This window comes from Giraffa tippelskirchi, chromosome 1, assembly GCF_054371585.1.
Source record: "Giraffa tippelskirchi isolate mGirTip1 chromosome 1, T2T-mGirTip1v1.2.pri, whole genome shotgun sequence".
In the NCBI taxonomy this organism is placed as follows: domain Eukaryota; kingdom Metazoa; phylum Chordata; class Mammalia; order Artiodactyla; family Giraffidae; genus Giraffa; species Giraffa tippelskirchi.
Genome location: NC_137275.1, coordinates 118,265,189 through 118,553,546, shown reverse-complemented (window position 1 = coordinate 118,553,546; position 288,358 = coordinate 118,265,189). Strand labels below are relative to the sequence as shown.

The following is a 288,358-nucleotide window of genomic DNA, read 5'->3' as shown; positions in this document are numbered from 1 at the left end:
ACTTCCACTAGCTTTGTTCATAGTGATGCTTTCTAAGGCCCACTTGACTTTGCATTCCAGGATGTCTGGCTCTAGGTGAGTGATCACACCATCGTGGTTATCTGGGTCATGAAGATGTTTTTTGTATAGTTCTTCTGTATATTCTTGCCACCTCTTCTTAATATCTTCTGCTTCTGTTTGATCCATACCATTTCTGTCCTTTATTGTGCCCATCTTTGCATGAAATGTTCCCTTGGTATCTATAATTTTGTTGAAGAGATCTCTAGTCTTTCCTATTCTATGATGGGGCATAGGTAGGAATTTGACTAACTTTATAAGAAATCTCACTGCTGTTTTCCAAAGGCTGTAACATTTTACCCTCTCGCTAGCGATGTGTGAAAGCTCTGGTTATTCCCACCAACCCTTGGTATTGTCATTGTTTTCAATTTGAATCATCATGGTATGTGTATAGTGGTATTGCATTTTGGTTTTAATTTTAATTTCCCTGATGATTGATGATGTTAAGCATTTTTCATGTCTAACTGATCATTTGTATATTTTCCTGTGTGAAGTAGCTGATCAATCTTTTGCCAATTTCTTCACATGAAGTTGTCTCATATTATTAGTGATTTGTAGGATTTATTTATGTATTCTGGAAACAAGTTCTTTTTCTGATACATATTTTGCAAAGATTTTCTCTTGGCCTGTCGCTTGCTTATTAATATTCTTAATGGTGTCTCCAATGAACTGCTGCTGCTGCTAAGTCACTTCAGTCATGTCCGACTCTGTGCGACCCCATAGACGGCAGCCCACCAGGCTCCCCTGTCCCTGGGATTCTCCAGGCAAGAACACTGGAGTGGGTTGCCATTTCCTCTTCTCCAATGCATGGGAGTGAAAAGTGAAAGTGAAGTCACTGAGTCGTGTCCGGCTTGTAGCAACCCCATGGACTGCAGCCTACCAAGCTCCTCTGTCCATGGGATTTTCCAGGCAAGAGTACTGGAGTGGGGTGCCAACAGACGTTTTTAATTTGAATGAAATCTGATTTGTCATTTTCTTTCTATAGTTAGTGCTTTCTGTTTCCTAAGAAGCGTTTGCCTAACTCAAGTTGACAAAGAAATTCTCCTCAAATTTCCCTAGATGTATTAACATTTCAGCCTTTGCTTTTAGGTTTATGACCTTAAGTCAGTGTGGGTTTATTTCTTCAATTTCTATGCTTTTCCTTTGATCAGCTTATCTATCCTTTTGCCAGTACTACACTAGCTTGATTACTATAAAGTTATAGTATTTCTTGAAATCAAGTAGTGTAAACTCTCCAATCTATTGCTCCTTTTTCAAGATTAGGTTTCTAGATATTTTGTATTTTTATATACATTTTGGAATCAACTTACCAGTTTCTAAAAGCAAAACAAACTTTAAAAGTCCTGCTGGGATTGTGATTGGGGTTGCATTCAATTTACAGATCAGTTTGGGAAAACATAACATTTTAAAAATATTAAGTTTTCCAATTTATTGATGTATATTTCTCTTTTAGTTTCAGGTGTTCTTTAATTTTTTCTTATCTATGATTAGTAGTTTAGTGAAGAGCTCTTACACATATGCTATTGCTTCTGAGTACATAGTTTTCATATTATTATATAGGATGGTTTTCAAAAGAGACACAGATAAATAGAACAGTATTATGTACTCTATGGGAGAGGGAGAGGGCGGGATGCTATGGGAGAATGGCATGGAAGCATGTAAATTATCATATGTGAAATGAATCGCGAGTCCAGGTTGGATGCATGATACAGGGCGCTCGGCACTGGTGCACCAGGATGACCCGGAGGGATGGGATGGGGAGGGAGGTGGGAGAGGGGTTCTGGAAGGGGAACACATGTACACCCATGGTGGATTCATATCAATGTATGGCAAACAAATACAATATTGTAAAGTTAAAAAACAGATAAATAAACTAATTTTCAAAAAAGGATGGTTTTATGTTTCATTTTCTAAGTACTCATTGTTAAAATCTAGAAAAAAACAATTGATTTTTGTATTTGATTTGTATTGATATCCTGTAAATCTTTCTAAAAGTACTTAATAATTCTAGGAGTTGTTTTGTACATTTTCCGGTATTTTCAATGTAAATAATTTATTATATTTAAATATGGAAGAGTTTTAGTTTTTTTTTTCTAGTACTTACATATTTTTGTTTTGCATTGCCTCATTGACTAGAATCTCAAGAAAAATGTTGGCTAGAAGTCGTGAGTGAACATCCTTGCTTGTTCCCAATATTAAGAAAGCATTCAGTTTTTTACCATCAAACATAATTTCAACTGTAGGTTTTCTACAAATGTCTCTTATTACAGTCTATTCCTAATGTGCTAGTTGTTAAAAGTTATTTATTTAATTCTGGGCTGTGCCTGGTCACTGTTGCTGCGTCAGCTTTTCTTTAGTTGGGGCAAGCAGGGGCTGCTCTCTGGCTGTGGCCTGGGCTTCTGACTGTGGTGGCTTCTCTCTTGTTGCCGAGCACAGGTGTGTGGGCTCCAGTAGCTGTGACATGTGGGCTCAGGACTTGTGGTTCCCAGGCTCTAGAGCACAGGCTCAATAGTTGTGGCACACAGGCTTAGTTGCCCCACAGCATGTGAAATCTTTGCCTATCATCGAACCCGTGTCTCCTGCATTGGCTCTTTACCACTGACTCTTTACCACTGAGCCATCAGGGAAACCCTGTTAATTTTTTTTTTTTATCATAAAGACGTGTTGATTTTTTTTTTTTAATGCTTTTTCTGTACCTATTTAAATGATCATATAATTTTCTCTTTACATGCTTATGTGGTTAACTGTATCCATTGATTTTTAAATGTTGAACTAACTGTCCCTTCCTGTGAAAAATTTCACCTGGCTATATTTCTTTTTTATATATTATTAGATTTAAATTACTAATAGTTTGTTAGGGAATTTTATGTCTATATTCATGACAGGTATTGGTTTGTAAATTTGTTTGTAAATGTTCTTATCTGGTTTTGGGATCAAGATTATCCTAACCTTATAAAATTAATTGCAAAGTGTTTTTTTCTCCTTCTATTTTCTATTTTAAAAAATTGTGTAGAATTAGTATTATGTCTTCTTTACATACTAGGAGCATTCATTAGACACTCCAGATTAGCCTGGAATTTTCCTTGAGGGAAAGCTTCTAATTAAAAATTCAAAGAGATATTGTGATACTCAGATTTTCTAACTTCTTATATTTGTTTTGGCAATTTGTGTCTCCTTTCCCCAATTATTTTCCTGCGTTTTTCCCGAGTTGCCCAGTTTTTGCGTGTCTTTTAGTGTTACATATTTACTGTTGGACGTGTTGGGTCTTGGTTGTGGCACACAGATCTTCCACACATCGTATGCACTCTTTTGTTGTGGCATGTGGGCTCAGCAGCTCAGGTATGCTGGCTTGGTTCCCCAATCAGGAAAACCTGTGTCCCCTGCATTGGAAGATGGATTCTTAACCACTGGACTACTAAGGAAGTCCCTGTCCAGTTTGAAAAAAATAGCATAAAAATTTTAACACTACTATCTTCTTGAGATTTAATGTCTGCAGTTTCCCTAGTGATACCCTCTTTCATTCTTTATACTAGTATTCCCCCTCTTTTATTGTTGATCAGTCTAGTTATGGGTTTATCAATTTTATTAATCTTTTCAAGGAATCCACTTTTGACTTTGTTAGTTATCTTTAGTGTTTATATTCTGTTTCACTTTTTGTTTATATTCTGATTGCTGCTTTTATATTTATTATTTTCTCCCTTTTATTTATTTGAATTTAATTTAATCTTTTTATAGCTTTAGTTGAAACTTAGTTTAGTTCTTCTTCTTTTCCAATATAGAACTGCAAAGTTCCCTTTAAGCACCACTTTAGCAGTATCACACAAACTTATAGCTGTTGTGATTTCATTATTATTTAGTTGAAAGTGTTTCCTGATTATTCTATGTTTTCTTTTTGGACCTACGAATTATTTATAAATGTATTGCTTAACTTTCAAATATTTCGATATTTTCAAATATTTCGATATTTTCAAATATTTGATATTTTGTGTTTATTGATTTTTACTTTAATTTTTATTATGATCAGAGAACATAATTTACATGATTTTAATCCTGTTACATTTAGAGACTTCTTTTTTTTTTTCGCTCAGCACATGATTTATCTTGGTGACTGTTACATGTGCATTTTAAAAGAGTAAGTATTCTCTAGGTGCTGGGTGTAGTATCCATAAAAACAATCAGTTAGATTAAATTGCTTGGCAATGTTAAGTCTTACTTTCTTCCTGATTTCTCAGTTTGCTTATTCTAACAGTGACTGAGAAAGGAGTGTTAAAATATCCAACTATAATTGTGGCTTTGTCAGTTCTTCCCTTTAATTTTTTCAGGTTTTTCTTTATGTAGTTTGAAACCCTGTTATTAGGTACATTGGAAGAGGATTATGACTTCTTAATAACTGCCTCTTTAGCATCTTGGAATGTACATTTTTAACCTTTTGTATGTTTATAATGGCTACTTTAAAGACTTTTATTTCCCAGTGCCAACATGTGTCATCTTTGAGATCATTTCTTTTGTCTATTTTTTTCATGGTTACATGTCATATGTTCTTGTGCCTTCACACATCTAGTCATTTTTGATAGTCTGCAGGGTATTGTAGATGCTTTGTTTTTGAAAATTTAGATTTTCTTTGTTTCCCTAAATATCATTGAGTTTTATACTAATGGACACTTAATTTACTAAAGTATCAGCTTGATCCTGTTGAGCACTGGTTTAAGATTTAATTTGGTTGTGCTTAGGATGCCTTACTGTGACTCTTCTGAAGCAAATCCTTTTTAGGCTGTCAACTAAATGCCCAGAATGTTCAACAAGTTCTCTCCACTGTGGATGATTGAAACTCCAGTTTTTCCTAGCACCATATTATGTCCAGAATTATTATTCAACTCACTGTCACCCAGTAACTGTTCTGTTCTAGTCCTAGTAAAATTTTGTCTTGTATGTAGTACAAAGTAGTATTTGGCCCAAAGTCTGTTGGAATCCTGTGAAGATTTCTGTTGTCTTTTCTGAACATCTTTCTCTCTGGTACCTTTCCAGCAAATTCCAGTTACCACAGCAGCCCCAAACATTGATTTCTGTTTCCTTCAGAATGATCATGCCTTGCTGTTTTGGACTCTACTTGCCTCCACTTCATTTTGGAAAGAGGACAAAATAAGGATGAATGTATAGCTTACCTCATGCATTTCTCTTTTCAGAAGAATTACATCTAGTTCTTTCTGTTGTACATTGCCTGAAAACAATTGCTTTACATAGTTTTTCAAGTTCTGTAGTTGTCTCTGGCTGTAGTCTATCATGATCAGAACTTAAAGTTCACATAGATGTTAAAAAATTGTCCCCAGTACATCTTGTCTTTTTTTAAAAATGTGGAGGAGGGTATTGGGCTTCCCAGGTGACACAGTGGTAAAGAATCCACCCACAATGCAGGAGACCCAAGAGATGCAGATTTTATCCCTGGGTTGGGAAGATGCCCTGGAATAGGAAATAGCAACCCACCCGGTATTCTTGCCTGGAAAAATTCAATGGGCAGAGAAGCCTGGCAGGCTGCAGTCCGTGGGGTTGCAGAGAGCTGGACATGACTGAGTGAGCATGCACACGCAGAGGGGCTATTTTAGTAAAATTTTTGGAAGTTGTTTGTCAAAATAACATACATCTACTCACTTTCCTGTATACATATTACCTGTGAAATATTTTAGCTTAAAAAGAAAGCAATAATTAACAAAAGTCTCTCTAACATATGCATAATTTACTTTGTTTTTCTTAGCTCCCCCCACCATCATCATCTTTCTCTCTGCAAAATTTTTCATTTGTTTATCATTCTTCTACCTCTCAAATTATTTTCTTAGAGTTGCTCCAGTTTGTTTCCTTCCACACTCAGGGACATTAACCCTCTAGGGATTTGTGTCTTTAGGAGTTCTTTGCTACTCATTGCAAATAGTCTAACTTGTTTTTCTAAAAAAAATCTGTTCTTTACCCATTTTTTTTCTAAAAAGAGGAAAAACAAATTGCCATCCATCTGACTTGTCTTGTGTGTGTGCATACATACAGGGAAACAGCATCAGGGAGGGGTAACTTGGTTTTAAATTATCCTGGTCTAGACAGTTGCCACAATCTTCCAGAGACAACAGGTTTGAGGACTTTTCTATCATTTCTCTTTCTATCTCTTTTCTGTGCTATGAAGGAATAATTCTCTATTAAAGGATGCTGTTGGTATCAACTGGGTACCCTCCAGCTGCTTCCATTGTATTGACTGAGCTCCTAATACTGTTGAATGACTCCTTTAATTTTACTTAAAGTAATACAAAAATAAATTGTAGATTATCTTTATCAACAAGTTTTTCACAGATGCATCAATAGACTGGGAGTGTGGAAATCAGCATTAAGAAATCCAAAATGCTTATTTAAAGCCTTGCAAAGTGTTGAGATGACATTGTATTTCCAGACACGTCTAATATATAAGTGTACACAATGTACCTTGCTTTAGAAAATTGCTAGTTTCTGTAGTCTCTTACATCTCAAGGATAGACTTAAAAATATTTATTTAGCTCATGCTCTGTGTCTGACACTAGGCTGAGACAGAATAATTTCTTTTAGATGATTGACCAGAAGGAAAATAGTCCCAGCAAAAGGGCCTTCCCAGGTGTATCAGTGGGTAAAGAACCTGTCTGCAATGCAGGAGACGCAGAAGACTTGGGTTCTTCCTAGGTTGGGAAGATATCCTGGAGGAAGGCATTGCAACTCACTCCGGTATTCTTGCTGGAGATTCCTATGGACAGAGGCGCCTGGCGGGCTACAGTCGCAAAGAGTTGGACACGACCGAAGTGACTGAGCATGCATGCACACAGGATGCAAGAAGGTGATTGTTGGAGTATTTGAAAACTATTTTAGTTGATTGATGTGAGTTTGAGTGAAGCCTAAATGACATGTGAGAGAGAGAACAAACCTCTCCTAGCTGCATAGCAGAAGCCATAGAAAAGGGGGGAAATGACATGCAAATTTGTATCAATAGTAATTTGACTTTGAATGTGCTTTGCACCTGTGCTCTTGAGCTTCACTTGTTCACTTCACAAGTTTGTCCATTAAATCCAAAGTGAGCACAAGTGTTTGAAAAATTAAATTACTCTTCCAATGACTCTAAAAAGAATCAGTCTAAGACAACAAAAACAAAATGTCACTATGAAAAAATTACTTTTTTCCAAAAGTTTATATTTACAGTTGGTAGGTTATATTAAATAGTATTATAATAGATTCATTCTGGACCAATATGGAAATCTTCAGTTATATGAGAAAATTCACACTAAATGTTAATAGAAGGAATAAACAACACTAACTTAAATGGACAGTAAAAACTGCACACAGCAAAACTACAAAATTTGAGTAGAGAAATTGCATTTGATAGTTTTGTGACTGCAAAAGAACACTCAAAAAGGCAAAAGCTATAAAGTGTAAAAGTGACTATGAAAAACAAGTAGACTGATTACTCAAAGGCAAATGTAATATAAAATGTTTTTATAAAGTAGTTGATATCTGGTGAATATTTTCAAATAAAATTCCAGTGTAGACAAAAATTCTTATTTAAATATTTACATTTATTAAAAATAATGTCAAAGCACCCTCAGGATTAAAACAGTGGGATAAAAAAGGGAACAGGTGAAGCATCTTCTTCATGTGCAAGGTACATCTAAAACAAGGTACATTGTTTACAGAAGAGTGTAACAATTTTTCTAACATTTTATTATAATACTTGCTCAGTCTTCCCAGTGATAGTTAAAATCATAGATACTGAGACAGATGCTGTTAAATCTGAAAAAGTTGAAACTCAATTTACAAATGTTCTGATAGTTATTAATATATCAAAGTGTACTGCAGCCCGTGCTTTAAAAGTTCTCCCATATCTAGTGTAACTCTGTATATTATGGAATCATTCATATTTGCAAATACTCACTTGCAAAATGTATTTGAATCCAAATCAAACTTACCTGACAGGTCTTCGTCAGAGAATATCTAGGTCCCTTCAATGCAAGTGGGACTTGGTAAATTCTTAGGATGCTTTGGTTTGTTCCAAGGTGGAAGATAAACTTGAATCCATTTTGGAAAAGATATTCTTCACATCTCCTGTCCCCTCCCCCACTCTACTAGAGAGAATGTTAAATCATCTTCTTTTCTACAAAATTAAAATTACATGGTTACAAAGTACCAACATTCAGGGTAAAAATTAACCTCCTGTAAGCTGTTTAGTGGGAGAGGTAGGACATGAGTGGTAAAGTGATAACAAAAATGAATAAATATATGTGTGTCTTAGATTTAAGCTGAGAAACCATACTTTGTACATTTTTAATGACAGGGCCATGAAACTGGAAAGAGTCTGGAGGATATGATGTACAATTTCTTCTTAATGCATATGTTGAAAATAGAATGCAGTTCTCTGCCTTCAGTTTAGTACTTCCCCTGAAAAGTTAAGCACCAGCAAGAAGTTTATTTAAAAAGGCATTTATCATCGTATCATCCACTGGATCACCCATTTGAATGTTTAAATAGCTCTTAGTCCTGTGTAACAGAAGAGAAATAAAATTATACCAATATATCAAAGAATATATGTTTAATTTTTCTAAACCACTTGTGCCAACTCCTTCATAAAGAAATGAAATAAAAATTTTATTTAAAAGTTTTTTCAAAAAGTAGCACACTTTTTTAAAAAGACCGAATCATTCTATTGTTATGCTAACCTGAAGAAACTATTGACATAGAAAAATAGCAAAATGTATATATGAAGCTTCCTGTCTATCAAAAAAAAAAAGAGAGAGATAGGAAAAAGGACACAAAAAAGTGTGCAGAGCTCTTTTTTTAAAAAAAAATATAAAATAGCCAAAAGTTTATACACAATATTAGCTCTGAAGAGTGTAGATAAAAGAAAATGGAACATGTCATTTTGTTCAGTCCATTTACCACTTCACAATATGGGCTAAACCATTTGTTTACACATGCTGTTAGTATTTTAAATTTATATACATTATTTTTTTACTTTTTATGTGTTTTTTTTCTTTCACTCATAAATAATTATTTCTCCAAGTGTGAAACTTTATGTTTAATTTGTCAATAATAAAGCTTCCATCAGTAAAGAGCCTAATTTTGATTATCTAGTTTCTTTACTCTCCATGTAGGAGGAAAACTATACCCATATATTAAGAGCTCTGTAGTTTTAGCAGAAACAGTGTTCCTAGCAACTCTTGAGAAATAGCAGCTGAGAGATCCTAAAAGTAAATCAAGTGAAATTAAAGCACCTGTAGGTTATTTGGCACAAGTAGGCAACTGTCACGTTAGCTTTTACTTTCTTAGGTAATGGAATTGGTTATGTAATGCTTTGTAATTCCAGTGGAGTACTGTTTGGTCTTCTGAAATCTAAACTTCCAAGATCTAAGACAGTGATGAAAGGCAAATGGTAACTTGGCTGACTCCTTAGCTGTTTAGTGTGGTGTATGGTGTTTTGTGATGAGAACCCACTAATAAGGATCTTTTATCAGGATTGGCTCTGTCAGAGCAATGGAGGATGTGAGATGGAGAGATGGGAGCTCAAGCCCCTCGTTCAGTGACACTCAGGATCCTTGAGTGTATGTGGGATTGGGAAGTTCTGGGACGAGCAAAGTACCATTTAATTTCAGAGCTTATACAAGTAAGTCTACTTGCCTTGGCTTCTAGTTTTATGTCATAAAATTTTCAATAATTGCTATTAAATATAATGAAAATAAAACTTAAAGGAAATAGTTTTCTGAATCAGGAAATTGTTATTATTGTGGCTGTTAACATGAAAATCTGACACAGGCAAGTCAGTCTCTTGTGGAGGCCGAATATCCTTTCACATGGCTTATCTTTAGAGCAGGAGTGGGGGTAATTATAAAGGATAGTATTATGCAGCTCTAAGGTGATGGACAGGGAGGCCTGGAGTGCTGCAGTCCATGCGGTTGCAAAAAGTCAGACACGACTGAGTGGCTGAACTGACTGACTGAAGTTGGTGCTAGTGGGAGATAATCTGCCTGCCAATGCAGAAGATATAGGAGATGCAGGTTTGATGCCTGGTTTGGGAAGATCCTCTGGAGTAGGAAATGGCAACCCATTCCAGTATTCTTGCCTGGGAAATCCCATTGACAGAGGAGCCTGGTGGGCTATAGTCCACAGGATCACAAAGAGTTGGACACGACTGAGCAGTGAAAAAGATCTACACCCCCAAAAGCAAGCATTCATTTTGGGCTATATGCAGCCCATTTCCCAGAGTCCTGCGCAGTCTGACCCAGTGGTCTGAATGAAATACATACTCATCTGAAGAAATGTTTATTTCAGTAGAAGCAGAGCATAACCAGGGACACATATTACAGTCAAAGACCTTCTTCTGCAGAATCTTTTAAAAACAATTAGATGAGAAGATGCAGTTTTGGGGACTTAATTCATGCCAAGATCGTGCATATACTTGGGAGCAAATACATACATATGTGTCATTATAAACAAACACAGCAAATATTTCTACCCAATCTTTTCCCACACAACATTTCAGACAGCTAATACCAATAAACCAGAGGGTCCTGCAAATTAAAATCTTCTATTTTTGATCTAGTCCAGTAAACCTGATGACAAAATTGGATGGCCCTAGAGATCAACTTAACATAAATTTACTGAATAATTTAATCATTAGAATAATTTGTATGGTTGCATGTGATCACAGTGAGGCATAAAATGTGGTGTACACCCTTGAGGAACTTTGAATCTTGCAGGAGAGAGAAGACACAGATTGTAATCCTGAGGTATTAAGTGACAGTTGGGCAAGATGGTCAAGAGGGTCCTACAGGAAATCTAGATGAGAGGAGCGATCTGGAAGATGTAAAATGTTTAAGCATATAAAGAGCAACAATCAGGGAATTTGGCTGAGGTAGTAAAGAGCAGAGAAAAAGGAGGTAAGATCCAGAGTGGAAGAGAGTTGTTCAGAAGAGCTCCAGGATTAATGATCACTGATCCTGAAAAACAAGTCTTGACTCTCTGCTCCACTCTGCATTGTCTACAGAATGTAGGTGCCTCGAGTTAGAAAGAAGGATTGTTGGAGCCACAGATGCATCAGTGTTTCTAGAATGCCTAATAATATAAGGAATATGTTTGGATTGTTTGAAGTTTTTTTTTTAAAATGGAGAACAAACAGTGAAATCAAACCAATTTGTGAATACTAAGTTTTATAAGATTGGAGAACACTAAGGCATTTTTATACTACTTAATTAGTTACTAGACATAGAAATGTATCTCTAAAGTATACTATATACTTAATCAAATGTTTAATAGATAGCCTTTGTGTGTGTCTTTGACAACTTAACCCAACTATTTTCACTGTACATTTATGAGAGGAAACTGTTAGTTCTTTCTGTGATTTGTAGAAATTATTTTTGCCATGGAACTCTTTAAAAAGTTATCTTCTAATTTCATTTTCCCTAGCACCTTCTACTTAGGCTAGCAATACATTATAAGTGCTCTATTTAATAATGCTGCTTAGGCAGCTTTATTTCTGTTCCAGTGATGTAAACTTAATTTTTTATCTAATATTATACCCAAAAAGATATTTATCCAATGAACATGCCAAAGTCAGTGTCTGTATTTGTCCAACATAACTTTTTACAAATCCTGTTTACTGATATCTCCAACTAATCTTATATTTTTCCAAAAAATGCACAGTGTCTAATTGCATGCAACTGGATATAAACTTCAAATGTGCTTACTTGGATCATTCTCTGTTTGGAAAAGAAATATCTACCATTATAACCAAGGTTTCTCTTTTTATTTAGTTTTAAAACAGTTGAAAACATAACACAGTGAACCCATCTTTAAAGAGGTTTCCTAGTGGGATCTCAGAGCTTAAATACTGTTAGCAGGATTGCAGATGGTCCGTCTATATGATACAGCCTATCAAATGACTGATTCTTACATGGGCAGATGGCAAAGGGGCCTGACAGCAGCTCAGTTTTCAAGTTGTGAGTGAATGAGTGTGTGTGTGTATGTGTGTGTGTGTATAACCGCTGAAGAACAAAGCTCCTTCACTCTGAAAGGCAAAAATAATTGTATATGTTACCTAGGCCATATTTGTCAGCACAACACTGAAAACTAACTCTTGAGTTTTGGAGTTACACATGAAAAGAACAGTTTACCTAACTAAAACAAAACAAAACAAAAAATTGTAAGGCTGCTGATTTACCTAAACTATGGTTCTACATTTTCTATAAAAATAAAAAATCAGAGAACTCTGGTCAATATTATGTAACAACCTAAATAGGAAAAGAATTTGAAATAGAACAGGCACATGTGTATGTATAATTGAATCACTTTGCTGTACACCTGAAACGATCACAATATCATTAATCAACTATACTCCAAAAAATAAAAAAAAAAAAACTGAAATAGATGAAGAATGATTCAGTTGAAGAATGCTTCAGAAAATTTGAAATTTAATGTTAATTTTTACTCTTTGAAAATTGGAGAATTATATTCTACATTAGTGAAAGATAATTTAAAATTTAAGAAAAATAATTTGCATCTTTTCATCTATAAGAATCTAAAATACTCTTTTTTTATAACCTTCTGTTCTCTGTCTTTTAAAAAAATACAATTCTATATTCAATTTGAACTCATCTCTTCTGAGAAATAAATGAAAGAATTTCAAAAAATTGTTAGCTGCAGAGTAGGCATTGGATTAGCGGTGCTCCTTTGCTGTATCTGTGAAGGACACAGTTATTTCATTAGCTCCCGGAGCTAGTTTGATCTTCTGGAAAATCTCAGTTGTTTTTCTTTCAAAATTATTCTGTCATCTGACACAGCTCAATCATTTATCATGAGAACAGTCAGAAATGAGGGATTTTTTTTCTTCTTTTTTTTTTTTCTGATCTAAGATGTAGTAAGTAAGCAAACAAATTTCCAGTCTAATTTTTGGTGCAGCCTGTCCCAGGAAACAAGATATTTTGAGAAGAAAATGAGTTGGTGCCCGCCTGGAGGCTAGATGCAGTAAACCATCTATCTCCTCAGGAGATGGAAGGCAGCCACACATTTTGGCAGCGAATACTCAGTCAACTGACGGAGCAGGCATTTGACGGTACAGGAAAAGCGCATCTGTTGCATTATTAAGTATCAAGATGACAAACAGAGGTTGTAATTAAGCTTGTACTTAACAGCTCATTGCCTTGAGTAATAACAACTACGATTTTCTAAAGGCACCCTCCTATCACTTCTCTCATGTCCTCACAGAGAAATGTAATGATGTCAGAGTTGTCATCACTAGGACAATTTATCAGCTCTCTCCTTAATTAAAACCTTTCATCTAGTCTTCTTATTAACATGTTTATATTTTCCAGCTTTTAAAAATACTTCAGTTGCTCTTTGGAGACAAATCACTATATAAATCCCCAAACACAAATAAATAAGTCAGCCCAATTACATGTTGTCTAAGGCAATTACTTCATTTATATATGTCTATTCAAAAGGAGAAAGAAAAGTATTAGAGAAACTTCAGATGAATACTGTATTTTGATAAATAAAAAATAAAAACACTGAAATGGATTATGCAATGAAATGGCAAGGTATTCTGTAAAACCTATAGTACATATGTTACATATTACATCTTTGCATAAAGATTGAGTTGTTTCTGTTAGAGGTGAAAGAAAAGAAAAGTGTACTTAGCAGGTAATTATAAATAATATTTTTACAGAGCTGATATGTCCTAACTTATTTTTAAAAAGAGTAAAATAATGAATTAGAATTCCATATTTGAGAGAAATAAAATGTGCTAATTTTGATTAAACAAGAAACCAAAAGACATTTAAAAAAAAAGCAGCTGTTCAAAGAGTGATTATAATATGGCGATTAGTACCTGATCAAATGCATAATAAAAAAAACTGAGAATTCTAGCTAATAAGGATTATTCTGAGATGTTTCAAGTTTGGTATGTTGAGCCAGGTACAAGTAAATAAAAAATATAACTTGTTAATTTATCCAACCATATGTAAATTATAAGTGATGTTTCAGGACCCTGCATACTACAATGTTGTATGGATGTGAAAGCTGGACTATAAAGAAAACTGAGTGCAGAAGATTTGATGCTTTTGAACTGTGGTGTTGGACAAGACTCTTGAGAGTCCCTTGGACTACAAGGAGATCCAGCCAGTCCATCCTAAAGGAGATCAGTCCTGGGTGTTCATTGGAAGGACTGATGTTGAAGCTGAAACTCCAATACTTTGGCTACCTGATGTGAAGAACTGACTCGTTAGAAAAGACCCTGATGCTGGGAAAGATTGAAGGTAGGAGGAGAAGGGGACAACAGAGAATGAGATGGTTGGATGGTACCACCGACTCGATGGACATGAGTTTGAGTAAGCTCTGAGAGTTGGTGATGGACAGGGAAGCTTGGCGTGCTGCAGTCCATGGGGTCGCAAAGAGCTGAACTCAACTGAGCGACTGAACTGAATGCTAAAAGTCAAGTAAGAAGGAATAAAGTATGGTTTTTAGGTTCTACTAAAAGTATGGGTCGTTTAGGGTCTATTAAGAAAAAAAGAACAACTGAGAGGTCTGTGAATTTACTGTATGTAAATTTCTCATGAGTTTTCAGTGAAGAGTTTTTGGTCTATAGGTACCATAGAAGACCAGGCATTGGACAATAGACACATCAATACTGCGGGCCTCACATTCCTGAGCAATCCAGTAGGCAAATCCACAGTGGTAAATGTGGTTGTTTTTTTGCCATTATCATTTCTATTTTGTTGTTATTATTGCTTAGCTGATACTCCAGTAAAGCTTCTCCTTCTGTAGTCAGCGTAATTTATTTGCTCTAGGACAATGCCAATCAAGTAAGCACTGGATGCAGAAGATTGAGAAGGCTGTTCTCCCCTGATTATTTCTAGTCCTCTTACAGGGAGAACAGGTACTAGGGAAGAACACTAGTTTCACTTGCCATTTTCAGTGCTCACTTTTCTCTTCCTTTTTATTTTTTAAAAATAATCCCCACCATTGCTGAAAAGTTTGCTGGTAGATAAAAGAATCCCTGGAAAGCTCCCACAAATCTGTAATGGGGGATTTTTTTATTTAAGTATAATGGACTTGGATGAACATGTGAATGAGAAGGTGGAAGCTAGAGTATTCTTCCATTTTGCATGGATTGTATCAGTCCTCTCTTGCTTTCCAGTGCATATTCTTGCCTAAGCATGTGAATCAGTTTAAGAGCACGGATTTTGGAAAAAGTTCTAGGTTTAAGTACTGGCTTATACCTTTATGGGTCATGTGATTCTGGGCAGGTCAGTTATACTTTCCTGGCTTTGGTTGCCTCATATGTGAAAATATAGAGTCATGATGATACCTACTTCAGAGACATTTTGAGATAAATAAATGAGACTATGTAAGGAATTTAGTGTAGTCAGACATATAAACAATTAACAAATGATATGCTTGTACAACATGAAAAGAGTTTCCCACTCAAAATCATTCACTCTTCCAATTAACAATGTGTATGAAAAAGATAAAGTATGGATCCTCAAGGGCAAATGATAGGAAAAGCACTGCTTTTGGGGTACTTATCATTTATCTCAGAAGAGAACAGACTTGTCATCAACCCTGTAAAATATACAGCTATGGGAATCCTTGTTGCAGCTTTGGGGGCACTCTGTCACCACTCCAGATATTTTGGAAATTTAGCTCTCATTAAGCTTGTGGCAAGGTCCTTGATCTACCATGGGAGATTAAGGCTGTCCCATGAGCCAGCAAGAGAGAACTGTGTTAAGGCTTATTCTTTGGGATTGATGGATGGACCACTTGGGTTCTCAGAGATACCCTGGGACACCCCACTGAAAGACATTATTTGGTAGCTCACTGTGTTAGCATAACACATCCCATGGTGAGGTATTTTATTTCACTATTATTCCTAACCCAAACCTAGTTGATTTTTGGCTGACAGAAGTTCACTGCCTCTTCAAAGCTGGTCAGTTTTGCTGCTTTATTCTCTCTTTCATCGCTGACCTTCTTGTGTCCTACCTGTTCTACCTTCCTGTTCCTTGTTGGTAAGATTACTCTAGGTTTCCTGGCTTGAGCATTTTGTTTTGATCCTTACCATAAAAGCTTTTGTCCAAATTTGTAACATTTCTGACATAAAGTTCAAGTACCACAAAATATAGCTTGTTTTCCTACTCACCTGCCCTCATGATGATCCAGTATTATACTTCATCTCTTTCTCATAGCCTTGACCATCTTACTTCTCCATCCCTAAGTTGTAGTTGCCTGGCACAAATTTAACCTTTGTTAAACCTACCACTTTACATTTTGCATACCTACAACAGACTTGCTCATTGAGGCTGGAAAAAATACACAATCACAACTGCATTCATGGTGCACAGTTTATAGCTACAAGACAGCAATGTTAAATTTATGACAACAAATCTCAAAGGAGCACTCAGTTAAGCCCAGAAGTCCAGTAATACCTCCTTTGTCAATCTTCCCTCACATTCCCTAAAAGATCTTCTCTTTTTTCGAACACTCAAAATTCTATCCCCTTTTCTAACTCATATCTGTTGACCTTCAGTTCAGTTCAGTTCAGTCGCTCAGTCATGTCCGACTCTTTGCGACCCCATGAATTGCAGCACGCCAGGCCTCCCAGTCTATCACCAACTCCCGGAGTCTACCCAAACCCATGTCCATCGAGTTGGTGATACCATTCAACCATCTCATCCTCTGTCGTCCCCTTCTCCTCCTGCCTTCAATCCTTCCCAGAATTAGGGTCTTTTCCAATGAGTCAACTCTTTGCATGAGGTGGCCAAAGTACTGGAGTTTCAGCTTCAACATCAGTCCTTCCAATGAACACCCGGGACTGGTCTCCTTAAGGATGAACTGGTTGGATCTTCTTGTAGTCCAAGGGACTCTCAAGAGTCTTCTCCAACACCACAGTTCAAAAGCATCAATTCTTCGGTGCTCAGCTTTCTTCACCGTCCAACTCTTACATCCATACATGACCACTGGAAAAACCATAGCCTTGACTAGAAGGACCTTTGTTGGCAAAGTAATGTCTCTGCTTTTAAATATGCTATCTAGGTTGGTCAAAACCTTTCTTCCAAGGAGTAAGCATCTTTTAATTTCATGGGTGCAATCACCATCTGCAGTGATTTTGGAGCCCAAAAAAATAAAGTCTGACACTGTTTCCACTGTTTCCCCATCTATTTCCCATGAAGTGATGGGACCAGATGCCATGATCTTAGTTTTCTGAACATTGAGCTTTAAGCCAACTTTTTCACTCTCCTCTTTCACTTTCATCACGAGGCTCTTTAGTTCTTTTTCACTTTCTGCCATAAGGGTGGTGTCATCTGCATATCTGAGGTTATTGATATTTCTCCCAGCAATCTTGATTCCAGCTTGTGTTTCTTCCAGCCCAGCGTTTCTCATGATGTACTCTGCATATAAGTTAAATAAGCAGAGTGACTGTTGACCTTATTTCACCAATAAAATAGAAAGAAAGCATAAGAAAAGCACCTTATGTTTTCACTGTCAACCCCCAAAAAACATCTGGCTTTGAAAACCTACAGGGCTTATGTCCTGAAGAGACATAGAGCCATAGGGAATGGAGAGTCTACTCTTGAAGAACTGATGTGCAGATTCACTTACCCTGGCACTCAGTCCACAGACAGCACTTTGAAAAGTGCCCAGGTCATATGTGAAGGGGATTCATTTGCTAATCTTAAAGCATCTGCCAGAGGGATAGAAGCTTGTTGAGATTCTTCCCACGGCTGGAAGTGCTAGTGGGTGCCATTTGTGTACTCTAACTTGCTAGCACCCACCTCCTCATGATGCTGTCATAGCCCTGCCAGAGGCAGCAGGTGAGTGCTCCATCCCCTTGTGTGTCTGCCACAGTCCTCTTGGAGGTGATGGGCAAGGGCCTCACCCCTCCATGTATGTCCCAATCACTTCATTTGAGGTGGTGGGTGAGTATCCTGCCTCCCCCACACACCCCCAGAGCCTGGGGGCACGTGCAACACACACAGAATATGCCCCTTGAGCACTGGGCTCTGGTGGCGGGTGGATTGTGTTTCAGAGCCCGTAGTTCTGAAACAGAGACAGACTTCAAGAGACAGCCAAGTACCAGGGCAGGATTAAACAATAAAGCTCAGTGCCTACATGGGCCACCTCTTTAAGACTGGGAGAGAGAGCTGTTTTACCTAATATATAGAATAAGCATGAAGAGTCAAGCAAAATGAGGAAATAGAAGAGTAGGATCCAAAAAGAAGAGCAAGATAAATCTTCAGGGAAAAAAAAAAAAGTTAATGAAATGGGATGAGTAACTTGCATAATAAAGAATTCAAAGTAGTAGTCATAAAGATGCTCACTGAGCTCAGGAAGAGAATGGATGAACAGAGAGAGCTTCGATAAAGGGATAGAAAATCTATACCAAAAAGAAGTCACAAAACTGAAGAATACAATAACTGAACTGAAAATATACTTAGAAGGGTTCAATAGTGGACTTGAATGAAGCAGAAGAAAAACAAAATTAGGGATCTGGGAGACAAGGAAATGGAACTTACCCAGACAGAGAAGCAAAAAACAAAAAAAGTAAAGATTGCTTAAGGGACCTGTGGGACGACATCAAGAAAAATAATATTTATATTGTAGGGGTCCTAGAAGGACAAAAGGGAGAGGAGCAGAAAACTTACTTGAAAAAATTATGGCTGAAAACTTCCCTAACAACGCTAAGGAAACAGATATCCAGATTCAGGAAGCCCAGATAATTGCAAACAAGAAGAACCTGAAGAGACTCACACCAAGACACAGAGTAATTAAATTGCCAAAAGTTAAAGAGAATCTTAAAAGCAGCAAGAGAAAAACAAGGTATTTTGCATAAGGGAACACCCATAACATGAACAGCAGATTTCTTAGGTGAAACCTTGCACATCAGAAGGGAGTGGCATGATATATACAAACTACTTAAAGGAAAATGCTTCCAACCATGTGAGATTATCATTCAGATTTGAAGAAGATATCAAAAGTTTTCTAGATAAGCAAAAGCTAAGGAAGTTCATCAATGCTAAACTGGCTGTACAAGAAGTGTTAAAGGATCTTCTTTAAGGTGGGAAGAAAAGGCATTAATTAGTAACTAGAAAACATAGGAAAGTAAAAATCTCACCAGTTGAGATAATATATAGTACAGGAAGTAGATTAATTACTTATAAAGCTAGTATGAAGTTTAAAAGATAAAAGTAGTAAAAATAACTAATTACATAATTATCTAATTATGGATTCACAGAATTATAAAACTGTAAAATATGATATAAAAATATAAAATATGAAGGTGAGTGCAAGAATGCAGGATTGTAGAATGTATTCAAATTTGCTATCAATTTAAAATAAGCTATTGTACATTTATTAAAAAGCAAAGACATTACTTTGCCAACAAAGGCCTGTCTAGTCAAAGCTATGGTTTTTCCAGTAATCATTTACGGATATGAGAATTGGACCATAAAGAAGGCTGAACACTGAAGAACTGATTCTTTTGAACTGTGGTGTTGGAGAAGATTCTTGAGAGTCCTGTGGACTTCAAGGAGATCGAACCAGTCGATCCCAAGGAAATCAAACCTGAATATTCATTAGAAGGACTGATGCTGAAGCTGAAACTCCAATAATTTGACCACCTGATGCGAAGAGCCGACTCATTAGAAAAGACCCTGATGCTGGGAAAGACTGAAGGCAGAGGAGAAGGGGACGACAGAGGATGAGATGGTTGGATGTCATCACTGACTCGATGGGTATGAGTTTGAGTAACCTCTGGGAGTTGGTGATGGACAGGGAAGTCTGCCGTGCTACAGTCCATGGAGTCACTAAGAGTCAGACATGACTGAGTGACTTAACAGCAACAATTGTATGCAGAGACTGTTATATGTGAGCCGCATGGTAACCATAAAGCACAAACCTAAAATAGATACACAAAAGATAATGAGAAAGGAATCTAAGCATAACACTACAGAAAGTCATCAAACAATGAGGGAAGAAAGCAAGAAACCTGGAAAAAAAAAACAAAACAGAGATGAATTACAAAACAGTCAGAAAAAAAATTAATAAAATGGCAATTAGTACATACATATTAATAATTATTTTAAATGTAAATGGACTAATTTCTCCAATCAAAAGACATATACTGACTGAATGGATAAAAGAAAACAAGACTCACTTATATGCTGCGTAATCTAGTAAGAAAAAGACTGTCATCTGTCCAGGCAGATTGCATAGAAGGTAACAAAAAACAACTTCTTCTACAAGCAGACTGAATACTCCTATACCAATTTGCATTTTGACAGAAAACAACATTCTAGAACTGTGTCAATCTAATATTTTAGCAGTGAAGAATTCTTGAGGTTTTTCTTTTTATCTTATAAATAAACTCATAAAAGTTGAGCCTACTTTACCAACATTTTAATGGCTTTCATTGATTCTCTTCAGACATGACCCAGATAATCACTCACCTAGAGCCAGACATCCTGGAATGCAAAGTCAAGTGGGCCTTAGGAAGCAGAACTGCAAACAAAGCTAGTGGAAGTGATGGAATTCCACTTAAGCTATTCAAATCCTAAAAGATGATGCTGTGAAAGTGCTGCACTCAATATGCCAGCAAGTTTGGAAAACTCAGCAGTGGTCACAGGACTGGAAAAGGTCAGTTTTCATTCCAATCCCAAAGAAAGGCAATGCCAAGGAATGTTCAAACTACTGCAGAATTGCACTCATCCCACACACTAGCAAAGTAATGCTCAAAATTCTCCAAGCCAGGTTTCAACAGTACATGAACTATAAATTTCCAGATGTTCAAGCTGGATTTAGAAAAGGCAGAGGAACCAGAGATCAAATCGCCAACATCCACTGGATCATCAAAAAAGCAAGAGAGTTCCAGAAAAACATCTACTTCTGCTTTATTGACTGTGCCAAAGCCTTTGACTGTGTGGATCACAACAAACTGTGGAATATTCTGAAAGAGATGGGAATACCAGACCAGCTGACCTGCCTCCTGAGAAATTTGTATGCAGATCAGGAAGCAACAGTTAGAACTGAACATGGAACAACAGACTGGTTCCAAATAGGAAACAGAGTATGTCAAGGCTGTATATTGTCACCCTGCTTATTTAACTTATATGCAGAGTACATCATGAGAAACGCTGGGCTGAATGAAGCACAACCTGGAATCAAGATTGCCGGGAGAAATACCAATAACCTCAGATATGCAGATGACACCACCCTTACGGCAGAAAGTGAAGAAGAACTAAAGAGCCTCGTGATGAAAGTGAAAGAGGAGAGTGAAAAAATTGGCTTAAAACTCAACATTCAGAAAACAAAGATCATGGCATCTGGTCCCATCATTTCCTGACAAATAGATGGGGAAACAGTGGAAACTGTGGCTGACTTTATTTTTTGGGGCTCCAAAATCACTGAAGATGGTGACTGCAGCCATGAAATTGAAAGACTCTTGCTCCTTGGAAGAAAAGTTATGACCAACCTAGACAGCATATTAAAAAGCAGAGACATTACTTTGCCAGCAAAGGTCTGTCTAGTCAAAGCTATGGTTTTACCAGTAGTCATGTATGGATGTGAAGGTTTGACTATAAAGAAAGCTGAATGCCGAAGAATTGATGCTTTTGAACTGTGGTGTTGAAGAAGATTCTCGAGAGTCCCTTGGACTGCAAGGAGATCCAACCAGGAAATCAGTCCTGAATATTCATTGGAAGGACTGGTGTTGAAACTAAAACTCCAATACTTTGGCCACCTGATGTAAAGTACTGACTTATTTGAAAAGACCCTGATGCTGGGAAAGATTGAAGGTAGGAGGAGATGGTTGGATGGCATCACTGACTCAATGGACATGAGTTTGAGCCAACTCCAGAAGTTGGTGTTGGACAGGGAAGCCTGGCGTGCTGCAGTCCAAGTGGTTGCAAAGAGTTGGAGATGACTGAGCAACTGAACTGAACTGAACTGAGACTGATTATTTGCAGTTTTTAGAAACTAAAAGTAAAAGTAAAGTGTTAGTCGTTCAGTTGTGTCCGACTTTTTTCAATCCAATGGACTGTAGCCCACCAGGATCCTCTGTCTGTGGGATTCTCCAGGCATGAATACTGGAATGAGATGCCATGCCCTTCTGCAGGGGATCTTCCTTACCCAGGGATCGAGCCTGAGCCTTTTGTGTCTTCTGCATTGGCAGGCGGGTTGTTTACCACTAGCACCATCTGGGAAGGTATCCTAAGACAAAGTTAAATTTCTTGAAACTGTCTAAACTTTCTCTGTCCATACAAGCTTTCTTTTTTTTTTTTTTTTACTATCTTCTTGAACTTGCTGTACAGAATATTTGCTTTAAGAAGAAATTACTCTGTTTTCCCACTGATAAGCAAAAATGCATCCCATTACTTTGTCTACACATTTAATCATTTAATCATTGTTCCCAGGATAGTTCCACGACGAATTTTCAACCTAAATATCCAATTTATTTTTCACACAGAAAATTGAAAGATAAGGAGTAACTGTTTCATACACAATCTTGGTAGCATACCAGCAAATTTCATGAGCACACATAAAGCAATTACCTACAGCTATCATTTTTACAACTCCATAAAGTGGCAAAAATAAATGTGTTCAGTAAATAAAAAGTATTTTATGTGTAAATAAGGGGGCGACAAGGAAGCCTGGTGTGCTGTAGTCCATGGGGTTGAAAAGAGTCGGACATGGCTGAGTGACTGAATTGAACTGAACTGAACTGAAGGGGGCTTCCCAGGTGGCTAAGTGATAAAGAATCCTCCTGCCAAGCAGGAGACTTGGATTCGATCCCTGGGAAGATCCCCTGGAGTAGAAAATGGCAACCCAATCTAGTATTCTTGCCTAGAAATTTCTATGGATAGAGGAGCCTGGCAGGCTACAGTCCAAGTTGTTGCAAAGACTGAGCAAATGAGCATGCATATGTACATAATAAGAAATGTGAATAATCAGAAAAATGTAAATACATAAACAATAAGCAAATATTGGTGACTAAGATCTCAGTATTCTATTTTGTGTAGAAATTAAGTATTCAAAGATTATTTATTAAATAATCCAATATTAGTACTGGCCTTAAAGTTAACTAAAAAACCTGGAAATTATATCTAAGCAGACATGCCACTGAGTATAATTACTACTGATAAAAAAAGTTTGTCAGAGTTATATTTTAGTTTAGTTAAATACAGTTTTTTGTTTGCATTAGTTTCACCACCACTCACCACAATGCTTCTCACATGTAATCTCAGAAGTTAAAACCCCACAGCAAAGTAGGCCTTATTAGCTGTTTAGAGATGAATTAACTGAAACACTTCTTTGGTAAGTGGTGGAACCTGTATTCTGCCCTCAGTCTATCTTGCTTTCCAACTTGCTGAGGTGCTTCTGAATGTCTAGGTAATTTGTGAGCTCAGGAAGCATGATGCTTCCAATTTGATTTGTTCTCTCTCATGATTGTTTTGGCTATTCTAGTCTTTTGTGTTTCCATGCAAATTTTATAATTATTTCTTCTACTTCTGTGAAGAATGCCGTTTGTACAGTAAATCTGCTACATACGAGCCCTCAAGCAGCAAACTTTCAAAGATGTGAATGTGCATTTGCATGTCCAGTCATGTAAGTCAGTACACTACTATGTGCCAATTGTGTTAGTTGGGTACCTAGGCTAACTTTGTTGGACTTATGAGAAAATTTGATTTATGAATGTGCTCTTGGTATGGAACTCATTCGTATGTAGGGGATTAATGTATCTTGACAGGGATTGCACTGAATCTGTAGAATGCTGTGGTTAGTATGGATATAGTAACACTATTAATTCTTCTACTTCATAAGCATGGAATAACTTTTCATTTGTTTCTGTTTACTTCAGTTTTGTTCTTAACATTGTGTAGTTTTCAATGTACAGATCTTCCATTTCTAGGTATTAGCTAAATACAATTTTATATTTTCCATCATCTTGAACACTGCCAATAATGCCACCTTATCTGATCAGTAAACTGATGTGAAAGCTTTAGGAAGTTCAGGTCAACTGGTCTCTTCATAAGAAAGCACATATAAGACCTATTTAAAAATTACATTATGCATTATAATTCACATTTATAAAATAGAGAACTCATAGAAGCATTCTTACACCAAAATTACCAAAGCAGTCTGATTTATCAAAAAAAATTACCTTGATTACATGAACATTTTTAATAGAAAAAGTTGCTATGGAAGGATCATTTTCCTCTTAATAGCACAGCTAAAGTATGAGAAGTCTGATACTTTATATGTGGGATTCTAGGAATATTATATTTATGTAAACACTTAAGTTTTCTATAAACCAATTAGAATTTATTTTTATTTTAAAAGATCTTTCATTTATTAATTTATAGAAATTACTTTATTAATGACTGTGATGGTAGGAAAATATTTCATGCTTACATTGAGAGATAAAGACTGTTCTCAATTGTAGATAGAAAAGATCTTGTATCTAGTTTTATACCTTTAGTAATAGGTCAAAAGTAAGTATAGAAACACTATATCACAGTTGTTAACATTGCAATGTGTTCTTCTTTCCAATAAAATTGAAACATATCCCTGCACAAAAAGACAAAATAAGGGGAGAAAAAAAAAAACAAAACTCTTTGGTATCTCTCAGTGACTGAGCTCATCACATGTTGAAACCATAAAACCGGATCTTAAGTGTTTGTTTCCCCTCAAGGGCTTCCCTGGTGGCTCAGAGGGTAAAGCATCTGCCTGCAATGTGGCAGACCTGGGTTCAGTCCCTGGGTGGGGAAGATCTCCTGGAGAAGGAAATGGCAACCCACTCCAGTACTCTTGCCTGAAGAATCCCATGGACGGAGAAGCCTCATAGGCTACAGTCCTCAGAGTCGCAAAGAGTTGGACATGACTGAGCGACTTCACTTTCACTTTCTTTCAAGGGAAATATGGTGGTGCTAGTGGTAAAGAATCTGCCTGTCAATGCAGGAGATGCAAGAGATTCCGGTTTGATCTCTGGGTAGGGAAGATCCCCTGGAGGAGGGCATGGCAACCCATTCCAGTATTCTTGCTTGGAGAATCGCATGGACAGAGGAGCCTGGAGGGTTGCAGTACATAGGGTTGCAGAGTTGGACACGACAGACATAGCGCGCATGCGAGGGAAATGTTATCGGTCCTGCACAAATTAGAATCAAAATAAACTTTGCCAAACATCAGAAACAGAAGTAAACTCTTGAACCCAGGAATACCAGTACTCTACTCTAAATCAGCTCTGCCCGTGGTCCCTGCTAACCTGTCATGCCTACTAGATAGGCTGCCCAGAATATGAGTGTCTTTTGGGAGGGTGCCTGAACTAATTTACATAACTTTGGATGTTACAGTTTATAGTAATGAGCATCCTCCTTGAAACCTAGCAATATAGACAAAAAGAATATATAAATTTTAAAGCAGTAAAAGGGAAAAGGAAAAATTAGTAAAATTGCTCAGTCTAGTAGAATGTAGTAGTGGGATGGAAAATGAAGTGAAAGTCACTCAGTCATGTCTGGCTTTTTGTGACCCCATGGACTGTATAGTCCATGAAATTCTCCAGGCTAGAATACTGGAGTGGGTAGCTTTCCCCTTCTCCAGGGGATCTTCCCGACCCAGGAATCACTGAGGTGTCCTGCATTGCAGGCAGATTCTTTACCAACTGAGCTATCAGGAAATTGGGATGGAAAGAAAAGGGAGAAAATATGATATCTCAAAATTACAAAATAAGATATAGGAAGATTCCCAAACTGTCAGTGTTTTCAAAAACTTTAAATAGAATAAACTTTCCAGTTAAAAGACAAAGATAATCTAAGTCTATGCAATTGGATTTTAGAAATCTTATTGTATTCTGTTTTAAAAGAGATACCTAAGACATAATGACACAGAAAAGTCTAAAGTAAAGAGAAAATAATGGTATCAGGCTATTACCAAGAAAAAGGGAACTTATTTGGCTGTGTTAATATTGGAAAAAATGTATCTTCAGTTAGAATTTTTTTAATAAAGAAATATAAGGTCTCGTGATAAATATTAATATCACGTGATAAATATTTATATTGTGTGCTTAGTCACTTAGTTGTGTCTGACTCCTTGCGACCCCATGGACTGTAGTCCACCAGGATCCTCTGTCCATGGGGATACTCCAGGCATGAATACTGAAATGGGTTGCCATGCTCTTCTCCTTGGAATCTTCCCAAACTAAGGATCGAACCCATGTCTCCCACGTTGCAGGCAGATTCTTACCATCTGAGCCACGAGGAAATCCTAGATCTATATATATATGATATAAACATACCCAATATATATTATACATTTTATATATAGTCTAATATATGTTTCTTTAATAGATATCATCAGATCTTAAGCTTCGTAATTCAGAAAAAATTTTTCCCAGTATTAACATAGCTAATATTAATACAGTAATTACATTATTTATCAATGTATCCAGTTCAGTTCAGTCGCTCAGTCGTGTCCGACTCTTTGCGATCCCATGAATTGCAGCACGCAAGGAGTCTCTGTCCATCACCAACTCCCAGAGTCTACTCAAACCCATGTCCATCGAATCGGTGATGCCATCCAACCATCTCATCCTCTGTCGTCCCCTTCTCCTCCCACCCCCAATCCTACCCAGCATTAGGGTCTTTTCCAATGAGTCAACTCTTTGCATGAGGTGGCCAAAGTACTGGAGTTTCAGCTTCAACATCAGTCCTTCCAATGAACACCCAGGATTGATCTCCTTTAGGATGGATTGATTGGATCTCCTTGCAGTCCAAGGGACTCTCAAGAGTCTTCTCCAACACCGTAGTTCAAAAGCATCAATTCTGCAGCGCTCAGCTTTCTTCACCGTCCAACTCTCACATCCATACATGACCACTGGAAAAACCATAGCCTTGACTAGACGTACTTTTGTTGGCAAAGTAATGTCTCTGCTTTTAAATATGCTATCTAGGTTGGCCATGACCTTCCTTCCAAGGAGTAAGTGTCTTTTAATTTCATGGCTGCAATCACCATCAGCAGTGATTTTGGAGCCCAAAAAAATAAAGTCTGACACTGTTTCCACTGTTTCCCCATCTATTTCCCATGAAGTGATGGGACCAGATGCCATGATCTTAGTTTTCTGAACGTTGAGCTTTAAGCCAACTTTTTCACTCTCCTCTTTCACTTTCATCAAGAGGCTCTTTAGTTCTTTTTCACTTTCTGCCATAAGGGTGGTGTCATCCACATATCTGAGGTTATTGATATTTCTCCCAGCAATCTTGATTCCAGCTTGTGTTTCTTCCAGCCCAGCGTTTCTCATGATGTACTCTGCATATAAGTTAAATAAGCAGGGTGACAATATACAGCCTTGACGTACTCCTTTTCCTATTTGGAACCAGTCTGTTGTTCCATGTCCAGTTCTAACTGTTGCTTCCTGACCTGCATACAGGTTTCTCAGGAGACAGGTCGGATGGTCTGGTATTCCCATCTCTTTCAGAATTTTCCACAGTTTATTGTGACCCACACAGTCAAAGGCTTTGGCATAGTCAATAAAGCAGAAATAGATGTTTTTCTGGAACTCTCTTGCTTTTTCGATGATCCAGCGGATATTGGCAATTTGATCTCTCTGCCTTTTCTAAAACCGGTTTGAACATCTGGAAGTTCACGGTTCACATATTGCTCAAGCCTGGCTTGGAGAATTTTGAGCATTACTTTACTAGCATGTGAGATGAGTGCAATTGTGCAGTAATTTGAGCATTCTTTGGCATTGCCTTTCTTTGGGATTGGGATGAAAACTGACCTTTTCCAGTCCTGTGGCCACTGCTGAGTTTTCCGAATTTGCTGGCATATTGAGTGCAGCACTTTCACAGCATCACCTTTGAGGATTTGAAATAGCTCAACTGGAATTCCATCACCTCCACTAGCTTTGTTTGTAGTGATGCTTTCTAAGGCCCACTTGACTTCACATTCCAGGATGTCTGGCTCTAGGTGAGTGATCACACCATCGTGATTGTCTGGGTCGTGAAGATCTTTTTTGTACAGTTCTTCTGTGTATGCTTGCCACCTCTTCTTAATGTCTTCTGCTTCTGTTAGGTCCATACCATTTCTGTCCTTTATCGAGCCTGTCTTTGCATGAAATGTTCCTTTGGTATCTCTAATTTTCTTGAAGAGATCTCTAGTCTTTACCAATCTGTTGTTTTCCTCTATTTCTTTGCACTGATCGCTGAGGAAGGCTTTCTTATCTCTCCTTGCTACTCTTTGGAACTCTGCATTCAAATGGGAATATCTTTCCTTTTCTCCTTTGCTTTTTGCTTCTTTTCTCTTCCCAGCTATCTGTAAGGCCTCCTCAAACAGCCATTTTGCTTTTTTGCATTTCTTTTCAATGCGGATTGTCTTGATCCCCGTCTCCTCTACAATGTCACAAACCTCTGTCCATAGTTCATCAGGCACTCTGTCTATCAGATCTAGTCCCTTAAATCTATTTGTCACTTCTACTGTATACTCATAAGGGATTTGATCTAGGTCATACCTGAATGGACTAGTGGTTTTCCCTACTTTCTTCAATGTAAGTCTGAATTTGGCAATAAGCAGTTCATGATCTGAGCCACAGTCTGCTCCCGGTCTTGTCTTTGCTGACTGTATAGAGCTTCTCCATCTTTGGCTGCAAAGAATATAATCAGTCTGGTTTCGGTGTTGAACATCTGGTGATGTCCACGTGTAGAGTCTTCTCTTGTGTTGTTGGAAGAGGGTGTTTGCTATTACCAGTGCGTTCTCTTGGCATTATAGTAAAAAGTAGATACTTTAATATATAATATATAATACAATATTGATAATAATAATATAACAATATTAGTACTATTAATATATTACTAAGATATTACTTAGATATATATATAATTCTAGCTAATGTATAAACATTTGTTTACATACAGACATGCATATATATGTATATATATATATATATATATATACATATATATATAAAGTATTATACCTGTATGAACCTAAGTATCCAATATAAAACACTAGAAAAAAGCAAGAGTGTACACAAAGAAAATAGAATGAAGGAAATGATCAAATTAAGAACAGAAATTAATTCATATGGGCCAATTTCACTTACAACATTAGAAGCAAAAATGCTTAATGCCCAACCAAATCAAGCAGAGTGTGTGTGTATGTATGTATGTATAAATATATAAATATACTTTGAAAATACTAAGTGTTGGTAAGGTATGGAACAACTGGAAGTTTCATATGCTGTTGCTAGGAATAGAAATTGGTTAAAAGTGTTTTAAAAATCTCTTAGCAAACTTTAATAAATTCCTAAATTGAAAAAATATATCCAAACCATAAAAAGTCCCAATACTCTATTTAAGAGCATTCTAGTAATTCTCAAAATCATTACTCAGACCATCTCAAATTTTCCTCACATTTTCCTGAATTGAAATGTTCAGATGAGTACTTGCTAAAAAGACACAAATATGAACAAGGCATAGTCCTTGCCAAAAGGGACTCATGGATAATTTCAGGAGACAGATGTGAAATTACTAATAGAGAAGATCATGGAAGTACTAGAGGATTTACAAAATGATATGGTAAAAAATAGATTAGAAGTAAAAATTGAATCTGGTTAAAGAGGTGTAGAAAGTGCATGAAGAATACTTGCCAGAGGTAGTGATATTAAATGATGCCTTGCAGGATAATATGAATTTTCCTTGCAAATTAGCTTGGGAGAGATGTGGAGATAGAATTTTAGATCATATCCACAATATTAAATGTACAGAGATAAGAAACTGTATGTTCGAAGAGTATGTGTAGTAAGATAAGAAAGTGAGAAAGTATATTGGGGCCAAATTTCATAACATATATATTATAAAAAGAAGTAAGATAGTTACTGCGACTTCCTAGTATATCAAATGCTTAAAATCTGTTGCTATTAGAAATGATACCTATTTGCAGGAGTACATCATATCACTACTTTAAATTTTATATGTACTATTAACTGCTTGAATATCACAAGAAACTCCTATTATTTTAATTTAAAAGATTTATGTCATTTTAATAAGAAGACAATTTTGATGAGAGTAAAATGAAGAAATCTGAAATGTTATGTGCATTTTTTAAAAAATGCCCTGTTACTTTGAGACTGTGTGTGTATACTCAGTCGTGCCTGACTCTCTGCAACCCCATGGACTGTAGCCTGCCCAGGCTTCTCCGTCCGTGGAATTTTCCAGGCAAGAATACTGGCGCGGGTTGCCACTTCCTACTCCAGAGGATCTTCCTGACCCGGAGACTGAATCTGTGTCTCCCAGTTCTCCTACACTGGCAGGTGGATTCTTTACCACTGAGCCACCTGGGAAGTAGCTGTTACTTTGAGAAATTCACCGAATAAGAGTGTTTCTCTTTACTGGTATTTTTATAGGCAGTTAACTGCTTGTTGAAACAAGTAGCATGGGTTTTATAGTGAAAAAAAATTGTTCTTTCTCATCCCATATTTAAATATGTTCAGAAACATACAAAAATCTGATATATTACTGACATACTTGATATCTTTAACTTTTAAAATTTAAATCATAAACTAGGATTCTTTAGCTTATAGGCAACAGATATCCACTTCTACTTGGTTGAGCTGAAAGAGGAAATTTACAATGAGGATATTCAGATAATGTTGAGTAAGCAAGGGGGTTTGAAAATGCCTTAGGAAGAGTGAACACGCCAGAGGATGAGATGGTTGGATGGCATCACTCGCTCGATAGACATGAGTTTGAGCAAGCTCCGGGAGTTGGTGATGCACAGGGAAGCCTGGTGTGCTGCAGTCCATGGGGTCGCAAAGAGTCAGACATGACTGAGCGACTGAATTGAACTGAACTAGGAAGAGTGAAAACCAGGGTGATTCTATGGATCTCAGAAGTAAGAGTTTTGTCATTTCGTGGCTCCATCTGGCTCTCAAGAATCCAACTGACTGTTGGATCAATCAGCTATGGTCATCCTGACAGGATACTGAGTAGATCAATAGGGGCCTAATTCACAATCAGTATACATGGGTGAAAATACAAAATTGGGAATGATTCTTCCTCCAAATAGATGTTCCAAAGAATTAAAGCATTTTGTTTTATACATAAATGAATGAGTCTAAGGGAATACTCTTTTCTTAAAATCTCACTGAGCTTAATGCATCCTCTTTCTCCTACCCCTTGGCTGTAAGAAAAAGGTATGCAAAAATAGAACAGGCTGTGTTCAACATTTTCTTTAAATATTGTTTGGGAAAATGTCTGACATACTGTTTTTCAGAGGCAAAAGTTTCCAGAGAGCTATAGTTAGTGGCTATAAAAACACTAAGAGAAGCATTGTATTAAATGTTACCCTTAGCTGATCTAGCTGAAGAAAAAAATGACAAAAGAGAAGGGTGTTTGAGACTATGGGAGTATGAGAAAAAGTCACTGCTCACAGTTTGGAGAAATCAACAAGGCCCTGTTGAAGTCTCAATGCAGCCTCTCTATTTGGCTGCCCTGCAACATGCTAAGTCGCTCAGTCGTGTCCGACTCTTTGCGACCCAGGACTGTAGCCCGCCAGGCTCCTCTGTCCATGGGAGTCTCCAGGCAAGAATACTGGAGTGGGTTGTTAACCCCTTCTTTAGGGTTCTTCCCAACCCAGGGATCGAATTCGAGTCTCTCATGTCTACCTGTGTTGGCAAGCAGGTTCTTTACCACCAGCACCACCTGGAAAGCCCTTGGTGGAACTAGCAGAGGGAAATGGACCTGAATCATAGAGTGAGGTGTACACCTAGGGTGACCTGGCTGAAGTACTAGAGTAGGTGCCAGCCCAAGAAAGAGAAAGGTTAAAAAGATCTTATTCCCTGAGGTGTCTGGGAAAGCCCAGAGGAGAGAACACTGTGCTTCCTAACACAGGCTAATATTTAGTTGCTAATGATAGCTAAGGGCTTATTATGTGCCAGATACCTCAGATTGGCTTGCTTTATTTCACTTAACATTCAAAATAGCTTAATGAGATAAGCACTGTTCTGTACTCCAGTTTACTGAAGTGGCCACACAAAAAGTCCAAGCTTTTGGACCATGTGATTTTATTTTGATACTCCATATAAACAGATGTCAGCATAAAAAAATTTTAAGAGGAAAACCAGTCCCTTCATTGTTAAAAGTTTATCCTAAAATAAACTAAGTGATGAAAGTTTCTCAGGCAGCACCCAACATTAGTGAAGCTCTAACTTTGTGCCATATTAAAGATGTGTAAGCTTGACCAGGGTTATGAATTTGATTATTTTTTAAATGGCTGGCAATTAAACAGGTTATCTTTGCCAAACCCTCAAAGCTTTTCTCAATTATAGAAAAAAAATGCCTTGCACTTTGGCGAGTGAATATTTTTCATTTGTATGCTCATCCAAAACAGGGGATACAGCATTTCTATTTCTATATATGAGAGTCAGGCTTCCCAGGTGGCACTACTGGTAAAGAACCCACCTGCCAATGCAGAAGACATAACAAACCTGGGTTTGATCCCTGGGTTGGGAAGATCCCCTGGAGGAGGGCATGGCAATCCACTCCAGTATTCTTGCCTAGAGAATCCCATGGACAGAGGAGCCTGGTGAGCTCTAGACCATGGGGTCATAAAGAGTCAGACACAACTGAAGTGACTTAGCATGCATGCAGGCAGAGTCAGCAAGGATATTCATTATTATTCTGAGCATGCATGATAAAATTGTTAATTATAAGTTTATAACCAAGTTAATGAACTTATTATATTTCTGTAATTTATATATTATAACAAAATGTGTAGTTAATGTAATTAATTATTAGTTACAAATTTAATGATAACAAGGGTAGTTAATACTTTGTAGAGCTATGAATTCTCATATCACATGTATTTCTTTTCCTTTGGGTACTTTTTTTGTCTCCTAACTTGTATTCTGATTATTTGAATAGCTCCCCCTCTATATTTTAGGCACAACTAGCCAGGGACTATAATTTAATTATAGTCTCAGCATTTCCCCCAGTTGTGTCAAGAATTAGGATTCTTTAACTTTTGTACCTCAAGAACACCACTTTTATGTTAGTTTGGGGAGAATTATTTTCCATGTCTGAGTTTCCTTATCACAACAATACCTTCTATTGCTTATTTCTATTCCAGGACCTATAAATTGCTTCACAGTAGGGTTTTCGAAACTAGACATTGTATACCACCTCCACAGTTTTCGCCAAATATATCATCTGTACTGTTACCTAATTAATATTTTCTTTAAATAAATTCAAGACTTTTATCTAAAATTTGCTTGTGAAGGAACTATCTAACTATTGCAAATGGGAAAACAGAATAAGGCAAGTGATTTGCAATAGTTGTATAGATCCTTTATAAATAGACTATATTTATATAATTTATGCACTTCCCCAATGACTCGGTGGTAAAGAATCTGCCTACAGTGCAGGAGATGCAGGTTCCATCTCTGGTTCAGGAAGACCCCCTGGAGGACGAAATGACAATCCTCTCCAATATTCTTGCCTGGGAAATCCCATGGACTAAGGAGTCTAGCGGGCTACAGTCCGTGGGCTCATAAAAGAATCGGACAAGACTGAGCGACTAAGCATGCACAAGCATAAAATTTATGGGTATAATCACCTATATAATAATTATATAGATTAAAATAATACACTGGAAACAAAGCTTTGGCTTTATTTTCTTACCAGCTCTCAACTGAAAGAGGGAGAGAGAGAGTAGCAGTTATTAGAGAAGCATTAAATACACACTGGCACTAATGTGAGTCTTTACCATTGATGCAATCAAGTTAACCAAAGAAAGTTTATTCAGGAGTGGGTTTCTTATGATCTAATGCTATGTTACTTCATGCCACTTTTTAAATTTTTTATTTGTTTTTAATTGAAGGATAATTGCTTTACAATATTGTGTTGCTTTCTGCCACATATCAACATGAATCAGCCATCGGTATACATATGTCTCTTCCCTCTCGAACTTCCCTCCCACCTCCCATCCCAGCCCACCCTTCCAGGTTGTCACACCCTGCATCTTGCAGTAAATTTCCACTGGCTATCTAATTTTACATATGGTAATGTATATGTTTCAGTGCTACTCTCTCAATTCACTCTCCCCCACCACCATGTCCCAAAATGCCCATGAACATCTTATTTCCATCCATGGTTTATTTTGGGAAACATACCTTATGACATGGACCACAAACAATGTGCATCATGCGTTAGCTCAAATCCCCTCTCCTTAATTGCCTGATTTTCAACAAGTTACTTAATTCCTGTAAACCTTGATTTCTTACTGAAGAGAAGGATGATAGTATTTGCATTTCAAGATCACTTTGAGAGTATATGATGTAATATTCACAATGTGTCTAGTCTTGTGCCTGGAGTTTATTGAAAAAAAAAAAGTGAACTCCTACTATGTGTCAAGTATGGTCTTTTGGTACTTCAGCATCTGGAAGACATGACAGAGAAGAGCTCTGCTTTCATGGAACTTATTTCTAGTAAGGGCAGATCAACCACAAACAACTCAGGTCATTTCAGGCAGTAAATAAAGCTCTAAAGTAAATGAACAAGGCAACGTGAAAGAAACTGACTGCTATTCAATGAATGCTAATTTCCTTCTGCACTGTCACCTCTATATCAGTTCAGTTCAGTCGCTCAGTCGTGTCTGACTCTTTGCAACGCTATAGACTGCAGCACGCCAGGCCTCCTTGTCCATCACCAACTCCCGGAGTTTACTCAAACTCATGTCTATTGAGTCCGTGATGCCATCCAACCATCTCATCCTCTGTTGTCCCCTTCTTCTCCTGCCTTCAATCTTTCCCAGTGTCAGGGTCTTTTCAAATGAGTCAGCTGTTCGCATCAGGTGGTCAAAGTATTGAAGTTTCAGCTTCATCACCTCTATATAATTAGTATTTAATATATGTGAAAAGGATGAACTCTTGAGATTATGCTTGTCAACTGACATAAATAAAGGACAAGTTCAGTTCAGTTCAGTCGCTCAGTCGTGTCCGACTCTTCGCAACCCCATGAACTGCAGCACGCCAGGCCTCTCTGTCCATCACCAACTCCCGGAGTCTACCCAAACCCATGTCCATCGAGTCGGTGATGCCATCCAACCATCTCATCCTCTGTCGTCCCCTTCTCCTCCTGCCCCCAATCCTACCCAGCATTAGGGTCTTTTCCAATGAGTCAACCCTTCGCATGAGGTGCTCAAAGTATTGGAGCTTCAGCTTCAACATCAGACCTTCCAATGAACACCCAGGATTGATCTCCTTTAGGATGGATTGATTGGATCTCCTTGCAGTCCAAGGGACTCTCAAGAGTCTTCTCCAACACCACAGTTCAAAAGCATCAATTCTTTGGTGCTCAGCTTTCTTCACCATCCAACTCTCACATCCATACATGACCACTGGAAAAACCATAGCCTTGACTAGACGTACTTTTGTTGGCAAAGTAATGTCTCTGCTTTTAAATATGCTATCTAGGTTGGCCATAACCTTCCTTCCAAGGAGTAAGCGTCTTTTAATTTCATGGCTGCAGTCACCATCAGCAGTGATTCTGGAGCCCAAAAAATAAAGTCTGACACTGTTTCCACTGTTTCCCCATCTATTTCCCATGAAGTGATGGGACCAGATGCCATGATCTTAGTTTTCTGAACGTTGAGCTTTAAGCCAACTTTTTCACTCTCCTCTTTCACCTTCATCAAGAGGCTCTTTCGTTCTTCTTCACTTTCTGCCATAAGGGTGGTGTCATCCGCATATCTGAGGTTATTGATATTTCTCCCAGCAATCTTGATTCCAGCTTGTGTTTCTTCCAGCCCAGCGTTTCTCATGATGTACTCTGCATATAAGTTAAATAAGCAGGGTGACAATATACAGCCTTGACGTACTCCTTTTCCTATTTGGAACCAGTCTGTTGTTCCATGTCCACTTCTAACGGTTGCTTCCTGACCTGCATACAGGTTTCTCAAGAGACAGGTCAGATGGTCTGGTATTCCCATCTCTTTCAGAATTTTCCACAGTTTATTGTGATCCACACAGTCAAAGAATAAAGGGCAAACACCAGAATAAATAATAATTTCAGTTTAAAACATAATTAATTAAATGTGAAAAGTGAAAGTGTTAGTTAATCATGTTCAACTCTTTGTGACCCTATACACTGTAGAAATACATGGGCCACATTTTAGGTTTCTGTACTGCTCTAAGATCTGCTCTAAGTTTTTTGTAAAGCACATGCTCTTGTCTTTGAAACAGAAGACATTTAAATGATCATGTTTTGCAAATTAAATGCAGTTAAGGCTTTATCACCTACTTTTGTCATGGAAAAAACAAAGTGAAAGTGTTAGTTACTTCTCTTCAGACACATCATTTGCAGTTTTTATAAACTAAAAGTGGAAGTAAAGTGTTAGTCACTCAGTCATATCCAACTCCTTGTGACCCTGTGGACTGTAGCTCTCAAGGCTCCTCTGTCCATGAAATTCTCCAGGCAAGAATACTGGAGTGGGTAGCATTTTCCTTCTTCAGAGATCTTTCTGACCAAGGAATCAAATCTGAGTCTCCTGGATTGCAGACAGATTCTTAAGCATCTAGGCTACTTTTGTCATGGTTCTGTTTAAAAAAAAAAAAAAAATCTCCAGAGCTCATTTTATTATGCTTCATGGGTTTGGTTTCAAAAAAATTAACATTTTTCCACATAATTCAAACCCCTTAATATCCTTTGGGGAAAATTTTGGGAATTTTTGTTCAAATATATGTATTATATTTCTACATAGACAAATTTCACTAGGTAATTTCTCAAGAGAAATTTTTTAAAAAAACTTTCTCACTTTTTTCTTTTTTTAAGAAAAATATAAAATATAAAAAAAAATAGTGAACCACGATTTTAAACTGAACTAAACAAAACTTTTGCAGACTCTCTAGAAATGGGAGCTTAGTGTTGAATTCAACTATCATCAGATTCCCTGAGTGGGGCAGCACTCTAGGTCAGGGTGCTAATGGTAATGGAATGGGAAACCAAGTTGAAATAATTACATATTGTGTGAAAAGCACAGGATGGATTTATACAGACAAATAAATTTTAAAGACCTATTATTTGTCCCGTGAAAGATAAATTTGAGGTATTGCAGATATAATTTTGGAGTGCTAGGGAAAAAGGTTGCTTTTCCAATTCTTTTATCACTTTTTCAGATTTGTCATTTGTAATGGCTTTGAGTTCTCTTTCTCTTACTGGTCTCTGTTAACATCTTTCCAGTGTCTAACTGGTTTAATTGTTGGAATTTAAGATTTTGAAGAATCAATTAAAAGAGTATCAAGTTGGAGACAGGATGACCAGTAGAAAATACTGAAAAGGCAGCAAATCTACTCCCAGTGTCTTTCATCTCAGCCATCGTTGAATCTTGCTTTTCCTTCTCAAGTTACAATAGCCTTTTTGATTTCTGTGATGGAAGGAAAGATCAAGCTGATTCTCAGAACCCACAAATGAGTCTCTTACCCTGCTCTACTTCTTCAAAGATTCAGCTAAATTTGACTTGCAGTTATGTTTTCAATGTAATTACCAGGCACAAAAGAAAATTGCTTCCTTTATTATCATAAGTGAAAAACACCATTTCTTTATTCTTCCATTTTTTTAATGTTACATTTTATATCAGTAGGATTCATGTAAATTTTATTTTTTCTATGGCAATTCACAATAAGAGATTTTCAAAGTAATGCCAGTTTTTTTTCTCTTCTGTCAGAACCCCTACCTCTAAAACAAGGAAGTTCAGTGCTGCGTGTCCATAATTTACTTTAGAAGCCTAATGATTCTGTTTCCCAGAAGAGTAATTATGAATGTTTAACAGACCAGATGACATAGTGGGAATAGCTGTGATCTAGTTCTGACCCCAGTGTTTACTATTTGTCCTTTAGCAAGTGAAATCTGAATTCTGAATCACCAGTTACATATCTGTAAAACATCAAATGTAGAAATGCATATGTCTTCTTTTTAAATAGACTGAAGCAGCATATAAGAGCTCATGAAGCATGACTACGGTTAACCTCACTTTTAAGTGCTCATTTTATGCAGCCACTAAAAAGTTGGCTTAAAGCTCAACATTCAGAAAACTAAGATTATGGCATCCGGTCCCATCACTTCATGGCAGATAGATGGGAAAACAGTTTGGCTGACTTTATTTTTCTGGGCTCCAAAATCACTGCAGATGGTAACTGCAGCCATGAAATTAAAAGACACTTACTCCTTGGAAGGAAAGTTATGACCAACCTAGACAGCATATTAAAAAGCAGAGACATTACTTTGCCAACAAAGGTCCGTCTAGTCAAGGCTATCGATTTTCCAGTGGTCATGTATGGATGTGAGAGTTGGACTGTAAAGAAAGCTGAGCGCTGAAGGATTGATGCTTTTGAACTGTGGTGTTGGAGAAGACTCTTGAGAGTCCCTTGGACTGCAAAGAGATCCAACCAGTCCACCTTAAAGGAGATCAGTCCTGGGTGTTCATTGGAAAACTGATGTTGAAGCTGAACCTCCAGTACTTTGGCCACCTGATGCGAAGAGCTGACTCATTTGAAAAGACCCTGATTGCTGGGAGAGATTGAGGGCAGGAGGAAAAGGGGACGACAGTGGATGAGATGGCTGGATGGCATCACCGACTCGATGGACATGAGTTTGGGTGGACTTAGGGAGCTAGTGATGGACAAGGAGGCCTGGCGTGCTGCAGTTCATGGGGTCGCAAAGAGTCGGACATGACTGAGCGACTGAACTGTGTTCAGTTGGACAGATGTCATTTTGGGAGCTTGAATTATGGTGTTGAATACCTCAGTTCTTCTCTAAACAAATCCATGGAGATGACCACTGAGATTCCAAACATAAGATGAAAGAGCAGTTCAAAGCTACCCTTAGTCACATTCTTGAAGCGTGTACCTGGTAGCTAGCTGGACTGCCTCAGACTTCTTGAAAATTTACTTTTAGCAATAACGATACAAATGATATACTGTCCCTAATAGTACTGATTCACTGATAAGTCTGTATTGAAATTTTGAGGTCAACCTACCTCACGTAATCCATTCCTCTCTCCATTCTCTCCTCTACCAAACCTACCAGCCAGGAATGCCTCTGACACACAAGACTGCTTGGGGATTTGGTCTGTGTGGCTATGTCATCCAGAAGCTCTCTGAAATCCAGGCTAGTTCAGGGATTTCCGATCTGTAGCAAATGGAAGACCCTTAAAAGACTAAAATTAAGTTTTGTTTTACTTTGTGAAGTTAGGTGGAACTGAGTAGAGCTGACTGAGGAAAAGATTTCAGAAAACAGGCTGCCCAGTAACAAGACACTGTGATGGTCAATTTTATACGGCAACTCGACTAGTCTGTGGTGTGCAGTAGTTTGGTCAGCACCAGTCTAGATTCCAAAGAAGAAGGAATCCAGCCTCAAGACTCCAATGTAGAAATCCTGCCTGAGTTTCTCATTTGCCTCACCAGCCTTTAGAATTTCGACTCAAGACTGTACATTAAATCTTACATGAATTTCTAGCCTGTCAGTTTACCCTACAGATTTCAAACTTGTCAGCCCTCATGAACATGTAAGCTAGTTTCTTACGATGAAGTGTTTGTGCATTCTCTCTCTCTCTGCCTGAAACAACAAAACAAACACATTTCAGTACAACCGAGTAAATAGGGGGAAGAAGACAACAGTTTAAGATGTAAATTCACTCACTGTTTAGTTTTTTCAAATGTAACCTACTTCTTGTTTTCCAACCTTTATTTCTTGCATCCCAACCAAGTGTCTAACTTGAAATTCTGCTGCAGTAAGCTTCTATGTTCAAGTTGCCAAGTTTCTAAATAAAAGTTGTGGTTTTTTTTTTTTTCCTGCCAAATTCTAATCTTATCTCAAGGATAATACCCTCTGATCTTAAATTATAACCATTTACAGATCTCCTTAAAATCCATTTGTGTGCTTTGGAAAGAAACCTGAAACTTGCTACCTATAAAGACATAATGGAGCTATAATTCATGCTCATTCTGGGAGGCCCAAGACACCATTTTTAAGAAAATGAGAGAACACAGAAAGGAACTAGTGTTTAGGAGACTGGAATAGAGTTGTTTGAAAAGATTAAGAGACATGATCACTGTGATTGTCATCGGCACATTTGCTGAGGAACCAACCAGGAACAAGCTGACCCAATTATTTACCAATTACTGTGCCAGGCCCTTTGGGTGCAGAAGCCTGGAATCTAATGAGAAAGACAAAGCTAAAACATACTAAACATTTACATAAATATTTTCAGGTTCACAAAACCTTTTGTTCATATGCATGAATAAAATAATAAAGCAAAAATTACTAAAAAAAAAAAAAATAAGTTGAGCTGCTTGTTCAAGTTATAGGAGTGACCAGAGCAGGGCTTCACTGGTGTACCTTGGTTTCTCACTGCTTCAGCCCTGTTCCTGGTGGCTCCTGGAGGTGCTGTGGAACACCACCTGGCAGCCATTGAGAGGTCAAAATTTCCTATTTTCTCAGTGTCTAGAACCCATGGATTATGTGTGTACGTATTCACTTGAACACATTTGGTTGGGGGCAGAGAATCATTGGGGGAAAAAACAACTCATGTATACATAAAGAAATACTTCAATTTCAGAATGTTTTTTAAAAGTAAAAAAAGCACGTGCCTTAAGACTACGTTTCACAAAAATTTTGTGGAAATGATTACAAGGCTGTAGAAATTCAGAAGAGGAAATGCCAGTCTGACTGAACAAATCAAGACAGACTTCACTGGGAAGCTGACACTCGATATGCTGAATCTGGACAAGAGAAGAGGACAAGAAGAGAATCACGTAGGAGTGACGACAGCGAGAACACAAGTGCTGGGGCAGGAATGAATGAACTTGATATTGGGAGACTGACCATGTGGAACAAAGAGCTTGCAAATGAGTACTAGCTGAAACACATTTGGAAAGATTGAGACACGTTACCAAGGGCAGGCCCTGAAGTATTGGGTTACCTCTAAACATCCAGCATTTATAACTTTACCCAATACACATTGGATGTTTAAAATTACATGTAAAATGAGGAAATTTTTTTGATTCAGGAAGTAATGGGAGAGCAACATCTTTCTAAATTACACAAGTACATTGTGCTATTTCCTCCTAAGGGTCTCATATTTAAACTTTGTAATATTAATGTTCTTCCGTGTATTCTTGCCACCTCTTCTTAATATCTTCTGCTTCTGTTAGGTCCATATCATTTCTGTCCTTTATTGTGCCCATTTTTGCAAGAAATGTTCCCTTGGTATCTGTAATTTTCTTGATGAGAACTCTAGTCTTTCCCATTCTATCATTTTCATCAATTTCTTTGCATTGATACACAAAATACACAGAAGAACGATACAAAAAGATCTTCATGACCCAGATAATCCTGATGGTGTGATCACTCACCTAGAGTCAGACATCCTGGAATGCAAAGTCAAGTGGGCCCTAAGAAGCATCACGACAAACAAAGCTAGTGGAGGTGATGGAATTCCAGTTGAGCTATTTCAAATCCTAGAAGATGATGCTGTGAAAGCACTGCACTCAATATGCCAGCAAATTTGGAAAACTCAGCAGTGATCACAGGACTGGAAAAGGTCCGTTTTCTTTCCAATCCCCAAAAAAGATAATGCCAAAGAATGTTCAAGCTACCACAAAATTGCACTCATCTCACACACTACCAAAGTAATGCTCAAAATTCTCCAAGCCAGGCTTCAACAGTATGTGAGCCATGAAATTCCAGATGTTCAAGCTGGATTTAGAAAAGGCAGAGGAACCAGAGATCAAATTGCCCACATCTGTTGGATCATCGAAAAAGCAAGAGAGTTCCAGAAAAACATCTGCTTCTGCTTTACTGACAATGCCAAAGCCTTTGACTGTGTGGACCACAACAAACTGTGGAAAATTCTTAAAGAGATGGGCATGCCAGACCACCTGACTTGCCTCTTGATAAGTCTGTATGCAGGTCAATAAGCAACAGTTAGAACTGGACATGGAACAACAGACTGTTTCCAAATCAGAAAAGGAGTATATTAAGGCTATTTATTGTCACCCTGCTTATTTAATTTACATGCAGAGTACATCTTGCAAAATACCAGGCTGGGTGAAGCACAGGCTGGAATCAAGACTGCTGGGAAAAATATCAATAACCTCAGATATGCAGATGACATCACCCTTATGGCAGAAAGTGAAGAAGAACTAAAGAGCCTCTTGATGAAAGTGAAAGAGGACAGTTAAAAATTTGGCTTAAAACTCAACATTCAGAAAACTAAGATGGTGACATCTGGTCCCATCACTTCATGGCAAATAGATGGGGCAACAATGGAAACAGTGGCTGTCTTTATTTTGGGGGGCTCAAAAATCACTGCAGATGGTGACTGCAGCCATGAAATTAAAAGATGCTTGCTCCTTGGAAGAAAAGTTATGACAGCATATTAAAAAGCAGAGACGTTAGTTTGCCAAAAAAGGTCTGTTTAGTCAAAGCTGTGGTTTTTCCAGTAGTCATGTATGGATGTGAGAGTTGGACTATAAAGAGCTGAGTGCCGAAGAAGTGATACTTTTGAACTGTGGTGTTGGAGAAGACTCTTGAGAGTCCCTTGGACTGCAAGGAGATCCAACAAATCAATCCTAAAGGAAATCAGTCCTGAATATTCATTGGAAGGACTGATGCTGAAGCTGAAATTCCAATACTTTGGCCACCTGATGTGAAGAACTGACTCACTTGAAAAGACCCTGATCCTGGGAAAGACTGAAGGCGGGAGGAGAAGGGGACGACAGAGGATGAGATGGTTGGATGGCATCTCTGACTTGATGAACATGAGTTTGAGAAAGCTCTAGGAGTTGGTGATGGACAGGGAAGCCTGGTGTGCTTTAGTCCATGGGGTCACAAAGAGTCGGACACAACTGATCAACTCTACTGAACTGAAGTGATACACACACACAGACACACACGCGCGCGCGCGCGCGCATACAGACACATATTAGGTTTCCCAGGTGGCAATAGTGGAGAGGAACCTACCTGCCAGGAGATGTTAGAAATGTGGTTTCGATCCCTGGATCTGGAGGAGCCACTGGAGGACAGCATGGCAGTCCCCTCCAGTATTCTTGCCTGGAGAATCCCGTGGACAGAGGAGCCTGGTGGGCTATAGTCCATACGGTTGCAAAGAGTCAAAGACAACTAAAGCAACTTAACGTGCATGCATACATACATACATATATATCCATGCTTTATCCATTTCTCTGTTGATGAGTGTTTAGGTTGCTTCCATGTCCTGGCTATTGTAAATAGTGCTGCAATGAACATTGAGGGGCATGTATCTTTTGGAATTATGGTTTTCTCCAGGTGTATGCCCAGGAGTGGGATTTCTGGGTCATATGGTAGCTCTATTTTTAATTTTTTAAGGAACCTCTATACTGTTCTCCACAGTGGCTGTATCAATTTACATTCCCACCAACAGTGTAAGAGAGTTCCCTTTTCTCCATACCCCCTCCAGCATTTATTGTTTGTAAATTTTCTTGGGAATAATCCTCTTTGGCTCCACGCCACACCTTCTGGACCTACTGGGCTGGCAGTCCTGTGGCTTTGCCAGGTGGAGGTCTCTATCCCCAAGGCTTCAGTTGGAGGTCATATGGCCTGTTGAAACCAAGGTGATGGCCCATGCTTTGAAGCTTAAGAAGCAATCTGATGATCTTTGAATGGCCTTTGGAGTCTTTCTTTCCGTTTCTTTAAGAATAGTGTACATTTGCAGCCAAATAGCTCTATGCTTCCCTCCTGTAAAATCTAAGCAGTTTAACAGCCCTCTTTCATTTCATCCTGTCTCAGTATCCCTAATTGGCAGTGTTTCTGCTAATAAAATCCTGTATCTATTTTTGGTTTTTGCTGAGGTGGTGGATAACTTTTTGACTCTAATCCCTACTAGTCTTATTTTCAAAGATGGTATAGCCATACCCTCTGTGTTTTCTTTAGAAAAAGCTTACTCATTTTTTTTGTTGTTGTAAAATGTGTAAACTGAAAATTTTCTAAGTATTCAAGTGCTGCTTCCTTTTTGCTCAACAACTTCTTCAGTTCAGCTCCCTCTTCTTGCATTTTATTATAAGCAGTCAGGAGGAACCACACGGCTCCTTTAACACTTTGCTGAGCAATGTCTACAGCTAAAAACCTAGTTTTTTGGATATTCCATTTTATTTTATTATAAAAACCAATTTTTAAAATATATTTGCTATATGTTGTGTCTGATATAGTAATTCACAATTTGTAAAGGTTATATTCTGTTTATAGTTATTATAAAATATTTACTGTTATTTCCATGTTGTACAATATATGCTTGTAGCTTATTTTATACTTAATAGCTTGTACCTCTTAATTCCCTATTCTTATCATGCCCTTCCCCTCTTCTCTCTCCCAGTTTGTAACCACTAGCTTGTTCTCTATATCTGTAAGTCTACTTCTTTTTTATTTTATTCACTAGATTCCACATATAAGTGATATCATACAGTATTTTTGTCTTACTTATTTCACTTAGCATAATGCTCTGCCCCAGGTCCATCCATATTGCTGAAAATGGCAAAAAATTATCCTTTTTTATGGCTGAGTGGTGTCCCATTGTACATATATGCATTCCATTCATCTGTCAATAGACCCTTAGGTTGCTTTTGTGTCTTGAAAGTTGAATAATACTGCTGTGAACATTGGGGTGGATGTATATTTTCGAGTAGAATTTTTCTATTTTCCAGATATATACCCAGGAGTGAGATTGCTGAGTCATATGGTAGTTCTATTTTTAGTTATTTTTAGAAACCTCCATACTGTTTTCCATGGTATGAATGGATGCACTAAGTGAGAAGTTAAAAGTTTTTAACAAAGAGCCAAACAACCAAATAGAGGTGAAGAGCACAATAACTGAAATAAAAGACACACTTGAAGGAATCAACAGTAGATTGAACGATACAGGGCAACAGATCAGTGAGCCAGAAGACAAGAGTAGTGCAAATCACTGCCACTGAACTAAATACTCATTTTTATTGCTTGCAGGTTCTCTTTTTCACAGAACTAGAACACCAGTTCAACCAAGTTCTTTGCCCTTTATCACATGGTTATCTTTTCTTGGTTTCCAGTAACATGTTCTTCGTTTCCAGCTGAGGCTTCCCCAGAATGACTTTGAATGTCCATATTTCTGCTAACATTCTGTTCATAATTATTTGTTTATTCTCTAAGAAGATCGACTGCCTCTCGAGCTCTCCTCTTTTCTTTCTGAATCCTTACTAGAATCACCTCTAACATCTATAGTTCTACCAATATTGCCCTCACAGTAACTCAAGCTTTTATTAGCATGTATCTCAAAAACTCCTCCAGGCCTCTGCTCACGACCCACTTTGCAAAGTCCCTTCCACATTTTTAGGTATTGTTACAGCAGCAGCCTACTTCTTGGTGCCAGAATCAGAAAGGAAAAGGAATGATCTCTATTAAAAAATATATAAAATCATACGGATAGGAAAAAGATCCAGTTAGTAACCTTAGAAAATATATCAGCATTTAAAAACTCATAAAATTTAAAACATAAACTCTGGAATGGGACAAAGTTAAAGACCTAACAAACTGGAAGAGAGAACTAAGAATTGTACCCAGGATGCAGCATAAAGAAAAAAATTGAAAAATTGTTGAGATATGATGTTCAAGAATCCTTGTTTAGTAGAATTTTAATGGGGTGCTAGCACAAGATAATAGAGGAATGTTACAGCAGCATATTCAGGAGATAATGTCTGAGAAGTTTTAATATGTATAATAAAAATCAATAGGAAAAATACTCACCTACAGTATACCAATCCAAGAAAAGTTAGAGGCAGGAGGACAAATGAAGCCATTGGAAATGCTGATGAAACTAAACTATGGAATAAAATGGTGTAACTCAAAACACATTATAGTGACAACAAATGTAAATAGATTACATGACTCTGGTTAAATTAAAAATAAAATCACTAGCTTAGATATAAAAAAATCAGTTATATGCTGTTTATAGGAGACACTGACACAAAAACACACACAGCACCAAATCCATGCACACCCACCCTAAAACAGAAAATTTAAAAAGAGAAAAAGCAGAAGAGATATGCCAGGCATATATGGACCAAAAGAAGAGCTGGAATAAAAGTATCACTCAGAATATAAAGCAGATGCATTAACATTAATAAAGAATATTTATGAAAAGAGTATAAAAACTATAACTTTGTGTATGCTTAATATAGATGTAGACTGTAACCCCCCTCCAAAAAAACAGCTATAAAACTCAGAATTACAAAATAAAATTGACAAACTTATTATCATAATGGGAGAATTTAGCACCTCTCTTAGAAACTAATTTAGAGAACATACAGAGAGGATTTGAGTAACACATATAGCATGATAGCATGATTTTAAATATATATATATATCTTTGTACCCAAAAGAGAACCCAACAGAGAACACACACTCTTCTAAAGCATGCATGCAGCATTTAAAAGTCTAAAATTTACTATATACTTGCAGTCATAAAGAATCACAGTCATTCACATATTATCTAGTCACTACTCTATTAAAATTAGAAATTAACTATTACATATAGTAATGAAAATCCTTCAGGTTTGGAACCTGAAAAAATAAAAAGCCTAAACAATGTATGGATTAAAGAATAATTCACAAAGAAAGTTATAACATGTATTAACTGAATGATTAAAAAACTACAATACTAAAAAATAAAACTAATTTATGAGATATAGCTAATGCAGTGGAATAAAAAATTGACTATACATATTACATTCATATTCTAGTCAATATATCATAATTATTAATCACCATAAAGAGAATTAGTTTCCTCCTAAAGCCTTTGAATACCTTTCTTTCTGGAATAAATCAAGATTTTCATCCTTAGTATCTTTGCTTTACTTCTGAAAATATTTAACCTTAATTACCTAACTGAAGGTTGTCTGATGATTACACAGATCTTACTAGCTATGGTAAAAACTAATATTGAAAATCTAATTGCCTTTTATTCATTCTAAATTAGACAAATGTGTCCTTTCATAGTTTATTAGTTCCTAGGATCTTTTCTAAAATTAATAACTTGACATTCTCAGTGAGTATCCTAGGGAAAAGCTAACCTTTATTGGCCATTTCCACATGGCAAAAATCTCCTCTGTCAGTTACAGTTGACAGACTATTTTCAGCTTTTCTTTACCTCCTGTTATTTCTCCTTTTCAGATTTGAGGGACTTTTGTATATCTTTCTTGGCTCAAAAACTCATAGATACACTGCCCAGCCATGTTTTTACCCCTTTTTGTTATGGAATTGTTTCTATTTATAAAAAAAAAAATTTACAAAAGCATGCAGTTATTCCCAAATATATCACACCAATATCTCATTTTTGCAAGATGAATAAAAACAGTGACTACCAGAACTTGTGAACAGTAAAGACTATAAAGTCATATCTAAAACTTTTGTCCTACTGCTACTCACTAAAATTCCATTTGTGCTGTTTCCTACCTCTTCAGTTTTAAAATTTTCAGTCATTACCAATCAATGTAAAATTTCTGTGCTCTTAGAAAAGTTCACAAATTTATTTATACCTTTTTAAGTAGATTTTTACCCAGGCATTAAAAGTAATATAAAATTAACACAAAGAATAATCATTTACCACAGGAATTTGGATTGTTGAGCTATGTATAAAAATACCAGTGTAATTCCTGAAGGTGCAAAGCAGCATATGAGCCAATATCTAATGGGGTCAAATGTTCATGCATTATAAAAGAGCAATTAATTTGAGCTGGAATGGTCACAGATGTCTTTTGTGAAATTTGAGAGAGTAGAACCCAAGTAGCTATCTAGTTTGTGTATATTTAGCGACAAAGAGGAGTTCATAATTATACTTAGAGACATGCGTGTATCTTGTTTAGGAAACAGTGAAGTGTCTGACCTAGCTAAAGAAAAGGATCTACACTGAGAAATAGTGAATAAAAAATGGATTACTGGAGCAGGTTTCATTGTAGAGGATCTTCTGTGACCTAAGAAGATAAATTAAGAGCAGTGTTTATTTATGTATGTTCCTAGGATCATTCATTAATAGGGTTCCTCCAAAAGGACCTCTCAGGGCAGATGTGCAAAATACTGCATTTCTTTACTGTGAGTCCTCTCTAAGACATTAATATGTTAATGGGCATATTGATTTCCAGTAAGAAAATACAGCATTTCCCAAACCTATTTGACCATGGAACCCTTGCTAGGGAAACAATGCATGGATCAAGTATTCTATATATATTGGTATCAATCTCAGTCTACAAACTGTAATATATTAAGATATGTACTGTTCTATAGTTTTAAATAGTACGTTTTATTTCTACTTTAATCCTTTGTTCCCAGATTGGCAGAAATTCAAGATCTTTCCATTTTCTCCATGAATGTATCCATGTTCTGGAGTCTTCTAATGCTAAGGAGTTAGGTGATGGAATGAGGTATGACATTTATCCATTGTGTCATCTATGTATGCTGGACATCTGCTGAGATGTCCTAATTGCTCTCTTGTCCCAGGTGATTTGCCTGTACAACTATTACTGAGACATGTGTTACTCAAATCCAGTGGTTCTCTTTGCTCCTTCCATATCGTAATTCTCATGTTGTTGGGAATAACTTCACTGATCTGTTCCATGTTGAGGTACAAGAAATTCTGTATGAATGTACAATGCCCCATGTTTCTTAGACATGTTATTTAATTGTTCTGTGGGGGCTTCCTAATTCCTCTTGTTTTCTATTTATGAAATGTGGCATGTATTCCATACACCTAATGATTTGAGGCTTTTCCCATGAGGTTTCTACCTAGATCTTTACCCTCTGCCATGCATTGTTTTTGTTTCCTAGGAAACTAAGTTTACAAAACTCATAAGCAACAAAATGCTCTCTTTTTCTCTTATCCTTCTGTAATTTCTTCTCCTCTGAGGAAATGATCTATCTGTCCCTTAAGAAAGCTTAAGACAAGGAGAAAGGAAGAGCTAAGAAATATCTGAGGAAAAAAAATCAATTATTATTTCAAAGATATTCCCTACCATACTTCCTAATACCCTTTGGGAAATGCTAGTCTAAAGAAGGACATGGCAATCCACTCCAATACTCTTGCCTGGAGAATCCTCTGGACAGAGGAGCCTGGAGGGCTGCTGTCCATATGGTCGCACAGAGTCGGACCCGACTGAAGTGACTTAGCATGCGTGCGTGCATTGGAGAAGGAAACGGCAACCCACTCCAGTATTCTTGCCTAGAGAATCCCAGGGATGGAGGAGCCTGGTGGGCTGCCGTCTATGGGGTCGCACAGGGTCGGACACGACTGAAGCCACTTAGCAGCAGCAGCAGTCTAAAGAATGGAGGGTTAAAAGCTGATGAATAAAAGGATGTGTGTGACTGTAATGCTATCTTGAGTTTTGTTTGCATGTGCGGAAAGTTACAGTATTATTGTTGTTCACTCACTAAGTTGTGCACAACTCTTTGAAACCCCATGGACTGCAGCACCCAGGTTCCTCTGTCCTCCAATATCTCACTATTGAGGATTGGTGATGCTGTCTAACCATTTCATCTTCTGCCACTCCCTTCTATTGCCTTCAGTCCTTCCCAGCATCGGAGTCTTTTCCAGTGAGTTGGCTCTTTGTGTATTGGAGCTTCAGCAATAGTCCTTCCAATGACTATTTAGGGTTAGTTTCCTTTAGGATTGATTGGTTTGATCTCCTTGCAGTCCAAAAGACTCTTAAGAGTCTTCTCCAGCACCATAATTTAAAAGCATCAATTCTTCAGCACTCAGCCTTCTTTATGGTCCAACTCTCACATCCATACATGACTACTGGAAAAACCAGGGCTTTGAATATATGGATCTTTGTTGGGAAAGTGATCTCTCTGCTTTTTAATATGCTATCTAGATTTGTCATTGCTTTCCTTCCAAGGAGCAAGCATCTTTTAATTTAATCGGTGCAGTCACAGTCTGCAGTGATTTTGGAGCCCAAGAAAATAAAATCTGTCACTGTTTTCACTTTTTCCCCTCTGCTTGCCATGAAGTAATGAGACTGGATGCCATGATCTTAGTTTTTCTAACGGTTAGTTTCAAACCAGCTTTTTCACTTTCCTCTTTCACCCTTTTCAAGAGACTCTTTAGTTCATCTTCACTTTCTGCCATTAGAGTGGTATCATCTGCATATCTGAGGTTGTGGCTAATTCTCCCAGAAATCTTGATTCCAACTTGTGATTCATCCAGCACAGCACTTCACATGATATACTCTGCATATCAGTTAAATAAGCAGGGTGATGATATATAGCCTTTCTAAATTATGAACCAGTCCTTTGTTCCATGCCCAATTCTAAATGTTGCTTCTTGACTAGCATACAGGTTTCTCAGGAGGCAAGTAAGGTGGTCTGGTATTCCCATCTCTTTAAGCATTTTTCATAGTTTGTTGTGATCCACATGGTCAAAGGGCTTCCCTGATAGCTCAGCAGGTAAAGATACCACCTCCAACACAGGAGTCTCAGGAGACATGGATTTGATCCCTGGATCAGGAAGATTCCCCTGGAGGAGGAAATGGCAACCTACTCCAGTATCTTCCCTGGAAAATCCAACGAACAGAGGAGCCTGGTGGGCTACAGTCCATAGGGTTGCAAAGAGTTGGACATGACTGAAGCAACTGAGCACCATGCATACATACAGTCAAAGGCTTTAGCATAGTCAGTGAAGCAGACATAGATGTTTTTCTGGAACTCCCTTATGTTCCTCAGTAAATAATGAATAACTCATTGTCTTTGTAGTCTTCTGTGGAGCCCTCTTCTACGTTGACTCTTGAAAAGCCTCTCTTGCTGTTGGGAACTCTTCTTACACCATATGAAGTAGGCCAGTTTGCTTGTTGAAGACATGGGGATCAACGCAGAGCCAACTTCAAACAGCAGACACATAGGTTACTCCAGTTGAGCTGCCAACTGATTACAGGTTTGTAAGTGATCTTAGTTGAGGCCCAAACTGCCAGTTGAGCATCTACCAAAGTGTTAAAATGAATCATAAGAAAATGAAATGGTTGTCTAACCTATTTTATTGCATCAATATAAAAATGTACAATACAGTACAAAAAATAATATAATATGGTAGGAATGAAAGAGATATTTTGGGGGGAATATTTTCTCAAATATGGATATATAGGATCAAGAAAAACTGAAATGGTATACGTGGGAAAGACTAGAGATCTCTTCAAGAAAATTAGAGATACCAAAGGAACATTTCATGCAAAGATAGGCTCGATAAAGGACAGAAATGGTATGGACCTAACAGAAGCAGAAGATATTAAGAAGAGGTGGCAAGCATACACAGAAGAACTGTGCAAAAAAGATCTTCACGACCCAGATAATCACAATGGTGTGATCACTCACCTAGAGCCAGACATCCTGGAATGTGAAGTCAAGTTGGCCTTAGAAAGCATCACTACAAACAAAGCTAGTGGAGGTGATGGAATTCCAGTTGAGCTATTTCAAATCCTCAAAGGTGATGCTGTGAAAGTGCTGCACTCGATATGCCAGCAAATTTGGAAAACTCAGCAGTGGCCACAGGACTGGAAAAGGTCAGTCTTCGTTCCAATCCCAAAGAAAGGCAATGCCAAAGAATGCTCAAACTACTGCACAATTGTACTCATCTCACATGCTAGTAAAGTAATGCTCAAAATTCTCCAAGCTAGGCTTCAGCAATACGTGAACCGTGAACTTCTAGATGTTCAAGCTGGTTTTAGAAAAGGCAGAGGAACCAGAGATCAAATTGCCAATATCCGCTGGATCATCGAAAAAGCAAGAGAGTTCCAGAAAAACATCTATTTCTGCTTTATTGACTATGCCAAAGCCTTTGACTGTGTGGATCACAATAAACTGTGGAAAATTCTTCAAGAGATGGGAATACCAGACCATCTGACCTGTCTCTTGAGAAACCTGTATGCAGGTCAGGAAGCAACAGTTAGAACTGGACATGGAACAACAGACTGGTTCCAAATAGGAAAAGGAGTACGTCAAGGCTGTATATTGTCACTCTGCTTATTTAACTTATATGCAGAGTACATCATGAGAAACGCTGGGCTGGAAGAAACACAAGCTGGAATCAAGATTGCCGGGAGAAATATCAATAACCTCAGATATGCAGATGACACCACCCTTATGGCAGAAAGTGAAGAAGAACTAAAGAGCCTCTTGATGAAGGTGAAAGAGGAGAGTGAAAAAGTTGGCTTAAAGCTCAACGTTCAGAAAACTAAGATCATGGCATCTGGTCCCATCACTTCATGGGAAATAGATGGGGAAACAGTGGAAACAGTGTCAGACTTTATTTTTTTGGGCTCCAGAATCACTGCTGATGGTGATTGCAGCCATGAAATTAAAAGACGCTTACTCCTTGGAAGGAAGATTATGGCCAACCTAGATAGCATATTTAAGGGCAGAGACATTACTTTGCCAACAAAAGTCCGTCTAGTCAAGGCTATGGTTTTTCCAGTGGTCATGTATGGATGTGAGAGTTGGACGGTGAAGAAAGCTGAGCGCCGAAGAATTGATGCTTTTGAACTGTGGTGTTGGAGAAGACTCTTGAGAGTCCCTTGGACTGCAAGGAGATCCAATCAATCCATCTTAAAAGAGATCAATCCTGGGTGTTCATTGGAAGGTCTGATGTTGAAGCTGAAACTCCAATACTTTGGGCACCTCATGCGAAGGGTTGACTCATTGGAAAAGACCTTAATGCTGAGTAGGATTGGGGGCGGGAGGAGATGGGGACGACAGAGGATGAGATGGCTGGATGGCATCACCGACTCAATGGACATGGGTTTGGGTAGACTCCGGGAGTTGGTGATAGACAGAGAGGCCTGGCGTGCTGCAATTCATGGTGTCGCAAAGAGTCGGACATGACTGAGTGACTGAACTGAACTGAGACCTTGAAAGGTCTTATTTTTCATTGAATGATCCACAGTGGTTTTCTTGGTTTAAGTGCTTCATGTTCATTTTTGTGCCAGGAAATTCATTTATTTCTGTACGAGATCTGAGCATTGAATTCAAACTCAACAAAATCATGCAAATGTTTTGTAAAAAACTGTTCTCAAGTGAGATATTATAGGATAAAGAAAAAGGAAGGGTTAAGTGTGATTATGGGACTGTGATCTTCAGGGACTTAAAGAACTGTAGACAGGTCAGTGGATGGACCCATCCTTGATGAGGTCATGGCATCATACTGCAGTTGTACCTTTTTCTAAATCACTTTCACTCTCACTGGCTTGGATTCAAGAGGTTGTGCTGTTGTCACTGATGAAATGAAAGCAAACAGTTGTCTTAGTTTGAACATATTCTCAGATATTAGACTCATCTAAATGCCTAATTAAATGGATTGTCCTAAATATTTTCTCAAAACAATAAGTGTCATAAAACCAAGAGATATTAAAAATATAAAGGGACTCATGATTCATGTCTTCAGTTTCTGAATCTAAATGCTGCCTAATATAAATGGACTGCTACCAGTAAGCTGTGATTAGCTAGGCTCAAGTAGTACTAACTCTAATCTCATGAGAACTTCTACTAGCCCTATTAATTGCTTCTTTACAGATTTTACATCAATTATCTTATTTAATCTTTACAGCAATCCTAAGATTTAGATATTTTTTATTCACATCTTAGAGATGAAGAAACGGAAACTGAGCTAGAATAATTGGCCAAAGTCAATGCAGCTGGCAAATAGTGGTACGTGAGTGTATCGTCTGGAAAGGTTTCTTCACATTAGTCCTTTTTTTCTCAGTGATGCTGGTTCTTTCAACCTATTGCAAAGGTACTAGAAACCTGCAGTGCCTCAGGGACCACTGACCAGAAAAAGGAAGGAGAGGGGAATAAAACAGGCAGTGCTCTAGGCCCCTCACTCTAGGTTCAGCCAGAACACATCTTTTATATATGCTGCTACTGCTACTGCTAAGTCGCTTCAGTCGTGTCCGACTCTGTGCGACCCCATAGACGGCAGCCCACCAGGCTCCGCCGTCCCTGGGATTCTCCAGGCAAGAATACTGGAGTGGGTTGCCATTTCCTTCTCCAGTGCATGAAAGGGAAAAGTGAAAGTGAAGTTGCTCAGTCATGTCCGACTCCTAGCGACCCCATGGGTCTGCAGCCTACCAGGCTCCTCCACCCATGGGATTTTCCAGGCAAGAGTACTGGAGTGGGGTGCCATTGCCTTCTCCCTTTTATATATGAGTTGCATTTAAAGTTTTATTTTAAAAATTTCCAAATGTGATATTATACTGGGATGTCTGTTTTGAACTGCGGTGTTGGAGAACTCTTGAGAGTCCCTTGGACTTCAAGGAGATCCAACCAGTCCATCCTAAAGGAAATCAGTCCTGAATGTTCATTGGAAGGACTGATGCTGAAGCTAAAGCTCCAATACTTTGGCCACCTGATGTGAAGAACTGACTCATTGGAAAAGACCCTGATGCTGGGAAAGATTGAAGGCAGGAGGAGAAGGGGACGACAGAGGATGAGATGGTTGGATGGCATCACCAATTCAATGGACATGAGTTTAAGTAAGCTCCGGGAGTTGGTGATGGACAGGGAAGCCTGGCACGCTGCAGTCCCTGACCCCAAGGTCTTGGGGTCACTGTAGTCCTTGGGGTCACAAAGAGTCGGACACGACTGAGCCACTGAACTGAACTGAACTGTGATGTCTCCTAAAGCTGTACTAGTAGCTTCTTGAAATCAGAACAGTCTTATCCTTTCTTTGATCTCACAAGTGGGAAAATTCCTGTGTCTTGGAGTGGATGTAAATTACTGCCCTTAGAATGTGCTTTGGGCTCTAGGATCTCCCACTGACCCCTGGCAGCCTTGCTGTCTTTTGGATCAAAGCCAGTTACATTATTCACGTACCTGCAACCTTCTCACTGTTATCAGTGGTATCAGTGGTATCACTGTTATCACAACTCACTGAGTTCTCTCCAAAGAGATAAGTGATATCTTCTCCAAATATCTTGAGACAGTTTTCAATGAGAAATTGTATGAAAGAAATCTGTAACACAGAGGGGCAAAAAATGGGGTATTACTGTACATATGGTGTAATAGTAAATCACATTTCATACATGAATCTTGGGTCTAACAAAAAATGCAAAACAAGTCTGAGAAAAATTCAGACTTGATTAAAAAATATATATATATATACACATATATATATATGTATTATATATACATCAGCTTTTTATAAGAAATAACTGATACTTTCAAGAGTACTTTGGGCACAAACTTTAAAATTCTTTTAGTCAGTGGGCTAAAGAAATAATATGTGGCCTAGTTTAATAGCTAAAATTTTGTAATGATGGTTACATTCTTAAAACTAGGATGATTTTTAAGTAGCCCATATAGGATATTTGGGACAAAAATGTATATTCTCTTATTAAGTTTTATTTATTTTTATTAAATTTTTTTATAGTTTTATTGAGATAGAATTTATATATAGCATCTTATTAAAATTTATAAAGTATTCAGTACCACACAAATTGTGAAATTCACTTCAGTGAAGAAATATCTGAAACTTGAGTAGCAGAGGTTTCTGTATGGGGCAGGGATTTGTAAAGGAAGAAAGCATCTGGAGAGAAAACATGTCTAACTGCATTGCCTTGCCTCACACTTGCTGTCCGGGGGAGTGTGGAGAAGAGCTGTGATCTTATTAGGCATGCTGTGGCTCTGTTAGGATGTTCTGAAATATTTTACTAGCTTCCTCATTCTCTAGCGGAGACAAAATAGAAGCCAAGTATTTTCCTGAGTGAGCCACAGCAGGAAGAGTGAGGCCAGTATGTGTGGAGCCTTGGGTGCTTGGCCGACAGTGACCAGATGTCTTGGGTGTTGTCATCATTGTGTCGTGATGGAATCATAGTTTGGAGGCTTGTACACCCCTCAGTGATTAGGCTGAGAGTTGAACCTTGGCTCTCAGATTCCAAAACCAGGTTCTTTCCTATCATATCATCCTACTCTTATCTCTCTATTGTTTAATCTCTTGAATGGCAAAGGAGAAGTGGCTCAACTGTTCTCAGTTATAATACACGCTCCCATGCCCAACCAGAGTAGGACTCTGCCACTCCAAGGCAGTGTAATTTAAATGTGCACTTTAAAAACCTGGTTCATCAGAGTTAATACCACAGACTTCAGGTTCAAAATGGGGACTCTGCCCTGCAAGGCATAAAAAGGAGAGATCTCATTACCTTTTTGTTGAAGTTTTCTAATTCTGTGCTGCCAGAATTAAGCAGACAAAAAATGCTTGGGGTTATACACACTGATAAATTATAAGCTGTCATCTGATTGGATGAGGAATGTTGCTCAATGTGTAACACTCCGAAAAGGTATCGCAAAAAAACTACATTGGCTCTTGGCAGCTGTTCTAGAAGCCTAACGACAGAAAAAGTCACTTATAAATAAAGCGAGTCATTTTACTTAATAAGTGGAAATACAGAGAACAAAGTACTTCTTTTTATACCATGTACACAGTCTATTCTCACAGTTCCAGGCATGAATGCATACAAAAATGTTTCACTGAACTTAATTCCTGAGCCAGATAAGAACTATTCTGGTTAGTTACGTGTTTGTATTTAAGATCATACTATTGGCAGATTGGTTCTTTATCATCTCTTTTTAGACCAATGGATTTCATCTCCAATAGTTTCATGTATTCAGAAGGTGTAAAATGGTCAAGGATTCCATATTAATAAGATTAGGAGAAAAACACCAATTACAATATCACCAGTAAGGCATGCATTTCTTTTCAAACTGGTTTCCATGGGTATGATCAAGTGAAACCCTTTGATACTGGTCATTATTTTAGTGGACAAGGCTGTAAACTATAAGCTAATATTTTCCTAAGAGTATTTTGGTTGTATTTTCTCAGAGTTGAGTAATTATTGCATCATTACCTCTGGGTTGCAGTTATTTTTTCCTCTTCATTCCTTTGATCAATAACATCAAGCCATTTATCATAGAGACTGGCTGAAAATATGCTTCCTTGGATATTTTGAAGAAAATCCTTATATAGATCAAAAAATATATATTATTCTTATGATAAATTCAATGAAGAAATTGCAAAGAAAATATTTAGTTGAAAAATTCAATTCAGTCTGCAGTTCCTTCACAGCCACGCAGACTGATTCACACAGAGCTTGGCTCTGATTCTCCACAGCCTTGCACACCCAGAAGTACTGGTTGGATTTTCCCCAACTAAAATTAGAAGCATAAAAGTAGAGTCTGGGTTGTAGTGAGAATGAAGCTAAAGCTCCTTCTGTCACCTGGAACTTACTCTTTGTGTACATGTTAGCACATTAATACAAACTGGCAAGGTCTGGTGATAACTCATCCTAAATCCTATTAGTTTCTTGAAAAGAAATGCACATACCCATTTTGTTTGTTTACTTAAGACACAGTGCTTGCTCTTAATTCAAGAAAGAGAAATTCTGAAATAAAACAAACAAAATTACACCCCCTACGTGCTCTTATACACATATTAAGAGAAGACTTGAGGTATGTGTGCTCTTTGGGAAAAAGCTAGTCTCGTAATAGCTTCAATCTTTTTCTTTTTTTTTAAACCATATAAAAGTTCAGTTCTACAGACTTTTTTTTTTTTTAATAAATTTATTTATTTTAGTTGGGGGCTAATTACTTTACAATATTGTAATAGTTTTTGCCATACATTGACATGAATCAGCCATGGGTTTACATGTGTTCCCCTTCCTGGATCCCTCACCCACCTCCCTCCCCATCCCATCCCTCTGGGTCATCCCATTGCCCCAGTCCTGAGCATTTGTCTCATGCATTGAACATGGAATGGTGTTCTGTTTCACATATGATAATATACATGTTTCAATGCTATTCTCCCAGAACGTCCCACCCTCACCTTCTCCCTCAGAGTCCATAAGACTGTTCTATGCATCTGTGTCTCTTATTCTGTCTCGCATATAGGGTTATCGTTACCATCTTTCAAATTCCATATATATGCATTAGTATACTATATTGGTGTTTTTCTTTCTGGCTTACTTCACTCTGTATAATGGGCTCCAGTTTCATCCATCTCAATAGAACCAATTCAAATGTATTTTTTTTAATGGCTGAGTAATATTCCATTGTGTATATGTACCACAGCTTCCTTATCCATTCGTCTTTAACAAGTGGTGCTGGGAAAACTGGTCAACCACTTGTAAAAGAAGGAAACTAGAACACTTCCTAACACCATACACAAAAATAAACTCAAAATGGATTAAAGATCTAAACGTAAGACCAGAAACTATAAAACTCCTAGAGGAAAACATAGGCAAAACACTCTCCGACATAAATCACAGCAGGATCCTCCATGACCCACCTCCCAGAATATTGGAAATAAAAGCAAAAATAAACAAATAGGACCTAATTAAAATTAAAAGCTTTTGCACAACAAAGGAAACTCTAAGCAAGGTGAAAAGACAGCCTTCAGAATGGGAGAAAATAATAGCAAACGAAGCAACAGACAAACAATTAATCTCAAAAATATACAAGCAACTCCTGCAGCTGAATTCCAGAAAAATAAATGACCCAATCAAAAAATGGGCCAAAGAACTAAACAGACATTTCTCCAAAGAAGACATACAGATGGCTAACAAACACATGAAAAGATGCTCAACATCACTCATTATTAGAGAAATGCAAATCAAAACCACAATGAGGTATCATTTCACACCAGTCAGAATGGCTGCTATCCAAAAGTCTACAAGCAATAAATGCTGGAGAGGGTGTGGAGAAAAGGGAACCCTCTTACACTGTTGGTGGGAATGCAAACTAGTACAGCCACTATGGAGAACAGTGTGGAGATTCCTTAAAAAACTGGGAATAGAACTGCCATATGACCCAGCAATCCCACTGCTGGGCATACACACCGAGGAAACCAGAATTGAAAGAGACACGTGTACCCCAATGTTCATCGCAGCACTGTTTACAATAGCCAGGACATGGAAGTTCTACAGACTTTTAAGCAGCAGGTGTTAGAAATAAATCAAAAGCCCCAATGGGTAAACTACATGCTACCCTTACAACTCTTTGAATGTAATATATCCTCCCCAAAGAGGAAACTGAAAATTTAGATACATTGCAACTTCACACCTGTGGGATAGAATATGCAAATGTAAGCTTCCTAAGTGGAGGCCTGGAAAGTTCATCACTGATAGACAAGTCTTAATATCATAGAATGGGACCTATTAAAATAGATGAAGTTGTAAACTGTTGTGCAAGATTGAGGGGAAATTATTGCATTGCCTTGCCAGTTTCAAAGGCACAACTTGCTTCCACTGGTCTTAATATACAGCCTAACTTCTCTTAATAGTATCTTGTTCAGGCAGTGTTTCTAGGCAACTATCATGATTATAATCCAGTCAGTGTTCCCTTGTTTCAGTACTTATTGAGCTGCTGTTTGTGCCAGGCACTCTTTTGAGTACTGAGGATAGAGTATGAAGATAATGTCCAAAGTCTCAGTCCTCTCAAACTTTTTCTTGTAATTGGTATACAATACCCACTCATGGTCATTAGGTTTTCACTATGCTTCTTATGGAGTGTCCGCAGTATATTTGGAAGGAGGAAGCACTCCAGTTCAGTCGCTCAGAAGTATCCTACTCTTTGCAACCCCATGGACTGCAGCACACCAGGCTTTCCTGTCCATCACCAACACTGGGGTCTTGCTCAAATTCATGTCCATCGAGTTGGTGATGCCATTCAACCGTCTCATCTAGCTTTGGCTGATTCTGGGAGTCTGGGAGTATGCAGCAGGGCCTTTGCCTTGTGTACCAAACTACATGCACTTGGAATGTGTGTCTCTTCTCTCTCCTGGACCCTGTGCTGTAGAATCCATTGATGAGACTGAGTATGGTTAAGCCAGGACATGACTCATGCAGAATATGCCATGGGTATTTGCTATTGGACCTCTGTTTGTAGACAGTTTAATGGAAAACTCAATGTGGTTCTGACTATATATTCATTTCTGATTTAGACCAACTCTATGGTTGGTTTAACATATGGTATTATCAAGGCCAAGGTTGCAAAGTCTGATTCCCCACCAAGATCAATCAACTTTCAGAAGAGAAAACTTTGGGATTGTCTAAGACCTGTACCCATAAGTAGCCACCCTCTTACTAGTTTGTGCTTAGAGCATGGAAATAGGCAAGAGCCTAGTAACTCTTGCTCAAAAATCAAATCAGTTCCAAGTGTGCACCTTATAGAGGGTAGCACTCTACTTGCTATTTGCATACCTAGTGTGTATTATTATGGTGCAAGTGTAGTAGGGGTCAACTCTAAGTCATATCTGCACTGTTGCTATTATCATACAATCAAACATTAATAGGGGACAAGGAAAGACCATATGTTATTTAGTTTCTAAGATAATTTTAATAACCTGTCTGTAGTTATTATTACATCAATATATTTTTGATCATAGCTGCTAACAAGTACCAAGATGGATTGATTAATTTTTTTTTCTGTTCTGTTATCTCCCTGGTAGAAATTTAACTACAAACTTGTGATTTAGCTGTATCATTTCAAACTCAGTCTATTTTTTTCTATAAATATATTGAATTTTTCAAAATTCCAAACTGACTTTGACTGTTGCACTCACTTTAAAAATAAGATTTATAAGATGAGGCATGTAGTAAAACTGGTTACCATGTAACTGTAACCTTGGGTGGTGGGTTAAACATACAAATATTAAACAAAGGGTATTAAAGACGGTAAGGGAGATAAAAGGAGGAAAAAGGAGGAACAAATGGTGGAGTCACCCTACACTAATTTTAAAGTAAAAGGCATTGAGAGACAGGGGAGGGAAGGATAATGAAGTGATCAGAGATTTTGGTAGCCTCACTAAGCATTTTTTGATTCATTGTAAGACAAATGGGCTTCCCAGGTGATGCTAGTGGTAAAGAACCTGCCTGGCAATGCAGGAGATGTAAGAGATGCAGGTTCGATCCCTGGATCAGGAAGATCCCCTGGAGAAGGGCAGGGCAGCCCACTCTAGTATTCTTGCCTGGAGAATTCCATGGATAGAGGAGCCTGCTGGGCTACAGTCCATGGGATCACAGAGAGTTGGACGCAACTAGGTGACTAACACAAACACACACACACACACACACACACACACACACACGAGTTTACCATAGTAAGTAAACATCTGTCTTGCATCCACGCTAAGCTGTTTCAGCCATATCCGACTCTGTTCCACCCCATGGACTATAGCCTGCCAGACTCCTCTGTCCATGGGATTCTCCAGGCAAGAATACTAGAGTAGGTATGCCAGTCCCTTTTCCAGGGGATCCTTCCAACTCAGGGAACGAACCCAGGTCTCCAGCATTGCAGGCGGATTCTTTACTGTCTGAGCCACCTGGGAAGTTACTTCTGTTAACTATTTCCAAAAGCTTAATATGAATTTTATTTTGGAAATGTTGCCTTCATTAGGAAGGTGATGAGGAAGTCATCAAAAGCAGGAAGCTTGTTTTGGTAAACACTCAATGTGTAAGTGTGTATTTTGAAATTTATTATTATTATTTTGCATGGAGTGTTCAGGAGTCAAGATGTGCAATGAAAAAGGAAAATATCTAATGTATGGGGCTTATAATATTTGAGGTACCTTCCTTCAATTTTGGCTTTATGAAGTGTTTTTCACTTTTTCAGATCCTTCCTCTCTTACGCCTATTATATTTCTCGGGCAGTCATAATCAAGGACCGGTCATATAGCTTCAGATTTACTGTGTGTGGATAATGCTCAAACTTTCCATACCTTTAAGACGGATGCTACCACAAGAATGGATTCGTCATCCAAGTTCACTTTGTCCCCAGAGTTTAGTTTCTCCTTTAGGGCTCTGCATGATTTTATACTGGCTGATTTTCTGAAGATGCCTTCTGTGAATGGCCCTTTTTGATTGATAAAGGAAAGCATATCCTATAGGGATGGAAAGAAAAGAAAACTATGGGACGTTTCATATCTACAAGCCCAGAGCACAAGCTTGCCCCTGTTTTGACAGAGCTGTGGTATATGAGGATACAGTGCTAGAACTGGACCAAAGTCAATTTGAATTTTTTTCTTCAGTGTCTCTAAATATATCTTCAACCCAACAATCCATTTGACATTCATACACTGAAACATTTTAAACACTTGTGTAATCAGAATTTCCTTTTCAGTGAATTTACTGTGTTAAACTTCTCTGCTTTGAGGCCTTTGTAGAATCACTCTCTCTTCCTTCACCATTCCTCTCTCATTATTCCCTATTATAGATGCTCTTCCCTAAGTGTGGAAATCTTTTTGCCATATTTGTGCTCCATTTGTTTATTCCTCTTTCAGGGACTGTCCACCCCATTCATTCCTATTTCCTGTATTCCCTACCCTCAAAATCAGGCTCAATACGCCTCTCCTCCTTCTCCAATCACATTCCTTTCTCATCAGCCTTTCTAGTTCCTTTTTCTGTATTTTCATGCCCTCTGGTGTCAGCAGAGTAGAGCGATAACAGATATTGGAGCCAGGTTTTTCAAGGAATGTGTATTCTGTTATGCTACTCATCCACTGTGTGACCTTGGGCATAGCACATACTTGGGTGAGGCTCTTTTGTTTTTCATTTATGAAGTGGGGGTGATGATAATCATAGCTACCCCCTAAATTTTCTGTGAAAGACTCAAGGTCTGGGGTAGTAGCTAGCACATAACTAGTATGATAAATTTCTTCATATATACCATGAAATTCCCTGCATCTAGTGTAGTGCTTGGAGAGATAGTGGACAGTGAACAAGTGTTAATGCTTACAGTTCAATACACTAATTTGATATAACACAGTCCAAACCCTGTGACTTTCTTTTGACATATTCTGTCAGGATCAAATGATTCATATTTGCCAGAGGATGCATACTTTATGCTTAAACACTTGAGTTACAAATCAAATCTGTTTGAGACATTTTGGGTCATAAGAGAGAGTAGACTCAGCTGAAGGAGACTTGAGAGTAGTATGGACTTCAAGGGAGGAGACGAGGAGACAATATGAGGTTGAGGTGGACTTTCAGAGATTCTTACACACAGAGTCTGAAGGAAAGTTACATGGCTCAAAATAGCCTGGAGTTAAAACTCCCCTCCAGGTCCTCCCCACCATTCTATGCAAAACAAAGAACTCTCTCACCCAAAGAAAAAAATGGACATTAAGCTTGATTACGCCCAGCTCCCAGCTAGTCCGGCCTCTGGCCGGTCTCCAAAATTCCTTGCCCCAGCCGTTTAAGAGATAACTACTCTGAACAACCTTGCAGAAGAACAGCCCCCCTTAAGACAGTAGCTTTCCACATGCAAGCCTATATATACTTACTCTTTTCTTGGGTTAGTGCAGCAGCTCATTAATCTGACTGCTGCCCCGTCTCACCTCATTAAAGGTGACCTGTTCCTGTAAAGTGCTGGTCTCATTCTTTTTCTCAACCTCGCCTTCTCTAACTCCCTTACCTTACAAAGTCCATTTTAACTGGTCTGAGCTGGTATAGATGAGTCTTTGCTGAAATCAGTGGAATGGATGAGAGTGTCTTTTCATCTGGTATTTGCCTTCTAACTCTGCAGTACCTAAATCAGATATTATTCTTTGAAGTAATATTATGAAACTTATCAGACAAAGCCAGACTTCTTTATTTTGGAGTAGATTTGGAAGAGAACACTTGATCTCTCAGAACTCCCCTCCTCAGGAAGGTTACAGAAAACCAAAATAAGACCTACCAGAATTGGGGTGGGCAGGGTGTCATTATCACAAACATCCTCAAGAGGAGCTCCAAAGAGCTGTTTTGGCTTTATAGGTGGTAGAGGTGGGTGTTGGTTGTCCTCGTAAGTCCTGGAGCTACACCAAAAGGCCCAGTTTTTGACAGAACTCTTACTAAAGGTCTTCTTGTCTGAATCTAATATAGAAGAGAGATTTTCACTAGTAGTAGTTTAGCTTATTTAGCCAGATTTCCACCACTTACATTCACAGCATGTTCATTGCAGTGGTTGAAAGAGAAAAACTGAACCATTTGTTATATAGAATTCCCCACATTCTGAAACGGGCTAATTGCATCCTTGTGGTGTTAATGTGTTCTTCTTCCCCATATTCTGCAAACCAGTAGTTAAACCTAGAGGCGTGACCTGACTCAGGGTTGATTCTCCCTGTGACAGTGTTCCCCAGACAGTACTATCTATCTATTCCCTTTGCTCTGTGTCATGAGGCACTTAACCTGTAGTTATACAGGTTTCCTGATGTTAAATATTATCAGTGGATTCTGGTATCAATCTAATTTTAAAAGCCAAAAATATTTAATATTCAAATCAAGCAGTGTTTGGTTATCATTTACTTTTGTAGTAAATTTCCTTCCTCTGTTCAATTTCCTGTTTGGCTTTCTGAGTACCCAATCATGCCCAATTTTCTTCCATCAAAAGAATCGCCTTTCATGAGACATCCTGCCTGATCCTGCTTTTCAGACAGCCTCTGGACCTCTCCTCTGGGAGGTCACAACCCTCAGTCAGCTCCTAGGATGACTTCCTGCCCTCAGGGTCCTTGGGAAGTAGTCATTAAATGCAGACTATGTGGTAAGATTACAGGTGGCCATTTTTCTATAACACCTTACTCAGCTAACCCAAAGATGAATTTTAACTACCAACAGCCCCTGTCAAAGGAATGCAGATGAAAGGCTTTTCAAAGAAACAGTGATCAACAATGAAAAATTGAGTTCAAAGTTTCTTCTGCCCAGCTGTGAATGTTTTCCTGATATTTGCTCAATAAACCTGCTTAACATTTGCTTAAATAACCTGCTTAAATAGCCAGCTAAAGACATCAATAGAGGAGCCAAGTTGTAGAAAAATAAACAGTTGAATTTAACCAAATATTTTAAAATGCCTATCCACTTGGCTTTTCTGAGACATAGTGAGTGCATCACCATGTCCATTCAAGTGGGTGAACCACTTGTGCTGCTGGGTGAGAGAACCCGGAGGCTCCTATTCTGCCTCTTAATTGGATAACTTACCTAAAACTCTTTGAGCTTTGGTTTGCTCAAATTTAACATAAATGATGCTACTTACACCTCACTGGACTACATAACATAATGTACTACTCAGTGCAAGACATGGCACATAGCAGCCTTAATAAAGGTAATTTCCCTCCTTCAAGTGGTAACCCACTCCGGTACCCTTGCTTGGAAAATCTCATGGACGGAGAAGCCTGGTAGGCTACAGTCCATGGGGTCACAAAGAGTTGGACACGACTGAGCAACTTCACTTTCACTTTCAAAGGTCCTAAGGCAGCCTAGACATCAGTCACCTCCCCCCCAAGGAGACCCCACCCCCATTCTCCATTTGATTCTGCAGCCTCCAGAAGGTGTGCATTCCTGAAGGAATGCCATCACTTTGCCTTAGGCTCTTCCTGCCCTGACATTCATACCACATTCATTTTAAAAGGAGATAATGAAGAAAACAAATGCATTCTTAAATTCAGGAAGAGATTCTCCTAATTAATATGTACAAATGTTAAAAAGATACGTGTTTATATGGGTTGAGTTGCTTTATGCACCCTGGTTTCCCTACTATTAACCTGATTATTTTATTTCTAAACTACCCAAAGGTATTCATGTATTCCAAATGTATTCATTCATTGTTCAGCTTTAATAAGAATACTCTTAGGAAGAAAGCTCTATCAGTTGCTACAAAGCTATACGTCCAGCTACTCTATGAGCATAGATGGAAAGCAAAATAGACATTAAGCCCTATACTTTTATTTTCAGGCCTAGATGGGCCTTTTGTAATGTACATCTGTTGGTGTTAGAGTTCTTGTTGGCTCTGTGACCAATAAAAATACATACTATAGCCACAAAATGTATAGTGCTCAGTTGTTCAGTGGTGTCCTACTTTTGCAACCCCATGGACTGTAGCCCATCAGGCTCCTGTCCATGGCATTTCCCAGATAATAATACTGGAGTGGGTTGCCAGGTACTGTTAAACAGGTTAACTTTATAACCTCATCTTTCTTAAACAGTCCTGGCAAGATTTAGGTTAGTGTTTCCTCATGTTCAAATTCGGGTTTGAATGTTAAAAAGTGATATTTTGAAATTTTGTGGGTATAGAATAACAATTATAAGAATAAAAATACTTTAAGTAGAAATTCTATTCTGACCCCAATACTTCCTAAAGCAGTAAGACATTTTATTCAGAGAAAGAAATATCAATGGGACAATATTGGAGTGGTAGCAGGGATAATTGCAAGAGGAAAGATTTAAAACAAACAAATACATGAACATTCAGTCCAGTTCCATTTGCAACCTCGGTCTGAAGCAGAATGGAAAGTGAGCTTGCTGTGGAGGTAGAATCAAGAGTTCATGTCTCAGGGGCGGTCCTAAGATGGCAGAGGAATAGGATGGGGAAACCACTTTCTCCCCTACAAATTCATTGAAAGAACATTTGAACACTGAGAAAATTCCACAAAACAACTTCTGAATGCTGGCAGAGGATATCAGGCACCCAGAAAGGCAGCCCATTGTCTTCAAAAGGAGGTAGGACAAAATATAAATGATAAAAAGAGAGACAAAAGAGGTAGGGACGGAGATCCGTCCTGGAAAGGGAGTCTTAAAAGAGAAGTTTCCAAACACCAGGAAACACTCTCACCAGCAGGTCTGTGGGGAGTTTTGGAAGCTCAGAGGGCAACATAACTGGGAGGAAAAATAAATAAATAAATAAAACCCACAGGTTACATGCCTAACGGCAACTCCCAGCAGAGAAGTACCCCAGACGCTCACGACCACCACCAGCAAGTTGGGGCTGAACAGGGAGGCGCCGGCTTCATTGCTTAGGGTAAGGACCGGGCCTGAATGCCCCGAGGGTAATCTGAGGGAGCTAATGTAAGATAGCAACCCAAACTGTGGGATAGCCAAAGAGAGAGAGAAAGAAAAGAGAGAGAACTATCCTGCAAAAAGCCCTAACCTGAGGCACTGCCAGGCCTGCTCACAGAACAAAGGACTGAGCAAATACCAGAGGAGAGCTAGCCGGCTGCGGACTGGCCCATCCCCCACCAGAGACAGGGAAGCAAGTGGGGGGCAGCCAGAGCCAGAAAAGGGCAATCTCAGCCCCAGAGAGGCATCCTCTACCAAACTGCAAGCAGGCTCCCAGTTGCTAACAAAGTCTTCCTGGGATCCTGGACAGTTGACATCCGCTGGGAGGGTCACAGCCAGAGATCAGCTCCCCAGAAGAGACACATGGGACACCTGAGACGGGCATGCTCACTGCCACCCAGGAAACCGAGCAGCTGGGACCAGGGAGGTGATAAGACACACTCCCCACCTGAGGGTGACTGTGCTTACCAAGCACCTGGTCGCCTGAGCTGCTCCGACCTGGGAAGGGCACAAAACGCAGTCAACCGAGTCTGTGCCTTTGTGGAGTACCCGAGAACCTGAACCTGAGCGGCTTAGACCTGGGAAGTGCAGGCAACCCAGAGCCTGCCTCAGACAGTTCCCAGCAGAGCAACTTAGAGCCTGAGAAGTGTAGACCATGAAAGCACACATGCCATGAGCGGGGCGAACCCAGTGTGGCTGAGACACTGCGAGCACTCCCCACACACACCAGTGACATTTGTTTGCAGTGTTCCTCCCTCCCCACAGCACGACTGAACAAGTGAGCCTAAAAAAGTGACCAATATCGCTGCCTTGTGTCAGGGCGGAAATTAGACACTGAAGAGGCCAGCAAACAGAAGCTAAAATAAACAGAGAGAACCGCTTTGGAAGTGCAACAGATTAAAACCCTGTAGTTAGCACTGACTACATTGGAAGGGGCCTATAGATCTTGAGAAGTATAAGCCTGATCAAGGTTAATCTGAAACTGAACTAACCCCACACTGCCCACAACAGCTCCAGAGAAATTCCTAGATATATTTTTACTATTATCATTAAAAAATTTTTTTTTAATTTTTAAGTCCTCTATTACTCCTTTAATTTTCATTTTTATAACCTACTATTACCTTGCAAAAAAAAAAAAGACCCTATTTTTAAAGCAAACTTCATATATATTATATATATTATAATTTTTGTGACCTTGTTTTGTTTTTTTAATATTGTATTTTTGAGAGTCTAACCTCTACCCTAGATTTTTAATCTTTGCTTTTTGGTGTTTGTTGTCAATTCTGTACCTTTAAGAACCCAATCTTCACTACCCATTTTTACTTAGGAGTGTGATTACTGGCTTGCTTGCACTCTCTGCCTTTTGACTCTCCTTTTTCTCCATCAGGTCACCTCTATCTCCTCCCTCCCTCTTCTCTTCCCTACCCAACTCTGTGAATCTCTTTGTGTGTTCCGGGCTGTGGAGAACACTTAGGGACCTGATTACTGGCTGCATCTGTCTCTCTCCTTTTGATTCCCCCTTTTCTCCTCCTGGTCACCTCTGTCTCCTTCCTCCCTCTTCTCTTTGTAACTCTGTGAACCTCTCTGAGGGGTCCAGACTATGGAGAGCACATAGGGAATTGATTACTGGCTAGCTTGCTCTCTCCCCTTTTGCTTCCCCCTCTTCTCCTCCTGGTCACCTCTATCTCCCTCCTCCCTCTTCTCTTAGCCATGTAACTCTGTGAAGCTCTCTGGGTGTCCCTCACTATGGAAAACGTTTTCATCATTAATATCATTGGTGCTGTATAGATGGAGAAGTCTTGAGGCTACTGTAAGAATAAGACTGAAAACCAGAGGCAGTGGGCTTAAGTCCAAAACCTGAGAACACCAGAGAACTCCTGAATCCAAGAAGCATTAATTGATAGGAGCTCATCAAATGCCTCCATACCTACACTGAAACCAAGCACCACCCAAGAGCCAACAAGTTCCAGAGCAAGACATAGCAAGCAAATTCTCCAGCAATGCAGGAACATAGCCCTGAACTTCAATATACAGGATACCCAAAGTCACACCAAACCCATAAACATCTCAAAACTCACTACTATACACTTCATTGCACTCCAGAGAGAAGAGATCCAGCTCCACCCACCAGAACACCAACTCAGGCAACCTGGACAAGCCAATTGTCCAACCCCACCCACAGCAAGGAACCTCCTCAATAAAGAGGAACCACAAACTGCCGGGATACAGAAAGGCCACCCCAAACACAGCAATCTAAACAAGGTGAAAAGGCAGAGAAATACTCGGCAGGTAAAGGAACATGATAAATGCCCACCAAACCAAACAAAAGAGGAGGAGATAGGGAGTCTACCTGAAAAAGAATTCAGAAAAATGATAGTAAAAATGATCCAAAATCTTGAAAACAAAATGGAGTTACAGATAAATAGCCTGGAGACAAGGATTGAGAAGATGCAAGAAATGTTTAACAAGGACCTAGAAGAAATAAAAAAGAGTCAATCAATAATGAATAATGCAATAAATGAGATAAAAAACATTCTAGAGGGAACCAACAGTAGAATAACAGAGGCAGAAGATAGGATAAGTGAGGCAAAAGACAGAGTGGTAGAAATAATCAGAGAGAAAAAAAGAAAAAAGAATTAAAAGAAGTGAGGACAACCCCAGAGAACTCGGGGACAATGTTAAACCCCCAACATTCGAATCATAGGAGTCCCAGAAGAAGAAGACAAAAAGAAAGGCCATGAGAAAATACTTGAAGAGATAATAGTTGAAAACTTCCCTAAAATGGGAAGGAAGGAACTAGTCATCCAAGTCCAAGAAACCCAGAGAGTCCCAAATAGGATAAACCCAAGGTGAAACACCCCAAGACACATATTAATCAAGTTAACAAATATCAAACACAAAGAACAAATATTAAAAGCAGCAAAAGAAAAACAACAAATAACACACAAGGGGATTCCCATAAGGATAACAGCTGATCTTTCAATAGAAGCTTTTCAGGCCAGAAGGGAATGGCAGGACATACTTAAAGTGATGAACGAGGAAAACCTACAACCCAGATTACTGTATCACTTCATTACTGTATTACTGTATTACTTCATTCAGATATGAAGGAGAAATCAAAAGCTTTACAGACAAAGAAAAGCTCAGAGAATTCAGCACCACCAAACCTGCTCTCCAACAAATGCTAAAGGATCTTCTCTAGACAGGAAACACAGAAAGGGTGTATAAACTTGAACCCACAACAACAAAGTACATGGCAACAGGATCATACTTACCAATAATTACCTTAAATGTAAATGGGTTGAATGCCCCAACCAAAAGACAAATACTGACTGAATGGATACAAAAACAAGACCCCTATATATGTTGTCTACAAGAGACCCACCTCAAAACAAGGGACATATACAGCCTGAAAGTGAAGGGCTGGAAAAAGATATTCCATGCAAATAGAGACCAAAAGAAAGCAGGAGTAGCAGTGCTCATATCAGATAAAATAGACTTTAAAATAAAGGCTGTGAAAAGAGACAAAGAAGGACACTACATAATGATCAAAGGAGCAATCCAAGAAAAAGATATAAAAATTATAAATATATATGCACCCAACATAGGAGCACCTCAATACATAAGGCAAACACTAACGTATGAAAGGGGAAATTAACAGTAACACAATAATAGGGGAAGACTTTAACACCCTACTCACACCTATGGATAGATCAACTAAACAGAAAATTAACAAGGAAACACAAACTTTAAATGATACAATAGGCCAGTTAGACCTAATTGATATCTATAGGCCATTTCACCTCAAAACAATGAATTTCACCTTTTTCTCAAGTGCACATGGAGTCTTTTCCAGGATAGATCACATCCTGGACCATAAATCTAGTCTTGGTAAATTAAAAAAAAAAATTGAAATCATTCCAAGCATCTTTTCTGACCACAATGCAGTAAGATTAGATGTCAATTACAGGAGAAAAACTATTAAAAATTCCAACATATGGAGGCTGAACAACACACTTATGAATAACCAACAAATTAAAGAAGAAATCAGAAAAGAAATCAAAATATGCATAGAAACGAATGAAAATGAAAACATAACCCAAACCCTATGGGACACTGTAAAAGCAGTGCTAAGGGGAAGATTCATAGTAATACAGGCTTACTTCAAGAAACAAGAAAAAAATCAAATAAATAACCTAATTCTACACTTAAAGCAACTAGAAAAGGAAGAAATGAAAAACCCCAGGGTTAGTAGAAGGAAAGAAATCTTAAAAATTAGGCCAGAAATAAACGCAAAAGAAACAAAAGAGACCATAGCCAAAATCAACAAAGCTAAAAGCTGGTTCTTTGAGAAGATAAATAAAATTGACAAACCATTAGCCAGACTCATCAAGAAAAAAAGGGAGAAGAATCAAATCAACAAAATTAGAAATTAAAATGGAGAAATCACAACAGACAACACAGAAATACAAAGGATCATAAGAGACTGCTATCAGCAACTGTATGCCAATAAAATGGACAACTTGGAAGAAATAGAAAAATTTTTAGAAAAGTATAACTTACAGAACTGAACCAGGACGAAATAGAAAATCCTAACAGACCCATCACAAGCATTGAAATCGAAACTGTTATCAGAAATCTTCCAACAAACAAAAGCCCAGGACCAGATGGCTTCACAGCTGAATTCTACCAAAAATTTAGAGAAGAGCTAACACCTACCCTATTCAAATTCTTCCAGAAAATTTCAGAGGAAGGTAAACTTCCAAACTCATTCTATGAGGCCACCAACACCCTAATACAAAAACCAGACAAAGATGCCACAAAAAAAGAAAACTATAGGCCAATATCACTGATGAACATAGATGCAAAAATCCTTAACAAAATTCTAGAAAACAGAATCCAACAACATATTAAAAAGATCATACATCATGACAAAGTGAGCTTTATTCCAGGGATGCAAGGATTCTTCAATATTTGAAAATCAATCAATGTAATACACCACATTAACAAATTGAAAGATAAAAACTGTATGATTATCTCAATAGATGCAGAGAAAGCCTTTGACAAAATTCAACATCCATTTATGATAAAAAAAAAAAACCCTCCAGAAAGCAGGAATAGAAGGAACATACCTCAACATAATAAAAGCTATATATGACAAACTACAGCAAACATTATCCTCAATGGTGAAAAATTGAAAGCATTTCCCCTAAAGTCAGGAACAAGACAAGGGTGCCCACTCTCACCACTACTATTCAACACAGTTTTGGAAGTATTAGCCACAGCAATCAGAGCAGAAAAAGAAATAAAAGGAATCCAGATTGGAAAAGAAGTAAAACTCTCACTGTTTGCAGATGATATGATCCTCTATATAGAAAAACCCTAAAGACTCCACCAGAAAATTACTAGAGCTAATCGATGAATATAGTAAAGTTGCAGGATATAAAATTAACACACAGAAATCCCTTGCATTCCTATACACTAACAATGAGAAAACAGAAAGAGAAATTAAGGAAACAATTCCATTCACCATTGCAACAAAAAGAATAAAATACTTAGGAATGTATCTACCTAAAGAAACCAAAGACCTATATATAGAAAGCTATAAAACACTGATGAAAGAAATCAAAGAGGACACAAATGGGTGGAGAAATATACCATGTTCATGGATTGGAAGAATCAATATAGTGAAAATGAATGTACTACCCAAAGCAATCTATAGATTCAGTGCAATCCCTATCAAGCTACCAACGGTATTTTTCACAGAACTAGAACAAATCATTTCACAATTTGTATGGAAATACAAAAAACTTCGAATAGCCAAAGCAATCTTGAGAAAGAAGAATGGAACTGGAGGAATCAATCTGCCTGACTTCAGGCTCTACTACAAAGCCACAGTCATCAAGACAGTATGGTACTGGCACAAGGATAGAAATATAGATCAATGGAACAAAATAGAAAGCCCAGAGATAAATCCATGCACCTATGGACACCTTATCTTCGACAAAGGAGGCAAGAATATACAATGGAGAAAAGACAATCTCTTTAACAAGTGGTGCTGGGAAAACTGGTCAACCACTTGTAAAAGAATGAAACTAGAACACTTTCTAACACCATGAACAAAAATAAACTCAAAATGGATTAAAGATCTAAACGTAAGACCAGAAACTATAAAACTCCTAGAGGAAAACATAGGCAAAACACTCTCTGACATAAATCACAGCAGGATCCTCTATGACCCACCTCCCCGAGTAATGGAAATAAAAGCAAAAATAAACAAATGGTACCTAATTAAACTTAAAAGCTTTTGCACAATGAAGGAAACTATAAGCAAGGTGAAAAGACAGCCTTCAGAATGGGAGAACATAATAGAAAATGAAGCAACTGACAAAGAATTAATCTCAAAAATATACAAGCAACTCCTGCAGCTCAATTCCAGAAAAATAAACGACCCAATCAAAAAATGGGCCAAAGAACTAAACAGACATTTCTCCAAAGAAGAAATACAGATGGCTAACAAACACATGAAAAGATGCTCAACATCACTCATTATCAGAGAAATGCAAATCAAAACCAAAATGAGGTACCATTTCATGCCCATCAGAATGGCTGCTATCCAAAAGTCCACAAGCAATAAATGCTGGAGAGGGTTTGGAGAAAAGGGAACCCTCTTACACTGTTGGTGGGAATGCAACTAGTACAGCCTCTATGGAGAACAGTGTGGAGATTCCTTAAAAAACTGGAAATAGAACTGCCATATGACCCAGCAATCCCACTGCTGGGCATACACACCGAGGAAACCAGAATTGAAAGAGACACGTGTACCCCAATGTTCATCGCAGCACTGTTTATAATAGCCAGGACATGGTAGCAACCTTGATGTCCATTGGCAGACGAATGGATAAGAAAGTGGTGGTACATATACACAATGGAATATTATTCAGCCATTAAAAAGAATACATTTGAATCAGTTCTTTTTTTGTTTTTTCGAATCAGTTCTAATGAGGTGGATGAAACTGGAGCCCATTATACAGAGTGAAGTAAGCCAGAAAGAAAAACACCAATACAGTATACTAACACATATATATGGAATTTAGAAAGATGGTAGTGATAACCCTATATGCGAGATAGCAAAAGAGACACAGATGTATAGAACAGTCTTTTGGACTCTGTGGGAGAAGGTGAGGGTAGGATGATTTGAGAGAATAGCATTGAAACATGTATATTATCATATGTGAAACATTTCCAGTCCAGGTTCGATGCGTGAGACAGGGTGCTCAGGGCTGGTGCACTGGGATGACTCAGAGGGATGGGATGGGGAAGGAGGTGGGAGGGGGCTTCTGGATGGGGAACACATGTAAACCCATGGCTGATTCATGTCAGTGTATGGCAAAACCACTATAATATTGTAAAGTAATTAGCCTCAAATTAAATAAATTAAAAAAAAGAAAACGAAAGATTGCGAGGAGAAATATCAACAACCTCAGATATGCAGATGACACCACCCTTATGGGAGAAAGCAAAGAACTAAAGAGCCTCTTGATGAAAGTGAAAGAGGAGAGTGAAAAAGTTGGCTTAAAACTCAACATTCTGAAAGCTAAGACTATGGCATCTAGTTCCATTACTTCACGCAAATAGATGGGGAAACAGTGACAGACTTTATGTTTTTGGGTGCCAAAATCACGGCAGATGGTGACTGCAGTCATGAAATTAAAAGATGCTTGCTCCTTGGAAGAAAAGTTATAACCAACCTAGACAGCATATTAAAAAGCAGAGACATTACTTTGCCAACAAAGGTCTATCTAGTCAAAGCTATGGTTTTTCCAGTAGTCATGAATGTATGTGAGAGTTGGACTATAAAGAAAGCTGAATGCCAGAGAATTGATGCTTTTGAACTGTGCTGTTGGAGAAGACTCCTCAGAGTCCCTTGGACAGCAAAGAGAACCAACCCGTCCATCCTAAAGGAAATCAGTCCTGAATGTTCATTGGAAGGACTGTTGCTGAAGATGGAACGTCAATACTTTGGCCACGTGATGCAAAGAACTATCTCATTTGAAAATACCCTGATCCTGGCAATGATTGTAGGCGGGATGTGAAGGGGCTACAGAGGATGAGATGGTTGGATGCCATCACTGACTCGATGGACATAGGTTTGAGTAAAATCTGGGCGTTGGTCATGGACAGGGAGGCCTGGCGTGTTGCAGTCCATGGGGTCGCAAAGAATTGGACACGACTGAGCGACTGAGCTGAACTGAACTGAACTGAACAATGTTGTTTAGTTTTTTTGCTATTTTTGTCTTCTGTGAAAGTTTATTTTCTTTTTTTAATGCTTTATTTTATATTGGAGTATAACTGGTTAGTAATGTTTTGTTAGCTTCTGCTGTACAGCAAAGTGATTCAATTATACATGTATCTATTCTTTTCAAATTCTTTTTCCATTTAGGTTCTTAGAGAGTATTCAGCAGAGTTCCCTGTGGTATAGAGTAGGTCCTTTTTGGTTATCCATTTTAAATAGAGCAGTGTGTACATGTCTCTCCCAAACATACCTAACTGATATATGTCTTTTATCATAAGTCACTTTAAATCAGCGTGGGAAGTAATCAGAATGAACATTTTACTAATGATAACATTAATTAGTAAAATATTCATTAGGCACAATACCAGACATTTGAACACAAGTGTCTTAAGATTTCTCTTCTCTTGAAAATCAAAAGCATAGGAAAATATTGAGTAAAATAGTCTTCCCCCAAAGAGAACTAGCACATTTAGTTTACTGACAGGAAAAACAAGAATGTTGATAACTAAACTACATTGCAAGACTCTAAGTTAAACTAGTTAAAACCGAATATTAGATTTTCTATAAATAGATATTTGACCAAGGTGCTTGCTAATTTATCTTCTCTGCTTATAGACTATATGCAAGAGCATTTGGACTTTAATAATTACAAAATACACTGAGAGAAAATAAATTTTTCTAGCAAATAGCAAATGGTTTAGTTACTGTTCTTTTTGAAATATATTTTCTTCAATAAATATACCAACATAAAAAAAGAGAGAGAGTTCAAATCTAACCAAAATGCCCAAGGCCACTTCAGCCTAAGCCCAGAATAGATTCTAGGTCTTATCTAAGCCACACAGTCATCTAAACACCTCCTGTGAGGAGCCCGAGATACTGGACAAAACCTTGGGATGGGGAATGTGTGTTCCCAGGCCATAAGAAACTCATGTTCTAATAAGATACATAGATGTATGTGTGTGTGTGTGTGTGTGTGTGTGTAAGTTGTTCAGTCGTGCCTGACTCTGTGTGACCCCATAGACTGTAGGCTGCCAGGCTCCTCTTTCAGTGGGATTCTCCTGGCAACAATATTGGTGTGGCTGATAGCCATTCCCTTTGCCAGGGGATCTTCCTGACCCAGGGATTGAACTCAGGTCTCCTGTGTTGCAGGCAGATGCTTTACCATCTAAGCCACCAGCAAAGCCCACACAGATGTGTGCATACGTTAATTATATGTAGGAAGTGCTATGCTGTCTACCTAGAGGAATTAAAAAAAAAAGAAAAGCCTTCCTAGAAGTGAATTTGGTCTTGATTTCAGACCTCTGGGGTTTCTCTGGGTTTGATTCTGGGTGGAATTGGTGCCTGCTTATACTGCCCTTCAGCCTCACGTGGAGAACTGGCTGTTCGTCAAGAGTTTGTTTTCAGGAGTAGAGACGAGAGCCAAGAGAAGCCACTTGCATGAAGGGAAGGGGCTTACCTTTCCCCTGCTGATTTCTAGATTGGTTCCTGGCTGGGTGCCTGGATTTCAGGATAAACTGGTCTTGAATCTCTTGGGACCCCTTCAGGAAGGCCTCCTGTAGGGCAGAAGCAGAAGTGGAGTCCTCCGGTCCCTGCTGCAGCAGCCCAGTAGCTGGAACATCGCTCATTTTAATTCCATAGGGATGTTCATGACCTATATGGAGAAAAATCTAAGTATAGATTCAGACCGATGGTGATGGGTGTGATCAAACCCACCTTAACCGTGAGCGAGTGTGCCACACTGGTGTGACTGCTGACCTTCAGGGGCTTCTGGGAAGAGAAGGCTGTGACTCCCGAGTAAGCACAATGTGCACTCTCACGGGGACACGCTGCAAAAAGCAGGGGCCCAAGCAGAAGAGTTTAAACCATAACAAGAAAAATGTTTTTAGACACCTTGCTTGGCCTGGAAGGTATATATTCATCAGTGAATTGCACAATATTGACTTTCATCATGTTTCCATCTGAGAATATTTATGGCCTTCTAGTTTCTGCCTTGACACTCACTACACCTGTAGATCTTAGGCAAAGTGCTAGTGTTAACATTCCTCCTTTGAAACACTGACCCTCACACAGAGACTCATAAGGATCAAAGTAAATATATTAATAAGCATTGGTGGTTAATATTTTAAAAATAATCGGACTATGTATGTTAAGAATTGCTCTGATCAGTGTTCTGCCACATATGTCAGTTTAACACATTTTTCATTTCCTTTTGTCAGTTCAGTAGGCAGAGCGCAATGGGGTGGTTTGTCTTAATGTTTCCCTCCCACTGCTGCTTCCCTCAAAGGGATTTCCTACGAGGCAGTGATCAGAGACAAGCCTGCACGGCTGAGAAAACCCAGAAGTAAAGTGCAAAACAGTGTTTACAGAGTGGAAAACCACACCAGAAATCATCAGGAGTTGCCTGCCAAGTGATTTGTTTTGCTCTTTCATGCTATAAATTGCTTCCTCTCCATAGAATTCTCTAAGACCCTGTGCTGTCCTGTGGATTCCATCTTTAAAGAATTACATGAAAGCTCCTTTTCTTTTGTTTCTGATTTATTAAATGCAACTGGAGGAGTTCTTGCTTTTGCTTTACATCTAGCATAAACACAATGTCAGTGCTCTATTCAGAACAAGAATCACAGCGACTTCCATCTTTAAGGCAAAAGAAGCTTCTGTGAAAGTAATAAAATACAACCAGGTCACCAGGATAACCAGGAGCTAATCCATAATTGTGAGCTGAAAACATGTTAAGAAATGCATTCAGAACGACTGCTGAGGCAGCATCATGAAAGAGAGCCTCTTAGGAGTCCTTAGTGTTTGGTGTTTGAAGTTGTTCTAAGCTTAATAGTTGTCATCTATATGGTTTTATTTAAATTAATGCATTTTATTAAATTAAATAAATATTCAATTTTTTTCACTTTACTGCTGACTGACTTTTACAAGGATGTCAACGTGACAAGAAAAACATGTGAAATGGGTGAGGTGATTTTGTCTTCAGCTTTATACTTGGTGACTCCATGTATTCTAAGACTGGGAATATACATATCACAGAAAAAACTTAGTTGTTTAGATACTCCAGACCATTTGAAAACGTTCCTCAGATCACAAGATTGTTGAACAGATGAAAAAAGTTAAAAAAAGATTATGTAAGAAGAAGTGCTCTAAGATTTCTAGCAAAAGTCATTGTCACCGTGACTATATTGCAAGTTCTACTATAGATTTTGTCTTTTACCTTGTTTTGCTGCTGCTGCTGCTAAGTCACTTCAGTCGTGTCCGACCCTGTGCAACCCCATAGACAAGAGCCCACCAGGCTCCTCCGTCCATGGGATTTTCCAGGCAAGAGTACTGGAGTGGGTTGTTTCCCTTGTTTTAATCCCTCCTTTTTTCACTGACCACCATGACAGATTTGCTCATCCAAGAATGTGCATTATTACTTCTAGTTAACTTGCTATGATAACTATTTTAGGAAGTTCAGCTCAGTTGCTCAGTCGTGTCTGACTCTTTGCGACCCCATGACTCGCAGCACGCAGACCTCCCTGTCCATCACCAACTCCCAGAGTTTACCCAAACTCACGTCCATCGAGTCGGTGATGCCATCCAGCCATCACATCCTCTGTCGTCCCCTTCTCCTCCTGCCCCCAATCCTTCCCAGCATCAGAGTCTTTTCCAATGAGTCAACTCTTTGCATGAGGTGGCCTAAATATTGGGGTTTCAGCTTCAACATCAGTCCTTCCAATGAACACCCAGGATTGATCTCCTTTAGGATGGACGGGTTGGATCTCCTTGCAGTCCAAGGGACTCTCGAGAGTTTTCTCCAACACCACAGTTCAAAAGCATCAATTCTGCAGCGCTCAGCTTTCTTCACAGTCCAACTCTCACAACCGTACATGACTACTGGAAAAACCATAGCCTTAACTAGACGGACCTTTGTTGGCAAAGTAATGTCTCTGCTTTTTAACATGCTGTCTAGGTTGGTCATAACTTTCCTTCCAAGGAGTAAGCGTCTTTTAATTTCATGGCTGAAATCACCATCTGCAATGATTTTGGAGCCCAGAAAAATAAAGTCAGCCACTGTTTCCAATGTTGCCCCATCTATCTGCCATGAAGTGATGGGACCAGATGCTATGATCTTAGTTTTCTGAATGTTGAGCTTTAAGCCAACTTTTTCACTCTCCTCTTTTACTTTCATCAAGAGGCTTTTTAGTTCCTCTTCACTTTCTGGGTGGTGTCATCTGCATATCTGAGGTTATTGATATTTCTCCTGGTAATCTTGATTCCAGCTTGTGCTTCCTCCAGCCCAACATTTCTCATGATGTACTCTGCATATAAGTTAAATAAGCAGGGTGACAATGTACAGCCTTGACGTACTCCTTTTCCTATTTGGAACCAGTCTGTTGTTCCATGTCCAGTTCTAACTATTGCTTCTATTTATCAAAAATTTCAAGAGCAGTGCTAGTGAACTTAGCTTGAGAAACAGCAAAGTACATGCAGGTGGTTTAGTCAGTGAAGAATCTAAGAGTGTGATTATTTCATTTTCTTTATGATGCTGAGAAAAGCTTTAGGCATAGAATAGGTATTAAATAAATGTACTAGAGGTTAGATGGAGAAGGCAATGGCACCCCACTCCAGTACTCTTGCCTAGAAAATCCCATGGATGGAGGAGCCTGATAGGCTGCAGTCCATGGGGTCGCTAAGAGTCAGACTTCACTTTCACTTTTCACTTTCATGCATTGGAGAAGGAAATGGCAACCCACTCCAGTGTTCTTGCCTGGAGAATCTCAGGGACGGGAGAGCCTGGTGGGCTGCCGTCTATGGGGTCGCACAGAGTTGGACACAACTGAAGCGACTTAGCAGCAGCAGTAGCAGCAGCAGAGGTCAGAGGCATGGCTTGATTTTAGGAGATTATCACAAAATAGAGACTACTTAGTAGTTAGAAAATGGAACTGAGAACGTCAAGACTGGAATATGAAAAATAATGTATGAGCAAAAGAAATCCCCGCTTGTATTGTCATATCTAAATGAGTAAATAAAGAGTAAGTAAGTAATTGTTTTCAAGACAACTATTTGTCAAGTGGAAAAAGTAAAGAAGAAAAATTCACACTGCTGTCCCCAAATAGGCCATAAGCTGCTGCATGAAGAGATGCTATCTGTGCTTGGGATAGAGCAGGTGCTTAGAATTATTTAATATGTGTATAAATGGATACTGCAAGAGATGTTCAGTTTAAAGGGCATTTAAGCTTAAGATTGATCAACCATTACTTTGAGACTTTAAAAGTTAGAATTTGGAACCCAACCAACTCTATCTTAGGTTTTCCCTGACACTTACCAGTAAGTGGATATAAGGCCTTTTTCTTGCCAGAACTGATCCACAACTGGTAATCTTTCTCAGAACCCTTGGAAACAAAAAGAACTTTGTGTCACAGCAAATCTTCCTAGTAGGTACTTGAGGTACTTAGGTACTCATTTCCTTAGCATTTCTATAGTTTCAAAAGGAGAATTTGGGCCAGTATAAATGCTATTTGGTTCGTGGGAGTGGCAACAATTTTTGAGTTAACAATGCTGATTCCAGTAACCCCTGTCCCTCTCTCATATCCTCCAATGGCCCATCTGAGATTCTTGTCATTTTTGATAAAGGGTGAGGATCTGTAGAACCACAGTGCAGTCACAGCAAGCCTCTCACTTTGTGGGTGGTCCACGGTATAAAAAAATCATGGTAATTTTTAATAAAATTATAAATAAATACATAAATAAAAAATAAAATAATAACAAAAAAACTTCTCTTCACTATGGAAGAGAAGTCTAATCTCAAGAATCCTGCCTTCTGCTGTTTTGAGACTCCTTGGAGCATGCTGGCTTTTGCCTTAAAATGCCCCTGCCCAGTCAAGCATGTTGTCCAGAAAGCCACATACTCTGCCATGACTATTCCTGAACAAAGTAAAACTTGAAAGGCAGCATTAGCTCAGCAATCATTAATAAAATGAGACAGATGCCCAAGAGGCCTTGAGTAGATGGCAGCCTACTGGCTGTGATGTAGGCAAGCACCACTCAAGCGAGAGAAGGGACAAGGACTCTAACCTTAAGAATGAATCAGATGTAGAAAACAGTTTCTTCCAGCAGAATCACTGCCTAAAAATACTGAATATCCCATTTGAAACAAGTATAAATTATAAAGACTGCTAAATTAAAGAGCCTTCCAAGAGAGGATAAAGCAAAAAATGTTTAAAATAGAGTTGTTGGTGATAGGTACTAGGTACTATGATTACCTTTGACTCCTGAGTAAAAATCATGGCCTTGCCGTGAAGGAAGCAAAGTCCCAAGTATGGAAGCAATCACACACACAAACACACACACATAACTAAATAGGCTCAAAATTGTATTGCAAATAAGAAATGAGAGAGCTGATAAAAGTCTTTTCTTTTAAGGTAAAAATTGGAAAAACTATGATGGAATCCCTTAAATCAGACATATGTATATAGAGAAATAACCCGAGTTATTCACTGAAATAGAAATTTTTTGTCTAGTGAGATTGATCACTTTAAGCAAAGGAAAGTTACAAAATGAAATAAAATGAGTTCTAACATTAATCAGTCTCCCCAACTTTATCCCTAAAGCCACTTTCTTCTAAGGTTCAATTCTCATTCAGGGCATATATATCATATAGATTAGAAATCAGTGCAGAGGGGTGCTGTACTCAATGCATATGAATTAAATTTTATTTAAAATATATTATTAAATTATGTTTTTACAGAAATCTTGATGTCTCATACCAAATTCTGGCTGCCTTGAGGTTTTAAGGGGCTTTATTATATCATTGTGAAACGTAAATACAAACATTGTAATTATGTCATATCACAATAGTAAGACATTTTCACATTTATGTATAAATATGTACTCATAATTGTATTTACTACTACTACTACTAAGTCGCTTCAGTTGCGTCCGACTCTGTGCGACCCCAAAGACGGCAGCCCACCAGGCTCCCCCATCCTTGGGATTCTCCAAGCAAGAACACTGGAGTTGGTTGCCATTTCCTTCTCCACATAATTGTATTCATATGTGTATTTTACACACACATATATATATAATTTTATATAAGGATCTATGCTTTACAAGTGCTTTCTTCAGTTCTGTCCATCTGAATGTTCCACTCCTCTTTTCGCTTCTGAGCCCTCATCCTCAAACATAGCCATCTCTTTCACTAAAAAATTTTTAACAAGCCATAACAGTCCTATCAAAACATAAAGGAGCAGACACTTGAAAACAAAATGAGATGAAAGAGATGTGTACACAAATGCCCCTAGACCCATGGTCTTATTCAGAACTTGTCTTCTACATCAGTTCACAAGAGGCATTAGCCATTGCATTCTAGGACCTGCATCAGGGGATGTAGCTTCTTGCCAGGTGGTCTTTATGTCAAATTTACAACAAAACATATCATTTAGGATTTTCTCATACTGAGATTGAGTCCTCAGGTGCAATCGAGGTAAATGGAGATGGGACAGGAGGAATCAGGAAAGAAGATACAAGCAGAATAATCCAATAGAAGAGGAAATATTTAGAATCATAAATATTTTCTTGTCTATGTATATGACATATATAATAAAAATACATTTTTTCATTAAAACTGTAAAATTATAGCCTGATTTAATTATGCTATGACTTCACACAAAATTCAAAATGGGAATACACAAATAACACATCTGTATAGATTATTAAGGGGCTTCCTTGGCGGCTCAGACAGTAAAGAATCAGCCTTCAATGTGGTAGACCCAGGTTTGATCCCTGGGTTGGGAAGATCCTCGAAGAAGGGAACGGCAACCCACTTCAGTATTCTTGCCTGGAGAATTCCATAGACAAAGGAGCCTGGTGGGCTACAGTCCATGGAGTCTCAAAGAGTTGGACATGACTAACTGACTAACATACACATAGGTTATTAATATAGTTTGGCTGCCTTCAACTTCTACATTTAAGGAGACAACATATGACTTATTTATCTGAAATAATCAGCTGTCTTATGATGATAGATACATTATATACAAACACAGACATACACATAATCACACAAATCTCAAAAATCAAAGTTGGTTTTTTAACTAAAAATAACTTGCAGGTAACTTACAGTTATTCCTAGCTTTGAAAGTGACTTGTTGATAACATCATTCACTGTGTCTGAATTTGTCACTGTTACAGTAACAGACTGCAAAAAAGCGAGAAAATCTGCTATAAATTAAACATTTTTAAACAAGTGAGTAAATAATTATTGTTAAATTATTATCTATATTCTAAAGGCAAGTGTGCTTTGCTGCAAGAGAACCCTCTAGTTGCATCTCTTGCCAGCATTGCGTTTATCTGGTGTTCAGGAACAGATTGGGATTTTGCCTGGTTTTGCTCTTGGCCAGGAAATAACTGTCTTAAATGACTTCCTTTTTCTACCTTCAAATATTGTTTTATGTCATCTAGAGTTACTGTAAACTACAGTAGAACAAAGTATCATAAAAAAATATCCAGAATATCTTTTCATCACGGATGTCTAGGCTACTGCAGTACACTTTCAGAAATCAAATTACATGCAAATAATTGGGGCTAATGGTATGATTTTTTCCCCCCAGTAGCATAAACAAAATGAGGTAGAGATACGCTGATCCTTTCAAAGTATCATCCCTTTTGGCTCAGTTCTATCCGGACATTCCTCAGAATGAAAGACCTTTCGAAAGTTTTCTGCATTTAGCATTACCTTCCTCTTAATCCTGTGCTGGAAAGGGGCATTATTGAGATCAGCTAACAAAATGGAAAAGTAAATGGTTGATTAAAGTATTACACATATGGTAATTTACTAAATGTCATAGCTGTGTGATGGTTATATGAGAGAACATCCTTATTCTTAGGACATAACTAATTATTTAAGGAGAAAAGGACATGGTGTACGTATGACCCTCAAAAATAGCTAGACACACACACACACATACACACAAATATATAGAGAGAGAGAGTAAGAGAGAGAGGAGACAAATAAATGATCAAACAAATGGAACAAAATGTTCATAAATAGGTGAATCTAAGTAAATGGTATACAGTGTCTTCTTTGTACTATTTTTGTAACTTTTCTTATAAGTTTACAATTATTCCAAATAAAAACATCACAGAAAAAAAAAAACAAACAGTGGAAACAATCCAAACCACAATGTATGCAAGCAGCAGCCATTAAAAAATAAAAAAGTTTATTTCCAGTAGGAAATACCTGCTTGTGAAAATCATTTTATTACAGTGATCCACTATAATTGTTATTAAAAAGATCCAGAGAAATATTATGGACACTTAACAGGCAATATTTTTTTTCCTGTGCTTAATTAAGCACTGTAACTATTGTGGATCCCTCTTGCATCATATTGTCTTAAGATTCGCTTTTTATATATGCAAAGACACTCATCTTTTTACTGTAAAATATGTGTTCCCACATAGTGCTTTCTAAATTATCCCCCCTCTCTCTTTCTCCTCTCTTTTGTTCTCGCTCCTACCCACCCCATCTCTATCTCTATCTCTTCTGTATATCTCTTATCAGTTTCATTTTGCTAAAGTTGAGAACTTGGAATTTAATTTTTGATCTTAAAAATACTTACACAGGCACCATTTTTGATGTCCTCCGTGAAGATTTTGAGGGGAACACTTTTTGGCTGATCCTTCTCTTTGGCTAGATTGATGTACCTAATAAAATTCAATAATAACCCAGAGTAGGGTAGACAAATTAGCTTTAGCTATTAGCTTATTTTCAAATCAATTCATGTTGCTAATATTTTAAATACTGTTATTATTTTCTTTAAAAAATGGATTTACTCAATTAATTTGGCTGCACCGGCTCTCAGTTGTGGCACGCAGGATCTTTACTTGTGGCATGCAGACTCTTGTTTGTGGCGTGTGGGATCTGTCTAGTTCCCTGAACAGGTATTGAACCCAGGCCCCTGCACTGGACCACCAGGGAAGTCCCTTATTTGTTATTATTCTTTTTTAATGTTAATTTTTTATTTTTTAAATTTTTGGCTGTGCTGGGTCTTTGTTGCTGTGGAGGTTCGTCTCTAGTTGCAACCAGTGGGGGCCATGCTCTAGCTGCAGTTCACGAGCTTCTCCTTGCAGTGGCTTCTCTTGTTGTGGGCACACGGGCTTCAGTAGCTGCGGTTTGGTTCCTGGGGTCTGGAGCATAGGCTCAGTTAATTGTGGTGCACAGGCTTAGCTGCTCTGTGGCATGGGGGATCTTCCTGTATCAGGGATCAAACCTGTGTCTCCTGCACTGGCAGGCGGATTCTTTACCACTGAGCCATCAGGGAAGCCCTTGTTATTATTCTTAAAAGCATGGAGAGATAAACTGAGTAAAATCAAATTAGGGATTGGAAGAAAATATGCAAAAATATTTTCAGGAAAGTAAGATCTGACCCATAAAATAACAGGTCGCCTTTGTTATGTGAGATTTGGGCAGCAGATCCAATCCTCAAAGTTTTCTTGCCTAGATTGGAGGGCCGAGGGCCTTCCTGGGTTCAAGGATAGGAAGTAGCATTTGCCTGAGAATCTTTCATTAGAGTAAGTAATCTACACTTATAGAAATTTAACATATGTTTTGAGAATAATGTTAGTTCCAACCATTAGGATGGAGAGAAGGAAAAGATGACAGTGACACACAGAACTTCCTTAAAACTAAGCAGAGCATACATGTAAATGAGAGAACACTATTTGCAGTAGCAGTCAGGATAAATCTAAAGAAGTTATTTGAGGGGAGTCTAACAATTCCTACCAAGGAGAAGGACAAAGTTTGGGGGCACTACCTTGAAGAGATTCACATTCTTCTATCATGGATTAAAGATTTAAAATATGTATACTGTTGTCAAAATACCTTTGAGTGAAGGACTGACATTTTTCCTTTCATTCAGAAGAACTGTGATATTAAAGGCGAGATGATATGGGAGAATGGCATTGAAGCATGTAAATTATCATATGTGAAACGAATCGCCAGTCCAGGTTCGATGCATGATACAGGGTGCTCAGGGCTGGTGCACCGGGATGACCCGGAGGGATGGGATGGGGAGGAAGGTGGGAGGGGGGTTCTGGAAGGGGAACACATGTACACCCATAGTGGATTCATGTCAATGTATGGCAAAACAAATACAGTATTGTAAAGTTAAAAAATAGAAAATAAACTAATTAAAAAAAAATACATTTTCAACTTTAATTTTTATAAAAAGATTTTTTATTTTCTAGGATGGGTTATTTTAAATTTCCTTTCTTAAAATTTTGTTCATAACATTTCCTCTTAAAGCTAAAACTGAAAAATTGTTAGCATACAAACTGAACCCCAACTCAAAACTCAATCAATCAATCAGTCAGTCAGTCAACCTCAGATCAGTGGCCAGGATGTCTTCTATATAGCTGATAGACATCTTTCCCATTTATCTCTGGGGAGTCAGAAGGTCACCAATGAAACTGCTTTCTGACAGTTTCTGCTGATTCTCTTTTGACTTCTAACATGGAAACCACCATATCTCTTGGTTAATTCATAAATTTAACTCTTGGCAGGCCCGAGATTTAGATAGCTACAAGCCCTATGTAACTTGGGCACACAGCTCTGGAACGTTCTACAATTCAGAACCACATGTAGACACACTAAATGTAGAATGAGATTAGAGATACCTCATGTGCAGAAATGCCTTTGATTCCTCTGGTTCAGGGAACAGTTAAAGCTCCAACTCTTCAATGGGATTTATAAAATGAAAATAATTTTGCAAGAAGCCCACTTGAAGGATAGTCTCGATTCAGTGGGCACTATGAATATAAATCAGAGAAGGCAATGGCACCCCACTCCAGTACTCTTGCCTGGAAAATCCCATGGATGGAGGAGCCTGGTAGGCTATAGTCCATGGGGTCGCTAAGAGTCAGACACGACTGAGCGACTTCACTTTCACTTTTCCCTTTCATGCACTGGAGAAGGAAATGGCAACCCACTCCAGTATTCTTGCCTGGAGAATCCTAGGGACAGCAGAGCCTGGTGGGCTGCCGTCTATGGGGTCGTACAGAGTCGGACACGACTGAAGCGACTTAGCAGCAGCAGCAGCAGCAGCAGCATGAATATAAATATGATGGAAACCTGCTTTGTGATACAAGGTGGGTTTTTTCTACATTTGATTTTAACATTTTTACCCTGTGCCTGTGTATTTGAAGATTTTATGAAACACAATTATCGGATAAAATTATTTTGCTATATAGTAACTCTAAAAGCATTTTCAAATTAAAAATTTATGCCCAATGGGAAAGAGGGCTTCCCTGACAGGTGGTAAAGAATCCGCCTGCAATGCAGCACACCCTCGTTCAATTCCTGAGTTGGGAAGATCGCCTGGAGAAGGGAAAGGGTACCCACTCCAGTATTCTGGCCTGGAGAATTCCATGGAATGTATACTCCATGGGGTCGCAAAGAGTCCGACACGACTGAGTGACTTTCACTTGATGGGAAAGATAGATGCCTATCTGCTGGATTTTATAGATTTTTTTTTTCTGATATAAATGTCTAAGTGTATTGACACCCAAGGTACTGTGTGGAAACTTCCAAATACACTGACCTGGGAAAAGGCATTTCAATAATTCTCTTCTTAGTGAAATGAAGTGCCAAGATTATTCACTACCTTGAAACCAAACCAAGGAGTTATCCAAAGACCTAAAGCATAGTTTCCATTCTGCAGTAATGCGGAGTACTTACCATATAGTGAGCAGTGTTCGAAGTATTTTATAAACATTTTTTTTTTCATTTAATTGTCAACTACACCAGGTAGTCTTTAGCAGCTCCATTTTACAGGTGAGGAAACTCACAGAGAGGTTAAGTAAATTGCCCAAAGCAACAGAAACAGGGTTTGAACTCAGACAACCTAAATCATGAGCCTAAATCATGAGGCTAAATCATGAGCCTGTGTTCCTACCCACTTGGCCTCCATGGGTGTTGACCTCAACTTCCCTGAGGTTCCCTTCTCCTCTTTCCTATCCTCAGCCTCAACACTTCTCCAGGAACCATCAGGCTTTCTGACGGAATTGTTCTTTAATTTGCAGACTGACATCATAAATCTCATGACATTATACCAACAAAGCTAGATGCCAGCTTGGAAATGTTTAAAACAACAAAACTTTTTACTCCAGTGGATTCTCCTAGGGTCTCATTGTATTTCTTCACACATAGTCATGACTGAATGAGATTTTCTCATAAGTTAGAATGAATCTAATGTAAGCTGACTGAAGGATGAGAAGGAAGAGGAGGACTACATTTTAAATTTTTTGTGTGTATCCCTTACTACGGGTTCCCACACCCCTCTCCTTTCCTCGTTGTTGTTGTTTTTCAGTTGCTAAGTTATGTCAGACTGTTTGCAACCCCATGAACTGCAGAATGCCAGGCTCCCCTGACCTTCACTATCTCCGGGAGTTTGCTCAGATTCATGTCCATTGAGATAGTGAGGCTGTATAACCATCTCTAACTCTGCTGCCCCCTTCTCCTCCTGCCCTCAATCTTTTTCTGCATCAGGGTCATTTCCAGTGAGTTTACTCTTCACATCAGGTGGCCAAAGAATTGGAGCTTCAGTTTCAGCATCAATCCTTCCAATGAATATTCCAGGTTGATTTCCTTTTGGATTGACTGGTTTGATCTCTTTGCTGTCCACGGGACTCTCAAGAGTCTTCTCCAGCACCACAATTCAAAAGCATCAATTCTCTGGTGCTTCACCTTCTTTATGGTCCAACTTTCACATCCATACATAACTACTGGAAAAACCATAGCTTTGACTATGTAGACCTTTGTTGGCAGAGTAATGTCTCTGCTTTTTAATGTGCTATCTAAGTTTGTCATATTTTTTTTCCAAAGAGCAAAGTGTCTTTTAATTTCATGGCTGCAGTCACTGTCTTCAGTGATTTGGGAGCCACATCTTTCACTACTTCCACTTTTCCCTCATCTATTTGCCATGAAGTAATGGGACCAGATGCCATGATATTAGTTCTTTGAATGTTGAGTTTTAAGCCAACTTTTTCACTCTCTTCTTTTCACTGTCATCAAGAGGTTCTTTAGTTCCTTTTTGCTTTCTGCCATTAGAGTGGTATCATCTGCATATCTGAGGTTGTTGCTATTTCTCCTGGCAATCTTGATTTCAGCTTGATTCATCTAGTCTGGCATTTTGCATGATGTGCTCTTCATATAAGTTTAATAAGCAGGGTGACAATATACAGCTTTGTCATACTCCTTTACCCAATTTTGAATCTGTTGTTCCATATCTGGTTCTAACTTTTTCTTCTTGACCTGCATACAGGTTTCTCAGGAGGCAGGTAAGGTGGTCTGGTATTCCCATCTCTTGAAGAACTCCCCACAGTTTTTTGTGATCCACACAGTCAAAGGCCTTAGTGTAGTCAATGAAGCAGAAGTAGCTATCTTTCTGGAATTCCCTTGCTTTCTTTATGATCCAACGAATGTTGGAAATTTGACCTCTGGTTCTTCTGCCTTTTCTAAACCCAGATTGTAAATTTGGAAGTTCTACGTTCACATACTGATGAAGCCTAGGTTAAGCCTAGGTTAAGCCTAACCTTACTAACATGTGAAATGAGAGCAGTTGTATGGTAGCTTGAATATTTTTTGACATTGCCCTTCTTTGGAATTGGAATGAAAACTGACTTTTTCCAGTCCTATGGCCACTGCTGAGGTTTCCAGATTTGCTGACATATTAAACACAGCACTTTAACAGCACTCTGTTTTCAGATTTTAGATAGCTCAGCTGGAATCCCATCACCACCACTATCTTTCTTTGTAGTAATGCTTCCTAAGGCCCACTCAGCTTCAAGCTCCAGAAATTCTGGGTCTAGGTGAGTGACTACAACATTGTGGTTATCTGGGTCTTTAAGACCTTTTTTTGTATAGTTGTTCTGTGTATTCTTGCCAACTCTTAATATTTTCAGCTTCTGTTAGGTCCATACCATTTTTGTCCTTTATTGTGCCCATCTTTGCATGAAATGTTCCCTTGATATCTCCAATTTTCTTGAAGAGATTTGTTAGTCTTCCCCATTTTATTGTTTTCCCCTGTCACTTTACATTGTTCATTGAAGGAGGCCTTGTTATCTCTCCCTGCTATTCTCTGGAACTCTGCATTCAGATGGGTGTATCTTTCCCTTTCTCCTTTGCTTTTCACTTCTCTTCTTTTCTCAGCTATTTGTAAAACCTCCTCAGACAACCACCTTGCCTACTTGCATGTGTTTTTCTCCAGAATGGTTTTGGTCACAGTCTCCTGTACAGTGTTATAAACTTCCCTCCATAGTTCTTTAGGTGCTCTACCAGATCTAATCCTTTGAATCTGTTTGTCACTTCCACTGTATAATCACAAGGGATTTGATTTAGGTCATACCTGAATGACCTAGTGGTTTTCCCTACTTTCTTCAATTTAAGCCTTTATTTTGCAATAAGGAGCTCATGATCTGAGCCACAGTCTGCTCCATGTCTTGTTTTTGCTAACTGTACAGAGCTTCTCCATCTTTAGCTGTAAAGAATATAATCAGTCTGATTACAGTATTGACCATTTGGTGATGTCCATGTGTAGAGTCTCTTCTTGTTTTGCTGGAAGAGGGTGTTTGCTATGACCATTGTGTTCTCTTGACAAAACTCTGTTCACCTTTGCCCTTATTCCTTTCCTCTATCTCAGCCTTTATACTGGAGGGTAAGCCCCAGTGGCTTGTGGAGTTTATGGGATTCTAGGCAGACTTCCCCTATTCTAACACACGACTGTTCCCTTAGATGCTTGGGAATAGAGGTTGTAGTATATTGTGTAAGTATCTGCCATTTCACTGATAAGTTAATAGTAATCATCATCTTTTGATCTAAATAACATTCATTTTTTATTGTTTCTGTATTCTGTAACAACTAAATGTGAGGATAGTGATGTCTAAAAATGGTGTTGGCTATGTATAGTCCCTTCCTATTTGTTAATTCTTCACAGGCCTCTGCTAGTATTAACACCTTAATATTTATAAAGTAGATCTTGTTATAAAAAATAAAAGTAATAATTTTATTTGAAAGATAGCTATTAGCATTCTAATGAATATCGAAATGATGTTGAAGAATTCATGTGAGATTAATTCTTGAAAACAGAAGTTTCTAATGTTTGTAGTATGGGAAAAAAAGGACCAAAAAAAATCTCAAAATAATTTTCACTGCATATTAACATCCCACAACTGGAGAAATATAATTTCTTTGTGAAGAAATAAATATTTAAATCCCCCTTATTATTACTTAGAAACTAAAATTTACTTATTCTGATCAAATACATAGGGAGAAGTTAGTAAACTATTTATTCCATTTGTGTTAATTTCTATAGCGTCACCTTCAAGATGAGTGAGTTTTCAGCTGAAGTCTGAAGGTGAGCTGAGGTAATAGGGAACTTCAGTGCTCCCACCTCTTCTTATGGCTAAGAGGCAAAACTAGGTGCTAAATTCAGATTATTAATTTGAAGAGATTGATTCAAGGGAGGATACAATATTCCATCTAAGAATGAGGCATGACAGGGAAGAAATATGTTTGTTATCACAGGAGATGATTTCTTTTTAGTTTCTTTCTGAAAACAAATTTTTTTATATTAATAATGATCATGAATATATCTAAATGTTACTGTAGGAATGATCTTCTAGGTCTTTTTCTAAAAATTGTAGTGAAGTCTTGTACAAGTACTCAGTACTGTAGTTACTGCAGCAGGGGAATTGTGTCTCCCCCACTGCCTGCTAAAGTCATTAATATAGTGATGCCCTCACTGCAAATATGACTATATTTGGAGATAGAGCTTTGGGGAATGTCATGAAGGCTAATGAGGTCATAAAGGGTAAGATTCAAATCCAGTAGGATTGGTGGGCTTATTGGCACTGAGGAAATGCCTTGTAAGCACACAATGAGAAGACAACCATCTACAAGGCAGGAAGAGAGCTCTCACTAGAGCCTCACCATACTGGTACCTGATCTCAGATTTCCAGCCTCCAGAACTGTAAGAAAATACATTTCTTTTGTTAAGCCACCAAGTCTATGGTCTTAGTTGCATCTATGTTGAGGGTTGAGAGGAAAGTGCACCCCGTTGGTTCTGTCTCCAACATATATTCCACATCTGTGTGGCTGAATCTTTTGTTTTTACTGCCAACCCCAGGCTGGAGTCCTTGCTACCGTTCACAGGACTGTTGCCTCCCTAACTAGTCTCCCTGCTTCCACTCTTGCTTACTCCAAAATCTATCATCTACCAATAGCCAGAAAGCTTTGCTAAAAAGTATATGCCAGGTATGGTTACTATCCTAGTTAAACACCTTTCAGCATAGTATTTTAACCCCTTACTATGGCCTGTGGAGACCCTGTGTGACTGGACCCCTGACTACAGTATTATATCTAATGTCATGCCCCTCACTCTCTCCAGTCACATTGGCCTTCTCAGAACTACCCCCATCCAAGGGGCCCAGCTGCACCCTGTCAAGCCTGCTGCTCCCAGCCTTGGCTTGGAGTGGCGGCTGCTTCTCCACCCACAGGTCTAATTTAGAGGCTGCCATCTTGAGAGGTCCTCCTGGACAACCCCTTTCTAATATGGTCCCATCTTCTTCATGGTCCCCATCGTGATACTCGTGATATCTACCTTGTATCACAAGCACTGATCACAATCTCTCATTCCCCCCTCTTATTTTTTATCATCTGTCTGTCTATAAGCCACAGACAAGAGAGACCCTGCCTATCATATTTTCTTAAAGGTTAACAAAGATGCCATTTTATGGTAATTAGGAAAGCATGTAATATATACACATTTGGTATTAGACACAAGCAACAAATCACTAAGTAAGGAGAGGTACCTCTTCTGCTTCCTCTGGCCGCTTTTGAGTTCTACGGGGCTGTGGATCAGCAGGGTACCATTAGCTCTCTCGGATGATGAAGTATTCTTGCTGTTGGCATCCACCTCAACAGAAGGGCTTCTCCTGAAAAACATCAAACACCACAGAACAGCTAGTCACTGGTCAGATATACTATGGGGTTCATGTTAAATGTCAAGGTTGACACAACTCTGAAAATAAGCCTCAGTCTCCCAAACAGGGCTTCACAGCTCAAATCCAGGAATCAGCAAGCTATAGAGAGTTACCGAAAGAAACGAGGTCACTCAGGGAGTTGATGTAGACAGACAACAATTTCAAGGACAAAGCCCTTGGGTACGTGGACTCTTACAGGCAGGGAAACAGAGGAAGAAGCGGAGCTGGTCATGAACTGTTAGGAAGAGGAGAACCAGAAGGCCAAAGGTAGGGAAGATTACAGGAAGGCAAAAACAGACAACAGTAAAAACCCAATAACCACACAAAATAGGATAATGTGTGACCTATTATAGATAAAAAGATATGGAGATTTGCCAAGAAGTAATTACAAGTTGGTTTCATGTTAGCCTAAAATTTTAGATAACTGAGGATTCTGGAAAATTGACTTCAATCATATCTAAATCAATATTCAGATTTTGGGAAAAATTCTCTTAGACCAGCTAAATAATACTGGAAACATTAAAAATGTTTCTGAATACTAGGCAGTGCCTAGTTATTACTTGACTGAGCTGTGACTAGGGTCTAACAGAACTGCCAGATCAAAACAACTAAATTGTACTGAACATAAAGACTCTTTGATAAATAGAGCAGATATTTTCATAGATCTGCAGAAAATTCTCCCTACACCCTGCCCCACCCTGAGAATGTAAAGCTGCTAACTTGTGTTCTGCAGTATGAATCTTAGGAACACCAGTAGCTTTTCATGAAACCCATGCTGAAGTTAAAAATTAGTTTATATGTCTTAGAAGAAACAAAATAAAATTCGTCATGTGACCACCAGTTTGTTTTGATGATAAAAAATAGTATATTAAAGGATTACCTGATGTGGTAAAACCTTGAATGACAACCAAAAAGCTCAAAGTGCTTTTTGATTGCCGTGAACATCCTTTTTTCTCCAATTCTTGGCACTGAAAGCTACAGCACTTGGCAGAGTACTGTGAACAAACCCATGAAACCTGAGGATTCTGTAGTAGTCCAGGTCACTGGCCATTATGATGTCAACGTTCTGAGGCTCACGCCATAGCTGACAAGCTTCCATATTTGTTTCCCTGACTTTACCTCTATCTTTTGATTTTTTAAATTAATATTTTTATTTTGAAATAACTATAGATTCACATGCAGTTACAGGAAATAACACAGAGTCTATAACCTTTTACCCAGTTTTCCGTGATGGTAGTATCTCTCTAAACTGCAATATAATATAAATAGGATATTAACATTGAAACTGTCAAGATATAGCACATTTCCATCACCTCAATGATCCTTTACAGCCACAGAGACTCCTCTCCACTTCTGCCACCTCTTTAATCCTGCAACCACTAATTTTTCTCCTTTAATTTTGCCATTTCAAGAATGTTATATCAATGAGATCATACAGTATGTAACATTTTAGAATTTGCTCCAGTTTTGCTCCCTGCTCAGCATAATTAGAGATTCATCTAGATTGTTGCAGGTATTAATAGTTCATTTCTTTGTAACTCTTAGTAGCAGTCCATGAGAATGATGTATCACAGTTTGTTTAACCATGTTGTGGAACACCTGTGCTGTCTTCAGTTTTGGGCTGTTACAAGTAAAGCTGCAGCAAACATTTGTGTACACTTTTTTTGGTGTCAATGTATCTATTTTTCTAGGTTAAAGGCCTAGGAGTGTAAATGCCTGATTGTGTGGTAGCTGTAGGTCTTCCCTGGTCACTCAGGGGTAAAGAACCTGTCTGCAAATGCAGATGAGGGATTGATTCTTCGGTGAGCAAGATCCTCTGGAGAAGGACATGGCAACCCACTCCACTATTCTTCCCTGGAGAATCCCAAGGACAGAGGAGCCTGGTGGTCTACAGTCTATGAGGTCACAAAGAGTTGGACACGACCTAGCAAATAACAACAGCCATGGTATCTTTTGTTTTTAAAGAAAATGTCAAATAGTTTTCCAGAGTGGCTGTACCATTTCACGCTCTCCCCAGCACTGTATGAGTGATTCAGTTTCCCCATGTAAGCATTTGGTGGTGTCATCTTTAGGCATTCTGATAACTGTGTAGTGCCATCTCATTGTGGATTTAATTTGCATTTCCCTAATAGTTAATGATGCTGAGCATCTGTTCATGTGCTTATTTGCCTTCTGTGTGTCTTCTTCAGTGTTATGGAACCTACAGTCTTCTGCTAAAAGCATTTTATGTAAAGATGGTATTCTCTTTCCACTAGAAAATTGACCACTGTACAGTTGAGGAGGCTGCCACTCAGCTAGTTTGGGTAACTGTGAGGGCAAGAAGCCCGGTATAGTAATAATGAAGGGTCAGCTCCTACCGACCAGGGGTCACACAGCTTCTGGGCAGCAAGGCCCCTAACCTCTTCTCCTGAGGACGGTCTCTTTTCTTTGACAGTGGTGGGGAACTAAAATTTGACCATATGGCAGCCTGTGGTTTCTCTTGTAGGTTCTTATAATAGTTATCTGAATACATATTTTATATTCCCCACCAGACTCTTATGGGGGCTTCCAAGGTGGCAAAGTGGATAAAGAATCCACCTGCAATGCAGAAGACACAGGAGATATGGGTTTGATTTCTGGGTTGGGAAGATTCCCCTGGAGGAGGGCATGGCAACCCACTCCAGTATTCTTGTCTGGAGAATCCCATGGACAACAGGAGCCTGGCAGGCTACAGTCCGTAGGGTCACAAAGAGTCAGACATGACTGAAGCGATTGAGGATGCATGCAGATTCTTAAGGACTTCAAGGAATGAGTCTATTTTTGATTTATCATTTAATTCTCACAGGCATTGGCACATGGGAAGAATTCAAAACATTTTATTGAATAAATCAGTGAGATAGATAGCTTTCTTCTGTGGATGTAGGGGGGAAAGGATCATCTAAAGTAATCTCTCTTTCACTTCATTTGTTCAACGGTGTTTGAACCTGCACTAAAGGAAAGGCATTTGGTTAGGTCTGGGCAGAGGGAGCAAAAGGGATTCTAGCTCAACTCTAGGTTTAAGTGGAGGAGACAGAAATTAAACAGTCTCACCAGTAAGTCTTAATGCCAGACTCTGGTTAGGTACTACAAAGAAAAATTAGAGAGTGAGATTAGCAGTTACCACTGAGACTGGACACCTGACTTTTTGGAGAGGGCAGGCATGGAAGGCTTCTTTGAAGGACTCATTTGAAATGAGCTTTTAAAGATAATTTAGAATTAATTAGAGAATTGGTGAGGCAGAGGAGGGAGAGAGAGAAAGAGGGATGGAGACAGGAGGGAGGAGAGACAGGGAGAATGAGAAAGGGAAAAAGAAGAGGAAGAAAAAGTGTTTTGGGAGAGGGTGTTTTATATTTCATGCCAAAGGGATAGAATTTGAATCTATGAAATTTCAGAGACATGAAAGAGTTTACTGGGATGGAGACACAAACAAAAGTTCTAAGAAGGTGAAGTAAGTCTGAAAAGGTAGGTGGAGGCCAGAAGTAAAGGTCTTTTTAGTTTTTTCCGACCTTGTTAAGGCCTATCATCTTAAAACCAGACTAGCATGGCGGGCGGGTTCTTTACCGCTAGCACCATCTGGGAAGCCCAAGCATAGAAGCAGCAAATAGACAGTGGCCTCCAGAGACTGCTTACTGCTTTTAAAGGGACAGTGCTAGGCTGGGCATGCTTGGCTGTATTTAGAACCACTTTTAAAGGGGCAAAAACCACTACAATATTGTAAGGTAATTAGCCTCCAACTAAAATAAATAAATTAATAATAATAAAAAAGGGACGGTGCTAGTCTGGACATGCGTGACTGTATTTAGAACCATAGAGGCTCCTCAGGCAGCGCTGTCTGGCCCCTCATCAAGGGTCTGGGAGGATCTATTTAAGGCAAGAATGTAGACAGACTTATCTCTGCACTTTCCCCAATCCCTAGATTATCTCCATTCTCTGTCTTTGTCTTTTAAAGCTCTTAGAGCCAGGAAATCTTCTCCCCTTCTGGAGTCTATTCACTGGTAATCAGTTTTGATATGTTTCAGACTTTTTAGGCTATCCTCCTCCAGAGGTTCTGAGTTATCAGATCCAAAGAACCTGTATTTTTGAAAAGGTTTTTGTATGATTCTTGGATGTAACCAGGATTGTGACTGTGTTTTAGGTATCCATTGAGAAAGAAGTGTTCTTTTATCATCTTTCCCTTGGAGTGAAGCAAAAGAGAGAAAACTTTTTTCTCAGAAAGATCAAGGGAGCTTTCCTTAGTCATGTAGTAGTTAACTTTAAAGCTTAATTTTTACCAAAATACCATTACTAGTTGTTTTAATTTTTGAAAGAACTAAATGGAGTAACAGTGACAAGGTGTTTTAATTTATTTCATTGAACATTGAACTTTTGCCCTAAATATAAAATAGAGAGGTGATCCTATGCCAGTAGTTCCAACATTTAAACACATTGCAAAGGCAAGGCTATTTTCTTAATTCTATTTTTTTCCCTTAGATTTTTAAATTTTTGATTAAATGTCTGTATTGAAAAATGGATGGTGCATTGTCAAGAACATGAGTTTTGGATCCCAATTACCTAGCTTTGACTCCCTCCTTGTTCCTTACTACATACATGAGAAGACAAGGAAAACCAGTTTCCAGTGTCCTCATTTGTAAAAGAGAGATGCGAATAAAAGTACCTACCTAATAGGCTTATTATTAAAATTAGATAATACTTTGGAAAACTTACTATGGTTCCTAGCACAGTAATCCCTCAGTTAATGTTAGTTACACTCTTAGGAGACTGTGAGACTTTGTATTGAAAAATAGGACACACTCTCATGGATATTCCTCCATGACAAAGACAGAGAGATGGAACAGGTACTAGTGTTGACTGACAAACTGTAAGTTGCCATGCTCTTTCTCGGGCAGTTTATGTATGTCATCTGGTTTCTTTGTAGCAGATTTATGAGGTAAGAATCATTATTTATAGTTTTACAAACAGAGAAACTGAGGCTCAGTGAAGTTAAGTAACTGAGAGTCATATATCTAACAGTTCATAGAGGTGCGTTTGTCTAATTTAAAAGTCATATGGTATTTCCACAACTAAACAATGCCCTCTGGAGGAAGGAAGTATATCTAAGCCACCTCACGTTTAGGTTGGTTCCCAGATTATTTAATTGGAATGTATCTGACTGTTTTCATTAACTGTCAGCATTGTACTCAGGCAGTAAAGAATTCACCTGCAGTGTAGGAGACCCTGTTTCGATCCCTGGATTGGGAAGATCTCCTGGAAAAGGAAATGGCAACCCTCTCCCGTATGCTTGCCTGGAGAGTTTCATGGACAGAGGAGCCTGGCAAGCTCCATGGCTTGCAACCCCAAGTCCGTGGGGTTGCAAAGAGTTGGATGTGACTGAGTGACTAACACGCACGCGCACACACACACACACACACGTACACACACACACACACACACACACACACACACACACACTCTTCTCCTCAAAATGTCAGGTTATGGAACCCTTAGCCAAAGCTGGAAGCATGGGCCAGTGCTCAGACAGGAAGTTTGTATCATCTCCCAAGGTGGATAGTACACTCCTGTTACTTTAAGGACCCGTACTTGGGCTTTAGACAGACTGGGAGGAGCAGGCAGGACTTGAAAGTGCTCTAATTGATGATTCACCTCCTCATGTCTAGTTGTTCACATCTCTAATGACAGATACCAGACTGAACCTCTCCACTGCCTCTCCAACCGATCCCCATTCTGGGTCACTGTCCCTGTGAGTAACTTCTCTCCTGATTCTGGTACTCTGGGCCTTCTACTGCCTGCTAATTGATTTCTACCTTCACAAAGAGGGAAGCGAATCCTTGGCAGTGAGCACTTGTTCCACTACCCTTTGCTGCCCTCTGCTGACCATATCTGGAAATTATGTTTAACCTTCAGGCCCTTGGTTGAAGGCAGACTTCTAAACAGTGAATGAGTGAATCCTGGCATACAAAAAATGAAATAAATAAAATAATTGATATATCATGCATCATTTTTAAAAGTTGAATTTCAAAAATGTACATTAAAATTTATTTCAAACTTCAAAAAAATACACAGTGAACTAAATATTTAAACATATCTTTAAAAAATACAGTCATATCTCAGTATCTATAAGGGGTTAATTCTACCCAGTATGCCCTGTGGATCCTGCAATACATGGATATTCAAGTGCCTTGTGTAAAATGGTACAGTACTTGCCTATAACCTATGCACATCCTTCTGTATGCTTTATATTGTCTATAGATTACTTATGATCTATAGATGCAAGGTACATATAATGTAAATGCTATTTACATAGTTGCCAGTGCACAGCCAATTTAAATATTGCTTTTTGGAATTTTATGGAATTTTGAGGGGAACACTTTTTTTATCTTAGGTTGGTTAAATCCGTGGATGTGAAACCTGTGAACACATAGGGCCTATAGTACTAGCTTCTATGTACTAAACCCTGCCATCCATCTTTTCATTCATGGGAGAGGTCTGATAGCACAGTTGAAAGTTATGCAACCAGTATTAATCTTTTTCATCATGCATGTGTATGAAAAGACCATAAAATTTAGAGGAAACCAACAGCAAAAAATAAGAAGGTCCAAGTGGAACAGATTTAAATTGACTCCTGAAGGAAACAGGAGTCTCTTTAATTAAGAGAACTGAAAAAAAATTGATTCAACTCCCTGCCCTCCAAAACTTAACATCTGCAGGTCAAGGACCCAAAAAATAAGTGGTTAGGAAACAAGAATAATCAGAGAAGAAAGATTTCTTAGAAATTAGAGGTCAGTTCAGTTCAGTTGCTTAGTCACGTTCAACTCTTTGTGACCCCATGGACTGCAGCATGCCAGGCTTCCCTGTCCATCACCAACTCCCAAAGCTTGCGCAAACTCATGTCCATTGAGTCAGTAATGCCATCCAACCATATCATACTCTGCCATCCCCTTCTCCTCCTGCCTTCAATCTTTCCCAGCATCAAGTTCTTTTCCAGTGAATCTGTTCTTCACATTAGGTGGCCAAAGTACTGGAGCTTCAGCTTCAGCATCAGTCCTCCCAATAAATATTCAGGACTGATTTCCTTTAGGATGGACTGATTGGATCTCCTTGCAGTCCAAGGGATTCTCAAGAGTCTTCTCCAACACCACAGTTCAAAAGCATCAATTCTTCAGTGCTCAGCTTTCTTTATGGTCCAACTTTCATATCCATACATGACTACTGGAAAAACCATAACTTTGACTAGACAGACCTTTGTTGGCAGAGTAATATCTCCGCTTTTTAATATGCTTTCTAGGTTTGTCATAGTATCATTGCCTAAATGAATAATTTATTTGAGTCTTGAAGATTGAGTTTAAGGAATCCGACTTGACCTTGACATTTGGAACATTCATCTTTCCATCTTATAATATAGATTACCTTATTTTTCTCAATAAATAAAACTATTTAATATTTCAGTAAGTAGTAATTCATAATTTCAGTAATGTAAATGCTATTTCAGTTTGTAGAATCAGCATATAAATAAAACTTGGAAGACAATAATAACTATAAAAGAGAATATAATATTGACATTGATCATGTAAGAAAAAGGAAGTTTGAATGTTAAAGGCAGCAGACACATGTGGAAGATTATGTCAGACACAAATTTTTCTCATCTTCTCAAGATATGCCATCTAAAATTGATATAACAAAATATGGAGACTAAGTATATTCTTTAAAATTATAGATAACCACCAGAAGAACCAAAATACTGTAACTGGAAAAACTTAGCAATGGATAGATAAAGAAATATGAACTAAATTTATCATCTCTCAGTAGATACTGTCTAAAGTTGATGAACAAGAGGTGGAAGAACTAACGTAAGTTTCAGAGGTATGGTAATAACTAGCAGCAGAATAAAAAAAATGTTTAAAAGTAGGGAGCTGAATTAGATATGGGGAGTGGAAGAATAAGGTTAGGTAGAGAACTTTTCATTCAGCACCACTCTGTACTGTTTGATTTAAAAAAAAAAACTTGCATGTGTATTAATTTTACACATTAAAAATGAAAGAACAAAAAGCAAGAAATTTCTGCAGCTGCAGCTCTTGGCACCACTTTCCTCCGCAGCTGCAGTCTTTCTCCTTACACTAACGGTCGGTCAGATCTACCGAGACAGGAAGTAGGAAAATAGCAAAGTTTCTGCCTGAAGTTTAGGTTTAGGTTTTTCTTTTTTTCTTTTTTTGGCTTATGCTTGTGTTTTATCTTTTCCATGGCCCACTTTTGGAATACTAACTTTTGAATTTAATCTGTGATATCTAGAATCTCCTTAAAGTCTTGCTAGACTTTTGTATCCTTCTGTTCCTTTTTCTTAATTTTAAAAAAAATTGAGGTAAAATTAGAATATCATATTTATACAGACTTCAGGTAGACAATATTATAAATCAATATTTGTGTACAGTACAAAGTAATCAGTAAGTCTAGTAACCACCCATCACCATACACTTGATCCCCTTCCTTCATTTCACCCTCCTTCAACCCCTTCCCTTCTGGTAACCACCAGTCTGTTCGCTGAATCTATGAGTTTGTTTTTGTTTTGCTTGTTTTGTTTTTTATATTCCATATAAGAGAAATCATATGGTATTTGTCTTTCTTCATCTGTCTTATTTCACTTAGCAGAATGCCTTCAAGCTCCATCCATGTTGTCGCAGATGGCAAGATTTCCTTCATTTATGGCTGCCTAGTATTTTGTTGCATATATGTGTGGGTGTGTGTGTGTGACATCTTTATCCATCTTGGACATTTCAGTTATTTCCGTATTTTGGCTGTTGTAATAATCCTTCAGTGAACACAGGGGTGTATATACCTTTTCAAATTAGTGTTTTCTTTTCTTCAGATAAATACCTGGAAGTATTGGGTTGGCCAAAAATGTCATTCAGCTTTTCTTCTATAAGATGCTATGGAAAAACCTGAATGAACTTTTTGGCTAACCCAATAGAATTGCTGCATCAATTCAAAATTCTGTCCTCAATTTTTAAAGAAAGTTTCAAACTGTTTTTCACAGTGGTTGAAGCAGTTTACATTCCCACCAACACTGTACAAGAGTAATCCTGATCCTCTGATCTTACTGAGATCGTGGTGTTTTAATTTTGACTCTGGTTACCTACTGCCTTTCTGGGTCTAACTCAACCTACCTAGGTAGGAAAGAAAAGTTTATGGAAGAGTGGTGAGAATCACAATTATCAGAATAAATAAAGCAGTGTATATTATTAAGCTAAAAAACATAGTGCTAAGAAAGTAGGGTGATGATCTCTACCCCATTCCTCATATTTTCATGGAGGAAGTGTACTTCACCCCTAGAAAGAATGCAGTTGGAAGAATTTGGAAGTAGAGGTTTTCTCTAGACCACAATCTTGCATGAGACAAGAAACTAGAATATCTAAATTTTCTAAGAAGGCAATAATGTCTCACACGTCACTCTGAGAGAAAGTAGGCAGCATATATGGGTAGATCCCACGAGCACCACCCAAACAAAACAGGAAAGATCACAAAGAAGAAATACACACATATATTAAACATGTACAGGCACAGCTGTTGGGCAGTTTCCGGTCAGTGAATACAGTTCCCAGCCTGTGGACTTGACTCGGGCGCAGCTGGCTGGCCTGACATGGGGCTGAAACCAGCTGTTCTCAGGTCCTCACTGTCTCCAACACAGGTACCACTGAGTTATCTGTCATGTTCTTTGGCTAAGAATAGCAGTTACACTACTATTACACTAGAGATTAGGATTACAGTTATACATTACACTAGAGATTAGTATTTAAAGAAGCTACATTCTTATGAAAGACAGCCTAGGACACAGCTGCAGATATAGGAACCCAGACAACTAAGACCCTCTGGCTGAGACTGAGCCCATAAAGTTGGGAATGAAGGCATTTGGGCTTTAATTTCTATGGTCTTTTATTTGCAGCGGGAATTAGTTTTGAGAAAGTCAAATAATAAGCTTCCGATTGTTTGAATTTGGAGCATTTTTATGTTGTTGATCCAGTCTTTGTGCTCATTTCATAAAGTCTGGTGATGTATTTTGGACAGCATGCTGGGACATAATTAGTGATAAGAATAGAATAGGGAGTGAATTTTGAGTTTATGGTGCTGCATGGAATCCTGTCTGACTCATATGCTGCTAGAGTCTTTTGTGGGCAAAAAGTGAAATGCCTGTCAGTAGTTCCAAGGGGGAGGTTTGTGCAGCAAGGAGCAGAGTGCAGGATGGTGAGAGCACGCAGCCCACCCCCCTTAGGGACAGCTACCCTGGCTTACCTCTGACTTCGTGAGGACGATGGCTCATGACATCATTTCCCAGCCTCCCTTTATATACACGTTGCCTTCATGATTTTTCTTTATTTGCCTATCACCCATACTAATACTTTAAAAAAAAAAGTTATGTGTACTTAAAAATCTTTAGCTCGTATGTTAAAATGTGTTATATATTTTTCTGAATACATATTAAAATGCATAATTACCAAAGTAAAAAAATGCTTGTCACCATCACCATGAATATTTTTTTTCAGATAGATACCTGGAAGCATTGGGTACCAAAATAACTGGCATAATGCCAGTGGAACACACAGTGTGATATGATAAAAGGTTAAAAACTTGGCAAATATTGGGAGGGATGCATGTTACTCCTACCTTCAGGTTTCTGTTCTAATCCTGATCATGGAAACTGGTACTGGAGAAATGTTTGGGGCTCCTCTCTCCACTTTCTATCACACCATCCCAAGCAATGAAGTAGAACACTTTCTGAGACTTACAGGAGTTCAGGTAAGGGGCTTTCTAACTCTGCCCTTGGTATTCAGAATGCAGGTCTTCTTACTCCCATGCTAGAGTTGGGCTCGAGTGAGCAAAATGGAAGTTTTCTGAGTGTTCACAGTTCATTCATGGAGGAGTAGTAGCAAAGCTATTTCTGCTTTAGGTCTAAGCCTCATCCTCCTACCCAGCATTAATGGGAACCCCATAATTTAGATAGCAATAAACACATTTCAATCTCTTTCTGTTTCCTGTGTCTGTTTCTCAAACTGGTCAAAGCCGTAAAGTAGAAACCCAAATTCCAACACAGCACTTGGTACAGAAACAAGTGAAAGAATGAGAGAAGAAAATGTTGATAGAAGAAATTGTTCCTGTTGAATGCTCCTGTTACACAGCAAAATGCTCTGTGTTTATAAACATTTAGTGATAGCTTATTATGAAGAAGAGTTTTTTAAAAAGTTAATGCACCTCGACAGTCAAATATTGTGGCCGTGAGTTTTCTCTTCTCCAGCCTGGGGTTAGATTCATGTGGTAAGTCTCCTTGGCTGAGATGGACACTGGAGCAGGGGAGCGCTTCCTTGTTCCCTAGTCTCTGAGAGGCAGTGAGGTATAGTAGAAAGAATACTGGTTTTGGAGTCGGGTCTGGGAATGTATTCTGGATGTTCGAAGTTGAGCAAATTACTTAACCTACCTGAATCTCACTTTTCACAGGTGTAGAATGAGGGTAGTTTGTTGTGAGGATTGAGATAATGTGTGTGTCTGTGTGTGTGTACTCAGTCGTGTCTGACTCTTTGCAACCCCATATACCATAGCCAGCCAGGCTTCTCTGTCCATGGGATTTTCCAGGCAAGAATACTGGAGTGGGTTGCCATTTCCTACTCCAGAGATAATGCATATAATGTACTAACTTGATGCCAGATCCCTTTCCTGTCTACAAGTTGAGCTAAAGATAGTCTATGAAGGACTTTCTACCTACTCAGTGTTCCTTCATGGTTATCCTCTAAACATACGCAGTTATAAACCTTCCTTTTGGATCCAGTCCTTCTCTTTCCACACTCTTCTCTCCTTGCAGTCCTGAACTGAGGCTTTGGAGCCGTTCCTCACTGTGGAGGGCTTGTCACTGGAGACTCAGACCTCATCCTTTCTCTTCTCCATGGCCTTCCCCATGCCCATCACGTTTCCAAGGCCACAGGCTGCAGCTCAAGTCTCTCACTTCCTCACGAGCCCCACCCTCTGCTCTCCTAGAAGGAATAAGACTAAACAGATGTAAAGCACTCATCGGTGCTGGGCACATGCTAGATAATCATTGCCTATAAATTTCCTTTCTTAGATCTGGAACCTTTGAATTGGTTTCTACAGAGCTGTATTGATTATTATGGTTGAGTACAGCAATCCAAGAATGGTATTTTAGACATGAACTATTTTGGTATCACTGACTCAACCTTTAAAACCACTAACTTCTGCACGTAGACAAGGAGACTGCCATTCAGATAGAAATCATATCCATGTCTAGGCATCCACTTGATATATCCGTATCTAGCTAGTTTTTAGAGATGTTTGAGATCTTTCCCTTGCATGGAGCAGAGTGTGGTTAGCCTGCTTATGCTCAGAGGCCTTTTCCAGCACAGACGAAATTCCAAGACAATAAAGATTTTGATCTGATGTTAAGTTCCTTTGTGCAAACAAACTTGCATAGCAAAATGATGCAGATAAATGTAGATGAAAATGGACCTAGACAAAGAAATGAAACTGTATGTTTCTCTAGTATAAACACAGATTAAATGGTAGGAGGACAAAAATAGGTGAAGTGGTAACATAAACTGACTTGTGTAATCAGAGGGTCAGCTCTGACATTTTTCTCTCTAGGCCTTTTCTAATAGTTTTGTTGCTAGGGCTACAGTGTTTTTGCCAGATTGGAACAAGATTGTCTGCTCTAATGGAGATTAAGTAGCTTTCCCAGCTAGATTTTTTTTTTTAATAAGCATAGGTTAATTCTGCTGACTTTCAAAGCTATAATCATGAAGAATGGAAAGATTACTAAAGATCTGTTTTTAGAAAATATAACTAATAAAATTTGAAGTTTAATAGGTTTTATTCCATGGTTATTCCAACACAAACTTTTATCATGGTTACAATGAATAAACAACTGAAATACAGTTTCATACGTGGAATTTTTAAAAATGAGAAATTATTTACAAGTTAAGCCAAAAATTAATGCCCCAAGGAGTAATGAATAATTCTCCTGGTAAGTTGGAAAACTGGTTCACAAATGCTTGAAAATTCATATTTGATTTTATTCTATAAACAATATAGATAAGGTATAGGAAGATGTCCTCTGTGTTTTGGTTGCTTCCCATCATTGGTCAGAGTCATCTGAGGGAAGTGGAAATACAAACTCACCAATGAAACTCAAAGCCCAGTAAAGGAAAATGATTTATTCTGGACACTCAATTGCTAACAGGATGTAGAAGGTAAGAGCCACTAAGAAAATGGTGAAGAAACATTCCTTTCGATGTGCTTGTTATGGAGTCGAACCTCTGCGGCCATGGACAAAGGAGACCATCTAAACATTAAAAAACACAGTGCCATTTGCATGCCCCTTGACCCTGCAATTCTTTTTGTGCACTAAAGCATGAGAATTAAGTGAAATAGTTCATGTAAAATGCCTAGAAAAAGACAGATGCTGTGTTTTTTCTCCTGATGTCTTTTTGTAGCCAGACATCCCAATGTTAACTTCCACTAAGAAAAGCTGAATATTAGTCTTTAGAGTCAAAAGAAAGTCACAGTATTAGTGACACCTGGTGGAAAACACAGGTATTACAATGTGGCATTATTTCAGCAATCCTGAATTTTCACATTTAATAAAACTAAGATAAATCTTACAATTAAATGAAACAGAAGGTAAAGAAAAAATTAAATATGTGTGTACCTACTTTATTATGCTAATAATTTTTCAGTCCATAGTTATAAAACATATACGAGGTTAGGAAACTAAGAAACTTGAATGCATACTAGTAATAAAAATGTATTCAGCATCCATGTTTATACAGTGATTAAAAATAGAAGCATGAAGCGTTTTCACTGTTCTCAATCTCTTCATAGGCATCATGTTCCCAAGTTTTCAGATAAAAATTCATTGTAGGGTGTCCTGAGGGGTACCTCAAAGAAATAGCCAGTTGTTTCAATATGGGATTGAGATGAAATAGACGGCCATCCCATTTGAGGTACTGTGGATGGATTCAACAAATAATGATGTTTTAAATGTGAGCCTTAAGTATCAGAGAATCAGTTGCTTTGAGCCAGGGACGGGTTTGAATATTTGTGAACAAAAGAGCAAATGTATCTATTACAGGGTCAGCAAACTATAACCCATGGACCAAATACAGCACATCAGCTTTTTGTTACTGGAACACAGCCACGCTCACTCGTTTATTTACTGTCTGAGGAGCTTTCATAACTACTGACTCACTTGAGTAGGTGCAAGGGACCATACTGGCTGCAGAGCCTAAACTGACCCTTTACAGAAAAAGTTTGCCAATCCCTGGTCTATTAGATCCTTTCATTCGATTTTCACACCTCTCCCCACCATCTGCTTGGGAGGAGTGTATTTCCCTTTCCCACTGAAGTTTGGCTTAACCATAAGACTTGCCTTGGTCAGTGGAATGTGGAAAAGCATCAGTGTACAAGTTTAAGCAAACCCTCAGAGTTCTGTGCCCCTTCGCTGGTAAAGTGAAACGTGTGACCTGCAGACTTACATGAGAACGAGGCAAGCTGCTGACGTGCAGACTTGAAGGAGAAACAAATGTTTGTTGTCACTGTTGTGGTTGTGTGTTAGTCACTTAGTCGTGTCCGACTCTTTGCAACCCCATAGACTGCAGCCCACCAGGCCCCTCTGTCCATGGGATTCTCTCGGTAAGAACACTGGAGTGGGTTGCCATTTAAGCCAGTACATGAGATTGTTATACCTCTGCGTAAAAGTACCAGAGGATTGACTTGCTGTCCAATGAACGATACTAGGAGAAGGACCCTGAAGACTAGGTGGGGTTCAGTCCCTTCTGGGGCTCTGTTTCAGACTTTGATGGGCTCTACCTATAGTAAGCAAAACTGAGTCAGAGTGCAGGCCGGGTCTAGAGGCTTACCAGACTCTCTTGGAATCAACTTCTTTATGTTTAACATGGTGTGGAAGTCAGTCACAATTCTTTCCTCTGTTAGATTAAATACTTCCCTCCCAAGGTGAGCCTCAAGGTATAGAAAGAGGGTGGGACAAGTTCAATGGGAATCGTAAGCCAAAGTTTTTCCAGTCACGCTTTATCAATAAAGTTAACATCTTGGCTTCTTCCTACTCAACTCCAGTAAGTATATTTCTGAATTGATATATACTCTTTAAGAGGTAAAAAAGATCATGACTAGCTCCTCAGAAAACTCAAAATAGTAATATGCAATCTAATTTAACCATCTTAACAACGCTGGCTGTGTCAAAGTGATCAAAATATTTAAAAATGCAATTTCCCAGAATTCTGTCTTACATCTCAGCTTGTTAAAATGCTAAGGCTCCTCATTGTCACTTTTTTTTTTTTTTAAACTATCCATATTACTTTTTTTGAAACCATCAGTTTGAATCCTTTGGAGATATCACTGCTAACACCAGTGACCCATTTATTACAGTTCACAAATTTGTGACTTGAGAGTCGTTGGGGCTGCCCTAGTTCTCTAGTTTTCAGCCTTCCCTTTGATCCTTTATGTAGTTAATGTTCTTTGATTAATTTTTTTCAAAACCAATTTTTGCTGATTTTTTTTTTTTTTAAAGAGCCTAGCTAATGCAGAATTGGCACTATAGAGTAACTTCTAGGCAACAGACTGTATGGCAGAAGCTCCTATTGAGACTAACATTCAAATCCAGAGCATGAATTTCTGGACATAACTCTTGAAAAGAGAGTATGAATTATAATAAATCATCATAATAAATCGGTATTAAGATCACTAATATTAAATACATAAACGACAGACATTTAAGTGTTATCAGTAATCCATAATGTTGCTACTGGTGTGCTTTGAGGGGGAAAAGAACCACATTTATTATTCCTATTAGCAAAGGGGCAGTGCTTCCAGAAGCAGTCATTGCTTTCTATAAAGATTTTCAAACATATTTCCTAAAAACAGGACCATAATTTTCAACTCCCTTCATATTTTTACTGAAGTTCTACTTCTGCTTTCCTTCTCGATGAATATCTCAAATGTCAATAGCCCAAGAATTCAAATGTCTTAATAGTGACCACTATAACACACCTCATGCTCTTTGGAAACAGAGACTCTGTTGTTCAGTTGCTAACTTGTCTGACTCTTTGCAGAACCCCAGGGTCCTGTCCTCCAGTATGTCCTGGAGTTTGGCCATATTCATGTCCATTGATTCAGTGACGCCATCTAACCATCTCATCCTCTGCTGCCCTCTTCTCTTTTTGCCTTCAGTATTTCCCAGCATCAGGGTCTTTTCCAATGAGTCAGCTCTTCACATCAGGTGGTCAAAGTATTGGAGTTTCAGCATCAGTCCTTCCAATAAATATTCAGGACTGATTTCCTTTAGGATTGACTGGCTTGACCTGCTTCCAGTCCAAGGGACTCTCAAGTCTTCTCCAACACCACAGTTCGAAAACATCAGTTCTTCGGTGCTCAGCTTTCTTTATGGTCCAACACTCACATCTGTACATGACTACTGGAAAAACCATAGGCTTAACTAAATGGACCTTTGTTGGCAAAGCAATGTCTCTGCTTTTTAATATGCTGTCTAGGTTGGTCATAACTTTCCTTCCAAGGAGTAAGCATCTTTTAATTTCATGGCTGCAATCACCATCTGCAGTGATTTTGGATCCCCAAAAATAAAGTCAGCCACTCTTTCCCCATCTATTTGCCATGAAGTGATGGGACCAGATGTCATGATCTTAGTTTTCTGAATGTTGAGCTTTAAAGCTAACTTTTTCACTCTCTTCTTTCACTTTCATCAAGAGTCATATCTTTTCTTCCAAGGAGCAAGTATCATTTAATTTCATGGTTGCAGTCACCATCCACAGCGACTCTGCAGCCCAATAAAATCTGTCACTGCTTCCACCTTTTCCCTGTTTGCCATGAAGTGATGGGACCAGATGCCACGATATTAGTTTTTTGAATATTGAGTTTCGACCATCCCTAAATCAACATAATTTCCACTTCTACATAAATGCTTTTCTTATTCAGCAAAAAAAGACATGGGTGGACCTAAGTTAGACACTTTCAGCCCCTCTCTGGGAATGGCTTTTGTAGCAGCATACATGATACCCATCATCAAAGACTGGCACCTGTTTGTCCAGCAGCACCAAGAGATGAAAGAATGTAAGGCATCTCCCTTTATTCTCAACAAGCACCCAGCTGGATCAGAGAAAGATTATTCCAAGTGAAATAACACAGACAAACACACAATGAAATAAACCTGTTTGGTTACTTTATGGTCCTTTGTCATATACTTTCCTCTCCTTCATAAGATCTCAAGCTTTAGAAAGGCCAGGACTTTGTTTCATTCTTCTAGTACTTGGCACACAGTATTCTTATTCTGCACATTAATAGACTCTCATTATGTAATTTTTGAATGAATGGGTACAGATTATGTGCATTTACTTAATAGTGAAGGTTAATGAATACATATAAAGATCTTAGAACAATGTCTGCTACTACATACTAAAAAACTGAATTTTTACAAAATGAGCTAAGATTTAGTATAGAGATTAGAAAGGAATTTTTATAAGTTTGCCTTAAACTGACCCTGGAAAAATAGGTGGGAGCTGAAAGAATATACCTGATGAGAGTATTAATGAAGGCACAGGCAGAGGAATAAACATGATGTTTAAATATACAGCTGACCTTTGAACAACAGTTTGAATTGTGCAGGTCCGCTTATATTTGGCTATTTTTCAACAGTAAATACTATAGTACTACATGATCCATGGTTGGTTGAATCCATGGGTTTGGGGTAACCACAGGTATAGAGGGCTGGCTATAAGTTTTACTGAGATTTTCAATTGCTTAGACGGTCAGTGTTCCAACCCCATGTTGTTCAAGGGTCAACTGTATATGGAAAATCAGACTGATAATAAACCCAAGAGCATAGAAAGGTTGTATACAATGTAACATCTGCTAAACTGAATTAATTCCAAATGACATTTATCATTTTACATAAAGAACAATGTTTATTTTAAATCTAGTGTTATAGAGTGAAGGAAGTTTAATAAAAGCTTGTCCAATAAATTGAAAGTACCTCAACACTTACTCAACTCTGTATCCTTAGGCCCTCCCTACAACATAGTAGGCACAAGAAATAATATGCCGTACTGAATCCATAATAACTACTTAACTGTATCAACACACCAATGTAAAAAATTTAATACAAATTTAAAACATACACATTTAACTTTATTTCATCATTATCATTTAAAGCTTGATTTTATAAAACATAAAAAGACCTTAAGAGTTCTGTATCACAACAATTGGAAGAGTGGGAATATCCACAGCTTTATAGGCTCAAGTTACATAAATTAAACTCAAATAATTGGCCATTTTTTCAATATGGAAACTATACAAATGAAATAAATGGCAAAAGGATCCAATAGGAGAAATATTTCACTACTTATGGACTATCATTAGTTACTTTCAGGATCTAAATGAAGATTCTGAATATTCATATTTCTTTTGTTCTATTTTATATTTAAATATTTCTCTACATTCTGAGTCAAGCTACTTGACCAAAAGTCTGATTTAGAAAGGCATTTAGCAAAAGTTTTTCCACCTACAGTTACTACCTTCAAAGAAAGTAACACTGCAGTACTGATGCAATCTGTGCAGTAACTTATGTCAACCCTAAGGAAAGTCAGATAGGTACCAAAAATGAAAAAATTTTGCACAGATTCAGTAAAGTATCATGTTACGTTTTCCTCATCTAAAAATTAACCAATGAAATAAAACATATCAACTATAGTTGATCTGGTAGGAAAACCACATTTGAGAGTTACAAGTACATTATTCCATATCTCATCCTCAGTCATTGACAGGAATTTTGTAGGCTACCATGCTATTTACTTTGTGAATTGTAGTAGTAAATGAACGAAGACGAACTTCCTCAGAATTGGTAATGAACTGTGGTCCCGACTCTTCCCATTTTTCAGGTACAACCAGATCTTTGTCTGTATAAATGAGGAGATCAAATGAACCTAAGTTGGAGATAAAATCATTAAAGTACATTATTTTTTCAAAAGTAGAAGAACCCTCCTTGTGTCTCTCACATTTTGAACCACCCATAGTATTAGAAAAGATAGTTTAGCCTGGTCTGTAATGACTAGTCAATTGCTTTTCCTCAATAGAAATTTACTGTAGTACAGAAAATATTGCACTCCTTTCGCTTTCTTATGAAAACTTCAAGTTTGCTTTTTTTTAAAAGAGAAAACCATTATTTGCAGAAAGTATATAGTCAATCACACAGGATAGCATAAAGGTAACCTGAAGGAAAGATAACATCTAGGTTCTGTGACTGATGTAGCCTGGGGCCTAGAACAGTGTCTCACATATAGTAGGCATTCAGGAATTATCTGATAAGGTAAAAATCAAAACAGTTATGAATAGCCTTAAAAATATACATAAAAAATTAAGATAATGAAAGGGATTACATTAAGACATTCAAGAATGGATATTGTGGAATACTTTCATCCCTTTCCTTTCAGAATTTCCAAATTTCTAGAATGCATATAATACTACTTCTGCTTTATAATGTGTTTTTCATTTTTATTATGTAATAATAATTAAGAAAAAATTTAATAAAGGGCTAATTCTTAAAATACTAGCTTAGTCTTTTCCCTGACAAATTTTAAGTCAATGTGAAGTTGTGTAATACTTACAAGAAACTTCCAACAGTGGCAGAAATGTTACTGTAGCTGTGATCTGTCTGATCACTGAACGGATTTCATCTTGGATAGCTTTCTGAGACTTTTCTCTGGGTGCACTATTGAAGAAACCAAATCAATTTAAGTGTTAACAAATTATTTAAAACATTGGTAAGACTAACTGATTAAATGTTTCCAAGGTCAAATAAGTAATACATTAAAATGGAGTTTTGTTTTTTTTTTTTGAAGTTATAAGTATATCATTAGGGCCTATATACCACAAGAGGCATGTGCATTTTTATTATTTCATTTATCATTCCAGTCATTTTTTAGGGGTGGTCTTAAAATCAGGTCATTTGGTATCAGATAATCAGAAAACTGGCCAAGTGCTTCAAGTTAGGAAAACTACAGCACCTTTTAAAAAATGATAATAATAGTATCTCATAATAATAGTATCTAAAATATTTTGTTGGTGCATTTTTCATAATGCTTAATTCCCTACTGCCTCAAATAAGATATTAAATTAAATATTGAATTATTTTTATAAGCTAAAAATTTCCTAAAATAGACCAAAGGCTTCAGAAGCAAATTACATTTCATTATGAGAAATGATTCTGAATTTACCAGTAAGCAAGCCTAGGACAATGCTAGACATGATCATATGGGCATTTCCCATTCAGGTGGTCTGGAAACTTTTTTATGAAGTGTCTTAGAAAATTTGGGGCATTCAGTGAAATACAAGAGCTGAATCTTAGGCTGGGGGAATCTAGGATAATCCCTTATGGTTAAAAGTACCTTTAAACAATTCACTAAATGGGCCACCAGGTACATACTACCATAAACACTGAAGGGTGAAATTCACCAATTTACACTATAGGCAATTATGTTAAAAGTACATTATCTATATAAGACAGTGAACTATTCTTTGCCACAGGAGACTAAGGATCAAATTAAACATCCTAGAAAAAAACTGTACTATATATAAAACTTGTTCAATATAATTAGAACTCATTTGGTAAAGAAAATAAATTTTAAAACATACGAAAATGGAAGTAATTCCTACTTACCTGTCATCTTTTGCAGTCTTGTCACACTCAATATCAAACTGCCATCTTTCAAGGACCTCTCCACTTTCAATATTTGAGATGACTACCACCAGTTTCTGAACTGAACACTTGTATAACCATTCTGCAATACACAAAACAAGGCATCTTTTTTAGTTTACTGCACTACAAAGCAACTCTCCTCTCAAGACCGACTTCCTATCCTCAGCAAATTTCTCCCACTGCTATTTCGGATCTCCTCCAAATTGTGCAGAAAACTTGCCCCATCAATAGCCTAGCTCCCGACTTCAAATTCTCAGTATTTGTGCCAGGTATAGCTCTGGGTGCTGAGGACAGTGAACATGAGGTACTTCCATCCTAATCCAAGGGAAGGGTGTAGGAGATGTCATTAATCTAATCACAACAATAAATGTGAAATTATAATTGTTGTAACTGCTATGATGGTGCAGTTTCCTATGATGTAACAGCAGTTACCTATGATGGTGCAACATATAGTACAATTAAAGCATAAAACAGGAAATTCTGAGGGGTTTGAGTTTTGTTCTAAGAGACAACACTATACATATGCAAAGTAGGGAGGAGGGTATAGGTTTTAAAATACGAAATGATTTATTTATTTTGGCTGTGTCAGGTCTTAGTTGTGGCATAAGGGATCTTCCTTGCTAAAGGTATAGGTCTTAAAGACTCAAAACAGAGCACTGGATCAGAGGACTGAAAGGAGGCCAATACAGCTGCAGTTTAAGAAAGGGAGAATGAACAAGGCTGGTCTGACAAGATAAATGGGCCAGACCACACAAGGTCATGAAAGCCAAATTAAAGATGTTACACTATAAGAATTAAGGAGGTCATTACTGTGTTAGAAGCAAAGTATGATGTAATTCAAGTTGTATTTGAAAACTATCCTGGATGCGATGTAGAAAGTAAACTGGAATTAAACAGGGGATCTAGGGCACTAATTAATGAATAACTCAAGCAAGAGCTAATAAAGGCTTAGAGAAAGATATACTGGTAGAGATGCAGCAGCAGACAGATTCAAGAGATTTCATGGTTAAAATTGTTAAGATTTATTGGATTACCTCAGGGTAAGGAAGAGGAATGAATTAGGGATAGCTCCCAAGTTTCTGATTTATATCAGTAGTCAGATGGTTGATCCAGTCACCAAGAGGAAAGAGCACTGAAATGGACATGATCCTAAATTTAGTTTTTAATACACTGAGTGTGAAGTGGTACATTATATAGCTGCATAAAGACATTAAGGGAGCCACTTAATATATGAGCTGAGAGTTAGGAGAGGCTTTGGCTAGATATTGGTTCATGAGTCAGATACACAAGTTGTTACTAAAATTATGTACATGTAAGAGATCAACTAGAGAGAGATTACAGTAAGAGGGCCTCAGACTGAGCCGTCAATTAATCTTAGAAACTGAGAATACTTTATTCAGGAATCGGCAGATTTTTTTTTTTAAAGAGATAGAAAATATTTTAGAAATATTGAAAGCTTATGGGTCACCTACGTAGCACAGTCTTCTTTAAAATGTGTAATATTCTTAGCTTGCAAGCAGTACAAAAATAAGCCACTTGCTGGATTTGGCCTGTTGGCCTCACTCACCCCTGGCATATATGAACAACTTTTATCAATTTACCTGTGAAAAAGAGACTGAGTGGTAATTCGAAGATATGGGGAAGTTGGTGATTTTTTTCTCTCTTAAAACTGGAAATGAAACCAATGGGAATAATCCAAATGAAAACAAAGAAACTGGCAACATAAGAGAGAAGAAATAGAGTAAAGTTCCTAAGGCTAGAGAAGTGGAATTTCAACGACTGAATAATTTGCCTGTAAAGCATTTCCTCCATTTTAACTAAAAGGGAGAAGTTAAGTAGGAAAGTATAGATACATCTGACAAGAAATGTTATTGGTCTCAAAGGACACAAACCAAAAACCAGTAATTGAGGCAAGGCTGGCTTGCTTCTTCAGATGAAGATGAAGACAGACATCCATAGTTGCCTAGAGGTTCCATACCAATCTGAGTGCAGCCATATGAATGACTATGGGTGGCTTAGCTCTGAAGTTAATGAAAACGCAATGATGTAATCTTAAAATGAAGCTAGTTGAAACAACAACAAAAATCATTCATGAATTTTAAAGTAAAAAAAATGCGGGCTGTAGTATTTTTCGAACTAGTATTTTGGAAGATCTAATGGGTAGACAGAAACATTTTACAACACAGAGAAATTAGAAACGAGAATCCTAAGTAGAGAGAAATAGGAAAGAGAAATTAGTAGAAATTCTAGAAGCAAGAAAAGGAATAGATGGAGCATAATGATCCAACAATACTGCAACTTCTTGAGCTAAAAGAAAAAAATGAGTGTGCAGATAGAAAAGGCTTACTGACTCACAGGCAGGATTAAAAAAAAAAAAAAAGACAAATAGAAACAGGTGAAAAATAAGAAAATTCTAATGAGTGCTGTTATTTAGTAGTTCCTTCTTTTTTAAAGTTTAGTTCCCTAGGTTGAATCTGATTTTAGTTCCTTCATCTCAATATAATGATGGCTTTAGACCGCAAGCAGCTACAAAAAATATATATAGTGGATTTTTCTCAGATAACGAATGCTGTCATAATTACATAAAATTCCAATGTGTTCTATCATCCCTGAAGGAGTTGATGGAGATTGTTTTGTTAAGCCATATCAGATTCCGAAGGTTAAAATATTCAGCTTACTCAAAAGTGGAGGAAGGGTGGGAATTCTTTCAATTTGTACGTTATTTGCTTCTCTCCCAATTGGTTCACCGTATTGGAGATGGAGATGGTAGTGTGTTTTACACTACCCTGTACAGAGCTGAAAAATGACCACCAAGAAGCTAGAAAATGTGGATCATACGTGTGCTTGTATTCAACTCTTTACAACCCAATGGACTGTAACCCGCCAGGCTTCTCTGTCCATGGGATTATCCTGGCAAGAGTACTGGAGTGGGTTGGCATTTCCTCCTCCAGGTGATCTTCCAGATCCGGGATGGAACCTGAGTTTTCTGTGTCTCCTACATTGGCAGGTGGATTCTTTACCACTGAGTCACCTGGGAAGCCCCGAGGATCCTATTAACATAAAGGCCTGCAAAACTCAAAACTGTGTCCAACAATAAAATACCTTTTAGTTGATCCACCACATTATTTAGGTATTTTATGAGCTCAGGATCAGTAGTTACAAGCAAGGTGAGTCCATATTTCTGCACCCGAGTAAAGGTTTCCGATGGATATATGCCACGCTGATATAAAATACTGTTGATGCCAAATGCTGAAAACAAAAGAAATATTAAAGTCATCGTCACGTTGTAACTTCGGGGAAATTAAAGCATATGTAGATGGGGCTATGGTTTCATTAATAGTGTAAAGTTATAAATGTCTAAACACGTGTTTGTGTGTTTTGCTGAAAGCCGAGTAGGTACAAAGTGGCATTAAAAAAAATCCTTAAAATCTTGCGTCTAAGTGATAGCCGCATTTATGTGGCAATAGAAGAAAAATGCCAAACTGCACTAATCTACCAGTGACAAATTTCATTTCATTGTAAAACAAGTCCAAGTGCCTATTTTTATGGTTAGAGGGTGTCAAAATAGGCAACTGACAGACAGGTACCAAGCTCAGGCAGGCCTCTCCCCAGCTCTCTCTCCTCCTTTTATCCTCACAAGTCCTGCCAGATTCTGTCAGCAGGTACACCTGGCCGAGCTCAGAACAGCGCCTCCCCAAGTCCAGTCCGTCACGGTCCACCCCCGAGTCCCCTCGCCGTTGGTGTGGGAGGAGGCCCGCACTGGAAAGAAACGCTCCCGCGAAGGGGCCCACCGCGAGGCGGGCCTGCGCGGCACCCGGACCGCCTCCTCCGCCGGGAGCAGCGCGAGCGGAGGCGGCGCCCGCCTCCCCACTCCCTGATTCCTCCTGCCGGCACCGGGGGCCGCGGCTACCAGGGCCGGGATTCGGGGGCTCCGGCCAAGCCGCCGGCCTGCGGGCGGCCTGCGCTCGGCTTTCCGCGCCCTCCGTCCCGAGCGAGGAGGACTTACAGAAGAACTCGGCCACGATCTCGGCGCTCCCGCGCAACGTGATGCCTTGCTCCCGGGAGAGTTGCAGCGCCATGGCCAGGTCCACGGATGACGGTACGCGCTTCCTCCCGGCAGACAGCGACGCCAGGGGATTCCGGAGCAGTTCCCCGCCACTCGTTTCAAAAGGAACGACGCAGGACGCCGTCGCGTCCTTTGCGTAGGCGCGAAGAGCCTCTGGATCCCGCCCGTCGCGCCCTTTGCGCAGGCGCGAAATGCCTCAAGACCCCGCCCCGCGCGGCGGCGGCCGGCCAGTTCTCCCGGCCCCTGCGGGAGCTACGGTTCGCGCAGGCGCAGTGGGAAGGCGTGGCGGCGACGTTCCTGGTGGTGACACCTGGGCGGGTCCCCGCTGTAGTGGTGGGCTGGCTGGCTGGCTGGCGGCTAGAGGAGAAGACGGTAGGTCCAGGTTTTACTGGTCGATCTCTAGGTCTACGGACAGAGCGACCTAGAAGCACAATTCCCAAGCTGGAAAGAGTTTTTGAAAGTGTTATGAACTGTCCGTCACCCCGAGTGGCCCCAGTGATCCTTAGTCAGCGGTCGGAACTTGCTAGGTGCTCTGAGAGTTTGCTTCCCTAGTGGCTCAGACGGTGAGGACTCTGCCTGCAATGCACGATCCCTGGGTTGGGAGGATTCCTGAAGAAGGGAATGGCAACACGCACTTCAGGATTCTTCCCCGGGGAATTTCATGGGCAGAGGAGCCTGGCAGGCTGCAGCCAATGGGGTCACAAAGAGTCGGACGCGACTGAGCGCCTAACACTTTTACTTTCTTTCAAAGCAGCTGCGTGCCGCAGACAGGGTTTTAGAGGTATCACTGTGCCGGCGTGGTGCTTTTCCTGAGAAACTGGGCTAGGGATTAAAGGGAGGAACTGCATCCTTTTTCTTTGCCTTGCCTTGGCTCAGCTCGCGTCTACCCCCGACCCCGCTGCTAGGCGGAATCTGGGGGCAGCAACAGTCTGCGTCTGATAGTCCAGCCTCTACTCTGTGTACCCCGCCACCCCTAGGCAATTGGTCAGGAATAAAGTCATCTCACCAAAAAGGCTCGTTAACACTGAAGAGCTTTTCAGTGAATTTAGACTCAAATCCAGTGGCTTTTAATGTTTCTGTGAGAAATATTAAGCAGATGTTTAGTCGCTAAGTGGTGTCCGCCTCTTTTGCGACCCCATGGACTTGTAGCCCGCCAGGCTCCTCTGTCCATGGGATTCTCCAGGCAAGAATACTGGAGTGGGTTGCCATTTCCTCCTCCAGGGGGTCTTCCCCACTAAGGAATCAAACCGGCTTCTTCTGCATTGGCAGGCGGATTCTTTACCACTGAGCCACCAGGGAAACCCGATTAAGCAGATAGTGCACTACTAATGTCATGTCAATTGTGAAACAATTGTATTCTTACAGCAGGTGGAGAAATTATTTGTAAAATGAAGTCTGAGAAACCTGCCCCGATGTAGTTACTTAATTATATGAGAAAGTGCCTGAGTATATTAGTTTTCTATTGATGTGTAACAAATTATGACACAGTGGTTTTTAAAAAAAGCACCCATTTATTATCTCAGTCCTTAGATCAAGAGTCTGGGCATGGCATGGCTGGGTGCTCTCTGTAGTCTCTAAGTTTGAAGTAAAGGCACCTGGCTGCAAGAGGGATCTCATGTATACTACGGGTTTGAGGTCCGTGGTTCCTGGCAGAATTAATGTCTTTGTTCTTAAATTGAGGTCCTCATTGGCTTGCTAGCTGTTGGCCAGAGGCCAGTCTTGAGCCCTTGTCACACTTCCACTCTCTTTATTTCCAAGGAGGTCCTTTTTAACAACTCATGTGATTAAATCAGATCCAGGCAGATGATTTCCTCTTTGTTAAACCTAATCTTCAAAATGATTTTGCCTCATAACTACATGTCTGGCCACACTCAAGAGAAGGGATTATATAGGATATGTTCCCTAGAGACCACAAATATGGGAGACCATCTTAGAACTCTGCCTATACACAGTGTTATATATCAGAATTTGATCAGTTTGAAGAGTGAAACAGGTATATAGGTAATAAGCTGACTTGATCCAATAATACTCTCCTTACATCCTTTAGTTTCTGTGGTACAAGTGTGTTTGCATGTATTTAAATCACCTCCTTTTCATTTCTTCCACCAGGATTTTGGGCTAGAGCCACACTGGTAGAGCATGATGCCCACCTTCTCCATATAGAAATTGTCGCTCTTTCTAGGGAGCTTACTACTTAGCACTTCAGGAAAGACATCCTTCAGTTTCATAATACTATAGCTTGTAAATTTTTTGAAGATGCAAATAATCGTTAGTATCCATATAATTTGGGAATTCTAGAAGGCTGGTGAAATATATGAGGTTTCCATCTGTAGAGGAAGTACTTGTTAATACTTTCTTTGTGTTCTTAGGAATTTAAGTTCTTGTGACTTAAGAACTTGAAATATGCTGGTTTGAATTGAGATATGCTATAAGAATAAAGTACCAGATTTTGAAGTCTTACTATGAGAAACAAATGTGTGTATATATATATAAAACAAATGTATATATATGTATATGTGTATATATATATATATATATATATATATATATATATATATATATATATATGTAGTTAGGTGTTCAGTCGTGTCCAACTCTTTGGGGCCCATGGACTGTAGCCCACCAGACTCCTCTGTTCATGCGATTTTCCAGGCAAGAATACTGGAGTGTGTTGCCATTTCTTTGTCTAGGGGATCTTCCCAACCCAGGGATCCTATCTGGGTCTCCCGCATTGCAGGCTGGCTATTAACCTTCTGAGCCACCAGGGAAGCCCTGAAAAGTATATTGATATGTCTTTAATTGATTACTTATTGCAGTGATACTATACGTGCATTGGATTAAATAAAATATTAAAATAATTTCACTTTTTTTCTTTTTAGTTTTTTAATCTACCAGAATATTTTACAATTACTTATGTAGCTTGTGTTCTATTTATACTGGATACCGCTGGTGTTTTTTATGGAATCTAAGAGAGAGCTTGTTTTAAACCAGAATCCCAAATAATTCTGATGCAAGTTCTTAAATCATTCTTTGAAAAGCAGTAAACTGTGATGGTGATTTTAGTAATGTTGGCCTAGGAGCTTGAATTCTTGGACAAAGTAGATGCCAGAACTTAAATAAGAAGATGTACATCAGAGCAAGATGTTTTGAAAAAAGAATTGAGTTTTGATGACTGATGTGGAGGAAGAATGAAATGGTAGTACAGAATCCAAGGTGGCAAGCGTGTAGTATATGCTGGTGTTGGTCAAAGCTGCTTAACTCTGAGTCTGTTCTGTTTCTTGTTTATAACGATAACACATGATTCTAGAAGCTTTGGGGGAACTCCTTTCCCATGAACTTTTGGGTGCTTGGTTTGATGTTGACCTCATCTTAGCTAAAGCATGCACTCTTATCCTTACAAAAAGTTTTTTTAAAAAACTTGTTTTCAGTTACTTGAATTGACTTTTATTCACAATTTGGTGACATCTTTCTAATGTGTTTTGAAGGTTTTTTGGACAGGGAGAAGTATACATTAAGATTTATTTCTGAAGAAAATTCAAGCAGACTGCATAACCAAGCAACCTAGAATTAATAAAAGAGATAAATATGAAAACATATGTCATAAACAGGCCTGTAGTCCATATTAGGATGCTAAAATCAGAAATATTCATGCAAATTTCTAAAGCTAGAATCAAATGGAATTTTAGAGAGAAAGTGACAATAACTTAGCTGGACAATCTTAGAGATGAAGAAAATGAAGTCCAGAGTGATTATATAGTCTGTTCAGTATCTGGTTTATTGTTGTTCAGTCTCTAAGTCGTGTCTGACTCTTTGCAACCCCATGGACTGCAGCATGCTAGGCTTCCTGTCTATTAACCCAGTATCTGCTTAGTAGAAAATTTAGTAATAGAATCTAGGGTTCCTGATTTCGTTTCTTTTAAAAGTATTTCTGTTTGAAGATACTCTGGAAGATGCTTGTTTTTACAATATTAACTGATTTTAGACTAAGCATGTTCAGTAACCTTAGGTTGTTGAGCTGTTGCTAAGTTGTGTCCAACTCTTGCAGCCCCATGGACTGTAGTAGTTCAGGCTCCTCTGTCCGTGGGATTTCCCAGGCAAGAATACTAGAGTGGGTTGCCATTTCCTTCACCAGGGGATCTTCCTCACCCAGGGGTGGAACCCACATCTCCAGCACTGGCAGGTGGGTTCTTTAGCACTGAGCCACTGAGGAAATCCTGTGAACTTTCAGGAGCCTCCTAGGTGTCAGTGTGTTAGTGTTAGTCGCTCAGTCGTGTCTGACTCTTTGCAACTTCATCAACTATACAGTCCTTGAAATTCTCTAGGCCAGAATACTGGGGTGAGTAGCCTTTCCCTTCTCCAGGGGATCTTCCCAACCCGGGGATTGAACCCAGGTCTCCCAAATTGCAGGTGGATTCTTTACCAGCTGAGCCACAAGGGAAGCCCAAAAATACTGGAGTGGGTAGCCTATGCCTTCTGCAGGGGATCTTCCCAACCCAGGAATCATGGCAATTACAATCCACAGTTTTGTGCCAGTATGCAAGTAGCTGCAACTGCCACAAGATGGCAGTGTTTCCATGTGAAATAATACCTTTAAAACCTTCAGTCCCTGTATGTGTGCTTTAGTTCAGAGTGAAATGAGGGAAAAAGAATTTAGTGATTTCTAAGGTATTTGTATATATGGAACACATCAGAATGAAATGTTGGATCATAAGATATTACAGAACTGGTATCCTTCTTTTAAATATGTAGTGTGTGTGCACACACTCATGCCCTAAAGCATATTTATTTACATTTACATTTAAGTTGCATATTTGTTTTTACATGGAGAGAGAAAACATTTTGGATAGTTGAATCACTATTCTGATAGACTTAGGACAGTTTTCCATCTTATTTCCAGATGTTATTTTATTCTTCAGTCCAGTATCTTTAAATGGAGCATTTTGTTCTGAAATGGGTGAAGCAAGAATATTTATCTTTGTAATAACTTTAATAAGACATTTATTTACTAAATTTAGGTAAAAATTCTGTGCACATAGGCATTTATATTTTGTCAAAATGAGAAATTTGCCTTCTTGAACAGCAAGGATGCTGACATGAGTCTGTGTTATTCTGTTTCTTATATAGATCTTTTCTCATATGATTTGAAGAGCAAGAATTAAAATCAGAAATTTCCTACTCGGATTACTCTGTAGGTCGAATGAATGTTTACATTTATTCATAAGCTTAAAAATTAAGTTACACAATGTAAATCTCCTAAAGATCCATTTTCCCCAAATACTTTCCTCTAAGGACTCTTTGATTGTTGTTCCACATGTTCAAAATAATTGAACAATTTTAAATCATGAAATTTTATTAATAAACAATGGCTTAATAAACTTAACAAATGTGTCTCTGTACTTGCATAACTCATCATTTTTAATGATCCAGTTGCATGCATAGGATATTAAAATTTTACCTTAGTAAAAATTAGGTACAAAAATTATTGAAAACATATTAATAATTGCATAAGTTCTTGTAATGAAAAATATGGTCTGTTCTTATCAGAAAGTATTACCATGTTGTATTGTTTTATTATAATTCTGTTGTAATAAGTGATACATAGAGACTTCGAAGTCTTCCATAGCTCAACCATAATTAAGCACCAAAAGGTATAGTTTGAAAGTAAAATGAAAATCTTATTCATATTTAATTCTCAGAGATTGTTTGATGGGGCATTTATATATTTACATATATCAACAAATATGTGTGTGTGATATATATATCAAAAATGATTCCTGTAATCAGTTGCCTGTGACAGCAGAGTATATTTTAAAATACAAGTGAAATTTCAAACAAGGCAGAACAGGATCTGATATGGAAACTAAAATCACAAAGACTCTATGAAAAATTAAAAGCCATGGTTGCAATCAAATTAATAAAAACAGATTTAAAGTGTTAAATGACTTTATAATTACATATTAAATTTGGTTAAATATTTTATGCCTGTAGTACCTTTTAAGCATGTTGCTTCTGAATCTTTTGTAGATAAAATCATTTTTATTGTTCTTAATATGTAAATATAAATGAATTAGTTTTGTTAAATCTACCAGCTAATAATAAAATTAAGATGTTAGTTGAGTAAGTGGAAAATATTTTTTGAGACATTCCATAGACAAAATAAATAAGCCATAAGTTGAGTGTTTCTCAAATATTTGTTAGTATCATTTTATAAAACATTTATAGGAAGAAAAAACTTTGTGAAAATATGAAAAATCACTTTATTATAAATTTGTTTATATTTTTCCATTTATATAAGCTTGTTTTTTTCAACTGGAACAGTTTTCTTATAACTTGCCTTGTGTTTATACCTCAATCAAACAATATAGTAGTCAAGCCATATTTATCAGGTTATAGATCAGTCATGCACATTAATTCTATTATATGTGCTGAGCTTTTCTACTTATAAATTGAATATGACAGCATTTTAAATTCTTGAATGATGTATATAACCTGTAAACATCAACTAACAGCACAAAGACTTACTGAATTCCAGAGTTTTTGGTTTAATGTTGAAGATCAAGTGGATTAAATAGTGTCTTTTTATGATTGCTAAATCCCAATATGGTTGTAAATATAGATGGAAATATTTTACTTCTAAATAGATTGCAGTTGTTTGGGTGATCTAGAATATACCTCTTTAAACCTGTGTTATGCTATTATTAAAATAAAAGAAAACTTGAAATCAAATTTCATTTAATTAGTATATCTCCAACAATATTCTTGCAGACTCTAGTGTAAGAAACAACAGAATGCAGCATATATATGGTTTTAAATTTATTCACAGAATTTTATTATTAAAAGAAATGTGTGGGGTTTTTTGTATAATTAAAAAGGTATTAATAAGGTAGATTTCAGGGCTTCCCTGGTAGCTCAGCTGGTCAAGAAGCCACCTGCAATGAGGGAGACCATGGTTCAATCCCTGGATTGGGAAGATCCCCTGGAGAAGGGCATGGCAACCCACTCCGGTATTCTTGCCTGGGAAATCCCATGGATGGAGGAGCCTGGTGGGCTACAGTCCATGGGGTCGCAAAAAGTCGGACATGACTGAGCAAATAAGTAAGCACAGCACAGCATTTTGTTTTGGGAATTTTACGTTAAGATTCTTATTGTGATAGTTGCTCAGTCATGTCTGACTCTGTAACCCATGAACTGTAGCCTGCCAGGCTCCTCTGTTCATGGTATTTTCCTGGCAAAAATACTGGAGCGGGTAGCCATTCCCTTCTCCAAGGGGATCCTCCTGATTTGAGTCAAGATTCTTATTAATTTTGAGTTGTCATTAATCTCTATTAAATTAATAAGAAATTGTAATATTTACTTTCCAAGAGCAGTCCAAAATACCACTGTTAACATAGAAGATGAACATTTTAGGGACTTGAGAAGGTATGTGTTGCTATTCCTAGTATGGCTGCCTGCCTGAGGAGAAAGATTGGCAGGGTGGGAGGAGCAGGCCTTCAGCACCTCAGGTAAGCTTGCTTGTGCCTCCAGGGAGACTGGAACTTGAAGGAAGGTTATTCAAAGCACTCTGGAAATGTAAATGTTCCTTCCTCTTCTCTTTCTCGAAGATCTTGTTTAAAATAATGTATCTCATCAATAACAGAGAAAATAATGAATACACCCCAATATAGGTTTGGTGGTTTAGTCACTGAGTTGTGTCTGACTCTTTGTGACCCCATGGACTGTAGCCCGCCAGGCTCCTCTGTCCAAGGGATTTCCCTTGGACAAGAATACTGGAGTGGGTTGCCATTTCCTTCTCTACAATATAGGTTTATCTATCTCTAATGATAGACATTTTCCACAGTATTAGGTACAGTGTGTGCGTGTGTGTATATGTATGTAGGAAATTAAGAAAGATGTAAAGAAGTATTTATTTAAAGATGATTCTTATATCACTAGAAAATAATTTTAGTATCACTAAATATATTAACTATATTAAGACTTAACGTGGTTAACATGCTTCCTTATTCTTAAAAATCTTGGTTTAAATACTTACAAAGAGTGATTTAGAAGTCAGATACTTCAGCTTAATACTTGTTTTTTTTTTTAATTTGTTGTTTTTGTTTTGTTTTGTTTTTTGGCCATCGTAGCTAAAAAAGATACATCACAAAGATATGAAGATCCACGTGAAAGTGCATTGTTTACTTCTTATTTTTATTTATCAGTATTTAGCAATTATGCAGAGTCTTGAAAAACTACTAAATTCCCCATTTTCTTTGTACCAATTAAATATTTTTGCAAACTAATTTTAAAATGTTGTATCTTTATAGTTTTAATGAATGGGTCTAAAACCAAAAGTTTAAGTATTTTTGGTCCATTTCTTTAAACTATGAGAACATAATACCTTTCTATTAGTTTGGAACTAATTGCTTTCATCTTAATTGCCTTTGGAACTAAATTGTAATTTAGAAATATTATAAATAGATTAGAAAAACTTGTTTCCAAGTTTTTTAACGCGCAGATGAAGTTTTTTAAAAAAATAATTGACACAGACATGCTCTTTCAGCAACACAAGTGTCTTTTGAAAAAAAAAAATTCCTCATTTTAAGTCACTTTTTCTTTGAAAGAACATAAATGTTAATTTTTCTGAAATTCTTGTTAGAACGCACAGTATCTATTGTTAGCTGCACAGAGAAAGCACCAGTAGATTTGCAACTGTTGACTTTCATTTCTTCAGGACACTAGTCATGATCTGTGACTTTCTGATGTGCAGATTGTGAGGGTGTCGGTGTTGATCCATTTGTTGTGTTTTAGTACAGCTTAGTTTATTTTCTTGGATAAAAGAATCAACTTAAATGGGAATTCCACATTTCTTCCTGTACCCCAGTGAATCGATTTGTGCAATCCCACTCTGGAAATAGTTGGTTTAGATAGTATATGCAGAAACCCAACTGGTTACAAGATATATCACCTGGAGTTGGGGATGGTTGTGGTCCTTGCTTGTCTCCCTCTCCAAGGCAGACATGGAATGGATGTAGCTAGGATGGTCAACTTGCATTCTTGCGTAGAAATCTGAGTTACTGTTCTCCTTGCTGGCTTCTGCCAGGGCAATCCTGTGAGGAAAATACATGATCTTTATTGGGAAAGAGTGCCCCAGACTTTTCCACTTAAATGTGCTGAAGGCACATTCATTCATTTTCCACTTAAATGTGCTGAAGGCATAGAATAAATACCCTCTTAGGAGTTTTGACAAATTCTTATGTGGTAAAAACCCACTTGGATCACAAGAAAAAGCTTTACTGCTGGTAGCAAAGGGGTAGAGTGTCATGGTATTGTCTGAAGAAGCAGAAATCTCCAAGCAGTCTGTCAGAAGCAGACATCATAGGCAAATGTGCAAGAAAGGGTTGCCAAAATAGCATGTTCCAGAAACTTTTTAGAGGCAGACTATCTGAACAATTTAAGAAAAATTATCTAAGGACCTTTTCCCCTCGTATGTAAAATGGAAGTTGTAATAGTACTTGCCACATAAAATTTTTCTGAGGATTCCATTAGATAATACAAGTGAAGCCTTGATTTACTGTTAATGTATTATATTACTCTTGTTGTTGTTATTATTATTGTTTAGGTAGCTTTTCCTCCATTTTCCCATGCAACTTTCCTGGGTCAGGTACATGTTTAGTAGAGGATAACTAAAGGAGTCCTTAGGTAAAGCAACTTAAAGCAAAGATGGGAACACACTCTCAACATTATGACAACAATGAAATAATACTACTAACTACCACTTATTAAGCACTTATTTTCTGCCAGGCACACTTCTAAGTGCTCTATGTGAATCAATGTATTTAATCCCTTCGCAAACCCATGAGTTATGTACTATTATTACCTGCATTTTTTAACAATGGAGGAAACTAAGTTACAGAAGGAGGTTAGATTAATTTATCCAAGGTCACCCAGCTAAAAGAACAAAAATCAAGTCCAGGAAAATCTAGATGATAGCAGGATATAAATCCTGAAAGTGTGGAAGGTCTGACTCTGTTTTTAATGATCTAGCTTCGGGGATCCTTTATGCTCTGTCCTTCCGTCTATTCTTGATGTGAAACTCCTGGAACCCACCCAGCAGTGAATACAACAGACCTGAATGGCTGGAAACCTAGTGGAAACTCAGCAGAGAGAGAAGACCCTGGGATTAGGGGTTGTCTAGGTTGAAGTATTGTCTCTTCAGGTTAAGAGTGGGCAACCAAAAAGGGTACCTGAGTAGGAACGGAACAACAAAAGTGATTTTATTTTACGCACTATATAAATACTTTGGCTAGGAAACAGTTTGTTGATTGAAATCCAGCCTTCTCAGCTTGCCAGCTCTGGATAGTTCCAACAAAAGGAAATGAGAATGTCCAGTACAATAAGAATATAAAGGGATGACAAATCTCTGAGACATTTTGAAAATGTGTTCATGTATTTGAACTCTGAAGAATTAAGTCTAGTATCTTAGAGGTCATCGTGGAATTGTATACATAGAGATCATGATAACTAAATTTGTGGAATTGGATTAATTTTCCTTCAAGTGAGTTTGGGTCAGGAAAAGACTCGGAAGGATCTGGGGGTAATAACTAATAAAATGGCACATGGTTGAAGAAGACACAGTGATGGAAACTCAGAAGAAATGAAGTAGGAGGCAAATCATGAGATGAATGTCCTAAAAACCTACTTAATGAATTTGAGTTGGGTGGTAGAATATTTTAGTAGTTCAGTTCACAATTCAGTACAAATAAGAATGGAAAGCATCATTAGATTTTGCACTTAAAAGCTCTTTTGTGAACTAAGAGGAAGCAATTTGGGTCATGCAGAGGTGATGGACGTCTTCTCCAAGGAGTTTGGAAGTGAGGGGTAGGGAGACAGAACATTTTGCAAGAGAAATGGAGAGTGGGGTGATAACATGAGCAATTGCTGGAACTTGGAAATTTTATTTTTAGGAATATAGAGGAAAGAGAGCCAGAAGAAATATATAAACTGTGGTTGGAAGTTGGCAAGGTGTAACTAACAGAGTCCAAGACCACAGAAAGCAGCATCAAGGACCTAAATGGAGAATAAGCCTTAAAAGAGACCATTTCTTCTTGGGAAATGAAAATATGCAAGAAAGGAGAAGTGAGAGTATAGAATTCTTTTTTTTTTTTTTTTTTTTTTATGAAACATTAAGTGAGGATAGCTCCAAAGGGTTCCTGGACCAAGTCTCAGCATGTGTGTGTGTTTGTGTGTGTGTGTGTGTAGGCTTCAGTACAGCAACAAGCAATTTTCTGATGCCAACTGTATCCTAGAATTCAACTCAATTCTAACACTACCTACCCAGAAATAGAGTCAGATTCCAGAGGTAAAGGGCTCAGTCTCTCATATAAGGCCACCCTTCATTTCGAACACCAGTTTCAAGCCCAAGTTGTTTTCCTGTGCTGCTGACCTACTGGCTGCAAACCAGAGATTCTCACGGCCTCCACCTCGGTTTTGATTAATTTTCTGGAACAACTAATGGAACTCAGGAAAGCTTGTTTACTCACTAATTACCAACTTATTATAAAAGACTATTAAAGGGTATGAATAAATCGCCAGATGAAGAGATGTGGAAGGTGAGGTCCTGAACAAAGAATCTCTGTGTGGCGCGTGAGGTATACGGGTTTCCCTACACAGAAGCTTTCTGGAAAAGGGCACACGTGGTCCTTTTGGGTTTTTATGGAGGCTTCATTACATAGTCCTGATTGATTGATTGATTCCATCTCCAGTCCCCAGGGGTGGGACTGAAAGTTCTGTCTAATCACAGGGTTGGGTTTCCTGGCAGCCAACCCCCACCCTCGGGTGGGAGCCAAAAGTCACCTTCCCTGGAGCTTTATCTGCAACTGAAGGTTAAGAGACCAAATGTTACCTTTTTTGCCCTTTTCAATCAGGAAATTTCAAAAGTTTTGGAAGTTGTGAGCCAGAAACTGTGAATAAAGACCAAATGTCTATTATTATGTATATATTTCGCCACTCTGTATGTATGTTATATATGTTACCGGTAAGGGAGGGTCGAAGGGGACCTTCTCTCGTGGGCCTCAGTTCTCGGTAAGGACAAAGAGAAGAATCTGAGGTCTTACCCAAGGCAAAAACAAATTTATTAAGGAAAGAACAGAACACCTCAAGGGAGAGATGGGCCAAGCCAAGAGAGGCACTGGTGCCCAAGAGACGAGGTATGGGGTTTTTTAAGACTGGACTTTTACATACTTATTTAGGTGGACATGAGCTAACAGTTTTGATTTACAGTTGCAAATTACATAACAGCAGGCTCTCTTGTGCATGTCTTTCCCATAATTAAGTCTGTTATAATCAGATGTATGTAGGTATAGAATATTTATGAATCTTTTATGGGCTCCTGGGGTCTCTTGACACAGCTGTGCATCAAGGGCGCAGGTACCAGAGTTGGAGAAGCCCCTGTGTTTGGTTTGTATCTAGTGTGTGCCTAGGGTGCAATGGCAGGAGTTGGAAAAGTCTCTGGTTATTTTGTAGCATATCTGTGAGCTCTCCTGGGCCACACTGGGGGGGTGTCTGGGGTTGGGTTTAGAGATCAACTTGAATCTTTTTTGGCTAGGCCACTCCTCATTGCTCATGCCTCACTTCCTACCTAATATACACACACAAACACCTTCATATATGTGTGTATGTGTGTGTGTGTATTTCTCACATATACTTTGTCATGAACAAATATATAAATTTCCTATGAATCACAGAATTGTGGTAACTTTTAGTTCTCAGTGGAGGGACAGGCAGGTAGGGAAGTAGGCAGAGATAGGCAGACAAGGTTTTTTTAGTGCAGCCATTGTAGGGAATGGGAAGAAAAGTCAACCAAGGAGAAGTAACAATACAGAGCATTTTTCCTGAAGAGATATTTTTTCTCCGTAGATATTTATTGAATAATATTTATCTTGTGATGTGGTACTGTGTAGCTGCAAGAGGGAAAGAAAATAACCTTGCTTTACCAGGCAAATCTAGTTGGGAAGCCAATACACGAAAACAGCTGCAAATAAGGAGGTATCAGATGACAACCAAGTGAACATATGCAGCAAATGCACAATGATTTCCAAGATAACTATGGGACTGTTTCTTGGAAGACAACTTCAAGAGTGCTTTGAACTGGCTGGCAGATGGATGGTGGTTAGGGAAGGTTTAATGGTGAATACTAAGTCCAATTTGAGTCATAAAGTAGGGAAATAAACTTTTTTAGATATAAATTTCCAGATGTTCAAGCTAGTTTTAGAAAAGGCAGAGGAACCATAGATCAAATTGCCAACATCCTTTGGATTATTGAAAAAGCGAGAGAGTTCCACAAAAACATCTATTTCTGCTTTAGTGACTATGCCAAAGCCTTTGACTGTGTGGATCACCACAAATTGTGGAAAATTCTGAAAGAGTTGAGAATACCAGACCACCTGACCTCCCTCTTGAGAATTCTGTATGCAGGTCAGGAAGCAACAGTTAGAACTGGACATGGAACAACAGACTGGTTCCAAATAGGGAAAGGAGTACGTCAAGGCTGTATATTTTCACCCTGCTTACTTAACTTATATGCAGAGTACATCATGAGAAATGCTAGGCTGGAGGAAGCACAAGCTGGAATCAAGATTGCTGGGAGAAATATCAATAACCTCAGATATGCAGATGATACCACCCTAATGGCAGAAAGTGAAGAAGAACTAAAGAGCCACTTGATGAAAATGAAAGAGGAGAGTGAAAATGTTGGCTTAAAGCTCAACATTCAGAAAACTAAGATCATGGCATCTGGTCCCATCATCTCATGGGAAATAGATGGGGAAACAATGCAAACAGTGTCAGACTTTATTTTTTTGGTCTCCAAAATCACTGCAGATGGTGACTGCAGCCATGAAATTAAAAGATGCTTACTCCTTGGAAGCAAAGTTATGACCAAACTAGACAGCATATTAAAAAGCAGAGACATTACTTTGCCAACAAAGGTCCATCTAGTCAAGGCTATGGTTTTTCCAGTAGTCATGTATGGACATGAGAGTTGGACTATAAAGAAAGCTGAGTGCAGAAGAATTGATGTTTTTGAACTGTGGTGTTGGAGAAGACTCTTGAGAGTCCCTTGGACTGCAAGGAGATCCAACCAGTCCATCCCAAAGGAAATCAGTCCTGAATATTCATTGGAAGGACTGATGTTGAAGCTGAAACTCCAATAGTTTGGCCATTTGATGCAAAGAACTGACTCATTGGAAAAGACCCTGATGCTGAGAGAGATTGAAGGTGGGAGGAGAAGGGGACGACAGAGGATGAGATGGTTGGATGGCATCACTGACTCACTGGATGAGTTTGAGTAAACTCTGGGAGTTGGTGATGGACAGGGAGGCCTGGCATGCTGCAGTCCATGGGGTCGCAAAAAGTTGGACATGACTGGGCGACTGAACTGAAACATATAAGTAGGATATTACAGGCACAGAACTGAAAATCAACAGACCCAAGGTTTAAACACCAAACTAGCTTGCTTTTACCTGGGACACAGTTCTCATGTAATCAGATCACATCCGGGTCTTGTTTCTTTTTCCTTTTGTAACAGGCTGGAAAACTTGTCCTTTTCTGAGACTTTAGCGAGCGATTGAAAGTTTTGGACTTGGGAATATAGAGTGAAGTTTAGTAGCGATAGTATAGCTGATGTAAAGTACAGATTATCAAGCTACCAATGGTATTTTTCACAGAACTAGAACAAATCATCTCACAATTTGTATGGAAATATAAGAAACCTCGAATAGCCAAAGCAATCTTGAGGAAGAAGAATGGAACTGGAGGAATCAACCTGCCTGACTTCAGGCTCTACTACAAAGCCACAGTCATCAAGACAGTATGGTATTGGCACAAAGATAGAAATATAGATCAATGGAACAAAATGGAAAGCCCAGAAATAAACCCATGCACCTATGGACACCTTATCTTCGACAAAGGAGGCAAGAATATACAATGGAGAAAAGACAATCTCTTTAACAAGTGGTGCTGGGAAAACTGGTCAACCACTTGTAAAAGAATGAAACTAGAACACTTCCTAACACCATACACAAAAATAAACTCAAAATGGATTAAAGATCTAAACATAAGACCAGAAACTATAAAACTCCTAGAGGAAAACATAGGCAAAACACTCTCTGACATAAATCACAGCAGGATCCTCCATGACCCACCTCCCAGAATATTGGAAATAAAAGCAAAAATAAACAAATGGGACCTAATTAAAATTAAAAGCTTTTGCACAACAAAGGAAACTATAAACAAGGTGAAAAGACAGCCTTCAGAATGGGAGAAAATAATAGCAAATGAAGCAACAGACAAACAATTAATCTCAAAAATATACAAGCAACTCCTGCAGCTGAATTCCAGAAAAATAAACGACCCAATCAAAAAATGGGCCAAAGAACTAAACAGACATTTCTCCAAAGAAGACATACAGATGGCTAACAAACACATGTAAAGATGCTCAACATCACTCATTATTAGAGAAATGCAAATCAAAACCACAATGAGGTATCATTTCACACCAGTCAGAATGGCTGCTATCCAAAAGTCTACAAGCAATAAATGCTGGAGAGGGTGTGGAGAAAAGGGAACCCTCTTACACTGTTGGTGGGAATGCAAACTAGTACAGCCACTATGGAGAACAGTGTGGAGATTCCTTAAAAATCTGGGAATAGAACTGCCATATGACCCAGCAATCCCACTGCTGGGCATACACACCGAAGAAACCAGAATTGAAAGAGACGCGTGTACCCCAATGTTCATCGCAGCACTGTTTACGATAGCCAGGACATGGAAGCAACCTAGATGTGCATCAGCAGACGAATGGATAAGGAAGCTGTGGTACATATACACAATGGAATATTACTCAGCCATTAAAAAAAATACATTTGAATCGGTTCTACTGAGATGGATGAAACTGGAGCCCATTATACAGAGTGAAGTAAGCCAGAAAGAAAAACACCAATACAGTATACTAATGCATATATATGGAATTTGAAAGATGGTAACGATAACCCTATATGCGAGACAGAAAAAGAGACACAGATACATAGAACAATTTTATGGACTCTGAGGGAGAAGGTGAGGGTGGGACATTCTGGGAGAATAGCATTGAAACATGTATATTATCATATGTGAAACAGAACACCATTCCATGTTCGATGCATGAGACAAATGCTCAGGGCCGGGGCAATGGGATGACCCAGAGGGATGGGATGGGGAGGGAGGTGGGTGGGGGGTCCAGGAAGGGGAACACATGTAAACCCATGGCTGATTCATGTCAATGTATGGCAAAAACTACTACAATATTGTAAAGTAATTGGCCCCCAACTAAAATAAATAAATTTATTTAAAAAAAAAAAAAGTACAGATTATAGAGTTGTGGGCTTCCCTAGTGGCTCAGACAGTGAAGCATATGTCTGCAATGCAGAAGGCCCAGGTTCGATCCCTGCGTTGGGAAGATCCCTGGAGAAGGGAATGGCAACCCATTCCAGTGTTCTTGCCTGGGTAATCCTATGGACAGAGGAGCGTGGCATACAGTACAGACTGCAGAGTTATAGTAACAGGCAAAGCAAGAGCACTTGAGTACTTCTTCACTGTTTAAAGTCTGGTGAGTGCTGTGATTACCAGGAGAATCCCAGGTTTTGCCTCATTATCACAGATTCATCAATTTCCCCCCTTTATCCCTTTCTAAAGGTGTCTTTGGTGTATGATATTTATGGTTCTTTAACTCCCCTAAATTTCCAATCATTTAAAAATCTCCTGTCCTTTCCTCTTGACCTTGTTTGCTCTGTCTTCCACTGTTCTTTTGTATGAGTTGTCCTGCTCTCTCTCTGTCCTGACTTTATTCAGCCTCAATCACAGAGAATCCTAATAAACTTATGGCCTGTGTCATTCAATTTCTAAGATCAATGATCTATTCAGTAATATTTATTAAACTTCAATGGCTACTAATGTTTGATATCACATTATTATGTAAGTGCAATAAAACATTTCTGATTTTTTGGTACTATGATCAACTGTTGAGTGTATTAAATTTAATGTGGTTGTATTTGTGACTGGATAGTAGCCCTGGGAACCCTAGAAGTTTCTTACCATTTTGCTGAGTTTTCACTCAATTAAATTTGAAAGCCTCTAGAATTGAGATCAGAAATTCATATACATTAATTTGATCATTATACTCTCTTTGAAATACAAAAATATTGTTGGTTTCTATTTGGATAAATTATTTTCTATTTAAAACTGGCTTCCCTGGTGGTCCAGTGGTTAAGAACCCACCTGCCAATGCAGGGGACATGGGTTTGATTCCTGCTCTGGAAACATCCTACATGCTGCAGGGCAACTAAACCCCATGTGCCACAACTACTGGAGCCCACATGCCCTGGAGCCAGCATGCGGCAAATACTGAAGCCTGTGTGCTTAGAGCCCATGCTCTGAAAGGAGAAGCCACTATAAGGAGAAGCCCGCTCACCACAATGGAGAGTAGCCCCACTTGCCACCGCTAGGGAAAGCCCAAGCACGGCAATGAAGACCCAGCTCAGCCAAAGCATAAATAAATAAACAATAAAGCATTTCTACAAAAACAACTGTTTCTACTTTAGTATCCACGACATAGTGGATATTAGAATATATGGGATGAAAGTAAAGTGTGAAATGAACAGAAAGAAGTATTAATCCTGGAATATGGATTCATCTACACACAGATTATAATCCTGATGCAATTTGAGTCTATAATAATTTCCATTTAAAGGCATCATTATAGTAGTTTTTAAGTCTCTTGAAATTATTCAATTTGAAGCAACGGAAGGCTTTAGAAAGTAGAGATTCTGAGTAATTAATACAGATTTTAACTGAAGACAATACATCATGTAGTTAAATTAGCTATTTAATTCTGAGATAATTTATGAATGATTCTGTCCACCCTTCTTGAAACCTTTTTTCTTCAGTGAAAAAGGGCAGTCAAATTTGGTTTTATCTTGAGAATCCAAGAAGGGGTGAAAAATGAGTTGAAAAGAGTCTATTCTGAAAAATGGACCTAATTTTGAAGTTCAACTGGAATAAGAAATTGTTAAATTTTGTATAGAAGATTGTATCTCACTTCATAATTACCTGATTATTTGATTTATCGAGTAAACAAAGCATAATGTTTCTTAAAGCCTATGAATACTTTTTTCCAACCATGACAGATTAAATGAATACAGAGAGTGAACAGAAATGGGAGGGGGTCCTGGATCTGTATCCTTATGCAGGAAGAGGGCAGTGCTTTGGGGGAGTGCATTTACATGAGCATCTGGGTCTTTTGTCATGTTTTGGATGGATGACCTGAGCCTGATATATTGGTGAATAGCATTAACAAAGGTCTGATTATCAAAGGCTAGGGAGAAAAATGCAATTAGCCACAGCAATGAGGTGATGTCTGTGTTTGGGGTAAAAACCTGGTACCTAACTGGCTATGGAAAACACTGAAATGATACATCAGTAAAAGTCCTGATTTGTGTTTGTGTGTCTCTGTGGCTGTGTGTGCATTACATAGTGATTTTAACTCAGTGGGATATGACCAAAGATAGTCATTTTTTGGGATAATGTTGGAGTTATGTGATGAAAGTGGGATTATGTGATGAAAGTACCTGTTACTAACAAAATGATGTGATAAACTCAATGAATTCTTAATTTATAACACACCAATTTCACCAATCTGACAATTGCAATACTATTTCTATTCAAAGAAAATTAGAATTAAGTAAAGTGCATTGGAGTTCAAAAGAAGTTTGCTCTTTTTTTTTGTTGTTTTTTTCCTCTATAAACCATGCCACCCAGAATAGAGAACCATATCTAATCTCCCAATTAGGTCAGGCCCTAGGATAATCAATCTCTTTAACAGCAGATTCCTTGTTTTAGCAAATGAATGCTTGATTTCAAAAGCAGTTTTGTGTTGAGAAAGAAGTGCAGTTGGCATGGGTGATTGGAACTCTTTTAAACCATGTAAAAAGCTTCTGTAGATTGTTTTATGCCCACACTTTGTGAACTGAAGTAAATGCTGTCTATATCCATCTTAAAATGAATATGGTGGAAGCTTACTACAGTCTGTGAGAACATCTATATGCACAGAAATGAGATTATTTTAAGTCCAGATTTTTAATACCCGTTTGAATTACACTGTGATTTTGATAATATCTAAAAACAGTGTATATGTTTTTAGTAGATGCTCAGATCATGAACTCCTTATTGCCAAATTCAGACTTAAATTGAAGAAAATAGGGAAAACCACCAGATCATTCAGGTATGACCTAAATCAAATCCATTATGATTATACAGTGGAAGTGACAAATAGATTTAAGGGACTAGATCTGATAGAGTGCCTGAAGAACTATGGACAGAGGTTCATGACATTGTAGAGGAGACAGGGATCAAGACCATCCCCATGGAAAAGAAATGCAAAAAAGCAAAATGGCTGTCTGAGGAGGCCTTACAAATAGCTGTGAAAAGAAGAGAAGCGAAAAGCAAAGGAGAAAAGGAAAAATATTCCCATCTGAGTGCAGAGTTCCAAAGAATAGCGAGGAGAGATAAGAAAGCCTTCCTCGGCGATCAATGCAAAGAAATAGAGGAAAACAACAGAATGGGAAAGACTAGAGATCTCTTCAAGAAAATTAGAGATACCAAGGGAACATTTCATGCAAAGATGGACTCGATAAAGGACAGAATCGGTATGGACCTAACAGAAGCAGAAGATATTAAGAAGAGGTGGCAAGAATACACAGAAGAACTGTATAAAAAAGATCTTCACGACCCAGATAATCACGATGGTGTGATCACTCACCTAGAGCCAGACATCCTGGAATGTGAGTCAAGTGGGCCTTAGAAAGCATCACTACGAACAAAGCCGGTGGAGGTGACGGAATTCCAGTTGAGCTATTTCAAATCCTGAAATATGATGCAGTGAAAGTGCTGCACTCAATAGCCAGCAAATCTGGAAAACTCAGCAGTGGCCACAGGACTGGAAAAGGTGTTTTCATTCCAATCCCAAAGAAAGGCAATGCCAAAGAATGCTCAAACTACCGCACAATTGCACTCATCTCACATGCTAGTAAAGTAATGCTCAAAATTCTTCAAGCCAGGCTTCAGCAATACGTGAACCGTGGACTTCCAGATGTTCAAGCTGGTTTCAGAAAAGGCAGAGGAACCAGAGATCAAATTGCCAACATCTGGTGGATCATCGAAAAAGCAAGAGAGTTCCAGAAAAACATCTATTTCTGCTTTATTGATTATGCCAAAGCCTTTGACTGTGTGCTGCTAAGTCGCTTCAGTCGTGTCCGACTCTGTACGACTCCATAGACGGCAGCCCACCAGGCTCTGCCGTCCCTGGGATTCTCCAGGCAAGAATACTGGAGTGGGCTGCCATTTGCTTCTCCAGTGCATGAAAGGGAAAAGTAAAAGTGAAGTTGCTCTTTGACTGTGTGGATCACAATAAACTGTGGAAAATTCTTAAAGAGATGAGAATACCAGACCATTTGACCTGTTTCTTGAGAAACCTGTATGCAGGTCAGGAAGCAACAGTTAGAACTGGACATGGAAAAACAGACTGGTTCCAAATAGGAAAAGGAGTATGTCAAGGCTGTATATTGTCACCCTGCTTATTTAACTTATATACAGAGTACATCATGAGAAACGCTGGGCTGGAGGAAGCACAAGCTAGAATCAAGATTGCTGGGAGAAATATCAATAACCTCAGATATGCAGATGACACCACCCTTATGGCAGAAAGTGAAGAAGAACTAAAGAGCCTCTTGATAAAAGTGAAAGAGGAGAGTGAAAAAGTTGCCTTAAAGCTCAACATTTAGGAAACTAAGATCATGGCATCTGGTCCCATCACCTCATGGGAAATAGATGGGGAAACAGTGGAAACAGTGTCAGACTTTATTTTTTGGGGCTCCAAAATCACTGCTGATGGTTGCTGCAGCCATGAAATTAAAAGATGCTTACTCCTTGGAAGGAAGGTTATGACCAACCTAGATAGCGTATGGAAAAGCAGAGACATTACTCTGCCAACAAAGGTCTGTCTAGTCAAGGCTATGGTTTTTCCAGTAGTCATGTATGGATGTGAGATTTGGATGATAAAGAAAGCTGAGCGCCGAAGAATTGATGTTTTTGAACTGTGGTGTTGGAGAAGACTCTTGAGAGTCCCTTGAACTGCAAGAAGATCCAACCAGTCCATCCTAAAGGAGATCAGTCCTGGGTGTTCATTGGAAGGACTGATGTTGAAGCTGAAACTCCAATACTTTGGTCACCTCATGCGAAGAGCTGACTCATTGGAAAAGACCCTAATGCTTGGAAGGATTGGGGGCAGGAGGAGAAGGGGACGACAGAGATGAGATAACTGGATGGCATCACTGACTCGATGGACATGGGTTTGGGTAGGCTCCGGGAGTAGGTGATGGACAGGGAGGCCTGACATGCTGCGATTCATGGGGTCGCAAAGAGTCGGACACGACTGAGCGACTGAACTGAACTTCCATATTTATTAAGTATGTTCATTAGTGACAGTAATGTAATTATTACATTAAACCACAGCAGACTGAAAATACAAGGACAGATTAACCTGATTCTTATATTTGTTGTTTGGACCACATTTATATTAGTTTGTGAATGCCTTTTTTTTTTTTTAATATCTGATGCCTTTCAGTTCATATTCATGCTATATGCAAATAGGTCATGTGAGACAACTTTGAAACCAAGAAGAAATAATTATAAATTGAAGTTTATACAAGAGGAAAGTGGTGGCAGGATGAAATGGGAGACCGGGCTTGAAGTATATACACTATTGATACTATGTGCTCTACTCAGTGCTGTGTGGTGATCTAAATGGGCAGGAAATCGTCCCATACATGTATCTGAGGGGATATATGTATACACTTTGTTGTATAGCAGAAACTAATACAACAGTTCAAAGCAACTATACTCCAATAAATATTAATTTAAAAATAAAAATTAAAGTTTATAAACAATGTGTATGAAGTTAAAATTATAGACTTAATTTTTCTCACAACTCAGCTCATTTAATCTAAGATATTAAAATGTAGTGAAGTACTTTTCAATATAGTGCAACAAAAATTCTAGGGTTTCAATAAGTTATTTTAGATAATTATTGTTGAAAATGTGATTGCTGGAACTGATCAGTGATGCTTGAAAGCGATGCAAAAGTAATTCAGGAAGCCACAAACTACCTGTTTTAGGAAAGCAGATTATATACTTAAAAATATGGTGTTAGAACATTTGCAAGGTAGTTAAGAAAAAAGCATTGTCAAACATATTTTGTATGTTACCGTTCAACTTTATTCTATAATGGTCAATTCTATCAGTTTTTCTCTGCTCTTAAAAAATGTTTCAAATGTGCTTAATTTTTGGAAAGTTAATATTTCTCATAGTGACAGTTGATAAAACATCTGAGGAAAAATTGAAAGCAGATGGTCTTTAAGAAACAGTTATTGCTAATTATTTCTTAACTTTCACACAAATATCAGTAAACGTATGAGATTAAATTGCTGTTTTAAGCAGGAGTTTTTATTTTGGGCTGTGCTGGATCTTGCCGCATGGACTTGTCTCCAGTTGCAGTGTGCAGGCTTCTCTTGTGGTAGAGCATGGGCTCTAGGGTACTTGGGCTTCGAAAGTTGCGGCCTGTGGCTCAGTATTTGGGGCTTCCAGGCTCTTGAACACAGGCTCAAGAGTTGTGGCCTATGGGCTTAGCTACTCATGGCGTGCCGGATCTTCCCGGATCAAGGATCCAACCTGTGGCTCCTGCATTGGCAGGTGGATTCTTTACCACTGAGCCAAAAGGGAATCCTCACTATTTTAAGTAAGGTTCTAAGGCAAAGTTGGTAGATATTGTAGTGATTCACTGAAACAGGATTTTTACAATACAGACTTTTTTTTTTTTTAACAGGCATTCTTAATAATACCAAATTCCAAAATAGAACTATGATGTTTACTCATGCTTATTATAATGTATGCATGCACGTGCTAAGTCACTTCAGTTGTGTCTGAGTCTTTGCATATGGACTGTTGTGGAGAAGTCCACCAGACTTCTCTGTCCATGGGATTCTCCAGACAAGAATACTGGAGTGGGTTGCCATGCCCTCCTCCAGGGGATCTTCCTAACTCGGGGATCGAACCTGCCTCTCTTATGTCTCCTGCACTGGCAGGCTGGTTCTTAACCACTAGCACCACTGGGGAAGCCCATTCTACTGTATAACAGCATTTTAGTATTATTAGTAGAATAGCTTCTGCATGTTAAATACTTCTGTATATTAAAAATTTTAACTGGAAGACTGTTTAATGTCCAGATCTGTTACTCAGCTATATTTTAGATTGAAAACTTAATTATTATAGCTTATCAGGCAGTATACATTTCATTTAATGAAATCAAATCACTTAGGTTTATACCATAGATTTCTTACTTATATCCCAATGATTTTCAGGATCCAGAGATTTCCAATCTGAAATCCTTTATTATCCTGGAACTCTTAGAGCTAAATTTATATATGGATTATTTCATCTTTGCCAGGCATACACATTAACACACACACATTAACTGTAGTATGAAGAAAAGAAGTCTGAAAGAAAATATAGCAAAATGGATATCTTTGGGTGATTTGGGGGTGATTTATTAAATCTTCTGTACTGTATTATATAGGCTTTTGATTCTTTTATAATTAGGAAAGATATAAATATTTTCAGTTTCAAAAAATACACAGTTCTAGCATAGGTGATATATAATTGGACAATAATTTTATAATATAGTTTGACAATAACTTTTTCTTTTCCTCTTGAACCTTGTAAAACCTGTCGGGGCAAATACCCTGTTCTTTCCTTGGCACTGCTGATTTGGCCAGACTGTTGAAATCAAACATTCAATGGAGAGTGCACTTGGAGTAGATTAAAGCAACCCAGGAATGATCCAAAATAAGAAATAGTAAACATGGCAAACAGAAATTTTATCTATTGAGGATTTCTCAACACTTTTACTCTATGAAAAATCATTAAAGAGCTTTTATTAATGTAGGTTATATCTGAGTATTTATCACTTTAGATTTTAAAGCTGAGAAATCTTTGAAATTTTTTTATTATTATACTTTAAGATAATAATGAATAATCATTACATGTTGGGGCTTCCCTGGTGGCTCAGTAGTAAAGAATCCACCTGCCAATGTGGGAGATGCGGGTTTGATCCCTGGGTCAATAAAATCCTCTGGAGAAGGAAATGGCAACCCACTCCAGTATTCTTGCCTGGAGAATCCCATGGACAGAGGAGCCTGACAGGCTGCAGTCCATGGAGTGGCAAAAGAGGCATGACTTAGCGACTAAACAACAACTTTACATGTTAAAATACATAATATAGATTTTTCAGAACAATGAGAAATAGTGAGCAGAGTGACACTGTTTTACATCTAGTAAATGTCTTGAATATATATCTTAATAGAAGACCGCTGGATTCTTTTAATCTGCTTCTGCATTCAGTTTGTTGCAATATGATATTTAGGTTGACATATATGAAGAAAAGTTGATTTCATGCAAATATGTAGTTGGAAAGGGAGGACAACTTTAATAACTTTTCCAGATAGTTCTGAATATTCTTTTTAATATTACATCAAATCTCAACAAGTAGTACTTTGTTAAAGACAAGTTGTCATGTGAAATCTGAAACTGTGTCAGTAAACTTTTAATACTTTTGAACTTGACCTATTTCTCAAGGAAGGTTTCTACAAGGAATCTGAATTTTTATTTTAAAAATAATAAAGTATAATATTCCAATAATAAAAAACAATCCCAAGAATATTCTGAGGATATTTTAAGAATTAATTTGCATCCAAATTGCTTTCTAAAACATTTGAGCACTGCTCAAATCTCTGAGCTAATTTTCTTAATTCTTAGATAGATCAGCTTTAGAGTTTCCTATTTGTTGCATGGATGATGTCTTAAAGCCTTTACTTTTCATCTCTTTGGAGGTAATTTTATATATATAAATTTATCAGATGTGAACAGTGTAGGAAAACAGTAAAAACTTGATCAGTGATTGTTGGCATGGTGTGGTACTTTGGCAGAGTTCTGTCCTCACCTTAAATATGAAAAGATAATTTCCAAACAAAATGACTGCTTGATCCCTGAGAACCAAAATACTAATTTCCAAGAGAAAATACCTGTTTCAGTCATAAGTCTTTATGGCAGAAACTGAAGCCAAAATACGCATTTTCTTTTATGACATTCATATGTCAGATCTTACTAAAAATAATTTAGAAGTTCCCACACATTGCTTTTGATGATATCTCTTTTCTTTGTAAACATTTGTACAAAATATCTCAACAAGGAATCCATTATCAAAATTTCCTAAAATCCTTTTTTTTCCAAAATAAAGGTCTAGTTGACTTTACTAGGAAATGTGGATGACATGTTTTCATCTTCTTTTTGTGAATGACAAAAACAATGTTGTCATTCTTTACTAACAAGTCCAGGAGTAATGCCAGAGAATTCCTGTGGATGTGGCTGTCCAATCTATTCAAGATTCCAAAGAAACCATCTGTTATCCTCCCTACTCTCCCAGAATAGACCTGATTCTCCTAATGTGCACTCTCAGTCCTACAACCTTGGACTTCCCCACATTGCAGTCATTGCAGTTGGTAATTATCTCTTTGTACAGTCAGTTGAATAACTGCTTCTCTCACTACAGCAGTAGCTCCTAGACAGAAAGGTCTGAGCTGGATTTTCCATCTCATGCCCAGGACCTTCAGCACAGTCTTTGGCACATGATGGGAACTCTTTAAGATTTGCAGGGTAGTACATGATAGATTGGAGAAGAAAATGCAACCCACTCCAGTATTCTTGCCTGGGAAATCCCATGGACAGAGGAGTCTGGCAGGCTACAGTCCATGAGGTTGCAGAGTCAGACACGACTTAGCGATTAAACCACCAACCACACATATGATAGAATACCACTGAGCATTTAATGTACTTTGGTGTCCCCAGAGTATTTTCTGTATCTTTTATATTTGGGGATTCTTCATCCTTCTTGAAAGTGGCTTTTGTGATAAATCTCAGTTCTTGTTTCTTTCCTGACTTCTTGACTGTTCCATTTTTGTCTGCTTTCATGGCCTTTGTTTTCATTTCTAGTTCCTTAAGGTGAGGATGAAGTTCTGTCTTGCCCTCTGCTTTTTTCTCTTTTGTACACTTTCTCTCAATCACGCATAACCTCTGTGATTCTCAGCTCTAAGTCTCTAATTCCAGTCTCTCCCTCAAACCATGGTTCTGTATCTTCCAGGTATTCTCTCGACGTTTCCAACCAGAGATTAGTCTTTAAAGCCAATAGATCCGTGGCTAAATCCATCGCCTCCCATCCTATGTCCGTTATGCCTTGTGGCTTCTCTGTGGGCTGGCAGTGACTTCTCTGCTGCCTTCATCTTTGCTTTCACTGAGTCCCGTCAGGTCTTCGTCTCATGCAGGGTCCATGTTTCCATCTCAGTTACCATCACATTAGTGCACACCTTGGCAATCTCATGCCCGTCCTGTTGTGATGGCATTCACACTCTCCCTCCTCTGTTCCGGTTCTCATGGCGTTAAAACATCTTGCATGCTGGTACGAGGGTAACTTTTCCCACATAAGTTTCCTCTTAAAATTTTCACTCAGTAATTTAAATGTTGCCTGGGCATTTGATGGTATTAAGGAGTTATTAATTATTTTTAGATTTGATAGTTGTATTGAGGTTGTATTAAAAAGAAGAAGAGGTCCTTATCTTTTATATTTAATACACACATACTAAAATGTTTATGAATAATTTATATGCTGCCTGGGATTTGATTCAAATCATACAGAGTGAGAAAGCATGGATGGCAGCATAGACAGGTAGGCCAGAGTTGATGCTGACTGTTCTTTATAATCTTATGTATGTTTGAAATTCTGCATAATAAAAATTAAGTCAACTCTTTAGTTCTTTAAGTGCTCATAAAATAAAGTCCAAGCTCTTTAAGAATTGAAAGCCACAGGTCAGTCCCAGTCTATCTTCCTAGTGTCATTGGCCAGTGTCTCCTACATATATCCTTTGCTGGTATAGCAGCTCAGCAGACTCCTCAATGTGTGTGTGTGTGTGACCATCTTTCCCCAGTTTTCTGCATTCCTGTGTACTTCTTATCAGGAGCACCTTGACTGCAGGTTTGCCTCTAGTTTAGGTATAAGGTAGTTTGCAAGATCTGTACATCTCTGTAAAGCCCCCAACAAATGACAGAGGTTTGGTGATTAAATTCCCCAGCTTTTTTCTTTGAGAAGGTCTCCCAGAAGTCTCCAATGGATTTGAGCTCCAGTTGCCCACACTGGTATCTGACGGTTGAGCACATCAGTATTGCTTTCCTTTCCTTCTTGGTCTCACCTGTCCACTTTTGTACTAGTGCTTCTGGGAACAAGTTGCATCAAGTCCTAGTTTCAGGTGCTTCTTCTGAGGGTTGCCAATCTTACTGAGCCGTAAACTCATCCTTTTCTGGTTCTATTCAAGCCTGTATCTTGGCCATGCGTGTCCCCCCACTTCCAAACTGTTACTTACCTTATTATCGTTTTCAGTTTCAATTTTAAACAGTGCCAATTTTAGAAAACTTTGAACATAAAAACATTACAGAGAAAAAAAAATCCATGGTTACAATACCCCATCATTGTCGTTTTCAGTCTTAAATTTTGAAACAGGGTCAATTTTAGAGAACATTGAACATAAACACATTTCAGAGAAAAAAATACGTCCATGGTTGTAATACCCCAGAGATGAACATTTCCTTTAGTCTTTGTGTGTGTGTCTGTAAACATCTGACCTCTTTACTCGGGCTTGAAGATCCACTTCCAAGATGGCTCATTCACACGGTTCTTGGCAGGACCCCTGGCTCCTTACTGACTTGGTCTTAAGGTTTTAGTTCCTTGTGTATCGGCCTTACAGTGTATCCTGAGTGTTCATATGAGATGGCATCTGGTTCCACCAGAGAAAGTGATTTAAGAGAGTCACAGTATCTTATCATGACTTAACCTTGAAAGTCATATATTACTTCTGCTATATTCTATTGGTCATACATTGATGACCCCAGATAAAAAGTAGGAAGTAACTATATAGAGGCGTGAATATCGTGAGGCTGGAATTATTGAGGGCATCTTTGAAGAGCAGAGCTAGTTTGTAATCTGGAGCTATTTGGGGGGTTTTCAAAGACTGCCTTTAGGGCACCTCTTTTCTATGTCTTCCTGGCCTGGCCTCTGAAGAGAAATCATCTTATTTCCCGTCACTGTGTCTCATCTGCCTTTTTAAGATATTAGGCTTTCTTTTAGTTCTCTCTATTTTAACGGTATTGTTTTTCTTTCTTTGTTATTAAACTGAAACTTCTTTAATTCTGCAAATAAGACTCAAACATATTTTTAAGCCACTCCCGTTTATTCCTAATTTCTAAAGTATATCCAATTTTTAGAATTAGACTGTTCCACAGGCAGCCCTGTTAAATAATTTTTCTCTAATTTTGTTGTTTATATTCAGAATTGTTTCTTTACCTTAAGAAGGTGAAATGTTCTTTTATAGCAGCTTCCTCCAGTTTTAGTTGTTCATTAATAAAATCTATCACTCTTCCTTTGGTAAAATAATAGTTTGGGTCACTGATATCTAAAACTGTGATCGGATTCTATGCACCAAAGACAGGCTGTGTTATAGTGGTGAGAGGGCAATGCTTGAGGCCATAGGCAAATCTGTAGGGCTCCTGAGGTGAACCCTTTCACAGATTTCTTTCAGAGATTTCTCCTTGGCCCTGAACATAGTTTAAATCAGAATAAGAATGAAGAGTATTCAGGGCAGCTGATCTAAGCTGCCCATCAAGGGCCTGAACTAGGAATTTAAAACTAGAACTCCATCCATTACTATCGAGCCTCTATCGAACTTTGTAGCCTTTGGGTTTTTTTGCAAGCCATGATGATATTTTCCAATAATTTATCAACACATTTCACATTCATGAAGTCATTCTAACATTCATGTAAATTTATAGCACAACATTAAATTTAATTAAACATTAAAAACAATAAGAATAAACATTAAATTAAAAATTTGACACTATGTATGTGATGGTCTGCAGGGGAAACTTGTTCAACAGTTTTATAATTGAGCTATAAAATTAGTTCAAATACTATACTTGTTTTATCAGTACCTGTCAATAAAAATGGAAGAGTATTGTCATTTGAACATTGCAATTCATCATTGAACATAACGAGGCGTCCCTAATGGGGAATGTGCTTTTTCCTAAATGTCCCATTTTCATAACTTTGGGCCCTTAATATTTAACTGAAGCAGCTCCTTTTCCTGCCCTCTCCAGTTTGTCAGATGACTTGTTACATATTTTCTCTACCCCTCTGTTCCCTGTGCTGTTCTTTTGTAACTTGATTTCTTGTTCTTTTATTTGCTTTGCTTTCATTTTCAGAATGTGGTTGAGTTGATACCTTAGGCAGATCACTACCATTAATCATCTGCACTTATTAACTTGCTTTGCTCTGAGTCTTTTCTTTCATAAAGCATTGAGAGGTATTCCTGTTTTATTAAATATTTGAATTTGTTTGGGCTTTGGTTATTTGACAAACTAGGAATAGTTAAATGTGAACATGTGCTACAAATGAATTCATAGTCCTGCTTCTCTTGCTGCTGGTAAACTACAGAAAACATTTCCTCCTCCTCAGACTCATCAATGTCATTTACAGGCAGACTTTCATCCTCAGAGTCTTAGGTGTATTCAGCATTACACAATTCTGTACCTTCTCTTTCATATAACCATTTGCTATCTACATGAATGGAACCCTCCAATTTGGCATAATGCAGAGCTCCAACCATTCTTGGAGTACAGAATGAAGCAGGGCAAAGGCTAATCGAGTTTTGCCAAGAGAACACACTGGTCATAGCAAACACCCTCTTCCAACAACACAAGAGAAGACTCTACACATGGACATCACCAGATGGTCAACACCGAAATTAGATTGATTATATTCTTTGCTGCCAAAGATGGAGAAGCTCTATACAGTCAGCAAAAACAAGACCGGGAGCTGACTGTGGCTGAGATCATGAACTCCTTATTGCCAAATTCAGACTAAAATGGAAGAACGTAGGGAAAACCACTAGACCATTCAGGTATGACCTAAATCAAATCCCTTACAATTATATAGTAGAAGTGAGAAATAGATTCAAGGGATTAGATCTGATAGCGGGAGTGCCTGAGGAACTATGGACTGAGGTTCATGACATTGTACAGGAGACAGGAATCAAGACCATCCCCAAGAAAAAGAAATGCAATTAAGCAAAGTGACTGTCTGAGGAGGCCTTACAAATAGCAGTGAAAGGAAGACAAGTGAAAGACAAAGGAGAAAAGGAAAGATATACCCATTTGAATGCAGAGTTCCAAAGAATAGCAAGAAGAGATGAGGAAGGCTTCTTTAGTGATCACTGCAAAGAAATAGAAGAAAACAATAGAATGGGAAAGACTAGAGATCTCTTCAAGAAAATTAGAGATACCAAGGGAATATTTCATGCAAAGATTGGCACAAAAAAGGACAGAAATGGTATGGACCTAACAGAAGCAGAAGATATGAAGAAGAGGTGGCAAGAATACACAGAAGACCTGTATAAAAAAGATCTTCACGACCCAGATAATCACGATGGTGTGATCACTCACCTAGAGCCAGACATCCTGGAATGTGAGTCAAGTGGGCCTTAGAAAGCATCACTATGAACAAAGCCAGTGGAGATGACGGAATTCCAGTTGAGCTATTTCAAAACCTAAAAGATGATGCTGTGAAAGTGCTGCACTCAATAGGCCAGCAAATTTGGAAAACTCAGCAGTGATCACAAGACTGGAAAAGGTCAGTTTTCATTCCAATCCCAAAGAAAGGCAATGCCAAAGAATGCTCAAACTAAAGCACAATTGCACTCATCTCACACACTAGTAAAGTAATGCTCAAAATTCTCCAAGCCAAGCTTCAGCAGAACGTGAACTGTGAACTTCCAGATGTTCAAGCTGGTTTTAGAAAAGGCAGAGGAGCCAGAGATCAAATTGCCAACATCTGTTGGATCATTAAAAAAGCAAGAGAGTTCCAGAAAAACATCTATTTCTGTTTTATTGATTATGCCAAAGCCTTTGACTGTGTGGATCACAACAAACTGTGGAAAATTCTTAAAGAGATGGGAATACCAGACCACCTGACCTGCTGCTTGAGAAACTTGTATGCAGATCAGGAAGCAACAGTTAGAACTGGACATGGGACAGCAGACTGGTTCCAAATAGGAAAAGGAGTGTGTCAAGGCTATATATTGTCACCCTGCTTATTTCACTTCTATGCAGAGTACATCATGCGAAATGCTGGGCTGGAAGAAGCACAGCTGGAATCAAGATTTCCAGGAAAAATATCAGTAACCTCAGATATGCATATGACATCACCCTTTTGGCAGAAAGCAAAGAAGAACTAAAGGGCCTCTTGATGAAGTTAAAGAGGAGAGTGAAAAAGTTTGCTTAAAGCTCAACATTCAGAAAACTAAGATCATGGCATCTGGTCCCATCACTTCATGGCAAATAGATGGGGAAACAATGGAAACAGTGACAGACTTTATTTTTTGGGCTCCAAAATCATTGCAGATGGTGACTGCAGACATGAAATTAAAAGATGCTTGCTCCTTGAAAGAAAAGTTGTGACCAACCTAGACAGCATATTAAAAAGCAGAGACATTACTTTGTCAATAAAGGTCCATCCAGTCAGTTATAGTTTTTCCAGTAGTCATGTATGAATGTGAGAGTTGGACTATAAAGAAAGCTGAGCACTGAAGAATTGATGCTTTTGAACTGTGGTGTTGGAGAAGACTCTTGAGAGTCTTTTGGACTGCAAGAGTTCCAAGCAGTCCATCCTAAAGGAAATCTGTCCTGAATATTCACTGGAAGGACTGATGATGAAGCAGAAACTCCAATAGTTAGGCCACCTGATGCAAAGAGCTGACTCATTTGAAAAGATCCCAATGCTGGGAGAGATTGACGGCAGGAGGAGAATGGGATGACAGAGGATGAGATTGTTGGTGACGCAATGGACATGGGTTTGAGTAAACTCCGGGAGTTGGTGATGGACAGGGAGGCCTGGCGTGCTGCAGTCCATGGGGTCGCAAATAGACAGTACTAGCGACTGAACTGATCTGAGAGCTCCAATCTTATCACCTTAATTGTTCATAATACTCAAACTACTCATACTGTTCATTTCTTCTCATGACTGAGAAAGTCATAGAGTTCTCTACCAGGTGACTTTTTGTTTTTTCTTCTTAAAAAAGAACAACAAAAAACCCAGCATCCTTTGCCTTCATGAGGTTTGTCCAGGCAGAGAGATCATCTTCATTTGAGATTGGCATTAATAAATCATAGTCATCATTCCTCCCTATCACTTTTCTTCCCATCCATATCTTTCCACTTGCTGACATTTTTCAGCTTCAAATTTCTTTCTGTTCATTCCCTCTTTCTCTCATGTTCCTCATTAACCTGAAGGATAAAGTCACCTTCACGTAGAGTTTCTGGATGACAGAATCGAAATCATCACCAAGAGCAGCAACAATGTCAGGATCCAAATCCAGTTGACGGCCCAAAATAAGGGCTGGTTTATTTACCAATCAATAACTTCCTTAAACTCTGTTTTAAACTCTGATTAAGGTAAATTAACTCCAGAGCCTAGAATTATCAAAGTCTCCTCTTTCTCCTCTCTCCTGTTATGTGTACTGAAGGTAATTTGGATTTAAGCATGTAGGGCTCAGATGCCTCTTTCAAATGCTGTAAGTGGTAATAATCATCATCAAAGCAGTCTTAATAACTTCCTCTGTTTTGTTCACATTCTTTATCATTTATTTTCTGTGGAGGCAACAGAACCCTCTGGGGTGCTTTTGCACCTGTTTGCTAAAGACTCTGACTTGAATGGACCATGTGAAAAAGACACACTTTTCCTCTCTGTAAAGGACTTTTCACCTCCATTCTGTTGCAGTGTGGGGCTAATATCAAGAACAGTGACCTGAGGGTCCCAGAGCAGGTGACACAGCTTGGAAGTGGACAAAGCCCACATAGGACGTCTCAAGGCCATATCATACATCTATTCTTGGGCTTCACAGTGCAGGCCTGAAGAATTGGCTCAGAAACACAATAAAAGCTACAAATATGCCATGCAACAAGGTCTAAAAACACCTATTCCCTGCCTCAGCCACACCTGCAGAGCTAGCCAAAGCCGTCAGGAGTCCTAAGTTAACTGACTCTATACCCCACTCAAGCTTGAAACTCCACACAGCCCACAAAGTCCATAAAGCCCCAGCCTTGATCCAAACACTGATTTCTCCTGCTGTTTTGTCCCCTCCTTCATACATTTCTTATTTATTTCTCAAGGTTCCCTGTCCATTTACCAAGACGTTGGAGTTGAGTGATTTTTCCACTCTAGTCTGAATTATAGAACAGGAAGTGGGAATGACCATTTGTTAGCATTCTTCATGTTCCAACTAAATTACATGAGGGTAGTTGTAGAGTATATGTTTTCACTTCATTTTATAGGTATTGACACATATTTCTTAATTTTTAAAATTTTCTATAGAGATAACAATCTGAGAATTGCTTGAGAATGTTTGAGAATAATGCAAAAAGAAGAATCTTTGGTTAGATTTGGAAATAAATATTATAATTTAAGATATAATGTAGTCTATAAAAATGTGTTGATATACATGTTTAAATAACTGATTGTGAAATGATTATTGTATAAGCAGATAGGAAATTTTATCATTGTAAATACAAGTCAGTGCATTAAGAGCAAGAAATTAGTATTATGAAATTCTAAGATTTGGTATATATATGTATACACACACAGCATTCCTCTTTCTTAAGTTGAGATAAACCTTGAGTTTATCATGCTTTTCTTTTTGTACTTTGAAGGTGTTGCTGCACTTATCGTCTAGCTTGCTTTTTTTTCTGCAAGAAATCTGTCACTACTATCTTTGTGTCTATATATTATCTTTGTACTCAGGTTCCTTTTAAGATGTTTCTCTTTAGCACTAGTTTTACATAATTTTGTTATAATATGCCTTGATGTATTTTTTTTCCTTTTTTTCATCCATATTTCTTGTTTTGGGGGTTTTCTAAGTTTCTTGGATCTGTGAGTTTATGACTTTAATCAAATTTAGTACATTTTCAGCTGCTACTGCTTTAAATATTCACACCTCCACCCACCCTTTTGGAGACTCCAGTTATATGCATATTTGGCTGCCTTTAGTCATCTCACAGTTAATGGATACTCTATTAATGTTTTCAATCTTTTTTCTCTACATGCTTCATTTTAGATAATTTCTGTTGTGGTGGCTTCAAGTTCATTAATTTTTACTCTATTTTCAGTGTGTAATTTATTAATTTCATCTCATACATTTTTCCTCTTAGACTTTGTAATCTTAATCTCTAGACATTCCATTTGGGTTACATTTATATCTTCTATATTTTACTTATTTTCAAACTTTTCTCTTACTGCTTGAACATATGGAATACAGTTGTAACTGGTTTAATGTCCTGTCTACTAATTTTATCATGTGTTTATGATTGATTTTTTATCATTACAGATTATATTTTCCTACCTCTTTGTATACCTGGTAATTTTTCAATTTGATATAAGACGTTATGAATTTTACCTTGGGTGTTTAATGTTTAATTTTTTGTTTTCTATTAAGGTATTCTTGAGCTTGTTTTAGGATATAGTTAGTTGGAAAACATTTGATCCTATATGGATCTTGCTTTTAAGCTTTGTTAGGTGAAACTAGAGTTGTATTTAGTCTTGAGCTAACTCACCCCCACTGGTGAGGCAGGATCCTTCTTAGTACTCTGAACTAAGGAGTATAATGAAAGTTTACACTTTGATGGCTGTGGTGGTTTAGTCGCTAAGTCATGTCCGACTTTTTGCAGCCCCATGGACTGTAACCTGCCACGGTCCTCTGTCCATAGGATTTTCCAGGCAAGAGTACTGATGTGGGTTGCCATTCCCTTCTCCAGGGGATCTTTCCAACCCAGAGATCGAACCTGGGTCTCCTGCACTGCAGGCAGATTCTTTACCAACTGAGCTACCAGGGAAGCCCTGATGACTGAGACAGACATTATTGCTGACCCTGTTTGGCTCCTCACACGGCTCCCTCTAATCTTTCTTTGCTTGACCTCAGGTAGTTTCCTCACTATGTGTGTACTGATCAGGACTCCACTTAATACACAGCAAAGACTTCTGCAGATCTCAATCTGCACATCTCAAGAGTTCTCTCTTTGTCTCTTCTGTGATGAAAATTTTAATATCTTAATTTTCCTGGATACCTAGCTCTGTCTCATAACTTAAGGAAATACCTGGGCTCCATCTGACATTCCTCTCCCTGTGCAATACACCAGAAATGTTCTTCAGGCAGTAAACTAGTAATCAAAGAGCTCACTTGAACTTTAACTTTTCCCTGTCCTTCATTTCCTGATATCCAATGTTTTGAATACTTTTTTTTCATATATTTTGTCTGGTTTTTTTTTTTTCCCAGTTGTTTCAAGAGGGAATGCAAATTTAACCCCTCTTATTCAGTCTTAAATGAAGTAGAAGTCCCATTGCTTGATTTTTTAAAATCTTGCACCAGACTTACATGCTGGTGTAAACTCCACTTGGTCATGATGAACCAATCTTTTTATTACTGGATTGGGTTTGCTAGTAGTTTGCTGAAGAATTTTACATCTGTGTCCATGATGGATATCGGTCTGTACTCTTATTTCCTCATAATGTCTTCATCTGCTTTTGGTCTCAGATAAATGAGACCAAAATAAATGAGACCTTCATAAAGTGAGTTGGGAAATATTTTCTAATCTTCTAGTGTCTGCAACAAGCTGTGCATAATTTATAATTTTTCTTTATTAAATGTTGAGTAGAATTTCCCAGTGAAAATATTTGGAACTGGAGTTGTCTTTGTTGGAAGGTTTTAAGGACAAATTCAATCCCTTTAATAGATATAAGACTGTTAAGATTCCCTTTTTCCTTTTGAGTGAAATGTGATACTTTGGATCTTTTAAGGAACTGATGAATTTCATCAGAGTTGCTAAGAGCAATTTCTGTGGAATGGTGCATGCAAAAGCCAGGCTGGAATGGACTTAAGAGGTCTTTAGAGGAGTTTTGGTACACAGGATGTGGTAGTTTCTGAAGAGAAGTGGGTTCAAGAGAAGGTTTTTTTTTTTTAAATTATTTAAATGCATTGGAGAAGGAAATGGCAACCCACTCCAGTGTTCTTGCCTGGAGAATCCCAGGGACAGCGGAGCCTGGTGTGCTGCCGTCTATGGGGTCGCACAGAGTCGGACACGACTGAAGTGACTTAGCATGGCAGAGCATAGCATCATGCAGAGATCTGGGACAAGAGTGTTGCAGGCAAAGCATACTATAAGTGCGAAATCTGAGAGGGAAAATGCTTAATGTTATTCAATGTATAATGTGACAGAATACAGGAATAGTGAATGTCACAAGATGAGATATCCGATAGAAGACAGGATCCAGATTATTAGGGATTTGTGGACTATGATTTTAAAAATTACATTTTATTATTTGTTTGATACTAAAGAGAGGATTTCTGTTTTTAAACATCACTTGGACTGCTGCATTAAAAAAATAGACTGGAGAAAGCAAGAATGAAGGATGATAGACTACTGTGGCAATTCATAAAACGGTGGTATTATATGCTAGGGTGGAGATGAATTAAGTAGATAGATTTGGAATGTGTTTTGGAGAAAAGGTCAAAATCTGAAATTAGACTGAGGTTAAAATTCTTCTGTGGCTTACTTATCGTATGATTTCGGACAATTTTTTAAAACCTTTCCTACATTTCTTCTCATCTGCAGAGTGGAGATTATGGGAATATTAAAGTAACACGTATAAAATATAAGCTTTATGCCATGATGTCTGACATGTAGTAGTCCCTTAATAAATAGTGGTTATCTTTCTTATGTTATTGTAGTCCTGTAACCGATATTCCTGTGTCCAGTTCTCTCTTCACACAAATATATCTCCATATTCCTACTAGAATTATCTTTTAAGTTACAGATTACACAATTTCTTTGCTTCAGTTCAGTTCAGTCACTCAGTTGTGTCCGACTCTTTGTGACCCCATGAACCACAGCACGCCAGGCCTCCCTGTCCATCACCAACTCCCAGAGTCCAGCAAAACCCATGTCCATTGAGTTGGTGATGCCATCCAGCCGACTCATCCTTTGTCGACCCCTTCTCCTCCCACCCTCAATCCTTCCCAGCATCAGGGTCTTTTGCAATGAGTCAGCTCTTTGCATTGGGTGGCCAAAGTATTGGAGTTTCAGCTTCAACATCAGTCCTTCCAATGAACACCCAGGACTGATCTCCTTTAGGATGGACTGATTGGATCTCCTTGCAGTCCAAGGGACTCTCAAGAGTCTTCTCCAACACCACACTTCAAAAGCAGCAATTCTGTGCTCAGCTTTCTTTATACTCCAACTCTCACATCCATACATGACCACTGGATTAACCATAGCCTTGACTAGACAGACCTTTGTTGGCAAAGTAATGTCTCTGCTTTTTAATATGCTGTCTACGTTGGTCATAACTTTCCTTCCAAGGAGTAAGCGTCTTTTAATTTTATGGCTGCAATCACCATCTGTAGTGATTCTGGAGGCCAGAAAAATAAATTTAGCCATTGTTTCCCCATTTGTTTGCCATGAAGTAACGGGACTGGATGCCATGATCTTAGTTTTCTGAATGTTGAGCTTTAAGGCAACTTTTTCACTCTCTCATTTTATCAAGAGGCTCTTTAGTTCTTCGTCACTTTCTGCCATAATGGTGGTGTCATCTGCATATCTGAGGTTATTGATATTTCTCCCGGCAATCTTGGTTCCAGCTTGTGCTTCCTCCAGCCCAGTGTTTCTCATGATGTACTCTGCATATAAGTTAAATAAGCAGGGTGATGATATACAGCTTTGACGTACTCCTTTCCCTTTTTGGAACCAGTCTGTTCCATGTCCAGTTCTAACTGGTGCTTACTGACCTGCATACAGATTTCTCAAGAGGCAGGTCAGGTGGTCTGGTATTCCCATCTCTTTAAGAATTTTCCACAGTTTATGGTGATCCACACAGTCAAAGGCTTTGGCATAATCAATAAAGCAGAAATAGATGTTTTTCTGGAACTCTCTTGCTTTTTCAATGATTCAGCAGATGTGGGAAATTTGATCTTTGGTTCCTCTGCCTTTTCTAAATCCAGCTTGAACATCTGGAAGTTCACGGTTCACGTACTGCTGAAGCCTGGCTTGGAGAATTTTGAGCATTACTTTACTAGTGTGTAAGATGAGTGCAATTGTGCTTTAGTTTGAGCATTCTTTGGCATTGCCTTTCTTTGGTGTTGGCATGAAAACTGACCTTTTCCAGTCCTGTGGCCACTGCTGAGTTTTCCAGATTTGCTGGCATATTGATTGCAGCACTTTCACAGCATCATCTTTCAGGATTTGAAATAGCTCAACTGGAATTCCATCAGCTCCACTAGCTTTGTATGTAGTGATGCTTTCTAAGGCCCACTTGACTTCACATTCCAGGATGTCTGTCTGACTCTAGGTGAGTGATCACACCATCATGATTAACTGGGTCTTGAAGATCTTTTTTGTATAGTTCTTCTGTGTATTCTTGCCACCTCTTCTTCATATCTTCTGCTTCTGTTAGGTCCCTACCATTTCTATCCTTTATTGAGCCCATCTTTGCATAAAATGTTCCCTTGGTATCTCTAATATTCTTGAAGAGATCTCTAGTCTTTCCCACTCGACTGTTTTCCTCTATTTCTTTACATTGATCACTGAGGAAGGCTTTCTTATCTCTCCTTGCTATTCTTTGGAACTCTGCCTTCAAATGGGTATATCTTTCCTTTTCTCCTTTGCCTTTCACTTCTCTTCTTTTCACTGCTATTTGTACAGCCTCCTCAGACAGCCATTTTGCTTTTTTGCATTTCTTTTTCTTGGGGTTGGTCTTGATTCCTGTCTCCTATACAATGTCACAAACCTCTGTCCATAGTTCATTAGGCACTATGTCTATCAGATGTAGTCCCTTAAATCTATTTCTCACTTTCCACTGTATAGTAATAAGGGATTTGATTTAGGTCATACCTCAATGGTCTAGTGGTTTTCTCCACTTCCTTCAATTTCAGTCTGAATTTGGCAATAAGGAGTTCATGTTCTGAGCCACAGTCAGCTCCCGGTCTTGTTTTTGCTGACTGTATAGAGCTTCTCCAGCTTTGACTGCAAAGAATATAATCAATCTGATTTCGGTGTTGACCATCTGGTGATGTCTGTGTGTTGAGTCTTCTCTTGTGTTGTTGGAAGAGGGTGTTTGCTATGACCAGTGCATTCTCTTGGAAGAACTCTATTAGCCTTTGCCCTGCTTCATTCTGTACTCCAAGGCCAAATTTGCTTTGCTTCAGAAATCCTTTAAGTCCTTCAAATCAGTATAAATGTAATGTCGTGTACCAAGAATGCACACTTGTCATTGCATCTTCATCTTTCACATCAATCTTCTCCCATTTACCACAGACTTTGGACTGGTACTTCTTAAATTTTAATGTGCCTATAGCTCACCCGGGGATCTTCTTAAAATGCAGACCCTAATTCAGAAGGTTTGAGATTCTGCATTCCTAACAAGCCTCCAGGGGATGCTGTTTCTTCTGGTCTTTGGACCACACTTTGAGAAGCATGGTACTAGAATACTTTAAGTCCCTGAAAGGTTATATAGTGTCCCTGTAACTTTGGCTCTTCTCATCAGTCTGATCTCATTGTCCAGACTGACCTTGCCTTGTTTCTCTGCTTAATGAAGTCATTCTCATCTTTCAAGGTCTATCTAGTTCAAAGATCATATTCTCTATAAAATTTTCTTCAAGTGTCCATTTTATTTACCACTGCACCTTCCCAAATGTTTGCTTTCTCCAGTCCCAAAGAATTTGTAATAGTTCTTATTACAGCATACATCATTTGCACTGCCACTGATACTTAGATCCGTGATTTTCCCTATTGCACGGTGCTCCTTGGGGGTCAAGCACGTGTCTCTCTTTCTTCCTTAAGTTGCGTGGCTCTGTGCACAGAGGGCACCTGGCAGTGCCCAGTAAATATTTCTTGAATAAATGAAGCTGACATATACTTTTGAAAAGTGGTGGTCACTCTATATAGCAAATGTTACTTCAAGTAAATTAAAAAGCTTTTTTTAAGCTTAAAGTATTGATTTTGCATTTCTTTATGTAAAATTCTTCTATACTTTTTAAATTTTCTTCAGTGTTCTAGCTAATCACCCAAAGCATTATATATCCATAATGTATATCTATTAGTTCTTAACAGAGAACTGTATCTTTTCGAGGTTGTAAAGCCTTAGGCTTTCTCTTAGCTAATGCCAAGCTAAAATTTACAAAATTATACACACTGTGACTAATCATTTCTCTTAACTGTGCTATCAGAGAGTAACATGATTAAATTTTTTTGCCTGAAGCTGATAAGGAATGAGAAAAAGAGTGGGAATATAACTGCTTTTCTAACATTCAAAGTATATAAAGAGAAGAATAGGAAAACTACTTAATATATGTTTTAATATCTATAGCCAAACCCCAAAATTTTCATTTCAAGTTTTTTTAGAAATACAACTTGTCTAATGGAGAAATTTAAGGATCACATTGGATGAAAGGTTTCTTAAAGGGCATGCATGTGCAGTTGCGTCAACTTCTTAAGAAGTCTTTAGCCTTTATGAAATTTTCTCAAAGGAAGAAATCAGGTTAGCCCTCCCTCCTCACCTCATCCAGGGAGAATCTCTTCTAAATCTGTTAGAAGTCCTTGCTTACTTTGCATCATAAAATGAGAGCATCCCCTAAAATGGCTAAGCTAGAGATATGTACAGCTATCAAAACTTGGACGGCTCTGTTCTCAGGACTGATAAATTGTGTTTTCCACGTGCACAACTCTTGGTGTTGCTGATTTCTGTTAAGTAGACTTTCAAATTTTAATTTGCATAGCATTAACACTTTTCCCTGAGAAGCACCAGTTTTATGGAGACATTTCCTTGTTGTTCTCATGCAATTAAAAAAAAAATCCACGGGGCATTCATTAACACTTCTAAAAGTGATAGGCTGTGTTTTTATGCCATTTTCATTTGCACTGCTTCTGATCTTGCCATAACTAATTAAAGGGGAATTTAAGGTAATATAAACAATATTTTTTGGCTATAATAAAGCTATTTTTCTTGTCTGGTAAAGAAGAAAATGATACAAGTTCTCTTGAACAAAGGATAAGGGTGTACTCTTCATGGCTTGATTCTCAAAAACCTTATAGTCCATTATGTTTGAGCTCACTTCCTTTGTGAAACTTTCTTCCTGTGTAATTTCTACTACTTAATATTCTGTCTTCTTACCTCAGCCCAGGAAGGGTGCCCTTAAGTAAATATCTTTGGAGGAAGGGTAGGATTTCAACTGAGACTTGAAATAGGAATATGGTTATAGTATTAGGAGGAAAGCTAGTTGGTTATACTTTATTTGTAGGAGACCCAGATTCAGACCCTGGGTCGGGAAGATTCCCTGGAGAAGGGAATGACAACCCACTCCAGTATTCTTGTCTGGAGAATCCCATGGGAGCCTGGCGGGCTACAGTCCATGGGGTCACAAAGAGTTGGACACAACTGAGTGACTAACGCTTTCACTTATTTAGAAAGAATTGTCAGCTGAAGCCCCTATATAGGGAGAAGGTCAGTAACATTCTGGAGGTAGCACAGTAACCAGCTTTGTTGGATAATAATAGATATTTTAAAAAGGAAAATTGAGACAGATTTTTGAGAAACTTCAATTTGGAGCATGAATTTGGTACATATTGGACTTTATTAAGTACATATTGGTAAGCTATTAAAGTTTTTTTTTTTTTTTTGACTGCCAAGATGATGGCCATATTAAATTTGGATGGACATAGTTAAGAGATATCCTGGGACTATAAGTAATTCTCAACTAATTAGGAAAAGGAGGAAAATATAATAGATGAAACTGCATCTTGGCAAACTTACCTGCATATATGATCTTGTCCATGGCAAGGTCACAAACTCAAGCAGTAAACGGGCAATTTTAGTAACAGGAGAGTTTCCCTTGTGCCTCAGAGAGTAAAGAATCTGCCTGTAATGCAGGAGTCCTGGGTTTGATCGCAGGGTCAGGACAATATGCGGATGGCAACCCACTCCAGTGTTCTTACCTGGAAAATTCCATGGACAGAGGCACCTGTGGGCTACAGTCCATGAGAGTTGCAAAGAGTTGGACACAACTGAGCAACTAACACTTTCACATAGTAACAGGAATCATGCCTTTTACTGGGAAATAGCAATAAAGAACACTAACTAGAAATTTTGGAAGTCAGGGAGGTGACATGCATGTCACAAAAGCCTCCCATTTGGAAGCTCCCTTGCCAGTGGGGGATAAATTCAGAGTGCAGTAATCAGGTGAAGAAAGGGTTTATCATAACTGAGGCAGAGAATTAGGGACTCCTTGTTACTCACTGAGGTTCAACAGGATTTCAATTTTATAGTTTCTTTGTGTGTGGTGGGATGGAATATGTGGAATATAGGAGCTGAGATTTTAGACTAATTAATCTGGCAGAAAATAGAGAGGAAGATAGAGCCAGACACTCTGTCTTTTGAATAAGGCCAACTGTTTCTGTGTACATGATTTCCCCAGGCTTATACCTAATTCACTGGACCTTAGTTTTGGTTAGTGATGGAGGCGATCGGCTTGAGGAAATCCAGCTGTTAGTGCTGGATCATCATATCTAGAGAGGCTAATCCAACAGTGGTATTGACATTGTAAACTGCTGTGGGGATGAACCTACAGTAGTTGAATCAACTTTGGGGAAGAAGCAGAGAAAATGAATCAGGGTGTAGCAGATGTTTCATTTAATGTTTGTCCCCTCTGGAAAACTCTTTAGTGGACTTTATGACAATGTTAAGATGTAATGATCTGTTATTCAAGTCCCCATCCAATACAAATTAAATGCCTCTGTCCTATATTATCTCTTATCATTTCCTACATTGATTTTCCATTACAAAAAACTTAATTTACACAATATCCTCATATATGTCATGCTTCTCATTTTCCACTTCTTTTTTTTTACAGTTCCTTCTTCCTGGAACATCCTTTTTAAAGATTTTCTCTATCTACAAAATTGTATAAGATCCAAGACAGTCTTTTGTGTAGCTTTTGTTTATTTCAGCACAAAGTAACTTCTCTCCAACATTGATCTTATCCATAAAACATTTGCTTATCCTTCATTCCTGTGAGAATTCTTAATTCTTGGTTCTTCTTAATCCATATTTATTATTGCCAGTTTATTAAAAGTCTACTATGTAGACTTTGTAACAAGTTCCAATCTTTGGAATTCCTAATCTCGGTCAAAATATATCACTGGGTATATTACTCTGCTTAGTTTATCATAGACTGGGGAGGCTTAAACAACAGAAGTTCATTTCTCAGAGTTGGAGAGACTGGCAAGTCCAAGATCAGGGTGCCCTTGCAGACAGCTGTCCTTTTGCTATGCTCACACATTGTAGAGAGGAAACTGAGATGTCTCTTCCTCTTCCTAGAAGGGCACTAATCCCATCATGGGAGCTTCACCCTCATGACCTCATCTAAACTTAATTACCTCCCAAAGACCACCAACCCCTCATATCATCACTTTGGGGATTCAATATATGGATTTGGGGGGACACAAATATTCAGTCCATAACATTCTACCACTGGCCTCCCACAACTCATTTCCCGCAACTCCTTCTTGCATGCAAAGTGTATTCCATCCCAGCATCCCTAAAACTCTCAACTTGTTCTAGCATCAACTCTAAAGTCTAAAGTCCAGTTTCATCTAAGTATCATCTAAATCAGATATAAATGAAACTCAAGGTACAATTCATCCTGAGGCCAAATTCTTCTCTAACTGTGAACCTGTAAAATCAGACAAGTTATTCTTTTCCAAGCTACTGTAGTAGGACATACTATAGGATAGACATTCCCATTCTGACTGGGAGAAATAGGAAAGAAGGGAGGGGCGATAGGTCCCAAAGGTTCTAAAACCTATCAGAGAAAATCCATTAGCTATGATGGTGCAAGAATAATCCTTCTTGGTTCAATGGTTTATCCTCCAAGCCCACTGAGATGCAAAAGTCACCTTCCCAGTTCACCTGGTTGACCCCATCCCTGTGGCTAGGCAGGGCCAAGGCTTTCTGCAGAGGCCCTAACCACACTGGGGCTTTATGTGGAGGCAGTGGGCCCCTCCTCTGAAACCACAATGGCGGCATCTTTGTCCTGCCTTTTCACAGGGCCTGTGCACTGGGCCTGTGGCAGGAGTGGGCAAGCCTGACAATCTCTGAATCATCTTTGGAGTCCTTCTTCCCTTCCCTTTTCTTGAAAAATATTCACAGGGTAAAATTCAAGATGTTTCACAGCCTTCCTTCATCCTCTCCCACTTTCTCTGTTCCCTTTTACTTCAGTTGGCAGTGCCTTTGCTGATTTAATCCTATCAATATCTCTGGTCTCTGCTGAGAAGGGTGATAATTTCATGAGCCACACTCATGATCTCTTTATCAAATGATTGCTCAGACACACTGAGTTTTCTCTTCAGAACAAGTTTTCTCACTTTTGCAGTAAGGGTAGGCTGTGATTTTTTTTTTTTTTCACAGCTCCAAGTTCTGGTTCCTTTTTACTTAACAATTATGCTTCAATTTATTTCTTCCTTTGGCATTTTACTGTAGGTAGTCAGGAGTGATCAAGCTACTCCTTCAATACTTTGCTTAGAAATCTCTTCTGCTAAATATCTAATTCCATTGCTTGCAAGTTCTATCTTCTATAGAGGACTAGAACATGAATACAATTTATGCAAGTTCCTTGCCACTTTATAGCAAGGATCACCTTTCCTTCAGTTTTCGATATGTTCCTCATTTCCGTCTGAGATCTTGTCAGAATGTCCTTGGCCATCCATGTTTCTACCAAGATTCTAGTCATGATTATTTATGTATTCTTTAAGAAGAATATTTTCTTTCTGAGCTTTCATCAGAATCACCATTAATGTCCATATTTGTATCATGTACCTCAAAATTCCTTTAGCTTTTACCCATTACTCAGTTCTAAAGTCACTTACACATTTTTAGGTAGCTGTTAAACCCTAGTGGCTCAGACAGTAAGGAATCTGCTTGCAATGGAGGAGACCGGAGTTTGATCCCTAGGTTGAGAAAGTCCCATAGAGAAGGGAATGACAACTCACTCCAGTATTTTGCCTGGAGAATTCCATGGGCAGAGGAGCTTGTGGACTATAGTCCTTTGGGGTCACAAAGAGTTGGACACAACTTAGCAACTAACACTTTCACTTTTCACTAAAGCAGCACCCTACTTTTTGCCACTCAGTTCAGTTCAGTCACTCAGTCATGTCCGACTCTTTGCGACCCCATGGACTGTAGCACACCAGGCCTCCCTGTCCATCACCAACTCCCGGAGTCCACCCAAACCCATGTCCATTGAGTTGGTGATGCCATCCAACCACCTCATCCTCTGTCGTCCCCTTCTCCTCCTGCCCTCAATCTTTCCCAGCATCAGGGTCTTTTCCAGTGAATCAACTCTTCGCATGAGGTGGCCAAAGTATTGGAGTTTCAGCTTCAACATCAGTCCTTCCAATGAACACCAAGGACTGATCTCCTTTAGGATGGACTGGTTGGATCTCCTTGCAGTCCAAAGGACTCTCAAGAGTCTTCTCCAACACCACAGTTCAAAAGCATCAATTCTTCTGTGCTCAGCTTTCTTTATAGTCCAACTCTCACATCCATACATGACCACTGGAAAAACCATAGCCTTGACTAGACGGACCTTTGTTGACAAAGTAATGGTGCCACTGGCAAATAACAATTCCAAATGTTTATGTGCTTGATAACAGAACTTCCAAATACATGAAACAAAAACAGAACTGTAAGGAGAAGTAGATAAATTCACAATGATAGTTGGAGATTTCAACATTCATTTTCAATAATTAATAGAATAAGAAGACAGAATATTAGGGAAATTATAGAGTTGAACAGTATCATCAACTAGCTTGATCTGATTGACATTTATAGCACCCTCTGACTAACAATAGCAGAATACACATTCTTCTTTAGTGCACAGGAAGTGTTTATCAAGATAGACTGTATGCTGAGTCAAAAAATAGATTTGAATACAATTTAAAATGTTAAAATCATATTAAACATGTTATCTGACCACAAAGGAATTAAATTAGAAATCAGTAATGGAAAGAATTTTTGATAAATCATCAAAAATCAAACATATTCTTAAATAAACGATTGTTCACAGAAGAAATGAAAAGGGTAATTAACAAGTATTTTGGCTTGAATGAAACTAAAACATAGCAGTTTAAATTTATGGAATGCAGCTAAACAGTACATAGAAAAAATTTTGTGACACTGATTTTATATTTTAGAAAAGAAGGATCATCAATGACCCAGGCTTTAACCTTACGAAGTTAGAAAAGGAGAAGGTGAAACCCAGAGTTAGCAGAATAAAAAAAAATAATGAAAATACTAGCAAAAAATTCATGAATTATAATACAAAATAACAGAAAAATCAATGAAACTGAAAGCTGATTTCTTGAGAATATCAATAATATTGACAAAATTCTAGTTCCACTGATCAGGAAAAAAGTAAGAGGAAATGCATATTGCAAAAATCAGGAATAAGATAGATGGCATCACTGCAGATTATACAAATATGTTAAAGAGATGAGAGAAGAATACATACACATGGCCAGCAGATACATGAAGAGATGCTCAACATCTTTAGTCATCAGGGAAATGTGAATCAAAACCACAATGACCTCACGTCTTTAAGATGGCTATTATCAAAATGGTAAGAAATGTGTGGGCAAGCATGTGGAGAAAATGGAACCCTTGTGTGTTGGTTGGGGGGGGCGCTGTAAATTGGTGCAGTGATTTTGGAAAACAGTATGGGGATTCCCTCAAAAATTAAAAATAGAACAATCATATGATTCAACAACTCCACTTTTGGGTATATAGCCAAAGGAAATAAAAACTCTAACTCGAAAAGATATCTGCACCTCTAAGTTCATTGCAGCATTATCTCAAACAGCTAAGACATGGGAATAATCTAAATTCACTGACGGATGAAGAAAGATGTGATATATCTTCTTCACATATATACAATGAACTATCATTCAGCTATAAAAAAGGGTGAAATCTTACCATTTATGATAACATAGATGGACCTAAGTGAAATAGTCAAATAGAGAGATACAAATATTGAATGATCTCACTTATATGTGGAATCTAAAAAGAAAATAAACAAAACAAAATAAAACTGGACTCATAGATAGAGAATACAGATTGATGGTTACCAGAATTAGGGATTGGGAGGTATTAGAGTGGTGATATGAGAGGAGATGGTCAAAAGGTACAAACTTCCAGTTATAAGATAAATAAGTCCTGGGGATGTCATGTACAATACTGTGACTATGGTTAGCAGTACTGTGAAATCTGAATAGTAGATCATAAAAATCATCATCACTAGAAAAAGTTCTTTATCACTAGCGCCACCTGGGAAGCCTGTACCTAAACATGGTTGGCTAAATTATTGTGATGATCATTTTGCAATATATATATATCAAATCATTGTGTTGTACACTTAAAACTAATTCAATGCTATATGTCAGTTATATCTCAATAAAGAAAGATAGTAGGGGAACATTATATACATTTTCACACTAGCAATTTAGATAAATGACACAGACCAAGTCCCTAAAAGCTATCAACCCTCATTCAAAAATTAGATAACGTGAATAGCCCTATATATTAAAGTAACTGAATTTTTAGCTAGAAACCTCCCCCCCTCCAAACAAAACAACAACAACAAAAAAACATGCCCAGGTGGTTTCACTGGTTAATTCTAATGTAAAAAGAAATAATACCAAATTTGTTTAAATTCTTTCAAAATTTAAAGAGGAGATACTGCTTGCCAGATTATTCTATGAGGCCAGGAATATCTGATATCAAAACCAGACAAAGACATTACATGGAAAGAAAATCACAGACCAATATCTGTTGTTAATGTAGATGCAAAAAGTTTTAACAAAATTTTCTAAAATCAAATACAACAATGTGTAGAAGTGATAATACATCATGACCAAGATAAACCCAGGAATGCAGGGTTAGTTTTAACATTTGAAAATTTATCAATTTAATACACCATGATCAGCTCAATATATGCAGACAAAAGCATTTGACAAAATCTAGTATCAATTCCTGGTTAAAATCTTGCAGAAAAGTAGAAGCAAAGAGATACTTTCTTAACTTGGTAAAGAGTTATAGGAAAAAACTGTGATTAAAATTATACTCCATGATGAAAAGTTGAGTATTTTCCTCACTAAGATCATGAACAAGAGGTTTTCTGCTTTTACCACTTCTATTCAATATTATAGGTTCTAGACACGGAGGGAGGAAAAAAACCCAAAGGCATACAAATTGCAAAGGAAGAAGTAAAACTGTCTTGATTGACTGATGGCAGGATTGTCTCTGTACCAAATCCAGTGAAATAATAATAATAAAACTTATTTACACTAATTCAAAATGTATTAAGTGAATTTTGCAAGTTTGCAAGACACAAAATCAATATACCAAAAAAAAATCAATTGTGAAATGACCTCTATCAGTAGTTTTGTTAAATTGAATCATATTAGGATTAACAAAAGAAGAAAGATAAAGAACCTGTTGATAACTACTCTGTGAATATGTATCACTCTTTCATGGATACCATGTTGTTAGCCTTAGAGGACGAAATCTGCTTTGTTTTCTACCTTCAGACTGTTAAGTATGTCCTCTGAAACAGCAAGGATTGGAGTTACACTTAGGACTCTGAAACTCTTCAACTTTTTATTCTATTTAATTTAGTTCTCTATTTGTTCTACCTAATTCTTGCATTCCAGGCTATTGTATTGGCAAATATATTACCCCACAGAAATCAAGAATTGTTACCTAATGTAGAGATTCATGATGTTCTTCAGTCTTTTGTTTTGTCTAATTAGCTTACTTCACTCAAATGTTCTAAATAGCCATATTCAAGGAATTTCTATGTTAGATATTGAAACCTAGAATAAAATTCCAAGAAGTAAATAAAAATTATAGCTGCTTCACATAATCCCTACCTCTACACTAGTTCTCAGGGTTTGATTTGACACAGGTGGGGCTTAAAGAGTTGGCCCATTTCCAAGCCATCTCCTATATAAACATTGACGAAGAAATTGGTTGCAGTGTCGGTTATGGTCCACACAAGTGATTATGCGTAACTGACATCAAAAATATTCTTTTTTCTGTATTTCCATCCAAATGGCCAAAAAATATGTGACAGATTATCCATGCATTTGAGTGAGAATAACACTAAATGGCTATAGCTTTTAGGATAAGAGAGGAAGTTTTTTGGTTTATTTGATGGAAACATTTAATATTTTTAAATTTTGCAATGTGTTAGAAAATACTGAGTCAAAAGTTTGAATACTTTAGAAGTATATGTTTCTAAAAAATAAAAAGAAAAGAAACATATATATCAGATAAACATAACTCTATGCCTATTTTAAAATAGCTTTCATTTTCTTTCACCCTGGGAATTTAAAAACTAATGACAAAAATTCTTATAGAGTAAAATATTATATAGTAAAGCAAAGATGTCCCAATTATTGTAGCTTTCTGGTATTACCTCTTTTTTTTTGGTATATATTCAATCTTAGTAGACTAATTTCTGTCTTAAAATATTGTGAGAAGCATACTGTTTTGCTCAATATTTCTACTGATTCTTGGTTTAAGATGGGTCATTTTTAGTCTACTCTAAACTCTGGCCTCTGTAGATTTCTCAATTCCTATTTTTCATTTTCTCTAGCTTCTGTCATTTTCCTACTCTGCTTCTTTCTTAGGTATAAACTCAGCCATATGTTTTTTTTTCCCCATTTCCCCAAATTATACCGCAAGAAGACTGTCTATGTGTCTTAGATTATATGGTTGATACAAGAGGATTAAACACAGAAAGAGCAAAAACAGCAAGTTAAATTAGAACTAAAAGTCCTCTGCTCGTGCTGGCTGGAATTCCTCATTGGCCATTTGTCTTTGTTGTCATTTTTCTGAATTCCCTTTTTCTCCCTCTACCAGATTTTTCTGCCATCCCTAGTAATTCAAGTACCTGGTCACCATATCTGCATCATCCTTTGCCCATTAGTGAAAAAGGCTTACAATTTTTTTCTGAACAAGTAAAATCAGAATTTTCCCCCTACATTAACTGATCAGTCCAAAGAAATAAAAAAAAATCTTCTGGTAAGTAAACAAACAATAAATAACTTAAATATTTCATTTATTTATTTTGTATATTAAGATAGTGAGTAATTTTATGGAGAATATCTCATGTGGGGGCTTCCCTAGTAGCTCAGCTGGTAAAGAATCTGCCTGGAATGTAGGACACCCTGGTTCAATTCCTGGGTCAGGAAGATCCACTGGAGAACGCATAGGCTACCCACTCCAGTATTCTTGGGCTTCCTTGGTGGTTCAGATGGTAAAGAATCCTGCAGTGATCCTGCAGTGCAGGAGTCCTGGGTTGGATCCCTGGATTGGGAAGATCCCCTGGAGGAGGGCATGGCAACCCTCTCTAGTATTCTTGCCTGGAGAATCCCCATGAACAGAGGAGCCTCACAGTCTACGGTGCTGGGGTCTCAAAGAGTCAGACACGACTGAGCAACTAAGCACAGCACAGCATCTCCTGTGGGTGTTGGCTTGGTGTCAGTTGATGCCACTGGTAAGGTTGTTTCGGTTCTTGACAGCAGTGCCACTGTCATTAATTGGTGCCTGTGCCCAGTAGTGGGCTTCCCAGGTGGCGCTAAAGGTAAAGAACTGCCTGCCAATGCAGGAGACATAAGAGATGTGGGTTCAATCCCTGGGTCAGTATGATCCCCTGGAGGAGGGCATGGCAACCCACTCCATTATTCTTGCCTGGAGAATTCCATGGACAGAGAGGCCTGGTGGGCTGCAGTCCAAAGGGTCTCATAGAGTTGGACAGGACTGAAGCAACTTAGCATGTATGCATGTGCCCAGTAGATATTAAATACTTTGAATATCACCCCTAACTACATCTATTTCCCTATTTGAAATAAAGGAGAACATTAATGTAGTTTTACTTTTAGTCTTTTATAGTTATTATGATTCTCTTTTTTTGGTTGACCCATTTCAGATTGCTTTCCTTTCATGCTTTTAAGCAAAGATTGATAATATCTTAAAGAAATGATATACTAATAAAGAAAAGTGTCTAGTAAAGCGTGTTATTTTCTGTTTGCTTTTTTCCTAATCTCTTTACCTCAGATTCTAGATGCAGTTATATGTGATTTTCCCAGTGGTACATAGATCAGAATTTAGTTTTTAAACACATTTTTACCTGTAAAGTCTAGAAAACATTTCACTATTTCTGTGTTTTCTGCTTTATGGGATTTTTGGTTAAGTAAAAAAAAAAATCCTAAAACTTCAGTGTATGTAATATATTCAGGCATAATATTTATTTAGATTCATCTTGTAGCTGATTTTCTCTGGTTTAAGTATAAACTTCCAAAAATGAACACAGCAGTGCCTTAATCATATGTATCATACTAGTCTGACTCCTAGGATGTTTACTTCAGGAGTATGTGCTTGACTCAGTGTTTATAGCTTCAGAAAATTTGAACCTAATTTCCAGAAATCACTCCATAAACTTGACTTGAAATGAGAAGACAATATTTTCTCAAAATAAGGCCATCTCTTTTAGATTTACTTATAACTTCTGAGAAGCAAGGACATTTTTAAATCTTGGGAATGTGAGAATAAGATGATTTCAGTTCTGTGTAGACTTCATAGACCCTAAGATGTAAGTGCAAATAAAATGATGGCTTTGCTGCAGCTGGTAAAAGTGCCAGTGCTGACATCATCACTACAGTAAAAGAAGCAGTAGAATGGCTGCTGTTTTCTTTTTTTAAGCTTTAACTTAATCCTTTTAAGGTGAAGTTAACAGTTTTTCAAATTCCAGATTTACAAGCTCAGATGAACAGTGAAGAAATTCCAAGATGCCTATAAGAAGTTGGAACTGTAGACCAAATTTCTTTACAAATCTTGGCACTTAAGATATACCACAATTCAAAGATTCTAACATTTACATTTTTTTCATCCCATGCTTTAACATCTCTGGAAACAGGTTGTATCTTGTGATAGTCCTGATGGATTTGTCCTTGCTTGTTTGTATGCATGAAAACATGCAGAATGAGTGTCAGCAAATGCAATATAATTTCAGAGACAGTACAGCATCACCAGCAGGTTTGATGGCATAGATGACAGTATTGTGCAGGAAAACATGGTCACCCATATGCCCTGTGACTTTGAATTTAAATGTATTTTGAAAGACTGGACTTCGCATTAATGGGAGTGAGCTTTAAGTTCAGTTGAGTCGCTCAACTGTGTCTGATGCTTTGCAACCCCATGGACTGCAGCACACCAGGCCTCCCTGTCCGTCACCAACTCTTGGAGTTTATTCAAACTCATGTCCATTGAGTTGGTGATGCCATCCAACCATCTCATCCTCTGTCATCCCCTTCTCCTCCCACCTTCAATCTTTCCCAGCATCAGGGTCTTTTCAAATGAGTCAGTTCTTCACATCAGGTGGCCAAGTATTAGAGTTTCAATTTCAGCATCAGTCTTTCCAATGAATATTCAGGACTGATTTCCTTTAGGATGGACTGGTTGGGTCTCCTTGCAGTCCAAGGAACTTTCAAGAGTCTTCTCCAACACCACAGTTGAAAAGCATCAATTCTTTGGCACTCAGCTTTCTTTATAGTCCAACTCTCACATCCATACATGACTACTGGAAAAACCATAGATTTGACTAGACAGGCCTTTGTTGGCAAAGTAAGGTCTCTGCTTTTTAATATGCTATCTAGGTTGGTCATAACTTTTCTTCCAAGGAGCAAGCATCTTTAAATTTTATGGCTTCAGTCACCATCTGCAGTGATTTTGGAGCCCAAGATAATAAAGTCTGTCGCTGTTTCCACTGTTTCCGCATCTATTTGCCATGAAGTAATGGGACCAGATGCCATGATCTTGGTTTTCTGAATGTTGAGGGTTTTCTGAATGTTGAGTTTTAAGCCAACTTTTTCACTCTCCTCTTTCACTTGCATCAAGAGGCTCTTTAGTTTCTCTTCACTTTCTGCCATAAGGGTGGTGTCATATGCATATCTGAGGTTATTGATATTTCTCCCGGCAATCTTGATTCCAGCTTGTGCTTCCTCCAGGCCAGCATTTCTCATGATGTCCTCTGCATATAAGTTAAATAAGCAAGGTAACAATATACAGCCTTGACATACTCCTTTCCCTATTTGTAACCAGTCTGTTGTTCCATGTCCATTTCTAACTGTTGCTTCTTGACTTGCATACAGATTTCTCAAGAGGCAGGTCAGGTGGTCTGGTATTTCCATCTCTTTAAGAATTTTCCACAGTTTATGGTGATCCACGCAGTGAAAGGCTTTGGCATAATCAATAAAAGCAGAAATAGATGTTTTTCTACAACTCTCTTGCTTTTTCAATGATCCAGTGGATATTGGCAATTTGATCTCTGGTTCCTCTGCCTTTTCTAAAACCAGCTTGAACATCTGGAAGTTCACGGTTCACGTACTGCTGAAGCTTGGCTTGGAGAATTTTGAGCATTACTTTACTAGTGTGTGAGATGAGTGCAATTCTGCAGTAGTTTGAACATTCTTTGGCATTGCCTTTCTTTGGTATTGGAACGAAAACTGACCTTTTCCAGTCCTGTGGGCACTGCTGAGTTTTCCAGATTTGCTGGCATATCGAGTGCAGCACTTTCACAGCATCATCTTTCAGGATTTGAAATAGCTCAACTGGAATTCCATCACCTCCACTAGCTTTGTTTGTAGTGATGCTTCCTAAAGCCCATTTGACTTCACATTCCAAGATATCTGGCTCTAGGTGAGTGATCACTCCATCGTGATTATCTGGGTCATGAAGATCTTTTTTGTATAGTTCTGTGTATTCTTGCCACCTCTGCTTAATATCTTCTGCTTCTATTAGGTCCGTGCCAGTAGAAATTCTTTAACCAACTAGTTTTGCTTGCATTTTTATTTTTATGTAGGCGTAAGAATGACATAAGTTAAAAACCTGCACCTTAATAAATATTAAAAAGTCTTATCAATAAGTATGCAGTAAAAGTTCTGAGTTACAGAAAACCTTATGTTGTTTCTTATATAGCAGTATTTGTTTTCCTATCTCTGTGGTACATAAAGTAAGAGCATCCTTACAATCCATTTGATATTATGTTTCTGAGATGGATATTGATTGTGGGATTATAGAATTTTTGAATTGCTCATTTTTTGTTTGTAAATTGCTGATTTTAAAGAAGTTTTTGTTGTTGCTGTGTTTTAAAGGGGGTGTTATGAATCATATCATATCAAAAGAGTCATTAAATCATTTCTCAAAGAGAATTAAAAATAAAAATTTTAAAGCATTTAATATTTCTTTTCATTCTCATAAGTAACATTCTTTTTGAGAACTATTTCCAAATATGTTCTTTAAAGGCAAACTTCAAAATCTAATTCTGAGCCCTAAGTAAACTATTTTGGCTTGTTTATTGTGGACAATCATCTTTGAGGATTTTGAAGCTTGGTTTGGAAGAGGATTTAGCACTCTACATGTTTATATTTGATGTTGCAGTATCAACTGACTATCTTTCCTAAAAGGAAATAGATGTCATAAATAGCTTGCAACACTCAGTATTTTGAGAATGTTTGCCATTGTTGTACTTGATGATGATTATTATTTTTTTTAAATCTCTCTGATCCCTTTTTCTGAAGAGGAAATCAAAATTACCTTTCAATCACTTCACTGTCTATGTATGTGCTTGCATTCTAAATTGCTCAGTCATATCCGACTCTTTGTGATAACATGGACTGTAGCCCACCAGGCTCCTCTCTCCGTGGGATTATCCAGGCAAGAATACTGGGATGGGTTGCCATTTCCTTCTCCAGGGGCCTTCCCGACCCAGGGAAGATCCTGTGTCTCTTATGTGTCCGGCATTGGCAGGTGCTTTCCCTGTCACTAACACCACTTGGGAAGCCCATCTATATGTAATCTATGACTTAATATCACTAAACCAATGAGGAGACACCTGATCTTCCTAGCATTGTCCAGGAAAGATCATTTTATGTCAGTGAACCTCTCAAATAATGGAGGCATAGACAAATAAATGCCAAACCTAAATTTTTCATTTACTATTTCTGATAGAACTATTTCTACAACACACCTTTGTATTATTCTCAAAGAGTACTGGAAATTGAAGCCTTAAACATATGTATTACATGGCAATCTTGGGCTTTCCTCGTGGCTCAAATGGTAAAGAATCTTCCTGCAATGCAGGGGACCTGGGGTTCGGCCCCTGGATTGGGAAGATCGCCTGGAGAAGAGAATGACAGCCCACTCCAGTAGTCTTGCCTCAAGAATTCCATGGACAGAAGAGCCTGGCAGCTATAGTTCGTGGGGTCGCAAAGAGTTGGAGATGACTGAGTGACTAGCACACACACATGGCAATCGCAGGAAGGAAACTGCCTTATTTGTTGATGGGTCTATAGCACACAGTGAACAATGAGGTAAGAGGAATGGGTGGATTCTTTACCAGCTGAGCCACAAGGGAAGCTTGAGAGTGGACTATACTCAACACTAAATGAACGTTCACTCTTTGTAGACTTGTTATTCTGAATATCAGTTACAGCAGAAGATGTGTTTTGGCCCTTTGGGCTCTGTGCTCAATGCAGGGGCCTCGGCCTCCAGGGGTCTGTTACTACCCCAGAAACAGGACTCTCAGATGTGTATTTTGATTTCTCCGGAGAGGTGGTTTCATTATCTCATGAAGTATTTTGTGTGTGTATCAGATATTTAGTGCAATATAAATCAACATGGCAACAATAACAGGGAACTTCTGCTGCTAGATGAACTGGGATTCTAAGCTCTTTGTTCTCCAGTCTTCCCCAGCATCATACTGAAAGCCGCAACCTTCTTTATTTTCTCCATCTCTCCCTGAGAGTCACTGCACTATTTTTGACAGAATTTCAATATTGTGATCAACAATTGAATTAAGCATCACCTTGCTAGATACCCTGGGTTGGAAGATTCTTTACCCACTCTAATATTCTTGGGGCTTCCCTGGTGGCTCAGACGGTAAAGAATCTGCCTGCCATGCAGGAGAGCAGGGTTTAATCCATGCAGGAGACCAGGGTCAGGAAGATCCCCTGGAGGAGGGCATGGCAACACGCTGCAGTATTGTTGCCCGGAGAATTCCATGGACAGAGGAGACTGGAGGGCTATAGTCCGTGGAGTCACAAAGAGTCAGACACAACCGAGCAACTAACACTTTCACATTCAGCCTAGAAAATTTTAGTTTGCCATGCGTTTGATCTTTAGGCCTCCAATCTCTTCAATATCCATTGTATTAGATACAGAATTGACAGTGTTTCCCTGTTTTAAAATCTCCAGTGGTTCCCTATTTTATTTAATTAATTTTTTTGCCAACAATTAAAATACAATTGACAGAAGCTTAGTTCTGTAATGCCACAGATGGATGAAAGGATATAAAATTATTTTGACTTTAAGCATCACATTTCCTTTCCCACCAGTCATTTGTACAACAGTCTACTTTAAAATCTCCTCGAGCATCAGGATTAAATGCATCAGTATATCCATCTTGATGTGTCCCCAGTCAATTCTTGGGAAATCTTCTCTACACACTCCTCTGAAAACACTCATTGACTATTTTAAACTTATCTACAGATACTTCAAGGATGTACTTGTACATTCTGTCAGCAGCTTGAGATGCCACTGAATCTTTTTAAAGTACTTGATCCTGCTTTAATTTCTTTTCCAGTTTCGTTGAGCTATAATTGACATATAACATGGTGTAAATTTAAGGTGTGCATGCATTGATTTAATATGTTTATATATTGCAAACTGATTGCCACCATAACTTCGGCTGGCACCTCCATCCTGTCACATAGTTACCATTTCTTTTTTGTGGTGAGAACATTTAAGATCTACTCTTTTAGAAACTTTCCAGTATATCATACAGAATTATTAGTTATAATCACTGTGCTGTACATTAAATCCTCCATGTTAATCTTATAGCTGGCATTTGTATCCTTTGACCAATATCTCCCGATTTCCCCCACCGGCCCTCTCACCCAGTCCCTGGTAGCCCTCACTCTTATCTTTATTATTGTATATTCATTTCTAAATGCATATGTTTGTCACTGTTTTAACTGAGATACCACTATGTGCTGATGTGCCAGGTGTTATAGGCATGGTGGTACACAAAAGTGGATATGATTTTTATCTTTATCTAGCTTATAAACTAGCTTTTGTCACCATTTGGAGTTGAAATCTGCATACTTCCATTGTATATTCTGTTTCTAGAACTTGAAGATCATTTTTGTTGCTGGAGGAAAATAAAATTCTATTGAATGTTAGCAATTTGCTCTCTTTTCCTGCCTTTTCTTTCCTTATTGCCTAAAATATGATGGAAAAGTACTTTATATTGTCCTAAGTATTTTTCACAATTCTCAGTTCATTTTGAATGTAGCACTTTTGACACTGATGTAAAACATATTGTATATATAGCTGTGCTTTTTTTTTTTTTTACTTTACGGTATATTATATGTATATTTCCATTTAATTAAGTATATTCTGAAAACATGTTATTTAATGTCTGTTCAACATTTAATCTTATTTAACCATCCCCTATTTTGGGCTGTTTGGTTTGTGTCCAATAATTTTTTCTTTTTTTTGGCTTGTTTTACAATTTTGAGTAATGCTTCTGTGAACATCCTGGTACATAATTCTTTGCCTGCATTTCTGATTATTTCCTTATGCTGTTCTCCAGCCTCCAAATACTGTCCATTTCTTGTGCCCAGGGACTATGTAGATGGACTGTTTTTTCAATCTATGTCCAGTGAATATACTTTTCACTTAATGATTTTTAGGACTTTTTTGATGACCAGATGGAGTGTTGCCCATCTGCACCTCAAGATCTTCCACAATCTATTCCAACATGCCCTCTTAGAGCAAGCTAGGACACTGTAAAGACAGGAAAAGGAAGATAAAGGCCTCTATACCTTGCTGGATGATGACGGTAGGGCAAATAAACCCTAGTCCTCTATCTTGGGGCTGCACCCATGTGCATGTCTGTGTGTGTGATGGGAGGAGAGATGGAGTGTGCTGCTTGCTATATAGACTAAATGATGACATTCCCCCTCCACCCCCGCCCAGCATCCTAATTCATATGGTACAGTCCTAACCACCCCCTCCCCAGTGTGATGGTATTTGGAGATAAGGCCTTTGGGAAGTTTCTTAAGTTTAGATGAAGTCATGAGGGTGGGGCCTTCATGATGGGATTAGTGCCCTTATCAGCAGGGACACCAGAGAGTCTGCTTTCCCCCTCTCTCTACCATGAGACAGTGAGAAAGAGACCATCTGCAAGCCAGGAAAGGAATTCTTACCAAGAACTCACTTGGTCCACACCTTGATCTTGGACTCCCCAGCTTCCAAAACTGTGAGAAGATAGGTTTCTTTGTCACCCAGTCTATGGAATTTTGTTATGGCAAATGTGCTGTTGAAGACAACTAATTTATGATTCCCTGTGAGCTGGAAAAATGGCAATACACAGATGTTTTAGACTGACACTGAGTATTAGCTTTAGAAAACCTGAAACCTCAAACTCAAGTGGTTAGCCAACTATAGTAAAATATTTTGTCTCATTTTTATTACTATTTCTTTAGTTTTGCTTCTTTATTCTTACTTTTTTTCTTTATGTAGTGTATTACAAATGAGCTACACATTACAGCTCAAACTCATGTCCATTAGACATGTATATTATACATGCTATTTCAGCTTCAATGTTTCATTATGGATTTTAACCAGTAGTTCAGATCAGGAGAGAACTGACTGATAATCATTTCAAAGAGGGTCCTTTTTAAAGGCATATATCCACTCATCTATAAAAGTGCTACTTTTAATCCTTGCTAACTAAAAAAAAAAGAAAGAAAGAATATAGAAATATCCCTTTTAGTTCCTCTTTTTGGTTGACTCTTTTTGTTAAGTTATGATATTGTAACTTTTCATTTTTATGAAATTTCTAAAATATAATGTTTCAGCTTTGTTTGCTTTGTGATAGAGGAGTTGTTGCTGTTCAGTTGCCAAGTCATGTCTGACTCTTTGTGACCCCGTGAACTACAGCACGCCAGGCTTTTCTGTCCTCCACTGTCTCCTGGAGCTTGCTCAAACTCATGTCCATTAGGTCAGTGACACCATCCAACCATCTCATCTTCTGTCACCCTATTCTCCTTCTGCCCTCAATCTTTCCTAGCATCAGGGTTTCCAATGAGTCAGCTCTTCGCATCAGGTGGCCAAAGTATTGAAACTTCAGCTTCAGCATCAGTCCTTCCAATGAATATTCAGAGTTGATTTCCTTTAGGATTGACTGGTTTGATCTCTTTGCTGTCCAAGGGACTCTCAAGAGTTTTCTCCAGTATCACGGTTTGAAAGCATCAATTCTTTGGCGCTCAGCCTTCTTTATAGTCCAACTCTCACATGCATACATGACCATAGGAAAAACCATAGCCTTGACTCTATGCACCGTTGTTGGCAAAGTGATGTCTCTGCTTTTCAGTATGCTGTCTAGATTTGTCATAGATTTTCTTTCAAAGAGCAAGCGTCTTTTAATTTCATGGTTGTAATCACCATCCACAGTGATTTTGGAGACCAAGAAAATAAAATATGTCACTGTTTCCACTTTTCCCCCATATATTTCCATGAAGTGATGGGACTGGATACCATGTTACCTACGTGTTATCAGTGGATCGTAAAGAGGAATTATTTATATTGAACCACTTTCCTTTCTTTATATTGACTGTTTTGCCTTGTTAGACATGCTGTTGTAAATAAATTGCTGGATTTTATCATACCAGGAAATATTTGTCTTTTGTGATCACTGTGTTATGTGGGATGTGTGAGCTGAATAATCTACTGGGCTGTACATTTTCCTTTGAAATGTTTGAAGGACCCTTAAGTGCTATTGAAAGTGCAGGATAGAACTGCTCTCAGGAAGGCAAAGATTTTATTACATTTTTCTCAAGTAATGAGGATATCTAGATAAAATAAAAACAAAGCAGTAAAAATCACACACATAGTGCCATATGCCACTAACAGAAAATATTGACCAAACAGAATAGTCCCTGGTGGGACCCTGCTAACTTACATTTATTTTCTCCTGAAGTAGTGGATCTTTCAGAGGGGAAATCAAATGCCCTGACTCACACCAAATATATGTCCCCCTCCTCACCATGAATCCAGACTCCATTTTCAAATAGAGTAGGCTGTATAGGTAGGAAATGAAACCTTGACTGGCATCAAATGATGTCTCAGATGATCACTAAAGCTACTTCATAGTCATTATTATCCTCATATTATTTTACATTTAAAAATTAAAAGCAACAATGACCAAATAATACTGGTGGTTATGGTGATTATGTGAGATATATATCTAGAGAGAAAGAGAGAGAGAGAGAGAGAGATAGGTATTGAGTCCAGGATTGATACCAAAGCAGATGCTTCCAAATTCTTGGGTATTTTTATTGGCTGAAAAAGCCTGGTAGACTTAAAGTATCACACTACTATGATAGTGTGATGCATCTATGTTCCTCTGGAATGGCAAACTGATAGAATTGTCAAAGATGGAACTGAAGGGGAATTTTGGTTATTATGGTTTCCAGAATATGGAGGCAGTTAGGATCCTAAGATGCCAAGTTGAACATTTTGGATATATCTTAAATATTTGAGAAAATAAAGAGTATGTTTAGGATTCTGCTTAATGGACTCAATTAACTCAGCCTTGTAAATGACCCTTTTTTTAATTAGTCTCCTCACTTGTGTACTTGGATTAAGATTAATTTTTTTCCCTTTCAATTCTACTAGAGAAATATGGTACTTTGGAGACTCAACAAGCAATCTAATGGGTGGTATGTGTACTTGTATTTGTACTAACTGGCTTCAGTAGGAAACACACTGAAATAAGTGTGAATGAGATGGAAATTCTAATCTGATTTAACTGGCAAGTCACTGATGATGAAGTTGAAGCTCCAGTACTTTGGCCACTTAATGCAAAGAGCTGACTCACTGGAAAAGACCGTGATGCTGGGAAAGATTGAGGGCAGGAGGAGAAGAGGGTGGGAGAGAATGAGATGTTTGGATGGCATCACTGACTCAATTGGACATGAGTTTGAGCAGACTCCATCAGTGTTAGTTGCTCAGTCATGTCCAACTCTTTGCGACCCTATGGACTGCAGCCTGCCAGGCTCCTCTGTCCATGGGATTCTCCAGGCAAGAATACTGGAGTGGATTGCCATTCCATTCTCCAGGGGATCTTCCTGACCCAGGGATCAAACCAGGGTCTCCTGCATTGCAGACGGATTCTTTACCATCTGAGCCAGCAGGGGAGCCCAAGAGATAGTAAAGGACGGGGGAGCCTGCCGTGTTCCTGTCCATGGGGTCTCAAAGAGTTGGACATGACTTAGCGACTGAACAACAACAACACAAAGTCCAACTTCTCAGTGTAAAAAAGCACTCTGTGATTCTCATCAGAAAACACAACTTATTCTCCTGTGCACTTGATTGTTCTTCATAAAAGTCTTACTTCCTAACAAAATGCAATAGAAGGTGGATTTTCCCCTGCACAGGGGCTAATACAGCAGAGTTTGTGGTATATACACATTTGTGTAGTTAACTGAGTGGAGTTCTCAGATTAGACCATAAGTTTATACATTCTTGGTAAAGTATCAAGTTACAGAACCCCGTCAGTTATTTTTATGAATAGACTTGTCCTGCTTTAAGTTCTGAACTTCATCATTTTTTTCTAGGAGAGTGCTGTTCTTTTCCAGTATCCTTTGTAAATCTGGTTGTTCTCTTTTTATGTGTAAATTTTGGAATGGTTCAGTTAGGAGAGCTCTTGGTCTCTCACCTGAGTTTCTAACTATGGCCTGTTATCTTTGAAGGTTGTGGATCTCTGTCAGGATTCATATGTAGCAGAGCCATGGTGAGGGGAGAGATATTTAAAGTCCCCTTTGGTGGGAATCACTTTGCATTTGAAATATAACCTGAAATGTCTTCACTGGTTGCCAGCACCATGACACTTTCTGTGTTAATGGCAGTAAACTGCCAGAAAGCAGCAATGATGGGCAATGTTATTTCAGTGTTTGGTGACCATAACATATATGCTATGTTAGTGCCACTATTAGCTTTGTGAAAAAGACACTGGAATTTGCACAGCGTTTAAGGTACCCTTACCTAGGTAGAGGAAAGTTGGAAAAGTGACTGATGCAATTTTAGAAATAGACTCTGGGGCCATTTATTTACAGTAGAAGGAGCAGGTGAGGAAGCTCACATTTCAAGATTCAGGAGATAGTTTGATGAACAGCATGAAGTACTTTCATATAGAAGCACCATTATAGACTTTTCTGCATCAGGGTCAAGCTAAATGTGTTACCAGAAAGAGTAGCTAGGTACCGGACAAGATCAAATCCTAATGAGGTAAGTGAAATCTGTTTCAAGGAACAGAGTGGGCATCCATGTGTGCTATGAGATGCAGACTATGTAGTCAAGGATGGCTCTAAGAATCTAGTCAAAGTGTCTGCTACTTTCCCAGTTGGGAAGTGACGTGTGGTCTCCATAGTGAGGGAAGCAGGACGCTGATGTACAGTAGTTCCCCCTCATCCACAGGGAATGTTGAAGATCTGCAGTGGATTCTGAAACCTCAGATAGTACTGACACATATTATTATATTTATACATGGACATATATTATTTTTTCCTCTGTATTCATACCTATTATACAGTTTAATTTATAAATTAGGCAGTGTAAGAGATTAACAACTACCTAAAATACAACATGGGCTCCTCAGGTGGGGCAATGGTGAAGAATCTGCCTGCCAGTGCAGGAAATGCAAGAGATGTGGGTTTGATCCCTGAGTCAAGATGATCCCCTGGAGGAGGAAATGGCAATCTGCTCCAATATTCTTGCCTGGAAAATTCCACAGAGAGAAACCTGGAGGGCTACAGCCCATGGGGTTGCAAAGAGTCAGACGTGACTGAGCACACATACACACAATAATACAATAGAAAAATTATAACTGAATACTATAATGAAAGTTATGTGACAATCCTTTCTCTGCTCAATCAGCTTCTTCTACTCTGTTGGAAATGTGATGATTTCTTCATCTGCAGATGTAGCCGCTCTAGTAATTTTTGTATTTTTTACTCTAAACCTATCCCTGAATCTGTGTAACTTTTCAGTTAATGGCTTGGTGTCACTCAATTCAGGGGATTTCTCGCTGAAGTTTTTGTAGAGGTTCTGTGCTTTCTGGAACAACATGTTGCTGTCAGTTGGGCTATGTTTTCTGTTTATGTCTGTACCCATAGCCTTAATGTCTTTTCTGTCTTCATTAAGCATTCATCATGCATTGTGGCTGTAACTTTTGCAGTTTGAGGTGAGACATCAAAACTAGAACAGATTTCTTTCTCCTTCTTTACAGTTTCATGCACAGGAGAAGATTCATGTCTACGATAGATCTTAGTAACTTCAGCCTACTACTAACATTATTTTGTTTCCTGATTATGTTGAGAACTTTGACATTTCATTTTAAGGAAGCTCTTTGGTATATCTGAATGGCCAGCCTCATTACTCTTGTGCTTTGGTGCCATTATTAAGTAAAATAAAGGCTACTTGAACACAAGCACTGTGATACCACAACTGTTGATTGATCAAGCTGATAACCGAGAAGCTAATGAGTGACTAATGTGTGGGATATGCTGGACAAAGGAATGATTTGCATCCAGAGCAGAACAGAGTGGGATGGTTCATCATGCAATTCAGAATGGTGCAAAAAATGAATTGTTTGTTTCTGGAATTTTACATTTAATATTTTCAGAGGTGTGTGTGTGTGTGTGTGTGTGTGTGTGTATTCACAGGGGGTGGGGTGTACTGGAACCTCAGAAAGCAAAATTGTGAAGGACTTGTTTGTTCTGCTTAACTGAATATGGTCAATTCTTGTTAAACAAGGATGTGGAGACAGTTCAATTGCGAAAAGTAATTTTTGTAACATTCTGTAAAATTTGTGACAAATGGTGGTGGGATAACTGTATCAGTTCAGTCGCTCAGTCGTGGCCAACTCTTTGTGACCCCATGAATTGCAGCACACCAGGCCTCCCTGTCCATCACCAACTCCAGAAACTCATGTCTATCAAGTCGGTGATACCATCCAGCTATCTCATCCTCTGTCATCCCCTTCTCCTCCTGCCCTCAATCTTTCCCAGCATCAGGGTCTTTTCCAATGTGTCAACTCTTCGCATGAGGTGGCCAAAGGATTGGAGTTTCAGCTTCAACATCAGTCCTTCCAATGAACACTCAGGATTGATCTCCTTTAGGATGGACTGGTTGGATCTCCTTGCAGTCCAAGGGACTCTCGAGAGTCTTCTCCAACACCACACTTCAAAAGCATCAATTCTTCGGGGCTCAGCTTTCTTCACAGTCCAACTCTCACATCCATACATGACTACTGTAAAAACCATAGCCTTGACTAGACAGACCTTTGCTGACAAAGTAATGTCTCTGCTTTCTAATATGCTATCTAGGTTGGTCATAACTTTCCTTCCAAGGAGTAAGCGTTTTTTAATTTCATGGCTGCAATCACCATGAAACTGTATATTCACCTGCAAAAGAATAAAGATGAAACTCTGCATCATAAAAAATAATGTAACTGTAAATAAGGAGGAACTACTGTAACCATTTTTTTTTTTTTACTGGCCATGCCACAGCATGCATGATCTTAGTTCCCTGACCAGGGATTGAACCTGTGCCCACTGCAGTGGAAGCATGGAGTTTTAACTGCCAGGGAAATCTCATGTAACCATTTTAAAAATTCATTTTGATGCAGTCATTTTGACTGAAGAAAGATATCCCTTCTACTGATTCTTTCCTTATTCCATGCTTATTAGGAAAATTTTACTTTCTGCTTTATTGTTTCATTTTTAGAATTTTATATCTATGTTTTACTTGTATTTCAAATCTTCAACATGTTTTAAATTACATAAGTATTATATTTTCCTGGAGGCAAATGAAAAATACAAAAATGTATACATATGGATAGGAATGAAGTGGAAATCTCCAATGCCCTGCATTCCCACCTCCTTGAGTTAACAATTAGTAATTTACTACAGGTATCCCAGGAATAGTCAGGGGAAATTTCTTGTGTACCTTTGAAAAACAAAGTTTAAGCCAAGTCATTAGGAGATAACCTACCAGTGAAGTCTTTAGTAAGCTGTTTTGCTGCAACTGTATATAAAAACAATTAAAATTAGATTGAAATTTTTGGCTTATGTACTGGAGAACACACTGTTCTCCAAAGTGATGTTAGAAGAATCTTGATGCCAAATTTTCAAAGGATATGTCATAAACCAATTTTAATGTTTTTAAGTTTCTCACCTCTACCAAAAAATATTAAATATTTAGGAGAGTTAAAGATTAAGAGGAATATTTGAGAGGGAAGTATCTGAATGCTGTAATAACTCTTCTAACTTGTTGGGTAGGCAGAATGGAGATTTTTCCTTTTATACTCATTCGAGAGAGAGAAGAGCCCCTTGAAAAGACATTTGAGTACTGGGTATATGCTGGGCATAGTGAACTGGGGTCTGACCCTCACCTGAGAAATTAAGTTTGATAAATTGTATGTCCTGGATGACTTGGAGTTAGTAAATAATTTTTTTTCTAAAGTGATTTTAAAAAAAGTGATTTAAAAATTAATGATTTCATAATGAATAATATCACATTCATTGCTTAGCAATACAGAAAGTTCACTTTATTAATGTTTTTAATTTTTTAACTTAATTATTTTCTAATTCCCCCATGTACCTTATCTTCTGTATCTCTTAATGGGCAAAAGACCTATGTGCTTTGAAAATTCACTTTAAAAAGAAACTTTTGATATGTGAGGTTACAGTTTATGTAATTTTTCTTTTCCATAAAATTTACAATTCTATTTTGAAGGAAAAAATATGTCAAAATTACATTATAAGTAACAATTACATATTTAAAATTGGGTGAATTTTACTATATATGATTTATATTTTAATAAAGCTGATTAAAAATTCATTATCTGAAAAAATTGGTTGAAAGTTATTAGAGTAGAATAATGTAAGTTCCTGAAGCATAATTCAGAAAATGTAAATGTACCCAGTAAATGTACCCAGAAATGTACCCAGTAAATGTGTGTTCTTGATATTCATATATGAAAACCTTGATAACCATGTTACAAAATGTAAAATTTTCTCTTGCTTTGGGCCTATACTAATCATTTATGTTTGTTGTCTTTTTTGTTTAGTTTCCCACTGATTGAACATTGAATCCTGGCACATTATATTTGGAAACTGAGTGATCACTTTTAAAATATATGTCCTGTGCTTGCCAGACATGGATTTGGAAGTTCTCCCAGTAATGCTTTCATTGTCATAACCCACTTCACAATTCTATCATGAATGAGGTCATTAGGGAATGACATCATTTTCAGTACCTCCCAGATTGCAATTTTAAAAAAATGCAATAGCCTTTTTAAAAAATCTGTGTCTCTTACATAATCATGTCCTTAGTTAAACAAGGCATAGTTCCTAAATCACATGCATGTGTGTGCACACTCACACATGCAAACAATGCAGCTTGAAATTGTGCAACTAGAGGAATTTCTGAGACGTGTTTGGTTGTGGGTGGTCATGAAGTACTAAAGGTTCAGGAAATACTAAGGAATATTAAGGTAAGCCAACAGAAAGAGGCCACCAAGAGTGGGTAGATGAATTCAGAAGGGAAGTAAGAAAGCACTTAGGAGCTTTTCTGCCATTTTTCTTCCTTCAGGAGGCTATGTAGAAAATTGCTGCTCTTTCTAAAATGAACTGGAAGCAAGAATTTAAAAGAAAATTCCCATTTATATATTCAGTCACACAGCCATATATTCGACAAATATGTGATGGTAACCACATAGGATAACCATCTGGTATACAGCTGTGAAGAAGTCAGATGTGGTCTCTGCCCTTATGGAGATAAAATTCTAGCTGGAGAAACAATCAATCACTAACCAATTACAGGGATAATTTAAAATGTTCAAATATGGTCAGTGTTAGGAAAAAGAAGCATGTGTTTCTAGAAAAGTCTACATCAGAAGGTGATAAACTAATCGAGTGTCATGAAAATCTTTCCTCAGCTTAGCTTTATAAGATAATTAGGAATTAATTATTAAGGAAGTGTGGAGCATGGGAGAAAAAGCTCTAGGAAGAGCCTCATGTACATCCTGTGCAGGTAGCAAGCTGTCAGGACAAAACTCTGAAATTGAGAGGGAAAAGCAGTTTTCTCTCGACAATATTTTCCCTTACCAGAAAAAACTTTTGAATAAAAATATTTCCTCTTTGAAAACAAAATACCTTTTGAAAGGATGAAATCAAGTCCATCTTAACACAAATTGTTTTTGAAAGTAAACAGCATCAATATATAATTAGCTTCTAAGGCACTTGTTCCAGAGAGAGAAGGTAGTGAGGGCCACAGTGAAATTACGTTGCTTATATGCCCAGACTCAGCAGATAGGCCTTATGGTGGGGACCATGTAAAGATTCTATCCCAGTAATCTTGTCTGACCTGCATAGAAGTTAATACCATGGCATCAGCTTTTGAGAAAAGAAAGAGCTTTATTGTGAGGTCAAGGGGTAAAGAGACAGAGGCAAGGGTCTCAAATCTGTCTTGTTGGTCCAGGGTTTGGGGGACATTTTTAGTAGTTAGAGGAGTTTCAACTTTGGAAACTGATTAGCTAGTCTGAAATCAGTTTATATAAGCTAATTTTGCTGCTGTAAGCCAAATATTCTTAAAGAGCTCTGATGGCGATATTTCTCTTATTTGAGTTCCATAGACTGATAATTCTTGGCTTTAAGATATCCTGGAGATATTGTTCCTATCCTGTACATGTGCAGTGCTTTCTCTGTAAGATAACTGAAGGTTTAATTAATCAATGCATCTATTTAAAGAGGCAGAACCAGTTTAAGCTGGTCAGTGTTTTATGTGCCGTTTTTATCTGGTAATGTTAGATGATTTAACAGCATTCAAGAGAAGGTGATAGAATGTCTTATATCCCAGCCACTGGCTGGCCTTGAGGTCATGGCATGTCTCACTGCAGTGCCCATATTGTAATGACAGAGATAGTCATAAAGATTCGAATGAACAGGAATGACAAAGTTATGACCCCTGAACTCCTTTCTGTTTCCTGCTGGTTGGCCCTAGTCTTCCAGGTGTGTGCCAGAGATTATTGTAAATATGGTAATTATAGTTGCAGATGTTCTGATCTGGCCCAATTGAGATAGGAGAATGGGAGGTTTTCTTGAGCAGAGAAATAACTTCCTAAACAGTTCCTAACTTCCTAAACAGTTCCGATCAATGAGAGAAATCTAAAACGAGGTTTAATACCATTTTTTAAAACAGAGGTTATGTTTGAAGCTCCATAAATGATTTGATTTTCTGGGAAAGTGGAATGAGTCTTATTTTTACTGGGGGTGTTTACATCATGCTATGCTATGCTAAGTCGCTTCAGTCGTGTCCGACTCTGTGCGACCCCATAGACGGCAGCTCACCAGGCTCCGCCGTCCCTAGGATTCTCCAGGCGAGAATACTGGAGTGGGTTACCATTTCCTTCTCCAATGCATGAGAGTGAAAAGTGAAAGTGAAGTCGCTCAGTCGTGTCCGACTCTTAGCGACCCCATGGACTGTAGCCTACCAGGCTCCTCCGTCCATGGGATTTTCCAGGCAAGAGTACTGGAGTGGGGTGCCATTGCCTTCTCCGGTTTACATCATAGACCAGGTTAAGAAACTGCTTAACTATGCATTTGGTAGGTTGTATTTCTATGCACAATTATACAATGTACCCCTTCTTCATGATCAGTTTGTGTCTTCCAACCCATTGCCATGGGGCTTGCCTGCTTCCTATTGTGGGGAGTGTATATTTTCCTTTCCTCTCCATTGACTTTGAATCTCGCCATGCAATTTTTTCTGGTCGTTGGAATGTGAACAGATATGACTAAACTATATACAGTTAGAAGCTTTAAATGAAATTCTAAGGATTGACTCAGCCTCTTGCTTTTCAAAATGTTAGTTTGAAAAATGGTATGCTCCACATAAAGGCTTCAACCTCAGCCCAAACCTTCCAACAAAACCCACAGAACCAAGCCAAGCAGAGCCACTGTAGCTGCACCCATCTAGCAGCTGACTGAGTGAAACATTAAGAAGAATGAGATGCTTGTTTTTGTAAGCTCGTGAGATTTTACAGCTGTTATGCAGAAAAGTTGAAAAGTACAGAATCTGATACTTAGACAAGGAGTGTTCCCAAATAAAAACTTAAAATATGTGGCACTGATTCTGGGGGCAGGAGACCTAGCCGTGAGGAAACTTGATGGAGGCTGGAAAATTGGTGACACTTTTTATTCAGTATATAAACATTTGGTAAAATGTTACCTTGGGTAACTTGAAAGGCAAACATGAATATCATGTTCTCAAGGCTTTCTGTAAGGAAGATTTGAAATGTTGCTAATGTGACTCAGTTGTTAGAAGCTGTGTTTGATAACACAAGAAGGAAAATGATCTCAAGCATAAGTGACTTGTTTAGGATGAACAGGGAATTAAAATGAGAAACTATAGGATTCACAGTGTTAGAAAATCAAACTGTTTCTCATTTCTAACTGGTTAAAATAGAAACACTTTGAGTCACAAAGGCAAATTAAGACACAGATTAAGACTCAGTTTAGGGACAAAGCCCAAATCATTGAAACCTTTGGATTGGATTAAGATGTCCCTCAGTAAATCCTTTCACCTGGACAAAATGGTTCAGGAAAAAGAAACCAAAGGAGTGATCTGTTATGTGTGCTTCAGTTTAGAGAGAAACAGATTGGTAAAAGAATAGTGAACAAATCTTTTAATGTATGGAGCAGAATAGATGAAATAAATAGAAGAAAAGAAAAGATACAAAAAAAATTGAGACGAGTTTTAATGCAGAATATCTCCAGCCTGATATAGCAGATGAGTGGCTTTTTTTGTATCTTTTTTTTTTAGGTGCAGTTAACTTTATTATTTTTTTTTAATTAGTTTATTTATCTATTTTTTAACTTTACAATATTGTATTTGTTTTGCTATACATTGACATGAATCCACCATGGGCGTGCATGTTTTCCCCTTCCAGAACCCCCCTCCCACCTCCCTCCCCATCCCATCCCTCTGGGTCATCCCACTGCAACAGCCCCGAGCATCCTGTATCATGCATCGAACCTGGACTGGCGATTCGTTTCACATATGATAATTTACATGCTTCAATGCCATTCTCCCATATCTTCCCACCCTTGCCCTCTTCCATAGAGTCCATAATACTGTTCTATTTGTCTGTGTCTTTTTTGATGTCTTGCATACAGGGTTATCTTTACCGATTAACTAAATTCCGTATATATGTGTTAGCATACTGTATTGGTGTTTTTCTTTCTGGCTTAGTTCACTCTGTATAATAGGCTCCAGTTTCATCCACCTCATTAGAACTGATTCAAATGTATTCTTTTTAATGGCTGAGTAATATTCCATTGTGTATATGTACCACAGCTTCCTTATCCATTCGTCTGCTGATGGGCATCTAGGCTGCTTCCATGTCCTGGCTGTTATAAGCAGTGCTGCGATGAGCATTGGGGTACACGTGTCTCTTTCAATTCTGGTTTCCTCAATGTGTATGCCTAGCAGTGGGATTGATGGGTCATATGGCAGTTCTATTTCCAGTTTTTTGAGGAATCTCCACACTGTTCTCCATAGTGGCTGTACTAGTTTGCATTCCCACCAACAGTGTAAGAGGGTTCCCTTTTCTCCACACCCTCCCCAGTATTTATTGCTTGTAGTCTTTTGGATAGCAGCCATTCTGACGGGCGTGAAATGGTACCTCATTGTGGTTTTGATTTGCATTTCTCTGATAATGAGTGATGTTGAGCATCTTACATGTGGACCTCCAGCTTTCTCTGGGAATGAAGCAAGCCAAAAGTGCTGCTCAGCTCCAGAGAGGGCATGTTTTCCAATGTTCTGTTCAGATGTAGTCAAGGAAGGCAAAGGAAAAGGGAAGGAAGAGGTGGGAGCCAATAGTGCTGGATAAAATTGATGTTGTTCAACCTCAGTCATGTCTGACTCTTTGCAACCCCATGGACTGCAGCATGCCAGGCTTCCCTGTCCTTCACTATCTCCTGGAGTTTGTTCAGACTCACGGCCAATGAGTCGATGATGTCACCCAGCCATCTCATCCTCTGTCACCCCTTTCTACTCATGCCCTCAATCGTTCATGAGTAGAAGACCCTGATCTTCTTTTCAGGTGAGTCAGCTCTTTGCATCAGGTGGCCAAAGTATTGGAGCTTCAGCTTCAGCATCAGACATTCCAGTGAGTTTTCAGGGTTGATTTCCTTTAGGATTGACTGGTTTGATCTCCTGTGCAAGGGACTCTAAAGAGCCTTCTTCAGAACCACAGATTGAAAGTATCAATTCTTCTGCACTCAACCTTCTCTGTGGTTCAAATTTCACATCTGTACGTGACTACTGAAAAAGCCATAGCTTTGACTATATGGATATTTGTCAGCCAAGTGATGTCTCTGCTTTTTAATATGTAATATATTATATAATATATAACAGAAGCAATTTACTCTTAAGACTCAAGCTTAAAAATTCTACATTTGTAAAATATTACCTGAGTAATTCTATTAAGCTACCATTTGAATAATGGTATTAGACCCTAATGCTGGGACAGATTGAAGGCAAAAGGAGAAAAGGGCGGCAGAGGATGAAATGGTTAGATGGCAGCAGTGACTCAATGGACATGAATCTGAGCAAACTGAGAGACAGTGAAGGATAGGGACGCCTGGTGTGCTGCATGCAGTCCATGAGGCCGCAAACAGACATGACCGAGTGACTGAACAACAACAAATATTCACTCAACAGCAATGAAGGTAAAAGAGAAAGCAAACTTCCTTAGAAAAGAAACAAAAATAACTTTGCTGTGGTACAGGATCTTCAGAAGTTGGCCCAGTTGGGGGCTGGATTATTCAGCTTTCAAGATGTGGGGTGGGAAATATTTCATGCTTGGTATAGACATTTCTCATTGCTGATGGAGAATGTGCTAGCCTAGGGCTGTTTCTTAATGATCAGTATTCTTGGTGATGTCCATACTTCCCTTGCACAAACTGCCCCCTGGAACTCATATTCAACATCTGACTAGAGGATGCGGGAGAGAAAGAAAGGCTGAAGCTGAATCAGGTTGCATAAATGGCCAAACTCGTCATCAGTGTCATTTGTACTGGATTCCATTTTGAATATGTGTAATCCAATGACATTAACAAAAGTGCTAAGTTGTGCTTCAGTTGTGTCTATCTCTTTGTGACCCCATGGTCTGTAGCCTGCCAGGCTTCTATGTCCATTGGAATTCTCCAGGCAAGAATACTGGAGTGGGTTACCATTTCCTTCTCCATGGCATTAACAAAAGAAGGCATAGTAAATTTTTACGTTCTGTTCCAGAGTGAGTCTGCCAAGTTAGACACATGAGGATACATTGCATATGGCATTTGTAGTGAAATTTTTGAAAAAATACAACAAACTGATGGAGGGAATATTCTATGAATTTGATCCCATGGAAGTGACATTTGGTCCCCAGAGGATACACTTAGATACTCGATCCCTCAGCCATTGCAACTTAGTGCTCTTTTTATCAGATTATCGATGACCTGATAATCCAGTAGAGGACTTGGTGATCCTCTCAGACCTTTGGCACATGCTCTTCTTTAAACATTGGAGTGTAATTTTCATCTGACAGATTAAATTAAACTCTGCCTAACTGAATTTTTCCCGTCATATGTATTTTTTCTTATTCCTGAGTTTTCTCTTGGCCAATAGAGTTTTTGACCAATTATTGTAAGTTTTGTTCCTCATGGGAAATCATTGGGGTTTAAAAAGAACAAATGCTTCTTTCTCCTTTTTCTATAAGGATTTTTCCTTAGTTTCTGTAGGTGTGCAGCTGTTTACAATTATAACTGATTGTTTCATCTGCTTTGGACAGTTTCTCCTCTGTGGTTAAGGGGTGAATTCTTTATTAAATGGACAATCCAGTACATTTAACTTCATTTTCCCAATGAAGGTCAGAAGTGATTAAGTTTTTGAAATTTTCAAATATTACTTTCAAACTATGTATTTTCTATCTTTAATGAAGTCAGTTCTCACTGTGAAGAATTTTATTTTGGTCTGTTAATTCCTTATATGTAATTTCCTGTATTTGAGGAGGTGAAAACTATGAAAGAAAATAGTTTCAGTAAATGCTGAGTTTTCAAAGAGAAACTTTAGAATTTATAGTCTTTCTAAATCAGGTTAATTTTTTTCATATAAATGTAGCTGAAGATACTTGCTCAAATGTAAACAGGGCTTGGATAATTTTCCCGAAGTCTGTTTGTAAGCTTTTCCTTCGTATTTTGCAAAGTAGTTGATTGTTAGTAAATCATTCTCAAACAACTTAAGTTTATATGCCTTTGTGAACTAGCTCTGTGTGTGAGTATGTATATTTGGCAAAAGGCTTTAATATCTTTGTTATCAATCTTACTGTCAATAGATCTGCTTTATTCAGTTGAATAGTGGCAATCTCATTATCTATAGCTACATCTGCTGTGAAAACCAAGTAGTATTGCTTATCAGAGTCTGGCATTGCCATAAGATTAACTTTTTGCTTCTCTTCAAATATGATGAAATATGGCAACAATAAAACACTCTTGTAAAATGATCCCTTTTTCCAGTGTGTTTCATTATGGGAAAGAAAAATTTTAAAGACATTTTCAAAAGTCTATGATATATTTCACCTAAATAAATCCCTCTATTCAAAGATATGTATATACAGCATATGTATTTATGTATAAGCAGAATTTTTGTTTATGTTTGTGTACACAATATCCTTACCTCTTTTCATTATAGGATAGAATGCAAATCTAGGAAATCCTCTAAAGGGGATTATCTTTTAACATATTTGAGTCAATTTTAGGAAAATAAACCACAAAACCTGATTAAATTACCAACTTTATTTGGTTTTGTTTATTTTTAATGAATTCTTTAGTGATTTCTGTCTAGATAAAATTCAGACTATATACTGTATCTTTTGGAACATACCCATCAACAAATTGCAAACTTCTGTAACTTCCACCATTTTGGAATTATCTTCTTTTGTTAAACTTTTTACAAATATCACCAAAAAATCAAGAAAATATCATTTAACATGGTCTCCATATAACTTATATGTGCTTATATTTCTAATGCAAATATATCTGGGAATAAATAGATTCCTAGTGTAAACCAAAATATTTTTTATTAAAAACGTGTTTCTGTTAGTTTGAGGTCTTGTCCATTTACTTACCACTATTTTGTCAGACTCTAGAATAACATATATGAGTAGAAGAAGAATAAATACTATGTCTTTATAAAATCATAGTAACTAGTGGGTTTTTGAGTCGTCACTGCCCTTGTCAGCATCAACATAAGCATCTATTATTGAACAGCACTTTATACTCACCATATGCCTTTATGTACAAAGTAGTCCTTATTAAAAACATATGAGGCATGAAAAAAACAACACCCAGAATGTGTCTGTTTTACTGATGATGATGCTAGTTAACTGATGGCATAATCAGGCCAGTACTTCTGAGCTGTGATTCACTACACTATTTCTTAGACTGCATCTCAACAGATATCTGTACTTTCAAATATTCAAAGTCTTAATTTGCATGTTGACTTTGTACAACATGCAGAGAAGCATACTTATCATGGTGTTCAAAACCTTGAATGATCTAATTCAGTGTGATTAAATGTTCCCAAGGTTCATGGCATCTAGTCATTTGTAATTTTGTTGCAACATGTATTTGTACTGCAAGAAATATTAGCTGGTGTGAATGAGAAAAAAGCACCCAGACAGTGCAGTTTTGTATCCACTATACCCAAGTGTGGGCTTCCCAGGCGGCTCAGTGGTGAAGAATCTGCCTGCCAATGCAGGAGATGCAGATTCCATCCTGGGTTGGAAAGATCCCCTGGAGAAGGAAACGGCAACCCACTCCAGTATTCTTGCCTGGAAAATTCCATGGACTGAGGAGCCTGGTAGGCTACAGTCCATGGGGTCGCAAAGAGTCGGACACGACTGAGCGACTTCAATTTCTTTTTCTTTCTTTAGGGATTCCAGTGTATATGTGAATAAAATAAGATCAAATTCCACCCTTCTTTATTACCCTATCAATTTTTTATTCATTCTTTTTATATGCACCAGTCTGCATTCATCACAGACTACTGAGCATTCGCCAGGCATTCATACTAGACTCTACTATGTAAGCTTATAATCTAGTAGAAAAGGGCATACATTAAATCAGTTGCAACAAACTTAAATGTATGAATAAAATAGGTGAGAAGATTTTGAAATACTTTTTCTCATTGCTTTCTATGCTTTGGATGTTTTCATTACTTTAAATTGAGATGTAATAGGCATATAGCATTATATTAGCTTCAGGTGTACAACTTAATGATTCAGTATACCTGTATATTATGAAATGATCACCACGGTTAATCTAGTTAGCATCCATCACCGCACATAGTTACACATTTTTTCTTGTGATAAGAATTTTTACCATTTACTCTAACAGGTTTCAAATATTCGATACAGTATTATTAACTACATTCATCATGCTCTACATTACATCTGCAGGACTTCTTTATTTTATAACTGGAAGTTTTCACCTTTTAACCACTTTCGTTCATCTTGCTCACCTCCCAGTCCCTGCCTCTGGCAGTCATCAGCCTGTTCTTTGTATCTTTGTTCTTCTTTTTAAGATTCCACATGTAAGTGAGTATTTATCATTCTAGGTCTGACTTAGCATAATGGCTTCAGGATCCATCAGTATTGTTAAAAATGGCAAGATTTCTGCTTGTTATGGTTGCATAATTTTCCATTTTGTGTATCACGTTTTCTTTTGGATATTGTCTTTATTGACTGTTACATGCCTTCATTTTTATTAGTATTTTTACCTTTACTTTGTTATCTGTAAAATAACCAGTAAGAAATGATTGTGTAGAAAGAGGAAATCATGAAAACATCACTAGTTGATCTGGGTTCTGGTTTCAGGTTTGGCACCAATTAGCAATATTATTTGAATAAGATATTACAGTTTTAGTCTTACATTTCCCAGTTGCAAAATTGGTCAGTTGTCTAAAGTCCCATAACTAGTATGCTCTATGCTGTTTTTGAGTAGGTAATCTTTGCATTGGTTTTCATAAGAATGATGGAATTATTCTGTGACATCATTTTAATTGTATTATATTTATTTATTTCAACCTATCAACCCATGAGAGTACAAGTATCTTGAAGGCCGGTCCCTGAGTCCTTTACATCTTGTGTTCCTAGAATACTCAATGCATGCTTTGTTGAATGTTGAATATACTTTAAAAGTATATTTGTGATGGCAAATATTCCAAGATGACTTTTCATTACAATCTGTCCCAGAATGACATATTGAAACATAGGTCTGAAGATGAATATTTTTCAGGTACATTAAAAAGAATAACGAGTGTTTTTACAAAGATTACATTTTTAGGAACAAAGTCTATAGTTGTTAAGACTTTAGGCAGAATCCAATTATGAGTCTGTAATTTTATTTGTGTCCAGCAGATGCCACCAGTGCCTAAAATAAAACTCCTGTGGCTAAATTTAGAAAGAGCCCACATTTAAAAGTAAGCAGATGTCATTAAAACCCAAGAGAATATTACACAATCATTCAGATCTTCAGTTAAATGCAAAATAAAATGACATGTTTATCTTTCTAAAAATGTCTTCAAATTTTCAGTTTGTAATTCTTTGCAGTTATTCTAGGAAAGTAAAGACTACATAGAAAAAAAGTGACACAAACTGGGAGATTATTTCAGCAAAAAAGCCCCCTCTAAGGTCAGGATGAGTTCCAAGATGACTTCTTTAGATGTATTTTCCCTGAAAGGTTTATAAAAACAATCAGAAAAGGAATAAAGATTATTCAGTTTCTCCTTTTTCCTAAGCTGTCCTTTGTCTTCATTATAGTTGGTAGCTAGCTCACTGACTGTTTACCACTAATGAAGAGACATACATTAGGTAGTGCTGAAAACCAGAAAAGGAAAGCAAGAGACAGCCAATACTTCCAAAATTTAGCTTGAGAAAATTAATGTTGTTCAAAGTTTTCTTGGCAGTGAAAGCTTTGATTCATAATCATAACATCCTCCTTCCTGAATATTGTTATGTTCTTTTTCCCAATGGACTGATTAACATTTTTTCTTTTTTTTTTTAATTAAAAATGAACAAATGTTTACTCACAACTTCTTGAAATGTCTTTTGTTTTTCTTTGATTTTTTAAAAGCCCCTTACAGCCTTTCTTTTTTAATATAAGAAACTAGACTATCTTAGATGTAACTATTTACAACTTAACTAATTTAGATTTGCCATTTCCTTTATTTGAAAGTTTATGCTTTATCCAAACTTAATGGATTTTATTAACTGATTAAAATTCACAAGTCATATTAAAAAGTAGGATTTCTTAATATTTTTGAGAGGTATGATATGATAGCGTATTGTTTTAACATGTTATAGTAACTTTTCTCACTTTATTTAATTTGATCAAATTAATGATTTGAAACATATAGCATTATTAATTTGTCATTAGATAGATCTTTAATATATCACCCTACTTAAGAGATTTAAGAAATACTCTGAAAAGCTATTTGTTTAGAGAAATTTTATGGTTCTAGAATGATTTTGATGAAATATGCAATTGTTAAGGATTAATATCTAAAGCACATGTGTGAAAATGACAGAATTTTGTTAATTTTTAAATTGTGTAATTTAATAACGGTGTTCAAACAAAGCAATAGTGTAGCCTGTTGTGACTCCTGAATTTCTGAGAAAGCACTCCTTCTCCTTACCCACTGTGACTCAGTACTCATCCATTTCCACTTCCATGTCTGGTGTCATCAACCTAAGTACAGAGAGAATCAAGGGAAGGAAAACTAAGAATGAGATTCTCTGCATAAGAACCACATAATCTGATACTGAAAATTAAAGCAAAATAGGCTGTGAGTCGATGCAGTCTTCTATGTGATGTGCAGTTCCAGGCTCTACATTTGTTCATTATCTTGCAGTCATCCGAAGAAGAATTTCCTTGGAGTAGTGCAGCTTGGTCTCTGTTTTGATGTTATGTGCCCTGTTGGACTCATCCATATAAATATATATGCTGTATGCTTTTCTTTGGAATCTTGAGTTTTTCTAACATTTTTCAGCTTTGATTTGTCATGAAAATAGACACATAATCATGGGTTCAGTGCTTTAAAGAATCAAGATGGGGCTCATGAAAAAAGAGGACTTTCCCGTACTCTGCCTCACACTGCCCTGTGTGTGTTGAACAGTAAAGTGTGAAACGGGGAGAATGCCGTGTGTCTGCTGCACGTGAGCAGCTACCTTGGGGAGGGGGTGGCAGGTATAGAAAGAAGAAGGGTGGTTGGGAGGAGCTGGAAATAGCACTGGGAAATGTGGGTAGAGCTGATACAAATTTTGTGAGATAAGTAGATTTCTGGTAGTTGGAATGTTTTTTCAAGCTATTGTAGAAGTTGATTTACATTGTTTCCCAGAGTAAGTTCCATCCAAATTCCATCTCCTTCTTAGATGTTTTAAAAATTATTTTTCTTCCTTTTCACTACTTGATCTGTTAAGCAATAGTAAGGCTTTTATGACTTTACTAGCAATATTTAGTCACGTGAACTAAAATTGTTTTACGTCTCTCTTCTTTAAAAAGCAAGTAAGATTTTTCAATACAGAGGACCTACCTTAAAATAATAATTTAAAAAACTTACTATCTAGGGTATACTACATTTGCATACAACTCTTGGGCAGTAAGTAAAAACTGGATTCATTTTAAAAGTGTCTTTGCTTCAAGGCACATCTTATCAAATGGGGCTGTTTATAGTCTACCTTGTATTTCACTGCTTGTGAGCTCTGTGAGCAAACAGAATTTGCTCACAGGGTGAAACACATGTTTATGGTCCTGAATAAACTGCTCAGATTCAAAAACTATTTGTGTGACAGTGCTAGACGAAGGAATGCTGGAGCCAAATGGGATGTTTGTAGCCTGTATTTGCATATCAATACCCAGACTCCCCTTTGGGAATACTACTGCTTCCTGACAATGCTGTTGTCTGAGGTCTGGGGCAAAGAAAAACCATGAAAGTTGGGACTCACTTTTCAATGCCCTCGATTCTTTTCTTGTGCTTTGGAAAACTGTGAAACAAGGTCACCAAGTTCCATTCTCCATAGTTTTATTATGTTTTCAATGAAGCAATTGAACCTGCATGGAACCCAGACAGACAGACATCACAAGGCCACTTTGTAGAAAGGCAGCTTCTTTAGAACATGAATGCTGAAGCTCGATTTGTGAGTTTCATGGGTTTGGGGCCTGTATACTGTTTAAAGAACCAAAGGGAACCAAACCTTTAAACAAAATATGTAGAACCCTTTTGCCTGCAGAAAAAAAGTATAAAATTAAGAATTCTTTTAGCCATGAAGAAGGCAACCTAAGAATGTAATAGCTATTTGGAAATCTGGCCATGGGTACTGTGGTTATTTTATAATATGATGTCATTTTCTACCTGGCTGGCAAACGGAAGTCTTGTTATCAGTCTTATTTTTGAAATGGGATCACAGAGCCTGTTCATAGTTTTGCTGAGGTTTTACTTGGAGAAAGATTATTATTATTGATTTTTTTTTTTTCTGACAACACTTTGGACTTCCTGATGAGAATTTTAGTAAAATTCACCTTATATTTTAGAATGCAGTTGATTTCTTTACTTGGTTAAACTCTATAGAAACAAAGATAAAAAGAAATGCATGTTTTCATATTACTGCCTTTACCCACTACTGCATAGTTGAAAACACTTTGTGAGAGTGTTCTGATTGGAAATGTCAGGTTTAGCAGGATTTCTTCATGGATAAATTTTCCCACACTACTACACTGTATTGTGTTCTCAAACATCCTTTTTTGAACCCACTTCACTTTATCAAACATCTTGTTTTGCTTTTTGGTTTTATCATTAGTTTGCTTTTTCTGTGTAGCCCAGACATGTTTCTCTTGAATATTTTTTCATAGCGATCTCGAGAATGACTTACACCGTGTAAAATTGTCTTGAATATAGAAAATGCTGCTAACAATATTTCAATTGCTTTGTGCAGAGCTCTGAACAATTTTCCTGATTCACCTCCAATTATCTATCCATGCTGTGCTAAGTCACTTCTGTCCTTTCTAACTCTTTGCGAACTCGTAGACTGTAGCCCGCCAGGCTCCTCTGTCCATGGGGATTCTCCAGGCAAGAATACTGGAGTGCATTGCCATGCCCTCCTCCAGGGGATCTTCCCAACCCAGGAATCAAATCCATGTCTCTTACGACTCCTGCATTGGCAGGCATGTTCTTTACCTGATTTCTAGTCATATCTTTATCTAATACCAAAGATATGTTAGTTCCCTTGCAATGGCTTCACTATCCTTGATTTTTACATAAAATTTAGTATTTTGACTCTTCTCTGTTTTTATTTTCTTTTCTGATATTGCCCTTCTATTCTCCTTCTTCTCAAAATGTACATATGACCCTATTTCTTTCTTTCTGGATTTCATTTCTCAATGGTCTTCACCTACAACAACCATGTGGAACAGAACTCCCAAAATGATCACTTTTGGCCCATATTTTATTTTAATAGCTAAGCTGTTCATTTGCTATTTCCATTGATTGTTATATTTATCACAAACTTGGTAGGTCTAAAATGAAATGCTGTAGTTATTTTCCTGTGGTTGGTTTTATTTCCCTATTTGTGCAAATTCTTTGACATTCTTTTCTTCAAAAGAATGTGTGCTGAGTTTAATAATCTCTTCTAATGAATAGAATGTGGCAGAAGTGACGTGTGAGTTCTGAGGCTAGGTCATAAAAGACTTGGCCACTTCCGGGTCTTGCTTGCTCTTATGTCACTCGCTGTGGGAGGAACTTGCCACCATATTGTGAGGACAACCTCACAGTCCATGTGGAAAGGAGCAGAGCCTTCCAGTCATAGCTGCAGCAACATGCCAGCCATGTGTGTGAGCTCACGTGGACATGGCTCTTCCAGCTTCACTCAGGCCTTTGGATGGTAGGCTGTCCCATTAACTGCATCCACATGAGAGACCCTGAGCCAGAACCATCAAGCCAAATGGTTCCTGAATTCCCAGTTCTCAGAGAATGACTGAGATTAGAAATACTGCTGTTTTATGCCATAGAGTTTGGGGTAATTGATTATGCAGCTCTTTCACCACTCCTCCAACATTCACTTATTTTCCTCTATCTGAAGAAGTTTTCAGTCTCATGGCTTCTTATGTTAACGTGATTTTGTTATCTGTCACTTCTTTGAAGTATGATTATCATGTTATGCCCCAATTTAGCTCAGACTGTCACCTCCCAGATGGCTGAAATGTTTAGCCTTTTAGCCAGCCTCCCTAACTCCCTCCTTTCAATATCTACAACACACCAATAGAAGATTATTTGTCTCTGAAACACATGGATTCCATAGATTTTCTCTGCTCAAGAAACTTTATAGTTTCCCCATTTATCTTCAAACTAAAGCCTTATATTGTTAGTGTAATGTATTAGAGTCTTGTTGAAAACTATTCATTCCAAAGCACTCTGTTGATTTTGCTTTGATATTATTTTGAGAATTGCTTTGACTTCCTGGTAGGCAGAATGTACTTTCCACCCTTGATTAGGGGCTTGGCCATGTGACTTACTTTGGTAAGAGAGTTGTAGCAGACACAACATAAAGTCATGAAATGCCCTTAGGCTGTTAAGCTTGCCAAATTGTACTTCTGTCATTCCTGTGAGGGGCACATGACCCAGCTAGACTGCTGGTCCAAGGAAGATGAGAGAAATACAGAGTATGCATGAGCCCAATATGATGTGAGGAGCTAAGCCCAGCCAGCCAATAGAGCTACCTAACCATGTCCACTCCAGATCAGCCAACCCTTGGGTATCCCTGTGAGAATAAATAACTGTTGTTTTAAATCACTGAGTTTTCAAAGTGGTTTATTATACAGTAACCTCTTTTCCCTTAACTTAATCTTTTCAAATGTATTATTTTTTCTGTTTAAAATTAACTCATTACTCCCTGACTGTTCCCTATTCACTAAATACACTTACTATTCCTATGTACACTTTTACATTTTCTCACATATCCTTTAGGGTCTTTTTTAATAATAAGGAGTATTTATTAAGTTATTAGTAACTCAAGCAGCAATATTATCACTTTTATGAAGTCTGATAGAGGCGATATTATTGTTCATTTTAAAGGTGAGAGAGCTGGTAGTTTAAAAATTTGTCCAAATTCACATGGTTTGTAAGAGCAGGATTTGAATTCGAGGTTTTGTGTTTAAAAAATCATTTACTCATAACCAAGATACTGTATTCCTGTTTCAGCTTCAATGCTTTCTGATAACTCTAATCCATAGATTATGCTAACTTTTTTCAATTCCAAATGAATTTAGTATTCCAAGCAATAATCATTTTTATAATATTTTTTAATTAATAAATTTTAATTGGAGGCTAATTATTTTACAATATTGTGGTGATTTTTGCCATTCATTGACATAAATCAGCCACAAGTGTACATGTGTCCCCCATCCTGAAAGCCCCTTCCAACTCCCTCCCCATCCCATCCCTCTGGGTTGTCCCAGTGCACTGGCTTTGAGTGCCCTGTTTCAGACATCGCACTTGGACTGGTCGTCTATTTCACATATGGTAATAGACATGTTTCAATGCTATTCTCTCAAATCATCCCATCCTTGCCTTCTCCCACAGAGTCCAAAAGTCTGTTCTTTATATCTGTGTTTCTTTTGCTGTTTCATGTATAGGGTCATCATTACCATTTTTCTAAATTCCATATATATTCATTAATATACTGTATTGGTGTTTTTCTTTCTGACTTACTTCACTCTGTATAATAAGCTCCAGTTTCATCCACCTCATTGAAACTGATTCAAATGCATTCTTTTCAATAGCTGCGTAATATTGCATTATGTATATGTACCACAATTTCTTACCCATTTGTCTGCCAATGGACGTCTAGGCTGCTTCCATCTCCTGAATATTGTAAACAGTGCTGCGATGAACATTGGGGTACCTGTGTCTCTTTCAATCCTGGTTTCCTTGATGTATATGCCCAGCAGTGGGACTGCTGGGTCGTATGGGAGTTATTTTTTCCATTTTTTAAGAATCTCCACACTGTTCTCCATAGTGGCAGTACTAGTTTGCATTCCCACCAACAGTGTAAGAGGGTTGGTTCCTTTTTCTTCACACACTCTCCATCATTTATTGTTTGTAGACTTTTGGATAGCAGCCATTCTGACCGGTGTGAGATGGTACCTCATTGTGGTTTTATTTACATTTCTCTGATAATGAGTGATGCTGAGCATCTTTTCATGTGTTTGTTAGCCATCTGTATGTCTTCTTCAGAGAAATGTCTTTTTAGTTCTTTGGCCCACTTTTTGATTGGGTTGTTTATTTTTCTGGTATTGAGCTGCATGAGCTGCTTGTATATTTTGGAGATTGATTCTTTGACAGTTGCTTTGTTTGCTATTATTTTCTCCCAATCTGAAGGCTGTCTTTTCACCTTGCTTATAGTTTCCTTCATTGTGCAGAAGCTTTTAAGTTTAACTAGGTCCCATTTGTTTGTTTTTGCTTTTATTTCCATTACTCTGGGAGGTGGGTCACAGAGGATCTTGCTGTGGTTTATGTCAGAGAGTGTTTTGCCTATGTTTTCCTCTAGGAGTTTTATAGTTTCTGGTCTTACATTTAGATTATTAATCCATTTTGAGTTTATTTCTGTATATGGTATTAGAAAGTATTCTAGTTTCATTCTTTACAAGTGGTTGACCAGTTTTCCCAGCAACACTTTTTAAAGAGATTGTCTTTTCTCCATTGTATATTTTTGCCTCCTTTGTCAAAGATAACGTGTCCATAGGTGGGTGGATCTACCTCTGGGCTTTCTATTTCGTTCCATATTTCTGTCTTGTGCCAGTGCTGCTGTCTTGATGACTGTAGCTTTGTAGTATAGTCTGAAGTCAGGAAGGTTGATTCCTTCAGTTCTATTCTTCTTTCTCAAGATTGCTTTGGCTATTCAAGGTTTTTTATATTTCCATACAAATTGTGAAATTATTTGTTCTAGTTCTCTGAAAAATACCATTGGTAGCATGATAGTTCAGTTCAGTTCAGTCACTCAGTCATGTCCTACACTTTGTGACCCCATGAATGCCAGGCCTCCCTGTCCATCACCAACTCCTGGAGTTTACCAAAACTCGTGTCCATTGAGTCAGTGATGCCATCTAACCATCTCATCCTCTGTTGTCCCTTCTCCTCCTGCCTTCAATCTTTCCCAGCATCAGGGTCTTTCCAAATGAGTCAGCTCTTCGCATGAGGTGGCCAAAGTATTGGAGTTTCAGCTTCAACACCAGTCCTTCTAGTGAACACTCAGGACTGATCTCCTTTAGGATGGACTGGCTGGATCTCCTTGTAGTCCAAGGGACTCTCAAGAGTCTTCTCCAACACCACAGTTCAAAAGCATCAATTCTTCTGCGCTCAGCTTTCTTTATAGTCCAACTCTCACATCCATACGTGACTACTGGAAAAACCATAGCCTTGACTAGAGGGCACTTTGTTGACAAAGTAATGTCTATGCTTTTTAATATGCTATCTAGGTTGGTCATAACTTTTCTTCCAAGGAGTAAGCGTCTTTTAATTTCATGGCTGCAATCACTGTCTGCAGTGATTTTGAAGCCCCCCAAACTAAACTCAGCCACTGTTACCACTGTTTCCCATCAGTTTGCCATGAAGTGATGGGACCAGATGCCATGATCTTAGTTTTCTAAATGTTGAGTTTTAAGCCAACTTTTTCACTCTCCTCTTTCACTTTCATAAAGAGGCTCTTTAGTTCTTCTTCACTTTCTGCCATATTGGTGGTGTCATATGTATATGTGAAGTTACTGATATTTCTCCCGGCAATCTTGATTCCAGCTTGTGCTTCATCCAGCCCACCCTTTCTCATGATGTACTCTGCATATAAGTTAAATAAGCAGGGTGACAATATACAGCCTTGATGTACTCCTTTTCCTATTTGGAACCAGTCTGTTGTTCCATGTCCAGTTGTAACTGTTGCTTCCTGACCTTCATACAGGCTTCTCAAGAAGCAGGTCAGGTGATCTGGTATTCCCATCTCTTTCAGAATTTTCCACAGTTTATTGTGATCCACACAGTCAAAGGCTTTGGCATAGTCAATAAAGCAGAAATCGATGTTTTTCTGGAACTCTCTTGCTTTTTTGATGATCCAGTGGATGTTGGCAATTTGATCTCTGGTTCCTCTGCCTTTTCTAAAACCAGCTTGAACATCTGGAAATTCATGTTTCATGTATTGCTGAAGCCTGGCTTGGAGAATTTTGATCATTAATTTACTAGCATGTGATATGAGTGCAATTGTGTGGTAGTTTGAGCATTCTTTGTCATTACCTTTCTTTGGGATTGGAATGAAAACTGACCTTTTCCAGTCCTGTGGCCACTGCTGAGTTTCCCAAATTTGCTGGCATATTGATTGCAGCACTTTCACAGCATCATCTTTTAGGATTTGAAATAGCTCAACTGGAATTCCATCACCTCCAGTAGCTTTGTTCATAGTAATGGTTCCTAAGGCCCACTTGACTTCACATTCCAGGATGTCTGGCTCTAGTTGAGTATGAAAAAGCTGGATAGGAACTGCATTGAATCTATAGATTGCTTTTGGTATATACTTATTTTCACTGTATTAATTCTTCTCATCCATGAACATGGTATATTTATCCATTTATTTGTGTCATCTTTGATTTCTTTCATCAGTGTTTAACAGTTTTCTATATATAGCTCTTTTGTTTGTTTAGATAGATTTGTTCCTAAGTATTTTATTCTTGTCGTCTCAATGGTGAATGGGATTGTTTCCTTAATCTCTCTTTCTGTTTTTCTTTGTTAGTGTGTAGGAATTCAAGGGATTTCTGTGTATTAATTTTATATCCTGAAACTTTACTATATTCATTGATTAGCTCTGGTAATTTTCTGGTGGTGTCTTTAGGGTTTTCTATGTAGAGGATCATGTCATCTGCAATCAGTGAGAGTTTTACTTCTTTTCCAATCGGGATTCCTTTTTTTATCTTTTTCTTCTCCTATTGCTGTGGCTAAAATTTCCAAAACTATGTTGAGTAGTAGTGGTGAGAGTGGGCACCCTTGTCTTGTTCCTGACTTTAGGGGAAATGCTTTCAATTTTTTGCCATTGAGGATAATGTTTGCTGTGGGTTTATCTTATATGGCTTTTATTATGTTCAGGTATGTTCCTCCTATGCCTGTATTCTGGAGAGTTTTTATCATAAATGGGTATTGGATTTTGTCAAAGTCTTTCTCTGCATCTATTGAGATAATCATATGGTTTTTATCTTTTAATTTGTTAATGTGGTGTATCACATTGATTGATTTTTGAATAATGAAGAATCCTTGCATCCCTGGGATAAAGCCTACTTGATATGATCTTTTTAATATGTTGTTGGATTCCATTTGCTAGAATTTTGTTGAGGATTTTTGCATCTATGTTCATCAGTGATCTTGGCCTGCAGTTTTCTTTTTTGTGTGGCATCTTTGTCTGGTTTTGGTATTAGGGTGATGGTAGCCTCATAGAATGAGTTTGGGAGTTTACCTTCTCTGAAATTTTCTGGAAGAGTTTGCATAGGATAGGAGTTAACTCTTCTCTAAATTTTTTTGGCAGAATTCACCTGTGAAGCCATCTGGTCCTGGGCTTTTGTTTGTTGGAAGATGTTTTATTACAGTTTTGATTTCCGTGCTTGTGATGGGTCTGTTAAGATTTTCTATTTCTTCCTGGTTCAGTTTTGGAAGGTTATACTTTTCTAAGAATCATCCATTTCTTACAAGTTGTCCATTTTATTGGCATATGGTTGCTGATAGTATTCTCTTATGATCCTTTGTATTTTTGTGTTGTCTGTTGTGATTTCTCCATTTTCTTTTTGAATTTTGTTGATTTGATTCTTCTCCCTTTTTTTCTTGATGAGTCTGGCTAATGGCTTGTCTATTTTATTTATCTTCTCAAAGAACCAGCTTTTAGTTTTGTTGATTTTTGCTATAGTCTCTCTCTCTCTCTTTTTTTCCATTTATTTCAGTTCTAATTTTTTATGATTTTTTTTCCTTCTACTAACCCTGAGGTTCTTCATTTCTTCTTTTTGTAGTTGCTTTAGGTGTAAAGTTAGGTTATTTATTTGATTTTTCTCTTGTTTCTTGAGGTAAGCTTGTATTGCTATGAGCCGTACCCTTAGCAGTGCTTTTACTGAATCCATAGGTTTTGGGTTGTGTTTTCATTTTCATTTGTTTCTATACATATTTTAATTTCCTTTTTGATTTATTCCATGATTTGTTGGTTATTCAGAAGCATATTGTTTAGCCTCCTTATGCTTGTATTTTTAATAGTTTTTTTCCCTGTAGTTAACATCTAATCTTACTGCATTGTGATAGAAATGATGCTTGGAATAATTTCTTTTTTTTTTTTTTTTTTGAATTTACAAAGGCTAGATTTATGGCCCAGGATGTGATCTATCCTGGAGAATTATCTGTGTGCACTTGAGAAAAAGGTGAAATTCATTGTTTTTGGGTGAAGTGTCCTATAGATATCAATTAGGTCTAACTGGTCCATTGTATCATTTGAAGTTTGTGTTTCCTTGCCAATTTTCTGTTTGGCTGATGTATCCATAGGTGTGAGTGGGGTGTTAAAGTCTCCCACTATTATTGTGTTACTGTTAATTTCCCCTTTCATACTTGTTAGTGTTTGCCTTATGTATTGCTGCTGCTTCTGCTAAGTCGCTTCAGTTGTGTCTGACTCTGTGCGACCGCATAGACGGCAGATCACCAGCCTCCCCCGTCCCTGGGATTCTCCAGGCAAGAACAACGTAGTGGGTCGCCATTTGCTTCTCCAATGCATGAAAGTGAAAAGTGAAAGTAAAGTTGCTGTGTCATATCCAACTCTTAGTGACCCCATGGACTGCAGCCTACCAGGCTCCTCCATCCATGGGATTTTCCAGGCAAGAGTACTGGAGTGGGTTGCCATTGCCTTCTCTGCTTATGTATTGAGGTGCTCCTATGTTGAGTGCATATATATTTATAATTGTGATATATTCTTGGATTGAGCCTTTGGTCATTATGTAGTGTCCTTCTTTGTCTCTTTTCATAGCCTTTATTTCAAAGTCTATTCTACCTGATAAGAGTATTACTGCTTCTGTTTTCTTTTGGTCTCAATTTTCATGAAATATCTTTTTCCAGCCCTTCACTTTCAGTCTGTATGTGTCCCTTGTTTTGAGGTGGGTCTCTTGTAGACAGCATATAAAGGGGTCTTGTTTTTGTATCCATTCAGCCTGTCTTTGTGTTTTGGTTGGGGCATTCAACCCATTTCCCTTTAAGGTAATTATTGATAAGTGTGATCCCGTTGCCATTTACTTTGTTGTTTTGGGTTCGGTTTATAAACCTTTTCTGTTTCCTGTCTAGAGAAGATCCTTTAGCATTTGTTGAAGAACTGGTTTGATGGTGCTGAATTCTCTCAGCTTTTGCTTGTCTGTAAAGTTTTTGATTTCTCCTTCTTATCTGAATGAGCTCTTTGCTGGGGAGAGTAATCTTGGTTGTAGGTTCTTCTCTTTCATCACTTTAAGTATGTCCTGCCATTCCCTTCAGGCCTGAAGAGTTTCTATTGAAAGATCAGCTGTTATCCTTATGGTGATCCCCTTGTGTGTTATTTGTTTCTTTTCCTTTGTTGCTTTCAGTATTTGCTCTTTGTGTTTGATCTTCGTTAATTTGATTCATATGTGTCTTGGGATGTTTTGCCTTGGGTTTATCCTGTTTGGGGGTCTCTGGGTTTCTTGGACTTGGGTGGCTATTTCTTTCCCCATTTTAGGGAAGTTTTCAACTACTATCTCCTCAAGTATTTTCTCATGGTCTTTCTTTTTATCTTCTTCTGGAGCTGCTATGATTCATATGTTGGGGCGTTTAACATTGTTCCAGAGATCTCTGAGGTTGTCCTCGTTTGTTTTAATTCTTTCTTTTTTCCTCTCTGCTTCATTTATTTCCACCATTCTATCTTCCACCTCAATTACCCTATCTTCTGCCTCAGTTATTCTACTGTTGGTTCCCTCCAGAGTGCTTTTGATCTCACTTATTACATTATTCATTATTGATTGACTTTTCTTTATTTTTTATAGGTCCTTATTAAACATTTCTTGCAGCTTCTCAATCTTTGTCTCGATTTATCTGTAACTCCATTTTGTTTTCAAGATTTTGGATCATTTTGACTATCATCATTCTGAATTCTTTTTCAGGTGGACTCCCTATCTCCTCCTCTTTGGTTTGGTTTGGTGGGCATTTATCATGTTCCTTTACCTGCTGAATATTTCTCTGCCTTTTAATTTTGTTTAGATTACTGTGTTTGGGGTGCCTTTTCTGTAGCCTGGAAGTTTATGGTTCCTCTTTATTGTGGAGCCTGCTCCCTGTTGATGGGGTTGGACTAGTGGCTTGTCAAATTTCCTGATTGGGGGACTTTGTATCTGTGTTCTGGCAGGTGAATCTGGATCTCTTCTCTCTGAAGTGCAATGAAGTGTCTAGTAGTGAGTTTTGGGTGTCTGTGGGTTTGGTTTGGCTTTGGGCAGCCTGTCTTTTAATGCTCAGGGTTGTGTTCCTGCTTTGCTGGAGAATTAGAATGTTATGTCTTGCTCTGGAACTTGTTGGCTCTTGGGTGGAGCTTGGTTTCAGTGTAGGTAAGAAGGCTTTTGGGTGAGCTCTTGTTTATTAATGTTTCCTGGAACCAGGAGTTCTCTGATGTTCTCAAGTTTTGGAGTTAAGCTTCCTGCCTCTGGCTTTCAGTCTTATACTTACAGTATAAGCCTCAAGACTTCTCCATCCATACAGCACGGATGATAAAACATCTAGGTTAATGGTGAAACAATTCTCCACAGTGAGGGACATGCAGAGAGGTTCACAGAGTCACATGGAGGCAAGAAGAGGGAGGAGGCAGATAGAGGTGACCAGGAGAAGAAGAGAGGGAGTCAAAAGGGGAGAGAGCAATTTAGCCAGAAATCAGTTCCCTAAGTGTTTTCCACATCCTGGAACACCCAGAGAGGTTCACAGAATTAAGTAGAGAAGAGAAGGGGGAGGGAGGAGATAAAGGTGACCTGGGGGAGAAAAAGGAGAGTTAAAAGGGGGGAGAGCAATCAAGCCGGTATTCACACCCCAAGTGAAAATGGATAGTGAAGGTTAGATTCTTAAAGGTACAAAATTGATAACAAATAGCAAAAAGGAAAGATTAAAAATCTAGAGTAGAGGTTAGACTCTCAGTTCAGTTCAGTTCAGTCGCTCAGTCGTGCCTGACTCTTTGCGACCCCATGAACTGCAGCACGCCAGGCCTCTCTGTCCATCACCAACTCCCGGAGTCTACCCAAACCCACGTCCATCGAGTCAGTGATGCCATCCAACCATCTCATCCTCTGTCATCCCCTTCTCTTCCTGCCCCCAATCCTACCCAGCATTAGGGTCTTTTCCAATGAGTCAACTCTTCGCATGAGGTGGCCAAAGTATTGAAGTTTCAGCTTCAACATCAGTCCTTCCAATGAACACCCAGGATTGATCTCCTTTAGGATGGATTGATTGGATCTTCTTGCAGTCCAAGGGACTCTCAAGAGTCTTCTCCAACACCCCAATTCAAAAGCATCAATTCTGTGGTGCTCAGCTTTCTTCACCGTCCAACTCTCACATCCATACATGACCACTGGAAAAACCATAGCCTTGACTAGATGGACTTTTGTTGGCAAAGTGATGTCTCTGCTTTTAAATATGCTATCTAGGTTGGCCATAACCTTCCTTCCAAGGAGTAAGCGTCTTTTAATTTCATGGCTGCAATCACCATCAGCAGTGATTTTGGAGCCCCCCAAAATAAAGTCTGACACTGTTTCCACTGTTTCCCCATCTATTTCCCATGAAGTGATGGGACCAGATGCCATGATCTTAGACTCTCAAAAAATATTAAAAATACAAAACAAAATCAATCACAAAAATTATAAATATATATATATATATGAAGTTTGCTTTAAAATGGGGTCTTTTTTTGCAAGGTAATAGTAGCTTATAAAAATGAAAATTAAAGGAGTAATAAAGAACTTAAATTAAAAAAATTAAAAAGTGATAATAGTAAAACTATATCTAGGAATTTCTCTGGAGCTGTTGTGGCCAGTGTGGGGTCAGTTCAGTTTCAGATAGTTCCTTCTTCCAGCTTGTACTTGTTCTCAAGGTGTATAGGCCCCCTCCAATTCTTAGTCATTGTTAACTACAGGCTTTTAATCTGTTTCACCTGTCACTTCCATAGCGGTTCCCTCTGTTTATTTTGGCTTCCTCTGTTTGCAAGTCTCTTCAGTGTCTAATTTCCACCCTGACACAAGGTGGCGAAGGTGGTCACATATTTAGGCTCAATTGTTCAGTTGTGTTGTGGGGAGGGAGGGACACTGCAAACAAATATCACTGGCATGTGTGGAGAGTGCTCACAGTGTGGGCCACACTGGGTTTGCCCCAGCTCAAGGTGGTGTGTACTTCCCGGGTCTACACTGCTCAGGCTCCTGGGTTCTTTGCAGGGTCACTGTCCAAAGTGGGCCTTGCATTTCGTGCCCTTCCCAGGTCTAAGTTGCCCAGGTTCTTGGGTACTCTGCAAGGGCACACACTCGGTTGGGCATGCATTTTGTGCCCTTCCCTGGTCTGAGCAGCTCAGGTGACCAGGTGCTTGGTGAGCGCACAGTCCCAGGTGGGCCGTGCATCTTAATCCCCTCCCTGGTCCTGGCTGCTCAGTTTCCCAGGTGTGCCGTGAGAGCACCGTCTCAGGTGTGATGTGTGTCTCCTCTGGGAGCTGATCTCAGGCTGTGACCCTCCTGGCAGATGTTGACCATCCAGGATCCCAGGAAGACGTGGTTAGCAACTGGGAGCCTGCTCACAGTTTGGAGGAGGATGCCGATCTCTGGGGCTGAGAGTGCAGCAGCCCCTAGCCTTCTGGCTCTGGCTGTTGCCCACCTGCTTCTCTGTCCCCGACATGGGGTGGGGAGAGGCTGTATGCAACTGGCTAGCTCTCCTTTGGTATTCCCTCAATCCTTTGTTCTGTGAGTGGGCCAGGCTGCACGTTAGAGCTTTTCTCAGGAAAGTTCTCTTTCTTTTCTCTCTTTGGTGATCCCATAGCTTGGGTTGCTATCTCACGTTAGCTCCCTCAGATTGTCCTCAGGGCATTCAGGCCTGGTCCTTACTCTAAACAGTGATGATGCAGCCTGGGCCTCCCTGTCCAGCTCCTGCTTGCTGGTGGTGGACGCGAGCGTCTGGGCTACTTCTCTGCTGGCAGTTGAGGTTCAGCGCATATTCTGTGGGTTCTCCCCACCCTGCCACCCCCTGGTTATGTTGCTCTCTGAGATTCCAAAACTCCCCACAGACCTGCCTCTGAGAGGGTTTCCTACTATCCGGAAGCTTCTCCTTCTCGACTCCCTCCCCAGGACAGGTCTCTGTCCCTAACTCTTTTGTCTCTCCTTTTGTCTTTTATATTTTGTCCTACCTCCTTTCGAAGAGAATGGGCTGCCTTTCTGGGTGCTTGATATCCTCCGTCATAGTTCATAATTTGTTTTGTGGAAGTTGCTCGGCATTCAAATGATCTTTTGATGAATTTGTGGGGGAGAAAGTGGTCTCCATGTCCTATTCCTCTACTTGGGACTGCCCACCCCCCTCATTTTTATAACATTAGTGAGTGGTGTTTCTTTAGCATTTTATAATTAACATTGTATGTTGTAATCTTTATTCAATCCTCTTAACCTCTTCTTGAAGAATGCATGATTATTATTTTCTCTATAAGGAAAACAAGAACCTGAAGTTAAATAGTTTGGTCTAAATCATTGAGCTCTACATGGTGGACCTAAAAGACAATCCAGTCAGACTGACAATTCAGTCATGGGCTGAATTGTGTCCACCCCTCCAATTCAAATGTTGAAGCCTTAGTCCCCAGTGTGATGGTATTTGGACTTGGGGCCTTTCATGAGGTAATAAAAGTTAAATGATGTCATAAGCATGGGGCCCTAATCTCTCACAACTGATGTTTGTAGAGGGAGAGGAAGGGACACCAGAGTGCTCCCTCTCTGTGCACACAGAGGAAAGCCCACGTGTGGCTGCAGCACAAGGTGGCTATCTACAAACCAGGAAGAGACCTCACACCAGAAACCACCCTGGTGGCACCTTGGTCTTGGACTTCTAGTCTCCAGGACTGCCAGAAAATAAAATTCTGTTTAAGCTACCCAGTGGGTGGTAGTTTGTTTTGGCAGCCCTAGCTGACTAATAAAGAGCTAAGCTTTTTCACTGCCAGTGTCTCTCTGCTTAACTTCTTAAATCTATTTGCATTATGTTTGTCATTAAGTCTCTGAGGATAGGAATGATACCTTAGTATCCCCTGCCATATCTTGTTTGTATAGTAGATCCTCCAATGTTTAATAGGCTCAAAGCAGGTTTACAAGTGGAAGAGGCCACGATGTCAACTTTTAAGTGGAACTGCTCAGATCCAGAGGGGTCCAAAGACAGTAAACATGGCTCTGCAGTTTGTGAAGAGCAAGGTCTGGAATTCAGGACCTACCACCAGCCTCTCAGATACAGTGTTTCCATCACTTCAGTGGTGAATGTGGAAATTGAGTGTGTCACCCTCATTGCTGTTATTATATCTTATTTTTTTTATTTATTTTAATTGGAGGCTAATTACTTTACAATATTGTAGTGTTTTTTTAAGTTATTAAGCTGCATCATAGATATTACTTTATTAGGTACATCTCATTGAATTTTCAGGATTCATTTATATGGTCATAGGGCTATTAAGTTAACTGAAAAAAACCTTTTATTGAGAGGTTTATTAATGACTGAATTTGCCTTCAATTCAGGTCAAACAGTATATTCTTTAAAGTGTTAGTTGCTCAATTGTGTCTGACTCTTTGCGATCCCATGGATTGTAGCCCGCCAGACTCCTCTGTCCGTGGAATTCTCCAGGCAAGAATACTGGAGTGAGTTGCCATGCCCTCCTACAAGGAATCTTCCCAACCTAAGGATCGAACTTAGGTCTCCTGCATTGTGGGCAGATTCTTTACAATCTGAGCCACTAGGGAATCCTTTAAAAAAAAAAAAAACCTTAAAATTCTTTTTTTATTGGAGGACAATTGCTCTACAATATCATGTTGACTTCTGCCTCACACACATCAACACGAATCAGCCACAGGTATACATATGTCCCCTCTCTCCTGAACCCCCTCTCCTCTCCCACCCCGTCCCACCACCCCTACCTAGGTTGTCACCTTTTTAATAATGTTTTAGAATGGAACCCAAAGGCCACAGAAAGTCAACAATTGCAACTAGAACAAGATTCTACCTATAGAAAGAAAAATGGTTACCACATGATATACCAGAAAGGGAATAGAAATCGAGGATTCTCAGTGTGACAAAACATATTTAACAAACATATTGTTTTGTTTCTTACTGATTAAGTAAAAAATGTTTGAATGTTATATTTGTGTGTGTGTAAATGAAAAATGTGAACATATTTATGTGATTAATCTAATTGTACATACTGTGCTTGTCTTTATTTTCCAGAAAGGAAACCCAAACTCAGGAGTCCCAAGGACATATCCAAGGTACATACATCTGTTTGTCCATCTATCAAATCAGGCTGTGCAGGTGATTTGCTGCTCTGTGGTAGGTACACAGCGTGTAAATGACTGGAGTTGGAATGGAAACCATTGAAACTACCCCTGTAAAGAAAATGGCAGGGTCTTTTACTATTATCAGGAGCTATTTTAAATGCTAAATCAGAAGTATGCCAACTGGTGGCCTTGTTGCTAGTCTCGGTAGAGAAGGAAATGTTTCAATTAACATGAAGCTTCAAATCTATTTCCACTTCATAGAGAGGTCTGAAATTGATCATCACGGTAACATGTGAAGACTTGCACAGCTGTGGTTAGTGGGGTTTTGTTTAAAGGATAAACAACACTTACAAGTTGATGATGCAGTTTCTCATTTTTATTCAGTTATGCATCCAAAATATAGACCAATAAGTTAGATCACAACATTTCAGGCTCTTTTTCTATTTCAGAAGTGAAGGTTTGAATCATGTGGATGTGAAACCAGCAAAACTCCACATGCAGAAAGGCAGTATGACATGGTAGAACAGGTGCTGGCAGGGAGGCCAATCTCTGGGGTCCAGCAAAGACTCATCCCTTAAAGCATTCAGAGGCCTGTAAAGCAACCCTGAGCCTCAGGGAAGCTGTTCTCCTCTGTACAAGGTTCATGATAAAGTCCTTGCTTAACTGCAGACAGTGTGGTAAAAATCACATTTAATAATACCATTTACATTTGTGTGATCTTTTATAGTTCACAAAATCCTTCTTTTTTTTTTCCTTATAAAAATGGGACTAATTAAGAGAGGCAATGCTCTATTTTTCCCATTTTAGTCACAGAGAGGCTCGGAGGTTTAGGTGTGCTCAAGGCAAGGAACTGAGAGTAGAGGTCCTTGTCACTGTCATCCAGTAGGGTTCTCTGGCGAAAAGTGCAAATGAGTACCATGTATGTGAGGGGGAAGCACTTGGCCATGGCAGCTCCTATTGTGAAAATAGTGTTAACAACAATCAATCATAACATTGGGCTTAATTTAAAAGTGTATAATATAATTTATTTTGTCACTTACCTCGGTTTCGGTATGGGGAGATTATAGAATTTATATGTTTTGTTTTCCACATCCATAAGATGGGGATAAAAAATAAGGAATAAATGAGATGTTGTGATAATTAAATCATGTAAATGCTTAGAACTTACTTAGCATATGGCAAGGATTAGATGAACATAATCATTATTATTACTGAAATTGGATAAAGAAAAGTTACACTTGTATGGGATGGCTTTTAAGGCTTCTAAGATGGCTCAGTGATAAAGAATTTCCCTCCCAATGCAGGAGATGTAGGAAATGTGGGTTCGACCCCTGGGTCGGAAAGATCCCCTGCAGTACAAAATGGCAACCCACTCCAGTATTCTTGCCTGGAGAATTCCATGGACAGAGAAGCCTGGCGAGCTACAATCCAGGGAGTCACAAGAGTTAGACACGACTAAGCAACTGAGCCCATGTGCACTCACAGGATGGGTTCTAATCCTTACCACTTGTAACTGAATTGTCATTTCCTGGTAGTTTCATGAAATTGTCTTTACAATCCTGTAACTGTTCCTAGTTTGCTGTGAAGAAAGCCTGATGTAGGGGATGGTAGTAGCTCATTAGACTAAGGGACCAGAAATTAAATTGCATTTCATCACTGAGGTGTACAGTTGTTAAACTGTACACCTTCTATCATAGCCTTGATTTCTTTGCAGACAAAAGAAGAGCACTTGTATTTTTTTTCTTGCCTTGTTTAAGATTTAGGCAACGATCTATTCACTCACTAAGCAAAGAGACAATGTGCTAATAGTTAAAGAGGTGAAGATTAAAAAGAGATAATCCTTAACCTCACAGATCTTAAAATATAGTAAGGGGAATTCAATCTGTAGAGAGATGATTATAAGAAGGTACTATATACATACAAGAACTGAGATGTGTGTAAACTGTCGCAGTGAAAAATAGAGGCAAAATTAATGACTCCTTTTCAGTAAAATGGTGTGGAGATAAGAGTTGCTTTCTAAGAAAGATGACATTTGAATTGAATCTTGAAAAACAAGAATATAAGGATGGGCTTTTAGACAAAGGGACTAGGATGTACAACTTTACAAAGACTTATATAAATAACCCTTCAAGATCTACACTTTTGGAATTCTGCACAGATGTATTTACAATGTTTTTCTTAAAAATTTATCAAACCAATGCATAAATTCAAAATTAATTGAGTCATTATTGTAGCATTGACCTAAATCAAATCCCTTATGACTATACAGTGGAAGTGACAAATAGATTGAAAGGACTAGATCTGATAGACAGAGTGCCTGATGAACTATGGACGGAGGTTCGTGACATTGTACAGGAGACAGGAATCAAGACCATCCCCAAGAAAAAGAAATGCAAAAAAGCAAAATGGCTGTAAGGAGGCCTTACAAATAGCTGTGAAAAGGAGAGAAGCGAAAAGCAAAGGAGAAAAGGAATGCAGAGTTCCAAAGAATAGCAAGGAGAGATAAGAAAGCCTTCCTCAGTGATCAATGCAAAGAAAAAGAGGAAAACAATAGAACAGGAAAGACTAGAGATCTCTTCAAGAAAATTAGAGATACCAAGGGAACATTTCATGCAAAGATGGGCTCAATAAAGGACAGAAATGGTATGGACCTAACAGAAGCAGAAGACATTAAGCAGAAGTGGCAAGAATACACAGAAGAACTGTACAAAAAAGATCTTCACTATGCAGATAATCATGATGGTGTGATCACTCACTTAGAGCCAGACATCTTGGAATGTGAAGTCAAGTGGGCCTTAGGAACCATCACTATGAACAAAGCTACTGGAGGTGATGGAACTCCAGCTGAGCTATTTCAAATTCTGAAAGATGATGCTGTGAAAGTGCTGCACTCAATATGTCAGCAAATTTGGAAAACTCAGCAGTGGCCACAGGACTGGACAAGGTCAGTTTTCATTCCAATCCCCAAGATAGGCAGTGCCAATGAATTTCAAACTACTGCACAATTGAATTCATCTCACACTCTAGTAAAGTAATGCTCAAAATTCTCCAAGCCAGGCTTCAGCAATACATGAATTATGAAATTCCAGATGTTCAAGCTGGTTTTAGAAAAGGCAGAGAACCAGAGATCAAATTACCAACATCCATTGGATCATCGAAAAAGCAAGAGAGTTCCAGAAAAACATCGATTTCTGCTTTATTGACTATGCCAAAGCCTTTGACTGTGTGGGTCACAATAAACTGTGGAAAATTCTGAAAGAGAGGGGAATACCAGACCACCTAACCTGCCTCTTGAGAAACCTGTATGAAGGTCAGGAAGCAACAGTTACAACTGGACATGGAACAACAAAATTGTTTCCAAATAAGAAAAGTAGTATGTCAAGGCTGTATATTGTCACCCTGCTTATTTAACTTCTATGCAGAGGACATCATGAGAAATGCTGGGCTGGAGGAAGCACAAGCTGAAATCAAGATTGCCAGGAGAAATATCAATAACCTCAGATATGCAGATGACACCACCCATATGGCAGAAAGTGAAGAAGAACTAAAGAGCCTCTTGATAAAACTGAAAGAGGAGAGTGAAAAAGTTGGCTTAAAACTCAACATTCAGAAATCTAAGATCATGGCATCTGGTCCCATCACTTCATGGCAAATAGATGGGGAAACAGTGGAAACAGTGGCAGACTTTATTTTTTGGGGCTCCAAAATCACTGGAGATGGTGATTGCAGCCATGAAATTAAAAGACGCTTACTCCTTGGAAGGAAAGTTATGACCAACCTAGACAGCATATTGAAAAGCAGAGACATTGCTTTGTCAACAAAAGTCCCTCTAGTCAAGGCTATGTTTTTTCCAGTGGTCATGTATGGATGAGAGGGTTGGACTATAAAGAAAGCTGAGCACCGAAGAATTGATGCTTTTGAACTGTGGTGTTGGAGAAGACTCTTGAGAGTCCCTTGGACTACAAGCAGATCCAACCAGTCCATCCTAAAGGAGATCAGTCCTGAGTGTTCACTGGAAGGACTGATGTTGAAGCTGAAACTCCAATACTTTGGCCACCTGATGCGAAGGGCTGACTCATTTGAAAAGACCCTGATGCTGGAAAAATTGAAGGCAGGAGGAGACAGGGACAACAGAGGATGAGGTGGTTGGATGGCATCATCGACTCAATGGAGATGAGTTTGGGTAAACTCCAAGAGTTAGTGATGGACAGGAAGGCCTGGCATGCTGTGGTTCGTGGGGTTGCAAAGAGTTGGACATGACTGAGCCACCAAACTGAACTGAACTGACACTGTATAGGAGCCGTGGAAGAGTCTAGGTTGTATTCTGTAGCAGTGGTCCCTACGTGCTTCACTGGTAATTGCCTCATAAATAGTGAGAATTCTGGTTGCTTTTTGAGTAGGTAAGTACATGAACTCATCAGTGGTTAAGTTTTCTTTTTAAAAAATAACTGTTGGATACGTGTTGAAATTTCTTTTTGGATACTATTACATCTATAGTTTTGCAGTACCTTTCTCATTTATAGGTCAAATGATTAAAGTATTTGCCAATTGTAATATCCCTTGTTAGTATATAACTCTCCCTGTGTTCATTTTAGTGTTATATACATTCTCACACCCACACTGTAACTGTGAAATATCTTTAATTTTGATCTGACTGTGAAAAGGTAACATAAAACAGTATTCCAATTAATAAAAAAAAAATAACTGTTGGGTGCACCTATGTGTACATAAGGGACACTATTATAAGTGAAACTTTTAACAGCCCATTCACTGTTAATTCCAGAAAAATTGTCATATATTTAAATATTACTGGTTACTAATTCACATAGACTTAATATTATAATCTGGCTCTTATACTTTTTAAAGCACAAGATTGGTGATGTCAGTGTCCATTTTGTGATTTGAACTTATTCAGTGTGAAAAGTTAGAATAATTTTTTGGTGACATGATCAAAATGAAATAGTATACAAGCAACATTATCAGAATTGCATAGTAACCTTCCTTTAATTATTCCTTCCAAATATTCAGTGACTTATTACTTAGTGCCATTATTCAATATATATTCCTGACCTTCTTTGGTAATCAGCTGATTAGTTAATGAATGAAAAACCTGGATTAAGTCAGGGACTCAGCTAGGTGCTAATAATTCAGAGATGATTCAGGCTTGATCTCAAAGAGATAAGTATCTGGATAAAACATAGATTAGATGTACTGTGTTCATGGAGGAATGACTGAGAAAATGGCTGTTCTATCGTGTTGTTGTATCATAACTTCATTCTGGGTGGAGTAATTGACAGAGCCATGTCTTCCTTCTCCTCACACCTGGACAAATTGGACATCATCCTGATCTCTCTAAAGTTACCTATCTGCAGCCTGAAGGGGCTGCTTCATGCTGTCATCTCAATGTGGCCAAAATCATGGCCATTTCTCAGCAAGCTGTCCATTTGTGCTCAATGCAAGGATCTTTGCCATCAAATCTTTCCATCCCAAAGTAGTATCCTCCATAGGAGAGATATATAATAACTGCAGAAAATTTGGAGGAGACTCCAAAAAATAGAGGGAGAAGTTTAAAGATGATTTTTTTCACTTCTCATTGGGAATCTTAGGGGCAGCTTATCAGGTCTAAGTAGAGCAGAGGTCCAGAGTTCCCTTCACACGTGGAGGAGATATGAAAGAGGCCTAACAATGGAGATGATATAGACAGTAAGTGCTGGACTGATGAGAGAGAGACCATGGAGAAATTTTTGACATTCCAGAAAATGCCAGTGTGGTGACCAAAAACCATGAAATTAAGCTGGTAACAATTTAGGGGAGGTGGTTATTTTTTTAACGTGTGATTGAATATGGGAGTTGAAAACATAACTTGTATGTAGATCAAATGTCTCCTCCCTCAGAATTCTCTATTAAGAAATTATCTGTCCTTTTTTATGTGTGTCTGAAGGGAAAGTCACTCAGTTGTGTCCAACTCTTTGTAACCCCATGGAGCCCTTCAGGCTCCTCTGTCCATGGGGATTTTCCAGGCAAGAGTACTGGAGTGGTTTGCCATTCCCTTCTCCAGGTGATCTTCCTGACCCAGGGATCAAACCTGGGTCTCCTGCATTGCAGGCAGATTCTTTACCATCTGCGCCATCAGGGTCTACTCCTTGTTTAAATCTTTCTCATGCATGACACTATTTTTTGGTGGGTGCTAAGTATACTTAGAGTAACTGTGCTACTTCCATTTTTCTGCGTTGCAATCTTCTTATCTAGTTGTGTCTAGTTTTGTTACTTCCTTCTCTCCAGCAGGACCTAACACAATGCCTTGTACTTCTCACATAGTAGGTACTTTGTATATCATAGGACAAGGTGGTATCACATCACTCTTCTTTTCATGTATTTGAGTAAATTCTCACACAAGCATTTAACCAAAGGAGCAGGAGTATTGGTAATATTCTGTTGGTTACAAATGGATAGTTTTTCAGAGAATTTACCCTGAGTTTTGTAAAGTAGATGAGGCCGTCTTGTGGTTCCATATGGGTATTCATTATGTCTTCAGAATGACATTATACTTATTCATCATCTCAGAAGTTTCTAATGGCAGGGTACTATTTTAAAGAATATGTAAACCTTCCATAAAGATTTAGATTTTCACCCACAAAAAGATTATGGAAAAACTCTGGCTATGATTCCTCAATAAACATTAAGAAAATGAACAGAATAACTTTAGCATGGAGTCTATAATTCTAAAAATTTTCTTCCTTACTTGATCCTGGCTTCATTATGTAAGATTTTTCTTTTATGATTTTTCTTTTATTCCATTTTCATAATTGACATTATCTAATTTATTCATTCCTGTTATGTGCCTTGAGAAATCAGTGAACCGTTGATTTAAGCTTTCCTTATTTTGGTCACCAACATCTCCATGAGTCTGTATGAGGCCCCAAAAGTGGCTACCTCATACTGAAAAAGATGAGATGTTGATTCTTCTTCATATTTTAAAATGTTAAAATAGTTTTGTTTGTAATTGAAGGCAACTGCAACTATGGGGATATGATTATGAAATAGGCGCCGGAGAGTCTAAGAAAATAGAAACTACTCACCCTATTTAAAATAATTTTTGCATCTCAAATGTGAACCATAATGACCATGAAATCCAAGTTGTATTTTTACAATAAATGTATTATAGAATACATTAGAAGAATACATTAAGAAGAAATATTTATGTGTTAATTAAGGTATATGACAAACCAAAACTTTATAATCTGGAACTAAAAGTTTCAATGCTTGACATTTTATATAAATTTACACATTTTATATATTACATTGATATATGTTTATTGTATATATTTTATATTTTTCCCAGTATGTGCGTACATATTTATTTTCCAAAGTATTTGCATTTCAGAATCACCTAATACTTTAACGATAACTTATTAAAAGACAAAAACAAACAAATAGAACAACAGCACAAAATGTGCTCCAAACTGGAAAAAGGACTGGCCATTTACATAGTTATTTCAGCCTCTCTTAACTTGTATCCCACAGCATCAGGCTAAGCATTTGAATGGAAGCAAACGCCTTTGCCATGCTCTTAGAAATTTATGTTCTCATTAATACAAAAATACTGGGAAAAGAGTATATTTTAAATTTCTTTTAGTATCACAGCTTTTTTTCCCATCTCTTAGTTAATATTAAGATTTAATCGCTATTGGGAATTGAGGTTCACAAAGAAGGAGAAAAAATAGTCCTTCAATGACCAAATGTGACTTTCAGAAATCACACTTGGTGATTAATGTGATTAATCTTGCATTTAAATGGAGTCAGAAAAGAAGAACACCTTACTTCTTTGAACTGTATTTTGTATCACAAATGCTAATGTCAAACGAAGAGTAGAGAGTTATATGAAAAAAATGTAAGAGGTAATTTAGTACAGAAAGTTACATGAAATTATTTTCCATTAACTAATCAAAATCGCCATTAATGTAAATGAAATCTATTTTAGCTTCAAGGAGTGTCGCTGATTCTTTAATGAATCTGAAAGAATAAAGAACAAATATATAAGATAGTAATATAATGGTAATGTATAATAATTATACATTGACCTAATTGCACAATATAGTACAAAGTGTAATCAGTACTGTGAAGAGCAATTCAGTAATCACTGAAAATTCTTAGGTGTTTCCTTCATGGTCCAATGACACAAAGCAAATGTTGTATGTTTTATGCCAAAGTCAGTCATCACTTTTGAACTGGTTTTTAAGTTTATCCTTATTGAGTAAAAAAATTACCTATTGTTGATTTCCAAAAAATATGAAAGTGCTTTGACATTATATTGCTTAGGGTGTACTTAAACTACATGTTTTAGCCTTTCACAACTCACCCTGATGCTGTTTTCCTCCTTATATACAAACTGAAATGTCCTTTGAGTAAAATCTTTCTTGACTGATATATCTTTTTGTTAAAATAGAGATATGCTAATTCCAGAAAAAAAGAAAGAAGAATCATAATCACTAAATCAGAAACGTTTTTTTATGAACAGTATTGAGTAACCTCCAGATACTATCTATCTTTGTAATGTAGACAAATTTCAGACAATAGATTTTTTTTTTCTCCCACTTTAAAGAAGTAATTTTTACCTTTTAGAGGTTTATAAGTAGCAAGCTAGATAATCAGGTTTTTTGGTACTCCAGTGGCACTAATAAATGAACAACAGCCTCTTTGCTAAGGCTGTCTGTGTCTCTCCCGCTTTCTAGGCATCGTGGTGGTTTAGACTCTAAGTTGTGTCCGACTCTTGTGACCCCATGGACTGTAGCCTGCCAGGCTCCTCTGTCCATGGGATTCTCCAGGCAAGAACACTGGAGTGGGTTGCCATTTTCTTCTCCAGAGGATCTCAACCCAGGATCGAATCTGGGTCTCCTGCATTGCAGGCAGACTCTTTATTGACCAGCAACAAGGGAAGCCCTGCTTTCTAGGCATATTTCATTTAAATGATTCCTTGTCCTTCGTGAACATGCATGTTCACAGTCTTGGCATGTGGGTTGGATGTGTGGCCGTCTCTAGCGTTGTGGCATAGATTTGTGAGGGGAGAAAACATTGTTCTGTTTGTCCTCGCTTCTTACACCTTCTTGTGCATCACCTGGGAATCTTGTTCAGCTACAACTTCTGATGCAATCAGGCTGGGGTGGGGCCTGTGAGCCCCTGTTATTTTCTTTTTTAAAAATACATATTTTATTACAGTTGCACAAGAGAGTAGCTGGGAGTTAGGCCAGAGGTAATTGCAATATTGAGGTGCCTTTAAAATTTTTATTTTATTTTAGTTTTTTGGACTGTGCTGGGTCTTCACTGATGCACACAGTCCTCCTCTAGCTGTGATGTGTGGGCTTCTCATCATGGTGGCTTTTCCTGTTGCAGAGCCTTGGCTCCAGGGCGAGCGGGCACAGTAGTTAAAGCTTGCGGGCTCTAGAGCTTGGGCTCAGTAGTTGTGGTGCATAGGCTTAGTTGCCCTGTGACATGTGGGATCCTCCCAGACCAGGGATAGAACACATGTCCCCTGCGTTGGCAGGCAGATTCTCAACCAGCAGACCACCAGAGAAGTCTGAGAGTCCGTATTTCTAACTAACTTCAGGTGATCCAGTGGCTGCTGGCCCACTGGACCTCATTTTGTCTGCTAGGCATCCCCTATGTGATGTATTTTCATCTCTTCTCTTAATTAAATGAAAGCTCTTGAAACCTAATGTATCTTCATGTTTTCCCAGGAGGACCAAGTACAGCACTGGGCATATAGTGGGTACTCAATAAATGTTTGTTAACTTATCAGAAAATAAACCCGCTGCACTCTGGTGACCTAACCTTTGTTTCCTTTCACAATGCATGAACAATAGCCCTCTTCTCAAACTGTAAGTTGATAGCACACAACTCTGAAGAGTGGTATTGCTGAGAATATAATGTTGAAATTTTAAGGCTATGCTGAAAGTTGCAGGACCAGATGACAAATTTATAGCTGGTTCTTTTTTTGCCTATCCTCCACCCTCCTTGTTTTGGTATGTTCTAGGTATATTCTTGGATGGGTGCCCTTTTCAGCTCATGGAAATAAAAGCACTACATGGGATGAAGTTCTAGAGTGATAGCCTCTTCAAGGGAAGGGAAGGTGAACAGGAGGTTGAGGATTATGACTTGAAAGTTCTCTCTAATTTGAAAGCATCAGTGGATATTCACACAGAACTACACGTGCATGACTTTGACCTATTTCTCCTCTTTCTAAGAAGTGAAATTGTATGTCTTTGAGGCAATGTGTTTACTGTAAGCAGTAAACAAGTTATTTATTGCTCCTAAGCATTTTGGAATGCTGAAAAGGTCAAAAGTGTGGCTATTTTGTTTTGCTCCGAGATCACTAGGCATCTTATTTCCAAATGTGTGAAGTGAAGTCATTCCGTGGGTCATTTGGACAACTTGACTTCTCTGTATAAGGGGTGGGTAACTCTGCTTAGCATGTAGACACTCTTTTATATGCTCTGTGCTTAAAAACTATTGTTTCTTTTGTTTCTGCTAATATTCTGTGTAAGTGATGGCTTAGCTAAATGAGAAGAATAGTTGAAAGCATATTAGCATCAAGTCTTAATATAGAGAGATTAAATGGCCTTCCTAAGGTCAATACACTAGTTATTGACAAATTTTCACCAGATCTCACCTCAAATCCCCAAGATTCTTAACCAAGGTAGCTCCTTCTTTCCTCCTAGACACTTTATTTCCAGGAATTAGTTAAGGTCTATAAAACTTTTGAAAATAGAAATATATTTTATTGTCAGAACTGAGAGTAGAAAAGCAATGGTTATACTGTTTTAAAAAAATCACAACTTATACCAGAGTTTAAATTGGACTATGTTTAGAACCCTGAGAAGATAATGACAAGTCATTCTTCTTTAGAAATAATGTCATCATTTATGGACAGAAAATAGTTCTCCATTCTAAGGAATAGGTCCCTGTAGGAGTTACTGAGTTTTCTATAGCGAGAGTTACTAAATAAAATAAATGATGTCCCAGAATATTCTGTTGCCTTTGATTTCAAATAGTTGTATTTTATTATGGTTTTTCATTCCTGGCTACCATAGGAGGCAGAAAGAAAACCTCTCTTTTGAATCTAGTACCTAAAAAACAAACATTTGCGGATCTTGGAGTCAGTGAAAATTCAAGGTACAAAGTATCTTTTCTTGCCTTCATATACTTTCCCAATGCTTCTCTTTATTAAACATGGATCATTTAAAAACATCAAGTTTTTGAGAAGGTTAATGTCATGGGCCAAAAAGAATGGAATCACAAAACCTGAGACGCATTTCTGTTACTGAAAGTCTTTTTCAGAAACTTGTCTTCCCACTTTTCCTTCTTTAACCATTCTGCCCTGGCAATACCCAGAAAATATCAAGTGTTCTTTTCTTTATTGGTTTAAATGGGGAAACCGAAGGACAGAAAGCTTAATGAATTTGTCTTTTTAAGAAAGCTTTTGTAAAAAAAAAAAAAAAGAAAGCTTTTGTAGAAGCCATAGTTTAAAAAACAAGTGAACTATGCAGAAGACAAAATTAAACACATCACTCTGTTAAAAATACAGTATATTTACCAAAGGAATATTAGCAGATATATCTCTAGATGATGGATCATTGATGTTTTTATGTTATGTTTCTTTTATACATTTTCTTCAATCAATATTTATTGTCTTTGCTATAAGAAACAACAAAAATAGTTTGTAAAAGATTAAGATATATACATATTTTAAAATTATGCTAACAGTGTTACATAAGTTTAGAGAGGTACAAAGGAAAAATCTTGAGAGGCAAACTGAGTAGAAAAGTACCATTAAATTGTAGCTTTGATAACAACCCCTGCGGTTTGGAGGGTAAATAGCTCTTTCTCTCTTATCCACCTCTCTGTCCCATCTCATTGCTAAATGCATCAGGATTGTGTAGCTGTGTGCAGCCTTAAGCCTAGGCAGGTGGATCCTTTGCATTATTTCTCAATTCTCACAAGTGTCCTCCCTTCCAGGATCGCCAGGATGGCGCATTTCCTGTCTCCCCTCACAGTTACCGCTATATCATATAGAGTGATGTCTCTGCCGCTAGGCCTTTATTCCATCAACCCATCTCTGTTACATCAAATATTTCTTCACCACACTTCTGTTAAGAATCCCACAAAGTCTCTATTTCTTGTTTTCTATTATTCCAAGTTTAAATTCTTTCATGCTCTCTAGTTATGCTATAATTGGCTACCAAACTATTTCTCTGAGTTCATTTTCCACCAGTCACCACCTCTCAATTCTCGTTAAGTAATTCTCTCCCTCTCCCACGTGAATCACACACAGTTTCATATTTGTTTGTTCTGCTGTGTATCTTTCTCTTTTCAATCTACTCAGATACTAATGACCCTTGCATTTGGCCCAGTTCCCATGTTCTGCACGAAGCCTGATGGACAAAATAGCTTGCAGAGAACTCTCTTTTACTGATCCTCACTTACTCATGAAATATGAAGATGAAAATTTATGTGCAAAGCAGGAATTGACTACAACCACTTTTCATATACTAGACAAATAGCTTTTTCATGTAAGGGGAGATGATTCTTTTTTTAGGGAAAAAACTCAACAGACTCTTTGGGAATAGTGAAGCTTCCTTGTAGCATAGATTACTGAAAGATTGCCAAAGTCTTCAAATTCAAGAACAGAAATATGGATTACCTGAGGTTGTATATGAGAGAGGGTAGGAAGTTGGAAATACTGGAGAAGAGATGACATGGAGTCTGAAAAAATGTAGCTAATATCTCTAAGGGAGCATGGACAATGAGACGTTACCCATGCCTGGGAGAGGCTGAAGAACCTATACGTTTATTAGCTTTATGTTAATGTCTGTCCTGTGCTGAAAGCCCCAACTTCTGCTATGCCAGACCTTAAGTAAAACTTTGTCCTGTGTCAGTGGTATCCTGAAGGAGTGAAGGAATTCAAGCGGTGGCCAGTGGGGAGCAAAGCTGTGCAGACCAAGGGTAGCAGCTGTAGAAGTGAGATGTTGAGTGTAAACTATTCAAGAATAGAATCAGAAAACTGAAGTCAAAGGACACTAGGGGAAATGCTTCACCAATAATTCCCATCTATTGGAGTGGTGATTGGGTTTTTCATAGCACATGAGAAAAAGTAAAGTTATAGTATTTACATATTGAAAGGAAGGGGATACCAAAGAGTTGGGGGCACCTAGGTAGCTGTCTGGGGGGGGTCCCTCAATTTTGAGCCAACTATAATTCATCTCTTAAGTCTGTGATAGTTTCAGATCTGTAAGCATTATTTCAGCCACAGATTATAATCTGAGGGAGGAAGTAACTTTTATACCCTTTCACATCCCCACAGTTGCTACTTTGAGGCAGTTGCTTAATAAATACTTGCTAGATTGCAGCTAAATTAAGTGAAATAAAAGAGTGGTTCTTCTTAATTATAGGAAAGCTCATCAAATATTATTGCCAATGTTGTGTGTCAAGTCATGCATTTTTATATACTAATTTGTATACTAATTTTAAAAGACTTTCAGAATACTTATGTTGAAATTTATGTGGAAAAATAAATGAAATTGTATTATCAGAATTTATATAAAATAGACCAGTCAGAAAACATTTTTTTCTCTATACTGAGTGGAGGATAATCACAGGGATTTGCATTTCTTGCTGTTAGGATTATGGTTCTTAGTATTTGAATAAATCATAAACTAGGACTCTTCTAATGTAATCTTTCTCTGTAAATTACACAACCAGATAAGTTATATAAGAAAGGTGGCAAAGTTATTTTTATTCAACTTACAGTCTTTGTTTATTTTGGCTGTAATAAATTAAGTCAAGATATATGCAAGTAGTATGTAGTCATTTAGGATATTTGAAGGCTTATAATTCCTACCATTAAGAAGTCAGCCTGTCATTTTTAAAGTGCAGTTTAGGGAATAAAACAAATATACATAATTTTATATAAATTATATAAATACTAGTATATTAAACCACATAGCATAACTTTCATCTTGCCCCAAAAGGCCGTCTTAATGAATATGTATTTGTTGGTGAAATCACTCTTAAATCTTTAGAAAGTAAAATTAAAACTGAAAATAGGTTGGGAGAACTTTATTCTTAGAGGCTAATGGAAGAAATGTCACCTTCTCTAAGTTTAAATTCCTTTTATCTTATGGACTCTGAACTTTATTCAGTTGGAAAAGTGGAAACTTTCTATAAAAACGACTTTGATGGGTGAATCTGTAGAAGTCGGGTGTGGCAGAGATAACAATCTTTAGACAGTTTTGATGATGGATATTGAAGTAAGGCAGGGTTATCATTCTAAGATGAATCAAATGCAATTAATGCTTTTCAGAAAATTCCATTTGAATGTGATGTCTGTGATACTTTGAGCACAAACAATACATCTCCTGGAACCTTATATAAAACATCATATGATTTCTGGTGTTCAAAAGTATCATCCACTTATTTGTTACCTGAAAATATACAATCATGTTGTGTTAAGGAGGACAAATATATAACTAAATCACATTGCTGTGATTACCTGAAACTAACACAACATTGTAAATTAACTAGATTTCAATATAAAATATTTTTTAAATTAAAATATTAATTAGCAACTAAGCACTAAGAAAATTAATGCCCAGTGGAATATCCTTCCTTTTTTAACACCAGTATTGATGTCAGTCAGCATCTTGTTATATAATCAATCAGTGCTTTGAAGATTATCGGTTGCTATGTTATCCAACAATACAATTCAGTTTGATTGAAGAGTAAAAGTGCAAGAGTCAAGCTTTACAAAGTGACCTGGGAAAACCACTTGGCTCTCATACACAGCCCATAAAATGTGAGACTCAAGTCAGAGGAAAGAAGCAACATGGTTTGTAGTGATGGGCTTTCCCTAGGGAACAAGATGAAAACCAAAACGTTAAAAGGTGCATCTTGAAAACAGAAATGAGCCTCTTTGCTTCTGTGATATGAAATTCAAATTTGAAGGGCAGAATATGCCACAACACAATTTTCTTAAAATAAATATTTCTTATACAAATCAATGAACAGTTGAGTCATTGTACGAAAAATTAGTGCAAAATTGCAATTATAACAAGAAATTTAAAGATACCAATTAAATCACCTTATTTTCATAATTCATAGTTTCAGTTTTCAAGGTTAAAATATAACTGATTTTTTTACATAAAATAATATAAAATTATTCATTCTCAACTTAGGTGGACTCACTTAAAATGATCGTTTTTGGTAGCTCAAATCATCCTTGAGTTCACTTTTGCACTTTTTGTTTTAGTTTCTTTCTTAGACATTAAGATAAATATTAAAGAGCATTACTAAAGGGAAATAATTTTTTTGTTTAAAAAGATGGCATATTACATATTCTTTGTAATTCCTCATTCAAAATGGAAAGGCACAATTATGTTTAATGTTTGAGCTGTAAGAATACAAGAGTTTCAATCAAGTGTTTATTTAGTTGGTTATTCTCAGGGTAACTACTTACTGAAGGGGCTTTCCAGGTGATAAAGTGGTAAGGAATCTGCCTGCCAGTGCAGGAGATGCAGGTAACATCGGTTCGATCCCTGGGTCAGGAAGATTTTCTGGAGTAGAACACACTCCAGTGTTCTTGCCTGGAAAATTCCATGGATAGAGGAGCCTGGCAGGCTATAGTGCATGTGGTCGTAAAGAGTCGGACATGACTGAGCACACACACACACAGACACAGACACACAGGAACTTACTGAACACCAGATACTTCACAATGCCAGCCTTAAAACAGTGAACCAGCACAGTCCTACTGGCTCTTCCTTTTCATGTTCTTGGGCAAATTTCCTGGCTCTCTAATGCTACACATTAGAGAATTGAAAGGAATCTTTAATTTCCTTTCCAACTCTAACTTTTGATTGTTTTTGATTCTGAAATGGCCCACATTTAACTCTGATAGAAATCCTGTTCTAAAATATGAAGACTATGAAAATACACTATAGCTTTCCATTCTCCCAGAGCTCTTTTCCTGGATGCTGCTAACTAGATTTATTTATCTTAGATACTACTTCTTAACACACAATACTGATACCTTAATAGTTCATCTACTGTATTAAATTATTCCTGGCAGGGTCATTATTAAGTATATTGCTCTTAGTTGCATCTAGTTGTAAGCAATAGGGACCAATTACACAGTGGCATACATATACTGGTGCCCCAACTGTCAAGTCAAGAAAGCGACTATTTAAATGTCAAGTAAAGCAACTATACACTGTATTTTGTGAAATCTACTGTAGAGCTTTAGAAGGTGGAAATATTTTAATATCTGTAAAGATATAATTCTTCTCCTTATATTGCAAATGATGCATGTTTATTAAGAAACATCCTATGACCTTTATAAATACTGTCTATGCCCTATTACATTTAGAAAGTAAAACAGCATGTTCTCAGGATATAACAAGTAGGTTTTCCTTGATCTTCATTGATCTAGAGAAAGCCCCATCAGATGTGCTCTGTGTACCTTTAGTCATATTGAAACAGCAAAAAATAAGATCAAGATCCAAAACTACCAAGTATGAGTAGTTAAAACGCTTGATTTTCAAAGGCTCTCAAAATGTATATACATACTTAGGCAAAAAGTCCTTTATCTTTCCAAGGCCAATTTTTCCTTTGATTCCCTTAATTCCCTTCTGACTCTTTAGTGCCTGTTCCATCAAGTAATCCCTTGTTATCTCTTTTCAGTAGCACCCACTTCATTCCATATATTTCATCTGTTAGCTTATTAATTTATTCAAAAGACTTAAAATATCTTTTATGTGTTAAGCACTACACAAAACATGTATCAATGAAAATTAAGAGTGGCATAATCATAACAATTATTAACATTTCTTGGGCTTTTCACACATTACTTTGTATCATTCTCACACTAATCCATGTGATTGACATTGCTTGTATCCCCCTTCTACAGAGAGAGACACCCAGAGAAGAACTTGCTAGTATGGTATGGGGCTGGCATTTGGACCCAGTCCTTGAGACTGCAGAGCAGTATGGTCTATGACCTCAAGGAGACACAGCCACGTATAAGAAGGCAGACACAGACAGACAAGTAGAATGTCTTATATTCATATTTCTTTCTCTTTCAATTATCATCACAGCTATCCTAGATCGATTCCTTATTGCCTGTATTCTGGGCTACTATAATAGCCTATTAACTGGTCTCCTTGTCTCCAAATCTTTCTCCTCTTCAGTCTATCCTACAAAAAGTGTTTTTTGTGTTTTTTTTTAACAAAGTCCTAGTGTTATCACTCACCTCCTCAAAGACCTTCAATGGTTTCCTTATTTCCCTAAGAGCAAACACCTCAGCATTCAAACCTTTTACACCATCTAGTCCCAATGTCCTCCTAGCTTCTGCATTCAGTTCTCCTTTTGCCTTATCATGCTGTGCTTCTCCTTTTTACTATTCAATATCCATGCAATTGACTGTCCCTTCATCTAGAAAGCACTGCTCCCTGTTTCCAGATGTCTGAAATTTGCTATTCCTACATATCTATATCTTGTGTCTTTGTCCCAGGAAACTTTTCTGGATTCCCAATTCTGAGTCTTCCTCACATTTTTATATCACTTTTAGGATTCTGAGCCCTCACTTTTTGCCATAGTCATTTATGTATAGGACTTGTATATCCACAGCATTGGTTTCTTAGGGCTCCCATAACAAAGTGCCCCTAACTGGGTGCCTTAAAACCACAGAAACTTTTTCTTTCACAGAGCTGGAGCCTAGAAGTGTAAAATCAAGAGGTCAGCAGGGCCATGCTCCCCGCGAAGCCTCTAGGACAGGGGCCTTCCTTGCCTTTTCCAGTTTTTTGCAGCTCTAGTTTTTCCTTGGTTCATGGCAACAGAACTTCAATCTCTGCCTCTGTCTTCACATAGCATTGTCCCTTTGTGTGTGTGTCTAAACTTCCATCTTCTCTTAAGGACACCAGTCATAGTGAATTAGTGTTCACACTCATGACTTCATCTTATATTGATTACATCTGCAAAACCACTATTTACAAATAGGGTCACGTTTAGGTAGCAGGGGTTAGGATATTTACGTATCTTTTTCAGGGAGGGGGGCACAATTCAACTCTTATGCTCAGTGTATTTGAGTTCAAGCCCTGAGTTTAACTTAGTACCATTCTAACTGGCAAAGCACCCCCACGACAGGGATGATATATTCTTCACTTTGTGTCTGCTTAGCATATAGCTTTATTCAACCTTATGCTGAAATGAATCAAATTATTTAAACATATTTGGAAAGATCATAAAAAAGTTCTGAGGCTGCCAAGAAAGATCTATTAAGCAACAATTGTACAGAGTCTTATAAAGCCTCAAACATGGTGGTGGTTATTAATCAACACATTGAAAAAATATCTTAGTTTGGCAGAGAGAAAAGTCCCAAACACACCACCAGAGCCTGGCAAATTCAATTTGAGGCAGTATGTGTGAGGGAAAAAACAATTATCAGTTGAATATACTCTCAGATGAGCTAATAAATTAGCTAATTTAGAAAATTAGGTTGAAAGTATTGAGTTATCTTCTGTTTTTAAGTAGTGAACTTAAAAAAAATGGGAGTAGAGTTGCTTCACAATGTTGTGTCAATTTCTGCTGTACAGCAACTGAGTCAGTTACACGTATGCATATATCCACTCTTTTTAGATTTCCTTTCCATTTAGGTCACCACAGAGCACTGAGTAGGGTTCCCTGTGCTGCACAGTAGGTTCTCATTAGTTCCTAGTTTACACACAGTAATACAGACATGTATGGGGCTTCCCAGGTGGCACTAGGGGGAGAGAACTCACCTGCCAGTGCAGGAGATGTGGGTTCCATCCCTGGGTTGAGAAGATCCCCTGAAAGAGGAAATGGCAACGCACTCCAGTATTCTTACCTGGGGAATCCCACGGACAGAGAGCCTGGAGGGCTACAGTCCATAGGGTCTCAAAGAGTCAGGCGGGACTGAAATGACTGAGCACACATACAATATATGTGTATATATGTGTTAATATGTATAGTATAGATATCAATCCCAGTCTCCCAGCTCATCCCACACTTTTATTCCCCACGTGGTATCCATACGTTTATTCTCTACATCTTTGTTTCTATTTCTGCTTTGTCAATAAATTCATCTGTACCATTTTTCTAGATTCTACATATAAGTGATGTTATATGATATTTGTTTTTCTCTTTCTGACTTTAAGTAGTGGACTTTTGAAGAGGACACCGAAGCCTCTCATGCCCAGAGTATGCTCATTGAGGATCAAAAAGACGGGGTTATGAAAACCAAAATGTCCAGGGAAGAATAGACAGTTTCCTGGTTAAAGTCAAGGGCTGTGAGGACTCACTAATCTCTTCAGTCAAGCTACCTTCTTAGAGAGAACAGCAGTCAGGATACTTTCCTGACAAGCAAAGGTCAGGACAACAATGTCTGAATGACAGGGTTATTCACAGGAAAAATCGGTAGGTAAGTGCATATTTGCCATATTACAGACTGTCACCAAAGGAAGCCAACAGACAACCCAAACTGCTGGGGCCCACAAGAGGCGATTGGGTGGCACTGAAGAGGGCAAGGCTGTGAATTTATTTAACACACAGGGTCTTGTCTGACAGAATTAAATTTGCTTCCAGTCATCAATTGGACTACTAGGTCTCCTTAACCAGCTTGTTAATGGCAGTTTTTATCGAAAGAAGACTGAGTAGAATAGTGAATGATACTTGAAGCTAGAAATTGTAAAGTAATTAGCCTCCAATTAAAATAAATAAATAAATAAAATAAATAAGTGTTTTAAAAAAGAAAAAGTGATATAGTTTACAGGGGAGACCTGAGATTTATAGAGTATTTGGGTCTTGGATCTGCCACTTATGAACCACAACTATGAGCAAGTTCCTTGGTCTTTCTGAGCCCCATTTTTCTCATTTATAGATTTGGAATAGCACTACCTTGTGGGGGTGTCATTAGAGGTAAGTGAAAATATGCATTTAAAATGCTTAACATTTGGAAGGAACAGCTAACTGCTGTTACCATTATTATTCTATTGGAAACAATATTGGAACAATAGTGATATCTTTTCATAATCTAGGTCCATATTTCAGAGTAAACAAGGCATGATGATTGACTTTTACTAGTTTGACTTGCAACATTTAGATGACTTTTTACTTTAACTGATAAATTGAATGGAAACTTGGTTTGTTGAGTTTAAAAAATAAAATAATAATATTGAAACCATAGAAGTAAATCCTAGCAGCAGCTAAAAATACAATTTCAAATTATACAAGATTACAAATGAGAAGATTAGCTATCTATTAGATGGTGCTTACTGTATGTTAGACTCTGTTCCTGACCTTTACATACAATGTGTGTGGGTATTAGTCGCTCAGATGTGTCCGACTCTTTGCGACTCCATGGGCTATGGCCCACCAGTTTCCTCTGCCCATGGAATCCTCCAGGCAAGAATTCTGGAGAGGTTTGCCATTCCCTTCTCCAGGGGATCTTCCCAAACCAGGGATTGAACCTGGGTCTCCTGCATTGCAGGCAGATGCTTTACCATCTGAGCACCAGGGAAGCCCTGTATATACAGCCACCCACTCAAATTAAGCAATGGTTTAATATTCAACTGCCACAGAATCCTAGTAAACACGTTTGATGAGTTTGAGTTTTGTGTATGTTCAATTACCTGGAAGTTTCCTACTATATCTAGGGTTGTCAAACTTATTCTGTAAATGAATAGATGGCAAAAATATTGGGCTGTCAGGGTCATATGGTCTGTTGCAACTACTTAACTTTGCTGTAGTAAGTTACTTTTATAAACAAGTGGGCATGACTCTGTTCCAGTAAAATTTTATTTCCAGATATTGACAATTTTATATGATTTTCTTTTGATTTGTGTACAATCATTTGAAAATATTGAAACAATTTAAATTGGCAAGCTGTAACAAAACATGCAGGCAGCAGTTTGGATTTGGTTCAGGAGCCATGAATTGCCAAATCCTGTGTCAGAGATGCAAATATTGACATGTTAAGTAGCCATGAAGAAGACTACAGTACATGACTTAAAATAGCATTATTTCTTTCCTCAGGTCTTTCTCTTTACCTCTGTAATCTTGAAACTTACTGACTGCTTCCTGTATCTAGTTAGAGAGCAGTTGATCTACTCAAGTTAGTCTTTCACACGTGAAGTGAGTATGAGCTTGGACCACAAGCATGTGCAAAAATGGAAATTTTAGGACAAATATATTCTCTATAACAGAACTTTCCTGACACTTCAAGATCCATCCTGTGGCCATTGATCATTCAGTCCTGAGCAGTTTGGAATTTTCCCTCTCCCCTCTCTCCCAGGTTGTATCTCAGCTCTGGGTGACTCCATAGTACTAAGGCCAAGCCTTGTGGGAAAGCCTGGTCCTCGTGTGTCATCTACTTGCCATCGCATCTGTGGTCTGTGGTCCAGTGTCCGCTCCTGGTCACTCCCAGCCCTCCATGATGACACGCTGGACATTCAGTTTCCAATCTTGTCTGTGGTGATAGCTGTGTTTATTTCTACAAACTTGTTGCTTGTTATTTGAGGCCTCTTCGAGTTCACCAACTCTTTTTTGAAATGTATTTATTTTTATTGAAGGGTGATTGCTTTACAATATTGTGTTGGTTTCTGTCATACAACAACATGAATCAGTCACAGGTATACATATGTCCCCTCCCTCTTGAACCTCCCTCCCACCTCCCACCCCTTCCCACCCTTCTTATCTAAATTCTGCCCCGTTTGGGGGGCTTAGGCTTCTCTGATAGCTCAGTTCAATTCCTGGGTTGGGAAGATCTGCTGGAGAAGGGATAGCCTACCCACTCCAGTATTCTTGGGCTTCCCTTGTGGTTCAGCTGGTAAAGAATCCACCTGCAGTATAGGAGACCTGGATTTGATCCCTCGGTTGGGAAGATCTCCTGGAGAAGGGAAAGGCTACCCCCTCCAGTATTCTGGCCTAGAGAACTCCAAGGAGTATATAGTCCATGGAGTCGCAAAGAGTCGGACATGACTGAGCAACTTTCCCTTTTTCACTTTGGGGGGCTTATGAAATGTTGCCCTTCTCTGCCACACTATCCTAGGACTGTGACAGGCCAAACGTTTCTGTCTCCAGCACTGTCGTCCATTTAGCTATCTCTATGCTAACACGTGCACACTAGGTAGTGGGTGAGAATCCTGCAAGGCTGTCACTTCCAGGGCTCCTCATGGGAAGCAGAACACAAGTCCTTTCTACTTGTGGACCTCAAACCTATAGGGGCTTCTGCTGCCCCGTGTTTGTCTCTTATCAGAGCCCATACCACTCTCTCAAACTGATAATTCTTAAATTCAGTTTAACCTCTGCTTCAGAGGGATATTTTAAAATCACTGGAGTAACAATAATTTGGTCTTATACCTTCTCTAGTCTTCCAAATATGTTCTTTTTGGCATTAACTTGATACTTTGATTCCTTAGCCTCTGGCCTTTTATTTTAAGTCTCTGGCCTTTTGAGAGTCAAAAACCTTTTCTTTAAAACTATTGCCTCCAATGTATTTCCAGAGTTAATTTTGAAACTCAGAAGTTGAAAATTGACTCCCCCACCTCCCCTACCCCACCCCTCTCACCCCCACACCTGTATGCACATCACTTTGATGGTCCTTTCCTGAGGGCACAGAGGCCAGATTGAACCCTCCCTTCTAGGTGAATGGAGGAAATATACCGGGCTAGTGTACGGCATTGCTAACATAATGCTGCTGTATCTGCCCTGAGCCCTGTTGAACTGGTTGTACACCCAACATATGATGAGACGAAGTCATCCCTAGAGTCCACAGGAACATTCCTTTGAAATGTTTGACTTGAGAGTCCAGAATTTAAATTTAAATCCTTGAATGGAAGAATATATTTGGAATATGTTAGGTTCCCTGCCACATCTTCCAAGGAGGCAGATAGCCAAACATTCTATGGTGTTTCTTCAGGTTTTGTCTTTGGAAGTTAACATTTCCTGTAACTGAGTTTAAGTTATATATTTCCAACATCAATTTCTATTTTATCTTCTATGTTAATTAGCTGGGTCCTTGGTTTTGAGAGCAAAAGCAAAAGAATGTTGTCCCATGAGCAGCAGGCCTCAAATAATAAAATGTTGCCAAAATTAAGAACAGAAAAACAGAAAACATTGTCTATTGAGCATGAAATGTCAAAGACATATGGTGTTTTTGTTTGAGTCTTTGAAGGTCAAAAACTTATTTCATGTTTTAAGCCATGAAGGAAGAGCTGACAGACGGTTCAAACAGAATTTTAATGTCAGCCTTCCTTGTAATCTGACCTTCAGGAGCAGTATCAAAAGCACTATTCTTATTCTCAAGTATTATGAGTTTACCAAGATTGTGTAACTTTAGGTTACCATGTAGAGATCTCACATGAGCTTCAGAATGTTTGTGGAGACAGAAATTTGCTGACCTGCTTTCAGTTGTCAAGTCAAAGCCGAGCAACACAAGTTATTGCCAGCTTCAAATAAGAATGCTTAACGATTAAAACAGTTTTTTAAAATGTTTTTGAAACAAGTAGGGTAATTTTTTATCCTTCAGAAATCCCTTTGGTTCCTGTATTCACTTTTGTCAATCACTGTAAATGTGAGTGGTGAGTTTGTTTTGTATAAATTTTATTTATAGCCTAAAAAGTAAATCAAAGACATAAGGTTCACAAACTTTTCCTATTATCTTAAATTAACAACTCCAGAAAGTCTTGAAATTCAAGGGACTTGGTGAAAAGAGATTAGAGCTTTTCAAAGGTTTTTACAAAGTTGACTTTATCTTTATGAAACTGCTTCTAATTTAGAAAAATTATTTATCTTCTACTCAACATCTAAGTGCTCCATCCAATTAACAAGACTTTGGCCACAAATGACACTAGTTATCTCACAAAAGTAAATTTGATGGAATGTGTGATAATCTCTGGTTTGTTCACATTATAGTCAATCTCTAGCCAATTTCAGAATAAAAGCTAAAAGAATGTTCTGTGATCCCTAACAACTGATTGATTAGGGATGACATTTCAGGCTTTGAGCTGGAGATTCGGTGATTGGGTCTTGCCCTGGAGGTTTAAATTCTCCTGTCCTTTTCTGAGCAGCAGTTAAAAATGTAACAAAGCTGTCTGGGAGGTTGACATAGATCACTACATCCACATTCTGGGGCATCCTACTTCACTTACCCATCATTTGGCAAAGATAGGCACAGCCAGGCCTAGTGTGTGAAGCTGTTGACAGATGAGCAAGTCACAATGCTGCAGAAGTCAGAACAAAAGAGCTAATAATCATCTGTGGCAGTGAAGATGAGGTCACCTGCCTTCCTTCCTAAATAAACAGATGGAAAGAGTTTGCAGTTCATTTCTTTCCAAGGTAACAATTTATTTCATTTCTGTTTTACAGCATTGAACCAAAAGTTGTTCTCTTTGGGGAAATTTTATTTTTCTTTAATTATTCTACCCAAACGACAAGAGAGCTGAGTCTTCTGGGGATAAGTGCAGTGAAGTCAAAGTTAATTAGTTTTCTCACAGTGCACTGCATTTGGGTACAATATCACTGCAGGGGAACACCAGCATTCAGATTCCTTGATTAAGTGGTGTGCTTCTAGAAAGGCAGAATTCTATCAGAAAAAAATCTATGTAGAAATAATATTTCAACTTCCTTGAGAGTTGACAGCATTTGATACTCACCTTGGAGTTTTCCTTGGAGTAAGTCCTTTCATCTCCACTTTATCTTTCCTTTAAGGTGTCAGACGGCAAGGGAAAATGATGGAGTGCCCTGCAGGTCCCTGGAGAACTTGAGAACCATGTTCCTATTTAACTGCAACATAAAACTCACAAATCAGTTTATTTTTCTCTTGTGATTGTCAAAGTTATACGTTCTGCAGAATTTCAAGGCTAAACAAAGAAATCTACCTCAGTGATCTTTTGTCATTTCATAGATGGGTATTCAGATTAGACTAAGAGCATTACACAAATACACCTATCTATGGCACATAAATGAGCTCTCAAATTAAGTGTCTGTTCTTTTCTTATCTGATTACAGACTGATTACATGCAAACATGCCAAGTATATGATTTACATGATTAAAATATAAAGTAGCATTGATATTATTTCAAGTGATCCTATTATTAATTTATTAAGCACAGGTCTTGTAATGGAAAGAATTCTGTCTCACAAAAGAATAGCATTCTTATGGACTAATGGAATTGGCAAAGTATAAACCTCAGAGTTATACATAATACAAGTTATACATTGATATCCTCAAGTCAAGGTCTAAGAAAGATTGCCTTTTAATTCAGAAAACATTCTGGAGATAATCACCTCAAGAATGTCCCTGTTAATTAAAGAAAAATTAATTAGCAATTAAAGATACCAGGTAAGTAGCTGAAAATAAATGTTTTCTTCAGCAAGCTCAATGCCTGTTCATTACATTTCCTCCTTAGAAAATAGCAGATAAAAAATAGAAACCAAGAAAATAAGAGTCCTTGTCACAACTTTCCTAGTTAAAGCCGTTTTTCCCCTTTATTGGCTCCATTTTGTACGTTCATGTCATATAGTAATAAACAACTTGACCATCTAAAGTCTTCACTGCAAGAAAATTACCTTCTTCAGTGAGGAAATTTCAGACCTGAGAACTGATATTCTTTCTTGTCTGTATTTCTGTCTTTGTCAAGAAAGAAGCATTTTGCACAAAATTATGGCCTGAAGAGCATCCGATGGCTTTTCCTTAGAGTTCACCTACTTAAGTCATGCATGGATCACTAAAGGATGAGATAAAGGAGAGACACTGTTCATAAAAGGGTCAAGCAAGTGCTTTTGCTTATTTTCCTTACATAGCTGACAGTAGCAAAGGCACAAAATCATAAATTCAGTGCCACAATTACATATGCTTTCTTCCTATGTTTTCCCAAGTAAGGTCAGCTTCTCATGGTTCAATTTTTAATGCTATCATTAGCTCACACCTTAATAAGGATTCTTGTCATCAGTGCCTTTCACAAATTCTGGTAGACAAAGTGTGAGATTGTTGACAGCCTGATTTGATGGTATGAATTCTTTTTTTGTTTGTTTGTTTGTTTTTGATATGAATTCTTACGATGATACACTGGGGCAAACTTGATTTCTGTTTCCAATTGTGGAATAAAATAGTAGATTTTGTATTTTTTTAAGATGAGAGTTAATTCACCATTGTGATATACCTGAAATCACTACCCTAGGCCCATGTTTTGAATTCTTAGAAATCATTAAAACAAGTCTTTCATTGAGAGACCACTGGTGCAATGGTATATAGTAGTAGAAATGATAGAATTGAGCAATTCAGAAGATTTAGGGCTAGTTTCATTTGGCAGTTGCTTCCCACAAAAGGACAAATATAGTACTGGAGTTTTAAAACCTCTACCTGTTTTGAATCAAATTTACATTCAAAGATTGAATGTCAAGAAAAAAATACCAGTCAGTGGTAACACTGCATATAAAGCTACTAAATTCTCCTACTGGCCAAGGCTAGAGCAAGATGTATGATCACACTAGAAGCCAATAAACAATGTAAGGATCAAAAAGACAAAGATCTCTGTGCTCTGTAGGGGCTTGCTTCTTGTCTTTTCTTAGAACTGTGTGCTTGATTGCACTTATTTATTTATTCATTCAGAAAATATTTTTTGAGAACCTGTATCATGCCAAATAGACTAGGCTGTGGACATATGTTAATGACCTCAGGGAGGTTAACATTTCTCTCTCTCTCTCTAGTTTTGATAACATAATGCCAAGTTGAAAAATCAACTACAGCCATATTAGGGCTTCCCAGGTGATGCTAGTGGTAAAGAACTTGCCTGCCAATGCAGGAGACATAAGAGACATGGGTTCAATCCCTGGGTCGAGAAGATCCCTTGGAGGAGGGCATAGCAACCCACTCCAGTATTCTTGCCTGGAGAATCCCATGGACAGAGGAGCCTGGCAGGCTACAGTCCATGGAGTTGCAAAGAGTTGGACACGACTGAAGTGACTTAGCACGCATGCACAGCTATGTTAGGTGCTATTACACATAAAACATAACAGTTCAGTGGGAGACTAGAAGGAGTTTACTTAGTCTGGGAGGTCAAGGAAAGATGTCCTGAGGAAGTGACTTTGAAGGAGAGCTAAAAGTTTATGGCAAGGAAGAGCTAAGTCATGTGAGAGATCCTAAAATAAAGAGCCCTGCTTAGCTGTCCAAAACTGTGAGAACTGAGACCAGAGAGGCAGACTGGGCAACACAGGGCTATTCTACAAGGAACAGGGCATTTAGGCCTTTATCCTAAAAGCAATGCAAAGTCATTGAAGTATTTTAAGAGGACAAGGAGTCTGCAGTAATCATATTTGCAATTTTAACAGATTATTTTGAATATAGAGATGTGAATAAATGGCAACCACTCCTTATAGCGAGACAAAGAAAAGAAGAAAAATAAAACACTCAGTTTCCATATCAAAGTACTCTGATTTTAGGTGTGCATGATGGGAAGACCACAGTTGTTTAGATCATTTATGATTCTCCCACATAAATAACGTAAAAGTGATAAAAGAAGTATAAACTCCTCAGGACTAAGAGAAGAGCAAGAAGACAGAGCTGATAGAAGAGTGAGTGGTAGCTGAGTAGCTGTGTAGTGTGGATAACCATGGAAACCACTAATCTGCACAGAGAATGAAATAGGCACAGAATTTGGGGCCATAAACCTCACCAGACCATGTGATTGAGATGCTGGGCAAAAAATATGGGCACTGGTTTTAAAGAAACTGAGAGTGGAAGAGACAGAAGATACAACTGGTAAGTCATGCAATTCTGTCCTCCATTCCCAACTCTCTCCCAATCTGCATCTTTTCTTTGGAGAAATTTATTAATAGGGAGTTCAAATCCTATTCATTCATATAATCATTTATTCATTTGGTAGATATTTGTTAGCTACACACTATGTACTAGGAAGTGAACAAAACAGATAAGATCTTATGTACCATTCTAGAAGGGAATAGAGATAATATAAAGAGACAAGTAAACAAAAATATCAGATAGTGACAAGAATTATGCAGAAGATTAAAGATAATATAATTTGAGAGTGACTATTTTCAGATTGGCTGGTCAGGAAACATTAGCCAGGGATGTGTGTGACATCTTTAAAAATTGTGATTAAGAGCCAATCTGCAAGGTGAGGCATCAGCTCTTTTTCTTACTAATCAAATAAATTCTAAAATGTGAGCAGGCAATGAAGTCTATGTCCCCAAGGGTGAAAGAAAGTATTCTTCTTATCTAAATGGTCACAGAAAAATGACCTTTAGATACTGACAGAAGAGGATTTTTTAAAGTTAAAAAAAAAGGTGGGAAAAGAAAAATGGCTTTCCACATGAAGACCTTATAGTGAAGCCTTAAATTAACAGTCGCCACCTCTAGACACAGAACATCCAATCAGCTTTGTAAAGCTTTGATTTTAAATATGACTGGTCAGCCAAAGTTAACCATATAGTCTAAAGGTGCTTCAGTCAAGACAAAGGGATCAAAACAGAAAGATCTGATATAAAAAAAAAGAAAAGGCAGATAGTAGGAAAAAAATCTAAAAAAACCTTCTTGAAAGACACACAAGAGAAGGTATTTTATCCTCAAATTAAAATCCATATCTATGAAAATGAACTATCATAAAAAAAAATCTTTGAAAAATTAAAAATATGAGTGCCAGAGTTTTTACAAAGTAATGTCAGATAAACAATATTAAGATAGTCACAATAATCTTAGCAGTGTTCGTTGAGTTAATGAAAAATTTGATATCACTTAATAGGTGGAGGATAGTAGTGACTTAGCAGCAGCAGTAGGGAAGTAGTGGTGGACAGTATAAGAGAACTGAGCTCTCATCTAATTTAGTTGTGTTGTTGTTTAGTTGATAAGTTATGTTGAACTGTTTGTGACCTCATGGACTGTAGCCACCAGGCTCCTTTGTCCATGGGATTTTCCAGGCAAGAACACTGGAATGGGTTGTCATTTCCCTCTCCAGGGGATCTTCCCTACCCAGGGATCAAACCCATGTCTCCTGCATTGCAGGTGGATGCTTTGCCCCTGAGTAACCAGGGAAGCCCATCTAATTTAATGGAAGCATTAAATTAGAATCCACCTGCAATGCAGGAGACACAGGTCCACAGGTTCAATCCCTGGGTTGGGAAGATCCCCTATAAGAGAAAATGGCAATCCACTCCAATATGCTTACCTGGAAAATCACATGGACAGAGGAGCCTGATGGGCTACAGTCCATGGGGTCGCAAAGAATCGGACACAACTTAGCAACTGAGCATGCAAAGTTGATAAATGTAAGCATTTCAGGAGAATAACTTAATTCTTCTAAACAAATTAACTATCACTTTAATAAATTAAAATCACATATTTCTATTAGCTTTTTAAAAGTGAGATTAAACACGTGTACACCCATGGCGGATTCATGTCAATGTATGGCAAAACCACAACAATATTGTTAAGTAATTAGCCTCCATTAAAACAAATAAATTTATAAACAAAAGTGAGATTAATTTGCTTTTGTTAAAATTATCAGTGTTCATTTAAAGTTACTGTAATTGATGGGTATGTTCAACTTTCACACATCTTAGAAGATAATCAAAATAATGTTTTTAAATGATGCAACTTTTAGTAAAAATGAGAGGTCTTGTTAACATATCACTGTCTTTTAAAAAGAAGTATGAGCAGAATGCTAACGACTTATTATGCTACTTTCCCTTGTGTCTCAGTTGGTGAAGAATCTGCCTGCAGTGTGGAAGACCTGGGTTTGATCCCTGGGTTGGGAAGATCCACTGGAGAAGAGAATGGCTACCCACTCCAGCGTTCTTGCCTGGAGAATCTCCATGGACAGAGGAGCCTGGCAGACTATAGTCCAAGGGGACGCAAAGAGTCCGACACAACTGAGTGACTTTCTCTTTCACTTTTCTCCTTCTGAAACCATTTCTGTCATCGGGTTTTTAAGCACAAACATGTGGAAAGAAGTGAAGTATCTTTTCATCAAGGAGAAGTTGATACCATCATATTTCTAGGGGATACTGTTTTTTTCCTTCACTCAAAAAACGTATATTGAACAGCTAGCTACTAGACAGCTCTCTTCTCAGAATAAGGAATATAGAAAGGAACAAAATGAATAGCCTGCCTTTATGAAATTTATATTCTATTAAGACCAGAAACAAATACACAGATGTAAGTATATAGTAAAATATATAAAATGTTAGTAGTAATAAGTGCTTTGGGGAAGAATAAAGCAGGGATAGAGGGAATCCAGGTAAATGTGATTCCTATTTTAAATTTGGTAGTTAGGGAAAACTTCACTAAGAAGATCTTTTAGTAAAGATCTAAGGGAACCAAGGGAGCCAATAATGGGAATATCTGTGGGAAGAGCATTCCAGGCTAAGAGAAAGACAAATGGTGGTGGTGGTGGTTTAGTCGCTAAGTCATGTCCACCTCTTGCAACCCATGCACTGTAGCCCTCCAGGCTCCTCTGTCCATGGAATTCTCCAAGCAAGAATACTAAATACAAAAACTCTACGTTGGGAACATGGGCAGGCATGGTTATGGAATAGTAAGAGGCCAGCATGGCTTTTGAGCAATGAGTAGAGGGTAGGTGGTAGCATGAAAAATCTAAGATTGTTGAGTTGCATGTTTTGTAAAACCTCATAGACCATTGAAAGGAATTTAGATTTCATTCTGAACAGAAATATGATCTGGTTGACAGATCCACTCTGGCGTCTGTGTTGAGAACAGCCTAAAAAACAGCAAGGGTTAAAACTGAAGGATTAATTGGAAACCTACATAAATAACCCACTGGAGAGATCATGGTGACTTGGATCTGAGTGGTAGTAGTGGGCTTGAAAGGAGCTGGTCAGACTCTAGATACGTTTTGAAGGTACAGCTGAGTTTGCTGATGAATTAGATGTAGAGAGTAATAGGAAGAGAAACAAAAGGACTCAAGATCTTTGCACTGAGGAACTTGGAAGAATATTATTGTTAACTGAGATGAGAGAATCAGGTCTTTTCTGATGTTCAGTTGGGGGTGGTGGAAAGAGCCCCTGGAGGATGGCACAGCAACCTGTACCAGTATTCTTGCCTGGAGAATCCCCATGGACACAGGAGCCTGGTGGGCTACAGTTCATAGGGCCTCAAAGAGTAGGACACGACTGAATATATAAGCCTAGATATATGTATATAAATTTCAGGGCAAAGGTCCAAGCTAGAGACAGGATTTTGAAAGAGAATGTGGTGTATTAGGGCTTCTCTGGTGGCTCAGACAGTAAAAAATTTGCCTGCAATGTGGGAGACCTGGGTTTGATCCCTGGGTTGGAAAGATCCCCTGGAGGAGGATCTTTGGAGTGGCAACCCACTCCAGTATTTTTGCCTGGAGAAATCCCATGGACAGAGGAGCCTGGTGGGCTATAGTCTATGGGATCACAAAGAGTAGGACATGACTGAGTGACTAAGCACAGCACATGGTATATTAAGCCATGAGACTGGATGTCCTGGGAGAAATATTAATAACCTCAGATATGCAGATGACACCACCCTTATGGCAGAAAGTGAAGAGGAACTAAAGAGCCTCTTGATGAAAGTGAAAGAGGAGAGTGAAAAAGCTGGCTTAAAACTCAACATTCAAAAAATGAAGATCATGGCATCTGGTCCCATCACTTCATGGCAAATAGATGGGAAACAATGGAAACAGTGATTTCCATTCAGTGATTCTGTTGAATGTAGTGGTCAAAACAAACTTTACTCTGTGTAGTGTCTGTGTGTGAAATGTATGCCCCAGCTAGGAAAACTTTATAGGGCACATAGCATGACTCCCCTAATGAGATATGGGAAGTTTGTGTTCAGGTCATCTTCCTAAATTTCCAAGAACATTGGATGGCTCTAAGATATCACTGTTGTCCACACTTTATTCAAGAAAGAATTGATGGGTTTGTTTTCTTACCATAAGTAGAATGAGCAGATGAAAACCCTTTCAGTGTATAAATTTTAGTATAGTTTCTTTCTTTGAGAAAAAAAAAAAAAGAGAGATGCATTTATTTCTCCTCTTCAACTCTCTCCTCTCAACCCCCTGCCCCAGAGTCATAACCAAACACTTTATACTTTGCAAATGATTAGAGAATAAGTAAGAGAAATTTGCAAATTTTAACTTTCTTCCAGTTCATGTAAAAGCAGGGGGGTTTATGTGTGTGTTTATGTGTGTGTGTATGTGATTTCTTTGTAGTCAACCAGCAGTAGAAGCCCCGATATTGTCTGATTTAGGTAAACAATTGCTAAATACCTACTCTCTCCCCAAACCCAGATTTTTCCTAGTTACAGAATTAATTACAGTAAAATGATCTACCCTAAGTGGGCTTCCCAGATGGCTCAGTGGTAAAGAATCCACCTGCCAATGCACAAGATACAGAAGACACAGGTTCGATCCCTGGGAAGGGTTGGGAAGATCCCCTGGGGAAAGAAATGCCAACTCACTCCAGTATTCTTCCCTGGAAAATCCCATGGACAGAAGAAACTGCTGGGCTACAGCCCATGGGGTTGCAAAGAGTTAGACATGACTGAGTGACTGAGCACAGGAGGATTTACCCTAAATTGAAAAAATATTATAAGAGAAAGCCACATAATCATTTAATTCCTCTAACTTAAAGCACAAGATGATGAAGCCAACAATATTTAACGTTTTTTGGAAAAAAAAAACCTCTTCGAAATAATCTACTGTAGTTTTAAAATGAACTAAATTTAAAAAAAATTAAATAGAATTACTCAGAGGATGCTATTTTGTAGAAGACAGCATGATGTCATTTTCAATCATAGCAAAAATTATTTTCTCCTGCTGTTCATTTGAGTGAAGAGAAAATTAATTTATAATCCCTTTGATGGCCTTTGTTTTCATTAATTTAATTTCCACTACATGTTAAGATCAGAGATGCTAAAAGAGATGTCAGTGACATCATCTTTTACTTGTAAAACCAGCCCAGTGGGGGCTTTTTGTTAAAGAGGATTGTTATAACAATCTCTCTAAGCTAAATAATACATTACAGAAAATAAAACAGAAATAGCATGCTGAAGAAAAATTAAGCACACATCATAGGAAAAGTTTATTTCAGAAAAAAATGCATTCAGTTGTGACACTGCTTTTTCATATGAATAGATGCTGAATCATTGTCTTCAAGTAGTAGTTCTCAGGGCTCAGCTGTTGAGAATCATCTGTACTTTGGGGCAACTGTGGAGTTTCTCCAGCAGAAATCAGGATTTAATAGGTATGCAATGTGGCTCATGGATCTTCATTTTTACAAAGACTCCAGGTAATTCTCAAATGATTTGTGGTTTGAGAAACAGTCCTAATTATAACCTTTTTTTTTCTGTTCAGCCCAGCTGAGTGTGATTATGCTTACCTTCCTAGACTGAGGCTGATCAGAGTGTTTTTTTTTTTTCTTTCAAATAAAGGTGATCAGCAGAGACAAACAAATAAGCAGATAGTCCTTTATCTCTGTGAGGTTAAAAGGCTCAAATGATAAGGGCCTGGCTCATGAAACATCCTACCCTCAATGAAGTTCACTTCATAAATATGCCATGCCCTCAGTTATAAATTGATACTGGAAAGGCAGGAGAGAGTAAACAAGCAAGAGGCCATTGGAGTCCTTGAGGGCTGCAATATTGGGAAAGGAGGAAGGACACAGAAAGAGAAACCTGGAAGCTAAGGAAACTTTCACAGACTTTATACCTTTGCATAAATTGTGTATTAATATTCACTTAGGCAAGAGATAAATAAAAATTCTGCCTAAAATATTTCTGATCTTGTAGCTGCTACAAACAAGAGTTTTCAAATTTTATGATGTGTTTGCTTGCTGTGGTTGTTATTGTATAATTTTTCATGGTTGGTTGTTGAGTCGCTAAGTTGTGTCCGACTCTTGCGACCTCATTGACTGTATGTAGCCTGCCAGGTTCCTCTGTCCATGGAATTCTCTAGGCAAGAGTACTGGAGTGGGTTGCCATTTCCTGCTCCAGGGGAATCTTCCCTACCCAGGGATTGAACCAGGGTCTACTACATTGCAGGCAGATTCATTACCGACAGAGCTATGAGGGAAGTTCTAACTTTATATGACTTCTTAGGAAGTCCTTGTGCTTCGCTTGAAGGCGTTTTGGTTCCAAGTAATTAATTTAGGGGCTTCCCTTGTGTCTCCTGTGTTGGCAGGCGGATTCTAATTCCCAGGTAGCTCACGAGTAAAGAATCTGCCTGCCAGTGGAGGAGTCACAGGAGACGCAGGTTCGATCCCTGGGTGGGGAAGATCCCCTGGAGGAGGGCATGGCAACCCACTCCAGTATTCCTGGCTGGAGAATCCCATGAACAGAGGAGCCTGGCGGGCTACAGTCCATGGGGTCACAAAGAGTCGGACACAACTGAAGCGACTTAGCACCCACACACAATTAACTTAGACCACTTTGGATCGACGGTATACAAGTAAACAAAAATCTGCCTACAGATTTATCAACATTTCCTTTTGTTACTGACCGTTTCGAGTTGGGCCCCAACAAGTGTCCTGCCTAGTCTTGTCAGAGCCAGTAGAAAGAGACGAAGTGTGGTTCAAAAGCAAAGGAAAACGTCATTCTTCAATAACACAGTGGAGAAGTGTGGCTGGCACGCTAGAGCACAGGCCGTGGGGTCCAGGGCTGCTTTGCAGGAGTTGTTGGGGGCCAGCACAGCTGCGTTGCTCCCGCTTAAGACTGCAGTTCCCGCAGCCTCTGCGCAGGCGGGCCGCCATCCTAAGTGGAGGTGCGCTGGGGCAGCGCTTCTGCACACTGTACCCAGAGCGCGGCTCTGGGGCAGGCGTTTGGCCCTGGGAAGCCTGGTCTGAAACTCCAGGACCAGGCATCTGCGTGCGGCATCCTATGAACAAGTGAAACTACATGAACCATGGATGAGAAGAACCAAGAAAGGTCAGACGTTATTACCCAGATTGTTTCTCTTTCCCGGGGAATTTTTAATGGGCTTTGCCAGTGATTTTTCTTTCCTCTCTTCCTTCTTTTTTTCCTCCTCATTCTCTTTTCTCTCTCCTGCTTTCTGCTTTCAAGGCATGTTTGATTAGGTAGATTGATTGTTTCTGGCTTAAAGTGAAAACTGTTTTGTTGTAATTGTTGGGAGACTGATTTCAGCCTTTCTATACATATGGGGAAAGATTTTGGATGTATCAAGTTTTCAGGAATAAAAATATTGCAAAAGAAGGAGCGGAATGAGAATAAGTGGTTTAGAACAGGCAGGAGAGAAGTTTTGTTTTGCTTTTGGACATGTGAAAAAATTAAAAAAAACAGCAGAGGTCAGAAATCAAAAGGAATATTGAATAGTGTTCAAACTTTGTCATAACGGTGAGTTGCTTAAAAAATAAAGTGTGTTCAATATCCTCTTTCTCTGTTTTTATTTAGTGTCCTGTCTGCCCTGAGCTTTTGGAGATTTAAATATCAACAAATGGTTTTATTACTTCAGTTTGAGAATTGCCGGCAGGGCCTGAATCTTGCCAGAAAGTCCTGAGATGTACTCTCTTTTGGCAGAAAGAACAATTGCACAGCAACCTGATAAAGTATAATTGAAATCAGACTGCATTGTGATAGATGAAGTAGAAGTACTCTCTAAATAAAGCATGCTCCCCTCAATATGTGAATTTACAAGCACTGCCGGTCTCTTTCTAGCCTCTTAACTCTCTCTGAAGGTTTTTAGTTTCTACAAAGCAGACTATATAGTATGTACTGCCTTACGCACCAAAGATAAACTAGCTTCCCATGTAGGGAGGATTGTATTGCATATTTAAAATATATTAAATATGCACTGAATTAAAACTACTTTTTCTCATCACATTTCCAGAGTTTTCTTCTAAAAAAGTCTTTTCTAAATTTTGAAATTTTGAGAAATTTTCTTAAAAAACTCTTAAATTTTTTTTATTACTTATTGATTTTAGGGTTGGTTCTTTTCATCTTGAGTGAAATATCTATGGTGCTCTGGTTTGGAGAGTTTTATCAACTAAAGCTAGAAACTTCAATACAACCTTATGAAATAAAGAAATGTAGCACAAATAGTTGAATGATATCCTTACACAATTGTACACATACATTACTATGTTTTTGATCATATATGTGTGATATATGTTTGCACTAATACCAGGCACCTGGAAATAATTAGAAAAGTAGCTCTTAACTAAGCAAGGTTCATTTGGAATTTGAATCTAAAATTGTGTAATATGATATGTAAGTTATATATCAATGAAAACATTTTGCCTGCCTATTTAATTTTTTGATAACAATTTTTTTTCAAATCCATCTGATAATTATTTTGTGGTTGCTTTTCAGAAATAAACATGCTGTGCATTGAGTCACATGAAATTGACTTTCATTTAGGTCAAAATAGTCAAATATCAACAACACCAAAATATTCCACCTATATATGTACCAGAGATTCATTTTTTGTTCTTGTATTTCCATTGGGTAGTAGTTTGGGGGTGTGTGGGAAATATCTATTTCTTTGGTTTGTGATATTGTTTCTTATACTGAATGTTTTATAAATGTAGGTTTATGTGTGGCTAAGAGCATTTTTCCTTTCTCTGGTTACACTTGTACCTCACAGGGATTTGAATTACATAATCAATTTTTGTGTTTTTATTATAACTTTTTCTGAGTTTCTTCAAAACAGATATTTTCTGAAAAGGAGAAAAGGAAAGATAATTTGAAATTTAGAGAAATCTCAGAAAGCAAGAGGAAAAAGATTTATTTGATAATGTAGTAAGGTATGAATTTATGGATCTTACTAGTTCCTCAAACAAAAATCTATTTCGATTGCATGCTAGATTATGTTTCCTTAAAAACAGCGATTTTTCTGTTTTAAACAATGCTTAGAATCAATCATAGACATTACGAATGGAAGGCAGATGTAGAGGTCACCATTTAAGCAAGTTCTACTTGACCTGTTCCAAACTAATCTGTCTCTATCTTATTTCTAATAATCTCCAGGGATGGATATTTCAGAACCTCTTTCAGGAAAATGTTTCAGTGCTTAAAATCTATAAGTACTAAACAATTTGTCAGTTATTTATTTTATTTTCATATAATCAAAAGTAATAAATGTTCATGATATTTTGAAAGCTCCAAAAATTAATAAAAAGTGAACACTCCCTAGTCCCATAATCTTGCTGGTAAATTCTATACACTTTAATGATTTTTCTTGATATTATATTCTTTAGTTTCACATATGTGGATGGAAAAAGAAATATCTAGTCATATTTCACCATTTTATCATTATCATTTTTATAATTTCCTCCTTCATCCCATTTTTTAATTTCTTGTCTTCTGGTATTATGACTTGGGTTTGTACTCTAACTTCTTCATATCTCTATTATGTTGTGAAACCCCCATTGGATAAAATATTTTGTTGGCTCTTATCGTTAATATTCTGTATTTTATTCCTTTGGACTTTTGTTATCCCCTGGTATTTCATTAAAAATGTGAGGGCTACATTCATTCTCTTAAACCATCAGAATATCAATTAATGCATTTTATTAGGCTTTGAAATGTACTGGAAATAACTTGACAGCATAATAAAGGGGGTAGTGAACCTAAATATATCTCTATTTGAAATTCCATAGTTTGCTCAAGTGTAATTACTAAGTGAATGCCTTATAATAATCCTCTTTGGAAGCTGAAATTATGGTTATACTCAGGGAATGAGGGAGGGAAAATAGATGGTTTATTGTTCTACAACCTTCAGTAGGTATATTCATTCACATTGAGAATACTTTGAAAAAACTATATGTAAAAAGCTCAAGAATACTTGGGAAAACCACCATGAAGCAACCATTCACACACACACATACACACATTATTTGAGTATAGTTTCTCTGCAGTGTTGTTAGTTTCTGCTGTATAGTGAAATAAATCAGCTACACATATATATATCCCCTCGTTTTTTGGATTTCCTTCCCATTAGGTCACCACAGAGCATTGAATTCCCAGTGCTATACAATTGTATCTCATTTGTTATCTATTTTATACATAGTAGTATATATATATGTCAGTCCCTTATCTCCTGATGCACCCTACTCCTCCTTTCCCCCTTGGTATCCATGTTTATTCTCTGTGTCTCTCTTTCCCCTTTGCAACTAAGATCATCTATACCATTTTCCTAAATTCCACACGTATGCATTAATATATGATATTTGTTTTTCTCTTTCTGACTTAACTGCACTCTGTATGATAGTCTCTAGGTCCACCCAGGTCTCTGCTAATGGCACGATTTTGTTCCTTTTTTATGGCTGAGTAATATTCCATGTATATATGTACTGCATCACATCTTCTTTATCCATTCCTCTGGTGATGGGTATTTAGATTGTTTCCATGTCCTGGCTATTGTAAATCGTGCTTCAGTGAACATTTGGGCACCTGTATCTTTTTGAATTATGGTTTTCTCCAGATATATGGCCAGGAGTGGAATTTCTGGGGCAATCATTCATATATTGAGTCACTTAGCAAATACTAATTAATGTCTACCATAGTGCTGGCACCAGAGATACAAAAATGAATGATATGTTTCCTTCCCTGGGGGAACTCACATTTTGACAGAGAAGACTGAAATATGAACAAATAATTATAGTACAGTATGAGTAGATGAAAGTGTGGAGTGTAATACAAGAACAAATTGCGGTGTTTGGGAAGACTTCATGGATAAGACATCATTTGCATTTTCTCCTGTGCTTGGAACATAAGATATGTACAAGTGGAGAGAATAAGAGAATATAGGGAACTTTTTGCAAAGAAATCTCATTTAAAAAGAAAAAGCACAATGAGGTACCATTTCACACCAGTCAGAATGGCTGCTATCCAAAAGTCTACAAACAATAAATGCTGGAGAGGGTGTGGAGAAAAGGGAACCCTCTTACACTGATGGTGGGAATGCAAACTAGTACAGCCACTATGGAGAACAGTGTGGCAATTCCTTAAAAAACTGGGAATAGAACTGCCATATGACCCAGCAATCCCACTGCTGGGCATACACACTGAGGAAACCAGAATTGAAAGAGACGCATGTACCCCAATGTTCATCGCAGCACTGTTTACAATAGCCAGGACACGGAAGAAACCTAGATGTCCATCAGCAGACGAATGGATAAGGAAGCTGTGGTACATATACACAATGGAATATTACTCAGCCATTAAAAAGAATACATTTGAATCAGTTCTATTGAGATGGATGAAACTGGAGCCCATTATACAGAGTGAAGTAAGCCAGAAAGAAAAACACCAATACAGTATACTAATGCATATATATGGAATTTGAAAGATGATAATGATAACCCTATATGCGAGACAAAATAAGAGACACAGATGCATAGAACAGTCTTATGGACTCTGAGGGAAAAGGTGAGGGTGGGACGTTCTGGGAGAATAGCATTGAAACATGTATATTATCATATGTGAAACAGAACACCATTCCATGTTCGATGCATGAGACAAATGCTCAGGGCTGGGGCAATGGGATGACCCAGAGGGATGGGATGGGGAGGAAGGTGGGAGGGGGGTTCAGGATGGGGAACACATGTAAACCCATGGCTGTTTCATGTCAATGTATGGCAAAAACCACTACAATATTGTAAAGTAATTAGCCCCCAACTAAAATAAATAAATTTATTTAAAAAAAAAAAAGGAAAAGCAAATGTCTGAGTTATGGTGTTTAAATGTTTCTAGTTTCTATTTTCTATTTCTATTTCTAATAAAATGTTCCTATTTTATAGAAAATATGGCCAAATATGATTATGATATTTTTCTTAATTTCCTCAGTCTAAATTAGTTTTAAGTTCTTTTTTCTTTATGATTATCTTGAAACAAAATTGTTATATAGCTTTAGATTATTGCTCATGAAATAAATACTGCAATGGAAAACCAGAGAGTTAGCACTGTCTGTACTAAATAGTTTGTGTTTCTTGGCCTTGGTTTCCTCTTATATAATCTTGTGTTTCACAACAAAAATATTCTAAATGTTTAATTATACATGTAGTAAGACATTGCTTCAGATATTAGGATGATAAAAAATATCTGACTATTCTGTTTTCCTAATGTTCTAAATTGAATATGGAGAGCAGCAATAAGAGCTAAAACAAATGTTTTGGTAATTAATACTGGTAACAGTAAAATGTGATCTTCACAGTTCTTAATAAAGAGAAGGCTTAGCCTTGCAGAGAAAGAGAGAGCTGGATATCTCAAAGAAAAACAGCTTCAGTATACCAGAGCTATGTTCAAGTGTGGCCAGGGATAACTTAAGAAACATGAAATCGATCTACTGTGAGTGTTGTGGAAGGCTATGCTCCATTCCCACTCTTTTCTTAGCAGTTATTCCAGATCCTAATTAAAAGTGGTTTTTATTATTATTTAAATGTTCCACAGGGAAAGACTTGTCACCTTTTAAAAATACTTTTGCAGAACAAAGTGCCTCAATGTCATGACATAAGGATACAGGCAGGAAAAGACAAATGAGCTTTGGCAGTTTTCCCACATGGATAAATCCAGAAGGACAAGCTAATAAATCAAGAAGGGTCATTGCCTTGAAAAGGAACATTGTCCATTCCTGAATATTTAAACTTACAGAAGTGGGATTCATTCTCAGGGTTCATTCTACCTTTCACCATTTTTGTATCAAAGGTGGTGGGAGGGGGGAGCTGAAAGCTAAACAGGGGCTGAAAATGACAACAAACATGTTTAAAGAATTTCAAATGAGAAAAAATGTTCTATTTCCATAGCAAAAAAAAAAAAAAGAAGACTCAGCATTTTGGAACTGGGAGAGTAAGGAAAGTGATAAAAATATAGCCCATGGCCAATTGAAGTTGAGGAATGACAAAAACCATCACAGTATAGTAAAGTAATTATCCTCCAAATAAAATAAATACATTTAAAAAAAAAACAAGAAAAAAGGAACAAGGCAGATAAGATGTAAAAATGAGAAAAAAATTTAGCCAATGATCAAAAAATTATTTTCTGAAATTATCAGTATAATGTGTGTAAGAAACAGTAATTTGTTTTAAATTTTGAAATTTTCCATTTAAAAAAATGTCTTCAAGATGCTTAGTCATAATTTTATTTAATAAAGCCAAAAGGTAAAAATGATTTTACTATTTAATATAAACAAACACTTTGCAGAGATAGCTCATTTAAAATCTTGAGTTATTGGGCATTTATAGTGCTTATTCTCTTAATTTAAACACAGAATTTTTTAAAAATTTAAATGACAGTTAATATAGAATATTTGATGTTATTTATATTCTTTTGTATGTGTTTTTTACTTTCATAATATTTTAACAATTAACTTAAAAAATACAAATACAGAATATAGATTTTTTCCCAACAGTTATTCTTCTAAGGAATACCTTGTAGTTACTAACACTCCTATTTCTTCTCCTTTCTCTCTGGATGTTAAATAATTTTAAGTGCTGTTACGTATATTCATCTATATATTTTACAGAGAGAAATAGTAAAAATGTACTGTTCTTCACATATAACTATGGTGCTTAACTTCTTTTTTCATTTTTATTTTTTTTTCTTTAGCAAAAATGAAAGATAGAGCCCAATATTATAGTCTGCTGCTAAGTCGCTTCAGTCGTGTCCGACTCTGTGCGACCCCATAGACGGCAGCCACCGGGCTCCGACGTCCCTGGGATTCTCCAGACAAGAATACTGGAGTGGGTTGCCATTTCCTTCTCCAGTGCATGAAAGGGAAAAGTGAAAGTGAAGTCGCTCAGTCGTGTCCGACTCTTAGCGACCCCATGGACTGTGGCCTACCAGGCTCCTCCATCCATGGGATTTTCCAGGCAAGAGTACTGGAGTGGGGTGCCATTGCCTTCTCCAATATTATAGTCTACCTGCATATAAAATTTGTCTGCCTTGATTCTTAATCCATTTCTTTATTTTTCATTATAGAACTAATAGATGTTTTAGTTAATTATTTTAAAGGGCATTCACATTTTCCTTATGTTTTCTTATCCACTCACCATTTTTTTTAGGACTAGCTTGAGTTAGTTACATCAACTATTTACTGTGGGTACTATTAAGGTTATAGGTTCAGGCCACATCTGGGCCTGGAAAGCTGGCCATCTGCTTTGTGAATGTTTCATGTTAGTCCCAGTGGTAACAATGCCAAGGAGTCGGGATACTATAGCAAAATGCGTCCCACTACTAGGAAAACTCAATTATATTCCCTACGAAAGAAGACAAATGGATTAGATGAATAGGCCTTCAGAATGGAATTTCTTCTTATTCCATTATATGTTACAGCCCATTGATCAGATGATCAAAGACCTAGATACTTCTATTTTAGAGAAGCAAATGCCAACTTCTAGACATCCTTATCACCACTTCTTGGTGGCTCAGATGGTAAAGAATCTACCCACAGTGTGGGAGACCCTGGTTTGATCCCTGGGTCAGGAAGATCCCCTGGAGAAGGGAATTGCAACCCACTCCAGTATTCTGGCCTGGAAGATTTCATGGACAGAGGAGCCTGGTGGGCTGCAGTTGATGGGGTCCTAATGAGTTGGACATGACTAAGTGACTAACACTTTCACTTCAGTTTTCAGACATCCTTATTTTATTGTGAAATAAAGCACATAAAAAGAGTAAAAATATAAATGTGTGAATCGTGAATTCATACATAACTATAATGTGATCTCCCATGCAATTTCCTTCCTTTCCACCAAAGTCAAGAAAATACTGTAAGCACTCCAGAAACTTTCTTCATAGTTTAGCCACATATGCTTGTTTGCCTACATAATATGGCTTTGTTTTACTAGACTTTTAAACTCTGCATTTTACTAGGTTTTTAAGCTGTGTATAAATAGACTTTTACTGTATGTTTCTTCTGCTCTGTATTTTGAGAGTCATACTAGTTGTGTATCGGTGTTCTGTTTACTTTTGCTATATGAAGATACTTTGTTTTTTTTTTTACCCATTCTATTATAAATTGAATTATTAGGAATAACATGCTATGAACTTCCCTATACATGTTTCCTCAAATAGATGTGCATTAGGCTATAAAGGAGTGGAGCTTTAGGGTCATGAAAACTTTCAGATAGATAGTGAATGGCCCATTCAGGTTTCCCACCAGATAGTAGATTCTTCTACTATCCAGTTCTACTCTATCCTTAAAACTAATTTTATATGAGTAAAGGCAAAATATGGATCTAGTCCTGGAACTATGTATGTCTTTCTTGATATTAGTTAAACATACTTCTTAGTGATAAAAATTAATATACAACATATATCCTTGCCTGAATCTAATAAATTTTAATTGGCAAGTTATCTACTGTGTAGTTAGGGTTTTTTTTTTTTTTTTAATTTGCTGTCACAAATAGTTAAATATACAGACAATAGTATTCATAAACAGACAAATTTTTCTTTATTTTGTTTGAACAAAACCCTAGATGTAAAATTGACTGGTTAAAGATAAAACAAGAGTTTTGAAGTTTTCAGGAAACTTAGTATAATTACTTAACAATAATTTATAAAATTGTCCATTTTTCCTTAAAACACCTAATTTCCAACATCCATTGGAACATTGAAAAAGCAAGAGAGTTCAAGAAAAACATCTACTTCTGCTTCATTGACCATGCCAAAGCCTTTGACTGTGTGGATCACAACAAAATGTGGAAAATTCTGAAAGAGATGGAAATACCAGACCACCTGACCTGCCTTCTGAGAAATCTGTATGCAGGTCAGGAAGCAACAGTTAGAACTGGACATGGAACAACAGACTGGTTCCAAATTGGGAAAGGAGTACATTAAGGATATATATTGTCTCTCTGCTTTTTTAACTTAGATGCAGAGTACATCATGAGAAATGCTGGGCTGGATGAAGCACAAGCTGGAATCAAGATCGCCAGGAGAAATAACCATAACCTCAGGAGAAATCCATAACCTCAGATACATAGATGACACCACCCTTATGGCAGAAAGTGAAAAGGAACTAAAGAGCCTCTTGATGCAAGTGAAAGAGAAGAGTGAAAAAGTTGGCTTAAACCTCAACATTCAGAAAACTAAGATCATGGCATCTGGTCCCATCACTTCATGGCAAATAGATGAGGAAACAATGGAAATTATCTTTTGCGGCTCCAAAATCACTGCAGATGGTGACTGCAGCCATGAAATTAAAAGACACTTACTCCTTGGAAGAAAAGTTATGACCAACCTAGACAGCATGTTAAAAAGCAGAGACATTACCTTGCTGAAAAGGTCCATCTAGTCAAAGCTTTGGTTTTTCCAGTAGTCATGTGTGGATGTGAGAGTTGGATTATAAAGAAAGCTGAGTGCTGAAGAATTGAAGGTTGTGAACTGTGGTGTTGGAGAAGACTCTTGAGAATCCCTTGGACATCAAGGAGATCAAACCAGTCAATCCCAAAGGAAATCAATCCTGAATATTTATTGGAAGGACTGAAGCTGAAACTCAAATACTTTGGTCATCTGATGTGAAAAACAGACTCATTGGAAAAGACCCTGATGCTGGGAAAGAAGAATGAAGGTGGGAGGAGGGGACCACAGAGGACGAGATGGTTGGATGACATCACCGACTTGATAGACATGAGTTTGAGCAAGCTCTGGGAGTTGGTGAAGGACAGCGAAGCCTGGCGTGCTGCATTCCAGGGGGTTGCAAAGAGTTGGACTGACTGAATTGAACTGAATTTATAAAATTGTCCATTTTTCCTTATAAAGTCACCAGTTTTAGCATTGAATATAAATATTTTATAGTTTCCAGTTTTATGATGAAAATAGTATTTTTAATTAATTATTAATAAGCATTTCTTTATTAATGACTAGGTTCTTTGGTAGCACAGATGGTAAAGAATCTGCCTGCAGTGCTGGAGACCCAGGTTCAATCCCTGGGTCAGGAATATGCCCTGGAGAAGGGAATGGCAACCCACTCCAGTACTCTTGCCTGGAGAATTCCATGGACAGAGGAGCCTGAAGGGCTACAGTCCATGGGGTCACAGAGTCGGAAGTGACTGAGAAACTTTCATTTCATTTCATTTTTTCTTTATTAATGAGAGTAAATAATTTTTTTGCATAGTATCGTTTATATTATTTCTTCATAAATTTATATCTTTTTTTCCTTTACTGTTAGGAAGATATGTATCTTATTTACTTGAGGTTTTGTAAAAAATTTAATGTGATATACAACATTTTGCCTGATAAATATATTGAAAATTTATAAATGCTTTAAGTGTTTTGTATTTTTCTTCACCAAGTGTTATAATTTTATATAGCAAAGTCATTTATCCTCCTTAATAATCTTTGCTTTTGGTGTAGAATCTCTAAAATTATAATGGCTATTCACTAGTGTATTTTTAGTACACTTTTGTAATCTCTGTTCCCAGGCTGCCACATTTCAAAAGTTTGACCATTTTCACATCATACCATATTTCCTGCTTTCAATTATTATTCTCAGTGGAATTTATATTAATATATAATGAATATTTGGATCATGTAATTTTTTCCAAGTGGTTAAGCATGTTTTCCAAATACCAATAACTAAATAATTATTTTCACTGTTGATATGATCAACATCATATACTTTGTTTCTGGACTTTTTGTTTTGTCCATTGTCTTTTCCTGAGTCAGGACTGTGTATTATCATCTGGTTGGGCAAGATCTCTTAATTTTATTGTGTTTCAACATTTTTTCTCTTTTGTTAGTCATTCTTTAAAATGAATTTTAGAGTCATATTGTCAGACTCAGATATTATGTCATGTTGGCAATGCGTTACACTTTTAAGTGCAAATTTTGAGAATTTGCAGATTTACAATGTTGAGTTTTCCTAAACAGAAACATTGTTAGCATTTTTATTTATTCAGTTCTCACTTGTCTTGACACTAGGTATTTTGTAATAAGTAAATTCTGGAAACATGCCTAAGTATTTAAGCATATTCAGCATGAAAACCTACCTAACCAAGTAGGTATACAAAAGCCATGTCTTTAATTTTGACTCAAAGTAAGTAGGAATGTAAATATACTCTAAATATAGTTTGCTATTTTCATCTCTGTGTTTTTTTAGAAAAATTCTGTTACAGAGGAAGCTTTTATAGAGAATTCTTAAAATATTATGTGACAAAACCCCAATGGAACAATAAGAAATGCATTTACTCTACCAAATAGTTGATGAATAAATGATCAGTCTATTTGCAAACAGGAGGGTAGACATATGTAATAAAGGAGGATAGACATATGCATGGGACTTGCTCTAATTTCCTGAAGATTAAAGATTAGAAACCACTAAAGAGACAAGATCAGCTAGTGCTCCATTACACCCAGCTGGTATGCCTTGGTGAGTAACTTTGAAATAGTGTAATGAGTGGTATACAAATATGTTCTAGCATACCAGGAAGCTGCACGACTCAGCAGAAGCACAGATATGAGAAAGAGACTTGCTGAGACTTCAGATACTGAAATGATAAAGTCATACTGTAGGACATCTATGCTAATATATTTAGAGATATTGGAAAGCCAGAGAATAGGAAATATTTGCTCAAGTTCTGAAAAAAAAGAGAGGTGTAAAAGTTAGAACAATTTAATAACCTGGATTTAAAGGGAAGCTAAGGGTAGTATAAAGTTTTGAGGATACAACCAGAGCTTAATTTTGGGCATGTTAACACTGCGAAGTCTGTTATACATTGAGGTACAGATGTCAGTTGTCTGTAATTCTATGACTGTGGAGGTCAGGAGAGAAGTCCAGTCAGGAGATAAAAATTTCAGAGTCAGTATGGTGATGTGTTTCTTTCCATATACAGTTGAGGGCTCAATGCACAGTGGTAGCAAAAACAAGAGATTTGTTTCATCTTAGAGCCATGCTGTTTTCCAGAGAATTGACTTAGAAAGGAAGTTAGAAGTGTTGAGGGATATAAGAAAGTGATAATAACATGGTGATTTAGAAGAATTGTTGGGAGTCCTAATTTTTCCAATACATTTGTGTCTTCAAATACTGTGTGAAGACATGATGTTTGGGGCTGCAGTTATCTTGAGACAATAAAGACCCACTTTTCTAAAGTACTGACATTTTCCCAAATTGTAAAATAGATATAGTTTTACCCTCTTAAGGTAAAAATTGGTAAGTAATTAAAATCTCTCAGCAATTATAGGAGCTGTTAAAGCAACTACAAGAGACTATATTAATAATAGAAAAGCCAGAGCAGGATCAAGAGGCTTTCTGAGTCTTGATTAGTAGCACAATCTTGCTCCTCTTACTAGCATTCTGTGTCATCTTGGGCAAGTAGCTTAATCGTTATGAGTCTTAATGTCTTCATTTCTAAAGTAAGGGCATTCAGGTATATATAAAATATTGTATACAAGTATTTCTTATAAAATTGCTTCAGTTAGGGTGCCTTAGTGCACAGGTCAATACAAATTGTTCATATTTTCGACAATGAAAGTCTACTGAAAATTCAGAAAACCATACTTTTGCAGAAGTTTTGAAGGGTTATTTTAAAATCTAGTGGGCAGTCATTCAAAATATACGTCATCTCTAGAAGCCAAAACATATTCAATAAATGCAGCTCTTCCAAAATTAATCCCATATCCTTTAAAAATAAGCTTTAGTTTTCTAGATCAGGAGAACAACATGCAAACTACATATATGTGTTTCAACAAGTTATTTGACAAAGTCTTTTAGGACAAATCTTGCCCACAAAGGATGAGAAGTAGAAATACTTCATAGATGGTAATATAATTATTTGATGGTTGAGGAACCAAACCCCAGAAATTCTGACAATACATTTTGCCTTGATATCTCTTACCATCTCTTGAATAAACCATTTGAGAAAAAAAATGCTTAATGAGCCCCATATATTTTCCTTTACTTCGGATGCTGAATACACAGGATGAATGTGCCTTAGTTCTGTTACAGGAAACACGTGGTTCACAGGCTAACCTAGCTTTGCTATCACTTGGACTCTTGGAGCTGGGATCCACTTATGCCACTGTATCCCTCTTCATTCTTTTTCTGCAGCTACATCTTATATTCCTATATTAAGAAGCCAAATACGTACCCAAGTTAACAGCAAACAGATGAATTATTTTAATTATTAAAAGGATTGAAGGGAGTTCTGATTTTGGGTAAGATAGAATATGTGTATTCTACTCTAGATATCCCAAGTATAGCTGTAAAACCTGGACACAGTTCATGGAGAAGGATTCATTTTGGAGTCTTTGAGAAATAAGTAGTAGTAGCTGGCCGACTAGGGAGGAAGCCTGGAAGTCAGCATACACCAGATTGGCAGTGAGTTTCCCATTTTCATCATGTATACCCTGGCCTGGCTGCAAAGCAGTCCAAATGCCAGAAGAGGGCATGAAGGTGCAGAGTTTCGGGAGCAACTCTCTAGTTCCCTCATGGGGAGTAGGCCTGGGGCCTCCACATATTCAGAGAGAGTGCGAGATATCCTCCATTTAAAGTTTTTTCTTTCTTTTCTTCATTCTCTTATATTCTGGCTTCCAGACAAACCCATAGTGGCTATGGAAACAATAGCATCAGTGGTGGCAGCAGGAACCCAGAGGAACCTCTTCTTTAATTAGAGGAGGTATGGTCCGAAGAAGGTACTTTTCTTCTCCCTGCCGTACTGTTCGGAGAAGGCAATGGCACCCCACTCCAGTACTCTTGCTTGGGAAACCCCACGGACGGAGGAGCCTGGTAGGCTGCAGCCCATGGGGTCGCGAAGAGTCAGACACGACTGAGTGACTTCACTTTCACTTTTCACTTTCATGCACTGGAGAAGGAAATGGCAACCCACTCCAATATTCTTGCCTGGAGAATCCCAGAGACGAAGGAGCCTGGTGGGCTGCCGTCTATGGGGTCGCACAGAGTCGGACACGACTGAAGCGACTTAGCAGCAGCAGCAGCAGCCGTACTGTTCCTTAACCTCACATGCACACAAAGTATGCAGAAGAGTGGAGTAATTAAAACCCCCGCTTTCTGGTCAAGAACCAGAAAGAGAAGAGAGCTTAGAAAAGGGAAACCTTAGAATCATTTATAAGCTCTTGGGCTCATTCCTGAGCTCTAAGTTTGTGTATCTGATCCTAAACAGGTACCAAAAGATACCAAGAACTAACAGACCATCAGTGACCACTCAGGTACCAAACTGCCCACTAAGTGGCTCATGTATGCAACAGATGCCTTGAACTCTACAAAGGTTTGAAATAGAACTAATGTTGAACAGAACATCATGTCAACAGAGTCAAAGAACAGAAATAGTACAGTGTTAAAGTATTTGAAGAAATGATGGCTGAAAAAAATTGACTAAAGACATAAATCTGCAGGTTTCAGAAGCTGAATAATCTCTAAACAATGATAAACCTAAGGAGATCTAAGAGTAGACACACTATAATCAGACTGCTGAAAACTAAGTTCAAAGGAAAAATATTGATGGTAACCTGAAAAAATGACTCATTACTTTTAGGGAACCATGACCCAAGTAATTTTGTGTTTCTCTTCAGAAACTGCGAAGCCCAGAAGGAAGTAAAACAAAAATTTTAAAGTGCCTCAGGAAGAAAACTGTTAACCCCAGGGTCTATATTCAATAAAAATATCCCTCAGGAATGAAGGGGAAATAAAAACATTTTCAGATGAAGGAAAACTAAGAGAAGTTGTTATTAGTAAAACGCTTAAAAAATAATTGCTAAAATAAATTCTTTAGACAGCAGGAACATGATGCCAGAAGCAAAGTTGAATCATACAGAATGAAGGAAGAACAGAAATGGTTATTAAATACCTGTATACATACAAAGTCTTTTCTTGAGTTCTTTAAAAATATTTTACAGTTAAAATAAGAAATTCTAAGAACTTGGATGAATCTCAAAGGCATTGTGCTGAGCGATAGCTTGTCTCAACAGTTTACCTATTGTATAATAGTTTATTTGATATTATTAAAGAGACATCACATCCTTTGTTTCCTTCCAAAGCAGTCACAACCTCCATGTCTATCATATCATCTAGTTTTACCTTAATAATAATCATTAGCACAATATTAACTATTCATACATTTTTTTATTTGTCATCTTTATGTCCTCTTTCCCACCTGTCTGTCAGTGGTGAATTTGTCCTATTTATCACTGCATTCTTAATATTCAATACTTTGAACAATGTGTAGTATACAATATACATTCATTTGCTAAACACATTTATATTTAATGGCTGAATTAATTGGTATTTTAGTAAGGCTGATGCTAACACATTTGTGTCAAATGAATTGAAATGTGGTGTCTTATAGTAGCTAATATCTTATGAGTTCTTGCTAGAAATCCAGATGTTGTTCTAATGCTTTCCATGTATTCCTATAACATTCATAACAATTCCATGAGGGAAGTACCGTTCTTATACTTGGTTTAAAGATGAGGAAAAGAGCCATAAGAAGAAAGCAATTTGTCCAAAGTCACACACATGGACCCATGTGGTGGACCCATGTGGTGAAAGCAGGAAATCTGACTTTAGAGCTCTCACCAGCAAGATATTGTCCCTGCTTCTACTTAAAAGCAAGGTCATCATCTGAGGTGCTGTTTGAGTACTCTAGGCATTTGGTGATAAGGTTAGAACTTAGAAAAGAAAAAAAACACATATGAGGCACACAACGAAGTGTTGATGACAGACCAGACATGGAGCATAGGAAGTGGAGGTTAAAGGATATCTTTGACTTGATACCAATATCAAGTCAATGACAGCACTCTTTCCTTACTCTTACTTTTGTCAGTAGTGAAAAGTAGAAAGGAAACAGATTTTGGAGGCAGGGTATACACATGTAAATGACAAGCAGTTTGATGGGAGAGAGATGGGAATAAAATTATAGATTTAGGAATCATTAATACACAGTCAGTACTATGTTTCCCTGGAGAAGGAAATGGCAACCCACTCTAGTATTCTTGCCTGGAAAATCCCATGGACAGAGGTACTTGGCGGGTTAGTGTCCATGAGGTTGCCAAGAGTTGGACACAACTGAGAGACTAAGCACACACTATGTTTCCTTATTATAAGTGGTATAATTCACAATTTTCATAATTTTGAATTTGGGGTACATTTTAATATTGAGGTTGTATGTATCTTTTATCTGATGTGTCTTACGATTGAAGATCTTTAGGATTATGTGTTATGAAATAGAGAATGTTGAGAAAAGAAGAAAAAAGTTAAGGATTGAATCTTTAAATTGAGAGTTTAAGAGAAGAAGACAAAAATAACAGGAAACCGTGAGGAGAGTAAGATCCCAGCCTTCTCGGTGTCACCTTACTGAGCTAACTGATTTCCTTTTGGCCCAAACACACTTGGTCTCAGTCAGTTGAGAGGGACTAAAACCACTTGTAAACTTGCTTATGTCCATTTTTTTCTATAAGTAAAAGTTTAAAGTAAGTTATGAAGCAAAATTTTGTGAAATAGCCACCATGCTCTTTCTCCTCCTATTCTTGATACCCCAGAACATCCCCTGCTCTTAGACCTGCAGAAAGACAGGGGGACTGTGTATCATTCCTTTGGGGAATTACACCCCCATCAACCTCCAAGACACACAGTTCTCTGTGAGTAAGATTTCTACCTTGATCGTTTTGCCTTTCCGTGTCTGATTAATCTCTTGCTGTGTATGAAACATTTTAAATTTCATTTAAAGATTACCCTCTGAGAATTATATTACTGGACTACCATTCTCTCCCAGGTGAAAACTCTAAATTTATTTAGGTCCAAGGCTTAATTGTCCTTTTCTGTTACTTTTGGGCCTCTTTGCAAAATAATAATAAAATTTCTCATGCATTTTTCATGGCCACAGAGTCAAGATCAGAAAAGCCAAGAGCTTTAAAAAGTTTGGGGACTCTCTGAACCATGTAAAGCAGAGAATTTTGTGCAAAAACAAGGGAAAAGAAAACAAAGATCAGATTAAGGGTGAGGGTCAGATGTAATAAGATTTGATTTTCCTTGAGACATTCAAGAAGAAAATTAGTAGTTTATTGGAAAATATTAGATATATTCAAGGAAAAGTTGAATTTGAGGAAAGTGCTCCCATGTGTAAAGGATTTCAGGAGAAGACTAATTGAATGCTTGTAAGAATGGCTGAAAAAAATTGGTTCTAAACTACCAAAGATTATTTTTCAAGCTTTCACAATGTCTGTTTTCTGGCTAATGGAATAATTAAAATGTCAACTAAAAATGGGTACATTTCAATTACAGCCATACCTTATGCAATTAAAAATGCCTCACAGCAAAATAAACCTGTTATTATTATTATGGGAGGAATTTTTATTAGGTTAAGAAATGTATTATCAGATTTGATTGAGGTGATGCAGTAATGTCACCTTTATTCTCATAAATCAAATAAGGTGCCTGGAAAGTGAACTTTTAAAAACATTTTAAAATTCTCAGCCTGAAGGAAAATAGATAAAGGCATATTCTATTGCTTTAGCAATCTTGGAATGGTAATTACCCTCCCAATAGGTGAGTGAGTAGGAACATTTGGCAGACCACAGGAGTTTAATGCCTATAAAATGGCCTTTTCTTCAGTTTAATAGCAGGTGTGTAGTGTTGGTTACCTCATTTTCACTCTCATTAAGCAGAAAGTAAAGCAATGTTAGATGATTGGAAAACTAGTCTCCAGATTTTTCTGTCCTCTTCATTGGAAGATTTATAGATAATCCATTAAATTTTTAATTAGCACTTATATATAGCACAGTAAGAAAAGAAATATGAAATACAGATTCTTGATTCACGGTGGAGTTTTATTTCTGATGGCCAAAGGTTAACCTTTACTTCAACCATATTTTAAAAACAAATGTGAAGCATATAATGGAAAAAAAATTATGTGGTGCATTCTTTTACAAAACAAATAGGAACTGGTCAATCAATATTACCTTAGTTTACTTAGTTGCTTAGGTAAAAACCTGGGAGCCATCCTTGATTCTTCTCTTCGTATCTGACATGCAGTCCATCATCAAGTCTTCTCCACTGTCTTAAAAATTAGAACCCCAGACACTTCTCTACAGCAGCTCTATACCAGCAACTTGGCCAGCTCTGGTTCCCTCAGCAGCCCCCTCCCTACACTGTCACCCCAACATTCTCTTCTCCACTTAGCAGTCAGAACTGGCTTGTAAAAGAAAAGCAGATCAGGACTTTCTCCTGCTCACGCGTTACACAGAATATAATCCCGGGCCTTTCCTGTGACCCGCCGGCCTCTGTGACCAGGCCTTTGCCTTCCTCCTACAATTCATCCACTTCTGCCGCTGCTCTGGCTAGTTGTTGCCAGCCTCTGGGTTTTCTCCCTGCAACACTCCCCACCTGCAGGCCTCTCCATGTTGGCCACTTAATTTCATTCTCTGCTTTCTTTGCTTCCTGGAACAGACCAGGAAGTCTCCCAAGGTAAGGCCTCTGCGCGACTCTTCCTGATGCTTTGCAGAACTTCCCTTGAGTCCCATCTGGTGTCCTATTTCATTCGCTAGTTGCCCCCAGTCCCTGCACTCTGGACCTTCTCTCCCACCTTCTACTTTTCTCTATAGCACATATCAGCTTCTGAAATACCATATGATTAACTTTTTTAAAAAAATCATCTTTATCATTTGTCTTCCCTTCAAGCCAGGAACTCTTTGAAACCAGGATTTACTGGTGTCTTTTTTGTTGCTCATTTTTGTGTCCCATTGTGTAGAACAATACCTGGCATACAGTAGCCCTGGATTAAATATTTAAGTGAATGAATGAATGAGATTTAAGTGTATAAGAGTCTGTCAAAGGATTATTTAGATTTAGAGAAGCAATTTCAAAATTAAGACTAAGATGGCATAAAATATTCTCATAATAGTTTATAAAATCTTCTGTCTTCAGGAAATAGTTGAATACATTCTCTTGTTACTGAATCCAGTTGCTGATCTGAATAATTTTTTTAAAGGCAAAATATAAGATTGAAGAGATTAGCTATTTCTGTCATCCTGTGTTAGGAGATGAATCTCAACTTTCGAATCAACATCAGCATATATTTTGTAATGTAATCTTTTAGTAATTAACTATAACAGCTCCTCTAAATTCTTTTTCACTTCTCCTTACTAAATGAGTATATGTTTAATATACTTTTGTATCCTTTCATTCCCTGATATTCTGATTTCATATAGTTTAGAAGGACTTCTCTGGTGGCTCAGATGGTCAAAAATCTGCCTGTAATGCAGGAAACCTGCATTCCATCCTCGGGTTGGAAGATCCCCTGGAGGAGGGCATGGCAACCCACTCCAGTTTTCTTGCCTGGAGAATCCCCATGGACAGAGGAGCCTGGTGGGCTACAGTCCATGGAGTTGCAAAGAGTTGGACACGACTGAGCGACTAAGCACACAGAAGATTTATTTTCCTCAAAAAACAGAAACCTTTAAATTTATTTGTACTCTATTCTTATTCCTTAAAAAGTTTTAAGATATAGTTGATTTAAGAAGAAAAAAAGCTAATATCCTTCTATATATGTATGGTAATGGTAATTATTAAAGTAAATTAGTAAAGGAAAAAAGACCACTTTAACTTGAAATAATTATTAAAAATTTCAAGAACTTTTAAGTAATACTTTAAAGTAACTTTAACTTTAATTGATCAGTAAATCTGATCAATTTTCACTGAGTTTTGGATTTGGGGAATTTTGAAAGAATTACTCCATTGTTTTCTAGTTTCTAATAAAATCAATGAAAAAAACAATAACAGACTGATTTTTGTTCTTTAGTTCCTGGTAAGGTGACAAGTACTTTTTTTTTTAAATATCTGGAAGCATTTAGTTTCTTCTTTTGTAATCTGAAAATATAGTTTTTCTCAATTCTGGAAACTTTTCTTTATTATTTCTTGATAATCTCCCACCTCAAATTTCTATTCATTTTTTTTTTTTTTGTCTTCTGGATTTTTAAAAATATCTCACATTTTTTTCTCATATTTCTGTTTATTTTTTTCCAAAGCTTCTGAGCTCTAAGCCAGCAGTAAACATATGGAAAAATAGCCTTGTATTTAAAGTCTCAATTCTCTCATCATGTGAGGACCAAGAGAGCTTTTTCAGTGTGTTTTAAAGTGAAGCTCAGCACCTTCCACAGATTTATTGCTGTTGATTTCTTACAGATTAGAATTTTTCATGCCCAGCTCCTTCGACACCCCAACCTTATTGGAATAATGCTGATGATAAAAATAAAATTGTTAATAATAGCTGGCATTTAGTGAGCGTTTCTGTGTGACTAACATGGTTTTAAGAATTTTGCTTGTATTATTCCCTTAGCACTTCATGAAGTGAGAATTGTAATTATTTCAACTGGGGCAAGCTGACAGTAAATGACTTGCCCAAGTCTCACAACTAAGAGCAAGCAGAGCTGGAATTCATGGTGACCTACAGTAAAATTTTCAACTCCTAGTAAATGCATAAAATACCAAGAGGTTGTCATTTGTATTTTTCCATTGAACCGTGTTATATATTTGAGTTTAAACCTTCAGGTACGAGGAGTTTTTCAAGAAAAAAAATTGCACGTGTTTATCTTTGAAGCTCTGTAGGAATCCTTTGAACATTTTATTGGTGTATGTTTTAAATAGTTCTACTACAAAGGAGCTTCCTTTGTTTATTTCTAACTCGTGACTTCTGTCCATCTCCTTAAGCCTGCTTCTGACCTTTATCTTTTCTTCAAGCTATAAGAAAACAAGAGTATTCCAAATTAGCCTTGAATTTCTAGTTTGGCTGGGCTGTATCAGAGATAATGGCCTGATAAAGAATCAGCAAAAGGTAGATATCTGGAGATTGTTTAATTCAGAGTCTTTTTGGAAACTGCTCAAGAAAATGTTAACTCGATTGGGGAGCTAGGAAGGAAGAGAAGGACACAAAATTAATTTTTACTATTTCTTTTCCTATTTTAAGTAACTATTACTGCATTACTGCTGAAATGTGTTAACATGAAATGTTGATTCAGGATATATAATCACCAGACATATGTAAAATTATGTCTCTTATCATGGAACTAGAGATACACAACTGGGGAAATTTATCATAAATTTAAGTCTTATAATATTTTAAAAAATAGCTTTCTTTGATTCTTCAATAGAATTAAGGATTAAAGTTCACATTTTACAATAAATATTACTATGTTTTTATTAATACCTGTTGTAGTAGTTTTATGAATTCTATAAATTAATATTCTTTTTAAAAGCTGTTAGAAATTCTAATTCTCCCGTTTTGCATGGAATTTGTCGACGTCTAAGACCACATTTACCTTTTACTGGAAACAGAAAGCGTATTACTAAGAAACAGATGTAAAATAATTCCATGATCCTTAGCTGGTTCCTCAAAGAATCTCCTATTTCCCACCCCCACTTGTTTACATTTTGCAGAGGGAACATTAAGCCATGGTAATACTCATCTGATCATTTCATAATGATGGATGCAACAGCCTTTCAGAAAAGCCACCTGGGAAAAAACTAAAAAATAGTTTTTTAAAAAAAATATATTGAAGAAATAGGGAAATATTAGAATGTCAGTGAAAGGGAAATGGTCATGCACTGTCACAAAACATTAATTTTGTAACACAAAAATGTGGGCAACTTGTGTTTTACTATCCTTGTGAGAAAGTCCATGAAATGGAAATATAAAATTTATAAGACAAATTGGGCCCTTTGAAAACCAGATCCAAGTGTTTGTATAACTATGTGTCTGTGTGTTTTGGGAGAAGTTGTGAAGAATAGTTTCAATCACATGACCTCTATTTTAATTTTATCCACATGACCTTGGATCCTACAGGGACCTCTTAAGATGAAAGAAGTAGGTTGGTGCAGGTGTCGGAGCAAGATCAAAGGACAACAGGCTGTCTTCAAAAAAAAATAAAACAGGAAAATAACAAACTGGAGCCTAGTGTTCAAGTACTTTCATAGTGATATCTACTTCAATGAAAGCCTTCTGTGAATTTGTGATCCAAATTTTATAAAAAAAAAACAACAACTTACAAACATACTTGTACATTCAAAATAATCAGTTAACCTTCAGGACATGTTAGACAATACAAAAGTCACTATTTGAAGAGAATCATGATGAGATCTGTCTTCCAGAAACATAGCTTATTTGTGAATAATTATTACCAGTAGATGAAATGTACCCCTGTGGAGACAAAGATGAACTAAAATGTTGTTCCTGGAATTTACACTTTAGAGGAGAAGCTGATATGATGCAACTAATCAGATTAATAAAGCATAATTTTAAAAGTGGTAGGTTCAAAGAAAATAAGTCACTTTTGGAAAAATATATGACACAAACTTAACCTAATATGGAGAAGTAAAGGAAATGATCTTTGCCTTGAGATCAGGGAATTGAGTAGGGGTTAAACAAGTTAAAGTGGAGAGGAAGAAGAGAATCCTATATTGGGGGACAAAGTACATGTAAAATCCCTGTGGAAGGAGCAAGCCTGGAAAGAAAGCCAGAGTGACTGGAGAAGGGGTAGGCAGAAAAATTGGAGAGATTGATCAGAATCAGACTATGTAATAGTGTTCCGTAGGCCATGTTAAGGATTTTGGTCATCATTCTAAGACAACAGGAAAAATAAATTATAAATAAATTATAAATTGGGCTAGGCAAGGGGAGAAGAAAGATTAGGGATGCAATAAGATGTAATAAGATCACGCTTACATTTTGAAAATGTTAATGTTCCATACCAGTACAAGTTTGATAGAAACTAGAATAAATTCTTGGAGGCCAGTTATTGTAGCAATCCAGATGAAAGATGAAGATAAATTTGACTAGAAGAGAGGCAGTGGAAATGGAGAGACATTAAAGGAATTTAGAAATGATATGTGAGTTGCCTGAACTTGGTAATTTCTTTGATATGGGAGGTGATGGAGTTATGCATCCTTGACTCCAGCTTAGTTTTTAAGGAATCAGATGGGTGACAATGCCATTTGCTGAGGTATTGTAAGTATTAGGTTTGTGAGCATAAGATCATGTTCAGTCTAGGATGTACTGATATTGCTGGGCCTTTGAAAAATTTACATTAACTGTTCTATAGGTGGCTGAAGATAAAAGTCTGGAGCTTAGGAAAAGTTATTGTGAGATATTAATTTAGTGAAGCTGTGGAAATGGACGAAATTAGACTACAGGAAGAGCATTTTGTAAAAAGAGAAGGCAACTAAGAATAAGCCTAGATGGCATCATTTAAAGGCTAGCTTAAGGAAGATGAACTCTCAGAGATGGGCTAGAAGGAGGTGCCGAATATGTAGGAAGAAAACAGAGAATATAGTTCAGGGAGCACAAGGAAATCAGAACTGAAAGAAGTGAATGGTCAAGAGTGTTAATGACTGAAGAATCAAAAAGATCAGGACTAAAATTATCTATTGAATTTTGTGACAGGATCCTTAGTGATCTTAGGAACAGTTTTGTTGTTGACATGTTTTATCCCTCAAGCAAATATCTAGGAGTAGGATATCTAGGTCATATATGTCTGACTTTCTAAGAAGTAAGATTTTTCCAATGCAACTGTATCAGATATTCTACCAAAAATATATATGGGAGTTTTAGGTGTTCCATATCCTCACCAACACCCAGTACCGCTAGACCTTTTTTTTAAACAACTTTATTGGGGCAAAGCAAAGTTGACAAACCATAAATACATATATTTTAAATCATACCATATTTAAGGTACATATATATATGCTACTGCTGCTGCTAAGTCGCTGCAGTCGTGTCCGACTCTGTGCGACCCCACAGACGGCAGCCCACCAGGCTCCTCCGTCCCTGGGATTCTCCAGGCAAGAATACTGGAGTGGATTGCCATTTCCTTCTCCAATGCATGAAAGTGAAACGTAAAAGTAAAGTCGCTCAGTCGTGTCCGACTCTTAGCGACCCCATGGACCACAGCCTACCAGGCTCCTCCATCCATGGGATTTTCCAGGCAAGAGCACTGGAGTGGGGTGCCAGTGCCTTCTCCAAATATATATATATACATATTTAAATTATGTTTAAATTATATATACATATTTTAATTAATTGTATCACAGTTTGATACAATTGACGCAGATATACATACACCGGGCTTCCCTGGTGGCTCAGGTGGTAAAGAATCCGCCTGCAATGCGGGATACCTGGATTCAATCCCTGGGTTGGGAAGATCCCCTGGAGAAGGGCATGGCAACCCACTCCAGTGTTCTTGCCTGGAGAATCACCATGGACAGAGGAGCCTGGAGGGCTACGGTCCATGGGGTCGCAAAGAGCCAGACATGTCTGAGCAACTCGACACATACATACACCTGTGAAATCATTACCACAGTCAAGACAGTAAACACACACAGTCAGGACAGTACACACACAGTCAGTCAGGACAGTACACACACAGTCAGGACAGTACACACACAGGACAGTATACACGGAGTCAGAACAGTACACATGGTCAGGACAGTACACACACAGTCAGGACAGTACACACGGTCAGTCAGGACAGTACACACACAGTCAGGGCAGTACACACGGTCAGTCAGGACAGTACACACACAGTCAGGGCAGTACACACGGTCAGTCAGGACAGTACACACACAGTCAGGGCAGTACACACGGTCAGTCAGGACAGTACACACACAGTCAGGGCAGTACACACGATCAGTCAGGACAGTACACACAGTCAGGGCAGTACACACGGTCAGTCAGGACAGTACACCCAGTCAGGACAGTACACCCAGTCAGTCAGGACAGTATACACATAGTCAGGACAGTACACACAGTCAGGACAGTACACACAGAGTCAGGACAGTACACACAGAGTCAGGACAGTACACATGGTCAGGACAGTACACATGCAGTCAGAACAGTACACACACAGTCAGGACAGTACCCACACAGTCAGGACAGTACACACGGTCAGTCAGGACAGTACACACACAGTCAGGACAGTACACACAGTCAGTCAGGACAGTACACACACAGTCAGGACAGTACACACAATCAATCAGGACAGTACACACACAGTCAGGACAGTACACACACAGTCAGTACAGTACATGCACAGTCAGTCAGGACAGTACACACACAGGACAGTACACACACAGTCAGTCAGGATAGTACACACACTGTCAGGACAGTACATGCGCAGTCAGGACAGTACATGCGCAGTCAGTCAGGACAGTACACACACAGTCAGTCAGGACAGTACACACAGTCAGGACAGTACACATGTCCATGACCCCAGAAGTTCTCTTTTTGTCATCCCTCCCTCCCATACTCCTCCTCTACCATTCCCTGGTAACCACTGATCTGCTTTCTGTCCATACATTAGGACCAGTATAAAACACATTTGGCATGGGTTTGTCTGATAGCTCAGTTGGTAAAGAATCCGCCTGCAATGTGGCAGACCTGGGCTCGATCCCTGAGTTGGGAAGATCCCCTGGAGAAGGGAAAAGCTACCCACTCCAGTATTCTGGCCTGGAGAATTCCATGGACTGTATAGTCCATGGGGTCACAAAGAGTCAGACACGACTGAGTGACTTTCACTTTTGCTTTAAAATAATATGGTTTGGCTAATGCTAGATTGTTAATTAAAGCAAACTTAGCTGATTTCAAATTATTACTAAAATAATACATGTTATTACATGTAGAGGTAACATGGAAAAATTTAAGCATAAAAATGATTTATATCTATATACAGAAGTACATCACACATACAGAGAATCTACATTGCAGGTGGATTCTTTACCAGCTGATCCACAAAGGAAGCCCAAGAATACTGGAGTGGGTAGCCTATCCCTTCTCCAGGGGATCTTTCCAACCCAGGAATCGAACTGGGGTCTCCTGCATTGCAGGCAGATTCTTTACCAACTGAGCTATCAGGAAAGCCCATGCAAAATCTGTTTTATACTGGTCCTGTGTATAGGTCAGTGAAAGCATTTTGCTTCTTTAATAGATGAAGAAGGGTGGGTATGGGATAAGGAATAAGCATTCATAGAAGAAGAAAATGATGCAGAAAGAACAGGGAGGCTGAATTCAGGAGTATTACTTTACAAATATGCTGGAAAAGTTAGTCACCAGAGACTAGCTTCAACTTTTGTTGCAGCCATTTTTCTATTTCATTGTAGCCAAAATATTTCATGTAGGGTCAAAAAACATTTAAAAAATTTTCTTTTAGAATTTCACAGTTGTCTTTTATGTTTTTAAAATATGTCATGTCAGAATTTAATAGGAATAATTTCCTTTGTTAATCATTTCAAAATATATTACTTTACACTTATTTTACCATATTCTTTTTAATCAATTCAGTCTCATTAGTGTTGAGACTTTTCAGAGAAAGCACAAACATAAATCAATTTTAAATGCTACAGATTTCAAGTAACTTAATTTAAAATGGTTTACAACACTATCAACCTAAGTTTGTGTTCATGATTTAAGTTGAAATAACACATATGCAAAGTCTATAGATAGAATGTTTCTTAACATTTTTTGGAAAATTTGAGATTTTTCTTCTTATTGTGTTTATCATAATTTCAAGAAGAAGCTCATCCTTCTTAAATGTTAGTGTTATTTTTGGATGATTTATAGTTACGGTTCAGTTCCTCAGTCATGTCCGACTCTTTGCAACACCATGGACTGCAGCACACCAAGGTTATCTGTCCATCACCAATTCCTGGAGCATGCCCAAACTCGGATGATTTGGTATTACTTAAAAAAGAATCTATTTAAACATTTTTATTACTTTGAATATAATTATTTATATAAATCAGATAAAGATAAACATAAATACTTTTGCGTCATTCATTGTTATGTCAGTTGCTTTACCAAAATTTTTACATGTAAGGAGATAAAAAATGGAATTATTGTATCTAAATTCATGTCATGAATACAGACAGCATGAAAAGAGATGGAGATTTTATTTTCCAAAGTTTAAATTGCTTAAATAACAGTTTGTGGCAACCTCAAAATAAAAAAAAAAAATCTTTAAAATTTTTTCCAGTTAGTATGCCTTCTGCTTTTTTTCTTTACAAATTTGTTCACATGCTCTGGTATCTCAAACAATGACTACATTTGCTGGAGTTAAGTATTGAGCATCCATGACTTGACCCTGCAGCAAATTTTTCTTATATATACCACTATGCCTGAAGTTCCTAACCCATAACACAGAACATAATAAATACTAAATATGTATTTATTTAGTAAGTGAATTATCACTTTGTAGATGAGTTTGTTGAAATACAAAGGATAAAGTCATAAATATGATACTGATTCTGTGTGGTTAAAGATGTCCTCTCTCAATGATCTCATATTGTTCTTGTCATACATCCAAAATTGGACCACACAGAAGTCCATTTATGTGAACCATAATGGGTGTTTCTTTGCTCTCTTTTATTTTTAACTTGTTATGTCTTTACCATCTTCTATGTTTAAGGGCTTCCCGGGTGGCTCGAGGGTAAAGAATACACCTACATTGCATGTGATTTGGGTTTGATCCCTGAGTCAGGAAGATCCCCTAGAGAAAAAAATGGCAACCCATTCCAGTACTCTTGCCTGGGAAATTCCATGGACAGAGAAGCCTGGTGAGCTACAGTCCATGGGGTAGCAAAAGAGTTGGACACAACTTAGTGACTAAACAGTAACACGTTAAAGGGGCTAGTACAGCATCAACCCTAGACTTAAGACAAATAGAATTAACACAGAGTTTGTCGTTATGCCTTGAAAGGGTGGATATTTAAAAACCATTGATTGTCCTTATTGAAGTTTACTGGTTTATTATAAAAGATACAGCTCAAGGACAGCCTAATGGAAAAGGTATGGGAAGGTGGGGTTGCTGTGGGTCTTCCATGCTTTCTCTAGAGAAAGCATGTCCTCCAGCATCCCGATGTGATCACCAACACTTTTCACTGTTTGGCCCCCTTCAGGGGTAAAGTTTGAAATAAGCTCACCCACATTCACAGGGAACCAGACTCCATGTAGACTACCCTTGGCTTCACTAGATGGGATGTGGCTTTGATATCAGGAGTAGGACGTCTTTGCCAGGATAAGTAAGAGAACTTGGGACCAGGAATGCTGTGGGGAACCAGCTTGGAGTTTGTGACCAACTGTGTAGCAGAGATGGTAAGAGGGCAAAACCAAGGACTTCCCCTCTGGCTTATTGTGGCAACTGAGCTGCTGAGGATCACAAACCAAGCAGGAGAAGAAACCATAAGTGGGTTAGAAGCAGTAGAGAGAAGACCCAGGGAACCACGGCTCTAGCAGGGTTAAAGAAAATGAAGACATGTAAATGGCACCTCATCACCGACTTAGGTCCAGTTCTGAGGTTTTCCCAGAAGATCATGACTTGCCAGTGCATGCTGCTCAAAATTCTCAGTATAAGCATCTGGGTGGTTCAAAGGGTGAATGGGGAAAAACCCTATTTCAATTTTTACTTCAAAATTAGATTATATCTGTTTCCTGCTTAGAAGTTTGTCATGAATAGTACAAATAATTTTAGGTGGTATAAAAGATACTGACAGAATTAGACTACTATGCAAGAGATTCAGAGTGAGATATAGCTACTCTCAATACCAATTTTCCTTTTACTAAATTGCCTCAGTTTCCCTAATGTTATCAGTCTTTGGGATTAAAAAAAAGTAGTTCCCAAGTCCAGTAGGTTGAACTCATCACTGAATGTATTACTGAACGTTGTTAGAAGAGCTCTTTCGGGTGTTGCCCCAGAAATGTGAACAGCAAGGGAGGCAGAATGGAATCATGGTTCACCATAAAGCTCTGGAGTCTAGTTTTCTAGATTTGAATCCTGCCTATGATAGTTAATAGCTCTGTGAATTTCAGCAACTCCCATAACCACTATCATTCTCAGTTTCCTCATTTGTAAAGTTCAGTTAATAATAGTCTACATCTCATGGGGTTCAAGTGCTGAGCAAGGAGCCTGGCCCATGGAAAATAATCAATTCAGGTTGGCTAATGTCATTATTAAGGACTTGTGGGAGGCCCTTTTCTATTTATCACATGTGACAACTCCACACATCTTGAAAGCAGGAATGCTATCCCCTGACATTACTAAAATATCTAATTGAACAGAGCCTCTTGATTCATTAATACCCCAACTCCCTTTTATATGCTAAGGTCTCCACCTAAAATTGATATTCTCCTGCTATATCAAAACCCTCCTATGGGAGATAATTCATATTCATGAAGAAGAGGTAAGACTGTGTTTTGCTCGTAGACCAATGAGAATGTTGCCCCACCCCCCTCAACCACATCAGTCTGCAGACTACTTCTAGCGCAAGTGCCAGACTAGAAATAGCAAGCATTTGGCTTGCAACAATAACAATATAAGTTACTAGCTAAGCAACTGACTTCTAATAACACTTTGGTACAAATGTTTTGTGTCCTTTAATCCTGTTTGAAATCTTTATTCTAGATATTCAGTATTTATATGTCTGTAGTTCAGAGGCCTTCTTTTCCTGACGGATAATAACTCAGTGAATAAAGTTCTCTGTAGATATCAAATGATGGATAAAAAAGAGAATTGACATTTAAAAAGCACCTATTATGTGCTGCCCTCCATACTAGATGCTTTTTATGTTGTATTTCATTTAATCTGCAGAGAAACCTATTTGATATTTAATGCCAAACCAGTTTTCCAGATGAGAGTATACTGTTCTAATTCATTAAGACCCATTGGCCTCTTGCCATAATGTTGAAGCCTGATTTGAAATGTCTGATGGCCATTAGAAAATTGGGTTGGTTCTAAACAATTCCAGATAGATTTCAAGTACATTCTAAAATGTTTTACATGTTAGATGCTTTACATACGTTAGATTTACTCAAGACTTTTCTGCCAGGATAAATTTGTTTTCTAATACATCTAGGCCTTTTGGGGCCTAATATTGTACTAGTTATAGGTTTCTTACTACAGAAATCATATTACTGGTCTGTTAAAGATCCTACATCTGAGTAGTTAAAGAGTATTTATTGAGTCTTGCATATTATGCAGAAAAGTGAGTCAGGCCTATCTGTAATTGTGCCCTAAGAAGATGAGAATATTTATCCTGGTTATGACTTGGTTGCCAAAAGTTATGTATTATTATGTTGGACTTCCCTGGTAGCTAGCTCACTAGTAAAGAATCCACCTGCAATGCAAGAGACCCTGGTTGGATTCCTGGGTCAGGAAGATCCCCTGGAGAAGGGATAGGCTACCCACTCCAGAATTCTTGGGCTTCCCTGGTGGCTCATCTGGTAAAGAATCCGCCTGCAATGAGGGAGACCTGGATTCGATCCCTGGGTTGGGAAGATCCCCTAGAGAAGAAAAGGCTACCCATTCCAGTATTCTAGCCTGGAGAATTCCATGAACTGTATAGTCCATGGGGTTGCAAAGAGTCAGACACAACTGAGCGACTTTCACTTTTACTTTACTTTGTACATTCAAGCTAACGCCATCACATCTTTTCATATATTCATTTTTTCCTTTATTTCTTTGTCTCTCTTTAGATCTGTCTATCTGATTCTGTGTGTGACTGTGAACAGTCTTACAACAAAATTTCCCTTCTAACATCAAAATGTGAAATATTTCCCTCAATGAGTAGAGATAATTATCATGTTTAATGGTCACATAGTGTTGCATTACAGGAAAACATGACAGTCTCCTGTATGAATGGACCTCTATGTTGTTCTTAATTGTTTCAGTTCAGTTCAGTCGCTCAGTCATGTCTGACTCTTTGTGACCCCATGGACTGCAGCACGACAGGCCTCCCTGTCCATCACCAACTCCCAGAGTTTACTCAAACTCATGTCCATTGAGTCGGTGATGCCATCCAATAATGTCATCCTCTGACATCCCCTTCTCCTCCCACCTTCAATCTTTCCCAACATCAGAGTCTTTTCAAATGAGTCAGCTCTTCGCATCAGGTGGCCAAAGGATTGGAGTTTCAGCTTCAGTATCAGTCCTTCCAATGAATATTCAGGACTGATTTCCTTTAGGATGGACTGGTTGGATCTCCTTGCAGGCCAAGGGATTCTCAAGAGTCTTCTCCAACACCACAGTTCAAAAGCATCAAATTTTCAGTGCTCAGCTTTCTTTATAGTCCAACTCTCACATCCATACATGACTACTGGAAAAACCATAGCCTTGACTAGATGGACCTTTGTTGGCAAAGTAATGTCTCTGCTTTTTAATATGCTGTCTAGGTTAGTCATTATTTTTCTTTCAAGAAGTAAGCATCTTTTAATTTCATGACTTCAGTCACCATTTGCAGTGATTTTGGAGCCCCCAAAAATGAAGTCTGTCACTGTTTCCACTGTTTCCCCATCTATTTGCCATGAAGTGATGGAACCGCATGCCATGATCTTCATTTTCTGAATGTTTAGCTTTAAGCCAACTTTTTCACTTTCCTCTTTCACTTTCATCAAGAGGCTCTTTAGTTTTTCTTCACTTTCTGCCATAAGGGTTTACTATTAATTAATTGTTTTCTATTAAAATAACACTGTGATAAAAAAATAATTTCTTTGTGTCTGTGGTAGACAGAATAATGGACCTCCAAACATTTTCACTTACCAATACTGGAACAAGACTTTGTAGATGTGATTAAGTTAAGGATTTTTATGATGAGAGATTTTCCTGGATTAACCAGTGAAATCTCAAAGCTTATATGAGGAAGATAGGGGCATTAATGTCAGAGAGGAGAGAGAGAGAGATTTGAAGATGCTCATTGGCTGTGACTTTGGAGATAAGTTACCATGAACAAAGGAACATAGGTAATCTCTAAAATCTGGAAAAGTTAAAGAAATAAATTGGTTTACCCTAGAGTCCCCAGAAAAAAGTACAGCACTGATAACACCTTAATTTTTGTTCTCTAAATCCATTTTAGGACTTCTGACCTTCAGAACTGTAAGATAACAAACTTGCATTTTTAATATATTTGTGTTTAAGCCATGAAGTTTATAGTGATTTGTCATAGCAGTGATAGGAAACTAATACAGTGTATCTCTTTGGATTCTATCCATTCCGGGTAAATTCTCAGAATTGAGATTGCAAAGTCAAATCCATTTAAAATTTGTTGCATATTGACAAAATTACTCAATCTTTCCAAAGGTTTCAAACTACAAGCTGACTGTGTGGCTTTTCTCTTCCCACCTCCCTCCCTTTCCCTCTCCCCACTTGTCCCAACCCTACCCATGATCTTTTTCATCTACAACAGAGAAAAATAATTTTTACAGTATTTTTGATTAATTTTTATCAGTTGTTGTTCAGTTGCTAAGTTGTGTTCGACTCTGTGACTCCATGGACTGCAGCACACCAGGCTTCCCTGTCCTTCACCATCTCTCGGAGTTTGCTTAAACTCATGTCCATTGAGTCAGTGATGCCATGATTATCAAAGTGTGGTAAGCATCAGTGCTTACCAAAGTTTAAAGTGCATTAAGAATCAATAGGAATCTTGTTAAAAGGCAAATTCTTGACTTAGTGGATCTGGGATGGGGGCTTAGACTCTGCATTTCTAATAAATTCCCATCTGGCTGCTGGCCCTTGGAGCTCCCATGGAGAATCAGGGAATCAGAGTTTAGTATTTCTGTATTTGTGGGAGGTGTTATTGAAAAATAAGAGCACAGATTAAGAGTCTGACAAACCAAATTCCTGCTCTGATACTCCTTAATTACGTAAATTTGGATATGAGACTTTCTGAGCTTCAGTTCTCTTATCTACAAAACTAGTATAGTAGGATAATAATTGTGCATGGAAATTTTATACATTTTCTGTGATGCTTCAGTAATATGCATCTAATTTCTTTAGCAGAGAGCTTGAAGCTCATCAGTTATTATTATTAGCTATGTTGATTAAATTGACTATCTGCTTCCTTTAATTTTCTCTTGGAATATTCACTTTTTCTTATTGCAAATGCTCAGGTATTAAAACCTCCTTTTCCCCCATTTATTTATAACATTTTCTCCTAAACTCTAAAATATGTTTTAACTTTATGACATTTCACAGTTATGGGGTCACCATGATCAATATTTTTATTATTATTATTATTTCTGGTTTTTAGTCTTGCTTAAACAGGATTTCCCTATACCAAGAATATTTTAAAGTGTACATTTTCTTCCTGTGCCTCAAGGGTTATTTTCTCCCTTTTTTTTTTTCTTTAAAGCTTTTTATCCACCTGGAATTAATTTTGCTGAGGAGAGTGATGTAGGGATTCAATTTATTTTTTCCTCCAGATTAGCTAGTTATCCCAACATCATTTATTGAATAATGTATTTTTTCTGCTGTTTGAAATTTTACCAGTTTTTTGTAAACCAAGTTTTATATATAGTTGATTCTATTTTTGAACTAGTTATTTTTTACTGTTTAGCTCATTTATTTCTAAATAGTACTGAACACTTAATTGCTCTAGCTTTCTTATATTTTAATATTCAATAGTTCAAATTTTCCCCTTAATATCTTTATTTTAGAGTTCTCCTATTGTATAGTATTTCACATAAATTTCAGGGAAAGAATTTTGTTGAGAGTGTCTTTTTATATACTCCAGCAGTAATTAAGATGTCTTTATCCTAATCTTTCTGTATTTACTTCTATTTATGTAGTGCTAATTTATCTATATGTTATTTTAATACTGTGGATAGACTTTCTGAAGCTTGTCACAATTGGAGAAATTAATGAATTAAATAATAGCTATATTAATATTTAAGTTTTGCTAAACCACATGGTTAAATTGGAATTGATTAGTAAGCAACCATCAAAAATCATGTACTTTTATATTAAACTGTGTGCAGTTCACAATTTATGTAGCTTGGTGTCTGCTATCTAAGTATTAGCTTCTTTCTGCAGTTTTGTGAATTCTGTCTAGTTAGCGCCTGTTCCCTTTACATCTAAGATATTATAGCATCAGAAATTGCCCCCCTCCTATAGTGGTAGTGTTTGCTGTCTTAGGTTGGTACCAGGTTCCTGCTGTTCTTTCTGTGATTAATATCACTGTTATTAACTTAGAAATGGGTTTTCTGCATCTCTGACTCTAGTGAACAAAGGAGCTATAACTCATAGAGGGTTGAGGAAAATTCAGTATTAACTGTAAACTACTTAAGATGGCACAGTGATACCTGCTTCCCCGAATTAAATGTAACTTGACCATACTAATTAACTTGATATAAACTATGACCTCTTGTGGTGGGATTTTTGTCATTGTTTTATTATATGTATGCTCAGTATTCTCTTCCTGATGATTAGTTTAAAGGATTTGTCACTATCTAAATACCAGTATGGCAAGAAACTATTTTCTTGGCAATTTCAGTGCATTGTGAAAACTGAGGTAATGAATCTGTTTCATTGCTAATCTGCAGGGTTTTGGCTTTTGGCATTTACAAAAAGGCTTCCTTCTGTTTGTTTAAGGTACAATATTATTTGTACAGTTCAAATAGAACCTTTTTTTAATGATGTCTTCCTAATCATTTCTTTAAACTTAATTTGCAAGATAAAAATCTCTTTTCATGTTCCCAAGCAAACCAGAGTTTGTGAAGGGAAACAGCATTCTTGAATTTCTTTTTCTCTGATTTTTTTTTTTTTAACAGAATGGTCTGTTTTGTGAAACAGCAAGTTTTTGTTTCACTTCAGATAGTGTTGCATGTGGCAGAATAGGCCCCATTCACATTTTCTGTGGGGAGGTTTGCAAAGGCAGTGTGCTGTGGGAACCTTTTTTAAGATGGGGTTCTATAGGGGCAGGCAAAGGGCTGCACAACACTTGTAGCAAGACACAATCTGTTCAGGACTCAGATATGATTTTACACTTGGTTTTATTCCCCATAAGTATTCAGCATATGTTCCTTTCTGTGAAAACTAAAGGGTTCTCTCAGATGGTACATTATCAAGTGAGCCCACGGAGGTTAATAGAGTAACTCCAATCAATCTCAGCACTCCCCCATGAGGCCCTGATGCTGGTTATTCACTACTCGTGTTATGATGATGTTCATTTTATTAGAGCACATAGCTCCACAGCCACAGCTTGCCATCTTTTTACTTGAAAGTCTTTCTGCATGGCTTCTTGTCTCAGGAAGAAAACACCAGTAAAATGGTAGGCATTCCCTTTACAAGACTTGCAGTGAATCTGAAATAACAGAAATAGTTTTTCCATTTTAAATAGCCTGAGTGACTGTCTGAGCTTCTCCTGAGCCTGGTAGTACATTCCGTGGATGGAGATTTTTCAATTCAGTGTCTCTAAGCCCTAAGTCCCTGACATGTTCCTTTTAGACTTTTTTTTTTTTTTTTGCCTCTTCTATTTCTAAACTAGAGCAGTTGGGTTTGCCCAGAGACACATACAGTAGTGATGCTCTGTGATTCAAGTCAAAGAATGTTTAGTCTGGATCCCACAAAAGCCCACGATTCCCAGCATAGACACAGATACAGCAAAGCAGGAAGAAAGCAAACATGGCATCAAAGAAAACTTGTGAATATAGACACCACTATAAAAACTAACTCTGTGTTAGCCCAAAAAAGGAAAGAAGTAACAAGGGTTTTGAATGCTAAAATATAGAGGGTTGTATGAAAGGGAGGGAAACATCCACAAAGTAGACAGACTGAATAAAAGTATTTATCTTTAAACCACACAAGTCATGGTAATTAAATTAGGTCAGGCTGGTTACAACACTACAAAAAGCAGGCTGTAACTAATTTCAAAAGGAACAGAGAAGACCTGAAAAGAAAACAGATTGACAGCTCCTTTTTTTTTTTTTGGTCCAATCAAGGCAACCCAACATCAAAAAGTGGAGAGAAATCCTGATTTAGAAGGGAATTTGTCTCATCACAGAATATAAACTTTGCAGACATATTCAGGATCAGCTTAGAAGTATGGAAAATTATTATTTGTTGTAAGTGAAAAACAAAAAGTTACTCACAAATGAAGTTCGCCATTTGAAAGAAACTGCTAAAACAACAACAAAAATTCTCTCTAAATAGTTCAAACCCTATTATAGATGCTACGTCTTCCCTATTCATTGTAACTACATAGATTTTCTCAGCTTCACTATCTTCTGCTTTCAGTTGTTTAGTACAACTCTCAAAGTATTATATGAAGAGGAACATGGAGATTTTTCTTTCCAATTATCTCTCCACAAGACCACTTATAGATGCCTATTAAAATGACTTATAAAAATAGTTTCAAACATTTTATTTAAATGTAAATGCACCAAGTTATAAAGAACTTTTGGAACATAAATTGGTGAATGGGAGAAAATAACACAGGAAGAGTTTTATTGAGAGCTCATTTTTTCTTTTAAAGAAAATTTAAAATGTATCACTTTGTATCTTTCTTGAGAAAAGACAAGCACAAGATTTGAGAGATTTTTGCTAACTTAAATTTTTAAAGTAGGGAAGTCACTGAATACCAAGCAATTAACTAACAATGCAAAGAAATAGTAATAAAATTGCCTCTGAAAATCTCAAATTCATCTTTCATTCTTGCCATCCAATAATTAAGTTCATTTCTCTCTGTCACTAGGGAGATTTGAGTTAGGGAAGGTGCTTCCTGGGGGGTGCAGTGGTAAAGAATGCGCCTGCCAATGCAAGAGATGCAGGAGACGTGGGTTCAGTCCCTGGGTTGGGAAGATCCCCCGGAGGAGGAAATGGCAACCCACTCCAGTATTCTTGCCTGGAATATTTCATGGACAGAGGAGCCTGGTGGGCTACAGTCCATGGGTTTGCAAAGAGTTGGACATGACTGAGTGGCTGAGCATGCACACACAACATGCAGTAACTAGTGATAGAATAATTATCAATAAGAATAGATACTGGCTGAGTAACAGAAGTAATTATGCTGTTTCATTACATACTTAAGATAGTCACTTCTCTTTTCTGTATCTTGGACACAAGCCATTCTTTAGCTGCTGTGATACATTTCCGTATTTATATAATATCCTGCTCCTCACGAATTTAGACTGGCAGGAATTGCTGGTGTAGGTAAACACACAGATATCGTAACTATATTTAGACATAGTTCTGCCTTTTTCATGCTTTGTAGGGCACGTTTAACACCTTTCCATCTTCTGGAGATTTTTCCCAAAGTGTTATTTGGTGATTTCACTGTCGTGGATGGGTGACAGTTGGTGCTCATGGCATAATATCGCCGTGTGGGGAGCATGAATACCCATATTCATAAGCAGAAATGTTATAGTTTCTACCAGAAAAGACTGTGGCATAAAAGTGAGGTAGAGAAAGCCTCAGAGAAGCAAGTCACATTAGATTTTATGATGGCTTCTGATAGGGCCATCACCAAATTAGCTTAACTCACTGTTAATCTTAGGCATGCATCAAGAGAAACAGTGTGAAGAATGCAGAGAAGGCAGATGCTGCTGTATTAACTTGCCTGCATTGTGCCATGTGTATACCCCAATTCTACATGAGAACAGGCCTCTCACTAGTGAGAATTATTACTAGTGTTCCTCTGGGGTAATCTTTCCAACACCTAGAAATCTTGGCAAGGTCTGTTGTGTTAGGACACTAGCAGAGATGTCTGTGGTCCTCTTAGCGGGAGGTGGTTGCTAATTTCCCATCTGCTTTGCACAGCATCGCATCTAACTCAAACAACCATTCGAATTTTTATTAAGTGTGTACTTGCTAAGTTCTGCTTTGCAGGGAAAACAACATAATAGGAGAGGTGCATCAAGGCAGAGAAGGGTGGATTTACAGAAGGAAGAGGGAGGGCAAGCCAAGGAGAAAGATGGGGGAAACTGAAAGAGACCGAATGTTTTAGAAAATTTTCAGAACAAAGGAGCTAACGTGACCCATGCCCCCTTTTGAAGGGCTCCGGCTGTGGTAATGAGGTTCTGTTGTTGGGTATTCAGCCTTGTAAATGGGCGCACCCAGAGCCCAGGATGGGGGTGGGTGGACCACGGTTGAAGGGGAACAATCTTCCCTCCCCATCTCCATGACCTGGGGCTGCCAGCACACTACCCTGCACAGCCACAGGTCCGCATGCTGGAACAGGAGGCAGTGAGACGACATAGGCCAGGGCTCCGTGTGAAAGCTTTTGCTTTTTGAAGGTAACACATTGAATTAGGGCTTCCCTGGTGGCTCAGCTGGTAAAGAATCTGCCTGCAGTGTGGAAGGCCTGGGTTCAATCCCTGGGTTGGGAAGATCCCCTAGAGAAGGGAAAGGCTACCCCCTCCAGTATTCTGGCCTGGAGAATTCCATGGACTGTATAGTCCATGGGGTCGCAAAGAGTCAGACACGACTGAGCGACTTTCACTTTCAATGAATGAAGTTGGTTATTTAACCCTGAGGCTTGATGTATATATCTAGACAGTATGAATCCAGGTAAAATAGTTGTCTGAGAACTTAATGAGAATATGAAGGATTAATAGCCATGTTGCAAAAAAAGGAGAGTTCTTTATAGTCAAAGTGTTAGTTGCTCAGTTGTGTCCAACTTTTTGCAACCCCATGGAGTGTAGCTGCCAGGCTTCTCTGTCCATGGAATTCTCTAGACAAGAATACTGCAGTGGGTTGCCATTCCCTTCTCCAGGGAATCTTTCCAACCCGGGGATCAAACCCAGGTCCCCTGCATTGCAGGTAAATTCTTTACCACCTGAGCCACTAGTGAAGCCCCTAGTCAAAACCACAGTGTAATTGTTATACTGAGATATATCCCTGTGTTACCATCTCTGGCGGTTACTTGGAAGTTGTTTTTTATTTATGATATTCCATGTTTTAGAGGCTGTCAAGGTAAATTTAGTGTAACAGTCTAGAGTAAGGACTACAGACACTCAGCTGGAGCTGGATTTACTAGCTTGATGACATTGGATACTTGGCTCAGTCTATCGGAATCTCGGCTTCTATGTTTGACACATAGCAAGCACTCGATAAATGTTGGTTCCTATGATAATATGACTCTCAAGAAATTATATTTTAGATCGTGATAGTCAACACTTTTGGTTTTCAGCTATAACTCTTCACATTATGTCATAGTGCTCATCTTAGATTGGGAAGTGCTTCATGACAGGGGCCCTGTTTTATTTATCCCTTTGTGTCTAGCTCTTACACAGTCCTGATACTTAAAATGGGATTGACGGATGGCTGAATGAATGATTGGAGGAATGAGGAAATAAAAGTTGTTTTTATACTGACACATTTATTGTTCAGTTGGGTGATGGCTATGCTTTTAAAAGATGCAGCAGAGTTTCAGAGGAATGGAAATTTTTAGACACACTTTCAAAAAATAAACTTGGCTCAAAATCATCTAAAAACCTCAAGTGAAACTCTCAGCCTATCAGTAACTGTGATCTCCTTTAATCCAAAACAGTCTTTGCATTCTTAAATGCATTAATTTCAAAAGTGTCTTGGAATGCTAATAGGGTGCATGATCGTTTAGCTTTCAGATTTACTCAGTGTTTTGAATCAAATCCCTCTATTTTTCCATTGTGAGATGGCATGTAATACATTTGTTACTTGGATGCCTCTTAAAGGATTGGAAACTTGTGAAAATGTCACACTAGGCTACTCCAAATTTTTGTGGTCAAAAATATGTATTTTGTTTCTTCCTAGTATTTGCTGTTATTACTGTCTTGTTGCCCTAAACAGTAATTCTATATTTAACTCTATTAAATTTTAAAGCAAATGATTCCCAACTTAGGATCAGATTTTATTCTAACAAGTTTTATTTTATGTTGATTTCCTGGAAAATGGAGCAGATATTTCCAAAGAAATTATGATTTGTAATGGATATTGAGTCTTTACTCAAAAAAAAAAATCTTCTGATTATTAATTAGATGGGACTTGATGGATGTCATAGAGTTTGAGAGTGTGGACAGTGGGCTCAGACCACTGATGTTGTCCTGGCTCTGTAAGCACTAGATGTTTGACCTTAGACAAAAGAATTATCTGTAATTTTGCTTGATAAATGGTATTATTTTTAACATAAACTTAAGTACCACATGCATACATCAAATTACATAAATCCTAATTGTATACCTTGATGAATTTTTAGAAATGCATGCATAAAACCAATAATCGGGCTTCCCAAGTGGTGCTAAAGAACCTTTCTGACAATGCAGGAAACATAAGAGACGTGA

The 288,358-nt window shown here is 38.0% G+C and overlaps 2 protein-coding genes and 1 long non-coding RNA gene across 6 annotated transcripts; 1 reads left to right on the top strand and 2 right to left on the bottom strand.

Annotated features, from left to right (window-relative positions):
• Positions 1-53,095: 53,095 nt before the first annotated feature.
• Positions 53,096-95,143, bottom strand: LOC145537090 (rho GTPase-activating protein 20-like). Of its 4 annotated transcripts, XM_081567852.1 has the most exons (13): positions 94,601-95,143; positions 94,168-94,282; positions 93,117-93,239; positions 84,869-84,953; positions 83,371-83,448; positions 80,578-80,644; positions 76,726-76,920; positions 63,843-64,018; positions 61,885-62,046; positions 57,020-57,129; positions 56,315-56,498; positions 54,990-55,128; positions 53,096-53,393 (listed from the first exon to the last, which is right to left on the bottom strand). In XM_081567852.1, the coding sequence occupies exons 2-13, from the start codon at positions 94,230-94,232 to the stop codon at positions 53,341-53,343; spliced, it is 1,437 nt and encodes a 478-aa protein (XP_081423978.1). In that variant the 5' UTR covers positions 94,233-94,282; positions 94,601-95,143; the 3' UTR covers positions 53,096-53,340. The 4 variants fall into 4 exon arrangements, 2 of the variants coding, with proteins under 2 accessions (XP_081423978.1, XP_081423890.1); XR_014076247.1 differs by lacking the exon at positions 56,315-56,498; XM_081567764.1 differs by lacking the exon at positions 94,601-95,143 and having other exon boundaries at positions 94,168-94,314.
• Positions 95,144-111,266: 16,123 nt separating this feature from the next.
• Positions 111,267-118,247, bottom strand: MAD2L1 (mitotic arrest deficient 2 like 1). The gene is made up of 5 exons (XM_081568051.1): positions 118,082-118,247; positions 117,178-117,324; positions 114,037-114,157; positions 112,985-113,088; positions 111,267-112,303 (listed from the first exon to the last, which is right to left on the bottom strand). Exons 1-5 carry the CDS (start codon positions 118,152-118,154, stop codon positions 112,131-112,133), a joined length of 618 nt encoding a protein of 205 aa, XP_081424177.1. The 5' UTR covers positions 118,155-118,247; the 3' UTR covers positions 111,267-112,130.
• Positions 118,248-118,330: 83 nt separating this feature from the next.
• LOC145537237 (uncharacterized) lies at positions 118,331-246,843 on the top strand. The gene is made up of 3 exons (XR_014076310.1): positions 118,331-118,513; positions 213,273-213,313; positions 243,104-246,843. It is a non-coding gene; the product is annotated as an uncharacterized LOC145537237 (long non-coding RNA).
• Positions 246,844-288,358: the final 41,515 nt, after the last annotated feature.

Excerpts from the sequence above, each read along its gene's own strand:
- LOC145537090 (XM_081567852.1), bottom strand. The coding sequence starts at position 94,232 with ATGTTCACGGCAATCAAAAAGCACTTTGAGCTTTTTGGTTGTCATTCA. Across the intron at positions 76,921-80,577 it reads GGCCTTATATCCACTTACTG|GTCATGAACATCCCTATGGA; the intron begins GTAAGTGTCAGG and ends TTCTCCATATAG. Across the intron at positions 55,129-56,314 it reads TAGAAAACTTCAACAAAAAG|ATTTCTTTCATACAATTTCT; the intron begins GTAATGAGATCT and ends TCTGTGTTACAG.
- MAD2L1 (XM_081568051.1), bottom strand. The coding sequence starts at position 118,154 with ATGGCGCTGCAACTCTCCCGGGAGCAAGGCATCACGTTGCGCGGGAGC. Across the intron at positions 114,158-117,177 it reads TGTGGTGGATCAACTAAAAG|AATGGTTATACAAGTGTTCA; the intron begins GTATTTTATTGT and ends TGTGTATTGCAG. Across the intron at positions 113,089-114,036 it reads AAGACTGCAAAAGATGACAG|TGCACCCAGAGAAAAGTCTC; the intron begins GTAAGTAGGAAT and ends TTTCTTCAATAG.